At 46.8% G+C, this 263237-nt stretch overlaps 6 protein-coding genes and 1 pseudogene across 11 annotated transcripts; 3 read left to right on the top strand and 4 right to left on the bottom strand.

Annotated features, from left to right (window-relative positions):
- Positions 1–8848: 8848 nt before the first annotated feature.
- Positions 8849–11784, top strand: LOC308349060 (ATP synthase subunit d, mitochondrial-like; annotated as a pseudogene). The gene is made up of 2 exons: positions 8849–8888; positions 11296–11784. The product of its transcript is annotated as an ATP synthase subunit d, mitochondrial-like (transcript).
- A 28243-nt stretch (positions 11785–40027) lies between these two features.
- On the top strand, positions 40028–49850 carry SDCBP2 (syndecan binding protein 2). Its single transcript, XM_080814489.1, has 8 exons — positions 40028–40093; positions 40753–40807; positions 41532–41632; positions 46020–46178; positions 46733–46908; positions 46986–47157; positions 49015–49106; positions 49359–49850. Exons 1-8 carry the CDS (start codon positions 40040–40042, stop codon positions 49411–49413), a joined length of 864 nt encoding a protein of 287 aa, XP_080670615.1. The 5' UTR covers positions 40028–40039; the 3' UTR covers positions 49414–49850.
- A 3702-nt stretch (positions 49851–53552) lies between these two features.
- Positions 53553–62308, bottom strand: SNPH (syntaphilin; the record flags this gene model as incomplete). Of its 2 annotated transcripts, none has more annotated exons than XM_080814218.1 (4): positions 53553–54726; positions 57773–57922; positions 61320–61526; positions 62127–62308. In XM_080814218.1, the coding sequence occupies 4 exons, from the start codon at positions 62306–62308 to the stop codon at positions 53553–53555; spliced, it is 1713 nt and encodes a 570-aa protein (XP_080670344.1). The 2 variants fall into 2 exon arrangements, with proteins under 2 accessions (XP_080670344.1, XP_080670345.1); XM_080814219.1 differs by having other exon boundaries at positions 61320–61427.
- A 33244-nt stretch (positions 62309–95552) lies between these two features.
- On the bottom strand, positions 95553–119413 carry RAD21L1 (RAD21 cohesin complex component like 1; the record flags this gene model as incomplete). 2 transcript variants are annotated; one of them, XM_080813982.1, is made up of 13 exons in its annotated part: positions 95553–95741; positions 100424–100501; positions 103020–103115; positions 105279–105403; positions 106701–106800; positions 107040–107266; positions 108847–108951; positions 109385–109480; positions 110385–110555; positions 114215–114321; positions 116490–116583; positions 118013–118142; positions 119270–119413. In XM_080813982.1, 13 exons carry the CDS (start codon positions 119411–119413, stop codon positions 95553–95555), a joined length of 1662 nt encoding a protein of 553 aa, XP_080670108.1. The 2 variants fall into 2 exon arrangements, with proteins under 2 accessions (XP_080670108.1, XP_080670109.1); XM_080813983.1 differs by having other exon boundaries at positions 103020–103112.
- Positions 119414–135443: 16030 nt separating this feature from the next.
- On the bottom strand, positions 135444–139103 carry LOC308348842 (uncharacterized protein C20orf202; the record flags this gene model as incomplete). Its single annotated transcript, XM_080813238.1, has 2 exons — positions 135444–135677; positions 139041–139103. 2 exons carry the CDS (start codon positions 139101–139103, stop codon positions 135444–135446), a joined length of 297 nt encoding a protein of 98 aa, XP_080669364.1.
- A 12948-nt stretch (positions 139104–152051) lies between these two features.
- Positions 152052–158397, top strand: TMEM74B (transmembrane protein 74B). Of its 2 annotated transcripts, none has more exons than XM_080812767.1 (2): positions 152052–152488; positions 157397–158384. In XM_080812767.1, the coding sequence occupies exons 1-2, from the start codon at positions 152421–152423 to the stop codon at positions 158142–158144; spliced, it is 816 nt and encodes a 271-aa protein (XP_080668893.1). In that variant the 5' UTR covers positions 152052–152420; the 3' UTR covers positions 158145–158384. The 2 variants fall into 2 exon arrangements, with proteins under 2 accessions (XP_080668893.1, XP_080668894.1); XM_080812768.1 differs by lacking the exon at positions 152052–152488 and adding an exon at positions 153441–153505 and having other exon boundaries at positions 157397–158397.
- An 11083-nt stretch (positions 158398–169480) lies between these two features.
- On the bottom strand, positions 169481–214193 carry PSMF1 (proteasome inhibitor subunit 1). Of its 2 annotated transcripts, XM_080813464.1 has the most exons (8): positions 214135–214193; positions 213900–214043; positions 206964–207116; positions 205133–205215; positions 192908–193093; positions 173116–173169; positions 172245–172403; positions 169481–171738 (listed from the first exon to the last, which is right to left on the bottom strand). In XM_080813464.1, the coding sequence occupies exons 2-8, from the start codon at positions 214026–214028 to the stop codon at positions 171687–171689; spliced, it is 816 nt and encodes a 271-aa protein (XP_080669590.1). In that variant the 5' UTR covers positions 214029–214043; positions 214135–214193; the 3' UTR covers positions 169481–171686. The 2 variants fall into 2 exon arrangements, with proteins under 2 accessions (XP_080669590.1, XP_080669591.1); XM_080813465.1 differs by lacking the exon at positions 214135–214193 and having other exon boundaries at positions 206964–207112; positions 213900–214013.
- Between the last annotated feature and the right edge of the window lie 49044 nt (positions 214194–263237).

Raw genomic sequence — 263237 nt, 5'->3', positions numbered from 1 at the left:
GTACTGCCTGTTACTTCTGAATTCGATTTAAAGGAGATCTGTATTAGGAGCTCTTGCATTCAGCACCTAGTGTGATACCTTCACTCAGGAACACAGGGGTGCTGTTAGTTCTCACTAAACTTACTAAAGTTAGGCAGGATTGTGACTAGGTTACAAGGTGAAAGGGACTTTGCAGATATGATTATGTGGTAGACCCTGAAATGGGGAGATGATTTCAGGATTGGATTTCATGGATTGTGTGGGTGGGTCCAGCATAATCACAATACTCCTTAAAAACATCTGAAGATGCCTTGCTTGCTGGCTTTGAGAATGGAAGAAGGGACTAGAAGCCAAGAACTGTGGTGGCCTCTAAAAGCTGTAAAACACAGGGAAACACTTCTCCCACGGGGCCTCTGGAAGAAACCAGCCTGGCTAACACTTTGGTTTTAGCCCAGTGAGACCCATTTTGGACTTCTAGCCTCTAGAACGAAGATGATAAATGTGTGTCATTTTTAAGCCACGAACTTTGTAGCAGTTTGTTACAGCAACAAGAGGAAACTAATGTGGAGCCTTTGTTTCTCTTTAATTTAAATTTTAAAAATTTTATTTATTTTTTTTTTTTTAAGATTTTGAAGGGGTACCTGGGTGGCCCAGTTGGTTAAGCATCTGACGCTTGATTTCAGCTCAGGTCATAATCTCAGGATCCTGGGATTGAGTCCCACATCGGGCTCCGCACTTAGTGTGGAGCCTGCTTAAGATTCTCCCTTTCCCTCTCGTTCATGCTCTCTCTCTCTCTCTGTCACTCAAATAAATAAAGAAAATCTTTTTTTAAAAAAAGATTTTTAGTTAATCTTTATATCCATCATGGGGCTCAAACTCACAACCATGAGATCAAGAGTTGTAGGCTCTACCTACCCAGCCACCAGGTGCCCCTCTCTTAGTTTTAATGTGTAAGTTTTTTGTTTGTTTTTTAAGATTTATTTATTTATTTTAGAGAGCGCAAGCAGGAAGGGCAGAGGGAGAGAGAATCTCTAGCAGACTCCATACTGACACAGAGCCCAACACAGGGCTCAATCCCACAACCCTGGGATCATGACCTGAGCCAAACGAAGAGCCCAACACGTAACCACCTGTGGCACTCAGGCACCCTGCTATATTGTCTTCATAACTGTTTTGAAGAGGGCTGTAGGTAAGATCAAATGAATGTACTAAATTTACTTAACCACCTTGCTGAAGGATAAGTTTTGTTTTTAGAAAGTAAAATTATGACTCAAATACAAAACAAGTATGTTAAAGATATTATTTGTTCATCAATGAGAGAACAAGTTAAGATGTTTTAATTGGTTCAAAGGAGAATCCAGAGAACAAATAAAAATATAATTAGCCCAGTGGGAATGCTGAAAAATTTTGCTTTGGTAGACACATAGCTGGCAGAATTGGCCAGTATCTACTGAATAATAATCAGTTACATTTAGGACTTTACATGGTACAACTTGCATATGTATGGACAGGAATCACCTGCATGATCTGTTTCCCTCGATTTGCATCATGATCAAGTAGCTTAAAAGCACTCCGTTAAGTGCCGGCAGGTTAGGGGGACTTGTTTCAAAGTCTTTCACGCTGTTTCCTGATGCCCTGTTGTTGGATGCTTGGGGTAGTTCCAATTCTTTGGTTTTATTAGAACAAAAAACCAATATGTTTTTGAATGTATTAATTTTTTTCTTTCCTAAATGCTTTGATTCTGTAGGATAACATACTAGAAGGGGGATTGTAGGGTCAAAGAGATTCTGACTTCCAATTAACATTGCCAAGTTGTATGAACCTTTTCTCCCACACACAGAAAACAAACCCCACCCATGTCCCACCGCAGGAAATACCACTTCTGTGGGCCCTTAAGAACCCTCAAACTTTCTTCTCCAGATGCTCCCCTGCCCCCCACCCCCTGCCCACCCACTTTTCCCTTCTGTTCACTGGCGAAAAAGATCCGTGGAGAACTGACTGACTTGGACAGATTGAGGACTCTTTCCAGTTCTGGGGAGAGGCTTAGGCTCCCCTGAAAACCAGAGCCCCTGAACTCCATAACAGACAGGGTCAGGGTTCTGTTACAGAAGCAAGGGTATCCTTGGGCCTGGATAGAACTGGTTTATGTTGCTACTGACTGTATTTTCATTGTTTTCCTTGTTTTATTTTTGAGAAGCATGGTGGTTGTAATCCACAGCCCTAGGATTCAGGAAAACTTCTGATTCTGTTTCTCACCATTGCTAACTAAGGCTTAAACACCAAATTACCCTGTATCTGAGGTTTTCCATTCATTGAGTAGACTTGGGGGGTGGGACCAGGGGTGGTGGGTCAAAGTTCAACTCTAAAATTATAATTATTTTAAATGGAATGATCACATGAGAAACTTTCTGCAGGAAAGCAGCCACCCCACCCCCCCCAATAACCATGATGACAGTTTGACTACAGGCAAGCATCTCGTTGAACCCCACTTGTTCCAGGAAATGGCTGGCCACAGAAAACCCTCCGCCCTTTCCTCTTTTGAAATGTCCCCAAACTGCTCACTTGCCCCCTTGCAGCTAACCAAGGATGGCCAAATGTACTGGAAGACCAGTGAGTCTCCCTCACTCCACTAATCCTACCCTTGCAGAATGCTTTTCAATGGGACAGCATTTCCTTTTAACTCCATGAAATATACTCCCTGACACCTTTGAACACCTGCTGAAACAAGGGTAATGGCAGAAGGGTTCTCTTGCTTGAATAAACAAGCTTTGTTAGTATTGTTTTGGGCCTAGATTTATCTCTGACATGTGGGATGTATGTCTGTAAGCATACCCCCTGTAATGCATGCCTGCTTCCTGGATATATGTGGGTTCACTTTGATTGACAGTGTTGCACTGCAGTGGTCACTTAGATGCCATAGTTGAAGGGTTCTCATTCAACCCTCTAATTAAATTCAGTGAATTAACAAAATGGACACCAAAATGGATCAAAATTAAAATGCTGAGGGTAGCATTTTAATGCTACTGGCTTCTGCCCAGTGTGTCTGATGAGTCCCTTTGAGTTCCCTGAGTTCCGTGCACACACAGGGTGGATTGATGACGGACCTCTCAGAGGCTGGGCTTGCTGTAGCAGCTGACCCACACGGCACACAGAAGGCAGCTGTCAGCTTCATTAGGAAGGTATAAATATTTGCCAGTACTTATATAGAGTGGGTACACTATTGGATCTGTGTGCTAATTGCCACTGTAGTTTGCCTATTTTAAAATTAATTCATACATTTCTTTTTTTTTAAATTTTTTATTTCTTTTCAGCGTAAACGTATTCATTTTTTTTTTTTTAAGATTTTATTTATTCACTTGACAGACAGAGATCACAAGTAGGCAGAGAGGCAGGCAGAGAGAGAGAGAGAGAGGAGGAAGCAGGCTTCCCGCCGAGCAGAGAGCCCGACACGGGGCTCGATCCCAGGACCCCGGGATCATGACCCGAGCCGAAGGCAGAGGCCCCAACCCACTGAGCCACCCAGGCGCCCCCCATATTCATTGTTTTTGCACCACACCCAGTGCTCCATGCAATCCATGCCCTCCCTAATATCCACCACCTGGTTCCCCCAACGTCCCACCCCCCACCCCTTCAAAACCCTCAGGTTGTTTTCTGAAGGCAGTACGTCCCCAAGATTTAGAGAAATCAATTCAGTTAACTACACAGTATGTTTATGGTATGGAAGCCTTGTGATTAATGCTTTTCTAGGTGTGAGGAATAAATACAGGATAGGACCAAGAAAGGCACTGCCAGCAAGGACTTTAAATTCTAGCCGAGACCAAAAACATGAATAAGTTAATAATGTCAGGTATCCCAACTATGAAGTGAAGTAGCCAAGTGAGTCTTGGAGGAAAACTGTTCCAGGCTGATGGAACAGCAAGTACAAAAGTTCAGGGTGGTGAGTTAGGGGTGCTGGGAAGATGGTAAGGACCAAATATGGGGAGAGCAGAGGTATGGATAGGATTGGGCAGGACCCAGGTAAGACAGGGCGTGAAACTTGGCAGGTCTCCTGAGCATGATGTCATTGGTGGGTTTCAGCAGAGGAGTGATGTCTATTTGTTTTTAAACGATGTCTCTGGAGGGGCTCCTGGGTGGCTCAGTCGGTTGGGTTTCTGACTCTTGGTTTTGGCTCAGGTCCTGATCTCACGGGTGATGGGATCAAGGCCTGTGTTGGGCTCCGTGCCCCGAGGGGAGGCTGCTTGAGATTCTGTCTCTCTCTCTGCCCTTCCCCCCAGCCCCTGCCACATGCACATGCACACACTCTCATTCTCCCTCTTTCAAATAAATAGATCTTTAAAAAAAAAAAAAAAAGTCTCTGGAAAGTGGAAAATAGACTAAAGGGGGGATCATGAAAGCTTGTCTCCAAAGATGGCCCCCAGTGATTCCTCCATTCCCCTTGATTCTGGGCTTACTTGTGGCTGCTTTGACCTGTAGAAGACAGTGGAAGGAATATTCTGGGACTTCCAAGCTCAGGCCTTAAGAGAATTCCCTTCCTCTTGGAATGCTAGCTCTTGGGTCCAAGCTGTACAGAGGGGCCACATGGAAGAGAATTGGGACCCACAGCCCAGAGTCCCAGCTGAGGACCCAGCCATCTGTCAGGACCAACTGCCAGAGAAGATGAGTGAGCCACTTGGATATTCTGCCCACAAGTGCCCACAGCCCCAGCAACATGACATGAATAGAGGAACCACCTCTTTCAGCTCAGGAAAACCAAAGAATTATGAGATTTAATAAACTGGTCTTGAAGTAGTTCATTTCCTAGCAATGGATAACTGAAATGGGGGCTAGGGTGGAAGCAGGACACCAGTGAGCCAGTTGTTGGGGTCATTTAGACCAGAGATAATAGAGGCCTTGACCAGACTGGAAGAAGTGAGGATAGTCAATAGTCCAGTTCAGGGCGCACTTTGTCAGTGTAACTTTTAGCCTGGGCTAAGGGAAAAGTCAGTAGAAAAGCAGCAGCTCCTTGACTGGCTCTCCTAACTCCAAACCACTCCTTAGAAACAACTATTTAAAATTCTCAGTTCTCTCTTTGACAGTGACCACCATTTTGCACCAATTGCTTATACTGGTTTGGTGGTGGTGGTGAGGATCAAAAAACAAAGGGACACCTGGGTGGCTCAGTTGATTAACCACCTGAGTCTCAGTTTCAGCTCAGGTCATAGTCTCATGGGTTGTGGGACCAAACCCTGCGTCGGTCTCTGTGCTCAGTGGGGAGTCTGCTCAAAGATTCTCCCTCTGCCCCTGCCCCCACTCTCTCTTAATTTCTGTCTCTCTAAAATAAATAAATCTCTAAAAGAAAAATAAGGAGGCACCTAGGTGGCTTATTCGGTTAAGCAGCAGATTCTTGGTTTCAGCTTAGGTACGATTTTGGGGTCCTGGGATTGAGTCCAGTTTCAGGCTCCGTGCTCAGCTAGAAGTCTGCTTGAGGATTCTCTCCCTCTCTCTGAGCCTGCCCTCACCCTACCCCCATCAAATAAATAAATAAATCTTTTTTTAAAAGCTCAAAGACAGGATTTCTGGGTGGCTCAGTCGGTTAAGCATCTGCCTTTGGCTCCGGTCATGATCCCAGAGTCCTGGGGTCCAGCATTGGGCTCCCCACTCATCGAGGAGCCTGCTTCTCCCTCTCCCTCTGCCTCCTGCTCCCCCTACTTGTGCTCTCTGTCAAATAAATAAGGTTAAAAAAAATCACAAAGACATAAAGACAAAGAAAATGGTTAATAGATGTGACCATAAAAAAAAAACTATATCCTGAAAGACACCATAACCAAAAGATAAGCCATAATGAAGAGAAAATATTTGCAAAATATTAAAATCTCATACATTAAATATATAATAACATATAAACAATTATAATAAAAATATAAAATAAATACATAAAATAAAACAAATAATATGTAAACAATTCTAAAGAAAATGATAGTCTAATAGGAGACACCATTAAGGTGTGCTACGAATTTCACATTAGACTGCTTTGTCTTGATGCCTCACTTTTATTTTATTTATTTTTTTTTAAGATTTTATTTATTTGACAGGTCACAAGTGGGCAGAGAGGCAGGCAGAGACAGAGAGAAGGGGAAGCAGGCTCCCCACTGAGCAGAGAGCCCGATGTGGGGCTCGATCCCAGGACCCTGGGATCATGACCTGAGCTGAAGGCAGAGTCTTTAACCCACTGAGCCACCCAGGTGCCCCGATGCCTCACTTTTAGATATCTTCTCATGTGGCCTCATCCTCAGTAGGTGTGCCCCACCTTCCCAACATGGTGTCAGTTCCACAGTGACCTCTGACCCAGAAGATGAAAGGGGATACGTCAAGTCTCTTTAAAGCCTTGGCTGTGGAACTCACACAGTATCACTTCTGCCATGTTGTGCTGGTTAAAACAAGTCACTCGACCAGACCAGACTCAAGAGGTGAAGAAATAGACTCCTGTCACTGGGAGGAACAGCGAAGTCACATCACAAAGGGGTATGGTAAAAGGGAGTTGTGACTCACTGGGAACCATCACTATCATACTATACCACGTGATATCCAAAAATGTCTCTCTTCTACCCTCACGCTTGAGTGATAGTTTAGTTGAGAATATTATTGTAGGTTGCTTATTATTTTCCCTAAGAATGAAGGCATTTCTGCATTGTCTTCTACTTTCTGGTGGAGTTGGGAAGGGTGATGCCATTTTGATTTGTTTCCTTATATGTGATTGCTTTTATTCCTCTGAAATCCTTCAGGATCTTCTGCTAATCTATGGTATAATGAAATTTCATAATATGGCCATGTGTCGGTCTTCTTTTTTTTCTTTATCTCCTCCTCTTTTGCACTTACTATACTGGGCATTTAGAAAGTCACTTTGGGCACCTGGGTGGCTCAGTTGGTTGAGCGACTGCCTTCAGCTCAGGTCATGATCCCGGACTTCCAGGATCGAGTCCCGCATCAGGCTCCCAGCTCCTTGGGGAGTCTGCTTCTCCCTCTGACCTTCTCCTCTCTCATGCTCTCTCTCACTCATTCTCTCTCAAATAAATAAATAAAATCTTTTTTAAAAAATTTAAAAAAAGAAAGTCACTTTAATCTGGAAATGTAGTTTGAAAGTTTTTCTTGAATTATTTTTCTGACAGCTCAATTTTCAACAAATGTATTTTCTCACAAAACATAGTAAAGAGTGGCATTAGGGCACCTGGGTGGCTCAGTCACTTAAGTGTCCAACTCTTGGTTTCAGCTCAGGTCATGATCTCAGGATTGGGAGACTGAGCCCTGTGTCGGGCTCAATGCTGAGCCTGGAGCCTGCTTAAGATTCTCTCTCTCCCTCTGCACCCCCCACCCATGCTCTTTCTCTCTCCACTCTCTAAAAAAAATAAAAAAGAAAAGAGTGTCATTATTTTACATTTTTTTGCAAATCTCTTTAATGCCTGGCTTAATAGAAGACAGCTGAGTTCTCACATCTACTTCTGCATTCCATCTGTTGCAATATGTTGTTTTGGTTGCAGTATATGAAGAAATTCTGACTAGGCACATTTTAAAAGGAGCTTGTGTCTGAACAGATAATGCAGAAACCAGTGTAACTAGAAACCTGGCAACCATCTATTTACCTTAAGACTTTGCTAAATGGGAAATATTCAGTCATCTTTTTTAAAAGAATATTTCCAAACTTGCACTGGTAGGAAAGAAAACTGGCCTTGTTTTCTTATATAAAAACCACTTAACACTTCATTTGTGAGTCTGAATGCAGAATTTTGAGAAGACAGCCGTCAAAGAAAGCATGTATCCACTTTGTAAATGTAACTAGCCAGGAGAGAATCTACAAGATCAGGTTACAGGTCATCCCTTAGCTACTGTGTCCCTTGCCATCACAAAGTGAATCAGCTGATTGCCTAAAGTACCAAATTTCTATTATGGAATTTGTATGAGTGCATGGGTTGCACAGAAAAACTGAGAACCTGAGCATGTGGATAAGACTGTTTGCTGAGGTACCCAATTCATCATAAGCCACCAGGAATTCAACATGGAGGGATGGCGTTAGTTACGCTATCTGTGATCAGATAGTTATCCTTGCATAAAATGAAAAGCATGTCCATATTCCTATTACTAATTCAGAGGACACAGCAATATAAGACCAAAGTTACAAACCCCTAAAACACCCTGCCAGGACAATGACTGTTTTCATATACTTTGGTCTGAGCATGTGATTAGTAAGTATATGACAGAGCAGATCAATGGAGCTAAATCCAGAAGAAACCATCTTTTCATCCTGAAATAATATTCTACCCACCTCTTAAAGTAAGTACTAAGTGATGCATCAAGCTTTTCCTCTCCTGGATCAAAGAGAAGGAGCTCTGAGAGCAGAAACACAGCAGTGGTTGTGGCAGGGAGGTACCGTGGTCCGTTGTCTCTAGAGCAGAGGAGGGCGACAATCCAAAGAAAAGCATACACAAAAATATCATGGAACCCTACTTAGCAATGAGGAGGAATGAACTGCTGATACACTTGGTGATACACATGAATCTCAAAGAAACACTGACAAAAGACAGCAGACTTTTATCAAAAAAATACATTCTGGGAGCACCTAGGTGGCTCAGTCAGTTAAGCATCTGCCTTCAGCTCAGGCCATGATCCCAGGGTCCTGGGATTGAGCCTGGTTGTCTCCCTCTCCTCCCTGCTTGTGCTCTCTCTGGTATCTCAGTTACTGTCTCTCAAATAAATAAATAAAATCTTTAAAAAAACACATTCTGTGTGATTTTATCTGAAACTCTGAAAAAGACATGTCTAATCCATAGTGACATCGATCAGGCCTGGGATGGGGGGGGATTGCTTGGGAAGGGGCACAAGGGAACCTTTTGGGGAGATGGGGATGGATGTTCTATATTTTGACTGTGGTTACATGGGTATGTACCTTTGTTGAAACTCACGGAAATGTACACTTGAAATGGGTATGTTTTATTGCATGTAAATTATACCTCAAAAAGTTGACTTTAAAAAAGTACACTGGACTTCCATTTCCAGACAAGATGAGTCAGTAGATTCTACCCTATTCCTTCCAGTTACTACAACCAAAAACTTGACAAAATACATAAAGCAACTATCGGACTTCCCTGATGATGGGGAAAAGGTGAACTGTGTAGACAACTTGGGTCTCAAGCGATGACACAGCTGGGAGTCCTCGCGGGCTTTACTACTTAACTAGATCCCAGCCTGGGCACCAGAGAAAGCCAAACCCAAAACCATCCCAAAGCACAAAGTCCCAATGAAAGCCCACTTTCTAGAGGGTCAAAGGGCTGGGAGGGACAGCAGTGAAAGATAGACTTTTTGACAATGCTTGCTTTGCTCTGGGCAAACACCATGAAATAAGCCAAGGCCCATCCTCTCCAGCAGGCTTTGGGGAGACTGTGGTGTGGAGCTTGCCCACCATCCCAGCTGTACCTACCATCTAGGTAGTCCTCGCTCTCCTTTCTAGTGATGACTGTGATGTAGAGCTCCGTCAGTCAGCCCCACTCTGCTCAAGTGTGATCAGCGAGAATTCCCTTCCTCTCCCATCCTCATGGAGTGCTGTGACAGCAGGGTAGGGCCCTGTTGCCATCCTTGCATTGCACTAAGCAAGGGTGACAAAGAGGCAGCACCCACCCTCTCACAGCTGGAATGTGTGGGGAGGATTACAGACAAGAGGGAGCTGCAAAAAGAGATTGCTTCAATTTGTATATAAAGTGTAGGGTACACCCACCCACAAGTGACCTATGTGTGCAACCCACAGAATTAACATCGTGAAAGCTTGAGAATTCAACTATGATGTGGAATACCGTATTGTTTCAGGACGGCCTCTGAGTAGCACACAGCACGGCAGACCAAAATAGTACTGATTTTAAACTAAACTGACATTCCAGTTCACAGACCACAAAAGTGTTCATTCTGAACTTGAACAAGTGAATACATACTAACATAGTTTTAAAAAGGAACCAGTGACTCCTAATATAATACCCAAAAGTCCAGGATAAAATCAAATAGTATGTGTCATACCAAAAGCCAGAAGAAGGCTGAACTGGAATGAAAAAGGGCAATGAAGGGATGGCTAACATCTGGTGCCTGGCTGACTCAGTCAGCCCAGTGAGTGACTCTTGATCTCAGGGCCATGAATTCGAGCCCCACATTGGGCACAGTGCTTCCCTTAATTAAAACAAAAACAAAAACAAAAACAAAAACAAAAAAAAAAAAAACAGAAAAAAAAAACTGATGCTAACATCAAGATGGCACCGATGTTGGGATTATCTGACAAGGATTTTAAAGTAGCTATCCCCAAAAAAGAAGAAAGAAAGGAAGAAAAAGAAAAGCTTCTGTGAGCACCCATGAATAGACCTGAAACAGAAAAAGAAAATTTCAGCAGAGAAAAAGAAGATATAAAGAAAAACCAGGTGGAAATTCTAAACCCGAAAAATGCAGTAACAACAAACTTACTGGGTGGGCACTGTGGCCCACTGGAAATGACAGAGGAAAGCAGTGACCTTGAAGATAGACCACTAAAAATTCTACAACTTGAACAAAGAAATAACAAATGAACCAAATGAACAACTTCAGGGGTCTGTGGGAAAATACCAAAATACGTGCATGTCACGGGAATCCCACAGGAAGAAGAGAAGAAGTACAGTTCAGAAAATATACTGAAACAATGGCTAAAACCTCCCCAAATTTGGCAAAAGACATAAACCTACAGATTAAAGAAGCTGGAAGAACCCCAAGCCAAGAAATCCTAAAAATCCTAAAATAGTATGCACCAAAAGCCAAATTCATAGAGACAGTAGAAGAGTGGTTTCCAAGGGTGAGGGATGAAGGAAACTGGAAGATACTTGGTCAAATGTTACAAACTTTCAGTTAGAAGAGGAACAAGTTTTGGAGATCTAACATATAGCAAGGAGACTATAGTTAACAATACTGTATTACGTACCTGGAAGTTGCTAAGAGAGTAGATCTTAAATGTTCTCACCAGAAAAAAAAAGAAAGAAAGAAAGAAAGAAAGAAAGAAAGAAAGAAAGAAAGAAAGAAAGAAAGAAATAGTAATCATGCAGAATGATGGAGGTGTTAACTAACCCAACCATGGTCATCATTTCACAATATATAAGTATGCCAAATCATCACATTGTACACCCTAAGTTTACACAGTGTTATATGTTATATCTCAATAAAGCTGGAAAAAAAATAAGAAGTGAAAAAATGATGAAAAAACCTAGAACAATACCTAGGAACTGTGGGACATTTACAAAAAGTGTAGCATAGGCAGACTGTGGGCTGCTGGGGTTGGTGAAGGATCTCAAGATGACTGGGCAAAACTTGCTCTAAAAGCCATTGACTGAGTAGCTTTTGGGGAAATCATACCCCAAAACCAGAAGACCATTGCTAACTTTTGAAATTCTGGAATGAGACCTTTACCTCCAGGTGGGCTACTACTCTCCTGAGAAACCACCTGCTGTTGGCTGGGCTTACTACAAGGCCAGTGTGGCAAAGGCTATCTTGGGAGATGACTTTGAGAAGAAGTTTAATGCCCTGAAGTTTCCTGTGCCAGAGGAGAAATATACTGTTCAGGAGGATGCTAAAAAAAAAAAGATGTGAAAAGTTGTGCTGAATTTTTGTCTCTCTCAAAGGCCAGGATTGAGGAATATGAAAAAGAGCTAGAGAAAAATGATCATGATTCCATGTGATCAAATGACCATTGAGGACCTAATTGAAGTCTTCCCGGTAATCAAATTAGACAAAAAGTATCCCTATTGGCTTCACAAGCCAATTGAGTATTTATAAACTTGAGTTGGGGAGAAAGTTCTGGCCCTCATATCATGAACGCTGGACATTAAAAATAATTATATAGAGGTGCCTGGATGGCTCAAGTCAGTTAAGTGACTGCTTGGGTCTTGAGATCAAGCCCCGAGTTGGGCTCCCTGCTCAGTAGGGAGTTAACTTCTCCTTCTCCCTCTGCTGCTCTCCCTGCTTGTGCTCTCTTTCTCTCAAATAAATAAAATCTTTAAAAATAATAATTATATAGTAAAGAAGAAAAATTGTCATGTACACAAAACAGGAAACACTAGAAGGAGAAGAAGGAGAAAGCAGATAGTGGTAATGGCCATTTTCCAAAATTAATGCTAGACACCAGACCACAAATTCAGGTAGCTCAGAAAATACCAAGCAGAGCAAATACCAAAAATCTACACATAAGTGTATCGTATTCAAATTACAGGAAAATAGGGGCTCCTGGCTGGCTCAGGGTCCTGAGTTTAAGGCCCACATTGGGCATGGAGCCTAATTTAAAAAAAAAAATCTTTGCTATTTGTATACCTACCTAATCATATAGATATCTCTTTGTTCAAAGTAATGATAGCAACAACGAACTGGGTGATTATAACATATGGGTAAGTGAAGGGAGTGGCAGCCAATGTTATAAGGGATGAGAGGGAGGAATTTGGGGCTACTCTGTTACAAGACACCTGCACTCCCCAGGAAGTGGTGTGGTGTTATTTGAAGTGTACTTACATGCAGATAATCAAATCATTATGTTACATACCTGAAACTAGTATGTCAATTTTATCTCAGTTTTTAAAAAGTGGACTTGGATTAGTTGTAAACATACATTGCACACTTTAGGGAAACTACTAACAATTTTTTTTAAGAAGTGATTGATACGCCAAAGGAGAGAAAACAGAAACATATAAAGTGAAAACCTGCCAGACGGGGAGTTTTAAGAATCCAAAGAACAAAGAAAAAATGGAATGAATACAAAAGAGTTACAGACATAGAAATTAATCCAACTATATCAATAATTACTTTAAATGTGAATGGTCTAAATACACCAATGAAAAGATCAATTGAAATCCCTTGTCACGGGGCACATGGGTGGCTCAGTGGGTTAAAGCCTCTGCCTTCGGCTCAGGTCATGATCTCAGGGTCCTGAGATCGAGCCCCAAATCGGGCTCTCTGCTCAGCAGGGAGCCTGCTTCCCTTCCTCTCTCTCTGCCTGCCTCTCTGCCTACTTGTGATCTCCGTCTGTCCAATAAATAAAATATTAAAAAAAAAAAGAAATCCCTTGTCACAGTGAATAAAAACAAGATTCAATGACATGTTGTCTACAAGAAGCCCACTTTAACTACAAAGACACAGGTAGATACAAAGTAAAGGGCCGGAGAAGGATATACCATTGCTAATGTTAATGAAAGTAAAGCTGGAATAGCTGTACTGATTTCAGACAAAGAGAACTTCAGAGCAAGGAAAATTATCAGGGATAAAGGGGGGCATTATATAATAATAAAAGATGGAAATGAAAATCCTTAGTTTGCATGCACTTAACAGCAGAGCAACAAAATATGCAAGGCAAAGACTGCTAGAACTGCAAGGAGAAATAGATGAATTCACTATTACAGTTAAAGATATCAACACCTCTCAATCAGTGATTCACAGGTCCAGCAGACAGAAAGTCAGTAAGGATATAGTGGAACTGAATAGCACCAAAGATCAATTAGATCTAATGGACATGTGTGGAATACTGGGCAGCAGCAGAATAGACATTCTTAGAAAGCTCATGTGGAGCATTCATCAAAATAGACCACATTCTGGGCCATAAAACACACCTGACCAAATGTGAAAGAATAGAAATCAAATAAGGTTTGCTCTTAGTGGAAATCAGTAACAGAAAGATAGCTGGAAAATCTCAATGTATTTGGGTAATAATTCATGGATCAAAGAAGAAGTCTCAAGAAATTCACAAATATTTTGAGTTAAAATGAAAATAGAACTTATCAAAATGTATGAAAAGCCATGCCTAGAGGGAAATTTATTGCATTAAATATATATATCAGAAAAGAAAATCTAAAATCAATAAGCTTCCAACATAAGAAACTAGAAGTGTCCATCAACTGATGAATAGCTAAAGAGGATATGGGGTGTATATACATATATATATGTATATATACACATATATGTAAATACACCCCACATCTTCTTTAGCTATTCATCATATATGTGTGTGTATATATATATGTATATATGTACATATATATGTTACTCAGCAATCAAAGAGAATGAAACCTTGCCATTTGCAACAGCATGGATAGAACTCATGGGTATTATGCTAAGCAAAATAAGAATAAGTCAGAGAAAGACATATGATTTGTGAAATATGATTGTGAAATATTTCACTCATATGTGGAGTTTAAGAAACCAGAGTTGAAGAGTTTAAGAACCAGAGTTTAAGAAACCAGATGAACATATGGGAAGGGAAGGAAAAATAGGATACAAACAGAGCGGGAAGCAAACTGTGAGACTTCACTATACGGAACAAACTGATGGTTGCTGGAAGGGAGGTGGGTGGGAGATGGGCATTGAGGAGGGCACCTGTGATGAACACTGGGTATCATATATAATATGGAACCAATACTACACTATATGTTAACTAACTTGAATTTAAATAAAAAATAGAGAAGGAAGAGCAATATAAGCAGAAGAAAAGAAGTAATGAAAATTAAATCAGAAATCAATGAAATTGAAAACAGGAGATCAACAGAGATCAACAAAATGGAAACTGGTTCTTTGGGGGAAAATATCATTAAAATTTATAAGCCTTCCAAGATAACCAAGAAAAAAAAAGAAATTATAAATATTGGACATGAAGGAGGAGTCATTGAAAAGATAATAAAGAAATACTATGAACGGCTTTATGCCCATAAATTTGTTAACGTAGATGAAGTGGGCCAATTCCTTGAAAGACACAAACCACCAAAACTCACAAAAGGAGAATTAGATAATTTGAATAGTTCAATATTTACTAAAGAAATAGAGAAAAACCAAATTAAGATATTTATGAGAAGAATATTACCAATACCTTTCATAAATGTAGATGCAAAAATACTCAAAAAATGTTAGCAAATCAAATCCAACAATGTATAAAAAGACATACACTATGACCAAATGAGACTTATTCTAGGTATGGAAATCTGATTCAACATTCTAAAACCAGTTAATATAATCCATCACATCACTCCACAGGCTAAAGAAGAAAAATCATGATCATATCAGTAGATGCAGAAAAAGCATTTGACAAAATCCAATACCCATTCATAATAAGAACTCTGAACAATTTAGAAATAATAGGGAACATTCTCAAACTTAATGATAAAGGGTGTTTACCATAATCCTATGGTTAACATCATACTTAATGGAGAGACAGTGGACATTTTCCCCCTTAAATTAGGAATATGAAAAGATATCCCCTCTCACCACTCCTATTCAACATTGGACTGGAAGTCCTAGTTAATGCTGTAAGAAAAGGAAAGGTATACATATGGAGAGGGGAGAAGATAAACAAAGCTGTCTTTGTGCATAGAGGACATGGCTGTCTATGTATAAAATTCCATAGACTAGACCAAAAACACTCTTGGAACTAATAGGTGATTATAGGAAGGTCACAGGATATAAAGTTAGCATGTAAAAGTCAGTTGCTTTCCACTGCCAGCAATGAATAGTTGGAAACAATACCATTTACATTAGCAGCAAAAATAATGAAATATGGAGGCATAAGTCCAACAGAATTGGTACAGGCTTTATAAGAAGAAAATTATAAAACTCCAATGAAAGGAACCAAAGAAGATACAAATAAATGGAGAGAGTTCATGTGCGTGGATAGGAAAACTAAATATTTTTAAGATGTCAATTCTCCCTAATTCCGTCTATAAATTCAACATAATCCCAATCAAAACCCAGCAAGTTTTTTTTTAATATTAACAAGCTGACTTTATATATGAAAAGGCAAAAGGCCCAGAATGTCCAACACAATACTGAGGAAGAAGAATGAAGTCAGAGGATTCACACTACCTGACTTTAAGACTAACCATCGATCTACAGTAATCAAGACAGCATGGCATTGGTGAAAAAAATACCCAGGTTGATCAGTGGAACAGAATAAAGAACCCTGCAATAGACCCACACAAATGTAGTCAACAAAGAGTCAACTTTTTTTTGACAAAAAAGCAAAGGCAATTCAGTGGAGAAAAGATATTCTTTTCAACAATGATGCTAGAACAATTGGGCATCCATACACAAAGCAGTGAAGCTAGATTCAGCCCTTACACTTGTTACAAAAGTAAACTCAAAATGGGTCTTAGACTTAAATGTAAAATACAAAACTATAGAACCCATGGAAACTAACATAAGGGCAAATCTAAGTGACTTTGGGTTTGGCAATGAATTTTTTAATTTAACACTAAGAACACAATCCATAGAAGAAAAAAAATGTTTCTGTTGGACTTTATTAAAAGTAAAAACTTCAGCTTTGTAAAAAAAAAGATTGAAAAGATAAGCCACTTCTCGAGACAGAGGCTATTTGCAAAACATATCTGATAAAGGACTGGTACCCCCAAAATACAGAGTATTTAAAAATCAACAATAAGAATTCAAAAGTGGGCAAAAGATCTGAACACACACCTCACCAAAGAATATAGACAGGTTTGACAAATAAGCAAATAAGATGTTCAACATCATATGTCATTAGGGAATGGCAAAATAAAATGAGATATCACTTCATACCTTTTAGAATGGCTAATATCCATAAAACGTTTAATACCAAACAATGGCAAGGATAAAAAGCAATAGAAATTCTCATTCATTGCTAATGGGAATGCAAACTAGTACAGCCATCTTGGAAGACAATTTGGCAGTTCTTAGAAAAGTAAACATTCTTACCATGCAACCCAGCAGCTGTGCCCATACATACCCAATTGCATTGAAAAGTTATGTCTAGGATGCCTAGGGTTAAGTGTCCAACCTTTGATTTGGGCTCAGGTCATGTTCTCAGGGTCGTGAGATCGAGCCCTGTGTCAGGCTCTATGCTCAGTGCAGAGTCTGTTTGGGATTCCCTCTCTCCCTCTTTCTCTGAGCCTCCCTCCACATGAGTGTGCTCACTCTCTCTCTCAAATAATAAATAAAATCTTAGAAAAGTTACATCTACATGCAAAACGTATATGTTTATAGAAGCTTTATTCATAATCGCCAAACCTAGAAACAACCCAGATGTTCTTGCATCCGCGAGTGGGTAACAAACTTCATTATATCCTGACAATGGAGTATTATCCAGCCATGAAACGAAATGAGCTATCAAGCCACAAAAAGACGTGGAGGATCCCTCAATGGCAGGGATCTTGGGGAGACAGTTCTGAAGGTCACCAGAGGGCTGGAAATGCAGACACGGAAACCGGGGAATTCGACCTTGGTCAACATTTCTTTTGAGAACCTGCCTACATTGTTAATGGCTGTTCTCCTGGACGATGATGAAACCTGAGTATAAAAGATTTGGTAGCATAGCAAGACTCAGCCTCTGTCTCTGTTCTGGAAGGAGCTACCTACTCAGAGAAAGAACCAACAGCTGTGAGGTCCCAGAGAAGCCGAAGGACCTGGAGAAGCTGAGCCACCACCTGTCGCATCTGCTCTTTGCCCTGTGGCCACCTTGCTCCCATGAGATGTACCCCTGGCTAAATCGATGTGACATGGGGGAGTATGTTGAAGTGTGTGTCCTCTTCCAGGCAGGCCAGTGTTCCCACAGCCCTGTAGTGGGTCAGGGAGCCGAGCTCCCAGGGAGGGAAGGAGGCTGCTTTCTAACCAAGATCTACTGTAACGCAGCCCACCGGAAAGAAGAAGATGGCTGAGTGACGGGATTGAGAGATGTCGCCTGGGGCCCCAGCCTGGGGCAGTGGGGCCTCTGCAACAGCTGGACACTAGGAAGGCCTTCCTTATAGGCTGGAAACAGGGTGGCAGCAGTGGCCACCACAAGGTAACTCTAGTGACAGAGGTCCCTGGGAGTCAGGGGTGGGCAGAGGACTGGAACTCAGCCCCCTTCACGTGTGGGGCCGCTGTGGAGCAGTCACAGCCTAAGGACAGCCAGGCAGCTGGGGCAGGAAGGGTAGCAGCCGGGGAGGCGGGCCTGACTCCGAAAGAGGGGCCCAGGGTTAGAGCCAGGCATGCATTTGTCATGTGCTTCTGTCCCTGGGCCTGGCATCTCTATTGTCCGGGCTGAGGGAAGCTGGGGAAGGATGCCCCATCCTGTCTGAAGCCCAGAGAGGGTGTGACTTCCCTAAGACACACAGCATGTTATAACTGAGTCAGGCCTAGGACTCAGAAGCCACTGATCCCTGTTCCAGGCTGCCTCCTTCCTTCCCTCCCTCCCTCCCTCCTTCACCCCTTCCTGGGGATGCCCAGTGGTTAAGTAATGTTATGATCATCGAAACAACACTTACCATGAGATGAGCACAGTGGAGGACAGAGGCAAGGAGCAGAGGTCGTTCTGCCTCGTGCAAGCAGTGAGGGGAGCAGCGTCTGCAGAGTTTAAAAGCAATAACGAAACCTCTAAAAGTCGGTCTGCTTTTTATTATCACTCTGCACTGGCCCTTCTCACCAAAGCTGGTGAGGAAATTACTCCTCCCAGCCCAAATATTTCATTAGCCCGTGTTCTAAACAATTGCTGCCGTTCCGTTAGGTTTAATGTGAGATCAGCACATCGAAAGGTGACGTTAACTATGATGAACAGTGGGGTTGAAATGGAAGTTCGTCCAGAAAACCTCATTGTACTCTCCGCTCCCAGCACGCCCAGACTCAACTACTACAAGTTTGGTAACCGTTTGGAATGGTTAAACTCAACTTCGGCCTCTGGTGCTCCGTCCAGTGCTCTGCATAGCCCTGCATTTAATAGCAGGTGAGGGACAAGCAGCACCAGCTGTGTGATGGCGAGACAGCCACGTGACTTCGAGAGGCAGAAGCTGGGTTTCCGGAGCCTCACTCCCGCTCGAACGCATCACATGCTCTGAATCTCCCAGGTCCGCTCTTCTGCAAGTGTTTCTTAATGTGCCCTTTTTCCTTTTGTAATAATAATAATAATAACAACAACAACAACAATGTGACTTAGAAGTATTAATTCATTACTGTTTCCTTCTTCTATTTACAGAAGTATAATTTTGTATTATTTGTTTAGTTTGTTAGTTTTGGCTGCCACAATTATATATGTGTGTGTAGTTCAATAAAAAGCTTTCACTCTCTGCTTTTCTTTTCTGCCCATTGTCCTTATTCATTTTATTTCAGATTATTCATGTAAGTAGTTATGCTGCATAGAGGCAGGGAGGGAGGGGATGGCTGCTGTAACAGGTTGTACTCATCCCTGACCTCCCCTGAAACTTGATGCTGACCCCATGAGATGGGCTTTTGTAAAAAGCCCATTTTCAGGTGAGGACACTAAGGCTCAGCAATGGGGAAAATGAACCCAGGATTATGCAGTTAAAGCAGCAAAGGAGGATTCAAACCCAAGGTCAGCCTGACTCCAAAGAGCATGTTTGAAATGCCAGTGAGTGTGGAGACCCTTCAAGGAACAAGGCACGGGGACATGGGCTGCGGCAGTCTGGGAGTGCTTCTCAGAGGAGGGGGTGCCGGGATAGATGCCTATAGGGGAGGGCAGTGAAGCAGGAGGATCTGAGGAGGCAGGGAATGGGGAGTTCCAGCCTGACCTCTGTCTCTCCCTGTATGGTCTTGGACAATCCCATCTCCCCTGAGGCCTTGGTGTTTTCTCTCTCTGGAGTTTTCAAAGGCCCAGGGTTCCACAAATCAGATGAAGACAGTGGTCTGGACAGTGAGCTTGGCTGGTGAGTGGGTCTGACTTTTCTCTGCTCTGTGTCTAAGAACTGGACCCCAAATTCCACTGGCCCACCCAAGCCTGTGCCCTTGGAAGTCCACGTGGCATTATGGTTAAGAACATCAGCCTGGGTACTGGACAGACCTGGTTTTGAGTCCCAGATCCACCATCTCCCTCCCCAGTGAGTGACCTGGGACATGTCCCTTCTTGTCTCTGATCTCAGGGTCCTAAACCACAAGTAGGACCATCCTGTTGACTTCCAAGGGTAGCTGTGAGAATTCAAACAGCAGTAACTCATATGTACTGGGCGATCCTTATATGCCAATGCTGTTCTATGAGCATTACACTGATTTTTTCATTAAATCTCAACACCGCTGTGAAGCTATTCTCTTCGTTCACAGACGGGGCAACACAGAAACAGAGTGGTCATGTTACTTGCCCAAGGTCCTAACTCTGTTCTGCTTAGCTTGGTGCCTGTCCCACAGGAAGTGGTAGCTGCATCAGAACGAGTTCTGACACACCGGGCCCACACTGGCAGCTTTGCGTTTCTGGAATGAGGATGGACCCCACAGGTGATGTCCTAGAAACATGCCAGTCGGTGGGTGGAAGGTGATTAGGCGTCCTCGCTGTCCGCTACCCAGTGGCTCAGGTGGCCACAGTCGAGTCTGATGGAATTTTACCAGACCGCATCCCTAATTATCACTTAGCAAGGCTTCTAAAATGACACCATATGGAAGCATAAGGCTAAGTGTACAGAAAGCTATCGCCAGCCAGCCAATGCAATTAGAAGTAAAAATTTCCAAATTCATCCAAGGAAAGTTTAGACTCTGAATGTGAAGAACTTTGATCAAAAGGAGACAGTTTTATAAATAAGAATATACTATTGTCAGTCTTTTAAGAGCTCACCGGATACACTCCTCTTTTCATCAAAAAAAAAAAAGCTGCTATTTAAGTGGATATAATATTTGCCTTTAAAAAATTCTTACTATTAAAAAAAAAATTCTTACTATTGATGGTGTTGTAGAATCAAGTCAACTCCAACAAAACACTCACTATTCTTCTGGTTGTAAGCAACAGAATAGCCACTTCAAACTGGCTCTAAGTGACAAAGGCCTGTATTGGCTCCTGGACCTGAAAAGCCCAGGGCGGTGGGACCAGAGGGACTGAATTACATCAGCAGCTGCATCTTTCCGCTCCCAAACTCTGCCTTCTCTGCCGCAGATCCATTCCTGACAGAGGCAGGATGACTGCCAGCAGCTTCAGCCGCCAGCCCTCCCAGGTTTTATGCTTCCAGACTCCTCTGCATTTAGGACAGTTCCTGAACCTGACTGGTGTTGACTGGAATTGACATGACTACCCTGGACAACTCAGGGAATGGAATACAGGCATCTCCCTGTCTGGTCACCTTCCTCCCCAGGGAGTCAGGGATGAAGTCAGTTCCACTGACTGAACCTGGCTGAGGTGGAGGAGGGAGGCTTCCCCCAAGGAAACTAAAGGGAAGTGGATGCTGGGTGGCCCCCCAAGTAGCAGCCATATTGGGAAGACTGTGATTTGCTGGTGATTGGAAGGTTCAGAGAGGTGACTCCTACCGGGTCATCCAATGGACAGCTCAGGGGATCCCAGGAAGAAAAAACACCACCACTGGACCACCTATTAGAGTGAGAAGAGTCCTTGGAGGTCCCTGGTGGTGGTAGGAATGGGAAGCTAGAGGCCCAGAGAGGGGGAATGACTGGTTCGAGGCTATAAACAGCCCACAGGTGGGAATGAAACCAGAATACAAATCTCCCGTATCCTGGTTCTCCATCCGGTGCTCCCAACTGGCCTGTGAGGGTCAAAGTGGGCTCTGGAAGGGGGCCTCCAGCTGGTTCCTTACTCTTGACTGGGAAGCTTCTCCGCTTCTCCTGGGACTTTCTGCCAGCAGCCTTGGTGGAGAGTCTTTGATGTGCTTCCTCGCCCCACTGCAGTGGGGTCTCCCAGTCTGTCTCAGATGGAAGGGAGACAGGTGAGAAGTGCCCTAGATTCCCACAGGCATTCCCAGTCGTCGATGGCACCTATCTAAGGCCTCGATCTTACATAAAAGGGAGTAAGCGCAGCCTCAGGTTGGTCCCTCTATTGGCTCCAGCCTCCCCATCCTTTCTGGAAATTCTGGAGCCACCACCGTCCAGCCAGGCTGGACCCGTCCACGGTTTTCCGTGGTCCTGGGCTCCAAATCTTCACGGGACCCGATTCTAAGAAACGTGCAGTGTCTCCACATCTCGTGTTCAAAGCAGGAAACCTGTAGAGCGTCGACCTACTAGCCCCGCTGTCTCGGAACTTCCCTGTGGGCGGGGCCTGGGTGCCGCAATCTGATTGGATGCAGGAGGGGGCTTGTCGTTAAGCTTCGTTTGCATAAGCACATTTTATCTAAAAGGTGCTATTTGGTTGGGAGAAGGGCCTGTGATGGAGACGAGGAGGGGTTTAAGCACCCATCGGCCCACCCCATTGTCATCCTCAATTTTTATTAGAGGAAGCCCACCTTAACGCAATGACAGGGCCCCTCAGCCTGTGGGGAAGCCGGGGTGGGTCTGGGCGCTGGGACTAGATCTTCTGAGCAGGTCAGGACTAGGATAACCGTGGTAACCGTGGGCTGTACTTATGGCGGAGAAAGCTGTCAATGATATAAGTGAAAAGGAAAAAATATGAGAAAGTATATACAGCACGTGTGTGTGTGTGTGTGTGTGTGTGTGTGTGTGTGTGTGTGTGTAACAGGGGTGGTTAAGAGTTTAGGATCTGGAGCCAGATTGCGTAGGATCAAGTCTCGCTTTCACGTCTCCCTTAACCTTGGGCATTTTACTTAAACTCTATGCCCCCATGGCTTCATCTGTAAAATAGGGCTAAATAATAGGGCGAGGTGAGGATCCCAGGAGATAAGCCATGGAAGGCGGTGAGACAAGTCCCGGCAGACAGTAAGGGCCCGAACGGTGGCAGCGGTTAATCTCGTTGATCCCTCCCACAGGGGCCTCGTTCGCACAGTGCTGGTGGCGGGGCGGGCCGCACCCTGCCTCCGGAACCCGGCTCCCCGCTGCTGCCCGCTGCCCATTGTTGCTCCTTCCTGCTCTGGCCTGCCTGGGAACCTGCGAGAGCAGCTCCGGCCCCAGGCGGGGAGGGCATCCGGGTGGCGCGCGCCCTCCGCCACTGTTCTGGGCGCTCCGCCAGGCCCCTCCCTCCAAGAGCCCCCCACCCCCGCCTCGGGGACGCGAGCACTGGACGGCGAGTCCTGGGACCCCAGTCCTACTCGGCCCAGTGTCCTCTCTGGGAACATGGAACCCTAGGGCCCCGTGCGGGTTAGGTGAGATCACGCGCGCACCAGACGGAGCTCCCCACCTCAAGCACTTATGTCCTCAGTTCCTGTCCTGTTCGTGTGGGCTTTCAAAATGCTGCTTGCCGCCAGGGTCCAAGGGGGACCGCTGCATCCCCTGGTGTCTGAGACTGGGTGGAGGTCTCAGATCATGCCGCCTCTGCTACGTGGCTCAGCCTTTCCCCAGCACAAGGCAAAAAGTGGGTGAAAGGGCTGGGCAGCTTTCCCTGGCTGGCAGCCCCGGGAGCCAGGATCTAGAATCCCTGCATCCCGGTTCTGCTGCCGGATTGCTGTGTGACCTTGACCAAGGCCTTCCTCCTCTGAGCCCCAGCCTCCCTCCTCCAAAGGCAGGGAAGGTAGGTGTGGCCCCTGGTGCTGGCTGCACCACAGGCTGGTTGGGGTACAGTGGAAGTTGTTTGCTCCCCTGGGCTCAGTTTATCTTATCTGCAAAACTGTTATGCCCATGTAGATTCATCAGATAACGTCTTGAAGGCTTCTTGTCTTTCTGCCACCCTCTGCCCCATTTCTCTGCTCCAAGGGGGAAGTATGCCACCGGGGCTGGCTATTTGAGTCTTCCAAGGAAGAAATTCAGCCTCAGCATTGTCCCTCTGAGAGAGGCCTCTGCGGCCGCATGTTGGCTTTGAGTGTCCCTGGTGCAGGAATGAGCCTCTTGTCAACAGAGGGAGTTTACTCAAGATTGAAGAAGTGGAAAGGAATTGGGGCTGACAAAACCTAGCCCTATTCTTAGAGTACCTTCATGCTGCCTTCCCATTCTCAGGGCTTCCTCTGGTGGTCATTCCACCTGTCAGTCTGCCACACTACCTTCCTTCCCCTGCATCCCTTTCTTTTTGTCCCCGGGCTTGTGGACTGCCATAGGAACCCCCCAAATCTTCTCTGTTGCACAGAATAATTGATCTGTTCCCAGTTTTGATGGGAGCGGGGGGACTTGGATACCCCCATAATCTCCAACAACCCCTCAAATCCATCCCAAATAAAGTCACTCCCAAAGAAATCTTAGCAATATATTGTATTTTTGCAAGCACTGCCACCCCCCCCCCACAGCTGCCTCCCCCAAGCTTCTCTCAGGCAGGCTCCTGCACTCAAATTTGCCCGCTCAAATTCACTGAAGGGCTTAGTAGGGCAAGGGGTCTTCCACCAGAAAGTTTTGCCTTCCAGAGAAAGCTGCTGGGAGTATAAAGGCATGTTTCCCCACATAATCTTCATGAAAACTCTGCCAGCTGGGAAATGCTCTCCTGATTTCACAGAAGTGGAATCGGACCCTCCTGGCTGGGGTTGGAAGGTAGGGGTTGTTCTGGCCTCACAGCCCCAGGCTCCGGGATGTCCGTCTTTCCTTCTGTCCAACAGCTCTTGCCCTAGGTAGGTACAGCTGGGCTGAGGGCAGCACCCCAGGTCACCGCTGCTCCCCCTGCCCATGCTCAGGGGATCACAGCTGCCTGGACGCCTCCCCCACCACAGACCCGAGATCCTTGTTCATGTCGGTCTCCATATTCTGTCCCAAGCTCTGCCTTTTAGGCATGTGGCAGGGTGACACTTCTCTGTCCCTTTGAGATTGTGTGGGGTTGTGACCAGCCGTGGCCAAAGAAGTGTTAGAAGTGACATCGTCACCTCAGGCTGGAGCTCTGTTACCAAGTGGAGACCCTCTCCCTCCGCCATGAGAGGGGGGCTGCTCCGTGGCCCTGGGCCCCGGACTGAGAAGCGGTGGAGAGCCCTCCAGCCCTGTACGGCACGCCACGTGCAAGAGAAAGGACTTCATGTCAGGAGCTGCCAGGATTGGGGTCGTTTGTTGTCCCGGTGTGCCCAAGCCTCCCTTGACTAGCACACATGTGCCTCCAGAAAGCAAAACCGGGCTGGAAAGGAGAGATGGCGTGGAGGACATTCTGTCTCTGAAGACCTGTTTCGTGCTCTTTCCTGAGATGCTCAGTCTGGTGTGGCCACACAGGAGCGATGGTTGAAGTCCTCTCCACACCCAGGGTGGGGCTCGAAGTCACCGCTGATGTCAAGATTGCATGGTCTACTGATCGAGCCAGCCAGAAGCCCAGAGGAGAGTTTCTTATACTCAAGGGACCCAGAGACCCTTTCCTCATGGAAAAACACTGGGGTAGTTGGGAGGCAGAAGATGGGGGCAGTGCTTGGGGCATGGCCTTTACTGGGGTTTCCATGGAAAGGCAAGACAGAGCAGGGTGAGTTTAGGACTGGCTAGTTTGAATAATTTCGGCGGGCTCGGGGCTCTACGGGTAGCCTCTAGTTGCCTGATAGCTGGCCCTGGGATGATTAAAGAGAGGAATATTGCTTCCTGGGGCTCACAGGCCTGATAGGGGAGGTCTGGCTCTGGATCTAGAATACCAAATGCCCAAGCCGACTATATGGGATGCCTTGGGACCAGAAGAGTCCCAGGTGATGTTAGGTTTGGCCCTTTGTTGGATCTTAGCCCATTTGACCTGAGCAACTGAGAGTGCTTGTTGCCTGCCCAATATCTACATTCCCCTGGTTCCTTCCTAGCAGAACCCCAATATTACCTGGCAGCATGCCCAGCCAACAGATGACATTTCTCAGATCCCCATGCAGCTCTGTGGCTGTACAACAAAATCCTTGTCACCTAAGTAGGTGGGCTTCCTGTAGGAGGCCGACTCAGCGGGAGATAGGGTTTGTGTTCTGCTCCCTCCTTCCTGCTGCCTGGACGGTAGCCGTCACGTTTGCAGCACCGACAGCCATCTCGGGTGGTGTAGGCAGTGCACAGTGAGTGTGAGAACTGTGAGCAGGGGGAAGATGTCGCATATAATAAATGCCTCTTCCAATAGCCTATAATAAATGGACTCTGCACGAGGACGTGCCATGAGTCTCATGTGCTTTTGTGCCCAGCCAGAGAAGCCCTGCCGTATCAAGTAAGCGGCAGGGTCCCTGAAAGAGGGTGTCTCTGGGTAGGTTGAGGGGACTGAGGACATTTTCTCCAGCCATGAAGGGGAGCAACTAGACAAGTGGGGAAGTGGGGCTCTAAACATACATTCTAGAACTTTCTTCACCTTCATTCTGCCCTAGTCCAACCCGAACCCACGTACCCCCACCCTCCAGCCTTTTCCAGGGCTACCTCTCTGCCAGGCAATTGTAATTAGAGGGAGAGGTTTCCCCCCCCCCCCGGCTTTCCAAGAAGCCTTCGAAAGGGTGGCCAGGATGTGGGGCGGAGAGGGAGAGAAGCCCAGTGGGGAGAGACCCCCCGGCTTTACTGTGAGCCAGACCGGCACCGAGGGAGTATCGTCTGAGCAAGGAGGCCTGCGGAGGCAGGGAACAGGCAAACTTGCAGTCTGACTTTGTGCGCTAGTCTCAGTCACCGGAAGCACAAAGCAATGACATAGGACCTGGCGATTGCGAGCCCTGGTTCACGGGTCTGATGGTCTTGGGTTCCATAGCGCAGCCCCCCACGCACAGGAGCTGAGCTTTCTCATTTGTCAAGTGTAGATAGGGATTGAAGCGGGAGGCTGTGAAGCACTTAATGCTGTGCCCTCAAGAACCTCGGGGGGGCTTCCCCGCCCCTGGTCTGCGTGGACCTCGGCCATTTTCATTGGCTGCCCTGTGTTCAAACCCCTTTCCCATGTCAGGTGAACCCCCTCTCACCTAATGATGTTCCCAATAGAGGAGCCCCAATGTACCAGCATGCTTTGCCGTGAGGCTGTCCCAGGCACACCCCTCTGCACAGACCTTTGAAGGAACCCATGACCCAAGGAGGCGGGGGTGCCCAGACCCATTTGTCGGGAGTCATCAGGGACAGAGGTCTGCAGGGACCGACCAAGTCTGGGTGTCAGCAGACAGGCTGCCATGTCGGGATCCCATGCAGGGCTTGAAGCCAGGAGAACTCCCAGCTGGGTTCTCTGACTCGTAGAGCCCGTTGGCTCCCCTGGGTGTTCAGTGAGTTCCTTTCCTGCTTCCGTAACCCGCAGCCAGTTTCTGTTGACTGCAACCACAAGCCCCAGCTGACTCCCCTCCCCAGCCCCAAATGCTGATCCTCCCTTTCGGGCTGTTCTCTGAACTGCTGACCTTCCCCTACTCCAAGTTGCTTGTGGGTTAATTGCTTTTTCTGTGCCTTTGGCCAAGAAGCCTGGCTGGAGTGATCGACCCGCTTTTGCCAGGAAATTACAGAATGAGACCCAGGCCCAGAAGTAGGGCGGTACATTTACGGTAGGACACATTTGCAAGGGGAAAGGAAGCAGGTTCTGGGTTCAAATCCCTGTCCTAGGACTTACTGCATGACCTCAGGCCCACAAGCATCCCTCTGTGCCTGTTTCCTTTTCTATTACAAACACTCCAGCAGTTGTTTTTTGATATGTTTTGGTGTTTCAAGGCATTGGATTGAGAAGAAACTGGGTCGGGAAGAAGGAACAAAGCAGCCATGCTCTTGCGATTTATGTCAGAATCACCTGAGATGCATGAGAGATGCAGATCCCCGGACGCCACTCCTAAAGTCGGATGTACCAAGGCTGAGGGGCCCTGGGATCTGTATTTTATTTTATTTTATTTATTTATTTTTAAAGATTTTATTTATTTATTTGTCAGAGAGAGTGAGCACAGGCAGAGGCAGAGGGAGAAGCGGGCTCCCCGCTGAGCGAGGAGCCCGATGCGGGACTCAATCCCAGGACGCCGGGATCATGACCTGAGCCGAAGGCAGCCGCCCAACCAACTGAGCCACGCAGGCGTCCCTGGGATCTGTATTTTAAAAATATTCTATTTTTTATTTTTTTAAGATTTTATTTATTTATTTGACACACAGAGAGAGATCACAAGTAGGGAGAGAGGTAGGCAGAGAGAGAGGGGGAAGCAGGCTCCCCGCTGAGCAAAAAGCCCGACACGGGGCTCGATACCAGGACCTTGAGAACATGACCTGAGCCAAAGGCAGAGACCCAACCCACTGAGCCACCCAGGTGCCCCTAATATTTTATTTTTTAAAGTAATCTTTATACCCAGCATGGGACTCTAATGACCCCAAGATTAAGAGTTGTCCCCTACACCGACTGAGCCAGACGGGTTACCCTCTGATCTATATTTTTAACACGCATGCCCACTAGAGGTCTGTGCTGCAGATGGTTGGGTCCACTGCTCTTGGAAAAATATAGGATCCAGTGGGGAGCAGAATGGAGGTGGTGAGGGCCCAGGAGGTTGGGCCAACATAGTGGTGGGATGTGGAGTCCCCGACATTAGATTCACTCTCACTAGAAGCTTCTACAAGAACCATGTCAGGCACAGTCCAATCTGGATTTATGTTCCAGAAAGGGTGCAGCTAATTTCTGAATGTTTGATCTTTGACCTCATTACAACAGTAATGGATACATGTCTTCTCACTTGGATAAGGCAGTAATCCAATAACGTGGATATTCTAAGTCCAAATTTAGTTAGCCCTTCCTGGGAAGCCAGGCTTTATTGCAAGTACTTTTGTCTGTGCTAATACAGGCAAAGCGAAATTATTCTCCCCACCGCTCAGGTGGGAAACTGAGGCCCAGAGAGGGAAAATCACTTGCAGGAGTCCACACGGCCCGGGTAGGGATTTGAGGGCAGGCAGGCAGGGATTCCACAGCCATATGAGAAGCTGTGCCCCTTCAAGTTATCATGGTGTGGTATAGTGAGGGACTTAGAGGATGGGGCCACAGGCTTCTGTGCTTCCAGAAATGGGGCTCAAGTGTTGGGTGGGACTAAGTGGGAAGTGGGAGGGAGTGCGGGGCGTCAGACCCCCAGACCTGTGACTCGCAAGGGCTGGGGCCACCACCTGGAAGGTCTCTGACTCAGCTGCTCAGGGATGGGAATGCCTCTGAGCCCAGGCAGCTTTATTCAGTTCGCGGCCAAGGCCTGGCCTTACCACTCAGACTGTGTGGCCTTGGGCAAGGTGCTTCACTCTCTAAACCTGGGGCCCACTGGGAAGACTATGAGATTGGGTTATGCCCCACGCCCAGCATGCAGAGGGCACTTGAATAGCCTGCCGTCCTCACACAGTGATAGTACCAGTGCAGCCATGGCCCTGGGGTCCACGCTGAGTCTGAGCACACAGCTGGTGCTTCTGCCTGGCAACCGCCCCCCCCCCTTCTTCCAGAAAGAGTGCTTGTGTTTCTACTTGAACCAGATAATTTGTGTTTCTATAACTTGCAGCCAGACTGACTGCACGAGGAAGTCAGAAACTGGCATTTGCTGCGTGTGAGTGGTGTCTTAGGCTCTGCCCATGCTTCATTCCACTCATCCGCAGGACCAGCCTGCAAAGCCGGTACTACGACTCCCATCTGTAGATGTGGAAACGGAAGCTCAGAGAGGTGGACAACGGGTGCTATGTCACAGACCTGGGCCTTGGATCTGAAGCCCCAGAGGGGCCCATCTTTCATTTTTTTTTAAAGATATTATTTACTTAGATAGATAGAGAGCACACAAGCAGGGGAAGTGGGAGAGGGAGAAGCAGGCTCCCCACTGAGCAGGGAGCCCCACACAGGTCTTGAACCCAGGGCCCTGTGATCTGAGCAGAAGGCAGATGCTTAACCATCTGAGCCACCCAGGCGCCCCAAGCAGCCCACCTTTTAAATAAGAGTGAGCCTGTGCGTTTGTAACTGATCAATGTGCCAGGAGGGCATTCGTTCATTCAGCAAACACTTAAGAGAGCCTACTGTGGGCCAGGCATGGTGCTAGGCCCTAGCGACAAGGACCCCACAGCCAAGCCCTTGCCCCCAGGGAATTCCCATTCCAGATGGCAGACGTGTCCCCCCACGGGCCAAATCCAGGTGGCAGTAGATGTTGGTGACATTACTGTGAGAGGACCCGGACCACCTGTGGGCTCAGCAGCAAGGGTGGTAGTGACTGATCACCCAGCACCCCCAGAGCACTCCTAGGGAGTTTCTGTGTGTGCACAGCCTAGTGGACACCTGTGTCTTAGACTTCTGAAGGTTGTTCATACAAATATGGAATGCAGCAGATACATAACCCAGTTGGAGCACAAGTTCCAGTTTTTATTTTGAAAACAGCTGCTGTTGATCTAATAACTAGGCCCTGTCCTCATGGAGCTTCAGGTCTAACTGGCAGCCTGACCCATGCAGGACAGTCCAATCTGGAGGTCAGAGGCTGGGGAGGCCAGATGGATGGGGATGACCAGGGGCCTTCCTGGAAAAGGAGCTCAGGGGACTAGTAGGGGCAAGGGAGGCATTCCAGAAGTAGCAGGCAGGCACGGGGATGGAAAGGTGATGCAGGCGTGAGGTAAGGGTAGAGACTCAGACTGAAAAGGCAGTAATGGGGACAGAGCTTAGTCCTGACCCTTCCATAGGGAGCCACTGAACTTTGAGCAAGGGCATGCCCACAAAGCTCCACCTGGGTGGTTGGGAAGCAGGATAAGAGTGAGAGAGGGGACGCGCTGGAATACCACAGAATGGAAAGAAACTTCTGCATGTGTGTGGGGGTGGTTTGGGGCCCAGTTTGAGCCCCAGCTCTGTGCTGACCTGCCATGTGACCACAGGCAAGTCCCTCACCCTTCTGGGTCCGTTTCCTTCTCCATCTCCTCTCCAAGGCCCTCTCAGACTATGACTGGAGTAAACTGAAGTGTGTGCAATTGTGTATTGGGGGGTGGAGGGACTCATGTGATTCCACTAGTATCACTATTTTCTAGTTTTCTTGGGCCTTGAAGACTTGGCCTAAGATGGGTTCATCACCCATGGCTTACCTCCTATTTTGGGCCCATATGGCTCAGCCCTTGGGTGTATCGATGCCTCAATTTCCAGTGGCATTTGTCTCACTGAGGAGAAAACATGGCCTTGGAGCCACTTTCCAGCTGTGTAACTAGAGCAGTCCTTTGCCTCTCGTGCGTACTTAGCAGGGAGGATATGGGACATTGAGATGAGGGCTTTAAAGCACGATTAGTGGCCTCTGCCTTCCTTGCTGTTGTTCCTGTGAGCTTTCCTGGGTAGGACTCCTGGCTGTAAGCTCCTGGGAGGCTGGTGGTGTCTCCTCTGTGGGGCTGCACACCAGCTGGGTCCCCACTCAGGCTGGGATGCCCTAGGCTGGTGCAACTCTGCCCAGGCTCCCAGGCTCGTCATGGGGACTGTGACGTGGACCTGCCTGGCCGGTGAGCAGTTCCGATACTCACCCCGCCCTAGGTGGGTGTCCTGTGTTGGTGCCCTGTGTCACTCCACAGGGACTGCCCAGCACACAGGTTCCCAGTTCCTCCCCAGGCACCAAGAGGGTCAGGCACCCCTGTCCAACCAAGCCCACCAGGACCTAAACTAAATTCCTCCCCCTTTTTTGTTTACTTTTATTTATTTGGGGAGAGAGGCAATACCTTCAAATTCTTCAAAATTTAAGAGGTATCAAAAAGTGTACTATAACCAAATCCCCTCCCAGCCCAGTACACAGCCCCTTATTCCTCTTCCTGGAGAAAACCAATCTAAACTCCTTTTTGAAACAAGCTTAATTTGCTCCCCCCTTAGAAAAAATTATAAGCACTAAAAGCAAAAACTAACTTCAAACCCAACCCAACCCACCCCCCACTACCTTGGAACACACATCCAGAATTTCAGCATTTTATTTTTTATTTTTTTTGAGGCAGGGCAGGGCAGAGGAGAGGCTCCATGCCCGGCGTGGAAACCAATGCGGGGGCTCGATCTATGACCCTGAGATGACAACCTGGACAGAAACCAAGTCGGACACTTAGCCGACTGAGCCACAAGGTGCCCCCAGACTTCCAGCACTTCAGTATACGTCCTCCCAGACTGGTTGCAACACACATCCACTTTTCAAAAGATGAAAACCGAAGAGCAGAGCAGAATCACAATACTGATTTTTCAGTATCTTGCTCACTGTCTCAGGAACCTTTCCTCGTGGTTTTTCCTTAAATGACACGAATAGCTTTGTGATCTCCTACAAATAAGGATTTGTTTAGCCAGACCCCAGTGACGGGCATTGGGGATTTCTAGATTTCCTTATTATGAGCAACACGGTGATGAGCTCCAGGAAGGACCTCAATGCCTACTTGTTTACTGGAATAAATTACGAGGAGGATGCTGCTGCACAAGGATGACATGCACATTCGTGAGGCGTCCCATATTAAAAAAATAAAAGGGGGGAAATGCTGGGTCACAAGTTATGGCCATTTTTTTAAGGCCCTGGATGCCCCCTCAAACTGTCCTCATGTTCAGCAGGACTGATGACAATTCAAATCTGATTTCCTCAAGGTCGAGAAGCCTTGGTTTCTACCCCTCCTATCAGCGGCTGTGGGCCCCTAACCCCACCTCCACATCTTGACTAAGGCCCGAACCCTCCTCTGGACCCGGTGACTTGCTTTGTTTATACATGCACAGGGCCTTTACCTAGGTCCATCCGGGTGAGTCAGCTGACTGGGGGGCGGGCACCACCCTTCCCAGAGCAGGAACCTGGCTGGGACAAGGGCCACCCGTTCCCAGGGAGGGGAACAGACTCTTGGCAGTGGCTGACAAAGGACACCAGGCAGCACCCAGGTGGCAGGTAAGAGCTGGGGCCCGTACTGACCACGACTGAGGTCAGTGAGGTTTGTTCTTATGCTGATTGGCTGGTCCTGACCCCTCTGGAGGCTCCCAGGCAGTTTTCTTTCAAGGTGCCTCCCTCTGGGGGAACAGTGTGGACAGGGGTCTCCTTCTCTGACGCCTGCCCTGGGTCAGGTTTGAGGGCTGAGTGATCTTTATCCGGATATTATGGGGGCTGCAGGCTCCTTGTGACCTCCTGTGATAGGGCTTGGGACATGCGGCCCACACCCTGCTCGTTGAAGGGGGCCTTTGGAAGGCCAGGCAGAGTGGACTTCCACAGGGAGCAGAGAGTATATGCCTCAGTTTCTGTTACTTATGTCTCCGCCTGCAACGGTTTCTACCCACTACCCCAAGTAGGCGGGAAGAAATCTGCTGGGGAACGGGGCCAGTGGCTTGGCCTCACTCAGAACTGGTTTCCTCGTGTGGACACTGGACACATCCCCACACAGTCGGGGGCACTGCACAAAATAATGGAACTAAGGGGGACAGTCTGTGCCCCGCACAGCACAGGGCCTCAGGAAATGGTGCTTCAAATGAGGCTGCTGTGAGGGGGGAGACGCACTGGGTCGTTGCACAGGGCAGCTGGGACTAACGGAAACAACTGTTTGTGTTTTTAGAGTTTTTCTTTGTTTTACAGTCTTGATTTCCAAACTAGTAACAATTCTCACACCACCATCACTACTCCCTGGGACTCCCTGTGTCCACCCTTGCCCTGCTGGTCTGTTCTCCCAATGTTAGCCAAAGGGGGCCTGTTAAAATGTAAGTTGGATCAGGTCACTCTGTGGCTCAATGTTCTCCAGGGGCTCCCATCTCAGCAGAGTAAATGCCAAATGCTGGCCACGGCCCCCTGGGGACCTGGCCCACTCCCATCCTCTCCTACCTCCTCACCACTGGTCCACCTCTGAACGAGACTCCAGTCTCACCGGCCAGATGGTCTCTGAACAAGAGGCATCCCCACCTCAGGGCCGCCGCAGTGGCCATGCCCTCAGCTTTGATGCTCTGCCCTACCCCTCTAGGCTTTTACACAAGTCCCTTGTTACTCCCGACCCGCAGTGAGGCCCTTGCGGACGTCTGGACACTCTACCCTCCATCTTGCTCCCGACCCGCAGTGAGGCCCTTGCAGACGTCTGGACATTCTACCCTCCATCTTGCTTTATCTTTCTCTCTGTGACTTGTGACAAGTGTGACACTTCTCTGTCCAGCTAGAAAGAAACCCTCAAGGACGGATTTTCCTCTTGTTCACTGCCTCAGTCCCTAGAACAGCACAGGGACTTAGGTGTTCAGTAAATGTCCTGAATAAACAGCTAATGATGACCGCACGCCCTTTATGTGCTTGGTACTGTGCTAAGTGCCTTCCATATTTATTTTCTCTCTTCTTAAGGATCTTTAAATCTTCACGATATCTGTGATACAAGTACTGTTACCCGTATCACAAAGGGAGATATGACACCCAAAAGGGACTTGTCCATGCTTGCTCTCACAAATTAGAGGCAGCAGTCTGAACCCAGTCCTGCCTGCCTCCCAGGTCTTGCTCCTGCTTTGCCTCTTAGGGCCCTGTACTGGGGAGCATCTGCATCCCCCAAAGATGTTCACAGCTTTCCTCCAGCAGGCAGTACAGCCCTGAGGAGGAGGAGGGGGTACATGCTGGTTGCCTAGCAACAGCCTCTTCCTTTCTAACTCACCACATCCCTGGGCTAATCTGGCCTTCCAGGAGCTATTCCTCTGACACTCTAACCCACGCTTCCCTCCCGCACACACTGTCTTCTGAAGGATGGATGAGTTGTCCACAGGAACAAGTAGGAGTCCCATAGTTTCAGCTCTTTGGAACAAGGTGTTCCAAGAGAGTGTTCTCATTCCAAAACCCAAAGGTGGGAGCTGACGACCCCTTTCAGCCCTGCTGATCTCTAAGGACCCGACTGCTGGATGGTGTTGTGGGTGGTATTACTGCTTTTATCAAAAAATACAGAAGTTCAGAGTTGGAAATTCTGTAAAGTGCAGGGAAAGGAAAATTCCTTTGAGAGAGATGGGTTACTTTCCTTTCACAGGAGCCAATTAATTGCAGGAAGCCAGCACTGAGCTGAGGAACTCTTTCATTGTCAGACTGTAGGAAACAGCCTTTTAATCCACCTCATTAGAGCAGTGGGTTTTTTTTTTTTTTTTTTCCTCCCTTTCTAGGCCCAGAGTTTCTCTTCAAAGGACTTTTTTGGGGCTTTCTCTTCCCTGTGTGTCTTGCTTTCCCATTCCTTTAAGAAAGAGTAACCGGATTCCTGCCGTGCACCGGACACTGGGCTCAGTACTGGGGAGGGGAACAGACAAACAAAAACAGCACAGAGGAAATCCAATCCTAGAGAATGTAGAAGACCTTGCTCGCAGAGGTGCTTAGTAAACATTAGCAGAATGAATGATGAATAGGTGAATATGCGGTTCTGGAGGCTAGAGAAGGGAGGTTTGATTAATTCCGTGAGTGGGTGTGGGGATTTGGGGGGAAAGCTTAGAAATGAAGGAAAAGGAGTTCACCAGATGAACAAAAGGGAGGGAGAAGACGTGAATGGCATTCAAGACAGAGGGACAGGCACCTGAAAAGGCAGGGAGGCATGAACTAGGTGAGTTCTAGTGTCAGCAGGCAGTCTGGATGAATGAAATGCAGGATGAAGTGTGGAAAAGTGAGGAGGTGTGATTGCAGATGGTAGCAGGAGTCAGGTCATGGACATCTGAATGCCAAGTTGGAAGTTTAGAGATTTATCCTGAGGGTAAGAGCTCCATAGGGCTTCAAGAGCAGGAGCTGAGGTTAACTCCCAGATTTCTGGCTCAGACCAGGAGGTGGACTTGGTAGGACAGCTGAAGAGGGGCAGCAATTCTAGGAAAAAAGGAGCTCAGTTTGAGTAACCTGGGAGGTAGTAAAGATCTGGAAGGCAGCTGGGCTCTTGGGTCTGGGCCTCCCTATCCCCGTGGTAGCACATTCCACACCCACTCCCTTGAACCCGCCTCCTTCCTTTATACAAAAGCCTTTCCTGGTTGCCTTAGCCTTTTGTTGCCTTTGCTTTAGCCTGCACCCCCTAAGCCTAACTGTCTGAATCCCTTATAAGAGCAGTGGGTCTGATTCTAATGTGGGAAGTGATCTGCCTGGCCAAGCACAAAACCCCTACTCTGGGTGGCAGGGCTCAATCACTCAGCTACTCTGGGTGGGATCCCGGGGTGAACCTGCGTAGAATGGGGGCGGGGCACTTGCAGCTAAGCACCTGGTCAGAAGTCGGGGCCAGGCAAAAATACGTGGTGGGAGGGTCAGTGATGTCACAACGAGCAGGAAATATTCGGAACTGAAAGAGCTTCGGAAGCCTTAGCGGGTGAGGGGGCTTCTATCCCAGCAACAGGTTGCGGGGAGAGCAGGCATGTCTATACTCTCCTTTCCTCCCACAGCTGCCTTAGAAACTGAATCCTATCAGCCATCAGGGAACGGATCACCTGATCCCTCCCTCCTCTAGAAGCCGTAAATGGTCCTCTGGAGTCAGGGACGTGGGGGGACACTCGCCCCTTTAAAGCTCGATTTGCTGCGCGCGGCCTCCAGTCGGGTAAAGAGGGAACAAGGGGCCCGATCGAGCCTTCCCATCCCTTACTCTGCTGCTTTACCTGACTTCTTTTGGTGGGTGCCGCCGCCAGCCACAGGCACCTGGAGAACGCGAGAGGCCGGGGGGATTCTAGCAATCCAGTTACCAACCCAGTCGGCGAGGAAGTCGCCATTTTTTATCCTGCTGCCGAGGGGCAACCTGGGAGCCACCCGTAGCGGCGCGCTGGCCTGGGTGGGTGGGACGCATGCGTTCTAGATGCGGCAGCGCGCCCTAGCGCCCTGGTGGGGACTCTGCGCAGGCGTCGTAGCCCCGAGCAACTGGAAGACGTCGTTTCCGGCGGGGTTAGGAGTTAAGGGTGCGTCAGAGTGGGAAAAGTTTGGAGAGTTTGAGCGGTGCGACGGGTTTGGAAACTGAGGCCGGCGGTGAAGAACAGGCTATAGCGACGCGTGGGGCTTTCCTCAGCTCCTCATGCATGGACTTTGTGCCTGCTTGCGCAAAGCGAGAAGATTGAGGCTGAGGGAGAAAGCGGGTTCGCCCCGAATGGTGGTTCCCAGTGGGTGAACCAGCCTGATGCCGTGTCATTATTATTAACGTGAAACACGAGCAATGAAAATAATTTATAGTAGGAGAATACGCTCTTCACTTTGCAAAAGCCGAAACAGGATTACACCAGATCGTGTTTGTACCTAACTCAAAAATGAGTACGTTTGGATTTAAGAGAAGACAGTATTCAACTGAATTCTGCCACAGATTCTATTTGACGTCTCCAGTCAAAGGCTAAGTGTTCGTGTACAGGTGTGGAATTAGTATGACAGCCAGGCACACGTGGGCGTGTTCTGGTGAGAAGTGTTGACACTGATTTCCCAAAATGGCGAACAAAACAAAGCATAACCTCCCTTGGTTAACCTGGTATTTGCATGTCTGGATAACATACTGCGTATTAAAACAAGGAAGTACTGTAGTTGTATATAAAACAGGGTACAAGCAGGCTTTATGCCCACATAAAGGTTTGGGAGGACAGTTTGTTGCAGTGACTGCTCTGCATGTTCCAGGAAGTCCAGATCTCTGTTTGCTGCTTCCTAAATGTTAGTGATGTCCCCTCAGTCTCGTGACACCCAAAAATGCCCACAGGAATTTCCAGTCTGTTCTTGGAAAACTACTGTTTTACTCAAATAACATTTTTTGCCACCATGCATGTTTGTCATTGTTGTGGGGAGGCGTAGAGTGTGGTGAATGGGACACAGCCCCTGCCTGCCCCTGTGAGGTGAGGGATCCGGTATGACAAAATACCCAGATGTCAATAGTGTGATATGATAAATAGCTAGACAGTAGAGAGCACAAGTCAGGGTTAGGAACACAAGAAGACCCAACCAACTAGCAGGGGGGCGTCCCATAGCCTGAAAAAGGCAACCCAAGAAATAGCATTTGAGCTAAACCTTCAAAGAGTACCCTACAGGGAGGGGTGGTGTGCCAGAAGCAGATGGCCTAGGGTGACTAGTCCTTGGTGCACAGTAGATACTCAAACGACGCGAGTGCACAGACGGATGATTGAACGAGGCACTAAGCATATTTGTTAACTGGGAGCCATTCCCCACTAAATCATAAATGTTAAAAAGGCAGGGGAATGCCTACTTCCTAATGCTGCCCAGAGCCCGAAACTGAGTGGAGACTCACAGAAGGTGAAGGTGGTGAAGCTCCCAGATACAGAGAAAGTGTTGAGTGGTCCTGGCCTGGGAGTGATTTCTAGGAAGTGGATCTCTGGTTTTGCTCTCCCAGAGGGTAGCCACTAAAAATACAACTGCTGTGCTGCTTCAGTGGTAGAAAAAGTGGGGCAGGGCTGACCTCTCATTTTCACATATACTCCTCATGCATCATCCTCGTAACAAGGCTTATTTTTGGCGGGTGGTACCTGCTGAGGACTGTCCCAAGAGAAAAATCTCCCAGAATGTGTGCACAGTGGGGAAAGTCACAGGCAAAGAAAGAGGTCTACTCTCCCTGCTGGTCTAAAGTAAGTCAAAACCAGTCTCCCTCTCCCCCTGGGACAACCTCTGCCCTCTTGAGGTGATCATTTCTGCCGCAAAGACCAGACTAGGGCAAGGATCTGGAGCTGCCTGCTTCTGGGAACCAAGCAGGTGATGTAAATTTCTGGCCAGGTACTTTGGGAACCAGGAAAGCACAGGCAGACCCATCTAAGAGACTGGCTGCAGCTCAGCCTGGACTGGGTGTCGCTGTGCATGATTCCTGCTCTTGCAGTGCCAGATATTTTGACTTTTTTTTTTCAATACAAGTTAGAAGTGGAGAATTTTTTTTTATTCCCAGACTTTAAAATCCTGGTACTAATTCAAATTTGAGAAAACAAAAAACAAGACCGAGAGGTGAATGAAATACATTTGAGAACTCTGTCCTTGTTTCCATCCTGGGAAGGTGGAAGGTGGAAGGAAATACATTTGAGAACTCTGTCCTTGTTTCCATCCTGGGAAGGTGGAAGGTGGAAGGACATCAGAGCAGGTTTACACAATAAAGGGGGTCCCTAGGGTGGTCACAGGGAACTGACCGAACTGCACCAGGGGTGATGGGACTCCAACCCTGTCCCAGTCCAGATCCTCTGGGTATCCCCCACTGAGTGGCCCACAGGGACTAAGGTCATCCTTATCCATCATTGTTCCTTCTCTTTCCTCTGCACCCGCTGCCTTGATACCAACCCCTACCCATGTACACCATTCTTCTACCTTGCTGCCAAATTCCTTCGCACTCACATCCTGCCCCTAGCCCCCATGCTGTGTGCAGACCTCCATAATCTTCCCGCCCCTTCCCAGGCACTACAACATCCTCCAAAGGGTCTTGCCTCCTCTCTTGTTCTCCAGATGGCAGCCAATAAACCCTTTTGCAGGAGCCTGCGATGTCTTACCCATCCTTAGAGCCCCTGGTGGCTCCCCTCTGCTCTCATTGTCTAGCTCACTTTCCCCGAGGCGACCTGCACAGACTTCTGATTCCTCCAGAGATTGGAACTGGTGGCTCACAGGCCAGATGCAGACAGGTTTTATTTGACCTTGCAGAATACTTCATACTTTCAAATTAGTGGCCTACATGCAAAACCTAAGACAAGGAATTCAACAAGATCAGAGCTTTGCAAGAAGAGTGGAAGCCTAGGCTAAGATCAAGGCTGGAAATGGGCGGTATACAGTAGGAGCTCAAATACCCAAAAGTGAACAGGGATGTGGGAGCTGGGGGAGGGGTTCTAAATGTCCAGCTGCCTCTTTGTTGTAATGAAGACCCCACCTACTTAACACTTCTGTGTAGTGGGGAATGATGCTGGACACACCCCTAACAAAGGCTGGGTATGCAGCAGGTGCTCACTATGAACCTGCTGGATTTGGGTCTTGAGTGACCAGAACTTTTAAGCCTGTTTGAACTTTGAAAAAAAATTTTTTTAAGATTTTACTTATTTGAGAGAGAGAGAGAGCACAAGCACGGGGAGCAGCAGGTAGAGGGAGAAGCAGCACCCCTTCCCCCAACCCCTATGGCTGAGCAGGGAGCCTGATGAAGCAATCAGTCCCAGGACCCTGGGATCATGATCTGAGCCAAAGGCAGACACTTAATCAACTGAGCCACCCAGGTATCCCTCCATCTGGCCTTTGAAACATGGCGGGGAAGGACTTGATCCCTAATCCTGCTCTTCCTGGCCAGCATGTCCTGGGTGGTCCCCTGGGTCCGTGATCTAAAGCCCAGAGTCAGCTGAACAGATGGGATGGAATTTTGCAAGGGTGGAGATGATGGGCTTGGGAATAAATCAGACTTGGGTTCAAACTCTACTCCCCCATCTCCAAAATGCGGATGATACCTTCCTGATTTCTTTCTCATCCTGAGAGTCCTGAGTGGCACACATGGGTGGGGGGAGGTAGACTTCCACGCTTCCTCTCACCCCTCACCCCTCCTCACCCTCTGTGCCCTGTAGGTGTTCCAAGGAGGTGCCATGTCCACCCTGTACCCATCTCTGGAGGACCTGAAGATGGACCAAGCTGTTCAGGTAAGCCGCTAGGCATGTGTGAGCCTAGGTCCCCTCATGGGGCCTTTGTGATTGCCCCAGGGTAAGTAAGGGAGGCTTGTCTTGGAAGGTACTGGGTGCTGGGTCCGTGGGCATGCAGGTCACCGCTGCAGGACCTGCTGGTGGACAGACGTCCAGAGGCTAAGGCAGTGAAGTTAGAGCAGGAATGGAGAAGCCCAAAGAGCTGCAGACAGGCCTCTTGTGCATCCTAGCGCTCCTCCTTCCCAGTTCAGGTAGACTCCACTGTAGACAGGCTTCCAGAGTAAGTCCCATGGGCATGACCTTTGGCCTGCTCATCCCCAGAAGCACCTTCTTCCTTCCATCCACCTGTGGTTCCAGTGGGTTTTGAGAATTTAGGACTTTTCGACCGAGAATTACACTGGGAGGTAGGCCTCAGTGTTCTGGCTGCCTCAGTAGTAAGTGGGTCATGACATTTGGTGGGTTGTAGGCCACGGGGAGAACCTTCCCCAGAAACGTGGACATGTACAAAGACCACATTTACACCTCCAAGGTTCATGGATACCCCACCTTAGGCCCGCCAGCATAAATAATGCCCTGACTCCCAGCCTCAGGGAGCTCCAGGCCCCAAGGGTTCTGGGGGTCCTGGCCACAGCTGACCAGCGCTCCCCACTACTCCCCAGGCCCAGGCCAGAGCTGCATCCAGGATGCCTGCCCCGCCAGTCTCCCAGTCTTCAGGTGAGTGAACCGGCGGGGGTGGGGTGCTCCTGACCGACATTGACCTCTAGTGGCCACTTCCAAGCACTGTCTCTTGCCTGCCCCTGTGCTGTGGGCTTCCTGAACATTTTACCCTCAGCAGAACCCTTTGAGAGGCACCCCGAGAAAACTGTGGCTTAGTAAAAGCACTAACTCCCCTGATTTGGAGCTACCTTCTGAGGCCACGTGAGGAAACCAAGATGTTTGTGGTGGTCCCTCGAGTTGCTAGTGGCAGTCTGGGTTCAGGTCCTGTGGCAGCTAACTTGACCTCAGACCCACTCTCTCCCTCCTTGCCATGCAGTTTCCTGGGAGCCGCCCTGGGGTCAGACACCGGCCTCCTACAGCCCCTGCAGCCCCCCAGCCCCTGGATTTCCTAGGAGCGGGGCCTCATGGCCCCAGCACCAGCCCTGGGCCTGGTGTCAGATGTCTGCCTGGTGCCAAATAAATTCTGTGGTGTTGAACACCAAAGTGGCACAGGAGGGATTCTGTGTCCCAGGCTGCTCCTGGGGAGACCCCTGCCCCTCAACCCTTCTGAAGAGAGAACCCCCATCACCAGCGAGGGTTCCATTGCATTCTCAGGAGTAAACAACACCTCCAGGCCTGTTTCCTGATACAAATGAGTGAGCATGTGGGAGCCAGGCAGGTGTGGCCAAGGTCATACCCCTGAATAACACCTTTCCTCTCCCTTCCATTCCCTTCCTGTCAGTTTTGTACCCAAGCCTGGCAGAATTGGAAAATTACATGGGTCTTTCCCTCTCAAGCCAAGAAGTCCAGCAGAACTTGCTTCAGATTCCAGAAGGTGCTACCGTAGGTATTTGTTTCTTGCCTAATGTGGGCATAGAATGTGCCAACTCTCCCTCCCTCTTGGTGTTGCCATATGAACAGACTGGACTCTCCTCTTCCCCAGCATGTCTGGGCTGTTTCTTGATGGCGCTTTTCATTTTGAGCCATCATTAAAAGGGCTGTGGGGTTTCCTGCAGACTTGGGCCACGGAGGACCCCTGCCTGCACTTTGGCCTCTGGCTTCAGGCGGCTGGATGCGAAGGGAGGGCGTTAAACCCGGCCTGAGCCTGGAGGCTTCTAATGAAGGAGCTGCCCATGCCTTGACAACTGTTGCATGGACGGCAGAGCCGAGACAGGGAGCAACTTGTCACCAGCTCTGATCCCTGGGTGAAACGACCGTGCTTGCTTGACTCCTGCTTTCCAGAGTTCAGGGGAGAGAAAGAAATGTTCCTTCCTGAAAAGATGTTCGTTTAGAGCCCCCATCCCCACTCAAACCCTGTGCCTCCAGCATCTCCTTGGGCTGTTGGTCAGTGGGCTGGTTGGCCATCCTGTCCCCACGCGGGTGAACATCGGTGGCAGAGGCCAGCTGCAGGGTGTCATGAAATGAGGCGGGCGAGGATGAGAACTGCCTCAGCCATGGGCCAATGAGGGGCTCACAGGAGAAAGTCAACCAGGATAGGGACGCGTGGGGCCCTGGGGTGCTGCTCCACAGTGACCCCCCCCCCATAGTCATGCTGTGAAATACAGACAAGAAGCCAAGAAAGTCATGTGGTATATACCTCACTCGGAAGCCTTTGACTGAATCCCTCCTTGTTCCAATAAGGAGGACATGAGTGCCTTTCACCTAAATATTGATAAAAACATGACAGACGAATTCATTTTTATAATTAAAAATGTTAGGCTTAACTTTTTATTTTTAAACAATCATAGATTCATGAGAAGTCACAAAGATAGTACAGAGAAGAGTACAGAAGACTGTACCCTCACCCAGCTTTCCCAGTGCTTATGGGGGAAGTGGTGGTGTAACTGTAGGATAAGGAAAGTGGGCATTTTGCGTTGGTCCAGTGAGTGTCTGTAGCTCTGTGTCACTTTGTCACCTGCAAAGATAGACCCACGTAGGTACCAGTGCAACCAAGGCACAGATAATTTTGTCACCACAGAGGTCTCCCTCTGGCTGGCCCCTCGTGATCACGCGCACCCTCTCCCCCTGACCTTCCCTAACCCCCTAGCCACCACTAGCCTGTCTTCTGCCTCCACTGTTGTGTTTCCGAATGTTACCTACACGGGATCATATAGTGTTTTCAGATGGGCTTTCTCTGCTCAGCATAATGCCCTTGAATTTTTTCCAGGTTGTTCACTATATTAGTAGCTCATCCCATTTTCTATATTTATTTGTTATTTGTTTATTTTTGTTTCATTTTATTTTAATTGCAGGATAGTTAACCTACAGCGTTATGTTAGTTCAGTACAATGCAGTGATTCCGTGCTTGCATACATCACCCGGAACTCGTCGCGGCACGTGTGTGCTTAGTCCCCCTCACCTGTTCTCCCCACCTCCCACCCCCTCCCCTAGCTCATCCCGTTGTGTTATTAATATTCCATGGTATGGATGTACGGAGGTCTGTTTAACCCATTGAGGGTCATTTTAGTTGTTTCCAGTTTGGGGCCATTATAAACTAAGTTATTATGGGTATTTGTGTACCGTTTTTTTGTACGGACGTAAGTTTTCATTTCTCCAGGATAAATGTCCAGGAGTGCAGTTGCTAGGTTGTAAGATAAATGCATGTTTTAAATTTTTAAAAGATACTGGCAAACTATTTTAAGAGTGGCTCTACCATGTTATTTTCCTGCGGGCGACACCTGTAGCTCCAGTCCTCCCCATCCTCGCCAGCTTCTCTTTAACATTTGCCGTTGTGATGGGTGCGGAGTGATGTCTTTTCAGGGGCTTAGTTTGCATTTCCCCAGTGGCTGGTGATGCTCAGCGTCTTGGCGTGTGCTGTTTGCCAGCTGTAAATTCTCCTCAGTAAAATGCTCTTCATGCATTTTGTTCATTTTCTCAATGGATAGTTTTTTTAAGTCAAGTTGTTTTTTTTTTAAGATTTTATTTATTTATGACAGAGAGAGGGAACACAAGCAGGGGGAGCTGGAGAAGGAGAAGCAGGCTCCCCGCTGAGCAGGGAGCCCAATGTGTGACTTGATCCCAGGACCCTGGGATCATGACCTGAGCTGAAGGCAGACACTTAATTGACTGAGCCACCCAGAGCCCCTTAAGTCAAGATTTTAGAGTTCTTTATTCTAGAGTCCTTAGGTTGCTTGTAAAAATTTTCTCCCAAGTGTGAGCAAAATTTTTTGTTGTGATAAGGTTCAATTCATGGATCTTTTTCTTCTGTGGATGGGGCTTTGCTGGCCTGTCTAAAGACATTTACACCAAGCCCCAGATCCTGAAGATTTTCTCCCTTATTTTCATCTAAAACCATTATAGTTATATGTTTTACATTTTTTGGATGATTTTATTTATTTTAGAGAGAGAGAGAGAGAGCGCAAGCAGGGGGAGGAAGAGCGGGAGAGGGAGAGAATCTCCAGCCAACCCCGTTGCAGAGCTTGATTCCAGGACCCTGAGATCATGACCTGAGTCAAAACCGGGTCACATGTTTAACTGACTGAGCCATCCAGTCACCCCAGGTTTTACATTTACATTTGTGATGAGGGCGGCCTGGGTGACTCAGTTAAGCATCTGCCTTTGGCTCAGGTCGTGATCCCAGGGTTCTAGGATCGAGTCCCACATTGGGCTCCCTGCTCAGCGGGGAAACTGCTTCTCCTTCTGCCTGCCACTCCCCCTGCTTGTGCTCTCTCTCTCACTCTGTCAAGTAAATAAATAAAATTTGAAAAGGAATAAATTTGTGGTGAAGTTTGAGTTAATTTTTGTATAGGGTGAAACTTAGGTCAAGGTTCATATTTTTATCTGTGGATGTTCAACTGCTCCCATGCCCTTTGTCAAAAAGACCATTTCTTTTCCATCAAACTGCTCTGGCACTTCTGTTAAAAAGCAGTTGGCCCTACTTTTGTGAGGCTACTTTTGGAGTCTTTGTCCTACTCCATTGATCCATGTGTCTGTCTCGCCACTGTTACCAAACTGTAGCTAAATAATAAGTCTTTAAATTTGGTGGAGTGATTCCTCCTGCTTTATTCTTTTTGTCAAAAAATAACTTTAGTTAGTCTAGTTTCTTTGTCTTTTCATATAAAATTTATATTAACCTTGCGTATATCTATAAAACATCTTGTAAAGATTTTGATAGAAATTGCATTTAATCTTTTTTTTATTTGATTTTTTAAAAATATTTTATTTGTTTGTTTGACAGACAGAGATCACAAGTGGCAGAGAGGCAGGCAGAGAGAGAGGGGAAAGCAGGCTCCCCGCTGAGCAGGGAGCCCAACTCAGGGCTTGATCCCAGGACCCTGAGGTCTTGACCTGAGCCAAAGGCAGAGGCTTAACCCACTGAGCCACCCAGGCACCCCTACATTTAATCTTTATATCAGTTTGAGGACAATTGAGGGCTTCACTATGTTTTTCTAATCCGTGAATAGAAAATACCTTTCCTTTATTTAGATCTTCTTTGATATCTTTTATCAGTCATTTTTTGGTTTTTGTTTTCAGTATACAATTCCTACATATGGTTTTTTAGACCTACTCCTATTTTTTTATTTTTGAGTGATTATAGTTGGTAGTGTACTTCTAGTTTCAGTTTCCATGTGCATGCTGTTAGTGTATAAAAAGTACAGTTGGTTTTTGTGTGTTGATCTTGTATCCTGTGACCTTGCTGAACTCGCTTATTAGTTTTAGGAGTTTATAGATTCCTGGGAATTTCCTATTAGATTATCACATCATCTGCAAATATTTCTTTTCCAATCTGTATGCCTTTTATTTCTTTTTCGTGCCATATTGCTCTGGCTAGTTATTCCAGTACCGTATTTAATGGTAGTGGTGAGAGTGACATCCTGACTTGTTCCGGGCTTTGGGCAGGGGGAAAGCATTCATTTTTATACTTTTTGCTAACACTTTTTTTCAAGGCAAAAATTAAGTCCTTTTCCCCCCTGACTGCTCCTTATTTGCTGAAAACATTTGTTGTATTTTTAGTTGGATTTTAAAATGGTCTTCTCCTGATTCCAATGTGCCTTGCAAAATGAGGGTCCCTTTTCCGTATACCCATCCTCTCTCTGTCCTCATGTTCCTGGCCGTTTTTCAGGAGCACAGACTTTGATGCCCCCTAGTGGCTTCACGGAGCCATGTCCCCCAGCAGCCCCTGCAGAGAAGAGTGTAGTTTAGGGATGGGATAGGGCCCAGGGACTACATTCTTCTTTCTCCATCGTGATGAGGCCCCAGAGGCCAGCTGACCCCACCCTGGTGTCTGCAGACATCGGGCTCTGGCCCCTTGCCGGGCCAGCTAGTGGCACCACTGTCTGGGAACAGCCTTGGCACACGGCGTGCGGAGATCAAGCCCGGGGTGCGTGAGATCCACCTGTGCAAGGATGAGGATGGCAAGACGGGGCTGCGGCTGAAGGCCATTGACCAGGTAGGGCTGGGGGCTGGGCAGGAGAGGTGGGGGCATCCGCCACCAGTTTGGGAGGGGGCAGTGTGGGCCTTGTCCACAGTAAGGAAGGTGCAGAGCAGGCAGAGGAGCGGAGGCCTACCAGACCTCAGGCTCAGGCTCCTCCTCTCAACCTCCGTCCCCCAAGGCCTCAGGGCTGGTGCTGGGTTCTAGCAGCAGGGACCCTCCACCAACCCCTCCTGGGCTCCTACTGCTCCTTTCCCCGCTCCCCTCCATCGGAGGGATCTGGGTTCCAGGCAGCTGTCTGTAGACAGGGGAAGCCAGGGGTGCTAATGCCATCGTAAGAAGCTAGGCAGTCCAGGGGCTCTACAGGGGTGTAGCCTCCAGCTAGGGTTGAAAGCCTGACTCAGCTGCTCCCTGGCTATGTGGCCTGGAGCGTTTCCTCCCCAGGCAAATGGACTAACCCCTGTCCTGCCCGCACAGAACTGTAGCTCCTAGACCATCGGGAGAACAGCAGCAGGAGGGACCTGGGCTCAGAGTGGGCTGTGCAGCTGACGGCAAGGTCCTGCCTCCCCCAGGGGCTCTTCGTGCAGCTGGTGAAGGCCCACAGCCCTGCGTCTCTCGTGGGGCTGCGCTTCGGGGATCAGATCCTGCAGGTTGACGGGCGTGACTGTGCCGGGTGGAGCACAGACAGAGCCCACCGGGTGCTGAAGAGGGCGTCGGCCGAGAAGATCATCATGGTCATTCGGGACAGGTGGGTAGCCAGGCCCCCAGCCTCCCTCTCTGCCTCTAGCCACGTCCCTGGCCCAGCTCACTGTCTCTTTCCGCCAGGCCCTTCCAGCGGACCGTCACCATGCACAAGGACAGTGTGGGCCACATTGGCTTTGTCCTCAAGAAGGGAAAAGTGGTCTCTGTGGTCAAAGGGAGTTCTGCGGCCCACAACGGGCTCCTCACCAACCACGCCGTGTGTGAGGTGAACGGGCAGAACGTCGTCGGGCTGAAGGTAGGCCAGGGGGGGCTGCAGGGGCTGAGAGCCGGCTGCACCGAGAGAAGGTTTGTGCCTGCGGGCGGGCTGCTGTCCCTCTCCAAGCCTGAGGTCCCTCCTCCTCCAGTTGCTGTGAGGGTTCTCTAAGATGAAGGAGGTAGAGTTCTGAGCACAGGGCCAAGCCCATGGGAAGTGCTCAGTAAATACAAGCTATTGCTTGGCAGCCAGAGGAGCGGTGGGGTGGGGGTGAGGGCGAGCGCTGCCAGGACAGGGCACCTAGGGAGGGGGCTGCTGGCTGCGCAGACACCTCCCTCCCTCCTTCATCATCCCTCCCCGGTGATACTGGCTCACATTCCCTGTAATAGGAAGATTTTAGAAAATTGCTGCTCAGAAACACACTTCTGGCCTCTGTTCATCTTTGGAGGGTATGTGTGTGGTGAGTTTTATCTTTAAAAAGCAAGAAGGAGCAAGGGGTCCAGGGTCTAGTGGACGCTGACCGAGGGGTGGGCGCCTTTAGGGACTGGGAATGATGAGTCATGTGGCTTTTGGTTCCTGAACAAGTGAAAAGGGCTTGATGCTGACTCGCTGCCACCTGGACCGTGAGTGGTCCTCCGTCGAGGCTGTGACTGAGAGGGAGGATGCTGTCCCCTCCTGCCTTCCGAGCGGCGGGTCTCCCCTGGCTGAAGCGGCCTGGGCAGTGGGCTCCCACTCTGTAGGTGGCATGGATCTAAGCCAGTGCCCCACCCTCTCAAGGGCTGTCACCAAGCCATTCCTGCCCCATCTCTGCTTCCTGTGCTGGACAATCTCCCCACCGTCTTTAGAGGCTTGCTCTGGTGGCTCACGAGCATCGTGATCAGGAAGTTCTTCCTGATGTGGGTCTAAGATCCCTCCACCTCGCGTCTCCCCTCCCTCAGGGCTCAGGCAGGACCATCCAAAGGGAACCCTTTGTCCCTAAAAAGCTGACTCCGCCCATACCAGTTCTGAGTCGAGCTGTCTCTCCAGATACTAGCACATCCGCCCCCTTCAAGGCCTTCCAGTGCTCTGATCTTAACTTCCGGGGAGCAGACGTACTACCATGTGCAGCAGACCCTCCCTTCCTCCCTAGAGGCTCGCGGCTTCGTGAGGAACTTGCCAGTTACCCTGGCAAACTGTGGTGCTCGGAGGCTCTGAAGACTGGCGTTCTCCCTTTCCTGGATGGCCCCACATAGCTGTGCTTTTTGAGATGGTTTTGTCTCCTGAAAGCAGATCCGTTTCCACCCTGTGGCTGTCACTAGTCCCACTAGCACGTCTTCGCCACTCATCCCACAACGGCTAAGCACGTGACCAACTTAAATGTCTGTGATCGGTCGCTCCGTCTCTGAGGAAGGGCCCGAAGCTCTTCTGCGGCCGTGCTTCAGGGTTCGGTCTGCTTGGCCCCCTTTTAGAGCCTTGTCCTTTCTTGTTCTCCCCATGATCTGAATGGTGTCCACAGACCTTCCTTGCGTTACTGGGCAACAAGGTATAAGATGAAGGCCCGTGAAGGGTCTGCTGGGCTGGCCGGCCAACAGGACCCCAGTGGCTGGGTCGTGCACCTGACAGCCCCCACGGCAGGGTAACTTTTCTTGTGCTTTGGGGCCAGAGCCTGCGTGTGACTGACTCCCACACACTGGCCTTTGGGGGTGGGGAGCGCGCTCGTCTTTACTGCAGAGACCTGATCAGGAGCCTTACGTTCTTGCTCAAACAAGGCTTTGCTTGGTGTTTGCCTGGGACCCTCACCTGATGGCAGCAGGGTCCTTTAGCCAAGGCCTTGCTGACCCCCCCACTGCCCCCCCACTGCAGAGGGACCTCAGAGTCACCCCTGGCCGCAGGGTGACTGCTCACTCACCTCCTCTCCAGGACAAAGAGGTCAGAGAGATTCTGGCCATGGCCGGGAATGTTGTCACCTTGACCGTCATCCCCACTGTGATCTACGAGCACATGGTCAAAAAGTAAGGCTGTCCCCCTCCTGCTTTCCCCCTCACACCCCCCCCCCCCCCCCCCCCCCCCCCCCCCCCCCCGCCAAAGCCAGGAGGGCCGAACACTGGGTTCAGTGTCCTCCCTTCCCGGTGGCTGATGGCTCCCAGTGTGAGCCCTGAGAGTCTTAGAAATGGAAATGAAGGCCCTGTGGGGGATGCCCTGGCTGGCTGGGAGGAGGGGCACCTCCTGCCAGTTTTGGCAACTGTCCCTGTTGCTGTATCTAGGTTGTCCCCCACCCTGCTGCACCACACCATGGACCACTCAATTCCAGCCGTCTGAAGCCAGGAGAGAGAAGCTCAGCCGTCCCAGCCTCCCACCCTCCTGCAGGAAAGGGCGAGTCCTAGATGCTGGGGGAGGCCGGCTGCCAGGCCTGAGGGGGCACCTTCCGGGTGGGCAGCCACTGAGGCACAGGCCCCCTCAGGGCCTCCGGCTGGGAGCTGCACAGGGTCCCATAGGCAGTGACTCCCTGTGCCGGTTGAAATGCGGGGCACGTTGGCAGGCTGGCCAAACACTTCTTAAAGTTGCCGCTGGGTCCCTCGTAAGATTTTTGCTGCCTCTACCAGCAAAACAGTTTCACATTTTGAGAGAACACAACTTCACTCTTTGTTAAAATTTTTTTCTTTTCTCTTGGCTTGCTGTGTGTCACAAACTGTACATAGTACCACTGCTTTTGAATAGATGGGATTTTAAATACAAGCCCTCTTCAAAAGTAATTGAAAATTCCAGAATCCTCGGTCCCATGACATGCCAGGCCTGGTTTTCTTCTAAGCAGAGGTGACATGTGCTCTCTGAGAGCAGAGATTTGGCCAGTCCTGAGGCAGCAGTGACTGGAGAGGGGGAGCCGTGTGGGACTCTGGAGGAGGGACGCTGGCCTCAGAGCACCCCTGCTCGGCCTGCTTCCCCATCTGTGGAGCGGATAGGAGGCCCACTTCAGGGGTGCCGGAGGGCCTGCGGTGCACTGGAAGGCCCAGCAGGGCTGACCCTTGGTGGGGGGGCCAGGGGAGGCCCTTCTAGATCCTAGATCCTTTGTGGGACCCAGGACGGGAGTGCCTGTCCCATGCTGTGATAGGCGCACAGTGGTCCTGAGCCAGCACGCGGCTCTCTGGTTCCCTCCACCTCAGAAGGGAGCTCTTTTCCCTCAGCCCTTCCCTGTGTGTCCACTGTGCCTCCCAGCCTGGCAGAGATGGTTTGAGCCCCTTGCATCCCTACTCTGGGGTGCGGGCAGGGAAACACGGTGTAAAGAAAACAGGCCAAGGGGCTTGCTGTGTTTTCATGCTTTAATTCAGAGCTGTCTGCTGCGAGTACAACTCTGTCTGAACAGGACAAAGGAGACAAAATGAAGACCCTCGCCACCTCCCCCTTTCCCATACCCCCTGACTTCTCCGTCGAGGGGATGGCTGAATGGGAGAGTGTGCTGTGACTTGTTGGTACTGTCCCCCTGGGTCAGAGAAGGGGGTCAGGAGTTCCCGGGGCTCAGGCCCTCGGTGGGCCCCAGAACGTCGGCGGGGCTGCCCCTCCCCAGGCTCTGTCAGACGCCCCGCTGCTAACAGTGCCTGGGAAGCCTGGTCAGTGAAAAGCTAAGTTCTCCCCTTGGGAGATGCTCGGAATAAACTCCGCAGGAGGCCAGCTCTGTGCGCAGAGTCCCAGCCCATGCTTTGATTCCTGCCTGAGCCCAGAGCCAGAGGAGCAGCGGGAAGGCCCAGAGCCAGGCCCCACGACTGAGCAGAAGCCACTTCCGGCCTCCGGGCTCCAAGGGACCTGCAGCTCAGCAGGTGCTTCCTGGGGAAATGTCCCGTGGGAGGGAATCAGCTCCAGTCCGAGGCCGGACGGTGGAGGGAGCCCCCCCCCCCCAACATTGTCTGCTCCAGGAGCCAAGGGCAGGAGGGCAAGGCCAGAGCCCAGCAGGAGGAGATATGAAGCAAGAAGGAAAAAGGGGAGCTTTGGAGGAAGAGCACTGGAGGGGGGCAGTCCCCTGGCCTTGGCCTTGCCCTCCTGCCCTGTACTCTGTGCCCCGTGGTGCTGGGGCCGGGAGCCCGAGCCATCAGGCCGCTGTGCTTCCCCGCTCGCTCTGAGCCTCGCGCGCCGCGCTGCCCCCTTTGCATAGATGCGGACACTGAGCACACGCGTGGGCACATGGAAGGCTGGACCAGGGCCGCCAGCCGGCGTGCTCTCGGGGTCCATCCCGGGGCCGGGTGCAGAGCCACCACCTCCACTGACACGAGAAAGAAATGCCCGTTGAAGGCCCCAAGAGAGAAGAGCCTTGACGTTGTGGGCGAGGGCTCCGCAACCCTGAGCAGCGGCCCCACTCATCTCGGGCACGGCCCTTCACCGGGACCTCCGGTGGGACCCAGCGGGCTACGGCCCCTTCCACTGAAACATGAGACACGATAGGAAGGCCACAAAGAGCAAGACACAGACAGGAGCAGAGGGGCTATGTGGCTTGACTGAATTCCAGTGTGAAAAATATATAGATTTCATGTTGTCAAATATAATCAGACATTTATTTTCTCGGCAAAGCTTGGACTATTTCTAAGGAGACGCTACGCAGCTCCGTGAGTGCACAGCATGGGAAGCGGGGTCCACGGCCAGGCCCGGCTTGGCTTTGGATTGGGTGTGTCCATGGCCCCTCCATGGCACAACACCAGCGTCTGTGGGGCAGCCCCAGCCAGGCCCCAGGACTTCAGGTACGCTTCGGCTGGGGTGGTGGTGCTCTGCAAAGGACGGTAGTCTGAGGCCCCAGCCAGGGGAAGGAGGCTTTGGAGGCACAAAGCGTGTGGCAGAGGGGGCTGCCGGCCCCATGGCTGAGCTGGCTGCCCACTCCCAGTGCATGCAGGGCCCCCCCTTTGATTGGAGGGTGCAAAGAAGAAAGGCGGAGCCCCCAACTCAGGGGGCAGCTGTGGGAGCAGCGGGGGCGGGTGAACAACCTTGGCAGAGAACCAGAGTGGCCCCAGGGCCAGAGGAATGAGTAAGATACAGGGTCCCGCCAGCGCCACCCGCCCCCCACGTGGGGCTTAATCTCTGAAGAGTGGGAGGGGCCACCAGATGGGTATGAGCCCCACAGGGGAGAAGGAGCAGGTTTACTTTGTCAAATAATAGTGGTGATAAAAGGTCAGCAGCTTTGCTGGGGGACCCAATGTGGGGTCCCAGGGAAGGAGGGGGGACAGTGAAGCTTCCCAGGCCAAGTGGCCTCAGGCTGTGAGCAGGGGGGCCGCAGGGCTCCGGCCTGCCCTGCCCCATCCTTGCCTGGGAGACGACCCGGGTGCCCTGCTTTGGCCTGGACAAACATCATGGCTTCCATATCCCATCTTGCCGTCCATCGTGCTGGCTTTCCTCCAGAGGCAGCTAGGTCTAAGTTTAGGAGCCCTCACTAGAATGCAAGCAGCCCCTCAGTGGAGATGCTGGGGAGCATAAGAGCCAAGCCCTAAACTGAACATAGTGCAAAGTGGAAGCTGGGCCCAAGGCCCCCAGAGAAACTCGGGCTGAGCTTCAGGGGCCGTCATGGCCTCTGGCTTCTCAAACCAGCGGAGGATTGCCGCGTCCAGCCCGCCTGTCAGACTGCAGGACCTTGTCTCAGAAGGCTGGAGGAGCGCCCCTGACCTGCCAGCCCCTGCCTCCTCCTCCTCGGGCCGGCAGAGGCTCCAGCCCCAGCACTAGCCTGTCTGGCTCAGCTCTCACAGGAAGAACAATCTGACACAGCCAGAAGCGTGGAGAGGGTAACGGAGCCTGGGGAAGGTCTCAGACAGACAGACACAGAAGCCACACTGCGCTCTGCCGCCTCTTGCCCATCACCGTCTTTCCACCAGCCCATGCCTGTGGCCCGACTACACTTCCGAATTCCAAAGCGGGGAGCCGCTGGAAGATGCTAGAACTGCAGCTGGGGCCCAGGGGTTGCAGACCCTGCTGAGAGTCCTGGGCCGGTAGCATGTACTCTGGGCGGCAGCTGCCTCCACGCAAGGAGGTAATACTGGCCCAGAAGGCTGGACTGAGGGCAGGGGGTGGCTGGGGGGAGGCTTGGATGGGCAACAACGGGATGGGACCCGGGGTGGGGATGGGAAGGCTCCCCTGGGCACCTCAGGCCAGGCCTCCCCACAGCGACACCCCGGAGACTTCTGGGCAGGGGTGGGCGGCCCTGTGTGAAGGTCCAGGTGGACAGGGCTGGGTTGGGGGACCTCCCCACCTCCTCTCTCTGCAATGTGTCCCGTCCGTGTGCCTCTCTGCCTTTGGTCTTTCTTCCCTTGTCTCCTATCACAGTTTGGGGTGCCTTCCCCCAACCCCGACTCCCAGCCCCGACACTGTTCACATCCCCTACCCAAAACTAAATCAAGCAGCTGAGGCCCCTGGGGCGTGAGCGGGAGGAGAGCGGCACCCCTACGATCATTGGTCAGGCCGTCAGAGCCGCTGGCCGGGGCCGCACACGCTCACAGCTGGGAGCTGCCGGCCGCCTGGCTTGGACCCTGCTGGCCCAGCGAGCGGCAGCTGATCCTGCGGATGGAGTGCAAGGCCACAGTGCAGCAGCCCCGCAGCAGGGAGCTGATGTTGTAAATGGGCTGGCCCTGGCGCCGCTGGGAGCGGCACAGCCAGGCCACCGTGGGCACGGCCGGTACCACCACGGCCAGCAGATCCACGATGTAGTGGCGGCTCCAGTAGCTCTTGGGTTCCTTCTCAGTGGCCGCCTCCTCCTCCTCTTCCACGGGGCACGCCACACTCACCGATGAGCCTGGGCTGGGGTTGGCACCAGGCCGGTGTGGGCTCGGCCCCCGGGTGATGGGCTCAGGGACCTCTAGCTCGTCCCCCACCGTCACCACCACGGCAGAGTTGCGGTCTTTGGGCCCTGGGGGGTGGGGCTCCGGCTCTGGGCCCCTGTCCCCTGATTCAGGGACTGCTCCGCAGACCTGGGCCTGGGTCACTTTCTCCAGGATGGCGTCCAGGTCCGGCTGGTACTGCACGAAGTCCGTCTGGATGGCGCGCTCCTGCATGCAGCTGGCCTGCACGCCGGCCTCCAGGCCACACAGAAGCTTCTCATAGGTGTTGCTGGCGGGGAAGCGGGGGCCCAGGCCGAAGCTGCTGTGCAACGAGCCCTCCTCGGGGCCGCAGTCCACCCCTGATGACAGCAGGCTGCTGGCCTCCAGTGCGTCCGTCCGGCTCAGTGTGTCCTCCGTCCCCGCGAAGCCGCTGTCAGCCCCGTCCTCTGCAGAGGCCCCGGGGTGGTCGCCGGGGGGTCGGTCGCCGCAGACAGCAGGGTCGCTCAGCTTGGTGTAGGTGGAGCTGCGGGTGAGGGAGCGGGCGGGGGACCCGCCGGCCGACTCCCCAGCGCCGTCGTCCTTGGCCGTGCCGTTCTGGGCCACTTCCATGCTGTGCAGCAGTGTCTCCAGCTTCTTGTTCTGAATGTTGATGTCCACGAAGTACTTCTGCAGCCCCTTGTCCTTGTCGATCAGGTTGTTCTTGACGGTGTCGATGACCTGCTTGAGCTGCTTGATCTCCTTGCGAGCCTCCTTCAGGGCCAGCTGCGCCTCCACACGGTGGCACTCCTCCTCGATCCAGTCCTCCTGCATGCGCGACAGCTGCGTCTTCAGGTCATCGATCTCAGTGTCCCTGGGAGCAGAGGAGACACACATGCTCACTGCCCGGCCTGTCACCGCCACCAAGGACAAGCAGGGAAGGGCTGTCACCAAGGACAGAGGGCCTGTGCCTCCCGTCCCAGAGTTAGACACAAAAGGCCTGACTCGGTGCTCCCGTCTCACTCCAGAGGGGTGGGGGGTGGCCAAGGGACCTCCTCCCTCTACTCCCCAGGGTCTGGGTGGGGAGGAAGGAACATCCAGGCCCCTCTGCATCCCCAGCCCTGGAGGCCAAAATGCTGACAACTGTCCCCACTTAAATCCATTACCTACAGGAGAGATTAGACAACAAAGATGCCCAGCATATAAACAGATGCCTACTGCTACAGAAACCAAACACACCCATTTTAAAATCTTAACATAAGACAGTAAGAACTAAACATAGAATTTCTCCTCCATGGGAAGGGACATGGCCTCCTACGAAAGCCAGTAGTGAAGATTATCCACGGGGGTCCTGGCCAGAGTCACCGACCCCTCCCGCCCCCTGGGGGAGATGCATTGGGCTGCCCTGCTTTACTGATGGAACTTACTGCCACTGTGTGTGGGGGGGGGGGGGCTGCCGGCCTCACACCTCCCCTCAGTTGCGGGGATGAAACGTGATGGGTTCGACAGAGGAAAACGGTGACCACAGGTGGCTTTTATCCACACTGGTCATCTCTGCTTTGTATCTACTGTGAGGGGGATGGGCCAGAAAGATGGACAAGAAGGCACAGGCCACTCCTGAGAGAAGAGGCCAGCAGCTGGCAAACCAGACAAGGCACCCCAACTCACAGCTGAATGTGGGGTGCAGGGGAGGGAGGCGAGTTAGAAACCCATCCTGTTCAAGTCTGGTGGAAAAGGCAGCACGAGACAGGGCAGGATACAGTGAAGGCCATGAGGGTGGAGGAAAGCCACTCCCGAGCTGGCAGATCCTGCCCGGTTGGGGGGCGGGGGACACATCCACCCCTGCACCAATGTGGACCACGTGCCCCACGTTCACGGGAACGCAACCTACACAGGGTGTGACCATCACTCTGAGGGTGATGAGCCCAGCAGAGGGACCACCCCCGATCAAGCACCATGCGCTGAGCAGAGTCGGATAGGAGAGTCAGTTCAGGAAACGAGGGCAGGAAGCGTGTGCTGCGCTATGTCAAGGGGTCTGGGCTGAGGCGCTGCGGTGGCAGGCAAGGTCAGCAATGGAATTATCTGGAAAGAGGCGGACTGGAGAGCCCAGCAGGACACAGACCTGTGATGGCAGCCGGTGAGCCGGAGCTGCTCAGAGTGGCAATGGCAGATGGACCACCAGACATGGGGAGTCCTTATTGGGGTTCATTCTAGGGAAACCCACTACACTAACGCTGAGCGCCAGGAGGGAGAGCGAGCTTGGGGGAAGGGATGGGGCATGCTCAGTGGGGCGGGGCCCTGCCCCTCTATCCTTGGAGCTGGTGGGACCCCAGCCAGGGAGCTCTGCCTTCTCCACCCTGTCTAGGATGTTGCATTTGAACTAAGTCTTGAAGGATGAGTTTGCCAAGGAAGCAAGATGGGGGCAAGGCCATCTCAGGAAGTGGGGACACAGCCAACAAAAGCACAGGGTGTAGACGCTTCTTTACAGAGAAGGCAGGGTTACTACAGGGACGGGTATCAAAGTGAACATGGGGAGCATGTGCGGCAAAGGGCTGCCACAGGTCCCCGCAGGACTAACAGGCAGAGAGTGGCCAGGGATTTGAGGTGGAGGCATGTCCACGCCAGGGCGTCGTGCCCAAACCACACAGGGCAGATGGGCGGCCCGAGCCGCTGGGCCAGCCCTAGAAAGGAAGCCAGGAGACGGGTTGTCTGCTTCCTGAGCACGGGAGTGCAAGCGGCCAGGCAGACCCAGGCCACCACCGAGAAGATGATGGGAAATAAAAATAGAAATCCCAGCTCAACAGAGAAGGAGGCCACAGAAGGCCACCTGTAACTTCCCATAATTCAAAACCACAGCAGATCCAAACCGCATCAGCTCTCAGGCAGAGCTCTGGTCATGGAAGACACGCTCACGCATATGAAATGCTTCTGTTTATATGCGATGTCCAGAACAGATGAATCCATAAAGACAGAGGGACGAGAGGCTACCAGCGGCCTGGGCCATGACTGCTAACCAGGAACGGCGTGGGGTGATGAGAATGTTCTGGGACTGGGTCCCGGTGAGGGTTGCATGATTCTGTGCCCACACTAAACATCGCTGAATGGTACATCTGAGAGAGGGGGCCTGTACAGGACATAAATGACATGTCCCTAACGCTGCAGTTTTACAAAAAGAGAAAAGAGGGAAGAAGCCATGGTTATGGCGGCCTGCTCTGCCCCCAGGGTCCGGGGCGGCCCAGAGTCGTCTGCGTGTTCGAACGGACACCGTCCAGAGGGGATGACGAAGATGACAGAGAGTCAGAGGGCCACGCTGAAGCTGCGATGGTAAAGGTGAAGCCGGTGGCCCAGGACGGTAGCAGCCTCTGGTCTGGAGATTGAGCTCAGAGGGCACCACAGGGGCTCCTGGGGACCCCTGGGCTGAGTAGGAGCACGAGAAAGGTTTCTCATGATCTCCTATCCTCTGTAAGTAGATGAGCCAGAAAGGCCTCCAGGGCCTGAACGGGTGGGCCCAGAGCCCCCTGGTGGCTCCCTGAGCAGAAGCCAAGGGGGGCCGAGGGGTTGTTTCTCCGTGGCAGAGAAGGTAAGCCAGGAATATGCCCTGCGCTCCCCGCTCCCCAGGTGGAAAGGAGCCAGGGGCTAAGAAGTGGCCCAAAGGGGTTGCCAGGCTCAGACTGGGAGAGCACCGCCATGGGTATGGAGAGGACCAGGAGGCCAGCTGGGAGAGCAGCCGAGGGGAGGAAGGGGATGGCTGGGGGCTCCAGAAAGGGGCTCCTACAGGGCTTCGCTGGAAGGGAAAGGGCAGGCTGGGTGCTGGAAAGCCCTCAGCTGCTCCTTCCTCCCAGAAGTGCCCCGGAGCACTGCGGCCTCTCCATGTGGTGAGGGCAGCGCGTCTCCAGGGCTGCCCCTGGCCAACGGCTCACCGGTCCTGCAGCCGGTCCTGGGTGTCCTTCAGCCGCGCCTTCAGGTGCCGGATGCACACCTCCTTCTGCTGCAGGGGCGTCAGGTACTGCTCCGGGGTGGGTGGCTTGACACCATGGTTGTCACTGCACAGCGTGTACTTCATGGAGCGCCTGCAAGGGGACACGTGTCAGCGGAGATGGGGGAAGACGCCCTCACTGTCCTGGTCCCATGGCCACCGGATGGCTCCGGGCTAGGTCTCTCCCGGCGGCCCGTGTGGGCCTGAGAACGTGCAGGTCTTCTGGAAGGTAGGATTTCTTAAAGCTCTTCTGAATGAAGACCCCAACAGGGAGCCCGGGGCTCTCCTAGTCAAGGGTGAGGACACAGGACGGAGCAGGTGCACGGCCTGGCACCATGTGGGGTGCTCTGATGGTGCCATCTCAGTTCTAAGGGGAAGTCCTAGAACTCCAGTGTGCGGTCTCCAAACCCAAAGAACGAGGTGGGGGCCAGAGGCTGGCAGGGGGTGCAGCCCCCCTGCATAATTCTCCCAGGGCCTGTGGGGGTGGGGTAAGGACTCAGCCCGGGGTAGGAGGATGCACCTCCAGAGCTAAGAGCCTTCACTGTCGGGCCTGCAGGACCGCGAGGGGGGACAGGGAGCAGGCACAACCATCTCCAAACCCACGCCCTGGTGCCCTCCTTGCCGTCCTCATGCACACACAGGCTTGCACGACTATGCACATGCATGTACTCGGCGTGCACAGCTGAGTACGATGACCCCGGTCCATGTATGCCTGCACGCCCACCTCCGTGCTTGCACACCTGTGCCTCCCACCGCCCTGTGGCCACCCTCAGGGACACTCACAGGGACTAGCTCAGCAGCCACACACGGGGTCACACAAATACAGACGCTTCCCCCCCCCGCCCCCGCACACGTGTGAACACCCACATTCTGGGCAGCCACTTGCTCACAGCTGAGCCCTGAGGTGGTAGCAAGCCAGGGGCACAGGCCACCCAGCCTGGGGTGGCACAGACGTGTGTGTGTGTGTGTGTGTGTGTGTGTGTGTGTGTGTGTGTGTTCAGCACTCCCTGGTCTCAGCACTGCAAAGTGGAGGAATTCCCACCCAGTGGAGGAGGAGGGAAGGCCAGACCTTGTGCCCATGAAGGACAGCACAGTCCCAACATCCTGTGGCCCAGCTGCCTCCACCCACAGCCTCTGGCCTGCTGCTTGCTCTGGGAAACCTCCTCGGATCATGGCCTAACAGCCCGGGGCAGGTTGTCAGGCAGCCTGGCAGAGTCCCGTGGCCATCCCACGCTGCTCCTTCAGGGGACGGGGACACCAGGTTTAGAGAGGGGCAATGACATCCACAGATCTGAAGAAGACAGGCCCAGGTTTGCTGAAGTGGCCACACCGGAGGCAGTTTGGAAGGTTCCGGGGGAGCCATCTAATGTTTACTGAGGAAAAAGTAGCTCAGACTGTCCGCTGCTAGCGAGAACACGTGGCTAGTGGTGCAGAGAAACGGGCATGATTCTCTCCTGCTGACTCACCTTGTCGTCCCTGGGTGTGACCCAAGTCCTATCACACGCCGGCCTGTTTTCGGCATGACAAGGGGCACGTGTCATGGGTTGGAGCTGGGGACGTCCCCTCTGTGGGCCACCCACCGTGCCAGGACTTGGGCTAGAGGGGCGCAGAGCGGCGGTGAGTGGGAAGAGGCTCCTGCCCGGACCCCTGGCACACGAGTTAAACCAGGACAGTTGAGAATTGGAGAAGAAGCTGTTTTCACTCCTCCCATTTGCTTTCACAAGTGGTTTTTTTCTATTATAGTATTTCACACTCATACATTTTTAATCATTAGCTCTATCTTTGCAGAAAATATATGTAAATAACTGAGAAGGGGGCGCCTGAGTGGCTCAGTGGGTTAAAGCCTCTGCCTTCGGCTTAGGTCATGATCTCAGGGTCCTGGGATTGAGCCCCCCATCAGGCTCTCTGCTCGGCAGGGAACCTCCTTCCCCCCCTCTCTCTGCCTGCCTCTCTGCCTACTTGTGATCTCTGTCTAATAAATAAATAAAATCTTTAAAAAAATAATATTGGAAAGAGAAATTGAACTTAAATAAATAAATAACTGAGAAGAAGAGAATACTGTAACCCGTGGGTGTCCGCTGTTCCCACCTCACGGTGCCTGTGTGCACTGAGGCCACAGACAAGGCCCCCCTGCTCGCCCATAGCCGCCACTGTTGATGTGGGCAAGAAGACCCTCCCACGGGGGCGGTGCTCAGCCTCAGGGCTGGGATCATCCCATGCACTGCAGTTAAGATGTGCACTGCAAAAATCTGCTGCTAATGAGAAAGTGTTCAAGTTGCCAACTGGATACTGTCCAAAATGTGAGTGCATCATCACGTTCATGCCCCCTGCACTGGGGTGGCGTCCTGGCCAGGAGGCTGGGGCATGGGTCCTGCACGCGTGCATCACCCACTACATGCGTCGAGGTGGAAAACTCTGAGAATGGCTGCCTCAGCGTGATCTGAGTATCACTTCCCGCCAATGACATCCTCTCTGCTGGAAGAGCAAGACCAGCCTTCCCACGTGGCCGAGGGAGCCACAGGCCAGCCTTGGTGGCTCAAGACGCTCATGTGGGACCCAAGTCCTCATGATGGCAGCTCCCCTTTATGAGCCACCTGCAGACATAGACTCAACGAAGCCTGCGGGATGTTAGCTCCACTTGACAGATAAGGGAATGCAGGCTCAGGGACAGGAAGTGTGAACGCCCAGTCCGCGCTCCCCAAGCTCCAGGCTCCGCTGGGGGATCAGGATGGAACGCTTAGCATGACTTCACCTGCCTCCCAAGCCTGCTTTTCTGGTTCCATTCTGCCATTCCTGTGCACACAACATAGCCTATGCCACATCCTACTGCACTCGGCCTCCCAAACCAGCTGCACCCCTGCTGCCACGCAGGTGGCCCCCGCCCGAGTGGCCTGCCCCTCTCCATTCTTGCCTTTCCCCCAGGAGAAGCCCAATTCTGTGCACAGAGATGAGTTACCAGGGACAAAGCTGGTGGCCCCTATGCCACCTGGCCGGCAGCCACAGCCAGTGCCATCCCCCAGTGCCAGCCGGCAAGGTGTGGACGGAATCCCTGGGGTAGATGTCCCTTTTCAGAAAACATGAGCTTCTTGTCGTGGGGGTGGCCTTTCTACCTTCTTCCTTCCCGGCCCCAATGCTGACCTGATGCCGAGGGGTCTAGGAGCGTCTGGTCAGGGTGAGGACAAAAGCTGTACCCCAAGGATGGTGAAGCAGGAAGACGGGATGGGACTCCCAACACTTCAGGGAGCTGCCTGCTGCTGGGCCCCAGTTCTGGGAGCATCAGCCCTGGCTCGTGTAAACCCCGGTCTTGGGGACAGGGAGTCCCAAAGCATCCAGACGGGAGTTCCCCTTCCCTCTCTAAGGCAGGAACTGAGCCTCTGGGGAAACGAGCTGCTGGAGGCCAGTGAACGCCGGAGTCAGCCAGTGCCTGCCCAGCCACACGGGGCACAGGTGCAGGGGCACAGCTGGCCAGGCACGGGGGTAGTGGGGCTTACCTGGGCGTGGGGCTGCTATCGCTGCCCTTGCAGGAGCCTGAGTTGCTGCTGCTGCTGAGAGAGGAGGTGCCATAGGCGTCCCGCATGCTCACGGGGGGAGAGGTGCGCCTGGAGGCAGGAAGAAGAGGCAGGTGCTCGTTCTGGCTGGCGGGCAGCTGCGGGCACTGGGCAAACACCGCCAGGCCGCTGCGGCCCAAAGGGCCCCCGCTGCGGGGTCACGGGCCGGGGAGGGAGAGAAGCAGAGGAGAGAGGGGGACGCACAGACAGGGGTGACAGAACAGACAGCGCAAATCAAGATGGAAAACCAGGTGGAGGCTGCTCCTCCTGGCTCCCCAGGACAGGAATGGAGGCTGGGCAGGGCCAAAGGTGGGGTCCCATTTGCTCTCGATAGGGGTCCTCAACTTCCAGGGTCCCCTGAGCCCCAGGGAGAGCCCTGCAGGGGCTGACACGGGTGGGGCAGAGGGGGCATGCAGGGGTAGGGACCAGACGAGGGGCACACACAGGCCAAAGGGAGGCCAAGTGAGCCAGGGTGGAGGACAGCAGGAGGCCCCTCTGGTCACTGGGAAGCTTGACAGCAATACTGAGGTGGAGGGACCCAGGGGTTTCACACGTCAGAGAACTTTATACCCACTGTGTCACTTGAGCCCTTCAACAGCTCCTGGGGGAGGTGAGTGTTAGCAAGCCTGCTCTAAGGCTGGGAAAACTGGGGAGATGACTTGTTCAGGGACACACTGTAAGTTGGTGGCAGTGGGGGGGGGGGCAGAGACCCTCCCTCCTCCCACCCTCCAAAGCCAAGGGGACACTCACCTGCGGGATCCAGCAGAGGCCCGTCTACTGCCTGGCAGGGACATGGCCATGAGGCTGCGGGTCCGGGTGAGGGGCGGGAGAGGCGGTGTCCCCGGGGCTGAGGAGAGAGGGCGCGTTGGGGGTGCCGCGGGGAGGGCCGGACCAGGCCACGTCATCCTCTCGCTGGGGCCGCTGCCTGGCATGGCTCCTCCTCTTACCCTTCAGCAGGACACCCCAGGACCGAGTGAGGGCCTGGTGGGCCAGGCACTAGCCACGGCGGCCCTCACCAGCGATGTTACCACACTCCTGTGCCCTGACTGAAAGTCTCGGTTGTCAGGGCCTCGGGAGCAGCCAGAAATCATAGATCCAACCCCGAGTTCTCCAGATGATTGAGTGTGGACCGCGATCTTGGAGGCCTTGCCCAAGGTCACACGGGCATCGGGGCAGGGCCACCTGACCACCAGCGCAGCACTGCGTCCTCAACGCTACAAGCCAGGCCCCCTGATCCCTGACTCGGACCCCACCCCGCGCTGGACAATCCTCCCTCCTCGGCGGGGGCTGCAGGCCGGAGCACTCCTGGAGCAGGACCAGGAACCCCAAGTTAGGCTGGGCTAGTCTCGACGTCACCTTCCCAGAGTGCCCGCTGGCGTGTGGCTTAGGGCTTCCTGTCTATAGGGGAGACAAGACAGACCAACAGACCGGCACACGTGTAGAAAGACATATGGACACACACGAATGTGAAAAGGTACCACATCCCTGCCATTCCGAGACAGGCTGCACCCATCTCCGGGAGCATGCTCGGGGCCTGCCCATGCAGTGGGACGTGCAGCCGCCCCCACCCCCACATGCGTGGGGCACATGGGCATGCTGTACCCCTCCATGCAAACATGCGTGCTGACTGGCATGCGTCAGGTCAGAGCACAAGCTCGAAGCAGATGAGGAAGGGGGCAAAAGGTTACAGAAGCCCTGCTGGGGGCGGGGGGGTTGGTTCTTGGTGGGCAGAAACAAGTAGGAAGCAACCAGGCCTGCAGAGACCCATCCTTGGCACTCTTGACAAGTGGGTAGAGGCTTAGGCCCCAAGGGCAGCCCTACAGGGGTTTAAGGAAGCGGGAAGCCCCCTGTTGGGCTGGGCGTTGGCTGTTGTAGGAAGGAGTCCTGCACTGGGCGTCATCGCAGAGCTCCGGGAGCCCGAGACGGAGGGACCTGGACTCTGGGCTGCCCCGAGTCCTGTGCCGGCTCCAAACAGCCCTGTTCCCTCCTTCCATGCTCAGAGCAGGGACTAAGGACAGGAGCCTGGGTTACTGGAGACGTGGCCAAGGACACCGTGCCCCGACCTTCCCCCATGCTGGAGAGAAGCGTTCACCGAGCCCCACTGCGCGCAGACCCCGGGCCAAGCTCATTACGTACAGTGCACCATGGGCTCCTCCCAAAAACCCTATGAGGAAGCGCTGTGATTAGTCCCCGTACAGATGAGGAAGCTGAGCCCCCAAGAGGGAGGGACGCACCTCACTCACCCCCCCAGCGTGGGGCAGGGCCAACAGGGGGCAGGCCGGCACCAGCTGCCGAGGCTCAAACTGAGCCCGGGTCAGACTCCGGAGTCCCCTGGCCGGGCATCACCCCTTCCCACGTCAGGGCCTCTGGGGAGCCTGCTCGGCCTGCCCCGTGGTGGGGCTGCCTCCTAAGGGGACAAAGGCACCGCTCAGGTGGCCTGTTTCCTGGCTGTGACACAGAACGGAGCCTGTTCCCCTGGAGGGCCCAGACACAGGCGGCATTGTCTACCCGGAGGTGTTGGGTGCCCGGCGCAGGCCTGTGACCTGAGCTGCTCATCCCAGCTCGGGGAGGTGTCCCACCCATCATGCCCCGGTCACGTGGACAAGGCCTCCTGGCACCGTCGGGCCAGCCCCTGGAGGAGGAACCATGGGACCTTAGTGCTCCCCGCACTTGTCAGGAAGACCACCAAGGCATGGCCTACGGGGCCAGAGGGGTGATTTGTTATCAGATTTGGGCCCGACATGGCCCAGCTGCATGGCCAGACAGACCCTGGCTTCTAGTCCCGGGCAGCCTGGCTTCCCTGGAGCCTCACCCCTTCCCTTCTTGCTTTTGGGATGATGCACTGAGGGGGCAGTGCCTTCAGGAGGACTTCCTGGCAAAGGCAAGACTCGGGTTGGAGGACAGGCCTCACTCTTCCACGCCAGCTTGGGCCAGGGTTGCTATGGAGCTCAGAAACTCCAGGTGGAGGCCCAGGCTTCTGTCCGGGGAGGCAGGCCACATGCCTGCTTTGCCTTGGAGCTGAGTTGGCCTCAGTACAATGAGGGCTTTGTCTTCGCTGTCCCTGCTCCTACCTCACCTCCCTCCTCTTGCACTCCCTCTTCTTTCCTCCCTGGCCAGGGGTGCTGGGAAGGGAACAGCGTTTGTACCTGGATGGACCCAGTGGTCTCTGGGGAGCCCAGAGCCGGCCATTCCTCTGGGACAGAGGCGGAAGTGGCATTTCCCCTGCTGGGACGGGACCTTATAGGCGGGCTCCCTCGTGGGAGGGCAGAAGCCACCCAGGCCCAAAGGGAGCCACCTCTCCAGGATCCTACTCAGAAGTTGGTGTGCTCTCTCCAGTCCTCCCTTCCCTTCCCGGCCCCAGAGAGGAGGCAAGTTGCCATGGTGCGTGTGTTGCCTGTGTCACCTGCCTGCTCCCAGAGTCCCCCAGCCCTGTGCCCAGGCAGCCAGAGCCAGCTGCTCGGAAGGGAAGGCGCGAGGGAAGGCGCGAGGGAACCCCTCACTGCGGGGGCTGGGCTGAGAGTCTCTTTTATCATCTCAACACCAAGAGTAAAGGCAGGCCTTCCCTCCAACCTCCTCCACTTCCCCATCCTGCCTGCACCATGACAACACCCACCCAGCAGGTCCCCGAAGGCCTATAGTGGGGGTCCAAGGGATACAGTGGGATCCAGGGAACAGGAAACGAAAGGATGCAGAAAGAGAGCCAAACAGATCTGGGCTCAAATCCCAGCTCCGTCCTCTAGGTGCCTGCTTGGGCAAGTCATACCCCTTCTCTGCATCTCAGCTTCCTCATCTGTGACAGAAGGCACCTCGTGGCCGACTGTAGCTGGGGCTTGGCCCAGCACTGTACACACTCAAAAGTGGGATTCGCCAGTATCTTGGAAGTTGATCGTTGCAACACAATGTCAGCTTCAAAACAGAAACACAGTCAAGGCATTACATGGCCTCTCGAGGGTCAGAGAAAGCGTCTCCAAAAAGAAATTTACACTGGGTCTTGAGGGATGAATATGAGTTCGTCAGTCAGAGAAAGCAAGTGGGAAGGAAGGAGAAGGCTGGGCAGAGGCAGTGAGTCGTTCAACAGCATGGCAGCCGAGGAAACCAGGGCGCCTGGTGAGGTCAGAGGCACAGTGGGGGTGGGGCTGCAGGACGAGGCAGTGCCAGGCCACACACAGCCACCTAAGCCAGGATCGTGGGCAACAGGAAGTCAAGGAAGGGCCTTGGAAGGGGGAGGGACGTGATCGGACTTGCAGTTTAGAAAGCCCTGAGGTGGGGGCCTTTGTGGAATGTGGCTGGCAGAACATAGGCGGGGAGACCAGGTGGGTTATCGAGCCCTCCCAGGTGAGACATGAGAAGAGCCATGGTCAGGGTGGCAGCAGAAGCAACAGAGGCGAGGCCATGGAAACTTGAGGTGCATCAGGGGCCCCGATTATGTAAAAATTGGGCACTACTCTTGATGCTGGCATTCAAGGCCCGCTTCTCTAAACCCCTGCCCCGTGTTCTCAGTGGCCCTCTGGGAAGTCCCCGTCAGTCACTCCTGCAGCTCTGCCCGGGCTGTCGGTCCAGCCTGCAGCCTGCTCCCTGCCCTGTCCTCATGCACACATCACGCTCCTCCTGCAAGGCTGTGCCCGCTGTCCTCTCCCCTGGACTTCTCCCCTCACTCACGGTCACGACCACTCAGCATGCATGCCCTGGGGGGAATCTCAGGGAGCAGCACCCTCTGGGGAGTTCATAAAAACAAACACAATCAACACACAACTCTTAGTAACACAGTGGTTTAAGCAGGCACATCTGGGAGGCCAAGAGTTGGATTAGATGGTCTCTAGGACACTTCTGGGTCCAACCTTCTCTGAGTCTGGGCTGTTAAGGAAATGATGGACTTTCAATGAATGCTTTCTTCTCGTTCCATTACTAGGGCTCCTGGGTTTCAGCGTCCACCCCTGCAACCTGAGAAAGCTGCACTCTTTGAAGAGACATTGGCCTTTTACTCAATGTCATGGGCAAGAAACCAGGCATTTGCATTAATCTCATATTCTAGCTAATTGAAAGTCCCCATACGTACTAGAAATGATTTTTTTTTTTTTTTTTTTTTTTTTTTTTTTTTTGCAAAGACTCGGCCATCAATAGAAGAAGAAAGCTATCCTGAAATCCAAGGGAACAGAACAGCCTGTGTCTCATGACTCAAGCCTCTGACAGCTGTGGAAAGCAGAGCCTTGCGATCAACAGAACAGAACTTGGGAGGGGTCCTCTCTGCCAAGACAACACGAGAAGGCAGAACATTCCTCCCGTCAAACAGCAGAGCGCCTGGTGCTCCTCGAATGCCAAAGCCAGGAGAAGCAGGAGGTGGAAGGCTGGCCCGGTTCTGTGCCAGCAGCCATTGCTCTGCGTCTCGGAGGATTAGTGCACCAGGGCTCTCCACAGCCCAGGAGCTCAGTAAGCCTTCCAGTGGCTTCGTGACCTCAACAGCCCCTGCGGTTGTCCACACCTTCAGAGAAACTGAGGACCTTTCTCCCTGAACTTGGGAAGCGGGCAGCGGTGGCATTTCCCCAGCTCGCTGCATGTGCTCTGCACCAGCTGCTCTTGGCGCTGGACCTGGAGATGGGACCCTCTGGGCTCCTTCTCACTGTGGCCACCCCAGCGTGGCAGCTGGACAGATAGACCCACGACCTGGTCACTGCCCGAGGCCAGAGGGACAGCACTGAGGGCTGCGACGGCCACTCCATAGCGGCCTTCAGGGATTAGACTTGGATTCCAGACCTTGGGGAGCATCAAGCCCCATGGTTTGCAAACCATCGGGAGAATTTGCCTCTGGGGTATGTGGGGTGGGGTGAGGCCTCCTTCCCCGTTTCACCTGCAGGGCCCTGTGTATTTTCCACAGGGAGCCAGTTCACGTCTAGAGGGATGGATGCTATCACCAAAAAGAAGGACTATAACCAGCGTGGGGGCAGGAGGGGAGAAGCTGGAGCTCTCGTGCCCTGCTGGTGGGAATGCAGGGTGGCCGTGGGAAAATGGGGGGGGGCATTTCCCCAAAACATTAACTGTAGAGTTACCACAGAAACTAACAGTTTCCCTGGTAGGTAGATGCCCCGAAGAACAGAAAACAGGAACTCACACACCAACTGGTTTAGGAATAGCAGCACTATTCACAGTGACTGAAAGGAGGAAACCAACCCAGGAGTCTGCCAGTGTCCAGTGACTGGATGAACTGAACGTGGTACATACGGCGAATGGCAGGAAGGACACCTGCCAAAACATGGTGAGCTGTGAAATACGCCAAATGAAACAAGCCAGACACAACAGGCCACACGTTGTCTGAAACCATGGATATGAAATGTCCCTAGCAGGCAAATCTGAGGAGACCTGAAGCGGATCAGTGGTTGCCAAGGGCTGGGAGAAGGAGGAAGAGGGCCTGACGGCTAGCGGGAGGCTCTTTTGGGGAAGATGAAAATGTTCTGGAACTAGATGGTAGTGATGGATCACAACTCTGTGAATATATTAAACCCCCCTGAATTGTACATTTTTTGGAGGTGTTTCTCTTCAAATTAATTTATATTCAATTAATTAACATCTAGTGTATTAGTTTCAGAGACAGAATCTAGTGATTCATCAGTTTCTTATAATACCTCGTGCTCATTATGTCACCTGCCCACCTTAATGCCCGCCACCCAGTTACCCCATCCCCCTACCGACCTCCCCTCCAGCAATCCTCAGTTTGCTCCCTAGAGTTAAGAGTCTCTTATGTTTTGTCTCCCTCTCTGCTATCGTGTTATTTTGCTTTTCCCTCCCTTCCCCTATAATCCTGTTTCGTTTCTTCAATTCCACATATGAGTGAGATCATACGATCATCGTCTTTCTCTGATGACTTATTTCACTTTGCATAATATCCTCTAGTTCCATCCACGTCGTTGCAAATGGCAAGATTTCTCCTTTTTGATGGCTGAGTAATATTTCATTGTCTGAACTGTACATTTTAAAAGGGTGGATTTTAAAAGGGTGGATTTTTTGGTGTATGAATTTTTATCACAATAAAAAAACACATTTTTTTAAACCTACATTATATATGTATATATATTAAATGAACAGACAGGCCTGGTCCAAAAAAGGGGAACTCATGTAGGGTGGCTCAGCCAGGTGCCATGGGGTGAGAACTAGAAGCAGCCCATGGCCCTCTGCCTGACATCAGTCGGCTGGCCCCAGGCCCTTTCCTGGAGCTCCAGACTCTGGGTCAGCCCGGAGGAGACAGGAGACAGGGTCTGCCCCTTTTGTGCCGCCACCAGCCCATCTGATTCTTGCTTGTCCCCCGTGCAGGGAGGCCGGGTGGACACCGGTCTGTCTGACGTGTGGGAAACCTGAAGCCGCAAAGGTGGCAAGACTGCCCAAGGTGACACCTTGGATTTACAGGCCGTCGGCGCCTGCATTTCTACCGCATCAGAAGGTCTCATAATACAATGCAACCGGGACACATATCGTTACGCTGCACAAGAGAGGAGAAATCTGCTTTCCCAGAAGACTCAGACCATGTGGAGGAGAGGGGGTGCGAGGTGCTTCTGCAAGCTTGGACACCACCAGAACAGGAGGTAAGCAGAGGAAGGAACAGCATTAAAAAAGAAATTTCTCACGTGCCTCTCCCCCCAACCAGTATCTCTCCCCGTACCCCCAGAACCCAGACTGTGAGTAAAGGAGAAGCCCTCATGTGAAGACCACCATTCTCCCCTCCCAGCAGCCCTGAAGTCCTGCCCCTTTGCCGGGCTGCTGAGTGAGCCCTCCTCCACTGAGGGGCCCTCAGCTCCTTCCGGCCACCTTGTCGGGTCCCTCTTGGTGACCTTGAGTCTCAGCCATGGTGCATTTGGTGGGAGTTATCCTTCTGACCCCACCCTTCTGTCTAGGACCCAGCCCAGGGAGTGGATGGACAGACAGATGGAGGGCTGGGGACGTCCTGGGCCATGGGAGGATGGAGGATTTCCGGCTTTTCCTACCACAGCCTCCCAAAGAGAGATCTCTCTTTTCCCTTCTTCAGACAGTCTTTGTTCTACCACCAACTTGGGAGCGGCTCTGGAATCCTGGCGCCCTCTCCCAGGCCAGCCACCCTGGGGTGGGCTCCTACGTGGGCAGGGGGCAGCAGGGGCACATCAGTTTCTGTCCCTGCCCCCCAGCTGCTCAAGGGCTGCCTGTCTGCAGACATGCACGGGGAGGTAGAGGAGCCGAGGGGCTCTGGTGCTGGCCTAGCTCGGTGGCCACCTGGCAAGTGACTCTGGCAGATGGAGGCCCTCAGCGACCTTGGCTGTAGCATATGCTCTCCTGGGCTTCCTGGCTGATAGAGCTGTCAAGCCTGAGCCTGGCTCCTCTCCCCACCTCCTCCTCCCAAACTTCCAGCTCTAAAGTGCCAGAGAAAGGGGGAGAGGGCGGGGCCTCCATGTCTAGGGACTGTCCTGCTGGCCCAGGTCTTCTCCTGGCCCCCTCCCCACTCCCACATTTACCCCCAAATACCAACAGGGCAAGCACGCTCTCAGAAGAATGGAAGGGATCCTGGGCAGACTTTGTCACGACCTATCATTGTGCAGCGAGAGAACCCCCAGCCCTTGCCCTCATTTGAATCCAGGCAGAAGCTCTAGAAAATAAGAACAGAGTAGCTTTCTGGGTAAAGAAGTCATGGAAGGGAGGCCTAGAGGTAAGACCGCATACATCCCACCCAGTTCAGGGCAGCTCACAATGGCACGTGGTAAAACATACACCAAAACCGGGGAGGACAGAAGGGAGTGCCACAGCCTAATGACAACGCACTGTGGATGAGGTTCAGAAGCATCTCTGAGCTTCCTGGCCACCAGTGCAAAACAAGAAATTATGCCCAGTCTTCCCGTTCTCGCGGTTACAGGAGAGCAAGAAGCAGACCAGTTCTTTAGGAGACATAAAGATCTTGAAATGAATACTATAAGAGACACTTCTGCATGGGATTTGCAGTGGGGAAGGACTGCCCATTGGGAAACCTGCAAGTTCAAGGAGGGACAAGCCCTCAGAGCCTACCTGGGGCACCCTGTGTGTGCCAGTGCTCCGCTGATGGGAGGCTGCAGGACACATAAACACAAGGACCGAAGGGATGTGGGCCTGTCATCCCCTCTGCTTCGGATCACAGCCCCTTTCCATGGAGAGCCCCTTCCGATCTGAGATCAGACGGCATCCATCTTCCTGGGAACATCACCCCCAGCTGTCTCTGGCTCTCCCTCCCTCCCTCTCTCACTCTCCCCAGCATTGCTTCACAATCTAGTCCAACTGCCACTCTTTCCTAAGCAGAAAACCACAGATTTGTCAAAGGCCACAGTGTGACCTGTGGGAGCGGGGGACATGAGACCAAGGTGGGCCAGCTGATTCCCATCCCACCAGCCATTCTAGGCATGCCGCTCCTGCTGGGAGCCAAGTCTCATCCATCTCCTTGAAGCTCCTGGGGGCTGTGCAGGGGGACACTAGTCCTATTGGCCCAAGAAGGGGGACACTAGTCTAGCCCAACCGGTCCTGTTTGAGCCCAGGAGCCACATCCCACCATGTTAGCACGCTTCATCTCTCCTCCCAGGTCCCCTTTCCTTCCCAGCGGCTGGCTTCCCTGCCATCCTCAGCAGATGATCCCTGTCTGGCTGATTTCCAGCAGGCATTGCTCATGTCAGGCCCAATTCTTTCACTGTCGCTAAGGTCGGGGGCCTTTTGGCGGGGCCTGGTATGGCTCACACTTGCTAAAGGAGGGTGGGTAATTATAAACATTTCTCTCAACGAGTCTTTCCTCCCTGGAGGAGCTGCCCCACCCCTTCATTTACTGAAAACGAGCAGTTAAAAATGCCTTAAAAGGGGGGGCACCTGGGTGGCTCAGTGGGTAAAGCCTCTGCCTTTGGCTCAGGTCATGATCCCAGGGTCCTTGGTTCAAGGCCTGCATCGGGCTCCCTGCTCAGCGGGGAGCCTGCTTCTCCTTCTCCCACTTCCCCTGCTTGTGTTCCCTCTCTTGCTGTGCTTCTCTCTGTCAAAGAAATAAAATCTTTAAAAAAAAATGCCTTAAAAGGGAGATTCTGTGACCATCTGTTCGACTTTGAAAGTCCTTCGAATGGTTAAGGTTAGGAGGCTTAGTCTAAAAGGCAGGAACCATGGCTTTGGCCTCCAATATAGGTGGATTTGAATTCCAAAGTCCATCACCATCTCTGGGACAGTAGGACTTGACTTCTCTGAGCCTCAGTCTCTTTAGTAAAATGGGGCTAGTTCCAGTTGTTGCGCATGGTCAGCGAGAGGGCCGCGACATGCCTAGCAGGAGCCCAGCGTGCACAGCATTCCACATTATTTACCAGCCTGAATCTAGTCTTAATTCTGGTGTTATTCATACACATTACATCTTCACCCCAGTCCAGAATCTAATCTGAAATATAATAGCTAGTATCTCAGGGGTCCCTGACTACAGAATCATTTGTAGACACTTAGTCCAGTGCATAAAGAAAAAAAAAAGTCACAAACCAATCCTTGTTTACCAAATGGCGGAATTTCAGGACATCGTCACTTTGATCTAATGGACGGTCTTAATAATGAACATGTCCAAAATACGAACTCCTGCTCTGGATGTGAGGCCTCCCTGCTCCCTCTCTGGCCCAAGCCAGCAGCTCCCTCCAGGGGATGCACCCATCAGTACCAGAGGGCCTTTTGTAGTATGACTCTGGTCCTGCTGCTCCCCTGCCCAAAACCTTTCCCAGTGGCCCATGTTGGAATGGAAGCCAAAGTCCTCACTCTGGCTGATGCTGAGCCCTGCAGCCTTCCTCCTCCTCCCTCTGACCTTCACCTCCTGCTCCCCTCACGCACACTGCCCCGGCCATACTCCTTCTCAGTGTTCTCTCTGCCCGGAATGTTCTCCCCGATCTCTGCCCATGTATTCTCTCTCCCCCTGCGGGTCTTTACTCCAAGGCCACCTTCTCAGTGAACCTGCCTCGACCACTTTGTTCAAATAAAATACAATCCTTCCTCCCCAGCACTCCTTCTTTCTGCTCATGCATTTTCTCCATAGTTCTTAGCGACAGATAGTTCTATGTTACTTTATTTCCAGAATATAAGCTCCAGGAAGGTAAGGAAGTCTATGCATTTTGTTCTTTATATAATTCTCAGCACCAAGATCAGCGCCTGGCACATCAGAGGCCCTCAATAAATATTTGCTTATTGGGTTGATGTCATCACCCAAGTACGTGCAGGCTTCTTAGCAAATCAAAATGCGGGAGGGACGCTCCATGGCCCCGGGTTTAATATTATTTTATTATATTATATTTATTATATTATATTATTATAGTCCTTTGTACACGTGCTGTACAAAGGGGGCTTGTCTTTCCTGCTCGACCATGAGCCGAAAGTTACCTGAATCATCAGGATGTAGCAGGGACTGGAGGGCAAAACCCTTAATAACCACACCTGAAGGGAAAGGATGAAAGCCATCACTTAGCACCCAGCCAGGCCCTCCGGGGAGTCCTGGGGGCTCTACATTTATGCTCGCAATTCACACTTACATCCCCCCACAGCTTAGGGAGTGTCCTCTCCATTTTACCACCAAGGAAGCTCAGACTCGGGGGACCCACTGACAGGTATGAGGTGGCAGTGCTGGGAGGGGGGCACCCAGGACCAGTGCAGCTCCCCCTCCAAATGACATCTCCGCACCGGAAAGCCCAATTAGTTGTGCCAACAACTCCTAATCCTGGTAGCAGCCCCCAGAGAAGGATGAAGGATACACGATTCTAGGGGAGCCTCATTATCTGCGGATTCTGTATTTGCGAATTCACCTACTCGATAAAAATTATCTGTATCCCCCAGACCAATACCTGCCGTTCTGGGGGATGCACACATCAGGTGAAGAATGTGAGCTCCTGATGTGCACGTTCCCAGATGGGGTGGAAGTGACCTTGCTTCACTTCTTATACTGCAAACAGGTCCTTTCTGCAGCCTTAGTTGGTGCCACTTTTTTTTTTCTTTTACATTTTTGTGCTTTTTTGTTGGTGATTTTGCTGCATAAAATGACCTGCAGTGTAGCTCGGGGGCTAGCGTTTCCACGTACGAGAAGCTGTGATGTGCCCTCTGGCGAAAATCCATGTGTCAGGTGATATCGTTCAGTAGGAATTACCGAGCTGTCTGTATGAGTTCCACGCAGATGACATCAACAGTTTATATTAAAGAGTTGTCTTTAGACAGAAACACCCTATAACAAGGCAACGTATCGATCCGTCGGCGGAAACGGTGTGAGCCGAGGCTCGCCGGAACCCAGCCCTGTGTTCTTCCTCCGCAGCGGCGGTTCTGTGGTCACTAACTCCAGGTCTGCAGCGGCTTCGCAGAACATACCAGGGCAAAGAACAAGTATGGACTACACTAAGCCCAGCTCTCCAGGACACAGGTCGGCACACCCGGGCCCAGCTGTGTGTACGCACAGTGTGCACACGTACTCCCACTCCACGTGTGCTCGGCTCCAGGTACCCAACATTCCCATTAGCCCCGGCACCTGCCAGATCCCCTCCAAGGGCATGATGGTCACACACAGGGCCAACTTCCTTGTGGGCGTGTGAGGTTCATCATGGTCATAATGATGAAGCCAGGCTGTGCAGGACAACTGCCAAGTGCTGTACCCAGCCCAGGAGCCACAGCTGGGGCAGTTTCTGGCAGGCAGCAGGGCAGAGCCTTTTAAAGCCCATGCATCAGCCTAGAGCCCAGGAGAGCCCCTTAGGTCCACCTCTTCCTAGTAGACTGGCCTTCCTCCTCTGACAGGGGTGGGCCTCCTTCTGCCTAGCCCCTCTCCGTTGGTAGTCTAGGAGTCCAGGAACCAGACAGCCAAAGCCAGAAGGTGCCGGAGACGGGTGACTCCAGAGGTCCCAGATGGGCAGCCCACAGGCCATATCATCATGCCTGTAGACCGCTTTCCCTCGGCCTGCATATGTATGTATTTTCATCTGAGTTGACATTAATAAATTGAGACATTTTGTATTTTGAAAAAATCCAGATTTCTGGCTTGTCTCTCTGTGTCTGCATTCCTGCATGGCTCTGACCCACTGAGGCTGGGAGGCGGTTCCCTTTTGCTAGTGTTCTTATTGGTGCTCTTGCTCTCACACCTGGGCTGTTTTGCTTGTTAGCTGCCTGGCATTCGACTTTGTAACCTCTGGTCTAGTCCAATCTCTCTTTACAGATAAGTGGGGGGTGGGTGGTTTGCCCGAGGCCCCAGGACAATCAGTGGTGGAGCCAAGACTTGAACCCTAGACCTGAAGCTTTGCCTCCCGGGCACTGAGAGGCACAAGGAGGCTGGGAACCCGCAGAATGGGGACGTGGACTGAGGGGGAGATTTTGTTCAGCTATAGACTGCTGGGGCCAGAGAGTTAAAGCAGAGAACACCTGCTCTGCCTGCTATCAGGAGAAGGCGCTTCTCCCCACTTGCTGGCGAGGTGACCTTTCCCACCCTGTAAGATAAACTCCTGCATAGGTTTTGTTGACACAGTGCTCTCAGGTGTCCCTCTCACCTGTCCTGTCCCATCCCCACCTCCTCCGCCCCCACCGCGAAGGCAAAGATCTTCAGAATCATAAGGGTAGGGGGTGCTGGCATGCCCAGCCGGGGCTTAGTCCTGGGACAAAACCTAGTTCTTAGCAGAGAATCCACTGTGAGCTTTACCTTCCTCATCTGCAAAATGGGATATCCGTTGGCAAAATTTAATTAGGTAACAGCCCAGTGAACACTAGTTTCTTTCCCTTATTTTATAAACCAAGGGCCTGGAGACAAGTGAATGATTCATTCCAAGAAGTTCATGGAATTGAAAGGGACTCCCTTAGCTCCCACTGGATAATTTTAAAAGGTTAAATATAGTTATATTTGTGAAGGTATTTATTATAGTTACAAAAGTAGCACAATTAAAAAAAAAAACCTTCCAGTTTTGCTACTCAAAGGTAAACTACTGTTTAATTTCATTGCCGTTTCCTCCAGTTTTTTTCTAAGCACGGAAAAACATGGTTTTGAGGGGAGGTGGGGAATTATTTTTACGTCGTTATAAGCATGGTATATATGCACCTTTATAGCTTTTAAAAATTTAACGTGGTTTAAGAATTGCCTATGTCATGGCATGTTCTTTATAAAAAATATTTTTCCTAAAGATTTTTTTTAAAGTAACCTCCATACCCAACGTGGGGCTCGAACTTACAACCCTGAGATCAAGAGCCAAACGTTCCACCAACTGAGCCAGTCAGGTGCCCCTATAAAAGGTATTTTATGGGCTGCACAGTTTTCCATTTCATGGGCCCATCATGGCTAAGTTAACGTCCTCCCTTGCTGACTGTTTAGACTTTGTCACTAGCAAAAAAACCCCAATGCTACCATACAGACCTTTGTGCATAATTGTTTTCCTGTATGCAGACCTACTTCCTCAGGATAGATCCCCGGGGGTGGGTTTACAGCCTCACCAAGTATGCTGCCAAACTGCTTTCCGAAAGGCCTGAGTTAGCAGGTGATTCTCCCACCCCCCGTCGCACATGCACATCAGCTGTGTTTCCTACTTGACGAAACCACTGGCGCTCAGCTCTGCCTCTTAAAAGGCAAGAAGTTCGGGGCACCTGGGTGGCTCAGTGGGTTAAGCCTCTGCCTTCAGCTCAGGTCATGGTCCCAGGGTCCTGGGATCGAGCCCCGCATCGGGCTCTCTGCTCATCAGGGAACCTGCTTCCCCCCACCCCCACCCCCTCTCTGCCTGTCTCTCTGCCTGTCTCTCTGCCTGTCTCTCTGCCTGTCTCTCTGCCTACTTGCGATCTCTGTCTGTCAAATAAATAAATAAAATCTTAAAAAAAAAAAAAAGGCAAGAAGTTCAAGCTCAAACAGGTATTATCTGGGATGATCTTTCGGTGTTTCTTCAGCTTTGGGCCAAGTATCTTCACCCACATGGGGCAGGGGGGAAACTGCCAGAGGCACAGAGCTCAGGAGCGGCCTGGCTCCAAGCAGTACTGAAAGCCAGTCCCCCGGAGCCTCTCCTCTCTGCTGACAACAGCGCTTCTTCCCCGTGTGGCAGCTGTGGCGGGTGGCTTCAGTCCACATTCACCCGGCCTCTGCTGTGTGCTGAGTGCTCCCTAATGGCCCAGGACTCCCAGTTCACAGTTCCTGCCAGTGAGGGGCTGTGAAAGGAGGGAGGGGGCGAGTCCCTCTGCAGAACTCGGGAGAGAGACCCGTGAGCAGTGAGCGGGGCAGAGCTGCATTCCAGATGCCGGTGAGGGGGGCCAGCAGGAGACAGAGGAGGAGGACAGCTCAGGGGCAGCAGCACAAGGGAGTGGACGGGGAGGCTGGGCACAGGCGGAGGGCCTTTGGAGCCTATGAGTTCTGAGCAGAGGAATGACAAGGTTGAGTTCATTCTATAGAAGCTGATGCTGTCCCAGCTGTGCTGGGGACAGGCTGGAGAGGGATGGGGAGGGGCACCAGGAGACGCTAAAGGGGAGCAGAGGAGAGGGAGTGAGAGCAGCAAAGATGACTTCCAGAGAAACTGAGGATGGAGGCTCCTGAGGGCCCAGAAGAGAGGGACAGTGGGGAATGAGGGCACGGGGAAAAACGTGGTGGAGCCCAGGTGTCTGGGTAGGTTTGGGGGGGAGGCGGGCAGACACCACTCACCACCTGCCCAGTGTTCACTCTCCCACTTGGTCACAGGACCCTAGTGTGAGTCAGGGGTGGTGACTGCACACCCGACCCACACAAGCCCGCAGAGCAGCCTCGGCAGTACCAGCCTCGCATCGCAAGCCGCAGCACCCAGCCTGGGCTCGCGAACGTGACCACAGGTCTCTTAGCCCACAAAGGCCCAAAGAGGAGTGGGCCTCATACTTCCAGTGGCTCGGATCTCCCTAGGAACCGGGGACACAGTGGATTCCGATTCAAGGCCTAGCAGACACCTGCTGACAGAAGTCAGGCAGCCTAACAGAATGATCCGGGAGTCCTGAGAACCCCACAAGCTCACCGTCTACTGGGAAAGCAGCCCAGAGAGGGGCCACATCTCCTGGGACACGGCCTGACACAGTGTCAGCAGCGGGGACCCTCAGCTCTGCCAATGACTGACTCATGAGCCTCAGGGCACAGCTCCCTTGACCTCTTGTTACCTCAGTCTCCCCATCTGTAAAATAGAGAAAACACTTTCTACCCGATGGAGTGGCTGTGCTAAGTTGGCAACTGCCTTCCTCGCCAGCCTGCTTCTCATCACATCTGAGCCCACCCTGTGAACTCATGCTTTTGCCAATGCAGTGCCCTCTGCCCAGAAAGCCCTTCCAAACTCTCCTCATCCTCCTCATCTTCCAAGCTCATCTCGAGCAGGGATGCCTGCGTGTAGCTTCATAGAAGCTGGAGATCCCCCTTGCTCTTGGGGAGCCCCTTGGTCACGCTCCCTTCAGAGCGCTTCTTACACCACAGGAGGTAGGCTGTTTGCACACAGGCTCGCCTGTGGACCACAGTCTTCCACCTTCTGAGGGTTTCTAAGCCTGTGCACGAGCACACACACACACATGCACACACACAGGCATCTGGCGTAAGCAGCAGGCGTGCTGATGGCTAGTGGTGGGAGGCCCTGGCAGAAGAGGTGATGGGGCCCTCAAGCAGACACTGCCCAGCCCAGAGCAAAGCAGGAAAGGCCGCCCAGTGCTGCTCCAGCCAACACAGCCCCAGACTCGGCCCAGGGCGGAGCCAGCAGACCTTCCTTAGTGGATACACAGCTCTTCCTCCTCTGCCTCCCAAAGGCCTCTTGGTGGCCATAGATCACGCCCACACATATTCCATGTCCTAGATAGAGAGCTCCAGGCCTCTCACTCACGAGCTGTGCCCACCTTACAGACCAGGGGAGGGTGGCTCAGGAAGGTTCCCTGACTGGACTAGGGCCAAGGAACAAAAGGCACAATGTACCCCTTCCTCTCGAGATCAGAGGTCTGTGTGGACTCTGACGCCCCACCCCATGGGATCTCAGGGACCCAGAAGCTGTTGTGATGTGTGACCTTTAAGAACTCTAGGAGCTGTCCTTCTGTATTCTGCATGAGGCAGAGAAGACATGAATCCAGAAGCAGGAGTCCCTCAGGAAGCCAGGCTCCCTCAGAACCTTTCTCTCTGTCTCTGTCTCTTTCTCACCCACATGTGCACATTGAATCTGTAACTCCCACCGGGCCCGCTAGGGCAACAGACATATATTTGACAAAGAACTTGCATCCAGAATGTATAAAGAAGTCTCATGGCTCAGTAAGAAGAAGACCAACAACCAAATGATTAAATATTAAAAGTGGGCAAAATGTTAGAACTGAAACTTCAAAGAAGCTATATGGATGGCAAATAAGCACACGAAGATGTTCAACAGCATGTGTCATTAGGAAAATGCCAATTAAAGCCATAAAGAGAGCCCACTGCACACCTATTGGAACGGTTATCAGGGAGAAGACGGACCACACTGAGGGCTGGCGGGGCAGCGGGTCTGAAGATGGGATTGTAGAATGGTACGGCCACTCTGGAGACCCTTGGGAGGTTTTGCCCAAGAGGACGGGAAAGTATTATCTACACAAAGACATACACACACGCTCTCAGCAGCTGCATTTGTGAAAGAAAAAACTGGGAAGAAACCCAACTGTCCATCAGCAACGGAAGGGATAAACTGTGTTTTTTCTTCATCCACACAATGGAATACTACTCAGCAATAAAAAGGAATATATTGAAAACCACATGAAACCCAAAATAATTATGCTGAGTGAAAGAAGCCAGACCCTCCAAAAAACAACCAAAAAAGCACACACTGTAGGATTCCATTTTTTTTTTGTAGGATTCCATTTTATATAAAATTCTAGAAAATGCAGAGTCATGGACAGCAATAGAGAGCACATCAGTGGCTGTCTGGGGATGCGGGAGGTGCGAGAGGGAGGACTTACACAAAGGGGCAAGAGGAAACTTTCGGAGATGATGGATTTATTCGTTATCTTAACTGTGGTGACGATCCACACCGTGTCAAAACTTACCAAACCGTACACTTTAAATATGGGCAGCTTGTGACCTATTGACTACATTTCCATAAAACTGGGAGAATGAGAAAGAGGGGAAGGGGTGGGGGAAAGAGAAGGAGAAGCAACCCCAGCAAGGAGTAGTGTTTCTCAGGAAGCCAGGCGTACATGCACGCGCACACACACACTCACACATACAGACACTGAGTACAAAACTGCCATTTGGCCTCTAAGGGTCTCTCAACCCAGGATTCCGGCTACAAGGGACATCAAGTTACTTATCATTTGCTCATGACTCTTCCAGGACTCCCGCCCACCCCATGTATGTGTGGCTCGAGCTGGGCCCTGGGGCTTTGGAGATGAAGTTCCTTCTGCCAGCCATGGTGCGGCTGCCCCAGAATTTGGCCTTGACCCTGAGCCGCATGCTTCAGACCCACTAGCCAGGTTCCCTTCCACCCCATCTGAGGTCCTTCTCTGCTCTAGGCTTTGCCCCCCAGCTAAGGCCAGCTTTCCCTCTGTGCCGGCCATGCGGCTGGGCTGTACATGCAGAGGGCACTCGTGGGCTGGCCCTCAGCACGATCCAAGCAGACAGCAGCAGACCTCAGCAGCAGGGCCAGCGTGGCTTCCAAAGAACGGGACCTGCCCCCCATCTCCCGCACCAAGCTCCTCACACCTGTCTCTCAAGGGTGGCTTCTGTGCCAGGCCTCACAGGCCGCCAGCCAAACCCCCTCTTTGGAAGATGCCGACCCAGCTTCCAGAGTCCCTGTGGCAGGGAGGCCTGGCCAGCACCAGCTTCAAGAGGGGCAATGAGGTGTCTGGAGGCCTCAGTCCTGGGAGACACGATCCCGACAGTGCTGCTGGAAAGGGCACAGGGAGAGCCTTGGAAGCCGTGGGCCCAGAAGAAGGAGATCTCACAAAGTACCAGAGTCATCTGGCCTTGTGGACACCAGGCACCCTGGCCCAGGTCTGCAGTTCCAACCTCATCGCCTTTCCCTGCCCTCACTCTTGCTCGGCAACTATGGAGCCCTAGGGGCTTGTATCTAGAACTTCACACAGGAGGATGCCCATGGAGGGCCAGCCGCAGACACATTTTAATAGACAAATGTTGCCTGGTTGGCCACATTTTAGAAACAAAAGATGTCACAAACATCCCTGTTCTTGTAAGTCAGAGGATCCTCAAAACATGGGACCGGTACACTGGCATGGCGAGAGAGGTGGGAGCAGGCCAGCTCTTGTCAGCAAGTGCTCGGGAGGAGGCTACAGTCCCCGGCCAGCCTGGAGCCCCATTCTCCCTCTGTCAAGACAACGGAACTTGAGGTCCCTTGCTCTCCATGTTTTATTCTGGCATCTAGACCTCCTGATGACCTTAGGAGGTAGATAGCCTCATGTCCCCATTTCACAGAATAGGAAAGAGAGCAGCGTGACTCCAGAGCCAAACACAAGAACACGTCTGTGATGCACAGAGCAAACCGTGGACAGCAGAGTTTTTAATGAAGCAAAATGCATTTAATTTGGAGTACTTTTTTTTTTTTTCTAACTGATATTATATAGTCTTCTTGCTTTGGGGGTAGAGGTGTTAAAATGCTCTTTCTCTCACTGTACGGCAGTGGTAGTAAACAGAAATCTGCTTAAGTGTCATTTGAATGTCCATCTGGCAAAATGCAAAGTTGGCAAAGCTAGGCCAGATTCCCAAATGTACTGATCTTTGAGATCTAAGTCTGAGAAGCACTGCTCTGCTGTATAGCCTTCCAGTCCCAGAATGACAGCATGCTTTTCCTCTTTCTCCTGGTTCAAAAAAAAAAAAAAAAAAAAACCAACAAAAAAACCCCCAACAACCCACCAATCCTAAACCATCTCTATCTGCACCTCATCCTGCCTTTGAAGAGGTGGCCTTTGAAGCGAGCCTTCCCCAAGCCCCCTCCTCCAGCAAACCCACAGAGCCTTTGCTCGTGCCTCTTGTTATATTTCTCTCATTCCTCCTCAAGTTACAGTTACCTGTATCCGACCCACACTTGCTCCCCTGAAAAGCTTATAGAACAGAAGAAAGAGCTGGCCAGTCAGCACTTGAAGGACCCTCAGACACCTCCGCCTCTGCCTGTCGGTTTGTGGGTGTGGAAAAGCCAAGGCCAGGTCATCCAGGGAGTTGAGAGCAGAGCAGAGCGGAGACGAGGACCTGTGGCTCCTGATGCCTGGGTGCTGGCTCTTTCCACTTCCCCAGGCCGCTTCCCAGACACTCCCTTCTGGTTGGCTCAGCACCTCGGTTCAGAGGACACTGCTGAGCATGAAACAAATCCTGCATGAGTATGTGTCCATTTGGATGGGCAGAGCAGCCTGAGGGACACGGGCCTCCTCTTCTCTGCAGGCCCTCTGCTCCAGCTCCGTATCACTGGCATCAAGCCTTCCCTCAGCATGAGCTGTCCATCCAGTGAAGAAATGGCCCTCCAGCCCCTGGTGACCTGGATGCAGAAAGACCCCATATGGCTCAGGAATACAATCCCAATTAGGCCAGAGTTAAGATCCCAGCCTTGCTGTGTAATTTTGGGTAAATGCCTTCACCTCTCCAGGTGTCAGGTGCTCCAGACAGGTGGCACGCTGAGAAGAGAGATAAAGAAGTCCCCAAGCCCACTGGCTTAGTAATCTAGCACTAGACAGGCTTGCCAAGAGGAATTTCAGAGAGCCTTGCCTCTAGAAGCCTCTAAAGACAGGAAAGGTTCTCAGACTCCTGGGACAAATGGATTATTCCACTAGAGCTGTGCCAGGGTGAGCCTGAATGTTCCCTCAGACTCCATGGCCACTTTTTGTGTTGCTGGGGTCAAAAGCTAGCAAATCTTTAGAACAGTCTGGAAATGTCCTAAGCTGGGTGGATGACGAGGATGACGATGATTCATAAACTCAACTCCGAAAACAAGGACATGACAATGGCACCATGTCTCTCGAGCCTTCCTGGCCCTCGGAGTAAGAAAGATCTTCTCCCCTCTCTGACCTGCCATTACACACCTTTATCAGCATGCATCACGGCTCCTAGACGGTTTATCAGACCTGCATGTTTAGATGTTTGTCTCCTGCTCAGGTATCAGTTTCTTGAAGCAAGGGGTCACCTCTTTTTTTTTTTTAAGATTTTATTTTTATTTTTTGATAGAGATCACAAGTAGACAGAGAGGCAGGCAGAGAGAGAGGGGGAAGCAGGCTCCCTGCCGAGCAGAGAGCCCGATGTGGGGCTCAATCCCAGAACTCTAGGATCATGACCTGAGCCGAAGGCAGAGGCTTTAACCCACTGAGCCACCCAGGTGCCCCTCGAGGGGTCACCTCTTACTCTTTCCTACATCTTAAGCTCTTAGCCCGGGGTCTGGCTAAGAAATAATAAGCAAATGCTGACCAGCGTTTAACTAGACAAGGAACAGCCCCACCCCCACCCCCACCCACTTTTCTGGGACAAGGTGGCAGTTAGGTCTCTGTCCATCTGCAGGATGGAAATGCCAGCTTTCAGAGGGAGACCAGCTTACCCAAAGTTACTCAGTTAACACGAGGGACCAGACTAGAGACCACCCCGCTGACTCCCAGTATGGTGTGCCCCCAGCTCATCAGCTGTGTGACTCTGGGCGGGGCTCTTTCTCTCTCCACCCTGGCTTTGTCTCTGGTGAAATGGGTCAAAGTCATACCAGGATTGTCTCAGGAATAAATGAAACAGAGCACAACCCATTGGGAGCACTTACATTGTGCGTCTCTCGTGACTATTGTTCAGGCCCAGCAGTGAAAGGGCAACCACCACCCACCAGCAAAGCAGGGCTCATGGTGAAAGGAAGGCTTCCCACCCTGACGGACACGCTCTTCAACCCAGCAAGTTCCCTGAAGTCATCACCTTGGGGAAGCACCTGGTCTCTGGTCACGATCCCTTCACTGCTTTCCCTTCTCCAAACCCCGAGGCACGTGCACAAGAGCACACACAATTCACAGTGATTACAACAAAGTCTGCATGGGGTTGGGGAGCGAAACCTTTGGAAGAGCACACGCTTCCGGGTCAGACAGACTGGTGTCAGGTAACATGCTGTCCTTTCTATCTGTACCACCGCAGCCAAGTCAGTCTCTCTCAGCCTCAGGATCCCCAACTTCCAAACAGGTATAATGTGTGACGAGGACCACCCGAGGTAGGTACTGGCCTGGTAGTCCACAGATGACACTAAGAGTAATAATACTTGTCCCATTTTCATTTAACAAAATGCACATGACAAAATGTCAGACCAGAAGGGGCTTTAAGGACCAAGTCGCCAGCCCTGTCATCTCGACTTGTCATCAGGACCCAGAGGTCCTGATTGGCCCAAGGTCACACACTGAGGTAGGGGTGAATTGAGACCTGAGGCCGGGGTCTCCAGATTTTCTACTGCGTGTGCACTTTGGCCCACTTGATTCTCCTCATCTGCCCCCCTCCCAATACCCACAAGCACAGCAATGGGCTGGAATCACGTTCTTCCCAACCCTCTTCCCTTCACACTCCTCTTAAACCACCAGGCACCATCTGTTTGCCAACGTCACCCCTCTCCCAGCCTCACCGAGCCCCTTCCAGCCGGCCTTGAGGAGAAGATGAACCAACTGCTGGCTACTGGCATTAGCACTAATGACACTATTAGTACTAGTGATTAATGGCCACCAGCAACCTGCACAGTGCCCTGGGCTTAAGAGTGCTTTTCCTACAACCGTCAATGTATTCCTGCAGTTTCTCCCTAACCTAGTGGGCTTAGGGACATAACTTCCTCAAACTCATTCAACATTTACTGAGCACCTACTTTGTGCCTAGCCAGGGGCTAGAGGTTGGAGACATAGATAGGAAAAAGACAGGGCCTCCATCAGGAGGCACTCACAATCTAATGGGGATTTAGGGCAGGTGGGGACATAATTTCATTTGGCCCAAATGATGCAGCAGCAAAAAGCCCTGTCCCAGCCTATGGGGAGGCTTCTTTATCATGCTGTCAAGAGGCAGAGTGTATCTCTGGAATACATTGGAGCAAGAAAGGGTGAGTGCTGGGCTGGAAGGACAGCAGGAGGGAAGATACAGAATAGGAAATATAGACACCAAATACTCAACTGCCAGTCTCAGGGAGATTCTAGTGAGAGACTCCAGGGAGGGCAAGGGAGCAGCAGCGGGCTCCCTATGGGATCAGGAGGCCCCAGCCCCTGACCCCTGCCAGCACACAAGATTCTGATGCTTCTCTTCCCTTAGGGACTTTGCCCTTGGATGCCAAGATTTTCCAAACCCAGTGCTGGGCTGTATATGCCTCCTTGGGACCATCATTTGCTAGAATGATGTCACGGCCCTGGCAGTGGAAATGTTTGTACCTCCTGGATGCTTCCTAGGCCCTCAGCCCAACATACTCCAGCATTCATTATCCCCTGGCAGGGATGCCATCCGCAAGGATGTGGAAGAGATCTGTGGGGTGGGGGGCAGGGAGAAGAGGCTAAAAGCAGCCACCCCTCTTCTCTTCCCTGAGTCTGTCTCTCAAGTCCTGCGACCCGTGAACACCTACTATGTGCCAGGCGCAAGCACTGTTTTAGGTGCTACCTGACATTTCTCATTTAATCATCACTCAACCCTCTGAGGCATGCGTGCCTCTTCCCAGATTTACAGATGAGGAAATTGAAGCTTGGGGATGGAAAGCAACCCCACGAAGGTCACCCCAGCGATGGAGTAAGGATGCCACTCTAGGACTGCCTGGTGTCTCCTGTTTCACGAGGCTCACAAGGTCATGTTTCATTAGAGAAGTCCAGAGTTGAAAAAGGCCAACTGAGGAAACCCCAATTCTTTCATAAGCTCAGACTTAAATTCTGGGTTGCTTTCGAGGGGTCCCCCTGACATGTAAGAGTTACTTGAGTGACATGTCATAACTATACAGACCATTGAATCCAACTCCTGCATTTAACAGATGAACAGACAGACACCCACGCCTAAAGGATTTTAAGATGGCTACTGGGGGCCTACTAGCAGCCTAAGGGACTCAAACCCCACTCTCTGGCACTTCCCTTACACCACGGGTGCCCGCAGAGACCACCTTTTCCTGAGAAGTTCCTCCAGCCCATCCCACACCTCCAGATGGGCAGAGAGGGCACAGGAAACAGGCAGCCTTGTGACCAGGCCTCTCTCAGTCTGCAGGGTTGAGGAAGGGAATATGGGGATTCCCAGGCTAGTAGGTGTTCTGCTGAGGAGCAGAGGGAGAAAGCATCCTATCCCGAGGGAGCTCCTGGAGACTGGGGCTCAGACCTCCTACTGTAGGGATCATGGGTATGTTTTCCAGATCTACTGCAGAGCCCTGCCCCTTCGCAGGGGGGAATGTGGTAAAGAAGCTGTCACTGGCACTTGACCTTGGGTTGGGAGGGGGGGTTCCACCCTTCTTCCATCCTTCTTCCACCCCTAGGTACCCTTGCTCTACCTCAAAAAGGGAAAGAGGCTTAAATATTTGCTAAATGCCGGAAGAGGAAGACATTTAGGAACAGGATGGTCCCCAAACCTCTCCTAATCGCCCACCTTGGGCATCTTCCCCGCAGCAATCAGCATCCCGTAATTAGTGATTTTCACGGTTTGGGGGTGGGGGGGGGAATGAAGGGAGGGTAGGAATGAGTCACAGTTAACCCCTCCTCGGCCGGTGCCCTCTGAGGGATTCTACCGCAGCGGGCGGTCCCCAGCGGCCCCCGCCCGCCCGCCGGGTGCAGCGCAGAGCCCCCTCTCGGCGCGGCCGCGGCCTCCTCACCTGAGTCCGCTGGCGTTCAGCAGCCCGCCGGCTCGCACCGCTCCGGCCCCGCTTGGCGCAGCGCCTCTGCAGTCGCGGCTGCGGCTGTCTGGCCCTGCTCAGCAACCTGCGGCGGCGGGAGAAAACACACAGACAGGGGCGGGTGAACGCGGGTGGGGACACCGGGCGGCCGAGCCCCCCGCAGCTGCCAGATGGGCCGCAGCAGCCAGGAAGCCTGGGGGGCAGGTTGCTTGCCTGCCGGGCGCTTGGTCCCGTCTGCTTCCCGGCGCGGCCCGCGGCTCCCCTCCCCCCACCCGCACTCGGCACTCGCCGCTGCAGTGGGCGCAGCTGGGCGGTGGGCCCGGAGGTCCCCGGGGTCCCTGTCATCACCTGCGGAGGCTTCCATGGCTTCGGCTGCCCTGCCCAGGCCGCCGACCTGCTCTCCGGAGCCCCTGCAGGAGGCGGCTCGCCAGGGCTGGGGCTGCCGGGAGGGAGGGAAAGGGAGGGTGAGGTGGATGGAAGGGACCAGCCAGTGGGCGGCTCGCTGGCAGCTGCGTAAGCGGCCCGTCTTCACTTTCCTTCTTAAAGAGATAGTTGGCATCTTGCTCCAGAGGGCGTGGGAGCCGGGGCTCGAGCACGCATGGGGTGGGGTCCTCTCGCACCTACAAGCCACCTTGTGCTCAGAGCTGGGCAGTGGGACACTGAGGAAAGCGCATTGTCCATGGACAGGCGGTGGGATCCTGGGCAAGTCCCTTCACCTCCCTGGGCCTCAGCTTTCTCATCTGAAACATGGGTTGATGATACCAATCTCACTCCCTGGCACACTGACGTTTTATGTTAAATAGTAATGTCATCTGAATTCCGTGAGGAACACTTTTCCCTTCTGAGTACCGGGGTTACTTATTTAATGTGAACAGCATTTGGACTACGAAGGAAAATGAAGGCAAGAATCTTAAATATCTGAAAATGAAAATGTTTGTCTTTGAAGTATTAAGATGGTTAATCTTTGAAAACACAGAGAGATAATCACAACCTGAATTAAATGTTCATTATACAACTTTTCCCTCTGTCTTCCATCTGCTAATGCAAGGGAGATAAGGGGACCAAAGAGCCCAGAAAAGTGGCTTCTCTCCCTAGCCTTTCCACTTCTAGCCATGCAGCCTTAGATAAGTTAACTAGTTCTCTGGACTTGTTTCTTATCTGTTCCATGTGTAAGAAGTAGGGAGCAGCAGAAAGGGGCTCTTCTGAAGCACCTTTCTGGTTAGTCATTCCTTGCCGCAAAACCATCCCTCACTTTTCCAGATCTTGGCTCAAATGTCACTGTCTCAGGGAGGCCTTCCCTGACCACCCTACATAACATAGTAATTCCTCCTCCCCTACTCCTTTTGCCCTAGTTTTGTTGTATTTCCAGCTGACATGTTGTATACATACTATTTGTCTGTCATTGTCACTCTTACTAGAATGTACGCTCTATGAGGGAAGGAACTTTGTACTTTCCCTTGCTATCGTCGCAGTGCCTAGAGTAGTACTTGACACTTACCAGGTGCTCAGTAAATACTGACTAAATGAATGAGAGAGCAAGCACACCTTGTGCCAGGCCCAGTCTTCCATACAGACTAGGCCAGATGCCATCCTTGTCTCCTAAGACTCTTAGGTCAAGTCTGTCTACTCTTGGCAGGGATGAACTTGGTACCCTCTGCCCTCCACCTAAGCTGAGGGAGAATTTGTAAAGTGATTTTGCCCACTTTGTATCATGATTCTGCAGTACTGGCCTGGCGAGAACAGTATTTGTCATGTAACAGGGGGAAAAAAATTACTTTAAATTTACTGTTACTTTTCAAAGTTAAATCTTCTTCTGTGTCTGGAATTTGTGATAATCCACCACTCTGTAACACTGCCTATAATTCTGAAACTTATGTCTATAATTTTTTTTGGTGTTGATTATATTCTTCCTTCTATTCTATTAAGTTGAATGTTGCTTTCGATGGCCATCATTACATTATGCCTTGTGGAATAACATGGCAGGGCAATTGTAGAAGGAATAGGAAATAGTAGCTGAAAAACCCATGTGAAATAAGGTCTGCTGTCAAAAAACAAAAACAAAAACAACCTAATGCTGTATTAGCAAGTTAATCAATAATATGTTCTATCTGCCATAAGGCCCACTTAAATTGTGTGACTTCTTTGCACTTGAAGCAAAACCAAAGGAAACCATACAATTTGTTTTCTTAGCAGGAGATAATTTCTAAGATCCTCACTAAAATAAATTTTGTCTGTCCCCATGAGTTTTTGGGTTTGGTTTAATTTATTTATTTATTTATTTATTTGGCTTGGTATTTAGAAGACTACATTTCCCAGAAATCTCCACAAGCAACTTCCCCCAATCAAGACAGCACTTGCACCCATATTACTTCCATCTGGGATGGTGTTAGCTAGTATAAGAATTCTCTCCTCAGCATTATAAGGCATGTGATGAAGAGAACCAGTATTTAATTAAAATGTAAATTACAACAAAGTGGATTTTAAGCGTAAATCAAATTATTCTAAAGAAGTTAGTAATTTGGGGGTACCTGGGTGGCTCAGTTGTTTAAGTGGCTGCCTTTGGCTTAGTTCATGATCTCAGGCTTCTGGGATGGGCTGCCCTCCCCCCTGAGGATAGTCTGCTTCTCCCTCTGTCCCTCCCCGCCACTCATGAGTGCACACTCAAGCTCTCGCTCTGAAATAAATAAATAAAATCTTAAAAAAAAATTAGTAGTTTTGTTTTATACTAATTACGAGATACTCAAATTTGCTTTATTTCAAAAGCAATTTTGGTTCTTATTCTGGATAAACAGAATAAACTGAATGCAGCAATAAAACCTGAACAAGTAGCAGCTACGTGAGAAGTCTGAAGAGAAAATACTAGCAGGCAAATTGGGGAAGAAGGCCAGAATTTTCTGGCTTAGTGACTAGCAAACTTACCATTTTTGTTTCCTCTGGAATCTCCCGGCCTAGTCTCAAGGCAGCCCAAATCTGGACTTGGAGAATCAACACAGAGAAAGCTCCCAAAGTAGCTCTCTAGTTCTGACCTGAGGTTCAGGAAAAGGAGACCCTCTTCTGTTCAGTGTGAGTGGGAGAAAATAATTTTCCTTCTTTAATCTTTTCTCCATTGTCTCATGACCCAGCCCCCAGGTGATCCTGAAGTGGTGGCTAGGACAACAGGGACCCACATGTCTCAAACTCTGAGAGAAGGAGAGACTTCTCCAATCAGAGTAACTGTGGTCCTGAGACACAGTGAGCCTCTGATTTTTTGTCTCCTTATGTCTTCCCATCATTTGGCTCCAGATGCAGGTGCAAGTGTGGGAAGAAGCCAACAAAAGAGAAGAATAAATAAATATCCACACTCCAGCTTTCTGATGAACCCCAAAGAGAGAAACCGAATAATAATAATTTAAAAATGATAATAATTTTCAGTTACTAGTGAAAACCTAGGGAAAAAATCTTGAAAGCAATCAGAGAAAAATTATGTATTAATTAAACAGGAAGAGTGATTTGAATAACTGTGGATTTCTCAACCAAAACCATAGATGGCAAGAAAAAATGGAACAAAATTTTTAAATCACTGAAAGAAAAGATCAGACAACCAGGATTCCATATGCAGCAAAATTATCCTTCAGGAATAAAGGTATATAAAGACGTTCTCAGATAAAGAAAAACTAAAAGAATTCATTGTCAGCAGACCTGCTGTAAAGGAACTGCTGAAGAAAATTCTTCAGACAGAAGGGAGATGATATAAGGAAACATGAAATAAAAGGAAGGAAAGATCAATAAAAATGGTAAATATCTGGGTAAATTTAAGAAACTATTTTTCTCTTCTTGAATTCTTTGAAGTAAGTTTGACAGTTGAAAGCAGAAATCATAACACACTCTGATGGGGTTTCAATATATATAGATAAGACAATTACAATATAAAGGAGGAAGTGTAAAGGAAACCTCTATGACGTAAGGTTTCTACACTCCACTTAAAGTGGTAAAATACTGATTCTAAGTAGGGTGTGAAAAGTTAAGTGTATATATTGTAATTCTTAGGGATCCTTAAAAATATCTATAACAAAAGATAAAGTTAAAAAAAACAGGTAAATTAAATGGAATTCATAAAAATATGTTCAAATATTCTAAAATAAGGCAAGAAAGGGGGAACAGAGAAACAAAAAATGGGGGGAACAAATAGTAAACACATATTAAATGGCAGATCGATGTCCAAACATACCAATATTTATATTAAAAATAAATGGTTTATTTTTTAAAAAAGATTTTATTTATTTGACAGAGAGAGACATAGCAAGAGAGGGAACACAAGCAGGGGGAGTGGGAGAGGGAGAAGCAGGCTTTCTGCTGAGCAGGGAGCCCAAGGCGGGGCTCGATTCCAGGACCCTGCGATCATGACTTGAGCCAAAGCAGAAACTTAATGACTGAGCCACCCAGGCGCCCTCAAACTAAATGGTTTAGATACATCAATTAAAAAGAGATAATCAGAATGGATAAAAAATGACTTAAATAGATGATGTCTATAAAAACTCACTTTAAATATAATGATATAGGTAGTTTAAAAGTAAGACATAGAAAAACACATACCAGGCAATCATGAAAGCTGGAGTGGTTTAAGATGAGAAAAAGTAGACTTCAGAGCAAAGAAAATTACCATGGTTAAAGAGAATCATTATACAAAAATAAAAGGGTCACTTACCAGGAAGACATAATTGTAAATGTGTATGCACCTAATAAAAGAGCTTCGAAATACATGAGGCAAAAGCCATCAGAACTAAAAGGAGAAATATACAGATTCACAATTACAGCTTTAGAGATGAATTCTCTTTTCTCAGTAATCAGTAGAATGAGTAGACAGGAAACAAGCAAGGATAAGGAGAAATGAAGAACACTGTCAATCAACTAGGTCCAATCGACACTGACAGAACACTTCACCTAACAACTGCAGAATATATGCTTTTCAAGTGCCATGGAACATCTGCCAATACTGGGTCATAAAACAAACCTTAACAAATTTAAAAGAATCAAACTCATTTAAAGTATGTTCTTTGACCATGATTTAAACTAGAAATGAATTACAGAAAAATAACAGGAAAATCTCCCTTGAAAATTAAATAATATCCTTCTAAATAATCTACAGGTCAAAAAGGAAGTCTCAAAAGAAATCAGAAGATAGGCATGCCTGAGCAGCTAGGTTGGTTAAGTACCTGCCTTTGGCTCAGGTTGTGATTCTGGGGTTCCTGGGATCAAGCCCTGCATCAGGCTCCCTGCTCAGTGGGGAGTCTGCTTCTCCCTCTCTCTCTGCCTCTCATGTTCTTTTTGTCTCTCTCTAATAAATAAGTAAAATCTTAAAAAAAAGAAATCAGAAAATATTTTGAACTGAACAAAAATGAAAATACAACATATCAACATATGGGCAATGCAGCTGAAGCAGTACTTGAAGGGAAATACATAACATTAAGAGTTTGAATTAGAAAAGAAGAAAGGTCTCAAATCAAGTAAGCTTCCATGTTAGCAAAATAAACTCAAAACAGGCCAAAGGAAAGAAATATTAAATATCAGAGCAAAAATTAATGAAACTGAAAAAAGAAAAACAAGTGAGAAAATCAATGAAACCAAAAGCTGGTTCTTTGAAAAGACCAATAAATTTAATAAGTCTCTAGTATGACAGAAAAGAAAAAGACACAGATTAACAGTATCTGGAATGAAAGAGGGGTTATTACCATCGACCTTGCAGACATTAAAAGGATAAAAATAAGGGAATACTCCAAACAACTCTACACACATAATCACCAATTTAGATGAAATGGAACAATTCCTCGAAAACTACCAAAAGTCACTCAAAATGAAAAAGATAACTGGATAGGCCTACAACTATTTTTAAAAATGGAATTCATAGTTTAAGACCTTCCCAAATATAAATCCTCAGATCCAGATTGTTTCATGTGTAAATTCTACCAAACATTTAAATAAGAAATAACACAAATTCTACGTAGTCTCTTCCAGAAAAATAAGAGGAGGAAACCCTTCCCAAGTTATTTTATGAATCCAGTATTATCCTGACACCAAAACCAGAAGAAAATAAATAAGAAAAGACAAATACCCTTATGAACTAATATCCCTCATGAATACATAGGCAAAAATCCTAAACAAAAACAAAACACCAAATCCATATGAAAACATGTTCAACATCTTTAGTTATTGGGAAAATGCAAATCAAAACTATGAGATATTTCACATTCACTAAGATAGCTATAATTTTTAAAAGGAACAATAATAAGCACTGACAAATTGGAACTCTGATACATTGCTGATAGAAAGGTAAAATGGTGCAGCTACTTTGAAAGACAGCTTGACAGTTCCTCAAAAAGTTAAACATGGAGTTATCATATGACCCCACAATTCCAATCCTAGGTATAAATCCAAGCAAGATGAAAACATGAATATACAAAAACTTAAATACTCATGTTCAGCCACATTGTTCATAACAGTCAAAAAGTGGGAACAACCACATGTCTACCAACTGGTGAATGGATAAACAAAATGTATATCCATATAATGGAGTATTAATTTAGCCACTAAACAGAATGAAGTAGATACATTCTACAACGTGGATAAACCTTGAAAATGTTATGCTAAGCGAAAAAAGTCAGACACAAGACATATACTGAATCAGAGTCAAAAGGTGCATTAGTAGTTGCCTGGAGCTGTGGGGAAAGAGGGAGTGAGGAGTGATTGTACTAAGTAGGGGTTTCTTTTTCAGCGATGAAAACAGTCTAAAATTAGATAATGGGAATAGTTGCATAACAATGTGAATATACTAAAAACATGAAGTGATCACTTTAAAAGGGGTGAATTTTATGGTATGTAAATTATGTCTCAATAAAGCTGTTAAAATAAATTAGCAAACTGAATCTGGAGATCAAGTAGAGTTTATCCTGGAAATGCATCATAGCCAAGTAGAGTTTATCCTGGATATGCTAACCTGATTAAAAAATTCAAAAATCAATTGGTGAAATCCACCATATTCAGTGTAAAGAAAAAACTCATGAAACAATCAATTCAGAAAGTGTTTGGCAAAATTAACATCCATTCTCACACACACACACACACCCCCCCAACTCTCAGAATAATAAGGATAAAAGAATAAGAATAAAAGGAATATCCTCAACCTGAAAAAAATTATCCCTCCCCCCAAACCATTATAGCTAATATCATACAGAATGATGAAGGTGAATGCTTTCCTTCTCACACTGGGAACAGACTGACAAGGAAGAAATAAAACTGTCCTTCTTTGTAGACAACATGATTGTCTATGTAGAAAATCCCAAGGAATCTACCAAAAACAAACAAACAAAAAAAAAACACAGAAACCAAAAAACCCTCCTGGAACTAATTTTTAAGTTTAGCAATGTCACAGAATACAAAATTAATCTACAAAAGTCAATTGCATGAATGACAAAATTGTAGAGATGGAGAACAGATTAGTGGTTGTCAGGAACTAGGGAGAAGGGTACAGAGGGAAGCAGTTCTGGCTTCAAAAAGGTATGACAAAGGATCCTCATGATGGAGCTCTTCTGTTTCTTGACTGTGGTGGTGGTCACATGAAGCTACATATGTAGTAAAATTGCATAGAACTAAACACACACAAATGAGTGCATATAAAACTGGTGAAATATGAATAAGGTGAATAGACTGTATCAATGTCAATTTCCCGTGATATTGTACTATAATTATGCAAAATGTTACCATTGGGGGAACTGGGTGAAGGGTATACAGAATCTTTCTGTGTTATTTTTTACAATGTCATGGAGTCCTACAATTATCTCAAAATAAAAAGTAACAAAAAGTCAGTTGTAAATCTCATACTGCTAATGTGAGTGCAAAAAGGTACATCTACTCTGGAAAATGATCTGATAATTTCTTATAGAGTTAAACATGCACTTACCATTTGAGCCAGTAATCCCACTCCTAAATATTTGCCCTAGAGAAACTGTATGCAAGTGTATTTAGCAGCTCCATTTATAACTGTCTAAAACTGGATACACCTTCAGTGTCCTCCAGGGGGTAAATGAATAAATAAACTGTGGTATATCCAGACAACAGAATACTATTCAGCAATTAATAGTATCAAACCACTGGTAAGTGCAGCCGCTTGGACAAATCTCAAAGGCATACTGAGTGAAAGAAGCCAGTCTCAAAAAGGTTACATATTATTTGATTCCACATACATGACATTCTTAAAAAGACAATACTTATAGTCATGTAGAAGAGTAGTTGCCAGAACTTAGGATGGGGAAGGGAATGATTACGAAGTGATAACACAAGGGAGTTTTTGGGGTCATATTACTGTTGGTGTCCCAAATGTAGTGGTGGTCACAGGAATCTAGACATGTGTTAAAATTCACAGAACTGTGTGCCAAAATGAAAAAGTCAGTTTTCCTGTATATTAATTTAAAAAATAAAAGACTTTTTTGGGGCGACTCTAAATCATGTATCTTTCAAAAAATAAAAGACATTTTTAAAAAGACAATTTTGACATTTCAATCTTATATAATTAATATGTTCAAAGAGGCCATTTAGAATTCCATTTGCAGCATAATTCCAGATTTACAAGGGGACTGAAGAGAGTACTATAGGTTTCACTTTGTAGTATACTATGGGGTTCACAGAGCATTATATGGAAAATTTCCTAACTAAAACTTCAACTAAGAAAAAAGAAAAACAATGGTTTTAAAGTAAAAAATGCTCAGTAAACACCAAGTAAAAGAACATTTATTTTAATGACCTTTACTTGAATTGTAGTTTTAGACAACATGCTGAAAAAGTGTACGCTAATTTTTTTAACATAAGAAGAAGACTTAGTTTTGTTGATACATGAATGGTAGTTATAATAATCATTAAATAATAAATAAAAATGTTAAATAACCTATAAATAGGCTAAAATCCATTCAGATAATTTAAAACAAAGATGAATTTTAGAACCTTTAAATTAAGACATTAGATTAAAAACCACAGTGTTAGGTCAAATCAAGGATGGTCTGCATTAGAATCAAATAAATTATTGTCTGCAGGGAAGTAAGGGAGTATTAATTATTAATTACTCCTATACAATTTATGTAAATGATCCAATGTAAAATGGCTTTTAAAAAGTATCCTTAAACTTTTCTTGAAGGCACATAGTATTTTAAAAATGTATTCTAAATGCAACATTCAAGTCAGGGAAATGGTAAATACTATACATTCAAGTTAGCTAAGTTAAAAATATTACTCAGCTACAATTAAGTATTTCTGTAAGCACAGAGGTTTCCAATTCTGGCTATGATTATTCTGAATTTACAAAGGGGAAATAGGAGTCAGCCTATATATGAAATGGATCAGACTTTTAGCTACTTCCAGACAGCTTCTGCATTAAACTGAATGGTCTACACAGAAATTCCAATGATTACATAAATCTGCATGTTCTGGATTTCCTTCACATTTTATGGAACATTGGTCCCACTGTAGCTATAATATCTGCATAGGGAGTACTCTGGCTCAGCTCAATAGCCTGCTGTTTTTTTAGGACAAGAAAGCTATAAAATTTGGCAGCAGCTTGTTTTCGGTCACTATTTCTGCAGAGTTTCATCAGACTAAAGCACTGCATTCCCATCTTGTTGGATTCCTGGGAAAATAATTAGAAAAGAAGAAAGGAAAGAGAAGCAACATCATTAAAAGTACAGCAGGCTGTGGATGCATAATGAATAAAATATTAATATTTTTGATAAGTAAGTGTGAAGTCCTAAAATGGAGAAATGCAAAAGACTCAAAAAGTAAACTTAAAAAACATTATTGGTCATTGAGTATAAGCTTGGTTCATTGAGAAAATGCATGCAAAAGAACTCTTAAGGTGTTATGCAAATTTCTGATGTGTTATACAAATGTTAGGTCTTTTAAAAATTTGATGTTAACATAAGTGGCTTTGTGGAAAGTGAAGTTAGTTTAGACTTGCAGGCAGAAAACAAACCACAGGACTTTGGGAGGCTTCAAATACAATGAAAATTATCAGCCCTATCAGGGTTCTTCTCTTTAAAGATACTGGGAGGTGGGGGTGACTATAAACAACTATGGTGATAAATGTAAAATTATATTTATATCTTAGTGGCAGAGGAATATGACTATATAAATATCTCCCAGTTTCCTGGCACAGATTAAAAAGATGTTGGATTCACCATAGGGCACCTATGAATCTACTAGAAAAAACTGAGATACAGTAAAGTAAAGTATGGATAAAGATAACTCCTTTTATGGAGAATAGTACCTGGAATCAGAGTTCTAGAATGGAACAGTATAGTACAGTATAGTACAGGACTGTCTATAGTACAGTATAGTTTTTTTGGTTAGAAATACTGTGATGAATACTAGCCAGTATGGCTTGAGCTTTGTATTCCTTTGATAGCTGTGAAGTATTTTTAGAAATACAATATACAGGTTTTTTTGCTAGTCCGTAATATTTAGCAAACTAATAAATTAAATACTTTATCTAAACAAAAGGGCAAGAAAAGGACAGTATCAGCAGCCTTTCAGAGGTGGCATATGCCAAACCTTCGCTTATTCCCTCTTGAGGAGATAAAATGTGGATTGACTGGCTTTTTCCCCTGGAAGAGAAGAGGGACACCCTTTTCAATTTCAAGAATCTTTTTGAAAAACACCCCAATATGCAAGACTGAACACTCGTGCTTATTTTTCTGTTCCCTCCAGAAAGCCCTCTAAAATGAAGGTTAAAGAATACAAGGTGACAAAGGAAGGGGATAAAAGACAAAGTGAAAGACTGACTGACTTAGCAGAGTAGAGAGAGTTAAAATCTAAGTACCAGCAGGAAGGAAAACAAGCAGAAAACAAGTTAGTGTGAGCTACAGGAATTGCAGGCAACAGTATGTTGGAAGACAGAGATAAGAATTCCTCAGAAGTCTACTTGGGAGCAGTTAGACCCTCAGGTCCACTCTACCAGTTCACTGAACCAGGAGATACAACTCCAATACCCTGCCAGGAGGCAGGAAGTTGCCTTTCCAGAGATTTTAACGACTGAAGCTCTAGAGTTGGGACACCAAGCACTGTGGATGGTGGAGAAGTGTCATACCACAAGCTGGGGGTTAAGTGAAATTCTACAAGCTAAGCAATGAGACAGTCAAGGTTTCCCCTTCCCCCCTTGGGTCCTGAATCACTGGCATCATGCTTTTTATCTCCTAGGCAGGAGATTTGAAGATTTGCTGGGAAAACTGACCATGGGTCCCAGGGGATTAGGGGAACGACAGATAATGGCACCTATGGATTAGGGGAACGACAGATAATGGCACCTATGTGTATGCCAGTGTGTGTGTGGCGGGGAAAGGCACAGCCCAATTATCTCACTGTTAAGACCATAAGTCTACAAGCCCCACCCTTGCTTATATAACTTCCAATCTGATTTTTGCTGTCCACTTTTTTTTTTTTTTTAAGATTTCTTTATTTATTTTAGAGAGAGCACGAGCAGGGAGGGAGAGATAATCTCAAGCAAACTTCTCGCTGAGCACAAAGCAGAGGTGGGGATTGATCTCACAACACTGAGGTCATGACCTGAGCCAAAACTGAAAGTTGGGTGCTCAACCAACTTTGCCACCTAGGCACCACTTTGCTGTCTCACTTTTAAATAACAACAGATAACCAAAGATCTACCAGACATTTGAGTTTAATTTCTAACATTCAAGAGCATTACTAACATTTAAGAGAATCACAAAGTAAACAGAGACAATGTAGGGACCAGAAGAAAACTATAACCTATGAAAGAGAAGACTCTGTATCCATAAAACATGATGAGGAGTGGGGAGGGGGACCAGTGGAAGAGATGGGACAAAGGATTATCAAGAGGCACAAGGAAATTTTGGGGGTTGTGGATACATATGTTCGCTCTTTTGATTGTGGTGATGGTTTCACAGGTATATACATGATGTCAAAACTTATCTACTGTATAATTTAAATAGGTGTGGTTTATTGTATGTTAAGAATACCTCAATAAAGCTATTAAAAATTAAATAAATGAGAAGATTAGGATGCTAAAAACTAAAAGAATAATTAATAACTAAGAAAAAAACTTTGGAAAACAAAAGAGGTGAAAGTAGAAATACAATTCAATAAAAACTGGAAGATAAAGTTGAAGACATTTTCTAGAGAGTAGAAAAAAAAAAGACAAAGGGAATTAATATAAGGAACAAAAGATATTTTTTTAAATTAAGGGGGAATTCAGGGGATCCAACATCTGACCTGAAGGCAATCCAGAAAGGCAGAATAGATTAACAGCAAGGAGGAAATCTAAGAAATACTATAAAATTTCCTAAAATTCAAGGACATGAGCTTCCAGAATAAAGAACCCATTACCTGCTCAGCACAATAAATGAAAAAAGACCCATATCAAAACACATCATCATGAAATTTCAGACCAGTAGGAGCAAAGAAAAGACTTAGAAGTTTCCAGACAGAAAATAAAGGTCACCTACAAAGGATTCCCAACCAAGCAGCATCTAACTTTTCAGGAACAACACAAGAAACCTAGATATGTTACAAAGCCTTCAACATCTGAAAGATACTATTTTCAAACTATGTTCAGAGACACCCAATCAAGTTAAAGGTAAAATAAATAAATTTTCAGACTTGTACATAAGGTGTCTACTCCTATGCACTCTTTATCTCAGAAAATTATGAAAGGATGTTAACGACCAAAAAATTCAGTAAAGGAAGATCAAAGCATTGAGAAATAGAGAAACTAATATGGGAAAAAGACAAAGGAATTCCCATGTTATGATAAAGGGATGTCCCAAGACAAAAACAACGGAAAAGACCTAGAGAGCAGCTAGTCCAATGAGAACAAGAAGATGATGAGTTCTGGAAGGAATATCTTCAAGAAAACATACTGGAACTGATCAATCAATTGACGTATTTGAGCATACTAAAAGAGGTTTCATTATATTGTCAGAAAGTTTGGGAAAAGAATTAAGAATGAGTATATAGACACTAAGCAAATGGGGAAAACGAGACAATGATTAACTCCAAAAAAAACCCACTATGAAGTTCACAAGAAAAGAAATGTAATTACACTAATTTTTACACAGTCTTTGTAGCAGTGACTACTGATTGTCCCTTAATATTCATTCTTGTCTTTCATAGCAATAGAATAATTAGCTGGGCCAGATAAGGTTGCCAGATAAGGACTACATTTCCCAGCTAGATGTGGCAAGGTGACTAAGTTCTGGGCAATGAAATGTGAAAAGTGATACACACAATTTTTGGTTATAGCCTTAAAGGAAATTTTGCTGCTGAACAGAATGCAGATGTGGTGGGTACTCAGCCATTTTTTATTCTGAGAATAAAGGAAATGAGATAAAGGTAACCTGGGTCTCTGACAACTTTGCGAGAGTAGGGACTATACCAGATTATACTTTACCTTTTGAAACCATTGATACTTTGGCTCTTTGTCAAAGTCAAACCTACATCATAACTATTATAATTGCAACAGTGTAAACACTGAATACTGTGCTAAAAACAGACTGTGGTGAGAAAGCTATAACTAAACTAAATTTTCATTCTACATTGAAAGAAATCAACAGATAAAATAGTAAGAACATGAAATTAGAAGTATAGATATAAATACTAAAAGAAACATCTTAATATAGTTGCCTTTGGTGAGCAGGACTTAGGAATAAGGAAGATAAGACAAAAAATTCCTGTGTTTCCTTCTTAGCCTTATAGCATAGAACTACTGAACTTCAAAAATTATATACATGTATTATATTGATAAAAATATATAAATTTTTTTTGAGAGCAAGAGTGAGAGCAGGGAAGGAGGTGGGAGGGGCAGAGAGAAAATTTCAAGCAGGCTCCATGCCCAGCACAGAACCTGACTCAGGGCTCCATCTCATGCCCCTAAGATCATGACCTGAGCCAAAATCAAGTCAGATCCTTAACTGACTGAGCCACCCAGGTGCCCCAAAATATAAGTTAAATTTCAAAGTAATCTGTTTTACTCTTAAACTGTTATAAACTTAGTTCCATATAGAGAATTAGTTGATAGCCTGCTAAACACAAGAATGGGACATACACTGGATTTCTAGGAGCATGAGTATAGGTAAGAAGTTGATTAGAATATGCAGGCACCAAATGCAAACTCCCACAGTGAGCCCTGGGTATACTGCTCAAACTAATTTCATTCTAGTGGAATTTGGTCTCAACAAAAAAATAATGAAGACTATTTCATTTTTATTAACATCTAGAAAATTGATGTCAGCATTTTATTTTTAAAAACAAAAGTAGGATTGACAAACCCTACCATCTTACCCTCAAACTATTTAAGATCTGAAGAATTCTTCGATTCCATCTCTCTGTCTCAGTATTATGTTCATTCTCCGATGACTCCTGTTTGAATGATTGATAAAATATTTCATTTAAACAAATCAAATGCTTACTATTTGCCAAGCATAGTGTTAGCTGCTACAAGAAACTCAACTATAACACTGGGTCCTGCTAAAAAAAGAACTTATAGTCTGATAATAGAGAGACTAGGAAACATAAAAATATAAAAATATATATTGATCCTTTGCAGGATTGTATCAATGTTACCTAGGCAATGAGGGTCTCCAAAAGAGGAGATTCTGCAGTCTTTATTAGTAATGCCTCCAAAAGCATTATGTCTTTACTCTCAAAAGTAAAATAAGCAGTGACTTTTGGTTAGGATTATCCCAGCTCTAGTCAATTTGAACTGAGTTGACAGGAGTAAACATAAATCTATAGAAAAACTGCCTTGTAAAGGCCTTTATCTGAACTTAGCTGGTGATACAGAAGCTCTAATTAATACATGATATTTAACCATCTGTGTACAATTGGATTAGAACCTTTTTGATTTCAAGGGTAACTTGTCCGAAAAAGATCAACCCACTTCCTGTCATATTCTCTGAATAGATTCATTCTTTTCAGTCTTTAAAATTTAGCCATCTTCAGAGACACCTCAATATTTAAAAATCATCAAGTTGAAATCCCTTCACAGGAACTCATTCTAAGTTCTTATCAACTAACACTTTATGAGCTAAGAACAGAACTGGGCATAGGAAAGGTGCTGATGAATCTGACAAAAGAGCAAGTCTACAAAGTGCAGGGGGTGGGAGATTGTGGGGGGGAGGAAGGTGGCACAGAACTGACCTACTTTATAATTTTTCCTAGGCTAGCTCTGACCATGCCATCATCCTTACCACAGGTACACTGTCAAGTGTCACTTCACGTGTACCTTTGGAGCCCAGACACTTTCTGTCTGTTTTCAATTTCACAGATTCCAAAATGATTTCAGAAAGTTCCAGCATATTCTGGATGATGTTCTGAATCACTTGAAGCTAACGGGACTGACTGCGGAGGGCTCATTCCTACCAGTTATACTGGCTTCCTGGTCCTGCCTGTATAGCATTCTTTCTTACATTCCAAAGGGAATGACCCGAAAATATGGTCACTTTATTCTGAAGAGTTTTCCAAATCCCCTCAGCTACAGTTTACTCTTATTTCTTTCTGGTCTGCCCTGGGATAAATGAGTTCACCCAATTACTGGTATTTATTATATTGTTAAGTACACAAATGCTGTTTTTCAAATATAAAAAAGCAATGGCCCAAGTCTTTGTTAAAGATCCATGAGACCACAGCTTCACCTATAACTGCACAACTAAACTAACCAGGAAAATGCTCAGAAAAAATAGTCTATGCGCTTTGTTGAAGCCTGTCTACTTGATCTATCCGGACACCCTACTGCTGAATCCATTGTGTGGAAAGCCCAGTGGATTATTAAAACAGCTGAACTTGTGCTGTGTTGTGGTTTGCTTGACCATGTAGGAAAATAACCTGTGTCTACTGGAGCAAAGAGAAAGGCGAAAATGAATCCCCCCACTTCTGGCTGTAAGGTGTTCAGGTATCTGTCCTGTCCTAGATTATCTAGAGAATCCGGTCTATTTTTCACATTTGAAAAAGCAATCTAGTAGTCTTGGAACTCAGTATAAAGATTATTTATTTAAGAACAAACTACCATCTGGCATTAATAGCTATTTTGATATTATTTGGTAAGAAACTTTAGCTAAAATTCATTACAATCTTAAAAATGATTTCAGCACTGTGGTACAAAGAGTGGAGAAATAAGAACATGATATGTATGGGGGCAGGTGAGTCAGATATTACTTCTGGCTTTGCTATTGAATTGTGGCCCTTCAGCAGGACCACTTTCTTTTTAATGGTCTGATATAGGCCTTGAGCCACATAATGTTTTGGGTGGAAAATGCCATGTTTTGGTTTTGTTTCTTGTTTTTTTAAAATTTATAAATAAAGAAAAATTTCAAACACCCTAGGATGTACCTCTATTATAGCTCTGCTTCTTTAAAGATGTTATACGTTAAAACAGTGATTCGCAATATTTTTAACCTCTGACTACCTTTGCTAACATAAAAATTTCACAATTTTCTTTAAAATCATTTGAAGTTTCAAAATAAGTTAAAGAAAGAAAAAGGGTCAAAGCAATTCTGAGTATGTCTTATCAAACTACTTACATACCTCTTTGTTGAGATCACTAATTTAATAATTCTAAAAGGTAACGTGGCAGCTCTACCAATTTTTAGGTAAATAAAGTGGTAACTATTTAGGACCAAAGTTTTTTGTTTTTGTTTTTTAAGATTTTATTTATTCATTAGACACAGAGAGAGAGAGCACGTGCACAAGCAAGGGGAGCAGCAGGCAGAAGGAGAGGGAGAAGCAGGTTCCCTGCTAAGCAGGGAGCCCGCTGCAGAGCTCCATCCAGGACCCTGGGATCATGACCTTAGCCGAAAGCAGACACTTAACTGACTGAGCCACCCAAGCACCCCAGGAACAAAGGTTGTAAGAACATTCTCAAGAATATGCATATATTTACCAACTCCACTGTACAAGTCTCATTTTCTTGTGCTAAGATGGCATTCATTAAAGAGGATTCCTCAGCAGCTAAAGATACCATTTCAACAATATCCTGCTAAAGCAAATTAGGGGAAAATAGGTAAGTCATCACAGTAGTAGAATCACAGGAACAATTTTATTTTGTTAAATGCTTTAATCACATGAAGGCTCATTTCTAAAACTGATTTAAAATACTACCTGCACTCACAAAATATTATTTCTGAAATATCCCAGATAGGCTGCCCTGTTTTCCATATGCCTCCACAAATGAAGAACTGGCACATCCCTGCCCTCTTTGCTCCCCATCCTTTCCACTCCTACTTCCTTCACCTCTGCCGACCTCATATCAAACACCTTCATATCTGTGTGGCTGAGACCACTTTCTTTGAAGCATTTTGTCTAGCCCCAACCCCTACCTCTATCCTCATGCCAGTACCAGGTGGTGGAGGAAGAACTATAACAGAGGGCTGAAAATGGGGGAAGGGATATTAATATCCCTACCTAGGGCCATGGCAAGATTCTTGCCACCACGGCTAGAGCTGTCACTGGCAAAAGGGAAGAAAAACTGTGTCTTCTGGAAGGGGAGCAAAGGCATAAAGGAAGAAGGAAAAAAAGAAAGCCAGAAATTCTCCATTCCTTATCATCTTCTTTTTTCATTGTTATAGAAGTCATGGGCCCCTTTTTCATCTTTAACAGTCTTCAAGTTAGGAGCCTTCTACAACAAAGAGTATTTGATTTTTCACTTTATCTTTTAAAATTTTTAGTGAATGTAAGGAGTTGCATTTTATTCTTTAATCTACATGTTTGTGGAGACTTATTTTTTCTCTTTTAATTTCTATGAATATTCTATATTTTAGGTACTCTCCATTTTGCAGTTACTTTACATAAAAAATGGTTTAGGAAGAATTGAAAGCGATGAATCAGAATCAATATTTTTCTGTCTTGTCAATATTTCCCATTCCTGATTATATTTCACATCTGTTCACCATTTTTGGAAGCACCATAAGAATGGAATTGAAAATTAAAGCATAAGTATAGAGTACAGGAGTTAAGAGGGTCAAGAGAACTCATATATCAATCTCTTTACTTCAAGTACTTGGGAAAATCTATTTTGTTAATGTATTAAAAAATTGTGAACTAAACAAGCTTGCCTGATCATAAGTTTCAGTAGGTGCACTCGAAGAAATGCTTGAGCCCAAAATAAGGAAGACAGTAGTACTGGCAACCTAGTATCTCAATATCTAGTATACTATCAAATATTCAGTAAAATACATTGTTTTAATGCATTACGAGACTGTTTTTCCTTCCAAGGGCATTCAGTTCCAATGGGGATTGACTTTGAATTCCCTGAGTGGCTATCAAAATACAGTGATGAAGGAACAAACCAGAAAAGCACTAGTTTATTTTTATCTGGTTTGGTTATAATATTTACATTTGTACAACCACTAAAGTGACAATGGGGAATATATTTTAAAGCACACTGTTTCCAATGCTGCTTTTATTTATTTATTTTTAAGGATTGATTTATTTATTTATTTGACAGACAGAGATCACAAGTAGGCAGAGAGGCAGGCAGAGAGAGAGAGGGGGAAGCAGGCTCCCTCCTGAGCAGAGAGCCCGATGCAGGGCTCGATCCCAGGACCTCGGGATCATGACCTGAGCCAAAGGCAGAGTCTTTAACCCACTGAGCCACCCAGGCGCCCCATCCAATGATGCTTTTAAAAAACTATGTTTTTTGAATAAAAATTACTTCTTCAAATAAAATTTTTTAAAAAATTTTGTTTGGTCATGGATTTTAGAGAGTCTTTTGGATTCAAGACTAAGATAATTATAGGTCTAAGACATAGTCTTAGACATGAGAAGAGTGAATTTATGATCAGGAAAAAAACCCAGGTGTACTTTCCAGAGTCCTAAAAAAGTCCATGATATATTGAATGTGGGGCCCAGTAGGATTCTTGGGATATAACTGGATTCAAGTACACTCATTTATTTGATGTATCATGCAAAATGTTTCAGTATGAAATTACTTATCTTGTGATTTACTATCCAAAACTTCTAGAAAATACTGTTCTGTAGATGAAAATCATGCTTTACATAGTACTGCCACTTACTAAACAAATTACAGAATAAGATAAGACGGAATATAAACTATAATGTAAGAAGACTTATCAGAGTTTCAAGGTTCCTTCACTCTGTGTCAGAAAAATAATATTTTTATGATTTTCTTTGATTAACTTACCTCGGAACTAGTATTTTTATTGATATCCTCATGAAAGCTACAGTTAGATCCATCAATCACATCCTTCCACATTTTGGATTGATTTAAGTCTCCCTGGGAATTTAGTTCTTCCATCACAGAGGTCTCTGAATTATTAAGGAAGTAAAGAAGATTTCACCAAAATATCTTTCAAACTTAAATTGGAATATGGTTGTTACAAAAGAAATCTTCTGACAGAAAACTTGGAATCTGAGAATTTAAGCAAAGGATGTACAAACTTTCTTATAGTTTCCCAAGTCTCACGTATTTATCTTCTCTTCCCCCTTGTCTGGTTCTCATCACCTCCACTCCCCATCCTCCACCAACTGTCTCCTCCACACTCACTCCAACACATGCATTCACAAGACAACATGGAGAGTTCAAGTCCATCTTGGTGTATGGTTCAGTAGATTTTTTTAAAAAGATTTTATGTATTTATTTGACAGACAGAGATCACAAATAGGCAGAGAGGCAGGCAGAGAGAGAGGGTGACAGGCTCCCTGCTGAGCAGAGAGCCTGATGCGGGGCTCGATCCCTGGACCCTGAGATCATGACCTGAGCTGAAGGCAGAGGCTTAACCCACTGAGCCACCCAGGTGCCTGGTTCAGTAGATTTTAATGTCTTCAGGACAAGTGATCAGGAAGCTGAGATTCGCTCACTACCAAAGCTGGTTTTATTATTCCTTTACAATTGTCACAATAACAATCAGTAATTTTTAAAACTCCATGTATCCTCTAAGTGGATGGAAGTGTCTATGTCTCAGTTTAATTGTATTCTTTAAATGCTATTCTTTTTTTTTTTTTTAAGATTTTATTTATTTATTTGACAGAGATCACAAGCAGGCAGAGAGGCAGGCAGAGAGAGAGGAGGAAGCAGGCTCCCCGATGGGCAGAAAGCCTGATGCGGGGCTCGATCCCAGTACCCTGAGATCATGACCTGAGCCGAAGGCAGAGGCTTTAACCCACTGAGCCACCCAGGTGCCCCTAAATGCTATTCTTATCACTAAGTGACTTATCATGTTCCTTGTCTTAAAGTGAAACATTATCCTCCTAGATAAAATAGTTTTATCTGTTGAAGGTTTAGGAGTAGGGATGGGGGAGATAGGGAGGAGTGAGATTAGGGATAGGGAGATAGGGAGGAGTGATTTTAAGGAGGTAGGGAGGAGGAGAAAGATTACAAAGAATCCGCATAATATATATACCTTATCTTTTTGATGTGGTTTGTTGGATGAAAATTAACCTGTAGGCAATGCTGATATAACAATTTCTTTAAGTTGAAATACTCTTCTAGTGACAGCATTTATACTTGGGAATATGAAACTGGACCCCATTTTCACTTGAAATGTAAAATGACATTTTTGTTTCAACAACATTCTCCTCAACACGAACAGTTAGGATGTCTCACCTATTATGTTTTTGCTTTCCACTTCTTCCCTTACTGATTCCTTCTGTATCAATTTTCTTCCAAGTTTAAAGCCAGAGGACAGAAAGCATTTTGTAAACAACTGTAAAAATATACATTTTTATTTCTTGTTTTTTTTTTACAAGTAAAACGATACAATAAAATATAAGCACATGTGCCAAAAAGTGAAAACTATAATTCATGCACACACACATCAAGCAAATTAACTCAAAAGGAGGCATTTTTCATAAGTTTATATTCTATTGTATACATGAATGTAAATACGGATTTACTTATTTATAACCAAACACTGTACCTACATAAAAAGATGCAAACTGTTACCATTTTCAGTTCAGCATGAGTCAAATCCTGGGCAGCAGTTGACAGAAGTGTGTCCACTCCTCCCTTCTTCTTCCACATCATCAACCTTTGGGTAGGAGGTGCAAGTTCCAAAACCATGAGTGTGTCCGTAAAGGAAGTAAGCTGTTTATGCATAATTTTGCTACTGATCTCCTTGATTGGATCTATGAGCAATTTCCTCTTTTTGCCTTTTCTCTTCTCAGCAATGTCTAAATATAAGAAAAAGGCACAAATGTGATTGGTTGTACAGCTTTATAAAGTGATATTCTAGGCGCTGCATATCTAAGAAACGTCTACCACAATGGAACCTACAGAGTTGCCATGGGAAGAAAATCCCTTTCTCTCTTCTAATAAATTATGCTTCACAAGGTTTTTGCACAGCTAGAGTATCTGAGCAGCCAACAGTGGATGCATTTTGTAAAGTGTTCGTTCAAAGTGCTTAGGAGGGACTCTGTTGACCTAGCAGGCAGACAACTGAGGAAATGCAGAGCAGAGGATATAATCAATCTTGAAGTTCCCTAAAATATCTATATAAGAGGATATTTTGAAACATTAATTTTTATCTGTCCAGTATATTTTTCCCTCCTCCATTGAAATTCATACATAAATTCCAAGTAAGTAGCTAGGTCCATGGGATTTCACTCCTTTTAGATAATTTTACCAGGTAGAAAGCAGAAGTCAAGCTTTTCCTTAGTAAAGATGCAAAAAGGGAAGATGAGATTTCCCAGAATGGGTGAAGATCTGAGATCAGATGGAGTCAAATGGAACAGTAACCTGCCTGCTAATGTGCCTTAGTAAAATCCTGGGAATGTGGCGAAATCCCAGAAGGGCTGCTGTGTGATGACCCCAGAGGCTACATAGGCTGGGACAGTGGGTACCAGAAACTATTTTGACTGATGACCAAAGTTTCCTTTCTCCTCTCACACTCCTCCCCCAAATTTTGATACTACATAGCTTAGGCCACATAGGGGAAATGTACAGATTGAAATTTTTGCCAACCCAGTGAGATAAAAACTCAGAGTTGCATAAAGTAGAGAAAAAAGCTTGAATGCTTTATCCCTTGCATGCTTTATCCCTTGCATGCTTTATCCCTTGCATGCTGAAATTCATATCAATTATACTACTAAAAACTATGATGTCCTTACAAGGTCAAGATATATTCAATTCATATTTATCTTTTATTCCTAAAAATATGCATGAGGTAAAATTTTAGAGGTCATAGGCTTCTCTTTTGATCCTTTTATTTTGTCTTATTTTACATTCATTTGCATGTTTATCTATCTTCCCAATCAGATTGTAAGCCTCTTAAAAGCGGTACTATGTCTTCTTCATTTCTGTGCCAACAGAGAGTAATGGTTCAGTAACTACTGGCATTAACTCAGTTTTAGATTTTCCTGTTTCCCACACTGGTTATATGGCTTGACCACAATTGACTATAATGAAAGGATCACCTCAAATTTCCTCCACACCCTTTCCCTATCATATTGCAAATGTTATTACTGGGTTCACTCCCTCCAATAATATTTCACAGATTAAAAATAAAAATATCAAAAATAAAAACTAAGCCTGGGTGGCTTAGTCGGTTAAACAGCCAACTCTCTCGATTTTTGCTCAGGTCATGATCTCAGGGTCATGAAATCGAGCCCTGTGTTGGGTTCCACACTCAGTGGGGAGTCTACTTGTGGATTTTCTCTCTCCCTCTCCCTCTGCCCCTACCCCTCAAATAAATAAATCTTTAAAAAGTTTTTAAAAACAAAAAATAAAAAACAAAAACACGATTGAGTCTGACCTGAAGCATCAATTGGGTCAAGGGTAAATCCTTGTTCTTCATTTGATAATGTGTCATCCATTCCATTTTCAGGTAGACATATATACTCTGGATTATCTGGTTCCACTAATAATACCACCATAAAAGGAATTATTAAAAAATAATGGTTATGTTATAACTTAGATGCTTATATGAGAATAAAAGCAAAAGATAATGATAATTGAATACTTATATTGTTAACTGGAACCAAATCTGATTTTTAGAATCATGTACTTAATGGAGTTGAAGAGTCACAGAGATTACGTGGTCTGAGGCAGAGTGTTTAAATGTGCTCTCATACCAAATAAACCCAATTCTGGCTAAATACTTTCATTGTAACTTTCTCGGAACCTAGTTTCCTGTTTCATATTGTCCAGGGTCAGACTCAGGAGAGTTTGAGGGACAACATTCTTTACTATGTTTCAGTATACTATATTGCTACTTAAATTGTGCAGTTATAAGGCTTAATCTGAATATTAGTATCTGTTCATTTTCTACAGAAAGGGTAATTTCATCATACCCACTATAGTATCAGGAGGCTCAGGAGGCAGAGAAATTTCTCTGCTCAAATGCATGTCTTCTAACAGGATATTCTGATCATCTTGCAGTAGATTGTCTTGAAAAACAATAAATACTTTTGTCATACAGAGTTGAATCTGTCATTTGTTCACTAAACATTTATTGACACTATTGCATACAAGGATGATAAGGCACAACTCTACTTAAGTAGATTTGATTGGTTACACAGACTCTTGTATTTCAAACAGAATAATGTAAAATTATATATTTATCATTTCCTTTCCTTTATTAAATAGATGTTTAATTTCAGCTGATACTTACTAAACTAATACCAAGATAGTAACCTTTTTATATAACCATGTTTAGATTTCAAATCAAGAAGTAAAAGCTTTCAAAATTCTTTAGTAGAGATTTAAGGTAGAACCATGTTTTTTCATAATTTTGAAATTTCAGAGAGTTTGCTATAACCAGTCTTTTAAAGCAAACTAGAGAATTTAAAAAAGATTTGTTACTTAACCATCAATATCTTTAGAACATGTATATTTAGATTTCCCAGTTCTTGTCTACCCTATTTCTATGATTATTTTATAAAAACATCATGATATAAATATAAAATTATAATATAAAATGTCAGACAGATCCTTTAGCTGTTTCACAATTTCTGCTAAGGAAAACAATGTTTTCTATTATATGATCTAATATATTTTGTGAGGACTATATTAACTTCACTCCTTCCCCTTTAAAAATTAGGAATTTGTAAAAATAAAAACAAGTAGTATTTTATAACCTAAATGAAAAATGTGTTTAAATAGATGGCTATTCACTTAGACCTAGCCTAAATGTTTAAATACACCATAGATTTTGAAAAACTTGTGTAAAAAATACATTGATTTATATGACACAGGGGCATACCTGAAATTTTAGTTTGATTAATAAACCTGTTAATACATTCTAGTATGATTGAAATAAATATCTGATTTCTATATAACCAGACAGCATACCAATCATCTCTCCTGCAGCTCCTTCATCTCCAAATCCATCTCCACTGTCATAGAACAGAGACTTTTCTCCAGCAAGGCTTCCAGAACTATGTTCAACTAGAGGACCACTGGAATTCAGCAATATGTTGTCATCAAAGAAGCTATGTCTTCTGAGAATTTCAGATTCTTCCCCTAAGTGAATATATATCATTAATACTGAGTTAGCCACAGAAACATAAAGTTTTAGGGTTAGATGGAAATTCAAGTATCTCCCTCCCATTTTACAGAGAAGAACAATAAGAGCTTAAAAACTTATTTGAATTGTTCAACTAATGTCACTCAGTTAATCAGTGGAGACTGGATTTTTAGTCTAACTTTTTTTCCAAAGCAATAGGAAAAAACATTAGGATAGAGTTTTTAGTTGTAGTTCAATTTAAAATTTCCCAGAGGGTTATTATTGGCAGTGGAATGATTTCTTCTGCATTAGAAAGGTCATGTCTGCTTGATAAAGCATTATATCATATTATTTCAGTTTCTTGTGTTGTTTATCCATAATGGAAGTCTGGAAAATAAGAGGCATGTCTGTCTTCTCAGGAATGGAAAAGTAGGTAAAATATTAAAGAATGGGCTTATAACATTCATTCAGTAAATACCTACTGAATGACTGGGTATTAAGCAATCTGCTCGGTGTTGGAGATACAGCACTTAAAAAGAAAAACACGGTCAGCTAACATTAATTGAGTGCTTATTATGTGCATTATATTATGTAACAGAAAATACTATTATAATCCTTATTGTACAGACAAGGAAACACGTCCACAGAAAGGTTTTATAATTTACACACAGTCATACACTAATAAATGACAAAGCCAGGATCTGAACTTGCAGAGACAGTGACAGTATCAGTGTTAGAATTTCACTGGTAGAATATATTGCAAAATGGTATCTTATGAGAGCAACTCCTAAGACACTGACAGAAGCAGATAAAGCGAATTCCCTGCTTCAAACTGACTTGCTTCCAGATTGGCTGTCAGCACATGTATATTCTTTCCCTTTCTTGGGTTTGAATCTCTTGGTCCAGGAGTCTGAAACCAGTGGTCAGACAGAGTTGGTCTTCTCTTCCCTCTCTCTAACAACCATGTTAGTTAGTATTAGTAAAGAAAATAATGAAGAATCATTTATATTAAGATTTCTCTATAGGCCCACATCTCCTGGAAAGGAAAACTTGAAAAAGGGAGCCTTCATTGCACTGGATTAAAGATTTGTTCAATAGAAGACTGACTTAAAAAAAAAAACAACCCTCCCCCACCCAAAAAACCTAAAAATATGTTCACATCTTCTAGAAGCAGCTTGAAAGTTCCCAAAAGAAAAGCCGGCTTTGATCAATAAGATAATAAAATTTATCAACAGACATTATATTCTGAGCATTGAGCATCATGATACTAAGATTACTCAAAAAATTTTTTTAAATAATCATTGCTTTCAATCTTATATTGTAGTTCAGAATAGTATGGATTACTATTAAACATTTCTCAGAAAACATTAGGTTTGAGCTAGTTTTTGGAAGAGAGAAAAATCATTTATTGGTGAAAAGAACTGAAGGAGAGAATAAGGGAAGTAACTCTCTGATGTTGCTAGTAGCATTTCAGTTTACAAAAAGGGTAGTCAGGCTCAAAGAAGCTAGATGATTTGCCTAATATCACACAGTAGGGCAAGAGAGAAAGCTGATTCAAACTTAGATCTATTGGTATACTAAGAACATGTTCTTCCCCTTTTTTGAATTGTGGGAGACACAAACTGAGAACAGTTAAATTGTATTTGTTGGCTGGTAAGACATTTAGAGCAAAAACTCTGTAGTGAGAGTAAAACAAAGTTGATAAAACAAAGAAGGTGATATACTTGTGGAGGGCCTTGAGGATAGGCAGGGGTGTCTAAAGTAAGTCATAGGAATCCAAGATACTTAAGTAGAGGAATGTGATATCAAATAAAATGAATTTAAGGACAATTGTTCTTGCCAAGATATATAAAATGTGGGAAGAGACTGGGAGATATGTAGGAGGGTATTATAGTACTCCAGGCCTTTAGTACTTATGAAATACACACACACACACACACACACACACACACACACACATTTTTTTTTAAAGTAGACTCCACACCTAGCATGGAACCCAATGTGGGACTTGAACTCACAACCTGAGATCAACCTGAGCTGAGATCAAGAGTCGGATACTTCATCAACTGAGCCATGCAGGTACCCCACTACTGGTAAACTAGGGTGACTAGGGAAATAGAAAGAAGACCTAAGAGGCATTTCCAATTTTTTATTGTTGTAAATCAACACTGGTATGAAGCTTACAGAAAGTGTAGTTAAAAGTGATCCTAGGGGGGCATCTGGGTGGCTCCTTCAGTTAAACATCTGACTCTTGGTTTTGGTCATAATCTCAGGGTTGTGGGATCAAACCCTACATGTTTGTCTGACATTCTTCTCAGACATGTCTGTCTGAGATTCTTTCCTCCTCCCTCTCCCTCCCACTCTGCTCCTCACCCCCCCGCCCCAGCTCTCTCTCTCTCTCTCAAATAAATAAAATCTTAAAGAAAAAGGTGATCCTAAAGTTTCAGTCCTAGAGAAGAGTAGTAGCATTTACAGGGAAATGTGTAAAGAGTGTCTTGGGCAGTAGGAAATATGATTAACTTTTCGCCAATGTATTACATTCTAAGTCTTGGGGTTACAGACAGTAAAAGATCCACACACCTCAAATTATGGTCTGTGGGTTGGTCCTTGTCCATGACAGAGTAAATACACAAATTAGAAGTAAAGTTTAGAACGTCTTAGAGCAATTTTACAGAGTAGTTTTATATATGTTGAATTTAATAACAAAAATTGAAGCATATATTTTTATTTTTAAACTTTTAATTTTTCTAGTAATCAATTTTTTAATATTTTATAAAAATATCATTCCATGACAGACCAAAAATTAACAAAAATTATAAAACTTGTCTTGCACCAAATCATTTAAGAACACAGCTATGATCGCAAGAGTTATGGAGGGAGAGTTAGGATAAGAAGCGGAGGTTAGAGATGTAGCTCAAGCATTACTGCCTTGACCACCCATCCCCACCAAACACAGATTTAGGCTATCTATCTATGCTCACAGCTTCAGGTACTATAAGCGAGTCAAAGATGAATATGACACAGATCTTATCATCTTGGGGTTTTCAGATTAACACAGGATATACATAATATCATGGTATAAGACAGAGGTAAATGCCATAAAAAGAACAAATACTATATGGCCTCAATTCTAGAATACACTCAACATTTTCTGTTTCACAATCATGAGTATGTATTTGGCATCTGGTATTTCCTCCTTAGTCCCAAGCCATGTTAAAATCTGTTTTTTTTTTTAACAATTGATATCATCATATACTGGAGGAATTATATTTTGAAGTCATGCTATATGCAGCACACATGTAAAACCTTATATATATGTTACCACAGCAAATGTTTATTTGCATGTCTCTCTCCCACCCGGGAGCTCCTTCAGGAAATGCCTCTGTAAACTTTGCAGTGCCTGTGCCTATGATAGCACCTACATATATTAAGTATTCAAAAATGATTGTACACTAAGAAGGGAAGTTTACAGCCTAAGACTGAGTCTTGGCATTGACACCTCTTTAGAAAAAGGTAAAGGCAAACTTACTGAGAGTTGCATTTATGCAACAAGAGATTCATTCTAAAGATATTTCTAATGGTGTAAGGATAGCTATTTCTATTGACATTGTTTCAGTACAAAAATGCAAGTACAATTGATTAAAGCTTATAATTTTAATTTCTCAAATATTCTCACCAAAGCTTCCAGCTTGGAAAAGTAGGTCATTACCATAATCTTCTCTAAGTGTGATTTCCTCTGGTCTGCTTTGGTTCTGAGCAAAGTGTTCTGAAACATCAATAGCACTATGGAGAAACAGAAGATTGACAAAAACATGGGAATAGAACCCAAGGATTTTGCAGTATCCTGAAAAAACCCCAAACCCCTAAAACAAAAAACAGGTTTTATCATAAAATCACTTCTATTTTCTCAATAGTATTATGTACAAACACTAGTTTATTATAAAGGCATATATACAAATGATCTCCAGGTTGCCAAATCCAGGGGTCGAGTCTCAGTCCTTATCTTACTTACCCTAACCAACCACATTTGAAACAGATGTTCACTCCCTCATGGAACAGTCTTCTCTTGATCTACTTACTTCTGATTTTTTCCCTACCTCACTGACTGCTCTTTTTCCATCTCCTTTAATAGTTCTTCCTCATCAGACTATTAGCTACTAGGACTGACGCAACGCTCTGTTCTCAGATCTCTCTCTTTTTAAAAAATTACACACATCCCCTGTGGGTCTCTTATGACTCATGGGTGAAGTTCCAACAATATGTTCACAATTTTCAAATTTATATATCCCAATCCAGACCTCTTTCCTGAATTTCAGACCCAGATATTTAACTACCTGCCTACTGCCCTTGGATGTGTAACAATTATCTCAAAATTTATGTCTAAAGCCTAATTTAGCCTTTACCCTGCCCCTCTTAAACCTGCCATTCCCTAGTTATCCTCATTTCATTAGGTGGTTAACTCCATTCTCATGCCCAAATCATTTGATCCCTCTTTCCCTTAAAGCCATATCCAATTTTTCAGGAAATCCTGTTGGCTCTGTCTTCAAAATATATTCATAATTTGACTGTCACCACCTTGATAACATGAAGACTGAGAGTGAAGTGATCACAGACACTGTCATTTCTCCCTTGGACTTTTTTTTTTGGCTGGGGTAGTACCATTTATTAAGGAAGAACAAGACAAAGGCCACAGGAAGTTTTCTTCAAGGACACAGAGGCCAGGCATCCTGACCCCACATCTGTGGGCTGCTGGTGGGGAGGACACATGCCCCCAATTAGGCCCTCAGGCTCCCACAAACAGGGCAGGGCTGTCATGTCCCCTTCCTGTCCATCCCAGTCATGAGTCCTGGGATCCCCCACCCAAGGCACTAACTCTTTTCAACCACCAATGCCCTCCTTCCCCCCTGTCCTCTGGGCCTTCACTTTCAGATCAGTGGAGGGTGGGGATATGGTCTGGTGTGGGCGGGGAGACCCTCTCAGTTCTGGGCTCTCCCCCAGCAGTTCCTAGTAAGAGCTGGGGTGGAGTTCCCCTTGAAGCCCTGAGGGGAGGGGACCCAGGCTAGGTGTCGGGTTGGAGGGGTCATCTGGACTTTTTACTGAAATAATCTTCTCATAGGCTCTCTGCTTCCTCCCTTTCCCCCTTACAGTAAGTAGCCTGAGGAAGCATGTTGAAATCAAGTCAGATCCAGTCACTCTCCTATTCAAAACCCTCCTATGCTTCCTATCAGAGTAAAATAAAAGTCTTTAATGTGGCTTACAACACCCTACATCATTTGCACCCTCTGCTACCTCTCTGACCTCATCTCCTACCACTCAGATGCTCATTTATAGCACTCCGGTCTCACTTGTTTCCGTGCTGTTCCCTGAAAATGTCCAATGTGTTCTGCCTTAGGGCCTTCCCACTTGCTCACCTGGAACCTTCTTCCCCAAGTTACTGAATGATTTTTCTTACACCTCCTTCAGGTTTCAGTTCTAACCCTTAAAAAAAAAAAAAAAAAAAAAGAAAAGAAAAGAAAAAAAAAGCCTTTCCTGACCATCCTCATTTATTTACTTTATTTTCTATTTCTTCTCATATTGCTGATCATTTCCTGGCATATTGTGTACTTATTTGTTTATTGTTTGTCTAAAATGTAAGATTCTTTTTAGACAGGAACTATTGTTTACTGCTATCTCCTTTGTGCTTAGAGCAGTGCCTGGCATATGGAAGGCACCCAATAAATATTTACTGAATGAGTGGATGAACATACTGTCAATAGTGCAAACTACATTCAGCAAATATAATGATATATTTTTGGCATTGTATTTCAAAATTTCACACTGAATTTAAGTTTTGTCAACTGCATGTGTTTAAGTTGTTACCTAGATTTCACTTGTGTTCATGAAATATGAAGGTGAAAACAACAACATATCAAGAAAATCAAATTGAAGGAAAATAAATTTAAAAAATTTACTTCACATTCTGGGTGTCAAAATCATGAAATTCTTCTGGCAGTGTAATAGCATTGTAAGCAGCTTCAAAATTCTCTTTTGGAAGGTCAACCAGTCCTGAAAAGAACCAAAAACCACATTCAATGAGCAATAATGTTATATAAGTAGAAAATCCCAACTCCTGACCTTCTTTAGTCCATTCTCTACAAACAGCCAGAGTGATATTAAAAATATTTAAAAAGCAATCAGATCAGCTCACTCTTGTGCTTAAAATGATTTAGTGACTTCCCCAGTGCATTTAAATAAAATCCAAATTTCTAATCCGGGCCTCTGGAGCCCTACACATCTATCAGCATCATCTTTTCCTCATTCACTGGACTCCAACCACACTGGCCTTTTTGTTCCTCCAGACCTTTGCTCTCACAGTTCCCTCTGCCCAGAATGCTATTCCCTCAGGGACTTTTTACATGGCTGGGTACTTCTCATTCTTGAAGTTTGACCTTAAATTCAATCTCTGAAAGGCTTTCCCCAATCAGCCTAACTCAAGTAAAGTTTTCTGTTATTTTTTTGTTGTAATACTCTGCTTACATTCCTGCATAGCGCAACCGCAATCTATAATTATTGTAATAATTAAAAAAAACTTTTTCATTATTTGATTTCCTCACCACACTGAAAGGGACTTTATTTGCCTTGTTTGCCCTTGCATCCCAGAGCCTAAAATAGTGTTTGGCATAAAATATGGGATCAATAAATACCTGTGGATTATATAAATGAAATAATAAATAAATGAACCATATTTGATTGAGTATAAACTTATGTAGAGATTCTACAAATATTTTAAATAAAGAAAAAAAAACCCTGTCAGCCCCAATTTAACAAATATTAATTGAGGGAACAGTACATTCAAGGCACTGAAACAAGTACTATAAGAGATTCAGAAAATAAACATGACAGAGATGTTGCCTTCAAGGAGCTTGCAAACTAGTGTAAGAGGCAAGGCCTGTACCTAAATAACCATAATACGAGATAGAAATAATGAATGTCTCTAAGTTTAAAGGCATTATATTTATGATGCATGTAAACCTCTACACTTTTGAATGTCTAGAGATTTTCTATAATATTTCATAATAGCATGCTGCTTAGAGTCCTAAGAATTCTGAAAATAATGACAATTATAATATCTGGCTTTTGTCAACTACACTTCATCTCACAGAGGCAGAAACAGATACAGCAAACTAAGCGACCCGTTAAAACTGATCTCAGAATTTCTTACATAATTGTAGTAACTTTACATATATTTTTTATGTAAATATGCAGGAAAATTACAAGTTTTTGAAAGTATAACCTTTACCTGAAAATACAGGAAAAGAGCAAGGGAAAGAATGTAATTTGTCCTTAACCATGGAAACTTAGAATCAGTGAAAAGCAAGTTTATATTCATTATATACCCTGGAATTATAGAGCACCACCAATTAAAATAACCCACCCCAAATAAAAATGCCAAAGGGAACCAAGAAAGTGAGACAAATCAACATTGCAAGTATACCTGGGCGAAATGTCATCTTCATTTTAAGCAATGCTTCACTGCAATCTGCCAAAAGATATTTTGCCTTCCTATTATAGATTCGTACAACTCCCAAAAGAAGGTGTCCTGAAGTTCGAAGTGCAATTTTCACCTTTCAATAATTTTTAAAGTATTAGAATGTTAAGAACTAGACCCATAAACCCTATTTGAAAATTACAAAATCATACAATTTCTTCTCTTTAAAAAGCAGACATTTTGCTTATTCTTATTTAAAGTGAATTACTTTTACTTCATCTTGTAAAATGATGAACTTTTGTTCTTACTCAATGAAGATAATCTCATGTACCACTTAAGTGAAATGCGTTATTATTGGTTTCATGGGAATAATATAAACTCTGCAGTCAGGCAGACTCGGGTTCAAGTCTTGGCTCAGTTACTGAGGTTGTCATTCAACCTTCTTGAACTTCAGTTTATTAATAATGGCTACAACTTATTATACATTTATTTTGTGCCGGCATTTTCTTAAGAGCTCTTCATATATTATTCAATTTTAACAACAACCTCTTTTTACCAAAGAAAAAAAACAGACTCGGAAATGTTAAGTAGCATGTCCAAAGTAACACAACTACTAATGGAGTAGGAATTAAACTTAAATTTGACTAACTCAAAAGTTCATCCCCTTAACTACCACACTTCACTGAGGCTAAACGAAGCCCGTTTCATAGAGTTATTGTGAAGATTAAATAATCTAATGAACATAAAGACTAGCCCAGTGCCTGATACATGGAAGGTTTTCAATTATCATTCATCCATCTTTCAAGCAGAAAAACTTAACCTAAAAACATACAAAAACAATACTTTAATGCAAATTGTAATATCTTATTATAGTGTCTTAATAATGAAGTATTTTCATATATATTTTGAGTTATATTCAATTTTTTTTTCTATTCTGCATATTCATCTGTTCACTATTTTTCTAAGTAGTACTTATTTGGTTCCTATGACTTACATGGTATTTTGTTAAGGAAATAAGAAAGGATTATAAAACATGTATAAAACATGACCTCTCTCCTTCAGGGTCCAATCTGTTCGTGATAAAGATATGAAATAGTATTCACCAACAGAAACTGACATATGTTTAAGCTCAGGTAATAAATGTTATAGGAATTACAAGAAAGAAGACCATTTCAGAAGTAAAGTTTCTTGGAAGTTTTATAATTTAATTTATAAATAAATTTTGTTTATAATTTTAATCTATAATTTTAATCAATAACATACCTTAGGTGAAAGAATTTTTTCAATGGTTATCTCTAGATTACATTCAAATACATGAGCCTTTGTGAGTTTCTTCTCCCAGTGAGCAGCAAGCCAGATTTTGGCCAATGGCCCTCGCTTACTCATAAGCACATGTGTATAGAACATGTTGCCTCTATTCCTTAGCTGTATTTAACAAACTAGAAGGAACATTAAAAGATATTTAAATGTTGATTACAAAAACATTTCAGCGCTATTTTATAGCAAAAACACTTACTAATTCTATAAAATAACAGATTATCTTGCAATTCAAGGCATAATTCAAATTCATATTTTTTTTAAAGAAGAAACTGTTATTTAAGATGTGAAATTAGAAACTAACAAGAGCTCTGTTGGATTGTGAACCACACCCGGTTTAAATGTATTCTGATCTTTTATAGCTTCTTACATCCTACTTTGTTTTTTACATCCTGCTGTGATTTATCCTGCAAAGGATTTGAGTTTTCTTATTAATACAGTCAAATAAAAAGAGGAGAAAGCTTGGGAAAAATCAATGGAAATAGGGAAAAAAGCAACAGGAAAAGGTGGACAAAACTAAGAACAGTGAACACATATCACCTCTTTTCTAAAACTTAGGAATTTGAGAAATGTTGGATCCTTGCCTTGTAACCAGGTTTGAATTTCTTTGTTTTCTGCAAGATGCTCTGGTTTATTCAACAATGTATTAACCTTTGAAGTTAAAATAATGGAACTCTAGAGGATTATAAACTGGAAAAATGAAGAAAACAAGAAACTACAGGAAGAGAATCACAAAGCAAGAAAGGAAACAAGAATCAAATTTAAATGTTTCCAAACAAGAATGGTGAAAAAAAAAAAAAAACCATTAAGTCAGAACAAAAACAATTTATGCGCATTTCTACCCATTGTACTATCCTCAAGTATATCATAAGGCTCCACTTTATGCAAAGGGATATTATAATGCTTTGACTTCTAGAGAAGAATCAGGTTATTGCTCACAGATAAGTAATTTTAAGCTGCCACTATAAAAGCTTTTTTGCTTCTTTTCTACTTAAAGTTCTGATCAAAAGAGAAAAGCCAAATGAACACAAAAACAAAATCAGTCAGAGAATTCAAAATTCAGGTGAACTTAGATCAATACCCATTTCCACCTCAAAAATCAAATCACTGCGCCTGAAATTAAAACTTGGGCAATCTACCAAACCACATTCCCCAGTGAGAGAGCAGGCGATTTTAATGATTGTGGCCTGCGCCTGCCCTGGTTCCACTTTCTTCTTTTCCGTTCTGTGTTTGGTATCTTAGAATAAATTCCAATTTATCTCACAAAATTACTCCCAGGTATACGGTTACTGATGTATTTTAAGGAAAAACAACACTGTGATTTAAATTTCCGGAGACACAGAATGTCCCGAGCACATATTCCACCCTCCCCGGCCCCCCCAACACCCGCCGCCCCGCACAGCCCTCGGGGTGTTTCTAGATTGGACTGGCTTCGCGCAAAGCGGAGCTGACGAGAATCGGGAACCGGGAGCCAAGGAGGGGCCGCTGCTGGGAGAGGGTCCCGGGCAAGGAGGGGGTTTGGGGGAGGGAGGAGGAGGAGGAGGAGGAGGGAGGCTGCCGGCGAGGGGGAGCGAGGGGCGCACAGCCGAGCGGGCGGGCCGCTCTGGGGCAGGGGCGTGGGGAGAGCCGGAGGGCTCCTTCAGGGGGTTCAAACCGGGTGAGGGGCGACGAAGAGGCAGGCGCAGGAGGGGGGGTGGGGGGGGGTCCGCGGCTGTGAAGGAAAGACGGCGAGCGCCAAGGGCGAGCGCCAAGGGCAAGGACGCCAGGGACTTCCTCCACAAACGACTCCTCAGACTTCAAGGCCGCCTGTTCAGAGAGGGAAACTGAGGCTAGAGAGGTGCCCATAGGCGCCCGTTCCTTCCTGCAAAGGCAAGGAGCGCCGGGTCGCGCCTCCAGCCTGAGAGGCTGAGCCCTGAGTCTCCAGCTGAGGGCGGCTGCGTTCCTCCCTCAGGCGCGGTCCACAGGTCTCGCGCCTCTGAAGAGCTGGCGGGGCGCGTGTGGGGATGTGGGTGGCCGCCGCCCCCATCACTTAGCTCGCCTCCACCCCCGGCTCCCGCCCAGTCCCTCAGGCTGCGCCCTACTTTCCGCGCCGGGTGTGAGGAGAGTCGTGCCAGAGCAGGGGCTGGAGGATGAGTCGCCCGGGTCCGAACGTCGAGTCAGAAGCGCCTCGCTCCCAGTGCTGCCAGGCGTCAGGGCTGCGCGGCTGAGCGATAGGCGGGGCTGCAAGGGACGGGGCGGGGCAATTGCCCAGGGATGGGGGGCGGGGGGCGGCAGATATAGGGCGGAGAGAGGGGCGGGGCAGTAGGACGGGGGCGGGGCGCTCCAGTCCCGGCTGGGAGCCTCCTTCGTGGTGTAGGAGCTGTCAGAGCTCTAACCTGGGATCCCCTTAAGCAGGGCGGCGGTGGCGGGGCGGGGCGCTAAAGAAGGGATGACGCGAGCTCGAGGGGGTGGTGGCGGGCCCTACAGAACAATTGTGAAAGGTGGTGTGACCACGCCTGGGATCTGGATTCCTAGGATGGGCTCTCCTCTCTTCCACTAACTACCTGAGAGGTCCCTGGAGAAATTATTTAATCACTTAAACCTCAGGTTTTCTCATCTGTGAAGTTGAAGTGATGCTAATAAAAGGACCTGTGCCGTAGGTGTTGTCAGAGATAAATGAGACGAAGCATGTAAAGAACCTGGCAATAATAAATGCTCAAGAAACATCAGCTATTATTACCGTCATTATTAAAAAGATCAATCACATTGACCCACCCTTTAGGGACAACAGTTATTTTCCTGCCTGGGAACATCACAGCTTTCAATAGCCAAAGACAATTGCTAGAACCTAATAAAAATCATTCCACACAATAAGGATCCCAGGCTGGTTTCCTCCCTTGAGATTCATTGTAAATACTAATAAACCCTGGAAGAACAAGGGCATCCAATATATAGGTTATTGATAACATCCCAGGCTCCTCCTGATAGATTGTCTCATTTACTCATGTTAAATAACACCTATGCAACCAGGTACATTTAAAAAATGTAATTGGCTTTATTAAACGATTTGTGAATCAGGCAGCACCCCATCTAGGAAGTAGGAAAAGTACAAAGTAGGTTTTTATGGAAGAGCGGTGTGGCATGAGAGTCAGTAAAAGACAAGGTTTGTTTCAGGCAAGCTTGCTTTCACTTAGGAGCAAGGGCAAGGGATCTTACTGTGCAGATTAACTCAACTTTTGGTGGGGGATGGAGACGGTTCCTGTGGCAGCCGCAAGGGTACCCATCAGAAAATTCCTGACTGACCAATTAAGACTACATTTCTGGGGGAGGTTGAAACTGCACTTAGCTCATTAAGTCCCGATTTAGGGACTCAGCCTAAGTGATATAATTTTGGGCCTGGATTTTTCTTTTTCTTTTATTTTTAAAAAGATTTTATTTACTCGTTTGAGAGAGAGACAGAGCGAGTACAAGCAGAAAGAAAGGCAGAGGGAGACAAGGAAGCAGGCTCCCTACTGAGCAGGGAGCCCGATGCAGGGATTGATCCCAGGACCTGAAGATCATAACCTGAGCCACCCATGTGCGCCTATTTTTTTTTTAAATTCGATTTATTTATTTAACAGAGAGAAAGAGAGAGCACAAACAGGGGGAGTGGCAGAGGGAGAAGCAGACTCCCCATTAAGAGCAGAAAGCCTGTTGCAGGGCTCGATCCCAGGGTCCTGGGATCATGACCTGAGCCGAAGGCAGACACCCAACCAACTGAGCCACCCAGGCACCCCTGTGGTTTTCAATACTCTTCAACCTCACAAGGTAGCTGTTAGTTTTCCCCATTTTGCAATAAGGAGATGACCCAAAGAGAAGACATGACCTGTCCTGGATCACGGAGCTGGGAATGGTAGAGACAGGATTCAAACTCAAGTCTAGCTCCCATTCTCCTACCTCAGTGCGGTGTCACAGCAACCATTCAAGAGAGTATCTGGGAGACAACCTTGATGCCCACCTCACCTCTACTTAATGTCAGTCCATCAGCAAGCCCACTCCTCACCTTCACACTACCACTTCTCACCACCTCTACCCAGCCCACCCTCATCTAAGCCACCTCTCTCCTGGAGAAGTTCCCCAGCCTCCTCGGCAGTGCCCCTCATGTTACTTGCCTCCCTTAAGTCCACTGTCCACACTGAAGCCAGAGCAGGCTTTGAAAAATATAAATCAAATCACGTTAATCAAATCAAATCAAATCAAATCAAATCACCCTGTCATCCTCCCTTAAAGCCCTCTATGTTTTCCTGTTGCTCTTAGAATAAAATCCAAACTCCCTCCTAAAAACTGCAGGGTCCTGCATAGTCTCCCCCTTATTATTCTCGCTCCATTTCATGCAGGTGGTTTTATCTTGACAATAGTCAATTTTCAGGTTCAGGGCCCTTGTGCTTGCATGGGTCCCTCCAGGGCCCTGGATAAAACATAGCAATGTGTTCTTCTGGGTGTATGTTTTTGTAAACATTGCAGAAGTAAGATATTTAATTGCAATCCTTTTAAGGCTGATGTCTCCTTCCACCCCCAGCTCTCCACCCATCCCAGCACCTTGGTGGCAGTGGGGTACCTGAAGGATGTAGCTGTTAACCTTAAAAATATAAACGGCCAGTTATTTTACCCACCAAAGAATGAATAAGTAGTGGAAGAACTGTAGGCATGTCCTGGGAACAGGTGAGGGGCATGCTTTTTTAAGGAGAAAGGGGGTAAGTTGGAAAGGCTGTTATGACCTAAACTGGGAGTTTGAAATATGGTGGCTTTTTATTGGCTGAGCTGTTGCCGGAGGGATAAGGAAAATGTCTCTTCCTCCACCTGGAACAGTAGAGTAGTATACATGTCCAAAGTCAAGTCTGGCTCTTCCTGCTGGGACTGTAACTGACTTGAGTAGTAGGGTGTGAGAGCTCCCCCTGCCAAAACCTCCCCACTCATTTTAGTGAGGTTCCCTGTTATTAATTTTCACACAGCGAAGGCAGAGTTGAGTTAAGCGTACATTTAATTTTGGCTCAGAGATGTTTTGGACTGAATGGTTGCGTCCCCCCAAAATTCATATGTTGAATTCCTAACCCCCGATGTGATGATATTAGGTAGTGGGAATCTGGGAGGTGATGAGGCCATGAGGGTGGAGTCCTCATGAATGAGATTAGTGTCCTTATAAAAGAGACCCTGCCAAGGTCTCTCACCCCTTCCACTAAGTGGGGACACAACGAGAAGAGGTGTCTGTGAATCAGGAAGCAGGGCTCACCAGACGTAGAATGTGTTAGCACCTGAATCTTGGACTTCCCAGCCTCTAGAAGTGTCAGTGGTAGTCTTACAGCAGCAGCCCAAAAAGACTAAGACAAGAGGGATCCATTTATACGGTTCACAGTTGTTTTCCTCTATAGTAAGTTCACTGCCATCCATCTCAGTGTGGGAATTCTTTCAGGAGTACTCCTACTGGCCACTGTTGACTCAACCCGTACTGTGACACGAAGGTGCAAGCCATACGTCATATTTGGGACCCAGCATCAAGAGTAAGTACATCGTGGGTGGAAAATAAGATTTGAAACATACAGAGCCAGAAGCTAGTCTATGAATAATGCTCACAGTCATCAGACATATTAAACTGTAAGCAGAGGATTTGGTTCTCAGCAAAGCCTAGTTAAAGCAGACGTCCTTGCTCGTCAGAAATATACTGGGCAGGCAGTATAGGCAATTAAAAATGCACTACATGTTTTTTCCTCCTTTCTAATAGGAATTGCACAAACTAGAAACATCAGACTCCTGGGTTTATAGGCCATGTGGCAAACTCGTGGCAGGATTGCGAACAGCTAGTACATCCGTGCAGAAAATCGGGTGTTACGTGACCTCGTCGCACTGTGTCATGTCTTTCTTAGTGCTTCTGCCCTAGCAATGTCTGGTGCTTACTGATAAAATGGCCTGCAGATCATAACAAAAGTAGTGATTCATTAAGAGGAATGGGTACATTTCAAATCAAGGTAAAACATAAACCGGAATTATTTAATAGTCTAGTTAATTTAAAGGAGTGAATTAGAAAATTCACTGGGAAAAGATTAAAATTTCTCCCTCGTGGGGCACCTGGGTGGCTCAGTGGGTTAAGCCTCTGCCTTTGGCTTAGGTCATGATCTCAGGGTCCTGAGATCGAGTCCCGCATCGGGCTCTTTGCTCTGCGGGGAGACTGCTTCCCCCCTTTCTCTCTGCCTGCTGCTCTGCCTACTTGTGATTTCTCTCTCTGTGAAATAAATAAATAAAATCTTAAAAAAATAAAATAAAATTTCTCCCTTATTTGACATGAAATACTGACAGGATAAAGAGTTCATCTTTGGGGGGTTGATTCTGACCAACTGGTCAAGGTGGTGTCAACTCAAGAGTACTTACCATTGGTCCCTACTGTGCATAAGACTCACAGCTCAGACATAAAAGAAATTTAGAAGTTTCCCAAATTTGACAATATTCTGAAAATTTTACATGGCATTAAGCTTTACAACTTAAAGAAAATTATTTGAACTAGCCACAAAAAAGTTAATCTTGAAAAGGCTGAATTATCTTCCTTTTCTAGAAAGACAACAAAATCATTGTTCTATGACTGGATGATCAAAGAATACACAGCAAAAAATGCAGAGAAAAATTATTATAGAACTATATGATGGAGCTGATTATTAAAAATAATATTTGATGTCTCTAGAATGTATGATGTTTGTGATAGTGGTCAGTTTTATAAGCTGTAATTTGTTATTTCTTCTTTAAAAAATTCCCTTTCTACGGGGCGCCTGGGTGGCTCAGTGGGTTAGAGCCTCTGCCTTCAGCTCAGGTCATGATCTCAGAGTCCTGGGATCGAGCCCCACATCAGACTCTCTGCTCCGTGGGGAGCCTGCTTCCTCCTCTCTCTCTCTGCCTGACTCTCTGCCTACTTGTGATCTCTCTCTGTCAAATAAATAAATAAAAATCTTTTTTAAAAAATTCCCTTTCTAGCCTAGTTCTGTATTTAGGACTTGTATTCTGTTTCTTTAAGAAAAGAATATCCTAGATTTTAAAAGCTTCAGGCCTCCACAAAACCTGGTCCTGTCCCTGTTCAACCCGCTTCCCCTTGCTTCCTGTCCTTAGCCATATTGGATTCCCTCTACGCCCACTGCTTAGAGAAGTGCCTGACACATAGTAATATCAGAAAAATATCTGTAGATGAATGAATGACTCAGAAACTGGAATGCTAGAATGTTAAGTACGTGAAAACGTACATTTTGTCTGTTTGATTCATTACTACATTCCGACATCCAGAATATTGCCTGGCTTACAGCAAGTGCACAACTCAAATTTTTAAAACTGAATCCAGTCTTATTCAACTTCAGATAATGCTTATTTCCATTGCCTCCAATTATTCCCAGTTTACAAAGCACTTTCTCAAGATCCTCTCCACAGCTTGGAGAGGTGTCATTTTCATTTTAGAGTTAAGGTTAAATGGGGGATCAGAGGAGAAACGACTTATCCTAGGTCACTCAGTCAGTGGCAGAGCTGAAATTCAAATCCAGAGCTCGAGGACAAGAAAACCTCATCCTCCGTGGTGCTACCAGTAAGACGTCCCACACCAGGAAAGCAAGTGGTGAAGAAACCAGTCCTACACCCCAGAACAGGCAGGTTCTGGAGGAAGTACTCTGTGTGGACACCAGGTGGCGCCCATGCACAGAGTAGTTACCCCAGTCTGCCAGCCTGGGAAGGAATGCAAAAACGTGTCAAAAATCAAACTTTGAGCCGCTGGTTTAATTTGCTCTCGACTGTCCTGCATTTGCTTCCTTGGCTATTGCTCTTTGGTCCTTGATAGAAAAACCTGATCTTTTCCTCCTGAGTGGGGAAAACCTCAGTTCTCCACACCTCCTGTGTGTTTCTCCTTTATTTATACATAGAACACTTCTGGCACTTATGATCACGAAAGCTGTGGTTCTCCGCCCGTCCCTCTCCCCCCCACTCCCAGCGATTCTCTATGATACCAGCTGGATGCCCTAGAATTTAACTCAGTTTTGACACTATCTACCTGGAGATCCCACAGGTGAAGGGCTCAGACCCACAGACTTCTCCTCCCCATTTCAGATGTCCTTAGAACTTCTGTCTGGTTTGGCTACAGATTGGAGAATCTCATGACCCTCTCCCTGGTTCAGTTAATTTCGCAGAATGGCTCACAGAAGTCAGGAAATGCTTACTTACCTTTACTAGCTAATTAAAGGACGCAGATGACAAGCCAGAGGAAGAGAAAAATAGGATGAGGTCTGGGAGGGTCCCCAGCACAGAAGCTTCTGTTCCTGTGGCACTGGAGTATGTCACCCTCTGGTGCATGGCTGTGTTCACCAATCTCGAAGTTCCCTCAGCTCCCTAATATTGGGATTTCATGGAGGCTTCCTCACGTAGGCACTATCAATTATGAGCTCCATTTCCAGCCCCCGTCCCCTCTGGAGGATGGAAGTGGGGCACTGAAAATTCCAAGCTTTGTATTCATGGCTTTGTCTTTTTGGTGACCAGCCCCCATCCAGGAGCCAGCCACCCAGGAGCTGACCAGAGTCGCCTCATTAGAGCAAAAGATGCCTCTAGTGCTCTTATCACGTTGGAATTTACAAGGGATTTTAGATGCTCTGTGTCAGGGATGGGGTCAAAGACAAATATTGAAACAAAAGATGCTCCAAGAGCTCTTATCACATAAGAGATTACAAGGGACTGAGAAGCTCTCTACCAGGAACCAGGGGCACAGATCAATACATATTTTCCATTATCTCACAGAGCCTCCGTTTTCTCCTCTGTCAAATGGGAATATTAATATGCGGTCCCTAGCCAGGTGATATCTTTTGGTGTCTGTGTATAGCAGATAGTAAGCATGTGTCCTCCTTCTGACAGGGCCCAAGGCACTCCCCAGCCATACAGAGTTCTTCTTAGCCCTACATATTGGCCAGAACATGATTTCCAGAAGGGATGGGAGGGAAATTCCCTTTCGTTGATCACCTACAGTAGTAGCTGAAAAGTGACCCTCACACCTTCATCCCTGGCATTTGTGAATGTTACTTTATATGGATAAAAGAAGGGGGGGCATGTCTTCAGAGATGTGATAGAGTTAAGGATCTTGAGATAAGATTATCCTGGATTATTCTGGTGGGCTCTAGAGGCACTCATATATCCTCCTGTCAGAGGAAGGCAGAGGGAGAGTTCTCACACGGAGGAGAGGACCACAGGAAGACAGAGCAGAGATGGGAGTGATGTGGCCTCAAGCAGGTCATCAGGAGGGCTGGTAGCCACCAGAAGCTAGGAGAGGCCAGGAGCACACTCTCTTCTAGGGTGTCCAGAGGGAATAGAGGTCTGGTCGACACCTTGATTCTGGCCCACTGACACTGATGGGTTCAGTGACACAGGAGCAGCGGGTCTGAGGCAGGACAGGCAGGGGAAGGGCAGGACTCCACCTAAGAGCTGGGGCTCAAGAGACGCTGGGGACACAGAACAGGTACCTGACTGAGGACACCAGATTCTGGGTCAGCTTCCTAACCATGGTGATTCCACAGGGGTTGTCCTAGGATGTGTCTGACTTCCCCTCCCACACACAGTCCCTCTTGTCCAAGGGCAGGAAGACGGAACCCTAGGTTCAGGCAGGAACCTGAACCCAACGTTTCTGCCTCCTCTCTCCTAGGGCAGCCCTCCTGCAACTGTTGATCAGAAGAGCCCATCACCCCATGCATAAGAGCTCTACTCGGGCAAGAGATACGTCCGCCTAGACATTGAATGCCACTGCTGACCTTGACTCATTGTGTTGTTCTGGTCAACTTAGCTCCACTAAACCTCAGTTCCTTCATCCATAAAATGGAGATGTAATATCACTCTTGCAGAGCCATCGAGTGGGTTGAGTGCAATAAGATCTTTACATTATTTCATATGGTGCTGGTAGTTAGGGTGAGTGATTACCAATGAAAACGAGTAGCTTACGTGGCATGTACACAGTCCTTATCAGATGGCAAGCACTATGGTAAAAGTTTGACTTTATCAACTCATTTGTTCCTCACCACAACCTCAGGAAGTAGGAAATACTATAATTCCCATTCTACAGATGGCAAAACTGAGGCACAGAGAGTCTAACAACTTGCCCAAGGGCACATAATTAGTGATTGGGATTTGAACAGAAGCAGTGAGGCTCCAGGCTCCAGACTCATTTAAAAATGGTAGCTGTTATTTTTTTAAGGTTTATTTAATTATGAAAGAGAGAGTGTGTGTACATGGAGCAGGGAGAGGGGCCTAGGGAGAGAGAGAGAATCTCAAGCAGGCTTCATGCCCAGCACAGAGCTCAAGGTGGGGCTTAATCTCACGACCCAGAGATCATGACCTGAGCTGAAATGAAGAGTTGGATACTTAACTGACGGAGCCACCCGGTTGCTCCAAATGGTAGCTGTTATTAATTATAATAGCTGAAATTTATGTGCCAAGGTCATGTTAACACATTTCTTTTTCTCAGTAGCCCACCAGGTAACTTCTGTTATTATCCCCACTTGATCAAGGAGTAAACTGAGGCAAGAAAAGTGATTTGCCTAAAGTCACAGATCTAGTAAGTAGCAGACCTGGGATTCAAAGCCAGGCAGCTTGGTGTCAAAGCCCTCACTCTTAATCCCTACATTATATCACTGTGTACAGATGATGAAGGAGAAAGGCGGGGAGGAAGAGTCGGAGGGGTAGGGAAGAATAAACCTGCCCTACACTAACAACCTACAATGTGTCCAGGTGTCAAAATTTGAGCAGCTCGATCAGATTCCCTCTGTAAGGACTTTGATGTAAAGATGTAGCAGGAGGGCAAATCTTTTGCCATCACAGTGGAGACTGAAAAGATGCAGAGGGAAGACCAGAAAGTAAATCCCAGGAGGCATAGTCACGGGAAGTGGAAGGCATGGGGTAGAACCAGGATATAGCCCTGGTTCTCAGACTTGTGCTGGGTGGTGGAGCAGCAGGTAGGGGTATGCAGACTCCGTCCCCAGGCCCCCACCCAGCAGCTCAGACTCAGCAGGCCAGGATGGCATCCAGGTGTCAGCATCTCGAACCCGTGCCCAAGGAGCTTCTGATGAGAGACCGATGAGGACCAGCTCTGACAGACTGGACAGCTGATCTGTGGAGAGAGAATGGACGTGCGTCTGGGGTGGAGGGGCGAGGGGGCACTCCCCATCCACTCCCTACCAGTCCCAGCCTTTTGCTGGGACAGACCACATGACCAAGTCTAGCCAATGAGCTATGGGCAGAAGGGACATCTATCCCTTCTTGGCTGATGCATCAAAGAGCCAGTGACTGACTCTCCAGATGTATCTCACCTGCTGTGACATCCCGTGACATCCTGGATGGTGGCTGGGTCCCTGAGCGGGAGCACATTCCCCAACCCACCTGCACACGTGGTGTGAGCAAGAAATGGACACTGAGATGCCAGGGTCTGTCATAGCAGCAGAGCTGAGCCCACCTGTCAGTACCACGTTGTGGCACTGGAAAGCTGGGGACAACAGAGTGAACTCTTGTAGACCCAGGCATATCCTCCACCGCCAAGAGTTTCTGCTCCTGGATGGTGAGGAAGTTCTCCCTCTCCTATCATGCTGCCTGTCTTTACCGCAAGCCCCACCTGAGTTAGTGCCTGGTCCTTGCAGTCCGTGCAGCACCCCCAGAAAAATCTCTGGCCCTTCTGGTGTGCTGGTTTTAAATCATGCCTGCCAACTCTTTACGCCCTCCACTCAAGAGGCGGAGTCGAATTCTCTTCCTCTTGAATATGAGCTGGTCTTAGTGTCTGACTTCTGCACAGAATGCAGGGTGGTGACACAGTGTGACTTCTGAAGCTACGTCATAAAGGCCATAGAGCTACCTCCTGACTGCTTGGATGCTTGTTCCTGGCACCAGCCACCACTCTGTGAGGCCACATGGAGGCAGCCCATGTAGATGTTCCAGCTGACAGCTGCATGTGAGGTCCCCAGGAACAGCCAGTAGCCGCTGCCAGGCACACGAATAAGCCCAGCCACCATCTGAATGTACCCACCTGAGGGACCTGCGGCAAGGGCCACCAGCTGAGCCCCGCCAATCCCCAGAAATATGGGCAATATGACCTGCTATAATAAGGATGGGTTGTTGCAATAGTAAAATGATTGTCCTTGTTTTAAGCTTGGGGACAGTCTGTGACCCATGAGAACACAGGGCCCTGCACAATGTCATACCAAGCCCAGGACTGGAAGCTGGCACAACACAAAAGTGAGCCTCTGATCATTTCTCATCAGTCACAGTGTAAGTCCTGAGCCGCCTGTCCTAACCCTCCCTGGCTATCACATCCTGAATGGCTCTTCTTCTTGCTCCTCATTTTTCAGCTTCCAACCTCGTCTTTTTTTTTCACATCTCTGTCCCATCCTCTCCTCACTCTTGGATGCGAGGCTTGGGTGTATAGTCTTGTTCTGCTGCTTTAACAGAGAAAACACTAGATTTCCCTTTCTGAAACCATGACCCCATGCTCCCTCTGGTGCTTACCGTCTGTTCTGAACATACGTGATTTCCCGCCTAGCCCTCTAGGAGCCCATGCTGAAGGTGCCACTTCCACTCCAAGCCTCCATGCCCCACTAACCTTGGGCTGAGTTTGCTCTGACCGGGCATCAGGAACTGAACCTTGGTTCCAGATGTGGGTTCTTGGAGAACAACAAATACCCTAGCAGAGGAAACAGGCTCAGGTGTTCCAGGTCTATCTTCCTAGATTGGTAGAGGGACACTTGGCAGGGGTTTTTGGTCTGGGGGGCCCAGCTGTGGGAAGCTGGGAGGGGTGCTGTGTGCTGGTAGTTGACATTGGGCTTGGGCATGGCAGACCAGTGTCCTTCACTTTACATGGCCGGGCAGATATCTCGCTCCACATGGTTGCTAACAAGCTTGTCTATCTGTAATAGTCACAGTTTCACAAATCAGTACATAATCACACGACAGTAATGACAAGTTGCCATTTATTAGCCTTTCCAATGCCAAGTGCTGGGTCAAGTGACTTCTATGCATTTTTTTCATTTAATTTGTACAATCATCCCAGGAGGCAGATATTAACTTTTTTTTTTTTTTTCCAAATGAGATAACTGAGGCTCAGAGAGGTTGAGGGACTAACTGAAAAAAATAAGTCGGGATGCCTTGGTGGCTCAATCACTGAAGTGTCTGCCTTTTGCTCAGGTCATGATCTTGGGGTTCTGGGATCTAGTCCTTAACGGGACTCCTTGCTCAATGGGGAGCCTCTTCCTCTGCCTGCCACTCCCCCTGCTTGTGCTCACTCTCTGTTGCTCTTTTTCAAAAATAAATCAATAAAATCTTTTAAAAAAATAAGGTAAGTAAATGGTGGAGCTGGAATGAGAATTCAGGTTAACAACCACGTTTATAATCAGAAGCATGCATGTTAAGATCACACTGTGATACCATTTTACACCCACTCTCTTGGCAAAAATGAAGACTGATAACACCAAGTGTTGATGAGAATGTGGAGCAACAGGGACTGTGAAACACTGCTTTTGAGAGTGGGAGTGTCCCACTCTGGACAACAGGTTTCTTGTAAACTTAGCAATTCACCTACCTCCAGTTCAACCCTCCGTTACACGCCCTAGAGAAACTCGTGTTCCCGCGCACCAAGGGGCATAGACATCAGTGATCCCAGCAGCACTGGTAGGACTAGCCAGAGCTGTGTCAGTCAGAAACAGGCAGGAGACAGAAGCCACCTCCATTAGTTAAGGGAGAAAATTTAACATAAAGAATTGTTGGGGCACCTGGGTGGCTCAGTTGGTTAAGCGTCCAACTCTTGGTTTTGGCTCAGGTTACAATCTCAGGGTGATGAGACTGAGCCCTGTGTCGGGCTCCACACTCAAAGGGGTCTGCCTGAGATTGTCTGCATTCCCCCCACCCCGGCACACACAGCTCTGCTCTTGCTCATATGTGCGCTTGCTCTCTATAAAATAAAATAAAATAAAATAAAATAAAATAAAATATTTTTAAAATTGCTAACTAGGTATAAAGTTGTTAACTAGGTGACTGAAGGGTTATAAAAAGAAATCGAAGATAGAATGAAGGTAGTGCCAGTGCTGAGGGTAAAAAGAAAAGCGACTGAAATTGTTAACATTTAGAAACAGTGGAGGAGCCCTGGGGAGTAAACTTCAGATATTTGAGAAGGGCACTCTGCTCAGCTGGGCCTCACGTCTCGCCCACCCGAGAAGGTCCAGATGTGGCAGGAACCAAGCTTTAAGGATGGAGGCTTAGGCCATCTGGAGCTGGTGTCTCTGGCTTTGGGAGAAGGGCCTTTCGGGGCTGGGACCTAGAACCTTGAGAAGGGAAGAGCTGCTGTGAGAAGAAGCCCTCAGGACCTGGGGCCCACGGCAGCTGCCAAGAACCGAGATGAAGAAGCAAGTTCTTTCTCTCTGCTCTAGCCCTGCGGTGTTCCTCCAGCCTCACCCTGCTTGTTGGCAGAGACTCACAAAGTCTAACCCGGAGCAGCTGGTTAACACAAAAATGTGGTTTTCGGGGTCCCAGTCCCAGCATCACAGAACAGGTTTTTTTTTTTAAGTATTTATTTTTAGCTGTGACAAAACGTAGCATAAGGTCAATGTTACCTTTAGACACTAACTCCCCATTGTCCCCTCCCTGAGCTCCTGGCCATCACCCTTCTACTCTCTGTTTCTATGGATTTGACTACTCCAGGTGCCTCATATAAATGGAATCATACAATGTCCTTCTGTGACTGGCTCCTGTCACTTAGCATCATGTCTTCAAGGGTCACCCATGTTGTAGCACATGCCAGAATTTCCTTCCTTTTCAAGGACCGACATTCCATTTCATGTATATACCACATTCTGTCTATGCACTCAGCTATTGATGGACAAATATTTTTTATATTATCAAATATTGTATTAAAATCCCAGGTTAATCTGACTATAAACATTGTACATATAACACTCCTCCCCCCTCTTTGCCTCTGTATACAATGGGTTTACTTTGTCAAAGCCATAAAAACGATATTCTAACAACATGCAAGTGGGTTTTCCAAAAACAAAAGTCCTACCAATAACTGGACCATCTTAACATGAGGCTTTTTAAATTTTCGGCTGTCTTACTTACAGTCTCTCTTAGGCAGATAGAGTCTGTCAAAGTGATGAGGCCAGCACCCCACACAACTGAGAACAGACTGGGTCTGCGGTCGCAGAGCTGTTGCTGTCAACCCTGAGTGAGCAAAATGCCCTTTTCTTCAGCATTTCTCTTTGCATCTTTGAACATCGGGATTGTGTTCCTCCCGATCCTTTCGGTTGCACAGGAGGGAAACCCTCAAGTCGGCTTAAGTAAAACCTAATGTGTGTGTGGCGGAGGACGGCGGTCGTGGGACTTACTGGTTTTTGTCACTGGAAAGAATGCAGAAGTAACTCACAGAACTAGGGCCTGAAACCAGCACCTTCCTCTCTGCCCAGCTCTCCATGGCCCTCCCTCCACCTCTCTTTCCTTGCTACTGCGTTCAGGTCTTCTTCACCCGGCAGCTGCATGTGGCCCTTGCAACTCCAGTGGCAAGACCATCCAGAGAGGGATCCCAGAGAAGGGCTGTGATTGGCTCTGTTGAGTCACACGGTCCCCGGTTGGGCCAATCATGTTGTTAGGGTGATCACGAGTTATTATTGGCCAGGCCTGGTCACATGCCCATCGGTAGGGCCAGATTGGTAATGGGCTCTGTGGCTTTCAGACAGAGGAAAGGGGAGGCCTCCTGGAAAGACAGAAAACAATTGCAGAGTCACTATGATGGGGCGGGGGTCTGTTTTTCACCATAGTAACAGGAAACATCCTGGGCACACACTGAGTTCTTTCTTTGTTCTAATGATCACCTTGAGGGGATCATTGTTCTGGTGCTAGCCAGAGGCCAGTGTTTGAGAAGCAAGTCACCATCTGATACCTTATTTGTGCCTCACCAAAAACCCGGAGGAGCAATAGAAGAGTTGAGTGACAGTTTTAGGGATACACCACGGATGACGGCAGAGAAGAACCCAGAGCCCTGGCTCCCTGACTCCCACTGCAGTGCTCTCCCCCAGCAACATCACAAAGTTTGGACAAGTGGTGGGAGGGTTCAAGCCAAGGGGTCAGGCCCAGCCAGTTAAGGGAGGGAGCTTCGTCTGTTGTCCGCCCCTTGGAGGAGCTGGGCGAGCCTCTTGGTGGAGATGGGAGGATGGCCCCTGGTTTCAGAGCCTGCTCGAGCTCTGACGGGGGACGTCCCTCCACTGGACCTGGAGTCCTCCCAGTGGGCACTCTCAGTGCGCAGCTCCTCCAGGACACTGTGAAGATGCCTCAGTGTGAGCAGGAGTCTCTGGTCTTGAACTTGCATCTCTGCCTAGGAGAGAGAATCAGCGTGAGGGGGCTGGGCGTTTCCCAGAAAGCTTATTCCCATCACTGTCTCATTGGAGACAGACCCACAGCCTCACAGAAGGCGTGTCCACCCAAGCCTCAGTTTCTTTATCTGCAAAGTGGAAAGCAAACTACTTACTTTTCAAGGCTCTTAGGAGGACTGAATGAGCCAGTCTATGTTTTAAAATATGAGATGCTCCAGGCGCCTGGGTGGCTCAGTAGGTTGGACCTCGGACTCTTGATTTGGGCTCAGGTCATGATCTCAGGGTCATGGATTGAGCCCTGTATCCTGCTCCGTGCTCAGCACGCAGTCTGCTTGAGATTCTCTCTCTCCCTCCCTCTCCCTCTGCCCCCCTACTCACACACTCTCTCTCAAATAAATAAATCTTTAAAATATGAAATGCTCAACTACCAAGCCCTGTGATCATTTTCATCATCATCATCATCAAATGTTATTCTTATTTACACCCTCACTGTATGCTTTAATTCTCACTGTAACAAACAAATCGCTTTATAGGAATAAGGTGAAAGTGACTCCATATTAAAATAAAGTGGAGTGCACCCTACCGGCAGGCAGGAGCCCTTTGCAACAGTGATCCTCAACATAGGGCCCAGGGAATCCTTGGATCCCAGAAACATTCAGGGGTTCAGGGAGGTCAAAACGACTTTCATTACAATACTAAGATATTGTCTGCCCTTTTATCTTTTTACGAGCCTACAGTGGAATTGTCCAGAAGCTACATGATGTGTAATATGGTATCTGATGGCATGCAGAAGCAAGATAGGAGAATCCAGCAGTTTTCTATCATAAAGAGTTTACCATTGTTCTCTTTAAGTGCATTAAGTAAACACTAAAAATGTGTCCTTCTGTCCACACTGGTCGATATAACACATAATATGACGTTAAAACTTTCCTTTTCCAACTAGGTAATTCTCACACATGATCCAAAATTGAGAAGCTACAAAAGGGCGTGTGGGGACGTTTCCCCCACCTCATCCCACCCCCTCCAGCAACTCAGTCTGCTTCCCAGGGGTGCCTCTGGGAACAGTGTCCCTTCTGTCTGTCTGTCTTTCGAGAGGTAATTATTAACATTATTTCTCCACTAGAATAGGCTTTTGTTTTCATGACAAACTAATTACTTCACAGGTGTGAAGATAAAGGCCATTTCCTACATGCCTGCAGAAGCCGGCCGTCCAACAGAGTAGATGTAAGGAGGGAGAACCACCTCCCGAGAATGCTGGGGGCTCCCCAGGCTTCAATGAGCGTGGTAGCAGGGCCACCCCTCCCCAAATTCTTGGGAAAACATTAAGTCTGTGTTTTCTCACTTTTAGGGTTTTCCTCCCACACATTTTTGTCTTTCAATCTTTAGTACCAGCTCTGGGCCCAGACTCGTGAGAATGCACCCAGCGGGGAAGCAGTGGTATGGGAGGTGGGAGACTCCACGCCCTTGGAGTTGAGGGCCTTGAACCCTGAGCAAACTGGCTTCCCCAGGAGGGCGGTGTCCCATCTCACGGGGCGAGAGAGCTCTGGGCTCAGTTTGCTCAAGTTCTGTACTGAAAGTTCTTTCCTGCCTCCAAATGAGTGCCACTGAGTCATCAGACTGGTTTGTCTTGTCACAAGATGGTGGCAGTTCTCTCCCCTCTTTTAGATCCCACCAGGTCTGGGGCTTCCATGATCCCCATCTTATAAGGGAGGGGAGAGCATCGGACTTTGGTCCATGGTAGTTCAGTGTTACCGATTTGTCCCTTCTCCTGCATGAAGTCACTGCCCAATATTGATCCTTCCCTGTCAGTCAAATGGAGCCTCTTGGCTGGGCTTAGGTGCCCTTGTGGAGTCAAGTAAATCCCATGTGATCGAGGACAAAACAGGCTCACCTGGTTAGTGTACAAGCTGGCACCCATAAGTGGAAACTCAAGACTCCCATCTCTTGGCATCATGTGGAGGGAGGTGCTTGGGCCTGGGACTCTACGCCCTATGTGGGCTTCCCCCAGCCCGGCCTTGCTTTCCCTCTTCACGTGGTGAGACAGAGAGAGACCTTATCAGGTGGATATTGGCCCTTTCGGTTCAGGCACCAAGCAGACTCAGCGTGGGAGCCCATTGTTTAGGGGAGCATGAGGGAGACCACTGTCCAGTCTCTGGATCCCTGTGGACTGTGAGAAGCTGTCCCTCCTGCTGCGGGAGTCCCCTGGTCCCATGAGAAACCCTACTGGGTCAGCCCTACCCACTAGGGTGAGGATAGGACTGGGTCCCAGCTGGGTCGCCTGGCAACCGAGAAAGGTTGTCTTTGGATAATCCCATGGGTCTCTCCCCTGACTGAGAGGCTGGCCTATTGGGATCCAAACCCTGGGTGTTTTTTGAGGTTCCCTGAACCACTTCTTTCTCTCTTTTGGCTGCTGTCCCCATGCACTTTAAGGGACATCCCTCTATTTTTGGACTTGGAGAAAATGGCACAAAGAGGGGCATAAGGCTGGGCTTCTTGAGCAGTCCCCAAGGGACCAAGTAACATAACCCAGAAATTCAGGAAAGTTAAGGCCTATGGGGTGGGTCTCTACCACAGGGAACAGGAGACAGGAGTGATCTGGGCAGGCAGAGTTCCTCTTATTCCCTCTCCCCAGGGTGCAGCTCCCCTTCCATCCCTGCAGAGAAGCCTGTGGCCAGGAAAACCAGCTGCTGAAAGAGCGCCGGGCCTCTGGAGACCCCTTGCAAAGTGGTGGCCTGCTTAGTGGCACAGTACGTGGCCTCACATGGCACCACCCTTTGCTGTCATTCCCTGTTTCCTCCCCTCTCACCGTCTGGGCTGCCCCTCCAAATAAATCATTAGTACCCCAATCCTTGTGTGGGCTTCTGCTTTCTAGAGGGTCTGGGCTAGGACAGTGGGTGTGCTCCATGTCCTCCTGGGCAATGGTGGTGATAGCCAAGCTGACACGTAGTGAATTACGCCTGCCTCCTTCCTATACTAGTAAAATAATGCCTGCAGTGTTGGTCCTGTTGTCATCCCCATTGTATGGTAAGGAAACTGAGGCTCACAGAGGTGAGGCCACTGGCAGAGGCCACACAGCAGCAGAGCTGGGCACACTCCCAGGACGTGGTGTGATTCCAAGGCCAGTCTGGCCGCCACTGCACCCAGAGCCGTCTCCTATGTAGGCCACGACCTACTTATCCCAGCCCCCGAGACGGCCATTGTGTGCCTTACAGCTGGTATCCCCGGGGTGGTAGGGTGGGGGCCGCAGGACCTACACCCTCGCTGCAGCCTCTGTCCCAGCCAGGGGGTCCGAAAAGGGAGGGTCCCAAGGAACCTGGGAAGATATGGGATGGAGTGATCAGGTAAAAAGAAATGCAAAGCCTTACCAGCTCCTTTCTCAGCCACTCCAGGGTCTGCCCAAGACTTGCAGTTGGCTCTTCTGTTTTCATCTCAGTGTCCTTGGAGGAACTGTTGGCGTTGACCTGCTGATGGGCCCGAGGGACCTTTGATTTATGCTGTCTCCTACCTGCTTCCGGGAGGGAGTGGGGTCTGGCTAAGTCACTGAGGATGGAGTTAATGAGAGCAGGATGTGGCTTACGGTGGAAAAATGTGTTTTTTTTGTTTTTTTTTTTTAATTTAAAGGGCTTCAGTGCTTTGAACAGAATAAGGAGGGAGGGAGGGAGACCATTGGGGTATGGGCACCTCAGTGCCCAGTGGTTCCAGAGTCCAAAGTCTGATGCCAACAGGATCATAGTGATTGTAAAGCTTTCAGTGATAATATTAATAATAAAGTTAGTATATTAATAATAAAATTAATATAATAATATAAATATTAATTGTGAATTAACAATTATAAGAATAGGTGTCCCTTTCTGAAGGCTTAGTTTTCTCCCAGTGCTTTACATATACAGGATCCCATTTGGGGCAGATACTGCATCTGTGTCCCTAATCCCCTCCCTCCTTCCTCACCTCGCCATAGAGTCACTTTCCAGGTCCCCTAGTTTCTGGGGTGTCCTTGCAACCCATTTCTAGACAAGGAGATCCAAGCAGAAATTTGCTGTTAGACTTCTAGGGAAACTCACCTTCCTGAGAAAAGGAAAAATGTCAATGGAGCTCTTCCTAAACTCTAACTTCCTTCTCCTTCCCTCAGCCTGGAATGTGGACATGATGCCTGGAACTACAGTAATCATCTTGCAACCCTAAGACAAAAGCCAAAAAAACCTGCAGAGACATTAGAACAACTGAGTCACAGAATCAAGAGCATCTGCCTGTTTTGTGAGACAATAAAGCCTCATTTTTAATTGGGCAAACACAGGCCGACGGACACACCATTTATTCTTCACAAGATACTATGAAGTGGTTATTTTTTTAGTTGTCTCTTTCAATAAACCCTTATAGAGTATCTATTATGTGCCAAGTTCTGTTCCAGGCACAGATATGGCCCTAAATCAGAGAGACACAGGTCCCACTTTCCTGGAGGACATTGGAGTGGATGGAAACAAACAATAATCAAATTAATATTATGATGGAAATAAATCGGATCTATTCCCACATAGGGTTTAAAATAATTTATTCTATCCACATGAGCTAGGAACCCCAAACTAAGAATTAACATGGTAATCCCAGACAGCTGAGGGGACCAGCAAAACCAACTCAACGCATTTTGGAGGGCCCTGCCCTCAACCTAGGCTGCACAAGTGGTCCAGAGACAAAGCTCTTCTACAGATGCATTCAGAATTCAGAATTACAAGGGAATCATGTACCATAAGTGAGAGTCAGCAGACACCATCAACAGCAGGGTTAGGCCCCTCTTTTCCCAACAACTTCAGATGAAGATAACAACAAAGTGTTTGGGAAAGAATTCACTTCATAAAAGAAGGAATTAAAAAACAGAAGAGAAAAGACTACTAAAAAAGGCAGATTCAAAAAAGAACTAAACAGAATTCACAGAAGTAAAAATGAAAGCAAATGTTTATAAATAGAAGGAAAAAAGAGCATACCTTTAGAGTTGTCCCAGAGCTAGGGCGGTGGGTACAGGACCTAGGGAGGCAGACTGGTACTCAGTGGGAAGAAAGTGCTGTACAGAATTCTCCCCAGCAAGCACTCAGTGGAGTAAGGAGGCACAGCCACCAGCTTGGAGGCAGGAGCTGGGGTTCTTGGCAAGCCTATGATCTACCAGGAAGGAAAAGGGGTCTCTACAGGAAGCCAGGACACCTGGGATCTAACCCCAGCTCTACCAATGTTTCTATATGTACTTGGGCCTCATCCTTTCCGTCTTAGGTAGGATGAGACTCAAAATAGTTACCAAACTGAGTTGTAAGAAATGTCACATTTCTTGGGCCCCTGGGCGTTTACAGCCTGAGACGGATTCTGCCACATGCAGAGAAAATTTTGTGTGCAATTTCTCCTGGTTCCGAGGTCACTCTTTAGAACCAGAGAGGGTCCGAGAAACTCTCATCTGCCACCTTCATACGCCTCCTAGCCAGAGAGGCCAGAAACCATTTCTTGCAGTCAAGTCGCCAGGCTGTGTGTCACATGACCCTGTAATTATAGGACAATTGTCTTAGTCAGAGGTGGGTGTCCCAGCCCGAGGCAACCATCTGACAGGACAGTTTGTGGGTATGAAACAGTGTGAAAGGACCTGTGTCCTGGGTGGTGACCAAATGACTCAATCAGATCTCCTCTCAGAGAAGGGGAATTTGCCAACAGATGGGGAGGTCAGATTGTCACAGAACACTGTGTGACAAAGCTCTCCAAAACTCCATACCTTCAAACAGCAATTATTTCTTTTCGCTCTTGACTGAGATGGTCTGCAGATCAGCAGCTCTGAGCCTGCCCCGCGGGCCTCTGCTCCCCCTGGAATCACTGAGCATGTTTTTCTCTTGGCAGTGACAAAGGATAAGAGAGCAGGTGAGATCATGCAACACTTAAGGCCTAGACTCAAGATGCCACACTGTCGCTTTGGTGTGTACCACCGGACAAAGAGAATCACGTGGCGCAGCCCAAAGTGAAGGGGCGGGGACCCACACTCCACCTGCAAAGAGATCCTGCCAAGTGTGTGGAGTCAGGGAGGAGTGGAGAAGTGGGAGCCCCAATTCTAGACCAGGAAGGAAGTAGGTGAGGAGGGGCCCTGGGCATGGAGGGGCCCAGGGGGAAGGTGGCAAGCAGAAATGAGGAAATGGCAGGATCCCGAGGCAGAAAAAAATTGCTACAGCATTGCTGGGAGACAGAGAAAGAACAAGAGAGAGAGTCATTTCAGAATGACAGTTGAAGGATGATTTAGGATCACCAGCATTTTTTTATCTACTCTAGACCAGGCATCAGGCTAAGCCCCTGACATGCATAACTCTGTTTCGTCCTCAAAACCGTATGGCTGCAGTTCCCAAACCATGTGCCCCAGCACCCTGAGACACTGTAGAAAACTCACAGAGACACCACAAAATATTTTACAGTTCTGAGGGAGATACAATGACATCTGCCAGTTACTGGCCGAACTACTATTAATTAAGTTGTTTGAACCTAGCTGCTTAATAAATAAGCCTCTGGTATTTCTTTGAGCTTGGCACGCTGTGAAAAAATTATGGAGATGCTAAGGGTGCTGTGAGCTTCTGCCCATGAGGTAGGTACCCTTGTTTTCCATGCTTGATAGTTGATAATAGGTAGATCCTACTATTAACTTCTTTAACAAATGAGGAGACTGAGGCTCAAGACGTCATGGATTTTCCTAGGATCCACCCAGCAGATGAGCAACGGGACTGGAACTCGAACCTGTTCTCCCTGACCTGTCCCTGACCTATCCCTGACCGGGACGCTCTTGCTCCACGTCTCCCAGGAGTGGAGGGTCATGGAAGGGCTCTAGCCGGGCCCAGTGGGTTCTCTGCCCGACACAGTAGTGGTGTTGATAGGACCACTTGGCCGTTAGAGTCCGACGCTCCGTCCTTGGCCTCTGGCGCTGATGCCCAATTACCCTGGAAAGCCATTTCTTGTGGTTAACTTGTTTTGATGCACTTTCATTTATTTTTAATCCCACTCTCAAGATCCTGGCGCACAGCACAGTTTACTTCACGGGCTCAGCAAGGGTTGGCACACAGGGACAAGGGGTGCTGGATCCAGGACGCCTGTAAAAGGAAAAACTTAAACCCTTGAGTGAGGAAAAATGTCCTCACCGAATACAGAAGCCAGAAGAGCCACCCATTCATCATCCGTGGGCTGCTAATAATATGGCTTCTGCATCCCAGACTCTGCCCTGGATGCTGCAGGTACCTAGTGGTGAGCAAGACAGACCTCACACCAGACCTTTGGGGCCAATGGTCCAGCTAGTGAGAGGATCCATTAGCAATCAAGTGGCTCAAAAATCATTCTTCACACTACAAGCATGGCACATATATGCAATATAATATATAATTGATATATATTATGTAATTGATTATATATGATTATATATTATTATATAATATATAATTGATATTTGATATATAATACACATTATATATAATATACATTATAGATCATATTATATAATATATATGCCAAAATATATTATATGACACATATAGTGTAATACACAATACAATAGTATATTGTATTATATTATGAATGAATTTGCAAACAAGGAAACTATGGCTCCCCTGGACATATAAATTGCCCCCACAAGTCAGCAACTATGGTGAAAATTGCAGGCGTCCCTCAATATCCCTTCTCCCTTTCACACATGGCAAAAGACTACATTTGCAGGCTCCCTCGCAAGTAGGTGTGGCCATGTGATTAAATCCTGGCCAATGGGATATGAATGGAAGTGAGGTGTGCAATTTCTGGGTTGTGCCTTTAAAAGGAAGGAGGAGGGTTCCTGCCCCCTCCCCTTGTCCTCCTTCTGTTGATTGGAACATAGACTGAAGGGCTGGAGGTGGGGCAGCCATCTTGGACCACAAGGGGTAAGAAGGCAGAGCAACAAGATAGAAGGAACCTGGGTCTCCTGAGATTGGTGAAGCCACACGCCAAGTATACATTAACGTGAAGGAGAAATAAGTTCTGTTTTATTGAAAACACTATTGTTTTGGGTCTTTACTACAGGGTTGCAGCTCCTAAAGAAAATAGCAGCAGAGCCAGCAGCAGAAGCCGGGCTCCTTGATTTCCCCCATTCAGGCCCTTTCCATTATCCACCCCCTCCCCCATATATTTTATTTTCTTTCATATGTTTTCTTGTTCATAACCTGATCTGTTCCTCACAGCAGTTCTGTAAAGTCCATAGCAGAGACAGGATGTCTGTGATGCTCACCCAAGAGGCAAGAATGGTAGGTGACCTGCCCTAAGGCACATGGATGGGACAAGTGGGGTCAGAGATGTTATCTCATTCTGCCTCTATGTCTGACTCCTAGTCTAGGGTCCTACTCAGCCTTTGGTGCTATCCCTCCTTGTACCCTGGGCACCTTTTGCCCTCACCCCCACTTCTCAAAATATGAGCAAGACGGAAGGTTAGCAGAGAGATGTCTCTGCGTTCTGAGAACCTTGAGCCCTTCCAGTCTCCTGTCCCATCATGAAAGCACATGCTAACACACCAACGGGGGCGGGGGTTGGGGGCTGAGGATGGAGTCCAGCCAGCGTGGGGGGCCCAATACCATCTCTCCTTCTGTGGCTGCTTATCCCCTTCCAGCAGCCCCCACTTCAGCCCAGACCTACAAGGACAGTAATCCAATCACTTGTCTGCTCCCCTGCCCTGTATCCCTATGCTCTGTACCTGTAGGTCCTGAGCCAATGTCCCTCCCCCATCCTTAGCCCCTCAACACCCACCTTCTCAATATACATCCAGGCCTCCTCCTGCAAAGCACATCTGACTCTCTACTTAAGAAACATGCTCAACCCATGCAGAGGACAGGCTGGGGCACAGGAGCAGCCCTCACCAATGACAAACAGGGGTCAGTGGGTGAATAACTCCCTTCCCTCGGCTCTCAGGAATCTTTCAGGATGGGGCCCGGGTGCCCATAGCAGTCACATGCCCATTGATGCACCAGCAGTGCATGGGAGGCTTTCCCTTCTCAGTCTCATTTTTCCACTTCTCTACTGTGCTTTCCGGGTCCACCTTCCAGAAAAGCCACTTGCCCTCACATTCTTGTCTCATGTCTACTTCTGGCAGGGAACCGAACCTACAACACGTCCTCTCCTCATGTGCCCCATACACAGGAGTCCCAGGCACCTCTTTCTGAGCCCACCTGTGCTGTATGTGAGTGCCCTTTACACGGTGCACTAGCCCCATGGTACGCAAGTGTCCTATGTACACCTGTCCCACAGCCAGTATCCAGTACACGGTCCTACATCCATATACTGGATGTAGGACCGTGTACTGAAGATGTTATCTCATTCTGCCTCCATGTAGAAGGAGGCAGAATGAGATAACATTCACTGCCCCCAGTGAGGCGGTAGAGACTCTAGTGAAGCAGAAAGGGCAGTGGGAAGAATATCCTGGACCCAGCTGACCTTGGGTGTGACTCTGAGGTGAGGTGCCTGCCTGATCCGAGCTCCTGTTTCCTCCCCTGGTGGATGAGCCCCAAGTGACAAAGATGTCATGGATGCAGGGGAGACAAGCCCTGTGAAGTACAACACAGGGACAGGGGGCACACAGGAGATGCTCCAGCAAACCTCCTCCTTTCTTCCTGCACCCACCATCTCCCAGGGGGTGCTTTAAATCCAGGGAACGCCATGCCTCCAGAGCACTGACCCTGGGCTGGCCTGGGAAGAAGGCATGGGGATAAGAGGAGACAAGGGCCCTGTCCTCATGGAGCTGCCAGGGAGAGGTGCTTGCTTTTGCAAAGCCTGGGGACATAAGTCTTGATTCCCCTTCTTTCTCTCTCTCAGATTAGGGAGAAATCACAGCATCCAGGTTTTTCATTCTCCAAAGCTGGGAGCTTCTGACAGACTGCGTGGAGAGGAAGGAAATGGAGGCTGAGCTGGCTGAAGATGTGTGTGCATGGGGGTGGGGGTGTGGACACTCCCTCCAGGTCTGAAGAATGCATGGCCACCAATTCATTTTCTCTAATCCCCGAACCATGCCCCGTTATTTGGGATATCAGAGGCACTCCATTAGACCATCAGAGCGCCAGGAAAACCAGATGTGCTGGGCAGGTTGGGACCCTATATATATATATTGGTAGATATAAAAGAAGTGAACAAACCCAAACACCCGCACTCAGCAGGATGCCCAGAGACAGATGAAAGTGAATGGGGTAGGGGACAATAGGCATGTGGCCAATCAGCGCTGGAACTTAAGGTCTGTCTGACGTCCCCGAATCAACCTGGAAGTCAGAGGCCCTTGGTTCTGCTTGCACTTCTACTAACCCTCAGTGTGGCCAGAGATCAATCTCTTTTCTCTTTGGCACTTAAATTTTCCAAATGCAAAAAATGGGAATTAATGTCAACAACTCGGAAGTTTTCTTTTGTTTTGTTTTGTTTTTAAATTTATTTGATAGAGAGAGAGAGCGCGCGCACAAGAGCGAGCGAGAGCTTGAAAGGGAGAAGCAGACTCCCCATGGAGCCGGGAGCCCGATGCAGGACTCGATCCCTGGACGCTGGGATCATGACCTGAGCCAAAGGCAGTCGCTCAACCAACTGAGCCACCCAGGTGCCCCAACAACTCTGAAGTTTTACATGTGCTTTGAAAATTATGATGGCACCCAGCATAGTGGTTATGAGCACCGAGTTGAGGTTTGGATTTTTTTTAAAGAATGAATGAATGAATGAATGAATGAGTTTATGTATGTATGTATGTATGTATGTATGTATGAGAGAGGAGAGTGCATGCTCGTTCCAGAGTGGGAGTGGAGGGGCAAGAGGGGCAGACAGGGAGAGAGAAGAGAATCTCAAGCAGATTCTGTGCTGAGCCTTGAGCCTGACACAGAACTTAATCTCAAGACCATAAGATCATGACCCTGTGATCATGACCTGAGCCAAAACCAAGAGTTGGACACTTAACCAACTGAGCCACCCAGGCGCTCCTGAGGTTTGGATTTGAGTCTGAGGTCTGTGGTATATTGACTGTGAGCAAGTAATTAACTTCTCTGTGCCCAGTTGCCTCAGCTTAAAATGAGGAGAATAGCACCTGTATGATAAGGTGGTTAAGGTGATTAAGTGGGCTAATATTTGTAAAGCACTTAGGATAGTGTCTGGTGGGATGCCTGGGTGGTTTAGTTGGTTGAGCATCTTCCTTCGACTCAGGTTATGATCCCAGGGTCCTGGGATCGGGTCCTGCATTGGGCTCCTTGCTTGGCGGGGAGCCTGCTTCTCCCTCTGCCTGCTGTTCCCCCTGCATGCGCACTCACTTGCCCTTGCTCTCTCATAAATAAATAAATAAATAAATAAATAAATAAATAAACAAACAAACATAAATAAAATCTTAAAAAAAAAGAATAGTGTCTGGCATATGGGGAGGTTTATATAAGTGTTTGTCAGATAAACACACAAGTAATTTGCTACTATCACTTCATCTCTGTTTAAGTGTTATCACCTCTCCCAGGAACACTCTTCCTTTCTTCCTTCTCCTTCATGCAGCAAGACCTCAATCTTCCCTGGGTTATCCTTTCATATCACCTTCCTGGACACACTGTTTCCAGAGTTTTCTCACTTGGAACACAGCGGGGCTGACTGGATCTGTATTTTTCAAACTTCAGCCACTCTCGTATCACTTTCTCAGTTTTTGCCTACCCACCTCTACTTAGATTTACTTATATTTGTCTTTAAACTAGCCATATTAGATAGGAATAGTTCCTCTGAGTGACAGAAAATCCCAAGTAATGGTAGTTTATAGAATATAGGAGTTTATTTCTCTCACAAATAAAAGTATGGGAAACTATCCCAAGCTGGTCGTTCCACGGTCATCTGGGATCCAGATTCCTTCAATTTTGTTGCTCTTCCATCCTTACATGCTTCCACCTCATGGGCCAAGATGGCTACACAAGTTCCAGCCATCAGATCTGCATCCTGGCAGCTGGAAAAACAAAAGAAGAAGGAAATCATGTCCCCTTCCTTTAAGAATGCTCAATACATTTTGCCCACACACCACCTCCTCTGACAGTCTAATGGCTTACTGTTACACTCGGCCACACCTAACTGCAAGGGAGGCTGGGAAATGGAATCCTTATTAAAGGGCACTTTGCCAGGTACTGATCAAGGGTTCCATCCCAGTGGGAGAATGGGAGAGTAAATATTAGAGGAAACAAGCAGATTATGTTGCCCCAATTTTATAGAGACTCGTATTTTTTTCTCTCTCACTCTTAGCAATAGTACCCACAATATCTCTGGTTTCACGGGTTAGTTATATATTTTTCTAAAACACATTAAAATACATACCTAGCCATTAAAATGAATACATATATACATATAGGGTACGTGTATAGGTACAGATATAGACATACTCTAGAGGGTGGGAGACTGTTACCATCCCCAGTGACCCAGGCCTCTTGGTATTCACACCCTTCTGTAAACCCCCTCCTTGAATCAGGACTGAACTGTGACTTGCAGCAAAGCAACAGAACGCAGCAGAAGTGACACTATGCCTGTTTCAACCCCCCGCCTTTTTTGTTTGTTTGTTTTAAGATTTTATTTATTTATTTTAGAGAGAGAGAAAAAGAATGAGCAGGGAGAGGGCAAGAGGAAGTGGGAGAGGGAGAGAAAAAAATCCCCAAGCAGACCCTGTGATGAGGGCTCCGTCTCACAACCCTGAGATCATGACCTGAGCCGAAATCAAGAGTCAGACACTTAACCAAAAGAACCCCCCAGGCACCTCTCAAGCCCCAGCTTTAAGAAGCTCCCACAGCTCCTTCTTTTGTACCCTGCAGAAAGCCGAGTGCTATATAAAAACTCTGACCACCTCGAGATCATCATTGTGTGAGGAAGCCCAAGCTTATGACCTAGAGACCACGTGGTAGAAACAGAAAAACCCACCTGGCAATAGACAGTGAGAACCAGCTCCCAAAGACATGGACATTTCCCGCCAACTCCCAGTGCTATAGACCCCTCCAGCAGATGCCATGCAGAGCAGAATTGAGCTGTCCCCGCCGAGCCCAGCCCCAACTGCAAACTGAGCAGATAAATGGTGATTTTCTTTTAGGCTGTTAAGTTTCGGGGTGTGGTGTTACGCAGCAATATATAACCAAAGCACATTTATCTATGTAACACCTAAAATCACGTTATGCATCATTACGCTTTGAAAAATTCTAGATTAAGTGATGCTCTAATATTCTAGAAGAGTGCGCTTGCTCTCTCTCTCTCTCTCTCACACACACAGACTCAGACATCACCAGATAGATACACAAGCAGGAAACTGATTGAAGACTTGTGGCACGCCAACATAACCACAATAACCTCCCCAATGGTCTCTGTCTTCGCTCTTTTCCCCTTTGCACTGGGAGCAGCCAAAGACAAAATGTTTGCAAAATGGAACTCTGATCACATCATTCCCCTGCTTATCACCTACGGCAGTGTGCATGAGGGGGTCTCCTCGGGTTCAACCGTATACACTCAACAGATGACCATAAGCCACACTTGGCGTTGACCTACTCCGAAGGCTATAGGACAGGAACCTTAGCTTGCTAGCAGAGTACTCAATGAATGCTAGCAACAGGAACTTCTCACATTGGGGGTCCTTCCTGCCGGCCAGCAGAGTAAAGCACGGGTACAAGGAAATGAGATCCCATCAGTAGGTGCAGGAGCCACCCCAGCTTAAAAGCTTCATGTCCCATGAGAGCCCACATCTTTGGACCTGCCTGGTTACATGAGTCACCATGTTCAGGAAGCCCAAAGTAGGACTTTCCACCAGGTATTTACTGTTCCTTCCAGTCCAGATGTAGTTACCAATCTCTTGATCCTTGTTTTTAAAAAAATTATATAGAACAATTTTAGATTTATAGAAAAAATTGGGAAGGTAGTACAGGGTTCCCCTAGACCCAGTTTCCCCTATTATTAACATCTTAGGTTGGTACAGGACATTTGTTACAATTAATGAACCAAAACGGATACATTATTATTAGCTAAAGTCCACACTTACTCAGAGTTCCTTAGTATTTACCTAATGTCCTTTTTCTGTCCAGGATCCCACTGGGGATACCACGCTACATTTAGTTGTCACGTCCCTTTAGGATCCTCTTGGCTGTGACAGTTTTTCAGACTTGCCCTGTTTTTGATGACCTTGGCCATCCTGAGGAGAACTGGTCAGGCATTTTGCGTAATGTCCCTCAATTGGGATTTGTCTGATGTTTATCTCATAATTAGGCTGGGGGTTGCGTGTTTTGGGAGGAAGACCTCAGAGGTAAAGTGCCATTCTCAGGATAGCATATCAAGGGTACATGCTATCAACATAAACTGACTGTTGATGTTGACCTTGATCACGTGGCTGAGGTAGGCAGGTTTGTCACGTATCTCTCCTATAAAGTTACCCCCTCCTCAGAGTGTACTCCCTGAAGGGCACTATGCTCTGCCCACCCTTAAGAACTGGGGAGTTGTGTTCCCCCTCCTTGGGAATGGACTATCTACATATTTGGAATTCTGCGTGGAAGATTTATCTTTTCTCCGCCTTCTTTTTCATTTGTCATACTTCAGGCTACATTCCAGTATTATTTTATTTGATCAAAATTGTCCAGCTTTGGAATGCTCCCAATGCCCCCCGAAACACCCCCATCATTGGGTGTGTATGTGTGTGTGTTGTGTGTGCACTGAAGGACCGCCTCACTTCCCGCACTCTAACGTGCTCCACGCTCATCTCCTATATGTCCTGCTCCAGTCCCACAATCAGCCCGTTTCTCCCTGGTTCCTTGTGTTGGTGGATGGTATTAGAAACCAAGTTTGGGCACCATGTGTGCTCGCTGCGATGCAGTATCATTGTCTAGGCTCTCTGAGCTGACAGAGGAAGGAATTATACATGTGTATACTAACTAACCTGTGTGCACACACATAAGCCATGAATATTTCTGTATGTAATCTTCTGCAACTAAATTAAGCTAAAGATGAGTTCATACTGATAGCTCCAGTTGTTGTTGTTGTTGTTGTTGTTTTTGAAGATTTCATTTATTTATTTTTGAGAGAGAGAGAGAGCGCGCGGGCAAGCAGGGGGAGGAGCAGAAGGGGAGGGAGAGGGACAAGCAGATTCCTTGCTGAGCAGGGAGCCCAGTGGAGGGCTAGATCCCTGAACCCTGAAATCTAGACCTGAGCTGAAGTCAGACACTTACCCACTTAACCATGTGAGCCACCCAAGCGCCCCTGACGTCTCCAGTTCGAATCAATTACCACATGGCTCATTCCAGCCTCTTCCTCAGGGGTCATTTTTATCATAGCAATGTTGCCTAGTAACATAGTGGACATATGTTTATCTGTTTCCAAGGAAACAGAGCTAGATAGTTAACCAAAGGTCAAATTCTCCTGCAAAAGCAGAAGAGGTTTTGTTAACCCTTTACTCACCGGCATCAGTGGTTCCCACTGCTCTGCGGGTAAGAACAAAGTCCGTGGCCTAGGAGCTCTGCAACTACCTGGCTTGCCAACGACAGTCCAGCCTCATCTCCTTCCATGTTCCTCCTCGGCAACCACCTCTGCCAAGCCTCACACCATCCTACTTCTCTCCCAGGGCCTTTGCGCATGCCAGTCCCTCTGCTAGGCAGTCCTCTTTTCCCTGCCCTCTTTATCTGGCTGCCCCTCTTCAGCCATTGGACCTCACCCCAACCCTTGCTTCGGCGGGGCCCCATCTCCGGGACTAGGTCGGCACCCTGCCCCAGGCTCGGCACAGCACTGCCTGCTTTTGCTCTATGGCATTTACGACGGAAGCGGTGTTACATTTTCTCGCCCTTTCCTCCCAGTAGAATACGAGCTTCTTGAGGGTAGGGCTGAAGTTTCCCTAGTTAAGCAGTATATAACAGGTGCTCTAAGTAAATATGGGCTCACTTGCTTCATTCCTCATTTAATAAGTATTTATCAGGGGCCTTCTATGGGTTGGCCCCTTTTCGATCTCCGGGATACAGGAGAGAGGGAAACAGGGAAAGCTTCTGCCTCCTGATACTTACTTTTTAGTGGGGGCGACAAAAAACAAATAAGCTCTTGGCAGGCGTTGATCAATGCTACGGAGAAAAATTCAGACTTAAGGAGTAAGGGGTGCTGGGGCAGTGCTGATTTTAAAAGGCTGGTCTGAGAGGGTGTCTCTGAAACGGGGGCATCTGAGCAAGGACTTGAAGGGAGTGGGGGAGCGAGCTCTGGGGCTATCGGGCAATACAATGTTCCAGGAAGAGGCAACAGCAAAGTCAAAGGCTCTAAGCAGGACTGCGCATGATTGTGGGAGGGGCCTGGGAGTGCTTTACGCTGAGGTCTCAACCAATCACCAGATTGGTTACTTACTTACTTACTTACTTACTTACTTACTTACCTGTCCATTTCACAGATGAGACCACCGGGGGTTGTGGCAGTGCTGGGAAGCACACGGGAGTCTGGTCCCATACTTAAGCTTCCCCGCGGAGTCCGGAACAGGAGGCCAGGCCTCCGAAGGCAGGGAGAGACTGAAACCTCCCCATTCCCGAGGTCCCTCCCAGGTCTCCACCACTCCGGCCTCAAAGGCACAGGCCCCCAGTCTCCAGGGAGGCCTCTGGCATCCTGCTTGGCAGGGACCTCACAGGCCTTCAGAGCAGGACGTGTCAGGCTCTCCCGTGAGGTGGCTAAGGAGTCAGGACAGGACATCCTCTTCTGCCATTCCTTCCAGGTGGCCGAACCCGGCTGATCTGAAAGCCCCCAGAGCCCGCATTTTCATGATCCCACTGACAGAGGTGAGCGCTGAGGCTCACAGAGGTGAGATGACCTCGCTGAGGACATGTAGGTGAGCTGGCCTCCAAGTCTTCGTGGAAACTCCATGATCTCCAGACCGAACTTCCCTCGGGGCTTGTCCTGGGCCTTCAGAGGCAGAGTGTCACCTTCACTTTCAAGCTCGGGCCGCTCTCTTGATGCCACCTTAATCTAGGCCCTGTAGAGGAAAGAAACAGCTAGCGCCTATCCACTTTTCATCCACGCATACGGGTTCTAGGGGATCAGACAGGGGCCCAGGAATGGCCAGTCCGATGAGGGCTGCTGACCCGCAGAGAAAATAACTTTCAGAGATCAGAGCGATAGTGCAGGCAAAGGACCCGCGCAGCGGAAGGGGCCTGAAGTCGGCTTCCCAGGGGAGGAGGCACTGCAGCTAGGCCTTGGAAGGGCGACGGTGTGTGTAGCCATGGGCAGTTCCCCAAGAGAACGCCCACCTTGGACTGTGCACCTCACTGTCCCACAAAGAAGAGCAAGGAAAGGGAGGGGGATTCGTCAGAAGCTTCCTTTCAGCCTTCAGGTGGCGCCGTTGAGCCACGGAGCCGCACGCGCCTGGGAAGACTGTCCCGACCTCAGGACCTGGGAGAGGACCCAGGTCTCACCTGGGGGCTGTGCGCGTGGGAGCGGGTCGGGGCGGAGGGAGCGACGCGACTTTGCACCGCAGGGGCGGCTTAGCTGGGGGTTGCGGGGGTTAGGCAAGCGGCGGGGGAGGGGTCTCCCTCAGCACCCACCCCCGCGCCCCGCCCCTGCACCCGGCCCCGCGGGCTCAGAGCTTCAATTCCCCGATCCCGGGTGCCCGCGAAACAGATAAGCCCTCGGGGGACAGGGAGGGGCTGGAGCCCGATCCCCCGCGGGCCCGACACCCAGCCTGCTACCCGCCTCCCGGTCCCTCCCCGCGCTAACTCTCCCGGCGCCCTCGCCGGCCGCGGGCGGAGCTCAATAGGCGGCGCTCGGAGCTCCCGGGCCCCCGCCCCTGCCCCTCCTTCCCCGGAGCCCCCAGGGGCCGCCGCCGTAGAGCCCCGCGCGGCGCGAGCAGGTACGTGCGCCTTGGTGGCGGCTCCTGGCTGGGTCGGGCCGGGCCGGGGAGGGGGCGGGAGCCGGGGAGGGTGAGGCAGTGGCGGCCGGGCCCGCGCGCGCCCGGGTTGCGACGCAGCGGAGACACCGGCGGACGGGCGCCGGTGCGGGGAGGCGGGCGGGCGCCCGGGGAGGACTCGCCCCTGCCCCAGCCCGCGGGCAGCCGGTGCCCGCGTCTCCCGCGCGCGGAGACGGGGAGGGAGGCCCGGCGCAGGTACGCACGCGGACCGGGAACGGCGGGGGCCGGCAGGAGGCCGAGGGCCCCAGGCGTGGAGGGCCGGCAGGGGAGAGCTAGCCTGACCTCGCGGCCCGGCCGAAGGACACGCGGCGAGGGGACCCGGGCGCACGCCGGTCCCCGAGGAGCCGGGCCTCCCCGGGCCGCCTGGCGGCTCTGCTACTGGGGCCGCCCGGCCCGGCCCGGTCCGGCCTGGCCCAGCCCCGCCGCGTTTGTGGTCAAGGGCAGGAGCAGGGGGTGTGAGCTGCGGGCAGGCGGGCGCGCGGTGCGGCTGGCAGCCGGGGTGCGGGGGTTTTCAGCGTGGAACTTTGGGTATAACAGCGTGGACCTGCGTGTGCGTATGTGCGCGCCCCGAGGCTTTGTGTACAACTCGTGCGTGTGTGTATGATTGGGTTTTGTGAAGCTTCACCCACGGCCGCTGTGCGTCTGTCTCCCCGCGTGTTAGTGCGTGTGCGGGGAGGGGGTGGGGTGCTGGGCTCCCGGAGGGGCTCCGTGGGTGCCGTCTGGGGGGTGGGTAGTTAACTGTGTGTGCGTAACAAGATCTACCCCTTCCCCGGGTGTGAGTCCCAGTGTGGTCTGCGGATCTCTGGGTCGCACTGCGTGGCTTCCCATGTCTCTGGGTGCTGCCTGTAGAAAAGGTCCTTGGGGGTGTGAATGTGGATCCGGGGTGTGTGTCTTTCGGTTCTGTTGGGCTGCAGATGAAATTGAAGTGATTGGAGAGTTACTGGTACCGTTGGCGGGAGGAGGGGTGTGCGGTGAGCAGTGGACACCAGCATCTTTGTCAGTTTCTGCTTGTGTGTGTGTGGGGGGGGGGTGGTAATTGACTGGGCATTCCCATGTATGACTGGTGGGGACTGGTGGGGATCTCTGAATCTGTGTGGGAGACTCACAACTCCGGGTGACAGGGAGTCTCTTTTTTTCTCTGCCCTTTTCCTAATTCTGGCATCCTGAGAAAAAGTTTCGGGTTCCTGCTAGCTGAAAGCCCTGCTCCCAGAATGTGGGTGCCCTTGGTTTCCTTGGGATACAGAGGTATCAGCATAGGTGCTGAAGATCTGGGTGGAGGGGGGCATATCTGGACACCTAGTGGACAGGAATGGTCACCGCCCTTCCCTGTTTGTGGTGGTACTCAGGAAAATGATTTTGGTGCTAAGACTAAAAAAAAAAAAAAAAAAGGCAAAAAAGCCAGCCAGCACACCACACCACACCACACCTCTCCTTTCCGTTTACTGGAAAGTGGGGACAGCCTGGGCAGAGCCTGGCTCTGAGTAGGTACCCTGCTTCCCCTGGGCGGGGGAGGGATTGTCTTCCCTGGAGCCAGTTGCCAAGCCATTCCTGAGGGCTGGCTGTGTTCCAAGCCAGGGGGCTGGGACCTGGACAGGATTCGGACACATCCCTGCCGTCAAGCTGCTCACTGTGGCCTTAAAACGGGTGGGTGGGGGGGATGAAGTAGAGTCTACAGGTGGGGGCTGGAAGAGCCAGTGAGGGAGGGTAGAATGATGCCACGGGTGCAGAGAATGCAGGTCTGCAGGTTTGTAAGACGTAACAGTTCTTAGGGAAACCATGTTCAACTTCTGGCCCCCAGATGCATGCCAGGGGAGCTTGCCCCGGTTTGTAAAGTGGAGGTGGTAATTCCTGCTCGTGGGGCTGGTAAAGGTTACAGGAGAGACTCCTGAGCTGAAGTGCCTACTGTCAGGCGGGCGCTCAGTAAACGTTTATTAAATTGGAACTCAGGCAAGAGGGCCGTGGTGCTAGGAATGGGTTGTAAGTGGAAACAGGCTTTGTACTCACATGAAAGGCCCGGTGTGTGCTAAGAGGAGGTGTCTGCTGCAAAGTCCACGTTGGAAGCAAGATCAGAAGGATTGAAAAACGTGCCTTCTTGCACTGAGGTTCCATGAGTTTCATTCATTCATTCGTTCCATTCATTTGCACTTCATTTGCTCATGTTCTCTCTCTCACTCACACACACACACACACACACACGCATGCACGCACGCATGCATGCACACAAACAGAACCACAGGGCACAGGAGAGTACAGTCAGGTTTGGGAATGCAGAGAAACGTCTTGACTTGTGGGTATGTGTGTGTAGACATACCACGGCCTGTGAGCCGCTCTGTACCTGGGGGTCTCTGTATATAGGGCACCGGGACTTGGGTCTGTGTGCCTGGGGCCCTGGGCATGTATGCCCCCAGGATGTCGGTGTGTGCAGGGAAGGCTAAGGTGGGGAAGGGGCCTGAGGTGGGAGCTGGGAACGGGGGCAGTGGAGGGTGGCCGTGAGGGAATGAGAGCCTACGTGGGCCAGAGTCTTCCATTTTACGAGAGAAGCCAGGAATCCAAAGTTTAAAATGTAAAATCTTTTGCTTTTTATATATTGGCAACTACTTCAAAAACAAGTGAACAGACCAGAAACAACAAAAAAGCAAAACTTCTGCCAGCCAAATATGGTCCGTTGGCTGAAGCTGGCATTCTCTGACAGAAATGGACATGTGCTGTCTGTGTGTGTGGGTGTGTGTTCGGATCCTTGGGTGGGGTGTCTCCTCTTTGAGCGGACACTGCCCCCTCCTCCCCTCCCCCTCAGCTCCCTTCCGTGATCCCCATCCAGGCCCCCGCCATCTTCTATATCTATAAAGGCATTGGGCTTTGACCTCAGTCACAGCTCTCAAATGGGCTCCTTCCTCTTCACCCTCTCAGCCACCATCCCTGCCACCCCCAACCACAGCAAATTCCTTCCAGGACCCCTGATCTCCGCCCTTCTCCATCCTGTCCTGTCTTCCACATAGGAAGGAGCCCGAGAGAGCTTCCTGAAACCTAAGCAGATGTCAGCAGTCTGTGCCCACACCTCAGCTCCCTGGCTCCTTGGTCTGACCTCCAGAGTCTTTTGAGAGCTGGTGCCAGCTGCCCTCTGAGGCTCCCCTCTTTAGAATGCCTTCACCACCCCCCCCCCCAAGCTGGGGGATTTCCACTCATCCTCTGAGGTCCAGTTCAAATGCCATCAACTTCTAGAAACTTCCCTGACTTTCTCCTCTTTGTCCCCACACCATCGTCCTCATCTCTGCCCCTCTCCTCACCCGTAGTCACACTTGTTTCATTAATTGAACTGGCTGGGGCCTTACATTATTTTATGAACTCCCCACATCAACCCTAGGAAGGAGGCATTTCACTTATTCCCATTTAACAGATGAGAACGTTGAGTCTGGAGGGGTCACATCACTTGTCCAAGTTGGAGTGGTAAAGCTGGGATTTGATCCTGAGACTCACTGTGTGAATGGTAGCTTACTGAGCACCTACTGTTCTGAGTCCTTTGAATGGATGATGTCAGTTACCATTAAGTAGGAAGGAGTAGTGTTACTATCACTTAATAGTCCGGGAAACTGAGGCCAGAGAGGGTAAGTAGATTGTCCAAAGCCATGTGCCAGCCGGTGATGAAGCAGGGTCCTGGCCTGGCTTGGATGACTCTGTCATTGTCTGAGTCCCCATCTCCACGTCTGTCTGGCAGGCTCCCGCAGGTGGGAACTGTGCCCGGCCATCCTCACATCGCTTCCAGCCGAGCCTGAGGCCCGGCGCCAGCAGGCTCCTGGTAGAGGTTTGTTAAATTTGCCTTTCTCTCTTCTCTTCTAGCTGCCAAGGGCCAAGGGATGAGTGGGGGCCCACCTTCCCAATGGCATCTCCCCCCGGTCTGGAACTGAAGACACTGCGCAATGGCCCCCAGATCCCAAGGAGACCAGCTCCTCTGGGCCCGGCGGCTGCGCCCAGGGAGGGTGTGGAGAACGTCTGCTTTTCCTCAGAGGAGCATGAGACCCATTTCCAGAACCCGGGGGACACCAGACTGGGTAGATCCCCCAGTCCCCCCGCGGGGGGCCCCTCACAGCCCCGATCCCAGCGATCCCAGCGGGACGATCTATCCCTGCGTTCTGAAGAGGGGCCGGGCCTGGAGCCCGTGAGCCGCCCAGTGGATTACGGCTTTGTTTCTGCTCTGGTTTTTCTGGTGAGTGGGATCCTCCTGGTGGTGACAGCGTACGCCATCCCCCGTGAGGCCCGCGTCAACCCTGACACAGTGACGGCGCGGGAGATGGAACGACTAGAGATGTACTATGCCCGCTTGGGCTCCCACCTAGACAAGTGCATCATCGCGGGCCTGGGGCTGCTCACTGTGGGCGGCATGCTTTTGTCAGTGCTGCTGATGGTCTCCCTGTGCAAGGGGGAGCTGTACCGCCGGCCCACCTTCGTTCCTGGCAGGGGCTCCCGGAAGACCTATGGCTCCATTAACCTGCGCATGAGACAGCTCAATGGGGAAGGGGGCCAGGCGCTGGTGGAGAACGAGGTTGTCCAGGTCTCAGAGACCAGCCACACACTCCAGGGCTCTTAAGTAAGAGCCCACCCTATCTGGCCGCTTCAGCTTCAGGGCTGCAAGGCCCCCTGAGAGCCTGGGGTTGCAGACTGAGCTCTACAGAGGGCCCTGCAGGAGGGGCCTTGGGTGCTGGAGGGGGAGTCCTGGGGCCAGACCCAGGTGGCAGGTGGGAGAGTCCCCCCCCCCATCTGTTGGCAGCTTGAGGTTTTGCATTATTTGGAGGATGGCTTCTGCTGCTAAAAATACAAAAGTTTGGAAACCACTGCCCATGGAGGATGAGGTTTCTTGGCGTTTCCAAGGATTGAGAGCCATCTGAAAGGCTGCCCCTCCTGTTCCCCATGCCTTGGGGAATTTCGGGATCTCTGTGGTCCTCATCAGCCAAGTGTGGGTGTTGGGCGACCTTGGAGGGACCCCCTTTTAGCCCTGACCGTCTCTTGGGAGGTGGCTTACCGACGAGAGGAGAAATCAGTACTGAGGTGACCGTCCTCTCTCCAGGTCTCAGTCCCCCACCTGTGAAGTGAGAGGGTTGGGCTTGATGATCCCTAGGGCCCCTCCAGTTCTGCCCAAGGAATAGGAGCCCAGTAGATCTCTGCCTCTGGCCACCTCTACAGGAAATGAGGGTGTTCGGCAGCCGCTCACCATTCTCTGTGCCATTTTCTGGTCTGGCTCCAGTGGCCACCACTGTCACACATGCAGCAGCTCACATGATCCTGCCGGGGAGCCTCTTAAGTCCCCTGGTTAGGCAGGGTTCAAGTCCAAAGTTGGCTACAGCCTGATTTGGATCTTGGGATTGAGTTACCTACAGTGACCAGATCTTAGCCCACGTCTAGCAAGGTCAAGTGCATAGTTTTCACCAACCCCCCTGATAGGAGGGCTTTATTGTATTTCCGTGGACATGATGTGGGCTTCTAGTACCTCCCCCTTCTCAATATTATATCTCCATGCCTCACCTTCTCAATATTATGTCTCCATGCCTCACCTTATTCTGGTAGCAGAAAAAAAAATTTTTTTTTAATGCCAAATTTGTAACCTCCCTACTCCCCTTTAGCAGTAAAGTGAGCCCCAGTGTATGTAGGAGAAATCAGGTATGTTCTGGTGGCTTAGAAGCTCCCAATGACCACTGTGTGTCCCGTTTTTCCTGTGGCATGTTTGCAGGCTCTGTCCAGACTCTTTAAACTACTGACCAGGAAAGAAGTGGGCCATGGGGGGGCAGGGAGCTCCAGGTGCTTGAGGACTGGGGGAGGCATCGCCCAGTATGAACAACCCTAGGGGGCTTTGAGAGTACGTGCTTTCTAGGCCCCCCTGGTGTGAAGACTCTAAAAGGATCATTTCTGTGAGTCCCCTGACCCCACACAGGTCCTACTCCATCTCCATTGGCCGTGTGGGTCCTGGATCCTAACTGTCTACTGTCTCTTGGGAGTGAGAGGGTGGGGTGGGAATGGGGTCTGTGGGCTAGAGCAGCCCCAATTAGCTGTAACGTGAGCCTTTCACTGGCGAGCTGAACATCTGGGCAATGTAACATCACAGCTTCTAGGACAGATCAGATATCTGCTCCCGCTGGCGGGTTTTGCCAGGAGCAGAGGGTCGGGGGAGGACTGGAGGGGACAAGCGCTCTTCAATGTGGCCTGCCGAGTTCCCTTTCTGGAGCTGAAGGGGTGTGGTTTGAAAAGAACAAAGCCTCAAGTGGGTAGAAGATGCCCAAGTCAGGGCTTCCCTGATGTGTCGCTTCCCCCACCCACACTACAGGGGAGGAGTGCAAGCACAAAGCGGCGGGAGCCGTTCTAGGTAAACTACAGTTTGAGCTGAACATTCCAAATGATGGGCTGAGACCTTTCCAGTCCCTACAGTGATGATAATACAAATACTGGTCCAAGCCATGTGGATTACCATGGCGGCAGCAGGGGGTGCGGGGGGAGGGCTTGTTTCACTCAAACCTGTTGAGTGGATGCATCTGGGACCATTAGTGCCTATCAGTTTAAAGGCGGTGAATTGTATTTAGGGGCTAAGTGTGTTGGAAGATGGAATCCCGGGAATCTCAGGTTCTCTCCAAGCCAGAGAAGCCTGCTTTGCATCCTAATGCAGAAACTCCTTTAGAAAATGTGTATAATGGATCGAGGCAGTCATTACCTTGTCAGTAAATTAAGAAAACTTGAGAGATGCCAAAAACATTTCCCTAAGACTGCAGCTGAGCTCTCCCAGTCAGTGGGGCAGAAATAGGTTTAGGATAGAATCAGGGAGGAGCGCAGCACAGGGTGCCGAGAACTTTCTTTATAGGTTTTCTGGGGGGTAGGTGTGACATCTCAGGGGACCCTGTGGTCACTGGAACGTGCTTTGTGTGCAGGAACTGCCTCTCCTCCCTGACATGCTACTGGGGTCCCCCCCCAAACTTGCTTCCCTAATGTGTTAGATATCTGCTTGAGCTGGTAAACCTGGCTTTAATCCAGGCTCTGCCATTTCCTGGCTGTGTGACCTTGGGCAAGCTACTCCACCTCTCTGAGTATTGTGTTCTTTATCCCACTTTATGAAGTGGGAGAGTTATGAGGTCCAGTCACTAAGGTCACTCCTTTCCCTCTTCAGTTTGGGATAACTGTATTAGGCCTAAAATCTGCCTTCTCTCCCACATCTCCATCCTACCCATGAGCATATCTGGTTGGTTCTGCGTTAGGAATCTGCCCCCTGACCACCCATCAGCCACAATTACCAGCTCCACACTGCACATCACTATTCTAATTTTGCTCCTGTCCACGCTCTGGGCCCAGTTCATCTTCGCTCTGCAGCCAGACAGATTTAATTGGGTCAGGTCCCTCCTCTGCTCAAAACCCTCCTATAGCTCCCTCTCATTCTGGGCAAAGGCCAAAATTCTCCCTCTGACCAGAGGTGGATGTACTGTCCAGGCCCCTCACTTGCCTCAGGCACCCCGAGTCCAAGTTTTATTTGTAATTTTGATTTTTTAAAAGGTTGGTCCCTTAAATTGCATACATTCAGGTCCCCCTAGACGTGGGTCCATCCCCCACGGCAGCCCATGAAACCCTACAAGATCCGGTCCCTGTGGCTCTCTGACCTTATTTCTCACCCCTTGCCTTCTTGCTCACTCCAGCCACACTTGTTTCCTTGCTATTCCTCAGCCCTGCCAGGCACACTCCCACCTCAGGGCCTTTCCACATGCTACCAGGGAGATATTTCCCCTTGATAGGTGCAAGGTCCACTTTCTCACCTCCTTAGGAGCTTTATTCAAATATTACCTTTTTCAATGAGTCCTCTTCTGACTGCCTAATTAGAATAGCACCCTTCCCCCAAACTCAACCTCATTCTCTTTTCCTTCCGTGCTTTATTTTTCTCCAGAGCACTAATCGCCACTCAGCCAGCTGTGTTTTATGCTTCTTGTCTCTCTAACCCACCACCTCCCCCACTGGATTGCAAGCAGCATGAGGGCCCAGGGCTAGAACAGTGCCTGACACCTGGTGGATGCTCAGTGTTGAATGAATGAATGAATGAATGAATGAATATAACCCATGTTTCCTCCACCTGCTGTGTGGCAGCCAGGCCCTGGGCGGGGTCCCAGAGACCCACAGCCCCTACCTCACTCCCTGGAACTCCCTTTAGGGCAGAAGATCCTGTGGCTGGAAGGAAGGACACTTTGTCCCTGGAACCTGAAGTTGGAGCTTTGGAACCCATTTGCCTTCCTCTCTCAGGCCCTTGGTACTGCTTTATGTGGGAGAGGTAGAGGCTTTCTCCTCTGATGAAGGAAGACTGTTCTTCCCCAGCCTTATTGGAGATGGGTTCCAGCTAGTCTTGGGGGACATTTACTGGCTACCAAGGAGCCTGTGAGATACACCAGGCTAATTATCTCTTACTCAAGAAACTTGAATGCCCAGGCCTGGGCCTTTGAAACAGTCATCTGTCCTCACCTCTGCTCACTGACACCAGGCATCCTGAGTCTTCAGGCTGAAAACACGGGCTGTCTGAGATCCCGCCGTTACTGCTCCCTTCCTTGAGAATAAGCATTACCTTCTCTGGGATGCTCTTCAAAATAACCCCCTTTGTACATGCACACATCCACACATGTGCAGGACACATACTTGTGCACGCACCTGTGTGTGCACGCACACATACCCCTGACTTTCTCTTGTTTCACCTAGCTCAGAAGCCAGGACACATACCCTTCTGAAGCAGCTCCAAGCCAAAGCAACCTCTGGATTACTGAGAACGTATTCTCTTTCTCCAGAAGCCACAGGCCTTATGGTTCCCAGGCTGCTAACCTCATAGCAACAGTCAAGTTTCCCCTGTCTGGGTAATGCTGGTATCTCTATCCTTCCTGCTTCCCTGTGGGGCGCAGGGGAAGAGATGTCCACAGAATGTTTCCACCAGGCATTTGGGGAGGGGACTGTGTGGTCCTGGCTGGGAACCAGAGGAGCCGGGTCCTGCAAGTCACCCCTTCCCTGGGGATCTATGGGCCAATCACCTCCTCTTTGGTCCTCCAGAATGAAATTGGAAACCTTTCCACTCTGCCTTGTCTGGGGACTGAGATCGGGAAACACAAGCAGAAGGCATTGCAAAGTTAAGAGCATGTGACCCCATGTCTGGAGAGCTCTGTGGGGGCAGGAGGAGGGAGGGGGAAGGGAGGCATTAAGAAGCCACAGGAGCTGGAGCTCTGTCTGTGAGGGAAGTAGGGTGTTGGTGGCACTGACGAAGTCAGGCCTGTTGGTTTCTCTGGGAGAGAGTAGACTCCCCTTGATGTCCCCAAGGAGGTAGATTTTGGCTAAGGGAGGGAGAAGCTTGCTGAGACCTTGCCCTGGTTGGAGTGGCCGGGAGCTCCTTGTTAGTGCAGTTATGTTAGATTACTGGTCAGGTGTTAGTATCTTTAGGGATGGAACATAGTAGAGTTGGAGAGGATTTAATCAAGAGGCTCCCCCAGCTTCCAACCCCTATTCTTTAAGAAGAGCCAATGTCCCAAGGGCCCTCTGTATCTTCTCTTTGGCCCGAATACCCTCTTCCCCACATCATTCCTCTTCCTGGGTTAGGTCATCCAGGAGCCAATGAGAAGTAGGCCTAGGATATCTGAATTGTGCTGCAGGTGGCGGGATTATTGCCGTCTTTCTCCCAGGAGGCCTTGCACTTCTGAGCTTTGTCCCTACTCAAATTTCAGAGGTTTGGGGGCACGGCCCCTCATGGAGCAGGTCCACTGAGATGGCCCAACTGGTAAGAGGATATGGGAACTGGCTCTGGAGTCTGATCACCTGGATGCTTGGTGGATGTCTAATGTCCCCAAGCCTTTGTTTTCTCATCCCTATAATGGACTACTAATAACAGCACCTTTCCTAGAAGGCATGGGGAGCAATAAATGAGTAAAGTCTATACAATTAGCTATTCACATTCATTCATTCGCATCTAATCAGCATTCTTCCCTGGGCAAGGCACTGTGGGGACACACTGCCTCTGCCCCTAAGTTAATCACAGACTGCCTGGGGAAAAGGACAGTGCACACCAGGCTGTGTGTGTGCACGCGTGCACACCCAGAGGAAGTATCTGATTAAGTTGGGGTCAGAAAAGGTTTTCCTGGAAGGGATAATGAATAATAGGAATCTTAAATAGGGAGGCAGTGTCTGATATGAAGAGAGTGTCTGGTGTGGGTAACAGGAAGGGTGTACTGGGCAGGGAAACAGCATGAGCAGAGGCTCGGTGGCACACAAAGCCTGGGGTTTACCGGGGAGGGAGGTCTGTAGGTTCTGTGCTGGAATGCAGTGAGGCATGCTGAAGGGCAGGCATGTCATCATGGGGTGACCAGAGCCCTCGGCTCACAGAGCTGTTATGAGGACTGCGTTTGCACTGGTGTAGGGCAGGGCATGGGGCCTGGTGCATGGTGAGAGCTCATTGCGGACCATCATGACTGCCTGCAGATGTGTGTGGCAGGAAGACACTTCTGATGGCAGATGTACTGTGGGGTGACACTGGCACTGGGGAGGCCAGTCCATGGGACTGTGGTCTCCAGCTGCAGCCAGAGGACATGACCTCAACCTCCAGGCTCCGTCTCGGGAACCCATTCCTTCTGTGTCTTCAGGCTGCCCAGGTTGAGGTGCTGGCTCACCTGGGCCTAGGGGGAGGTTAGTGAGTGGAAGGATCTTCTGGCAGGGAAGCTGGCCCCAGGGGAGTAGGGAGGGCAGGGGAAGAAGGTGCTGCCAGCAGACCTCTTCCCAGGGGGTGGGGCATCTGGGCCAATACTGACTTAGCATCAAGGGCATTCAGCAAAGGCCATGTCCCTCCCTCTCCCAACTCTACTTTTCCAGTCTCCCTAACCTCCTCCTCTTTGGCTCCTTTGTGTCCACATCTTTCACTGAAGCCTTTGCTGGGGGCCAGGGGTCATAGGTGAGTTGTCACTATCTGCTGACTCCCTTTTAGCCCCCTGACTCCCCTCCTGAGAGTCTCCACCCTCTCCCATCACAGAGGAAAGCAGAGCCCACATGCCCATGCCTGCAGGGCTCAGCAGGTGACATTCACGAATGTTGCAGGTGGCTGTGGACAGTGAGGGCAGGATTAAAGGGGTTCTCCCTTCAATTCTGGCTGGCTGGTGCCCTGTGGTGGATGGGCTTGGGCTTCCCAGAGCTCTGGATCAGTCAAGAGCAACTTGGGCATCTGGACATTGTGGGTAAAAGGAAGCTCATAGGGATTATCCCATGGCCTGAGAATTGTAAGGCAAAACTGAGGACACAGGAGTGTCTGATGACACCCCCTGCCTCCCCGTCCAGGGTTTACTAAGTCACTCTGAGAGATAGGTACACCCTCATCAAGTGGACTGACCTCTGTCTCTTGTCTGGAGGCTGGAAGTGCAAGGCCTGCAGACCACCCGAGTGCTGGCCATCCGAGTATCCTTCTTTGTTCATTCTTTTAACAAAGATTTGAGCATCAATTCTTTGCTAGGTTTGGAGATAAAGTACTGAACAGATGAAAAACGTAGAGTACTCTGGAGAGGCCTGGAGATATATCTTCTAGAACTCAGGAGGTGTTCATGAACGAGGAGATGAGGTCTGTCTCTGCCCTGGAGAACTTCGGACATGGGAGTCCATGGAAATGGCCGGTGCTGGCTTTAAGGGACAGTGGTGTTGGGGAGGAAGGGCAGGCCTACCTTCCCTCCTGGTGTTCTGAGGTCCAGAAAGGTAGGCACATGGAGGACCCTGTGACTGGAAGGGCCCCAAGTGTTGGTGCAAGGAGGGGAGGCGAGGCTGGAGCTGTGGGGGGCATGGTGCCTGGGCAGCTGGCACATGAATTCAAGAAGCAGATGGGCTGTGAGCCTCTGGTGGACTGGACAGAAGCCCCCATCCTCTCTGAGGGTCCAGGACAAAGCTCTCATCACCCCCCCTCGAAATTATGCCTGCTGTTTACTAGGGACCCAGCATCAAAAAACCCACCCAAATCACCCTGTATGAACTAGAGCAAGAGCATCTCCCCCACCCCATCCACATCATGCCAGGGAAGAGATACTTTGCTTTTGTTTTCCTTCTCCTCTCCCTACCACAGAGGAAAAGCTAAGGTCTAAAAGGTCAGGGGAGACCTCTTGCAACTCCAGTTTTAACAGGAATAGACTGAGTCTGTGAGTCAAAGAGATCAGTTCGTTATTGCTTGGGCTGTAGACATGCAGATGAGAAAGGGGGCATTGACAGAGGTCAGCTGGATGAAAGAAAACTTTCTGTTTGCACATATCATTGAACTGGTTATGCATTACACAACATCAGTCATCCCATTCTTAAGTGAAATACCATGTTCTCTCTCTGCCAGGCCCTCTTCTAAGCATTTGCCTCTAGCAGCTCATTTAAACCTCACAACCACCTTGCAGAGTAGGTGCTGTCATTCCTTCCATTGTGCAGATGAAGAAGCTGAGGTTAAGTGACTTGCCCAGGGTCGCACAGGGTGGTACCTGCAGTCAAGACTCAAATTTAATAGTATGCCATCATGCCTCTTAACTACATTTAATAACATGCAGGCAAGAGCATGTTGGTAGGTGGATCTGGGCTGTGGGCTGCCACCTTGAGGCCTGTAATTTCAATGTGTTGGGAGCTCTGTGGGGGAGAGGATGAGGGAATACTGGAGTACAGGAGTGCAGGGGAGTACTGAATTGGGCCAGGCCCATGGCCCATTTGGAATCACAGATTCTCACAGACGGGCAGGATCTTAGAGACAGTCAGGTTGACCTTTAATTCCATTTTACCTATGGGGAAAGACAGAGAGGGGCAGAACTTGCCCAGGATCACCATGGCTCAGGCCCTGTACCTGTCCCTCTCTTCTTCATAGGCTTCTTACTTGAATTTATGTCCTGGGAACCAAGAAGGCTACAGGATGAAACTGTGATCCCATGATTCTAGTCTAAAGGAGGGGAGGGCAGGACTGTCTAGAAGGGAGAACACCTAGCTCCAGGTCCCTTTCTCCTAGGGATGCCTCCCTGCCTGCCCCAGGAGTCTGCTATCCCAGATTGGACCTGGCCCAAAGGCAGCTGTGCAGGATGGTGCTGACCAGGGTGCTGAACCTGGATGGGCCCCTTCCTCAAACACTCAGTCTAGCTGAGGGGAGAGGGAGGTTGAAGGTAAGGAGACTTATTTTTTTTTTCCCTCAAGGATAAAAATTACTGTTTTGGGTAGTTTAGTGGGGCTACAATTTCCGTAGGTCTGAGGCTGTGGGAAGGGCACTCAACTGCTCTGGACATGCTTTTTCATCCGTTCAATGGGGAGAGCAGCTCCTATCCTACTAAACTTAGAAGGCAGAGGTGATCATCTCTTGGGGACAGGTGACAGAGCCCTGCACAAACCCCAAGCCTATCTCTGGGGCCTGGTGACGGCTCTCAGGAGCTCACCTTCACAGAGGGGCTTCACAGGCCGGTTTCTTCCTCTGAAATGGGGGTTGTGCTGGGTAACTTCAGATGCTCCCAATCTGGGGCTCTGGGTGAAATGGTCAGGAGCGTGAGATACACATCACAGACCTGGGAGTCTTAGCCCATCTCGGGGCTTATGCTGCATTGTTCCCTTTTCACACAAGTCCTGACTTGATTTTCCAGCTTTAGGAGTGAGTTTTGCACAGGGATCCATGCTCCTCCCCTGGAGAGGGTGGGGGGCTCTGAGTATAGCAGTTCTTCAAAAAGAGCACTGGCTTTAGAACCAGGCTGACCCAGGTTCCCATCATGGTTCCGCCATCCCTAGAGGGGAAGCCTAGCACATCAGCCACTGCTGTTAACAGTTTTCACCCTGCAGGGCTAGAGTACTACATGAGGCTAGGAAAAACCAAGTACCCCGTGGGCACCAGATAAATGCTTGTTTCTTGCATTGGAGGGCAGCCTTATCCTAAGCCCTCAGCCTGATCCATCCATATGGCCTCAGTAATAACAACTGGCCCCCACTGAGCTCCAGGTATCTGTTTATAAGACACAAAGTTTGGTAGGACCCTGCAACAATCCTGAAGAAAGAAGTACGGCTGACTTTGCAGATAAAGCCACGTACCAGCGAAGGGAAGTCTGTGAGTCATACCCATGCTTGTCTGATTTCTCAGACTCCTGCTTGGCTTTGAGCATGGTGGCTTACTGGACCTTTTCAAACCCTCTTTTTCTCGTCGAGAGAGTGAAGACACTACCTCATTATGGTTGTTATGATCTGAAAATATAGCGTATGCTATTTTAAAAGGGTACATGCATATTTAGATGCATACATGAAACACATGTGAGTGACCCATGGAGGCAAGGGAATGGAGTGGGTACAGGGAGCAAAACTTGAAAAACAAAATGAGGGAGTTCTTGCGTGCATGAGTCATAGTGTGTCATGAACCAAGAAGACTGGCTAAATTCTTTGCACCTGACAGCCAGGTGAAAGGAAGCAATGCAGGTATTACACCAGTGCGTCTCAAACTTTGCATGTGCATGTGAATCACCTGGTGAACTTGATTCTCATTTACTATATCTGGGGTGGACCCTGGGATTCTGCATTTCTACCAAGTTCCCAGGTGAAGCTGCTGGGTGCAGCCAGTTTGAGCAGCAAGGATATAGACGGTCTTCCCTTTCCTTCTTGGGAATTCTCAAACTTGTCTGATCATATGCATCTGAGGAACTCATTAAAAAAAAAAACACAGATTTAAAAGCCTGACCGAAGAGATCTGGATCCATGTGTTGGCTGGGGCCAGGATGTACTGTATACTTGGAGCAAGCACCACAGGAGACTGTTAAGCTCCTGTTCAGCCATGGTACTCCTCTCTACCCTGGCCCCTGGTGCAGCTGGACCCAGGACACAAGAGTAGACCGAAGCAAAGAGAAACATGTCCAGCTCTAGAAGTGGGAAGGAAACAAGGCAAAGGAACAGAAGATGGGGATGTGGGGGCTGCCAGAGGTAGGACAAGTGATCTATGGCATGTCACCGTTAACATAAAGATCTGGAATCAAATATTTCTTTTCCTTGTAAGCCACTGGGTAAACACAGAAAGTTCAAACCATGCAAAAGTAGTGCCGTGAACTACACTAGACCTGGAAAGGTCATGAGAATTTCCCTATAGCTCATCTTGACCAGAACCTTCCCAAATCAAACCTAACCCCTCTGTGGCATTCCAGCCACAGTACCCCAAGGTGGCTACTACCAAAGCCATGCCCTGCTCCTTAGGGGTGACTGGTTCTGGTCCCCATCTTGCTCAGCCTAGGTCAAATTCTTTTTTTAGGAAACAGAAGACGAAACCACAATGAGATACCACTTCGCACCTACTAGGATAGTTCTATGCAAGAACAAGTACTGGAGAGGATGTTAAAAAACTAGAACCTTCCTACCCTGATGGTGGGCATGTAAAATGGTGCAGCCAGTCTGGAAAAGTCTAATAGTTTTTCAAAAAGTTAAGCTGAATTGCCACACAATAGAGCAATTCCACTCCTAGGTACCCAAGAGAAATGAAAGCGTAGGTCTACACAAAGATCTGTACACAAATGTCCACAGCAGCATTGTTCACAAAGATGAAAAGTGGAAACAACCCAACAATTGTCCCTTAACTGCTAAGTGGCTAAAGAAAATGTGGTATATATTCACACAATGGAATATTCTTTAGCCATCAAAAGGAATGCAGTACGGACAACCTGCTACAGCATGGGTATGAATCTTGAAAATGCGAAGTGGAAAAAGCCAGACACAAAACGCCACACATTGTGTGATTCTACTGAGAACTGTCCAGAACAGGCAAATCCTTAGAGAGAAAACAGACTATTGGCTGCCTGGGGCTGGAAAGGGGAGCCGTGGGGATGACCTTTAATAGGTATCAGGGGTTTCTTTTTGAGGTGGTGAAATGTTCGGGAATTGATGTGGTGATGAACGCACAACATTGTGAATACACGAAAAACCACTGAATCGCACACTTTAAAAAGGTAAACTTTATGGGTATGTGAAGTGTATCTCAATAAAGCTGTTATATATAAAAAAAGGAACAGGTTATTAAGTGCTGATTTTATTGTTAAGGCTCCCACCTTTCAAATTCCACAAGACATACCCGCAACCATTCCCGTTGGCTGCCTGGCGATTGCTGGCGGCTGGGAGGAGTGAAGTGGCCCAGACCACGAGCACAGACAGCATGACCTGAAAGTTCCTGAAGGCCCTGTTCACTACCCTCGACACAACTAAGACATTGTCTGTGTTCCTCAGTGTCCTTGATACAAGGAGATCCATGCAAAAAATGGCTGATTCTGCAGATGACAGTCACTGAAGTTTCTGTTTTCAGAAAAGAGAATTACGTATAAGACCATCCTCTCGACCTTTGCTACTAGAAAACCTAAGTGGCAAATTCATTGTTCAATCCTCTTTTCCTCGAATCATGGTTCTAAAAGTGATCTACTTTCTCTGCTTGTCTCTGCTTGGTTTCTAGTGTGATGTTTCTTTAGATGCTTCCTTTCATGATAAAGGATGCCTGTGTGACCAAAGTGCCCCACGTCCTTTCCACAGCAGGAAAAATCCAGTTCCAAAACAAAAACTTTCCACCCATGTGCAGGCCCGAGGAAGACTATGACTGATGGCTGCATTTGTAGCTCTGCCAAATCTCTGCATCTCTCTCCAGAGCAGAAACGTTCTAAAGGTGCCGAGGTGGTCTTTTAATAACTCGATGCTTGAGATGGGGTCTGCTAGAAATGTCCGGGTAGCCTTCTCACGCTAGCCTCCCTACAGGCCCCAGTTCAGTTTATCCCTAACCCACACTCGGACAGGCATTCCCAGGCTACAGCATATTAGCAGACACCTCAGGAAGTCTCTGGTAGCCTACCCTCTGCCCATAGATAAACAGTATGCCCTAATATCAGGGAAAGAACCCAAGGAGCTGAGAAGTAAAAGGACCCACCCATGGGTGAAATGCTAGTTGTGGAGGGAAAGCGCCTAATGCCTTGATCTCTTGCCTATGAGCCTGGTGCTCCATGGTGTTCTTTCCACTCCAGCACAGGGGTTCATCACTGACCACATTTGTCAGGTCTTGGGCTGAAAAGGATCCGGAGAACACCAGAGGTCAGGCAGGCCTGGACAAAGGACACCGGCTTCCAGAGGCTGGGCTCCCTGCTCTTGCCAAAATTCAATACCATACTCAGACAGAGCCCATGCTCCTTGGCTCTTCTTGGCCAGGCCCCGAGGGGCACAGAATTACTCTGTAGGTAAGTACCACACAGAGCCTCGAAAATTCATTCCTTCCTTTGCCCCCGTTCCTAGAGGTGGCCACACACAGAAGCAGACACCAGAATGTTTTAGAGTACGAAGGGCCCCTCACATTTCATAGGCAACAAGAAGGCCCTGCAAGGGGAAAGCCCTTAGGGTCAACTCAGTAAGTTAGTGGCAGAAATGAGATCAGCCTTCAGGTCTGTTTATTCTGCTTCAAGGCTGCCACTGTCCAGGTACAGATGGACTGAGGACGCACACAGGCGGAACTAGGTCCCTTCTCGGAATGACGCAGGCTTTTTGCAATATGCCTGCCCTTGTGAAAGTCATCCTTGTGGCCCTATGGGGTTTCCAATCCCTCATTTTCGGCCTTGCAGCCACACTGGGACCCACCTGAGTGATGTCAGGAACCAGAAAGCAATTTATGAAGGGAAGGGGCCTAAGAAGCAAGAACAGGCCCTGGGTAGGAGAAGAGTCATTTAGCCTCACAAAGATTTAAACTCTAAAATCTCAGAAATGGAAAGAGCTGGGCAGTAAAGAACAGTGGGAGACTGGCAACATGATTTTTGTATTGACATTTGGTTCTTATAATAACATCCAAAATGTGTTCTGTTCTTATAGCGTTGCAGCTGGGACTGCATCGGGCTGAGGGCAGATGTTGCCGGAGTCTCTCTTGAGAAGTGTGGGGGAGCTGGTGGGGAGAGAGACACACACATTGGTTTCTCTTTGGGACCTATATGCAGCTTGGTGGAGAGCTGCAGCAGGTGCCTTGGTTCTGACAGGGGGTGGGGAGGCAATCCCAGCCGGCCTGCAAACACATGGGCAGAGTCCCTCGCCCCCAGCCCTAAAGAACACAATTGCTGATGGGGCGGCGGTGGCAGCTCCAGGACAGTGGAGGGAAGGCTGGGATGTTACATTCTTGAGGCCTTCACAGGTACATGTCATCGAAGCCCGGCGGGGGGAGATGGTCTGGGTTGGGTCTGGAATGGAAAGAGGGGCTGGTGAGTTGGGAGTGATGGAGGGGCTGGGGCACATGGGCAGATGGGCCCGGAGAGCAGAGGGAGCCTGTCCTCCAGAACGAAGTACTCTGTGGGCTGGAAGAGCATATGCTCTACAGTCATGGCTTGAATCCTGACTCTCCCACCTGGGAGAAGTTAATTCATTTTTCAGGGCCTTGATTTCTACAGGATGTGAATGGAGTGTTGCTATCAGGATCCAGCAAGTTCCCGACACAGACTAAACTTCAGGAAGCGTGAGGAGCTCTTCCTCCTGAGTGCTCCCTGAAGGGGGCTGGAGGCAGGGAGGCACTGAGGGATGGGGAGCTCCAGGTAGGCATCAGGCAGGGGCCTGGAGGAGGCCCCACTCCCTTGGATGGAAGGGGGATGGAGCCAGGGGCACCTCTGCACCTGCAGTCAGACCCCTCGTTCCTGCAAAGCTGAGCGGAGCTGCCATCAGGCCCTGCTTCTCAGCAGGCCTAAGTACCTACCCAGATGGGCTGGTCCCAATGGGTCCAAAGGGGTCAAAGCGTGCTCCTGGGGGCACAGCGCCTGGAGGAAGACGGTTTGGGAGGCCCGAGGATGGGTCAATGAGTGCTCTTGGGAAGCCAGATCTCAGGGGATCCACAATCATGCCACCTCTCCGACACCTGAGGCAAGAAGAAAAGACAGGTGAGCAGGTGTGGCAAGAAGCTGCTGGAGAAGAGGCGAAGGAGGTGAGAGTGGATGAAGAATGCCCCGATAGCTCCTCTGGACAGCTCAAGCAGACAGAGGTGGCTGGTTACCTGAGTGCCAGCAGAAGCGGGCAAGAACAAGAACAAACCAAGAGCACACTTTTCCTGGAGCATGTGGCCTGTCCTTTGAGCTCTCCAGGCTCCCTGAACCCACAAAACAGAGATTGCTGCCACATCCTACATCTAAGGGGGACAATTTGAACAAGAACAGGTGCCAGAACTTGCCAAGGTCAATGCAGAACCATCGCGAGGCTCTGCAGGGCACTACTTTAGGTCTACAGACTAGTAGTAGCAGTGAGACGATTCATGACGCTGGCTTTCCTGTGGTTTCCTTAGAGGGCCTCGGGGTGATCTATGATTCCACCACCAGGGCCACTGGGGCCAGTGGGTGACAGAGGAGCCTGCCTGCCTGGCTTGCTCAGCCCTCCCCAGCAGCAGAGCTCTCCACAAAGCTCCAGGCATGGCAGAGCCGAAGCACGAGCAGGGACTTCGCAGCTGCTCAGCCACAGTGGCCTCCTTCACCCCAAAGGAAGACTGACACAAAGCTCTAAGATTAGAAGATGAGCCGGGGCTGAAAAGTCACAACAAGAGTAGGTTGTGTTGCTGCCCCCTCCCCAGCAGCACTCACCCGAAGGGGTCCAGGTCCTCTCCCCCGACAGCAAATGGGCCCAGGGGATCACACCTGAAACAAACAAGGGGCAATTACCACAAGTCCCAGAGCAGTCAGGCGCCTGGGTTCCCAGGGGCTTAAAGCCGACGACTGTGGGGTCACAATGACACTCCCAGGTATGGGGACAGGGGACACCCCTACCTGAGATCATTAAACAAGGGACACTTCAAAGTGGTCTTCCGCACAGACTAACGCTGATAATGAACACAAAGCGAGGAGGATCCCAATACTGTCATAAGTGAAAATACTAACCGTGGTATCCTCCAGATAAATTTTATTTACACTTTTCTCAAGTTCCTAAACTTTATGTAAAGAACCAAGAACTTTTAGCTCAGAAAATATCCGAACACTAAAACCAGAGCTCCGAGACTAAGATTTGAGAGCTTTCAGGATGGAGTGAGATGGGTGCCCACACAGCCAAAACAGGGCTCCGCAGCCTTTTTCCATGATGGCCTCTGTGTGACACTTCAATCCCACAGACCCCGTGTGTCTGCTTATGCACTGCAGTCCACTGGAGGGCCAAAAACCACTGTCCCCCTGAAGAGTTTTTCACCCGCACACCAAAAGCCCATTTTTGCTCTCACTGGGAATGCGCAGGCTAGGATAATTAAGCGAGGGCGTGCTTTCTGGAGGCAATTCTATATTGGCTAACATATAGATCATAATATGCATCTTTCAAAAGTCTTAGGTATCTTCCTACCTTTTTGACTCAACAGTTTCATATCGAAGTCTCCATCTCAAAGAACACATCATTCAAATTAAAGTATCACCACAGATTTTTTTTTTAAGATTTTCTTTATTTACTTGATAGACAGAGATCACAAGTAGGCAGAGAGGCAGGCAGAGAGAAAGGGGGGTAAGTAGGCTCCCCGCTGAGCAGAGAGCCCGACTCGGGGCTCGATCCCAGAACCCTGGGATCATGACCTGAGCCGAAGGCAGAGGCTTAACCCACTGAGCCACCCAGGCGCCCCTCACCAGACTTTAATCAAGGGAACTGGAATTGGCCTAAATAGGGACCGGTTAGGCACGTTATAGTGTATCGCTGAATGCAATTATGGAGACAATGTTCTTAGTTTTAAACTGATATGAAAAAATATTTATGCTCTAGTGTTAACTGCTGGGGGAAAAGGACAGTCTAGGAGTAGCCTAGGAAATCAACCATGAGAAATGTGTGTGTGGGTGTGTATGTATAAATAAAACTAGAAAGCAGCACACAGAAAATATAAACAGTGACACTTACTCCTGGAATGATTTTCTTTACTCTTTCCTGTTTTTTTTCTATAAAGGATATAGATATAATAAAACAAAAAAGATTTAGAATTTGCGGAATTGTGCTTTGGAGTCTGATGGAGTCCTAGAGAGTGATACGAGCCTGGCAGTTCTGAGGTTGGTGGGGGATAGGGGTGTTTCTGCCAGACCTTTGGAGCTAAACAGCAGCTCATATGTGCTTACAGGTAAGGGGCCATTAATTAAAGAACTGGGGGAAAAAAATCCAAAAAGAGGTGTTTCTTTAGTCGGTTTTGCCTAATACACTGGAAAGGATACTGTGATTTAGGTAGACATGGCTAGGTTTCCAAGGGAAGGAATTCTTCCTGACCTAGATGACTGTTCCCAAGTCATGGTTCATGGAGCTGATGGTGGAAGTTTCTGGTGACCTCTGTTACCTGCCACCATGGATACACCAGGTGTGCTGGAGAGCTGCGAGCATCTTACCTACTATTCCCATGCCCTGCCCTGCTACAGAACAGCAAACAGAAGGAGCCTCTAATGACTACAAAAATGCCTGGGAGAACACAGCCATATTCTTCTCATACTTCAGCCTTCTCTTTCTGTCTCCTGGGCCACAGAGTGTGGGGCAGGAAGAACAATGGAGGCTGGAAAGGCAGCTGCTGGCCCCAACCCGACCACTGGGTACTCGAAATTGCCACAGCGTATCCTTTGACTCGACACTTAACACACCCTCACTGTAACACAGGCATACTTGTGTGAACTTGAACTTGTTAATAAGTGCATGCTCAGAACCCACATTAAAATAGTCTCAGTCCACAGTGTGTCAAATGAGGCAGGCTATGGGGATTAAAAGAAAAGTAATTTTTGTATACGGTCTCTGAAATCAAGCCCCTGCTACTACATCTGGTATTCCACTGAAGGAGAGTGTTACACACTAACGCTGTAGGCAAGAGTGCCTGGCTGGGCCCACAGGACTATATGTCTCAGCTCCAATAGCGACCCCTCTAGGGAATTTGAGGGTGATCCTTTTTTTTTTGGAGGATGACCCTGACCACACACGATTTCCTCTTTCTGTGCTCCCCTCTCCTTTTAGATAAAAACAACACTCACGCCTCACTTCAGGTCAGGTTTTGCTAAGGAACAAGGTTTGGCACCAGTCTCATGGGAAAACAAAACAAAACTTTGGTTTTCAGAGCTCTTTTGATATCAGAATTGCACATAAAAGATTGTGGGCCCACAGAAGTAAAAATTCTCCTTCTCTTCCCTGTTCCCCAGGCTCCTAGGTCTTCTACAGATGACTAAGGTATCAGTTTCTTGCATGTTCTTCCAAAGACACTCTGCATACAGAGTGAGCAAATATGTATCTCTCCTACTTTTTTAACAAATGGATGTGCTGAGCTCCTTACATACATTATCTTATTTCGTCTTTGCATCAGGCCTCTGAGCACACATATTTTTATTCTTATTTTACAGATGAGGAAACTGAGGTTCAGAGAAGCAAGTCTTCTTATACAAGGCCACAAAGGTAGTAAGTGGCCAACATGATATTCATCCCAGGTCTGCCTTACTTCAAAACCCATGCTTTTTAAACTAATGTGTTGAGACCATTTACATTTAGTGTGATTTTATGTGAGATGTTTAGATTTATATCTACCATTTACTGTTATCCAATCTTCTGTTTTCCTCTCTCTCTTTATTCAATTTCAGTGTTTCTGACTAGATCTCTTTGTAGATTTTTTTCCCAAATAGTTGCTCCAAGGATTGAATACACATACTTAACTTCTTCAGTCTACTTAGAAATAGTAGAAGGCTGAGACCATACCAGCATATACAGGTCCATTTATCCTCCTCCCTTTATGCTACAGTTGATCCGTATTACACCAACATACACCGAGATGCCACGATTTTTGCTTTCAAGTTTAACACATTTTGGAGAATTCAAGAGGAGAGCAGTCAATTACATTTACCCAGACATTTACCATTTTTGGTAAATTGCTTTTCCTTCATTCCTGATGTTCCAAGTCTCCATCTGGTATCATTTCCCTTCTGTCTGAAGAACTTCCTTTGGCAATTCCTTTTGCGAAGAGTTGTTGACTATGAATCCTCTTAGTTTCCTTTCACTAAGAATATTTTAAAGATTTTTTTAAAAATTTATTTATTTATTTGAGAGAGAGGCAGTGAGAGAGAGCGTGAGAGAGGAGAAGGTCAGAGGGAGAAGCAGACTCCCCATGGAGCTGGGAGCCCAATGCGGGACTCGATCCAGGGACTCCGGGATCATGACCTGAGCCAAAGGCAGTAGTCCAACCAACTGAGCCACCCAGGCGTCCCCACTAAGAATATTTTAATATCCTTCAGAAATAAAGCAAAATATTTGCTGGATACAGAATTCTGGGTTAACAATTCTTTTTTCTCCACACTTTAAGAACATTGGATCTACTTCTTCCTGGTGTCCATGATTTCTGAAGAGAAATCGATATTCAAGTTCTTGTTCTTCTATAAGCAAGTCATTGTTTTTCCTTAGACACTTTCATTTTTTCTTGATTTTTAGTTTTCAGGAGTTTGATTACATGTCCATGCATGGACTTCCTTGGGTTTATCCTATTTAGGGTTTGCTGAGTTTTTTGAATTTGTGGGTTTATGTCTTTTGCCAAATCTGGGAAGTTTTCAGGCATCATTTTCTTCAAGTAATTTTTCTGTACTGTACTCTTTCTTTTTCTTAGACTCAAATCACCCCAATGTTAGACCTTTCATAATTCACTCACAAATCTCTGAAACCTCATTTTTAAATCTTTTTTTTCCCCCTCTGTGTTCAGATGGGATAATTTCTAGTGCTCTATCTTCAAGTTCACTCTTTCTTCTATTATTTAACCATTCATCCAGTGAGGTTATTTTGATTATTTTATTTTTCATTTCTAAAATTTCCATTTGGTTCTTCATCATATCTTATTTCTTTGCTGAGACCAATTATGCCACTTATTTCAATACTGTTTGCCCTCACTTGGAACATTTTTATAATAGCTGCTTTGTATCTTTGCCAAATAATCCCAACATCTGTGTCATCTCAGAGCTGGCATCTGTTGTCTTTTTGTGAGTTGAAGTTTTCTTGGTTCTCTGTATGCCCAATAATTCAGGATTGTATCCTGCAAAGTCTGAACATTTGTTATGAGGCTCTGGAGGCATCCTGCTATTTTTATTTTAGCAGGCAATCAACATAGCTGGGTTCAGGATCCAATGTCAGTTGTTTTCAGAGCCTTTTGCTGTGCCCTTTAGTTCTCTATCACGTATGTGCTGCACTGTCTGAACCATCTTGGCAGTTCTACTCAAACTTTAATGTGCAGATGAATCAGTGTGGGATCTTGCTAAAGTGCAGGTTTTAATGCAGAAGACCAAGAATGGGACTTGAGATTCTGCATTTTTCACAAGTTCTCAAGTGACCCGATTTTGCTACTCTGGGGAATACAAATGGCTAGGCCCGTCGGGGTAGAAGTTCAGCTGGGAAATTTTGGTGTGTTACACGTATTCTGTTCTGCTAAGTGTGGAAACCTAGGACTGGGGACATGGGGATGCTGAGAAGTGTAGACAAAAGTGCGTATACATGCTCATGTGGAGCACAGTTACAGCACTCTGAGCAAAAGGGACACTAACCCTTTCCTTTTCCCCACCCTGAGGATATCCTGTGAGTTTAAGGGTGAACTGGGAACTGATACTGCATTTAGGCTAGGTGAACAAAGATTTGGAAAAAAAAAAAAAAAAAAAAAGATATGCACAAATTACACTAACAAACTGCTAGAAAAAAATATTACCATAATCTAACTCAATGATTCTTTTTGCTGTTTTTCTAGTCTTCTTCCATAAACATGCTTTTATGAAATTATAATAATTTTAGACCCCACTGTTTTCCTCCACTTATGTCCTGTATTTCCCAAGTTGTCTGTCTTTGCTATTGACATTTTTAATGACCAAGTAATAATCATTCAAGTGAAGCAATTTTTTAAAAATTTATGCTTCTACTGTAGGTACTGGTATTTCTTCTGGTCTGTGTCACTATAAATAATGGTGTGATTAATAATTTTTCTGTACATGTTTTTTTCCTGTCAGAAATCAGCAACTGTTATCCTCTGCCTGTCCCACCACTGTGTGATGGGGGCAAATCTGTTTCTCTGCTCAAAAGATAAAGGAGTTGTGTTTAGGAGCCCCAGCTGCATCTGACTTAGACAATTTAGAAGGTGAGATTTGGGTCCTGCAAGCTGAGGAGATTCAAGTAAGATCTGACATTGAGCTGATGCAGGAATGGGTACCTCTTAAGAATCCTAGGGAAGGGAAGATATATACTGCATTTGGGAGGCCAGAAGGTAGGCTGTGGTAGGTAACATTTCTAGAAATGGCCCCTTTCGGTATTCCACAACGCCTAATCCCCAGAACCCGTGTTATGAGATGAGAAATCAATCTTGTGATTGTTTTATGTAATATGGCACAGCTGACTTCAAAATAGGGATGATCTGAATGGGCTAATGTACTCATACGAACCCTTAAAAAGTAGAAAACTTTCTCTAGCTGGCAGCAAAGAGAAGTTGGAGGGGGAGAGTCACAGCATGAGAAGGGCTTGACAAACTATTGCTGGCTTTGAAGATGGAGGAGGCCATGTGAGAAGAGATGTCGGAAGTCTTCAGGAGCAGAGAGAGAGGCTCTCAGCCAACAGCCAATGAGGAATGGGGACCTCAAGTCATACAAAAACAAGGAACTGAATTTGAGTTCAGTCAGCTTACAAATGTTATCGGGATCATGCATTTCTAAATAATTTGAGAGAAAATGGAGACTAATTCCAGCAATATGGCAAGGATAGGGAAACATCAAAATATAGTGGAAATGCCAAGTAGTTACAACTGTTTAGGAGGGCAAATGGGCAACATCAAAATCTTGAAAAACAGGCTTAGTCCTTAATGGAGTAATTCTACTTTCAGCAATGTATGCTACAGAAATAATTCAGAGATGTGCTCCAAGTCTGGAATTATGTTCACTGAGGTGTTAGCTGTGGTAATCCCAAAACAGAAATGACTTTGGCAAAAATACCCCAGATGCATCATCCTTGATTTGTCTCTCCTTTGTTAAGCCAACCCATCAGCAAATCCTGTCAGGTATAGCTCCAAATATACCCAAGATCATCTGCCTTGTCTGCCATTTACTACCTACCACCACAGTTTCTTGCCTGAGTGCCCGTATCAGCTCCTGACCTGGTCTTCCTGTTTCTACTCTTGTCCCTTTGTGATCCATTCTCTACAAAGGAGCCAGAGAGATTCAAAAATAAAATGTAAACAGTATGAAGCCCCTCCATTGTTAAACACACCCAGGGGTTCCTATTGCTTCTGATCTTGCCCCCAAGGCTCTGCATGCCCTGGTCAGTGCTTACCCCTACAGGGTCATCACCTATCTCTCTACCCCACCAATTTACTGAGCTCCAACCACACTACTTTCTCTTTGTTCTCGGAACAGTCTAAGACAAGATTGTTTCTTTTGAAATGACTGCTGACATGCATGTTGCAAGGAGGAAACAGTAAGGGCTGAATCCTGCTCCAATGTCTGGGCTGTGTTGGTTTGGGTAAGTTAATTAACCTCTCTGTGCCTCAGTTTTCTTCTCTGTAAAATGGAGGAATTTCATTATGAGGAATTATGAGTTTCATTATGAAGAATAAGACAGATTACAAATTAAACTTAATCTAACTACCTGGCACATAGTAAGGGCTTACTAAATATTAATAGTTGTCAGAACCTAACTGGGATTCCTCAAAAGAAAAGTCAGTGGTTCAAGGGGTCCCAATCAGATTGCTTTTCACCCCAAATGTTCTGATGGTTCCCATTACCCAGGATCAAATCTAGCTCCTTAGTCCACAGAGGCCCTTGTAATGTGTTCCTTACATTCCCCTATTCCTTCCACATGCCAGTATAGGTGAAATATAATGGCCCTATTCCCTCCCTTGCTGCCCCTCCAACACACACACACACACACACACACACACACACACACACACATACACACACACACACGAGATGATTTCATAGCCTCATTTATACCCACTGTCCCCACAACAATGCATGCCAATTACTCCCAATACCACAAAATTTGTATTAGTCCTTAAAATTTAACCCATCAACCCATCTCTGTGAAACCTTTCCTTCTATCTTGTACCATTCAGTCCTTCAGAATAATCACCTTTCTCTGTGCTTTAGCACACCTCAGAAATATGTCATTTTTTTAAAAGACTTATGATCTGGAATGAACAGGACCATCAACCTGGATTGACTGTGAACTCCTTGAAGGCTGGGTCCATACCTCATCATGTAATCCCAGTGCCCGGTACAGTGCTTGACACACGAGCAACATTTAAACAGACCTACTCAGAAATGAGAAACTGTGAGAAGGTCAAAAGCAAAGGTTTTAGAGTTAGACCCAAGTTCAAATTCTGGCTTCACCACCTAAGAGCTGTGTGATTTAGAGCAGGAAATAAAATTTCTAAGCCCTAGTTTCCTCTCCTGCGAAATTTGACAACACTATCTATTTCTCAAGGTTGTTTTAAGTATCAAATGAGAATGTTTACAAAAGTGTACCACCTGGTACATAACGAAGAGTTCAATTAAGTGGTATCCAATATTCTACTATTATATCACAACTTCTGCTTTATGCTGGTTATGATCAAGTTACTTATTATACATGAACATCAGTTTCCTTACTTGTAAAACAGGGATAGCCCTTATCAATCTCTCAGGGTTAAGAGGACTAAATAAGAGCATATGGATGTTTCATATGGATGAAGGCCCAGCTTGTTGCTTGCAATAGCTGACACTCAACAAGCAGAGGCTGTATAATTATTATTGAGCTAATTTGACCATCCATGGGAAAAACTGAAGAGATCAAGTTTATTTGGCTCTAAGAGGAAAAGCAACGAAGGCAAATTTTAAGAACAAGAAATAATAGCTTCATGAGTAGTGAAAAATGAATATTTAATTATTAAGGTGGCATAGGTAGATGATAATTCTTTTCAAAATATGGTGCTGGATCAACTGGATAGCAATATAGTAAAATATCAACCTATCTTGTTCCACACATAAAAATTAATTTCAAATGGATTATAAATCTAAATACAAAAGGTAAAACAACAAAGCGTCTAGAAAATATATGAGAAATACTTCATGACCTTAGGGTAGGGCAAAGATTTCTCAACAGATAAAAAAAAAAATACCACCAAACATTAAAGGAAAGCATTGATAAGCTAGATTACATAGAAATTAAGAACATTTTAATTTAAAAACCCACTGACAGAGTGAAAAGGCAAACTACAGAGGGAGGATATTTGTAATACATTTATCTGACAAAGGATGTAAATCCAGAATATATAACCAATGCCTACAAATCATAAAAAGACCAGATAACAAAAGAGAAAAATGAGCAAGAGATGTGAAAGACTCCTCAGCAAAAGGGGATATCTAAAAGGGCTTGTAAACATTTTTTAAAAAGAAAAAGAAAGGATGCAAAATGTCCTCCATAGAATCCTGGGGGAGTGGTCCCTGAAACTCACTTCAGGGGGGGTCCATGAGATCAAAGCTACTTCATCTTAGAAGCTATGTGCTTTTTTCCACTGTGTTGAATCTGCACTGATGGTACAAAAGCGGTGGTGAGCAAAACCACTGAGGCCTTAGCATGAATCCCAGCAGTGGCCCCGAACTAGCTGTCAGCGTGCCCTCCCTGGTCAGCCATCAGCCACACACTATGCGCATGTAGTGTCACTTTAGAATGTTCTCAAAGAGGTAGTAAAAAATTACCAAGTGTTCTAAAACTGCCATCTTTGAACACACCTCTTTTTCCTATTCTATGTGATGAAATAGGAAACAGGCATAAAGCATGTCTGTGGCATATAGAAGTACAATGGTACTTATCAATACTTTTGCACTTAGGCTGCCAGCTGAACTGGCCATTTTTTCACGGAAAACCACTCTTACTTGAAAGAATGACAGAAAAACCATGGCTATTCAGACCTTTTTTGTTGTTTTTTAATTTAAGACATTTCTCAAAACAATGTGAGCCTGTTACCGCAAGGAAAGCAACTGACATTATTGCTAATGATAAAACGAAGCTTTCAAGTGAAAACCAGCAATTTGGAAGTTTGTATTCAAATCTGATGGCCTCTCAGTACTGATGGTGATGAGACAGGTAATATTAATAAATGTGATTTGATATTGGATAATGAGTCAGCCTTTAGCAGATCTACATAGCTCAGTGAACCAATATTTCCCAAATGATCAATATACCATCTTCCAATATCATACCTGGGTAAAAGATCCACTCAAAAGACATGACAGACCAGTGGATTTAATTTTTTATTTTTTAAGATTTCATTTATTTATTTACTTACAGTGTGAGCGAGCAGGGGGAGGGGCAGAGGGAGAAAGAGAGAGAGAATCTCAAGCAGTCTCTGCACTGAGCACAAAGCCTGACATGGGGCTCGATTCCATGACCCTGAGATCATAACCTGAGCCAAAATCCAGAGTCGGATGCCCAAATGACTGAGCCACCCAGGCACCCCTGAAAACATTATTAAACCACTCTTTTATCTAATAACTATCTTGATAAGGCTTCAACAAAAACGTCACTGCCTGCAGACTAAATGCAGAAGCAGAAATGAGAATCTAGTTGTCTTCCATGCCTGATGATAAATAGGTCTGCAACAACGTGAAACAAGGCATTCTCGCCAAATTTTTATGTTTGAGGAAAAAAATAGGTATTTTTGTAAAAAATTCTTAGTTGTGTTAACATGTAATGGGTTATGTTTATAGCAGCAATGGCCACGGTCGCCAAACTGTGGAAAGAACCAAGATGCCCTTCAACGGATGAATGGATAAGGAAGATGTGGTCCATATACACTATGGAGTATTATGCCTCCATCAGAAAGGACGAATACCCAACTTTTGTAGCAACATGGACAGGACTGGAAGAGATTATGCTGAGTGAAATAAGTCAAACAGAGAAAGTCAAGTATCATATGGTTTCACTTATTGGTGGAGCATAACAAATAATATAGAGGACAAGGGTAGATGGAGAGGAGAAGGGAGTTGAGGGAAATTGGAAGGGGAGGTGAACCATGAGAGACTATGGACTCTGAAAAACAACCTGAGGGTTTTGAAGGGGCGGGGTGGGAGAGTGGGGGAACCAGGTGGTGGGTATTAGGGAGGGCACAGATTGCATGGAGCACTGGGTGTGGTGAAAAAACAATGAATACTGTTACGCTGAAAATAAATAAAAAATTAAAAAAAAAAAAACAAAAAAACAAAAACAAAACAAAAAAAAAACATGTAATGGGTTTATTGTTGTTACTTTTAAGTGAATGAATAAATGTGTATTTTTAAAATTTTAGCTATAATATCGAATATGGTAAAATGTTGACTGATAGAACCCAAACAAGAACTCTTTTTTTAAAGATTTTATTTATTTGAAAGACAGCAAGAGAGAGAGAGAGAGAAAGAGATCGCGCGCGCATGTGCGCGCGCATGAATGGGGGGAGGGGTAGAGGGAGAAGGAGAAGCAGACTCCCCACTGAGCAGGGAGCCCGATGTAAGACTTGATCCCAGGACCCCAGGATCATGACCTGAGCCGAAGGCAGAAGATGCTAAACCAACTGAGCCACTCGGGCGCCCCAAGAACTCTTTAATAATTCAAAATTCAATAATTCTTCCTCAATAATTCAGAGTTCAAGAGGGTTTTCTGAGACCCAAAATGTTGAGATCTGCCACCATGGAAAATAAAACTCAACGAAACAAAAGAAAAAAACTATATACAGATGTACATAGCTTTACTATTTAAAATGAAAAATTAAACATGCTTAAAATACCCCCAGAAGTTAGGCAAATTATAGTGTATCAGCAAAATAAAATATCAGATACTAAAAAAGATAGATTTAGCACTTTAGTAAACAGGTTATGAAATTTTAAAAAGAAAATGCAGAACACAAAATATTGGAAACATTAAAATATGTAAAGACAGACTGACTGGGACTGAAAATGAATCTTGAATGACAAGAGCTCTATATCTAAAGATTTATTTTTAGCGAAGCCTGTTAAGCGTAGGAAAAGCTGGTTTTTCAAAAGACCGAATAGGATTTGGGGCATACGGTCTGCCTGTGGACAGATGGAGCAAAGGGAAATGGGTTAGAATTGTAAGACAACAACAACAAAAGTTAGGCTTAGATTAAAAAAAAAAACCTTCCCTTACAGATGGGCTGTTTTCAGTAATTCTTCCCCCTAGAGATCTCAGGAGTAGGACAGTCCTACTTTTCACTATCAATTCTCCACCACAATGGAATGTCCTCTCCACCTGTACTGCTGGCTGAGAAGCAGCCTGCGTCATACCCAGTATCCTCTGACAAACTCCAGGTACACATCTCCACACACTTAGGGAAGCAGATCTCTTTCTGTCCCAAGACGGACACCCTATGTTTGCTTTTGGAGTTTTCCAGGGGTGGGCTACACAAGATGGGGTGTGGAAAGAGAGCAGGGAGACACGGAACCGTGTCCTCTGTGAAGGAGGCAGAGGCTGACTATTTCCCACTCCGAGTACAAGCCTCGGCTGTTCCCGTGATGGGCTAATTAACACCCTGCAGCAGCCAGATGGGCCGGCTCCTGTGCCGCTCTTTCCCTCCTTCCTGCCCTACAGCCCCACCCCCCAAATCCTGCATTTGAGGAAAAAACAAAAAGGTGAAAGTGTGAGTGCTGGTTGCCCAGCAACCTGGTGGTGGGGGGGCTCTAATAAAGGAATCCGTGTCATCACAGACATCTGTGCCGACAGAGGAGGAAGGGGGCTGGAGAGGAGTGCGGGTGGAGGGGGGTGAACGGCTGACAAAAAGCCTCCTAAACATTCCGCCTCTTCTCTGACCATCTCTCATGTAGTGCAGTGTCCTAGTCCTGGGAGACAGACTGGTTTGAGAAAGACCTAACTGAGGGACAGCAAGGGGATGGATTTTTCTCCACACTGTGTGCACTCACTATATTGGATTTGTACACCAACTGATTATCGCATGAACTAAAACTGAAGGGTACAGTGGGGAAGGCATGGGCAGAGTTAGACCCACAGAAGGGCAGACTGGGCCCAGCCTTCCCCCTTTCGGTTAGGTAAGGCTGGGAAGCCACGCTACTTCCTTATCCACCGGCCCCTCCTGTGTAGAGCAGGGATGCTATGGACCTTCTCACAGGCCTGTCTGGAAGATGAGCCACCATAAATGAAAGCACCTGGTTCGACGGTCAACACAGCCGACAGCCAAGAAGTGGCAGTTACTCCTCTCCTTGATAAATGCAGCCAATGCTGATGATAAAGAGACCATGTCTGTAAGGGGCTGGGCCTAATGCAGTGACCCCACACACCCCCAGGTCCATACTCTCACACCTTAAGAGGCTCCACGGCATCAAATCCTTTTGTGGGGGGAAGACACTAGGTATTTAAGAACATAAAACAAGGTTCTGTCTTTGGGAGGACCGTCCACTCATTACACCTGCAATCTGGTTTTGATCTCCACTTGCTATCTGAATGGGGTCCACTGAGTATTTAGCTAACCTTTACTATATTCTGAGCAATGAACTCAACACATGACATCCATTACATATCAATCCTAAGAGACCTTGCAGACCGGCATAACAATTCTCAAGGTGCAGATGAGGAGACCAAGGTGCTCCCAGAGGCCACATGTGCTCACCGAGGGACAGGTCAAGCTACAAGGTCAGGGTCTGAATCTAGCCGACCAACCTCCAAAGCCTGTGCTCCAGACTGCCATATAATATTCTCTCATTGATATGGGGGAGGTGGGTGGGGTGGCGGAAAAAAAGGGACCAAGTCCCACGTGCTAAGAGTGGCATGTGGAAACAATAAGTCTCAGCTTTCTGTCTTACTGCTGCCCCCCTCCTCGCCCCCACCATTCCACTTGGCTCTACCTACTTCTTATCTTTCCAGGGCTCTGCACAGGCCAGGCCTTCATGCTGGAACACCCTCCCTATCCCACTCTGCACTGGCTAACGCATCCTCCTCATTCTTTAGGAGCCTGCCGAGAGGTCAGCCCCTCCTTGGGGAAGCCAAGTGTGGTTCAGGCTCCTCTTCTACGTGCTCCCTAGTACGCTGCCCCTCCCTGATGAGAGGACAGCAGGAGCAGATGGCATCACTGGTCTTCACGAAGCACCCGTGGCTGGATCTAGTGTCGCACACCTAGTGAGCTCAGGAAATACTTTGGACTTAAGAACCTAAGTGGTTCCTTAGTATCTACATTTTCAAATACCTTTCATTTTAAAATAATTAGAGTCATGAGAAGTTGGAAAAAGAGTGCAGAGAAATCCTGTGCACCTTCACCCAGTTTTCTCCAAGTTGATACCACCGCAAAGCTCCCTCATGCTACCTCGCCCACCTTCACTGTTGCACCTACAGCCTGCCCCCATCCCTAGCCTCCGGCAAACACTGATCTGTTTAGCACGTCTACTAATACTGTCATTCTGAAAGTTTTGTGTAGGTGGAATCATAGTTTGTAACCTTTTGGAATTGGCTTTTTCTTACTCCTTTACCTTGCTGAGTATTCCTCGGGCAGCACCACAGCGTGCGTAACCTCTCACCAACTCAGGGACATCTGAATTGCTTCCAGTTTTTGACTATTACAAATAAAGCTGCTATGAACATCTATCTATAGGCTTCTGCGTGGGCATAATTTTTGTTTCTTGACGATAAACACCTAGGAGTGCAATTCCTAGACCTTAATAGGAAGTGTTTGCTTAAGAAACGGCCAATGTTCTTGAGTGGCCGTACCATTTTACATTCCCACCAGCAACAGGTAAGAACTGAGATTCTCTGCACCCTCTCCAGCATTTGGTATCATTTTTATTTTTAATTTTAGCCAGTCTAGTAGGTGTGAAGGATTTCACTGCTTAATTTCCATTTCCCTAATGGCTAATGGTGCTGAATACCTTTTCATGTGCTATGTGCCATCTGTGTATCCTTTCAGTGTGCTATCTCTTCACATCCTTGTCCTATTTTCTAACTGGATTTTTTTTTTTAAACTCGTAGAGTTTTGAATGTTCTGTATCTTCCTAGACACAACTGCTCTGTCAGATGTGTGGTTTGTAAACATTTCTCCCAGCCTGTAGTTTATGTTCTCAGTCTCCTAACAGGGTCTTTCTTAGAGCAAAAACATTTTTAATTTTGATGAAGTACAATTTAACCATGTCTACTACAGATTGTGCTTTTAGTGTCTTACAAATGCTTCAGCAAGCCCTAGATCCAGAAGATTTTCTCCTGTGAGTTCTAAAGTGTTGTAGCATGAAGTTTCACATTTAGATCTGTGATCCCATTTGAGTTACCGGCTCACATTCATTCTGAGCCCTGGGCTGGTAACCCTTGCTGAACTCATGATTATTACTGTTGTTACTGCCATTATTTGGTAGATTCCCTGAGATTTTCTATGTAGACCACGGTCATCTGCAAACACGAACCGTTTTATTTCTTCCTCTCTTACCTGTATCCTTTTATTTAATTTTATTTCTCATCTTAATGTGGTAGCAAAACTTTCAGTACTATGGTGAGTAAGACTGGTAAGAGTGGATACCTATGGCTTATTTCTAAGGGGGGAAGCATTCAGCAGTTTATTTTAAATAAATCACTTCTGCTAGTATGATGATGAACCCATAAAATACCACTTAGGTACTAACAAACTACTCTCTAGTTGAAGGTAAGACACAAAAGTCTCAATCATGAGCAATTATCAATTTTCTTATAGTCTGAACCCAGAGACCTCATTTCTGTTGTTATATGTTCACATTTCCAATAAAGCCAAGGCAAGGCTAGGACTTTTTTTTTTTTTTAACAGTTTACTGAGATAGTATTTCACATATCACAAAATTCACCCAGTTATACTATACAGGGAAGTGGTCTTTAGACGTTCACAGAGTGTGCAAATATTCTTATTAGGATATTTTCTGCAGCTGGGTGCCTGGGTGACTCAGTTGCTTAAGCGACTGCCTTCAGCTCAGGTCACGATCCTGGAATCCCGAGATCGAGTCCCACATTGGGCTCCCTCCTTGGCAGGGAGTCTGCTTCTCCCTATGACCTCTGCCCTCTCATGCTCTCTCAAATAAATAAATATAATCTTTAAAAAAAAAAAAAAGAATATTTTCTGCACCCAAAAGGAAACTCTGTACCAATTAGCAGTCATTCCCTATTCATGCTCCACCTCGGTTCCTGGCAATGACTAATCTTCTTTCTGTGTGTATGGATTTGCCTATTCTGGACAATTCACATAAAATCATACAATATGTAGATCCTCTCACTCAGCAAAATGTTTTCAAGGCTCGCACTGGTTGTGACATCCATAAGTAGCTCATCCTTTTTTTACTGGTGAATAACTTTCACTGTACACACTTGTCACTTTGTAGATCTGATCATCAGCTGATGGGTATTTAGGCTGTTTCCACTTTTTGGCCAGTATGAATCATACTATGGACATTCACATACAGAAGTCGTATGTGCTATTTCACTGTGGTGTGGAGTTCCGTTTCCCTGATGATTAATGATTTTGAGCATCTTTCACATGCTCATGGGTTACTTTAACTATTCTGAACCATTTTTAAACTGGGCTTTTTTATTACTGAGTTGTAAGGGTTATGTATTCTCGATACAAGCCTACAGTCAACTATGATTCGTAAATGCTACCTCCCATTCTGTGGGTTATCTGTTCACTTTCTTGACTGTTCTCTGATGCACAAAAGGTTTTAATTTTGACAAAGTCCAATTTGTGCTTTTGGTATTGTATCTAAGAAACTACTGTCAAGGTCATAAAGATTTATTCCTGCTTTCTTCTAGGAGTATTATAGTTCTCTTATGCCTAGGTCTATGATCCATTTTAAGTCAATTTCTGGGTGAGGAAGGGGTCCAACTGCATTCTTTTGCCTGTGGACACAGAGTTGTTTCAGCACCATTTGAAAAGACTATTATTCCCCCACTGAACTGTTCAGCACACTTACTGAAATCAATTGCCCATGGATGTATGGGTTTATCTCTATTTTTTTAAAAATTTTTTAAGATTTTATTTATTTATTTGACAGAGAGAGAGATCATAAGTAGGCAGAGAGGCAGGCGGTGGGGGTGAGGGGGAAGCAGGCTCCCTGCTGAGCAGGGAGCCCCATGCAGGCCTCGATCCAAGGACCCTGAGATCATGACCTGAGCCAAAGGCAGAGGCTCAACCCACTGAGCCACCTAGGGGCCCCTGGGTTTATTTCTAGATCTCAATTCTATTCCCTTGGCTTTACATGTCTATCCTTATTTCAGTACCACACTGTCTTGACTACTGCAGCTTTATAATAGGAAAGTGTGAGTCTTTTTTCTTTTTCAAAATTGCTTTGGTTATTCTGGTTCTCTTGGATTTTCCATATGAATTTTAGGATCAACTTGACAATTTCTGAAAACAAAAACAAAAACCCCAGAAAACAAAAAACCTACAAACAAGAAACTCTGGGATTGGGATTGCACTAAATACGTATATCAATTTGGAGAATATTGCCTATATTAATTCTTCTTATCTATGAGCACAGATGTGTTTCCATTATTTAATCTTAATTTCTTTCAAAAATGTTTTGTAATTCTCAATGTATAAGTTAATTTTTGTTTAAGTTGTTAAGTATTTTTTCTTTTGGGGGTTATTATAAATGGGATCATTTCCTTAATATTCAGATTATTCCTTACTCATGTACAGAAATACAACTGATTTTTGTTTTTTGATCATGTATCCTGTCACACTGCTAAACTTGTTTATTTTAAAAGTTTTTTAAGAAGATTCCTTTGGATGTCCTATATATGAGATTTTATGTAAAAGAGTTTGTTTACATCTTCCTTTTTAATCTAGATACTTCTCCTTTTTCTTGAGTGATTGTCTTGACTAGAATCTCAAGTATGATGTTGCATAAAAGTAACAAGAGCAGACATTCTTGTCTTACTCCTGATCTTAGGGGAAAAGCATTTGGTCTTTCTTCCTTAACTAGGATATTAGCTGTGGGTTTTCGGCAGATGCTATTTATTGAGTAAGAAACTCCTTCTATTGCTAAATGCTTTTATTCTGAAAGGGTGTTGGATTTTGTCAAACACTCTTTCTCTACTGAAATGAACATGTGGTTTTGTCCTTTGTTCTATTAATGTGGTATGTTACACTAATTTATTTTCAGATGTTAAACCAACCATTTCTGGGATAAATTTCTTTTGGTCATGGTATATAATCCTTTTTCTACGTTGCTGGATTTATTTTGCCAGTATTTTGTTGAGGATTTTAAAATCTATATTCAAAAGTCTGGTTTGTAGCTTTCTTCTGAGGTCTCTGGTTTTGGTATCAGGGCCCCACAGATCCAGACAAGGTCCAACACTGTATTTAGTTGATATAACTCTTTTAATAACAGCCCCACTCTCCCTTTTTTCCTCACGCCATTCATTTGACAATGAAAACAAGGTTAATTTATCATGTAAAAAACGTTCAGTTTTTTAAAATGTTCCAGTTTTGGCTGCAACACATGTATCCTCATGTGTCTATTTAACTCATTCTTCTATCCCTCATGCTTCTTTTCATCTGGGAGTTACATTTAAACCCAGGCTGCTGTGTACTTACTGCTGCATCATATCAGAAAAAACTTAATGTCTGGCTACACCATTTTTAGTGTTAAGATTGATCTATGGGCTCAGGGACTATCAGCCTGGATCTATTCTTTATAAAGTTCTCCATCAGCCTGCTACCTAAGGGTTTCAGCAACACTGATGATTTGTGCCTAGGTACGTTCTTTCAGGAGATGTTGCAACATGGTTATTTTTGATTCTTTCAATTCTTCCAAGGCTAGGAAGTTTTATCTTCACAATTAAAAACTCCAGGTCTGATTCCTAGTTAGGGTGGCAGAGCCTACTGTGGAAGCCCTGGGGGGATTCTTGCTTGCCTCTGTGGTTGGAGGATCCTCACAGCACTTGAGGCGGACGCCAGAGACAAGGCACATTCTACATAATGAGTTCTACATTAGAAAAATGACCTGCATCCCACACAACTTTCCAAAGTCTTGTTAGGTGTTCAGGGAGGTGTAAAGCCTTCATAAATGATCCAAGTCTAATGAGACACTCTCCATCTAATATTTTGTTTGCCATTCTCCTAAGAACTGTTCATCATTTCAGAAGAGTCATGTTAGTAACAGCAATGCAGTTTATAGTATTTGAATTTGGCTTGAATACACGTGTATATGTTAGCTTTTGTTGCTGTCAAATTCTACATAATTCCATATACAAGTGCAAATGTCTGACTGTATTTTCCAGTGTAACTCTGCTTAAGCATCTACACGATCAAACAGACATTATCTTTTTAATTACTCTCTATTTCTCATTTATATTATAGTTAGGACTTTATACTGATTCCTTTTGAAGTGTGCATTCAGTTAGATTATCTACGAATATCATTTCAAGAAAAGTAAAGGAGATTTCACAAAGTATTTGTTTTGACATGGGCAGTGAGTCTGAGAGAGCTGAGAATTACTATCTACTTAAGGTGTAAAAATCTACCCCAACCCTATTGATTGCCATCCAGGGCTTGTTCTTAAATCTTGCCACCATATTTGGCCACATCATAGCCACAGCACTACACTGGGATTTGACGACTGAACTGCAGCCCTGGCCCTGTCTCTTTATTAGTGGCTGGTGACCTCAGGCAGGTCATCTTACCTGTGGTCCTGTCTATAAAATAAGGAGGTTAGATTAGACAAGCTCTTCCCAACCCTTCGCTACTTTTTAGTATTCGCCCTCCCCACAGGATTTCTAAAGAGTGCCAAAGAGACTTACCGATTATTATTCATTATAATAAATTAATTTCCCATTTTTTAACTAAACAAAGATACATTAATTGCAAAACAGGATAAAATAACAATGGCAGTGAACACTTACTGAGTGCTTACTATGGCCCCACGGTGATGCCCCAGGCCCCCATTACTGCTACACTGGGGACTCCAAATTGGGAAAAGCGCTATCTCAGCCAGAGACTAAGGTCTCCCACTGGTTCTCATCTCCTTCCTCAGAGCACGAGTCTCCTGTCATAGATGCTGCCACCCTAACCTGGTAAGATCTTGGATGAGACATGCTCATACCTTATGTTGCTTTGGAAAAGTTCTGAAGCTGTCAAAGAGGTTAGGTGGCTACCATGAATGAAATGGAACGGGAAAGACAGTTGGCCTCCGTCCCCTCTGGGAAGGTACTTCTGCATCTCCGCATTTCCCTAAAATGCCCAGCTCCGGTCCCTGCAACCTAATGAAGCTGGATAGTAAGGGTGACTAGGAGTCGTATCAGAACTCAATGCTCCACTTCTGTCTCCAACCACCAAGACTCAGACAATCTGCTGCAGACACACGGAGGCCAGAGAGGGGGCCACGTGGCAGAATGGTTATGGCTAGAACTCTGCAGAAGCACGGGATGGCTGCCTGCTGGGGGCTCTGTACTCACCAGGGAGGCTGCCGGCTCGTATGTGGGTGCTGTGGGTGAATCCGGAGCGGGTCCACCTCTCTGGCAGTGGCAGGTGGAAACTCCCGGTGGGGACTGCTGACACTAGCCTTGTCCCAGTGCTCATGGATAGGTGTGATGATTCCAGACACAATGCGAGACCGAAGTTCCTCACTGTTCTTGTAGGTCCTGTAGGAAGGAGACGAGGTGTCAACTGCTTGCACCTGGCTGGCAACCCCGTATACACTATTCTGGCGGCGGCGGCGGCGGCGGCAGCAGTGGCGGCCCTGATAGCTCTTCGCTTTGCGCTTGGACTGTTTGCAAGGGTGGGGACAGGCCGCCCGGCGGACCTGTGTGAGGGGGGCAACAGCCCGGTGTCGTCTCCGAGATTTGGGCCTAAGCTTCTTAGGCATCTGAGTTGCCCCTCCTCGCTTACCACCCCATTAGAAAGAGGTGACAGTGCAGGGGCACAGGGCCTGGACTGGCTACTCCTCTGTACCTGCCCAACCCTCTCCTCAGCCTCATTGTGTGTTCATCAAGGGTCATGGGAACGGTCATGGACGGCCAAGGCTCTTGGAGAGGATGAACCAGGTTCCTGGTCCAGGTAGGCGGGGCTCTGGGGCCTCAAGGTCCAGTTTTGTCACCAACTCAGAGCCCTTGGAAGGCTGCGCTGGGCCTCTTTTCTCTGCCTGTGACAGCCAAGCACGGTGGGCTGTAGCTGAGCGTTGAGGCAGGCTGAGGTAGCAATGAGTGGGTAGTGCTCCAGAATTCCTAAAAATCTGAAATTTAAAATGAGCCATATCCTGGGCCAAAAAGCAAATCTTACAAATTTTAAAAAACTGAAACTATATAGAGTATGTTCTCTGACCATATGGAATGATACCAAACATCAAAATAGAAGGAAGTCTCTAAATAATGGAAATTAACCCAATTCTAGAAAACCCTCAGGTCACAGAGGAAGACATGAAAAAAAATACAAAGCACTGAATAAAAATAAATATATAACATATTATGTGGGGTAGGTGTGCCTGCTGTATCAGTCAGTTGAGTGGCTGACTTGATTTTGGCTCAGGTCACAATCAGGGTTGAGAGATCGAGTCCTGTGATGGGGCTCCCCGCTCAGCAGGGCATCTGCTTGGGATTCTCACCCTCCCCCAACTTGCATACTCTCTCTTAAAATAAATTTTAAAATCTTAGAAAAAAATAGGCAGGGATATGGCTAAAACAGTGTTGAGAAGAAACTTCATTGCACTAAATGCTCACATTGGAAGGAGGAGGAAATCGATAATCAAAATTCTGACCTCAAGAACCTAGAAAAAGAGCAAATAAAACCCTAAACAAGGGGGTACCTGGGTGGTTCAGTGGATTAAAGCCTCTGCCTTCAGCTCAGTTTGTGATCTTGGGGTCCTGGGATTGAGCCCCACATCGGGTTCTCTGCTCGGCAGGAAGCCTGCTTCCCCCCACCCTCTGCCTGCCTCTCTGCCTACTTGTGATCTCTGTCTGTCAAATAAATAAATAATTTTTTTTAAAAAAAGCCCTAAGCAAGACTGAAGTAAGGAAATAATAAAGAATAAAAATCAATAAAAGAGAAAATAGGAAAATGAGAGAGAAAATTAATTTTAAAAAAAGGTTCTTCCAAAAAATGAATAAAATCGACAAACTTTTAGCAAGATTGGCAAACACAAAAAGAGAGAAGACACAAGAAGACACAAATCACCAATAGTAAGAATGACATGGGATATTACAACACATGTATTGTCACTGGAAGGATAATAAGAGAATACTAACAACTTCAACTACTTAGAACACACCAATTCTTCAAAAACCACAAACTAACAACTCAGCCAAAATAAAATAATTTGAAGAGTTCTATTAAAGTAAAAAAATCCATACTTAAGCACCCAAAACAAGAAATCTCTAGAGCCAGATGATTTCAGTGGAGAATGCTACCAAACACTTAAAGAAGAATTAAGACTAATTTACAGCTATTTCCAGATAATAGGAGAGTTAGAAACATTTCCCAACTCATTTTATGAGGCCAGGATTGCCTCACATCAAAGCCAGACAAAAGAGCACAAAAACCAAAAACTACAGACCTTCATTTCCCTTGAACTTGGATGCACAAATGCTCAACAAAGTACTAACAAGTAGAATTTAAAAATATATTAAAAGAATCATACACCCCCAGGATTCACTGTTGGCATGCAAGGCTGGTTCAGTATTCACAAATCCCTACCGTATCAATAAGCAAAGAAAAGATATATGATCCTATCAATTGATGCAGAAAATGCATTTGACCAAATCCAACATGGAAATCCATTCATTATAAAAACTCAACAAACCAGGAACCTCTTGAGCTTCATAAAGAACACCAACAAAAATCCACAGTTAACAAAATACTTAATAGGGGCTCCTGGGTGGCTCGGTAGGTTAAGTGTCTGCCTTTGGCTCAGGTCATGATCTTCAGTTCCTGGGATCAAGCCTTTCATCGGCCTCTCTGCACAGTAGGGAGCCTGTTTTTCCCTCTCCCTCTCCCTGCTGCTCTCCCTGCTTGTGCTCTCTCTATCAGATAAATAAATAAAATCCTTAAAAAAAAAAAACAACCCACAATAACAATTATTTTAATAATGAAAGCCCTGAGCTGACTGCAGGATATTTCTGAAGCTAAGTGGGAGGGAAAGACTGGGGAGTAGGGAAGGAGGAAACAAAAGCTGAGCTATGACTTTTTCCCCCCCTTTAAGATTTACTAGAATGGAAAGAGAGGTAGAAGTCTTAGAAATTAAGTTTATTTCCCTTTAACTGGGAAGCTATTGAACAGGTCAAAGTGGCAAATATGGATTGTATTCCCATATGATTTAGGTAGTATGTTCTTGGGACCTTAAATACTGAGTTTTGGAAAAAGGCTGCTCATACACATGGAGCAATAACGATACAACAACTAATATTTACTGAGCGCTTACTATGTGACAGGCACTGTTCTAAGTCCTTTACATACATTACCTAAGTAAGTTAAAAGAACAACTATTAGTTACAAATCCAGTAAATAAAGTCAGAATTTGAATGAAAATTATAATAATGAAAGATTCAATACTTTGCCTCAGACTGGGAATATGGCAAGGATGTTCTCTTTTACCACTCTTAAATAACATAACACTGAAGTTCTAGCCATTGCAATAAAGCAATAAATAAGTAAGAAAAAAGAAAATATATAGATTAGAAGGGGGAATAAAACTTCCTTTTTTTGCAGATGACATGACGGTCACCCTTGAAATTCCCAAGAAATCTACCAAAAAAACCTCCAAGAACAATGAGCTCAGCAAGGTGATTGCACAGAAGATCAACACGCATTTCTATATACTAACAGTGAATACCTGCAAATCAAAATTAAGATCAGAATACAATTTATAATCACCCCCCCTCCTCCAGAAAAGAAAGAGCAAAAACATGTTCAGGAGCTACTTGCTGAAAATTACAAAATGATGAAATAATTCAAATAAGAGTTAATAAATGGAGATATACCATGTTCATAGTAAAAATGTCAATTTTCCCCATTATAGGTTTAATGATCTATAGGCTTAGTGCAACTCCCAGCAAGGATTTTATTGACACAGACAAGCTTATTCTAAAGTTAGTATGGAAAGGCAAGGACCCTGGAATAGCTTGGACTCTTCTGACAAGATAAGTGGGAAGAATCATTCTACTCAATTTTAAGGTCTACTATGCAGCTACATTAATCAAAACTGTGTGATACTGGCAGAGGGACACGCAGAAAGATCAATGAGAAAAAACAGAAAACCTAAAAACAGGCGCACATTAAGTACAGACAACTGCTTTTTGAAAAAGCTGCAAAAGCAGTTGAAAGAAGGAAGAACAAAAGAAAATGGTTTGGAGCAATTGGACATCCACAGGCAAGAAAATGAACCCCTATCTAAGCCTCACATTTTACATAAAAATAAACTTAAAATAGACCACAGACTTAAATGTAAAATGCAAAACTATAAAAAGCTTAGGACAAAACATAAGAGAAAACCTTGGGGCTCTAAAGCTAGGCAAAGCACTCTTGACAGCAAAAGCATGATCCGTAAAGTTGTTAAAATAAATATTATCAAAATTAAAAACTTTGTGAAAGACCCTGTTGAGAGAATTAAAAAACAAACTATAGGCTGGGAGAAAACATCTATAAGCCACCATCTAAGAAAAGACTTGCATCTAAAGTATATAAAGAACTCTCATACATACAATCAATCCAATTAGAAAATGGGCAAAAGACAAGAACAGACACTTTGACAAAAAAGATACACAGATGGCAAATACACACATGGAAAGATGCTCAACATCATTAGCCATTAGGGAAATATAAATTAAAACCACAATGAGATAATACTACATACCTATCAGAATAACTAAAATGAAAAAGAATAACACCACTAAATGCTGGTGAAGATACAGAGAAATGGTATCATTCATTCACTGGTGGTGGGCATGTAACACAGCACAGATACTCTAGAAAATCATTTGGCAGTTTCTTAAAAAACTGAACATGCAATTGTCATTGTGCTCTTGGGCATTTATCACAGAGAAAGAGAATTATGTCCACACTAAAGCCTGTACCTGAATGTCCACAGCATTCAGGTATGCATATGTCCATAACATTTACAGTGCATATGGCATTAGGCAGAGTGAGAAAAGCCAATCCCATAAAACTAAGCTTACATACTGCATGATTCCATTTACTTAATTTTTTTTTTTTTAAGGCAGAGGTATTTTTTAGAAGATTTTATTTAGGGGTGTCTGGGTGGCTCAGAGGGTTAAGCTCAGGTCATGGTCTCAGGGTTCTGGGATCGAGCCCCACATCAGGCTCTCTGTTCAGCAGGGAGCCTGCTTCCCCCTCTCTCTGCCTGCCTCTCTGCCTACTTGTGATCTCTCTTTCTGTCTCAAATAAGTAAATAAAATCTTAAAAAAAAAAAAAGATTTTATTTATTTGTCAGCGAGAGCGAGAGAATGCACAAACAGGGGGTGTGGCAGGCAGAGGGAGTAGCAGGATCCCCACAGAGCAAGGAGCCCGATGCAGGACTCAATCCTAGGGCCCTGGGATCATGACCTGAGCTGAAGGCAGACCCTTAACCAAATGAGCCACCTAGGTAGGTGTTCCTTAACATTTTTGAAATAAAATTTCAGAGATGGAGAATAAGCGGTTGCTGGGGGTTAGGGATGGGGAGGGACAGTGGGTGTGGCTATAAAAGGGCAACAGGAAGGATCCTTATGAGGGCAGCTGGGAGTCTCAGGTTAAGCATCTGACTCTAGATTTTGGCTCAGGTCATGATCATATGGTTGAGATGGAGCCTCCTGTCAGTCTCCATGCTGGAGCCTGCTTGAGATTCTCTCTCTCCTCTCTCTCCCTTTGTCACACTCACCCCTCTCAAAAAAAGAAAAAAAAAAAAAAGAAGAAGAGGGATCCTTACAGTGTTAAAAAGGCTTATATCAATGTCAATATCCCAGCTGTACAGTTTTGTACAATGTGATCACTAAGGTAAAATGTATAAAGAAAGGATACAAAGAATCTCTGTATTATTTCTTACAACTGCATTTAAGACTACAATTATCACAGAATAAAATTTTTTGATTTTTTAAATTTTTAAGCAAGCTCCATGCTCAGCATAGAGCACAACACGGGGCTTGAACTCATGACCCTGAGATCAAGATCTGAACTGAGCTCAAGAGTTGGGCCCTTAACCAACTGAGCCACCCAGGTGCCCCTCAAAATAAAACGTTTAATTAAAAAATACATTTTTATTATATAACCATAAGATGACTGAGAAATTTTGAGTAGATCAGTGATTTCAAATTTTCTCTCTCACAGAAGGGGGCCCAAGGAGGATAAAAGAGAAAGCCCAGGGACCTCCATTTCCTGCCCCTACCCTTTCCACCAGAACATTTTACTTTTACCACTTTAATGTGTCAATCCTAAAGAACACTGTGAAGAAAGAGTTGGTGGTTCAAAAGTGTAACACGTGAAATGGCTTGGAAGATCTAAGGGCCTGTGGTCTCTACATCCCTACAACAATCAGGTTCTTGCTCAGAACACAGAACCTTGGGGACCTTGCTGCTTCCCTGACCAAGCTGGGTGGAAGGGGAAAATCTAAATCCTCTTTCCTTCCAATCAGATAAGCTGTGTGTGATACAGCTGGAAGGCCTCTGATCCCCCTATGTAGGATGTGTGTTGTTGTTTTTTTTTAAAGATTTTATTTATTTATTTGACAGACAGAGATCACAGTAGGTGGAGAGATAGGAGGAAGCAGGCTCCCCGCCGAGCAGAGAACCCGACGCGGGGCTCAATCCCAGGACTCTGGGATCATGACCTGGGCCGAAGGCAGAGGCTTTAACCCACTGAGCCACCCAGGCGCCCCAGGATGTGTGTTTACCTGCAGAATTCCAGTCTGAAATTCTTGCACAATTTCTAAGCCTTTGTAGCACTGTCATTTTGGTAGCAGCAAAAGACAGCCTATAGGCTTATCATCCTGCAAGGGCAGAAATAGAAGGGGCACGGCAGAAAGGAACTGGTTTCCTACTCCTTAGGAAATCAGGGTTTGCTCGGCAAGGGGCACAAACTCCCCCATAGTGTGGACAAGACAAGCCATGAGCACCTACCAAGGAGGGCTGGATGGGGGAAGGTGACTAGAGATAGGCAGTTCAGTGTCGCTGACAATAGGACAGAGCAGGGAGGATGGGCCTAACAATCAGGAGGCAGATCCATACCCCAGCTCTCAGAGTCTCAGTTTCCATGGAGATGATTCCTGGTGATGAGATATTTTTCTCTTTGTATGTTTACTATGAGCTGCTACACCCAGCCCTGAGCACTCTGTGCTGACATCTCGTTTTGTTCTCACAACACTCCGAGGTAGTATTGCTGGTTCCGCATTTCACAGTCATCGAAAACCAAAACAAAACACTCCCCCAGCACATAACCCCAACAAATGTATTAAAATAAATAAATAAATAAATAAATAAATAAATAAATAAATGGAGTCACTGTCATCATTTCTCGCAGTGCTGCTAAGGGGACTAAATGCTGGAATAGGCATGTAGAGCCTAGCACGGGACCTGGGTTCCTGCACAGATTTCTTCACCTTCACCTGCAATACAATTCCAGAATGAAGAAGTCAAGAGAAAGGCTCCACGTCCTTTCCTTACCCACGTTAGGGGTGTGGGGCTCACACAATGTGCAGCGCCCACTCTGGCTGCTGCTCTGGGCTGGCCTCACTTTACTCATTCCACTGGCCACTATATGCAGAACAGACCCAGGCCCTGCCCTCAAGGAGATCACAGGCCAGGGTGAGGGTGACCAACTCTAACCATAAAATAGCCATGTATTAAATGCTTAAAAGGGTGTTACGAAACCTCAGACGTGGTGGGCGGGCAGGAGAAGCTTCTCTGAGGAACTGAAGTTTCAATGGGAACTGAAGGAAGACTGGGAGCTGGCTGTGTGAGGAGGTTGGGGCCAGTGCTCTAGGCACAGGGGAGAGCCCAGAAGCAGGGCGGCGGTGCGTGTGACACAGTGGCCGAGGCACAGCCACCGGCGGGGGGGGGAGGGGGGGGGGGACATGGTACAGAAGGTTGCTGGGGTTAGGCTTGAGGCCTCATCAAGGATTTTGTTCTTTATCCTAAGAGCAAACAACATTCATTGGAGGGTTCTGAGTATTTTTCAGAGTAAAAAAAAATTTTTTTAATTGTGGGAAAATACATATAAAATTTACCAGCGTAGTCATCTGTAAGCATAGAGCTCAGCAGTGTGAGGGTGCAGATTACCGTCACCACCATTAGCCATCTTCTGACCTACCCATCTCGCAAAACTGAAACTCTGTACCTAGGAAATAGTAACTACTCCCTATTCTACCATTTTCCCAGCCCCAGCATCCACTATTTTACTTTCTATCTCTATGAATCTGACTACTATAGGTATCTCATCTAAGCAGAATCATAACATCTTTGCTTGTGAGTGGTTTATTTTGCTTAGCATAATGTCCTCAAGGTTATTCCATGTGGAAGCCTATGTCCAGCTCTTCCTCCCTTCTTAAAGCTGAGTAACTATAGGTACAGACCACACTGTATGTATGCCACTGTGCGTCTATACTACGTTCTGTTTATGCATTCATCTGTTCTAGGTATTCATGGATACCTACGTGGCTTCCACCTTCTGGCTACTGTGAATAATGCTTCTATAAACGTGAGTATACAAGTATGTATTCTGGACCCTTTCAGTGCTACTGGGTATATGCCCAGCAGCAGAATTCTTGGATTCTATGGTAATGTAATTTTGTGAGGAACCACAACACTGTTTTCCACAGTGGCTGCACCATTTTAAATTTCCACCAACCATGCACAAGGATTCCAATCTGTCCACATCCTAGACAATACTTGTTATTTTGTTTTGTTTTGTGATAGTAGCCATCCTAATGTATGGGAGGTTGTATCACTGAAGGATTTCAAGCCAGGGTTTTAACCATGACCATGTTTTAAAAAGGCTGGTCTGACTTCTGTGTGGAGAGTCAACTGAAGGGTGGTGAGCCGAGCAGAAGTCGGGAGCTCCTCACACAAAGGCTGCTTGGAAGAGGGGCAGAGATGAAGGGGTGGCCTCAATCATGGAGGCAGATGGTCTGCAAGTTTGAGGAGTAGGGTGGGTTCAAAACGGTTATTCCTGATTAGATATAATAAAATGCAACAGGGTTTCTAGGCTGTTCTGATGACTGTGAATTTATACTCATGCCAGGCTTCCTCTAAAATCAAGAAGGTCAAGGAGGATGGCAAAAAAGTCCCTACGATGCAAGAAAGTGGAAATAACTAGGCCTAACCATGTAACAATTTCATTACACTTACGGAAAAGGAGTAAGTACCCCTGAACATAATACTCTATGTACACCCTCAGTGGGACACAGCTGAATAAAAAGAACTGGAAAGAAACTGTACTTGAAACTTTATTTGGTTGATTTGTTCTTCATTGATACTGATGTAGCAGGTCAGAGACCGTGTATTTTAGGATCAAACAAATGAGTACATATGTTGATGCTGTTGGAAACTGGAGTTCTCACCACAGAAGAGAGCTAAAGTACAGAATATAAGAGTAAGAATCCCATGGTGTTAGATTAAAAATGAGGGCTTCACTTTAAAATTTAAGAAAAGACTTTAAGGAAAAAGATTCTAAGCTCTATTCACTCACTGAAAGGCCTGGAAGCAATGGCATCCTTAGTATTAATGAGCATATTCAGGGCTCAGATTCTGGTTTTTAAATATGATTCCCCACTAACAGAAATCACGGCTCCTTAGAAAATCAACTGATTTCAAGGCAGGGGCAAGAAAATTACAGGGTGAGGCTGGGACATCTTACTATATCAGAAAGTACGAAACACTCTATGAATGATGGGTACATGTCAAAAGGACAAAGAAGGCAGCCTAAAAGGGTTCCCACTGGGCATCCAAAGAATGACAGAAATGGACCATAACTTAGAATAAAAAAGAAACTTTAAGTCTACACGGGTATTTAAAAAAAATAAAAATAAAGGAGACAGGAAAAAACTTTTTTTTAAAATGATGATAAATGTAAAAAGAATGATTAAGACAGAAAATTACTGTCTTACATTTATCTCTGTAATAACGGACTCAGGCGAGATCATGGATAGATGCCAAGACTGCTAGATGGAAGACTGCTAGGAAGCAGAGTACTCACGGTCTGCTGGTATAATCCTGCAGATGACTTATTAAACATAAAGGAAAACAGACGCCCTTACCAGGGAGAAAGCTGGCAGACACCAAGTGATCGCCAAGTGATCAAACTGAACAGTCAACTAGACAGACGTCTGCACCTGAAGTGAGACACTGAAGAGAACACAGTGTCATCTATGCAATGCTCTTGTCAAAAATGATCAGTCTGAATCAAATGATGAGCAAATAACCTAATAAATCTGATCGCTAGGAAACAATCTGAACATTCTACATGATAACGGATCTGGAGTCTTCGAAAATACCAAGGCCATGGAAAACAAACATCTAGGAAACTGTTCTGGATTCAAGGGAATTAAAGGGCCATGAAGATAAATGCAATATGGGATCTTTGGTTGGGTAAGAAAGAACCCTCAAAGCCAAAAAACCCAAAGACTAGCTAAAAAGGACACTCCAGGATGACAGCAGAAATGTCAGCATGGACTGCATATTCAGTGATACTCCTGCGTCTGCGCTACGCTTCCCACGCGTGACCACTGTGCTAATGTCATACAGGAGGACACCCTCATCCGAACAAGGAGATAAAGATGCTGCTGGAGTATTTAGGGGTGAAGGTTCACAAAGTCTGGAGATAATTCTCAGCTGGTTCAAGAACAGAAGAGCACACAGAAAAATTAAGCAAATGTGGTAAAACATTAAACACTGGTAAATCTACGTGACAGGCATATGGGCGTTCACCATATTTCTGCAAACCATCTTTTCTGTGGGGTAGCAAATTTCAAAATAAAGTCAAGAGAAGGAGAAAATAAGCCAGACAGGGAAAAAAATCTTTGCAAAACATATATGATAAAATATCATTACCCAAAATACACAAAGAACTCTTAAAACTTAACAGCAAGAGAATAAACAACCCAATTAAAAAATGGGCCAGAGGGGCACCTGGGTGGCTCAGTGGGTTAAAGCCTCTGCTTTCAGCTCAGGTCATGATCTCAGGGTCCTGGGATCGAGCCCCGCATCGGGCTCTCTGCTCAGCGGGGAGCCTGCTTCCCCCTCTCTCTGCCTGCCTCTTTGCCTACTTGTGATCTCTGTCAAATAAATAAATAAATCTTAAAAAAAAAAAAAAAAGAAAGAAATGGGCCAGAGATCTAGACAAACACCTCACCAAAGAAGATATGCAGATGGAAAATAAGCATATGAAAAGACGCTCCAAGTCGTGTGTCATCTGGGAACTGTAAATTAAAACAAGATACTACTACACGCTTATTAGAATGGCCAAATCTGAAAAACTAACACCACCAAATGCTGACAAGGATGTGGAGCAACAGGAACGCTCAGACTTTGTTGGTGGGAATGTGAAATGGTACTGCCACCATGGAAAACAGCAGGGCAGATTCTTACAAACAGAAACATGTTCGGGGCTCCTGGGTGGCTCAGTTGGTTATGTGTCTGCCTTCAGCTCAGGTCATGATCCCAGGGTCCTAGGATTAAGCCCCACATCATCTTGGGCTTCCTGCTCAATGGGGAGCCTGTTTCTTCCTCTCCCTCTGCCCCGCCTTCTCGTTCACTTGCTCTATCTCAAATAAATAAATAAAATCTTAAAAAAGAAAAAAAAAAAAGTAAACACTCCCACACACACTGCCAACAATGAACCTGAATGTAAACCATGGAATGCGGGTGAGAATGTGTACTGATGCAGGTACTCCCATTATAACAAATGTACAGAATGCTGATAGTGGAGGTGGGAGTGGAGGGGGAGGTGTTCATGGGAACTCTGCACTAGCTGTTCGATTTTGCTGTTAACCTAAAGCTGCTCTATAAAATAAAGCTCATTTAAAAGAAAAAGTTGGAGGTGGAGGTAGGCACACCTTTTCTCCAGGAGCTCACTGTAACTGACCCCACTGGCCTGACTCCACTTCTCCCCTGGAGCCACTCCAGCACTTGTGGACCCTCGCTTCTATCATTGTACTTCACGTAGCATTTCCCATGTGAATCTTCTCTTAAATTAAAAATAGAAAAGAGAGGGGCGCCTGGGTGGCTCAGTGGGTTAAAGCCTCTGCCTTCGGCTTAGGTCGTGATCCCAGGGTCCTGGGATCGAGCCCCGCATCGGGCTCTCTGCTCCGTGGATAGCCTGCTTTCTCCTCTCTCTCTGCCTGCCTCTCTGCCTACTTGTGATCTCTGTCTGTCAAATAAATAAATAAAATCTTTAAAAAAAAAATAGAAAAGAGAATTTAGACCTTGCAGATAATCTAATCCCATTTCCTCATTTCACAGATGAGGACACAGAGGTCAAGAGAAATAAAATGTCCAAGTTAGAGGTCTGAGACCTAGTCTCCAGACACCTGCTCTACTGCTTCCTGCCTTGTAGCTGACTGCCTTCATGACCTAGTACTGGAAGTGACTGTGCCCAGAAGACAAAGATCATTTTATTAACCTCTCTTGACTCTCTGGACTTCTCCACCCCATTCCATTGTTCTCTCTTCTTTTTCCCAAGGAAAAGCCATCACTTAGAAGTACCTGTGGAAGTCAGCCAGGTGTTCTGAATCGATATAATCATCCAAATTCAGGGTCAAATCTGATACCTGCTGTGACCCACTTTCCTAGAAAAATGAAAACAGAAAACGAGAGACTGGGGATATTTCTGGGCTAATGGGAGAATAGTTAAAGATTCAGGTTAAAGAAATATACATACACAAAGAAACATACCAGGAATGTCTGTAATATGTGGAATACCCTTCCGGTGCTTGGGGTCTGCTCTGATTTAGAAAGATTGCCTTTCTGAGGCTGAGCCCAGTAAACCTACTTGCCAGGCTCTTTTGCGGCTTGGGCACAGGCATGTCACTGACGTGTCAAATGGATGCACACCTTTGACTTGGATGGGCAACATGGAAAAGCAGGCCCAACAAAGGGTAGATGTCTTGCTCACAAGGGCAGCAGCAGAGGCATCAGCATCTCATGAGAAGGGGCTCCAGGGCCCACAGCCCAAGCCAGCACCTCATGCCTGGGGCGGTGGCAGCAGCAGTGGTTTTCATGGTGTGCTTCTGAGCACTGTCTTGAACGCCCAGCCTTGAACCTGTTTCTCCAGCCCTCCCAACAATTCAATGGCTATCCCAGTTCTTTTAATAAACCAAATCTGATTGAGTAACTTGAGGGAATTTTGTTATTTATAACTAAGAACTCTGTCTGATACACGATCTAAGTCTTTGTCAAAACAGAAAAGGTAAGATGAACATAGGGGAAGGGAAGGAAAAATAAGATAAAAACAGAGAGAGAGGCAAACCATAAGAACTCTTAACTCCAGGGAACAAACTGAGGGTTGCTGGAGGGGAGGTCAGTGGGGGGATGGGGTAACTGGGAGACAGATATTAAGGAGGGCATGTGATGTAATGAGCACTGGGTGTTATACACAACTGGTAAATCACTGAATTCTACCCCTGAAATAATAATACAGCGTATGTTAATATTATAGCATATGTTAACTAAACTGAATTTAAATAAGGGGAAAAAAACCAGAAAGGGATAAATTATGGTACTATAAAATACTACATACTAGTTAAAATGAATAAGGTGTATCTACATGCATTCCCATGTAAAGACCCCCAAAATATATTGAGTGAAAAAGCCAGGTACAGTGCAATACAGACTGCATGCTACTTTCATATGAGCACACAGAGACAATGAGGACTAACTTAACAGGAGAGTCACTGCCCTTGGTGGGCTTAGAGTCCAGCGGCAGAAGATAAACATCAAATCAAAGGACAACTAAGTACATAATTACAAACTGTGGTCAGGACCAGCAAGGAAATAAAATGATGAAGTAGAGAGGCATAATTTAGATTTTTCTGGCAGGTGAAGAGTAGGTAGGCAGAACTACACTTTTTGAGGAAGTGAAAAATGAGAAGGGATCCGCAGGAGCTGAAGGGAGGAGGGTGTGTGTGAGGCAGCCCACGGTGGTGGGGAGAGTTTTCCATCCCTGGAAATAAGACATGTAAGGGCACTAGGATAGCAGAGGGCTAGGTTTATCTAAAGAACTAAAAGTAGCCCTCGCTCGGGCCTACAGTAAGCTTTTTTCCTTCCCTGTTGTCATCGAAAGGATGATTTGCATAATCATTTACATAATCATTCCCCTGTGTTGAAGTACCCCCGTTGGTAATACCAGAAGGTGAACATCTTTGAGCACAAAGCTTTTCTATATGGAGGATTCCTGTCTTAGTTCCAGAAGTAGGGTCACTGGGTAAAGTCCTCACAAACATTTAAGGCTCTTGATCTGTACTGTTAAATGGGCTGCACAAAGGTGACCCCAACATCCGCTCCCACCAGCAGGTGCCAACATGTCCCTGAGACTCACCAGCACATTGATAATCATGCTGTTCTCCACGGTGACAGCCTTCACAAGGAGCTGTCTGGACCCATCCTTAGACTCATACCGGAGGACATACAGGTCTTTACTGCTATTCCATTCGGCTGGCAGCAGTTCTGACTTCTTATCATTGGGACCTGGCTGAGAAGACACCAAGATTGAGAGGAAGATCACAACCTCAGAACACAGAGGTATGAAGGACCTTGAAGATAACCTAATCCCATTTACTCATTTCACAGATGAGGACACGGAGGTCAAGAGAAATAAAATGTCCAAGTTAGAGGTCTGGGACTCCTGCTCCAGTGCTCCCTCCATTGTAGCTGACTGCCTTCATGACCCAGTGCTGGAACCTGTCCAGAATCTGCAGCCTTGGTTTGGTAAGAATCTCCTCTCCACCCCCCTGCCAAGAATAAAGCCAATCACCTGAAGGGATGCTGTGAAATTCCAAGACTGTTTTTCTAAGTTCAGGACCATTGGCAAGAGAAGCACCGAAGCATTGACAAAAAATAAAAGATCCTAGTGGGCTCCCCTCCAGACTACTGCAGTGGGTTCCCACAAATGACTGACAGTTTTCACACACACACACAAAACGGAGCACATGTACAAGAGAAAACATCAGTGCACACCTCTGTGCCTCCTGCTTCAGAAACAGACCACCACCACTGCCAACGCCTTAAGTAGGGTACTCCTAAAGAATCTCTTACTCCTCTCACAGATAATCGCCACTCTGTTATTTTTTAAAATGTCTTTACTTTTCCTTATAGCTGTATTACTACGTACACAACCCTAAAAGATGTATTGCTTCAGGTCTGTTTGAATTTATAGAAACAGCATCACCTTTATAGCTTCCTTTTTCGTTTGAGATTGTGAGCTTTCGCTGTGTTGACACATTTAACCACACACGGTCCACTACCTAGCGCTCCATGGCAGCACAGCTCACAGCTACGTGGTGTGGTGCTGTACAAGCTGCCAGGTACACACTCACTTGTTGACGCCTATGTGAACGGTATAGAGGTTCACTGTTACAAATGCTGCTGCTAGGAACACTTGTGTACACACCTGCTGGTACACAGGTGCATAAACTTCTGCAGAGTATGTGTGGGGAAAGAACTTTCAATCTGTAGGATAAAGTCAAACCGTCTTCCGAAGAGCTACCGATTTACACTTCCACCAATGCGGTGGGGGTCTCCTCACAGTTCCGTGTGGTCAGCAACATTGTCACTGCCCAACTTTAAAATTTGTGCCCACCTGGTGGGTGTAAAAATGCATCCCTGTGAGTTGTGAGGTCTTCTTTTTCCTTTTAAACCATCCTAGAACTTCCCTTTTACACACTATAAAGTTTGCAAAATCATCTTTAAATTACTTCTATAGGAAAAGGTTAACAGAGTAATTTCCAGGTAGGGAAAGATCTCTTAAGATCCATGACGGAAAAATAATACTGTCTTTGATACTGTTCCCCAAAATGAAAGCTTCTGTTCAACAACAGACACTGCAACGTTAACATGCAGCTGCAGGCCAGGACGAGATGTCTGCCATGGCCACAGATAAAAAAGAATGGATAACTAGCACATTAAGGGAATGCCTGGAAAATGAACAATAAAAATTGGGAACCCATTTGAAAAACTGGCAAAAGATATGAACGAGCAAAAGAGCGAGCAGATAACGGTATACAGAGGGCTATTCAACTTCACCAGCACTCAGACAAGCACAAGCTGAAACCACGAGGTTCCATGTCACACCCGTCTCACTGGTATCACCCATTTCTCTATTCCTCATTCATGTGGGTATGGGGACAATGGAGACGCTCAGACACTGCAGGTGGCCACTTACACTGCTGCAAACCCTCTGGAAAGGAGTCTGGCAGCATGTGGTACACTCAGGTAAGCAGACACCCAGGGACCCCAAACCTCCATTCCTGGAGGAGACCCTGTGCACAAAGACACAGGAGACATCACAACCTTGCCATGAATACCAAAGTGGAGGTGAAATGAAAAAATATGCTCATGCTGGAATACTATATAGAAGTGAGAAGGAACAAATTTGATCAAAGTGTAGCATCACAGATAGGGTAAAAAATTTAACTTAAAATGCAACTTAAAAACTGTAACTTAAGGGGCACCTGGATGGCATGGTCTATTGGGAGCCTGACTCCTGATTTTGGCTCAGGTCTTGATCTCTTGATCTCAGGGTCATGAGTACAACCCTCGCACTGGGATCCAAACTGGGCTAGGAGCCTACTTAAAAAAAAAAAAATGTGTGTGTATGTGTTTATGTGTATATATATTTGTATTTATGTGTATATATATATACACATATACATACATACACACACACACACATATATGTATAGAACTTAAATTTTTCTTAGAAGTTAAGAAAAAATGTAATTTACAGCCTGGTACCATTTATGTAAAAAATTTTTAAAACACATGAAAATAATCCGTATATTTTTTTCATGGATACCTACTTATATGGATGAACATGAAGCAAAGTGGATTGGGAAGCTTTGTACTCAGGAGAATATGCTGGGAGGAACTGGACTAAAGATGAAGAACCAGGACGCCCAGGTGGCTCAGTCAGTTAAGCCGCCGCCTTCGGCTCAGGTCATGATCCCAAGGTCCCGGGATCGAGTCTCGCATGGGGCTCCTTGCTCAGTGGAGAGCCTGCTTCTCTCTCTGCCTCTGCCTGACACTCTGCCTGATTGTGCGGGCTCTTGCTCACACGCTCTCTCTCTCTCTCTGACAAATAAATAAATAAATATCTTTAAAATAAAAAGATGAAGAACAGCAGCAAAAGACAAAGGTCCAGCACCACAGCCCTTACACACAATAAGGACAATGGGAGGCCAAGAGTGGAGAATGAGGGGCCTCTCCTCTTTGGTCACCCTTGGTGCTCAGGAATCCAATGCGGGAAGTGGTCCCAAATACAATTCAAGATGTTGCAACTGGCATGGTTTAAAAGCTGGCAGGATGACAGGGAAATTCACAAGCCTGAAGCAAAGAAATGAGAGTGAGGAAAAACAAAAGTGAAAGGACTCAAGCCAGTCTGCCAAGAGAAACAATCCCTCACCTCCAACTTCGTACATTTCCTGTAACAGGTTTAGTAGATTCAAGGTCTCCTTTGGAAGTTTAGATTTTGATAATGTGCCTTGTCTTTGTTCTGTCCGAGGCCTTTGAATTTCTATGTATATCCTCTGCATATAGCATTTGACCCACCAGAATTTTCCTTGGAATACAGTTAATTTGGTCTGCTCACTCTTTCACAGACTCTGGCCTCTAGGGCAAGAGAGCACTCTGGGGTCAGGTGAAGCTGATACCTCTTGCTACAGGGGAACTGATGGTCCCAGCCCAAGGGCTGCCCTGATATGGGGAAAACCGGTGGGACTAAGAGGGACTGGCCCTGGTGATATCAGGCCAAATTTGGCATTTCAACTGTGTTCTGGGCCCTGACATCAAATATCAGGCCCCCCAGAAAGCTGCAACTGGAAAGTAGCCAAAGCATATGGTTGTGTGGTTTAATACCCTCAGATGAAAAATTTAAGGGCTCAGAGGAGCTGAGAACTGCCTAAGGTCACAGTAAGTCAGATGCAGAGCTGGGTTTGGCATTCAGAGCTCCTGGTTGCTTGGTATATGGCTGGAGATTTTTCCCAGCCAGATCCACTAGACTGGCCCCAAAAGAGTAAAGATAGTTGTTCCTTAGTCCACCCCAGTCCTGGGGCTGGAAGCATTCTTCAGTGGCCATGAGTTCATCCCTGGGTCTCTGGGCTAAAACGCACTCAAAGAAACACAAACAGATCATTTTGGGCATTCCCTCTCTTTTGTCATAACCTTTAGATTCCTACAACAGAAAACAAAATTCTCAACCTTACATCTATAGCCATCTATAACCTCTTGTCACCTAACCCCTTGTCACCTCTGTAAAGCTCTTAGGAGGAGTGGTACTGACTCCAAAAAGGTAATCCAAATTCAAATACTGGATTTTTACTGAAGCCAGTGGCCTCACTGCTCTTCTAACCAAGTTTTACATACACAACTGCTCCGTGTGCACAGGACAACATAATATCAAATAGAAAAACAGCCAATTCAGCTTTCTATTTACCAGTCAACATACTATATGATGAAGCACATATTTCTGGGACCTTCCTCTCTCCTTATCACCCCTACAAGGATGGGGTGCAGGAGGAGGATGGAGAGGCAACATAAATATTCTCTGAGCATGGTAAATACTCTTGGTCTCAGCAGTCTGCTGGTCCCAGGCCAGAAAATTAAACCCTCTCTTAAATAAACTAATAGATGCCCCTCTAAAGGGCTTCTACTCCCACAGAAGCTGACTCAGCAGAAGTCAGAGGAGGACAAGTGCAACCCGAGCCTGAGCAGCTCTTCAGGGAAAGGGCACAGAAGCAAAAAGACACACCAAGGAGCAATACGAACACCCACCCCCGGAAGGCGTGCATGATTTAGCGCTGGGATGGACACACGGACAGTGGACAGTGCCTTTCAAAACCCTCCTCCCCACCCTCTCTGGCCTCCTGCCAGACATCTGGGGTCTGCATCTTTTTCTGGCCGGCATGAACTCAATAAGTGGCACCATGAACAGAGTGGAATTAAATGGACCTTTAGGAATCAGTCAAGGATCTTTCATGTCTTTTTAATCAGTATTAAAATGAGATTGTATTCTTTTTGCACATTTCACCTGAAAAATTGGGACCCAGGGTATCTGGCAAGGGGATGATACCAAAGGAGGAAATGACCTATATGAACTGATGTCCCTAAGCTGTCAGAACAACTCAGAGCTTCAGACAGGTGTGTGAAGGGATGGGTGGTGGGAGCAGATCTGCAGTGTTGGTATGTCCCTGTGAAATGGGGAGAAGAGAAGGAGTCACAGCGGCCCTCGGTAACAAGTTCCTGTTTGAGGGGAGAGATTCCAACTATATCAGAGCAGTAGCTAGCTGGGAGTAAACAAGGTGAGGTCCATGAGAGGCAGAGAGCAGGGCAGACCTGTTAGATCTGAAGGACGGGGTAAGGGGTGGGGGGAACTGAGGGCCCATGGATGAGCCCCAAGGGCAAGACCAAGTAAGTCTTCCTCCCCTCTCCAATCCCACTGCACTCCATGCCATTCTATACGTCTGCTTCCTGGACTTCCTGTGCAAAGGTGAAATGAAATGACTGGGGCAAGTGAGAGAGTCATTCAGGATTGGAAAGGTGAAATGAGGCAAGTGAGGAAACAAAGTTTCTGTTGGGGACACTATACACTGAGCAGGAGCACAACACTCATGAGTGGAGACCCCATCTCTACCGGGTCCCAAGGCCTGAGATGTTGAAAGGCAGGGTAAGTGGAATGCAGGGCAGGATGGGCAGAAAGGCCAAGAACAGAGTTATCTGGAAGGAAAATGCAGTTCCAGGTGTGTGTGTGAGGCCCCTTCTTTTCCAGCCTTATATCCAGTCCTAGATTCTACAAGAGGGAACAAGGATGTGTGAGCCTGGAGAGGGGTGGGGATGGGGGATGCTAAGTGTGTATCTGGGGTTCCCGTGAGATAGTTGAGGTCTGGGATGGGGGGGGTGCGGGTGGGGAAGGGAAGCCAAATATCCATGACAGTTCTTATCCTTCTCATGTGACTCCTGTTGGTGGGCGTTAAGTATGAGAGGGGGTGGTTGTTTTGCTCACTGCTCTGAAGGACAGAGGAATGGGGCCACAGGGAGTGGAAGGGAAGTGCCTGGCTCTCAGGGCTCAGGATGTGTAAACTGTTTGAGGAGGGTTCCTTAAAGCTCCGTGTCAGGGGAGGAAAACTTAAGACACTGGGTGTACATCTGAGAAACTAAGAAAGGATTAGGGAGTTTGAGAACTGAAGCAGTGAGAAATGAGAGTAAGGTTAAAATCTCACCATAAGAGATGCAAGGGGTGAGATGAGATGCCCTACTCCCCAGAGCTGATACTGGTTTTGAAGGTGAGAAGAACGTGACAGTGAGGGGCAGGCTAGGAATCCCATGTGTATGTGGGATGTGTGGCTGGGAGGATATTTTCCCTGACGAAGTAGAAGAGAACTGAAGTGGCAGAAAGAGGGCCAGGCCCAGTTCTCACAGGAAGCTAATGTGCAGGATGCTGTGGAGGGTCAAAGTCATGGGCAAGGGAAAGGGAAGATGGACAAAGTTTCCCCCCAAAGAATTACACAGTAGGCAGGGCCCAGCAGTCCTGGGGGATCTGTGGGTGTGACAAGCCCCCCAGCTCCGAGGGGCAGAGCCTGAGGATGGGAGAGTGGGAGAGGGGCTGACCCTGTAGGGTCAGCTGTTGGGGAGGAAACCTTACCTGGTTCTCACATCCAGGGTGCGAGGGTGTACCTGTGGGGCGGTGCGGGAGGGTGGTGGTTTCCCAGAACCTGAGCTGGGGATGGCAGCAGTTGAGTGGGCTGCACTGGGCCCTTCAGTAAAAAGTGAAAGGTGGGTGTGCTCTCTGGGCCCGTGCTGAGGAGTGAAAAAGGGGTCCCTGAGTGGGGCGGAGCAGACCGAAGCTTGCGGGTATAAGCGCGCTTGGATTCAGATGATCCGGTGGAAGCCCAAGTGAGTATCACCCGCCCCCCCCGCCCCCCCCCCCGCCCCCGCCGCTGTGTGGGAAGGAGCTTGACGGAGTTCAGGCAGGTGAGGGGCGCTCAGGGGAGCTAAGCCCCGTCTCAGTGTCGGTCCACAGTGCCGAAGCGAGCTTCTCTGAGTTTCCAAATCAAGTTGCCCCAACTGTGTTGTGAGGGGTGCTGGGCGGGGCCAGCAGAGCAGCTCCCCGACCCGCACACCAAGTCGAAGGTGCCAGGAGCCCCAGGGCCGGGACTCGGGCGGGGGAGCATCAGGAGCTCTGGCTCAGAGCTCCGGCCCTTGGATCCGGGCAGAAGGCACCTCACCCCCACCACCCTGGCCCCGGGCCCGCTCTTTGGAGTACCTGGTCGCCGACACCCAAGGCGTAGTAGCCGTGCGTCACCACCTCCCAGTGCAGAAAGCAGATGAGCGCGTCCTGCGCGCAGGAGATGGCCGGCGCCGCCGACGCGTACAGTACCTCCAAGCCCGCCATGGGCACCCCAGGCTCCTGCGGGCGGAGGAAGGAAGGGACACAGTGCGGTGAGCCTACTCGGCCCTGCGGCTGCTGAAGACTCCCTCCACTACTCGGACAGGCCCACCTGCGGCCAAAATGGAGACGCCCGGGGGCGGAGCGCGGCTGCCGGAAGTAGCTCCAATTCGGCTCAGTAGCACGAATGCGCCGGCTGGAAACTAGAGCGGGGCACTTAAGGGTTCCGCCAGGCAACCTGCGGGCGGGGCGGGGCGGGGCGGGGGCGGGGCGCGGCTCTTTCAAGCGGGAATCCCGCTCTTCCAGGTAGCTGGAGGGACTGCCACAGGCGGGATGTTAAATAAGGTCACTAGGAGAGGGCACCTTGCTCTGAGCCACAGACTTCCCATCCGCAGAACGGGGTGGGCATATGTTGTGGCGAGAGAGTTTATGAGATACGGCTAAAATATATTCATAATAGTTGGCACTATGCAGTTGGCACGTAATTCTAAATGCGTTACTTGAACTCATTAATTTAATCCTCACGACCCGACCCTATAAAGTTGGTATTAATGATAGCCCCATTTTCTAGAGGGGTGAATTTGACCGCCGTGACACAGCCAGCCAGTGCGTGGCCGAGATGGTGCCCGAACCTAGCAGTTTGGCTCCCAGGACAACGTTTGTGTGCTAGATCCCGTGCCCAAACCTTTACACCACCCTTTCCACAGCTCCGTGAAGTATGTTCCATTATCATCCCCATTTTGCAGATGACAAAACCAGCTCAGAGAACTGAAGTCGCTTCCTCCAAGAAGACAAAGCTGCTGCTGGCAGAGCTGGAGCTCCTAATCCACTACCAAATTTCAATCATTTATTTGCCTGTCTCTGTGATTTTTACTATTATTCCTTCCACACATTTCTCAAATCCACTTTTTGTTTTTGCTCAAATTAATTTAGTTTTCCCATCCCAGTCAGCACCCTGTGGCAAGCCATCATCATCTCTCAATTGGATGACTGCATCAGCTTCTGAACTACCCTAGTTCATCTCTGTCTCCCAAAAGTCTGTTCTGCACTCTGCATCTAGAGATTTTTAGGACACAAGCCAAATGACACCCCTCCTCTGCTTAAAATCCTCCCGGGGCTCCCGTCAGGAAAATTAAAGTCTTCCCCATGGTCTGCAGAAACCTGCATATGGTCTGTGCCCTCTCCCCACTCACCTCTCTGACATCATCTCCTCTAACTTTTCCCTCATCCCCTGCACTCTTGGCTGCAATAACCTGGACCTCCATCCTCTCGTGCCCACATTGGAAACCCCAAGCAAACCCAGTCAACTTTATCCTCAAAATGTATTCTGAATCTGACCACTTCCTACCGCCTTCACTGCCTCCACCCTGGTCTGAGCCTCTGGCGTCTCATACTTGGACTAATGCAGTAGCTTCCTAACCAGGTTTCCTCTTCCACATGTTTGGTTCTCCAGGTCTCTGAATGTACTGCTGTCTCTGCCTGGAATGCTCTTTCCCCAAACACCCGCATGGTTTGCTCCTTCAATTTTAAGTGACTCCTTCTCTCACCTCCTCCTGGCCTCAGCAGACACCTTCCCTGACCCCCAGCCAAAATAACCTCATCTACCCTTTAATCCCTCCCTCACCCTGCTTTCTTTCCTGCAAAGCATTAATCATAACCTGACCTTCTAGCAGGTATCTCTTTGCCTGTTTATTTAACGACTGTCTTCTCACTAGACTGTGAGAAAGGAGCAGAGGCCACATCTGTCTTGTGCACAGGTATACACCTGAGGGCCTTTCTGGCTCAGGGTATACTTGTTGAATGCTGAGTGAATGAATTTTTGGTGTCGGCTCAACTTCATGGGGCCAGTCTCATCCCTTTTGCAGTTCACCACTCACTTTGTTAGTTGGCCTTGTATCACTCCACATTTTGTATTCCTGGGACTTTTCTAGGACACCCAGATTCCTGAATCCCATCTGCAGAAGTTGTAGCTGAGTGCCTGAGTAGAGTGCAGGCATGCTGACCATACTCTGGGTTGTGTTAATGCTGGTGGACTCCTAAGACACTTTAAATGTCCTTCCCCAGTTATTGAAAATTTGACCGATCGTTCCCTCATTCCTTCACTTATTCATCAGCTAAACCTCCCTAGGCTGTGTTGCCAGGGATGGCCATGCCGGCTGCACAGGGGCGGTCCTGTTCCTAAGTACCTACTGTGAGCCAGGCCCAGGCGAACAAGCTGTAGTTCCTTCCACTCTGGAGCCCACTGTCTAGAAATAAAAGAATTACAGACAAAGGTAACCCAGTGTGAAGACCATCATGACATAGGGGTACCTGGAGGTCCATGCAAGCCCAGAAGAGGCATCTAATTCAGGCTGGAGGCTTCTTGGAGGAGGAGATGCCCAACCTGAAAGCCTTTCATACCCAACATGAAAAGCCCTCAGGTAGGGAATTGCGCAGTTTAGAGGAAGTGGCCCTTGGTGCTTAGAGGTGACTGCTAAGGAGTGAACTGGACACCATGGCATCTGTTATTCCCCAGCCATGCCCCCCCCACCCCTTTCCCAAGGGTGAGCCATGCCTTCACCAGTCTGTGGCCCAGCAGGCAGCACGGAGTAGTTACTAGCATCTGTGTGCCACGGGAATGAGGTAAGCTTTGTCTCTTGCACTGGGCTGTGTGTCCTTTGGGCCAGTACTGTGTTCCATCCACCCCTGAACCTCAGGGTCCTCCATGGATGACAGCCCATGAGAGGATCCTCTGGGACAAGAGGTTTGTGTATATCCTGCCCCTGGGCCATCCAGCACTTTCTGGGGACTTACCACCATTGACAAGGGTCTCAGTTGTCCCGGTGAGGCCTGTGATTGGCTGAGAAGGGAAGCAGGTGGAAGGTGCCTCCCCAGCTGGGCCCTCGCTACCTGGGCAGGGCAGAGCCCATGCCAGAGATGAGGGCGAGGGCCCAAGATGATGAAAGGAACATGGGCAATAGCTGCAGCCACCAGTTCCTGGTTGCCAAGTGACAGCAATGTGAGGATTCTAAGCTCCCTGGAAACTGTATCCCTGGAAACCGTGAAGAGGTGAGCTGAGGGGCAGGGCCCAAATGGGCACTGAGATGGAATTATTCCACACTGGAAGCCTTCTGCTTTTTTGGCTTAGCATCTAACAACCTCACCTCCTCCAGGAAGCCCTCCAGGATTAATAGCGTTCAGTACAGGAACCCACTGGATGAGTTGGAATGTAGAGATGGGGAAACCTGCCTCTAGCTTTCAGGGAGTCTGAAAGTTGTAGGGAACTTTCAGGGGGTCTGAAAGTTGTAGGAAAGCACCAGCAATGATCACAGCTGCCTCTTGTCCTAAGGCAGCATTCACGGGGAAGATCTGCAGAGGCGGCTGCAAACCTGAATGGAAACTCTGGACCCACTGCTATTGGAGAGCAATAAGGTGCTTCTGCTGCCCCCCATTGCCTGGATCTAACCCGGAGTCCCACCAACAAGTCCTTTTGGAAGAGGGCGGGCTGGATGGGGATGGTATTGAGGCTCTCACAGACAAATTGGCCAATATTCTCTTACTTAGTTCCCGTAACTCTTTAAGGTAGAAACTAATATGACCTTCATTTTTAAAGTGAAAAGAGTAAGGCACGGGAAGGTTGTACCATGGCTCCTCAGTGACACAGTCAGGATTTGAACCAGATGGTATGTCTATACATCACCACGTGACTGTGCCCCATGACAGCATCCAAGGGGCTTGCAAGCCTGCAAGCTCTGTCCGAGGTCTGCACAAGAGATGGTGACAGAGCTGTGACCGAGATTTTCAGACTTTGGCTAGTGGCTGGTAAGGCTGGGAACAGGGAAAACGGTATAGGCTGGGGACTGAGAAATGGTCCCCAGAAATGGTCTAACCATGGGGAGTCTCTCCAACCACAGCGACCGAGGAGGGTCCATGCAGAGACAAGAGAAGCCACAAGAGGGCGCCCGGCCCCACCCAAATGCCCACCCAGGGCAGCCACGCGCTGTGAGGTGCCTATCTCCTTTCCCTTCTCTTTCTAAGGGGAGGTTCAGGGGAGCCCTAGACTAGGGATGGCAGTGCGGTCAGAATTTTCACAAATGGAAATGCCTACTTGTAGCTCTGCGCACTGTTGACCCCAAGGGAAAACCGTTCTCAGGGGACCCCAGTCCCAGCAGTCAAAGGGTCTGCTCTCCTCCTTTTTTTATTTTATTTTATTTTATTTTATTTTATTTTATTTTATTTATTTATTTGACAGAGAGAGAGCACAAGCAGGGGGAATGGCAGAGGCAGAAGGAGAAGCAGGCTCCCCGCTAAGAAAGGAGCTGGATGTGGGGCTCCACCCCAGGATCCTAGGATCATGACCTGAGCTGAAGGCAGACAACCAACTGAGCCAACCAGGCGTCCCTAGCTCTGCTCCTTTCAGAGGCCATTCTTCTTCTCAAATACCCCACTTCCTTCAATAGACATCTTTGTATCCATCCTTTCACAGACTTGGCCCTGATCCTCTCCCCTCCCCCCAACCTCAGCCCCCTCCAGCTCCAGCCCCGAAGTCCCATCAGGCCCTTGCCCCACCCAGTGTGGCAGCTGGCATGGGTGATCAGCCTCATTGAGAGGCCAGTTGCTCCCCTAACTAGAGCATCAGCTTCATGAGTGCAGGAATGGCATCTGTTTGGTTCACTGCCCTCCCTCCAGCTCCTAGAACAGTGCCTGGCATACATAGTGGGTCCCAATAAATATTTGTTGAATTAACAAATAAAAGAACAAATGCATAGATTGGAAAAAGTGTCTAGATCTTGGAGTCAGGCAGCCTGGGTTTGCATCTCAGTCTCACAGCTTACTCTCTGTGCAACTTGGGGGAGATGATTTATCAGATTATCAAATAGGGATTATAATTGTGTCTCCAGTGGGGTTGTCAGAGAGGATTCCTGGAGATGATGTCACTAAAGTGCCTCCCATGGTGCCTGGCCCATGGCAGGGGCTCCTAAGCGGTGCCTCATTATTTGAGCTAATGAGCCCTTGGAAAGCAGCTGCTATTTATTGAGAATTTACCATGTGTCTGGCACTCTTCTCACGTTCTCCAATTCCATTTTCGTAACTACTTGGTGAGAGGTTGAGGAACTCAGAGGGGTTCAATAATGTGCCCAAGGTCACACAGCTGAGAAGAACAAACTTGGGTTTCTCTCCGGAAGTTGAAGACTGTAGCGTGCAAGGTCAGACTTCTTGGGTTCAAGTCCTGGCTCTATCACTTTCAAGTGGTTTGACTTTGGGCACGTTTCTTAGTAGGGAGATGTCAGAAGGGGCAGTAGGGGGATGCTGCATAGGCCTGGGTCCTTCTTTCAGATTTGGAGGAGTCAAAGACACCACCAACTGTCACACTGCAGCTTTGTTCCCTTGGGATTAAGGCACCTGCCAAAGCCTCTGGAGGCCTTTTTAGCTCCAGCCCCACCTGGACCCCCGTCATATACCGGGTCATTTCTTTGGACTCCACCTTGAGCTGGAGTCACCACGTAGTCAAGTAGGCAGGACATACACACACGTAGCTTCAGAGGAAGAACGTCTTGGCTTTAGCTGTGTAACCTGGGCTCCACTGCTCTGCCTCTCTGAGCCCTAATTTCCTCATTACTTCACTGTAAAATGAAGGGTAAAGGGTAGTGTCATATAGGAGCATCACCTAGAAAATACCCGAGACAGGGCTGAATCCTGAGCACTGGAGGGAAGCAAGGAGCCATAGGAAGGTTGATCTATAGGACTATTGCCGGAAGGATCTGGCACTGATTTCTACAGCTCTGTTAGAGGTTATTTTCAGAAAAAGGTAAAATCCTGATTTTTGTACATATCTGGAAGGGAGCACATGTTAAAGACTTAATTTTACTTGTTAAACAGTGAGGGAATCAGACAGATGTTAGAACCGGTTCAAAGAAAAAATAAAAAATGCATGAGTTCGTATGGACAAAAAGAACTGAACAAGAAATGGAAGCAAAGCTAGTTTCCCCACAAAAGGGAGGGAAGTGAATTCTACCAGACAAGACAGAGTTTGCATGCTAATGAGTTAGTCACCGAAGAGGAGCAAAATAGCTCAAAGACAGTGAACAGGGCGAGAATCAGACCACGGGAAGGGGTTCTACCCTTTTCTCTGCTGCCCATTTTGGCCCAGAAATTCCAGGGCCAGAGTCTCATGCTGGCAAGCGCAGGGCTTCTCAGCCCTTCTGGGATCAGTGTCCTTATCTGTGAAATGGGGTCACTAACCATCTGGCCTCCCGAGGTTGTCGTGTAGGTGACACAAGCTGGTGGAGTTGAGTGTCTAGATGGGACCTCGAACATGAGGTGGATTGCGCCCTCGGTTCATCCCCCTCACAGCTCGATCCAGGACAGACCGCTATAGCCTCTGACGAGGGGACCAAGGCTCACAAAAGGTGGTCGTGCTTGCCCCGTGAATGGAAACTGGCCTCACAACCCTGGGATGCTGTTGAACACCAGTGTGATCTGAGGCAGGTCACTGCCCCTCTCGGGCCTGTCTGCACATCTCCCCAGGAGGGTTTGAGCCACTGAATTCTGAATGCCACCTCCCAGTCCCTGCGCTCCGTGGGAGTGGTCCAGGACTGCCAAGCTGACCAGGCCAGAGCAACTGTGGGAACGGCCTGGTGAGCAGGTGGTGTGAATAGGGCAGTCAGGGACACTGATGGCCAGGGACATGGTGGGGATGAAGTCCAGCCTCTGGCATGCAAACCTCAGACAGGCCAGAACCACCATAGTTTCCACCTTGCTCACAAGCCTGGTAGAAAGGGCCGGCCCTGGCTGGACTCTAATAAGGAAAAAAAAAAAAAGATGTTTCCCAATTGCTGCGTCAAACTCCAGGTTGGCGAGAATGAGAAGGATGAGGCCCAGGCCAGCTCATCAGAATCAATGTTTTCCCTCTGCCTACCCATGGCCTAGCTGTCATCCCACACACAGCTGTCCTCTGGGAGCATCTCTGTGGCAGCTGCAAGGCAGGCTGTCCTCCTTTGGGTCAGGGCCTCCCATACACCCAGCTCTCTGCCAAGTCCTTTGGTGGAGTTAAGGGAGGGGCCTCTGTCTTCGGAGGGTTTCATTGTCAAGTTCTCCATCAGGGATGCGGTGCTTAGGATGCTTCGTGTGCAAAGGGAGGAAAATACAGTGCAAACAGGTTTGGGCAAAAAACCCTCCAATTTATTGGCTTATGTAACAAAATTGTCTGTCTTAAGGAAACAGTGAAATGAGGAGAAAGGGGGTAGGAGTGAGGCAGGCATATTTTGCCTTGGGAGGACACAGAAGATCTCCCGGACAAGAGACATTTAAGCAAAGACCTGGAAGAGGTGAGGAAGTGAGCCAGGTGGAAGTCCGGGACAGCCAAATGGCAAGTGCAAAGGCCCTGAGGTGCAAGTGTACCCAGCATGTATGTCCAGAGTCTAGGAGGGGGGGGGGGGAGTTGAGGTCTAAAGGGTCACCTAAAACCAAATATTGGGAAAAGACTTAACAAACAAACAAAAATGTTTTTAAAGAAGGCTCTTTATCCCGTGGCCTGAAACTCAGAGTCTGGTTCCTGCAGACTTTGGTGGGGATGAGGGTTGAGGTGGGGGAATCAGGTGGAATAGGAGGATGAGGCAAGGACCACCCCTTCCAAGCTCAGCCCTCTTTGACCTTGGGAGACTCAGACTAGGAGCTAGAAGGAGAATTCATGGCTTAGCTCCACAGCACAGCTAATTAACAGGTCCTATCATTAGTGAAAACCTCAGCAGACAAAGCCTACTCTGGAGTTGCCTAAAGCCACCCCCCCAACCCTGCAACTAGGCTGGGCCACAGCTGTGTGTGATAGGGGCTGGCCCACCACAGACAGGCTCTGGTGCACAGAGCACTCTCTGTAGTGGAAGTGTCCAGACCTGGCCCCCATCCAGGGGTCATAACTTCATGGGGGAGTAACTGGTGGGCATTCCAGGCTCTGAAGACACTCAAAATCTTGGGAGAGAACAGGAGATAATCAGCCAACGGCTTCATTTTACGTATGGGGAAACTGAGGCAGGGGGCAAGGAACTGGTGCACCCAGGGTCAAACAAGGGGATAACCACAAAGTTAGGACTTGAATTCAGACTTCCTGATTCCAGTGCTGCTTTTTTCAAACAGGAGAGACTAAAGAGCTTAGAGGGCATGCCAGCCCCACAGTTAACCACTGCATGGCTTTACCAGTTGTTGGCTGCGTGCCCTTGAGCCTGTCACTTCACCTCTCTGTGCCTCAGATGCCTCATCTGTAAAATAAAAGTGATGCTAATAACAATACTTAACCTCATAGTTGTGGCCTAAAGGAAATTAGGTACTATCTGAAAAAGGGTTAGAAAAGTAAAAATGGTAGTGTTGGGCTTCTGAAAATTCTCTCTTCTATAAAAGCACTGAAAACATGGGCAAAAAATGGTCAGAATCAACATTTTCAGAATTATTGAATTAATCAAAGTCACAGCAATCAAGGAAACAGTTATTCAAGGCAAATGGTTAAATCTTATTAAGACATGACCCTTCTGCAGCCCGCCCCCTCCGCCATGGTAGACCTAGAATCCAGCAGCCTGGTGGCCACCAGACATGACAAAATTCAGTTACATCTCCTTCAAAGCCTTGTTCCCAGAGTATTGTCATTATTTGGCCTGTCTGATGGTTCCCTTGAAGACCCCACTTGCAAGGTGGACTTTATTTGACCTGACCAGGAGCTTGCCCTGAAAAAGCAAAAAGCTCCCCCCAACCCCGGGGGCATTTTATAAAAACCATTTAGAGGCAATTGTTTAACTTTGGGGCAGCCTGAGGCGGTGGCTAATGTTTGGCAGAAAACAACAGGCTTACCTGAGCTAACCAAAAGGCTTAAAAGGAAAAGCTGAAAAATGGTGTGTCCACAGGAGGCTGTGAAAATCTCTGACATATTCCTGGGAATCTGAAAGGCCGTGTCCGTGTATGTGGAGGGCTCCGTGCACCCAGGGCTGTGCAGATGTATAGGAAAGATCTGAGAAGGTTCTAAGCTCTCCCCTCTGTCTATGCTTAGGGCCATGCTCATGCTGGAAGAGAAGGCAGAGGCAGAGTTATCCAGCCCTTGGCCTGAGTCCTGGGAGCATGCCCAGACATGCACAGATGGGCCCTCAGCAAGGACTGGGAGACTCACCCATTCCCAGTGCTTAAGAACATCTCTGCTCAACCACTGGCTGACCACCAAGGTAACTAACAGAGAGATTTCAGTCCCGCATGAGAAAGAATACAGACTTTAGAGAATTCATTCAGAAGTCACTAGAACAAACAACAGCAACAAAAACCTGTGGGGATGGAGAGAATCTGGCTTCCAGAGTCACCACGTTATAGTACGTAAAATGTCCCACTTTTCACCAAAAAAAATATGAGGCCTGAAAAGAAATAAGAAGCCATGACCCCTACCCAGGAGGAAAACAATCAATGGAAACTGTCCCCAACGAAGCCCAGGCATCAGGCTTGAAGCCCAGACAAAGACTTTGAATACTCTATTTTAAATACATTCGAAGAGTCAAAGGAAACCATGTGGAAAGAAGTAAAGAAAAGTAAGAATGATGTATCGCCAAATAGAGAATTCTCAGAGAGATAGAAATTATATAAATACAGCCAAATGGAAAGTTTGGCATCGAAAAGCACAATAATGGAAATGAAAAATTCACAAGAGGGGCTCAGCAAATGACTGCTGGTAGGAAAGGATCACTGAACTTGGAGTTAGGTCAACTGATGATCCAGCCTGAAGAATGGAGAAAAAGGAAGAGAGCTGCAGAGATTTATGGCATAACATCAAGCATAACATTGTATGCATGACAAGCATCCAAGAAGGAAAGGAGAGAGAGAGTCAGAATATTTGAAGAGATAATTTTATGAAAAACATGAATCTATACATCCAAGGGGCTTGACAAATTCCAAGTAGGATGAACTCAGAGATCCATGCCTAGACACATCATAATCAAACCAGTGTACATCAGAGACAGAGCAAGAATCTTGAAAACAGCTAGAGAGAAGTAACTCATGAGCTGGAAAGATCCTCAACAAGTTCACTGATTTCTCCTTAGAAACCACTAAGCTCAGAAGGCAGTGAGATGAGATAAGCACTGAAAAAAAAAAAAAAAAAAAGGACTGTCAATCAAGCATTCTACATCCAGCAAAACTATCTGTTAAAAAAATGAAAGAGGGGGTACCTGGGTGACTCAGCCGGTTGAGCATCCAACTCTTGATTTTGGCTCAGGTCATGATCTCAGGTTCTCTGCTTCTGGTTCCATAATCAACACGGAGTCTGCTTGAGATTCTCTCTCTCGCCCTCCCTCTGCCCCTCCCCACTCTCACTTTCTCTCTCTCTCTCTCAAATAAATAAAATCTTTTTTAAAAAATGAAAGAGAAATTAAGTCATTCCCAGATAAACAAAACCTGAAGGAATTTGTTGTTAGCAAACTCGCCCTTTGAGAAATACTTGTAGGGTGAAAATGAGAAGGTGTCTTTGAAAGAAATTAAAGATCAAAATAAATGAAAGACATCATGTGTTCATATATTAGAAGATATAATATTGGCAATACTCTCCCAATTGAGCTACGGATTGATTGCAATCCCTATCAAAATCCCAGCTGATGATTGTGAAGATATTGGCAAGGTGATTCCAAAATTATATGGAAATGCAAGGGACCCAGAATAGTGAAAATAATCTCGAAAATAAGGACAATATTAGAAGGTCCACACTTCCCTATTTCAAAATCTACTACAATGTTATAAAAACTGTGTGGTACTGGTATGAGGACAGGCATATGGATCACTGGAATAAAACTGAGAGCCCAGAAATAAAGCCATATATTTATGGGAACTGACTTTTGACAAAGTTGCCAAGATAATTCAATTGGGAGAAAGAATAGTTTTTTCAACAAATGGTACCAGGACAACAGAATATCCAGGTAGAATGGAGGTGGATCTCTATCTTGATTCGTATATATAAATGAACTGAAAACAGATCAAAGGCTTAAATTTAAGAACTTGCACTAGAAAAGTCTTAGAAAAAAATTCAGGAGTCAGTTGATTTCTTAGATGTGACATCTAAAGTATAAGAAATGGAAGCAAAAATTTAAAACTTTTGTAATTCAAAGAACACGACCAAGAAAGTGAAAAGACCACTCACGAAATGGGAGAAAATATTTTCAAATCATTTATCTGGTATGGTTATAGTATCCAGAACATACACAGGACTTTTATAACTGAATTTAAAAATCCCCCAATAACTCGATTTAAAAATGGGCAAAGAGGGGCACCTGGGTGACTCAATCAGTTAAGCATCTGCCTTTGGCTCAGGTCATGATCCAGGGTCCTAGGATCGAGCCCCACATTGTGTTCCTTGCTCAGCAGGGAGTTTGCTTCTCCCTCTCCCACTTCCCCCTGTTTGTGTTCCCTCTCTCACTGTGTCTTTTTCTGTCAAAAAAATAAATAAAATCTTTTAAAAATTTTTAAAAATGGGTGAAGGACTTGCATAGACATTTTCCCAAAGAACATATACAAATAAGCACATGAAAAGATGCTCAACATCCATTAGTCATTAGGGCAATGCAAATCAAAACCACAATGAGATAGCCCTTCACACCCACTAGGATGAGTCAAATAAAAAAGGGGACAGTAACAACTGATGGCAAAAAACATAAAGAAATTGAAACTCTCATACATTGCTAGTGGGAATGTAAAATGATGTCACCCCTTTACAAAATCATTTGGCAGTTCTTCAAAAAGTTAAATGCAGAGTTACCAATATAATCCATGAATTCCAGTCCTAGGTATATATTCAAAGGAACCGAAAACCTATTCACACTCAAACTTGGACATGAATGTCTACAGTGGTAGTATTCATAATAGCCCCAAAGTGGAAAAAAATCCAAATGTCTATCAGCTGATAAATGGAAAAACAAAATGTGTTCTATCAATCCAATAGAATGTTATTCAGCCACCAAAAAAGAATGAAGTACTAATCCATTAGATCACACAGATGAACCTTGAAAATGTTAAGTGAAAAAAGCCAGACTGAAAAGGCACATATTGTATTCTGTTTCTAGGAATTGTCCAGAATAGTCAGAAACAGAATAGTCCTCAGAAACAGAGAGCAGAGGAGTAGTTGCCAGAGACTGGGAACAGGGGCAACAGGGAGTGAGGGAGTGATGCTAATGGGGATGGGGTTTCTTTTTTCCGCTTTTAAAAAACAGACTTCATTTTTTAGAGCGGTTTTAGGCTCACAGTAAAACTGTGCAGAAGGAACAGAGATTTCCCATATACCCCACACTCCCACATCAACACAGCCTCCTCCTCTTTCAAAACCCCACACCAGAGTAGTACATTTGCTACAATCAGTGAACCTACATTGATCCAACGTTATCACACAAAGACCGGAGCTCACATGAGGGTTCACTCACAGTGATGGGTTTTTTTAGAGTGATCAATATGTCCTGGAATCAGATTGTGGCAATGGTTGCGTAAACCACTGAATTGTACACTTTTCAAAAAGGTGAATTTTATGTGATTATGTGAGTATCTTTTAATGTTCATCCTCTCTTTAAAAAAGAATGGTGCCAGACACAGGATAAGCTCATTAAACATTAGCAGTTTTCATCTTAATTTTTTTTTTTTACTAATTGGTGGGTTGGGAGAAATAAATTAACTATAATTTGTCTTATTTTGACCTCTACTTATTAGAGAAGAAAAAATGGGGGGGGGCACAATAAGAATGATTCTCAAGTGTGTGCCCGCCCACATATAGAGCATTCTCAAATCTTTTTCTAAAGCTGTTGCCCCACCCACCACAAGACAAGTATAAACCTTGATCATTACTATGATTATTTTTTTAATCACCTCATTGTCTCTTTCCCCCTCTAGGCGAGCAATTTGTCTAATTCCTTTGGCACTTCTAATGTACAGTTGGAATACAATATACCCACTTGTTGTGTGAGTGGACAAATGAATGAATGAACACCCCCACGATGTCGCTTGAACTGCAAACCAACCCTGTAAGGTTAGACAAGTTTCATTATCTCCGCAAAGTTAGGACTGAGCCTTACCGAGGGCAGGTGGTGAGCCTAAGGAGCTCCTTTCTGCTCTTTGGAGGCATTGGGACCTGGTAAGTTCATCTTCCTCTGCCCTTCCTCTGTTCCTTCCTCTGGCCAGTGGTGTTTTTCTCCCCAAACTGACTGAGCGTAGGACTACTCTGGCCAAGTTTCCAGCCCTCCCAGTGACCCCCAAGGAGTTATGCCTGACAGTATGTCCCCTTGGGTGCTTGTGATCACCCCTATTTCAGAAATGCCTGGGTCACAATTCTCCATGACTAAACTGAAATTCAATTTTCTCACTCCTAAAATGGGTAGAATCTATGTTCATGTGTGTTCAGCATGATCTACAAATTCAATGCAATCTCAATCAAAATTCCAAGAAATCATTTTCTTTCTTTCTTTCCTTTATTACTATGATTTTTTTTTTTTTTTTGGTGAAAAATATCAAGCTCAGGGGCACCTGTGTGGCTCAGTGGGTTAAAGCCTCTGCCTTCAGCTCAGGTTATGATCCCAGGGTCCTGGGATGGAGCCCCACATCAAGCTCTCTGCTCAGCATGGAGCCTGCTTCCTCCCCTCTCTCTCTCTCTGCCTGCCTCTCTGCCTACTTGTGATCTCTATCTGTCAAATAAATAAATAAAATCTTAAAAAAAAATCAAGCTCATACTGAAATTTACATGAAAATCCAAACAGCCGAGAGTAACCAATAAAGTCTTGAAGAAGAAAGGAAAAATTACTCTAGCAGGTATCAGGATGTATTATGTTAATATATTAGGAAACAATTAATTAGAACAATATAGTTTTTGTAGAAAGAAACCAATGGAATGAGTAGAGGCTGGAAACAGATCCCTATGTATGTGATACTTGATTCGGGACAAAAGTGACAGTGGAATACAGGGTATACTGGAAATACATGTACTTTTCAATAAATGGTGGTAGGTCAACTGAATATCGAGCTGGGGGAAAAATGAAATATTGATTCTTAATATCATACAAAGAAATTCCAAGTGGTTTGTGAAATTAAATCTGAAAAATAAAATGATACGTAAAACAAATAATCTTAGGTTAGGCTAGGTTTCCTCAAACACTTCAGAAAAATACTAACCATAAAGAAATAGTGATAAATTGGACCTTATAAAATTATGAATGTCTTTCATCCAAAGATACTTCTAAGAAAGTGAAAAGGTAAGCCACAGAGCAAAAGAAGCTATATTTGCTTTATGAACAACCAACAAAAGACTTGTTCACCAGAACATATAAGTGCTTTCATTCGTGAAGAAAAAGATGAACCAATTTCAAAAAGGACAACACACACAGACAAGCAGTTCATGGAATAGGGGAGCAGGAAGAGCCTAGTGACCATCTCAAGGCTATTACCACTCTCCCTGCAAGCCTTCTAGTTAATGGTTGGCAGAAGTAGCTCTTCTTAGAAATTGCTTCCTCTGATTTCTAACTGTAGCAACACCTACAATTTATTTGGGAGGCAGGACCAGAAAGACAGTAACAATAGTATCTTTTAATATGGCAGGGGCTCCCTGCCATATTAGAAGGTGGTGGGGGAAGGTCGGGGTGGTGGGGGGCATGGGTGTCAGCACCATCCTGCTTTGCTGATAAGGAAACTGGGGAACTCCAACCACTTGCCAGATCAGTAAGAAGGTTTGTGATAGAGTCCCTGCTCCAACCTGGGCCTCAGTGTCCTCATCTGTAAAATGGGTTGGGCAGTTTCTAAACTCACAGGCCTGGTTTGAAGCTCTGGCATGGGAGAGAAAAAGAGCAAGAGAGGAGGATGAAGAAGGGGAGAGGATGAAAGGAAGATGAGATACAGAGCGTCAAAGTGGTGGCTTAGATTTCAGCTTTTTTTTTTTTTTTTTTTTTTTTTTTTAGGTTGTAATGAGAAGAGATTCAAACCAGATGTGGTCCTGGTGGCTTGCAGTAGCTGAGGGTGGAACCGTGTTGTGATAATGCCGTATTAGCTGAAAGCAGTATATCTTTCAACAGCCTCAGCCAGCACGAAGCAGTTGGCATTTGCAGGAACTGTGTCCCCACGCTGGAGTTCAGCGTTTCAAAGGACCTCAGAACCCGACTGACCTTCTAAGCTCTTCCGGGAAGGGCTCGTTCTTCGGAGGTCGTCCAGCCCCCCGACTCCCACTCACACCCCTGGGGAGAACCTCACTCACAGAGTGAGGCTGGCACCCCAGTCTTGGCGACACCGTCGAGGCCAAATGGGAGGCGGGTGCAGCCCAGAAGAGCCAGGCTCAGTGGGGGCCGATGGAGCATGGCCCAAACAGCCCACGGGATCACAGGCCACATTGTTATTACTTTTTAATTAAAATGGCGTCTTTTCCCCTTATTACAAAAGCTATGTCTGTTTATTTTAGCAAAATTAGGCAGGCCAGACCAGGAAAAAGGAAAAATTAAAAATGACCCACGACCCAGAAAGAGCCATTGTTACTTAGCGCCCTGGTGTGTTGGGGGCGGGGGCCAGGGGGTGGGGGGGTGAGGGGGGGGTTACAGACCAAATGCACAGGGCCCCAGACGGTCAATATAGATGTGAATTGGATGGCATTAAAATTAATAAAAATGTGTGACTCGAGTGACATTAAAATTAATGTGTGAGGAGGGTGAATTAATTTATATGAAAATTAATATAAATATGGGAATTGCGATATTAAAAAAATGTCAGGAAATGTTTGAATCTGTAGGGTAATGCAGAGTATGCAGCCAGGGTAAAGACATTCAAAAGTCAAAGAGATTTTAAACACTGACTTGGGCCCCAGTGGTCACCAGTCTGCCACCTCTGGCCCACTTAAGATCATACACTTGCTATGTATCTTTCTAGATCTATCAATTAATCAACCGATCAATCAACCTATCCATCCATCTAAATACTTAAAAATGTATATATAAAAATTAACACACATTTTACATACACACGCATGTATACAGATAAACACATGTAGACATGTGTACATCAAGTGGAAATTTAAGTGGATGCTCAGTATAATACTCAGATAAAAATGGAAGCTCTTGGGTTGAAGGAAGATTGGGAGCCACTTTGACCCCTTCTTGCCATGTTCTCGCCCTAACAGCAGCCCCTAAGGAACTCAGGGCCACAGAGGATCTGGTTTGAAAACCAGTCTTTTGTTCCAGGGATTTCCCCGTGTTTAGCACTTGAAGCACCAGTAATTTCCGCTTTCCAAAAACGAGAGGGCACTGATCTAAGGCTGCCATCTCTCTTCCCATCAAATGTGGCAGGCATGGGTCGCTGCCCTCCTATTATTTCTAACCTATCCCTCTACTCCCTTCTTTCTTGGTTTTGTTTGAGGGTTTTGTATATTCTGTTCCAGGCAATTCATCATCATCAATAAACTCAACATGGTAACCCCATTTCCTTTCGACAGATTTCATATTTCCTGGACTCCCTTACAGCTAAGAGTGGTCCCATGACCTAGTTTAGCCAATAAGACAGAAGAGGTCCTCAGGAGACTTTTAGGTTTTTGCTTTTGCTTTCCTGTAAAAGGGAAAAGGTCATTGGCGATATCTGATCCCCACTCTTCCTACCAAGACCAGGGGCAGCTCTCTTGGGACCATGAAGCAAAGGGCGAGAGAATCACAGAGACTCCTCCCTGCTCCGTGTTGTGAGAAATGACACTTCCCCCGTGGCCTCTACCTCCAGACTTCTTTCAGTGTGAAAAAATAAGCCCTCTTTTGTTTATACCACTGTTAGACTTTCTATGAAGTTTAGAAAAAAGAAAAAGTGAACATTCATTACATTCATCAAGCCAAAGAGGTAGAGAGGAGACAACGTTACAGGAAAAAAAAGTTACATGGACATCTTGCTGTTGTCTCCGTGTTTCTGATTTTGCCATCTGCCAGCAGCCACTTCTCACAGAGCCGCTTTGGCCCAGAGACAGGCGTCTGGAAGTTGTCGATTCTGACCACAGCAGCAGAGCGAGTGACTAACGAACAGCCCATCATCAGACTTCCAGTCATTCGATAGGGCATCTCTTGGTGTTGGACATTCGGATCATTTCCAGTTACTTCCTCATAAACAGTGTTGCAATGAACATCCTTGAAGCTAAGTCTTTACCCTCATCTTTACTGATTTTCTTAGGGAAAATTCCCAGAAGTGGAATTTCTAGGTTTTAGGCTTTAGTTCATATTGCCCAACTGTCTTCCAGAAAGAAAAAGCCAAGTTACAACGGTCCCCTCCCCACAGATGTTTCATACAATTTGGATTGATAGCGTGAGTTGCTCCAAGATTCCTTCCAAACAGCACTTTGGACCAAGATGTTTTGAGTCAAGTGGCTTCTGCCCCCTCTCACCACAAGCCTTCATTTATACACCTGTGCCACCCTTCCAAGATCAAGGCCACATGCGTGTTTACAAATGGTCACTGCCCATCTTACAATCCTCCCCTACCCTCCTCTGTCCCCCCTACCCTCAAGTAAAGGAATAATGCTGGGGCTCTGGTCAACGTCTGAGCCTGCTGGTGTCCCAGCCTCCACACCTACCTCTCTCTGGCACATCTAGCTATTTCTGTTCTATGACCATATCACAAGCGATTGTACTTCTGTGTTTTTGCACATGATGATTTCATGACCACAAAGGCCTTTTCTCTCTTCCTAGCTCAACTTTCAAAATTCATCTTCAACAGCACTGCCACCAGGAAGCCTCCTCCACCTCCCCACACTGGGCAGGAGGTGTGTTGGGACCCCCACCCTCCCCTACAGTGTTTTCTCCTATGACGTCTTGATCACACTCCGTGGCAACTGCCATCCACCTGTCTTATTCCCCAACCCTACTTTAGTCCTCAAAGGGAAAGAGAACTGTTCCCTGTTCTCCTCCCTTCTCTTCCATGAAACTCTGCCCATGCTTCGAGCCCTTGCTCAAAGACCTCCACAGTCCTGCCACCCGCCCTGGAAATCTTCCCTGGTGGCCTCAGAATCTCATCAATTCCCTTGGGGCCTGGCTTCTCTGGCGTTGCCCCTCAGGAGGCAGTGGCCAGTGGGTAAGTCCTAGAACAATGTGTGGACTTTGTCTCAGTCTGCTTGGGCTGCTGTCACAAAACAAATACCCTAGACCAGGGGGCTGTAATAACAAAGACTTCTTTCTCACAGTTCTGGATGCTGAAAATCCAAGGTCAAGGTGCTAGCAGAGTCAGTGTCTGGGAAGGACTTGCTTCTGTGTCCTCCCATGGCAGAGACAGGACTCCGTGCTCCTCTTCTTGCCAGAACACTGGACCCATCACTGCGGCTTCCTCTTTATGACTTCATCTGAACCTAATTACCGCCCACAAAGCCCCATTCCTAATACCATCACTTTAGGGGGTAGGGCTTCACATATGGATTGGGGGGGGACACATTCAGTCCACAGCACCCCTGACAAACTGTACAATACAGGCACATTGTTCCCCTCTCAGGCTGAGCTTCCCTTTTGCACAAGGAACGGATCAGAAAGTTTCAACCAGTCAGCAAACTAAGGGAGCATTTATCTTCCCAGCCATCCCCCTTTCTTCTGGCAAACGCCCTGATTTTCTTCACTCCAGGAGGGTGGGGTATGGGGCTCTGGACCTACTTAGGCAGGCCAACCTGACTTAGGGCCCCAGTGGCTGGTTGGGGCATGTGGGCATGTGACCTGAGAGCCAATCCGAGTGAGTTTGCTGGCAACTGCAGGGGAGGCTGCTGGAGACTGTCCCTGTTTTGTGTGGCTCTGGAACCCAAAAGCTACCTGGGTGTCTAGAGAGGGGGATCCACACTAATGGGTCAAGAGAGACCAGATTCTGATGCCATTGTTTGACCTCTGTATCTAGCCTTTCCTAGATTTGATTCTTTTTTTTTTTAATTTTTTTTTATTTATTTGACAGAGAGAGACATCACAAGTAGGCAGAGAGGCAGGCAGAGAGAGGAGGAAGCAGGCTCCCTGCTGAGCAGAGAGTCCGATGCGGGGCTCGATCCCAGGACCCTGAGATCATGACCTGAGCCGAAGGCAGAGGCTTTAACCCACTGAGCCACCCAGGCGCCCCTCCTAGATTTGATTCTTTCTTCCTTCCCCTTGCCTTCTTTTTCTCCTCTCTTTTTTATTTCTCTGGCCCTGATTCCCCCTACCCCAACCCCCAACCTGCACCACGTCTTGAGCATCTAACCCCCTGTTGCCCTATCCCACTCAGGTCAGGTCTCTCTCTGGTGGCACCTGGCCCAGCTGCAACCATATAGCCCAGCAGGGCAGGAATTGGGTCTTCAGGGGGCTGTGAGGAGCAGTGTGCAGAGGGCACATGGAAGGGATAGAAAGACTGGGTAATACATAGCGTTCCTTGTCTTCCAGAGAGAGCTTCTTTCTTCGGGGCACCCTTGGCATTGGCAGCCTTGCTACCAGCTTAGGAGCTTGCCCCGGGGCTGGCTCTGAATGTTCTGCATAGCACTGAGCAGGGGGAAGTCTTCCCTCTTATCTGACCCATTTGCTCATTACCGAGATAGTTCAAGGTCAGCCCTAAACAGTGCAGGAAGAATGAAAGGGAATGGTCTGCATTATGGCTTTAACATCTTGCAATACTAATTGGCAGGAAGAACAAAAGACATCTTCGTGATCACCTGGGTGCATACGTCTTCTCACCCAAGCCTGAAATCATTATCTCTTCCTGGGACCATTTCTCCCCTGCCAGGAGCTTCCAATCCGGCCTCCAAATCACCAACAGTGTGCTTTGTCTAAAATGTGAGGTATTCAGGTAATTCACAAATTCAGGGAATGGGTTAATTACACATCGTGGCACAACAAATCACAAAACAAAGTGGCTTAAGGCAGAGGTGTGCAAACGAGAGTCCTCAGGTCAAATCTGGCCCATTGCTTGTTTTGGTAAATAAAGTTTTATCAGAACACAGCCACACTCATTCATTCACATATGCTCTATGGCTGCTTTTGCAGAGTTGAATAGTTTACATAGAGACCATATGGACCACACAGACTAAAATACTTACTATCTGGCTTTTTACAGAAAAAGCTTATCAACCCCTGGATTAACACTACAGTAATCTTTTATTATCTCTTGTGGTTTCTCTGGATCAGGAATCTGGGAGCAGCTTGGCCACGTGGTTCTGGCTCAGGGTCTTTCTGGAGGTTTCAGTTAAGTATCAGATAGGGCTGCACTCATCCGAAGGCTTGACTGGAAGAATTCTCATCCAAGAAGTTTCACTTGTGTGGCTGGCCAGTTGGTGCTGGTTATACGCTGGAAGACTCAGTTCTGCTTTATGTGGGCAACCCAGGATAGCTGAGTGTTCTTGTGCATGGTGGCTGCTGTCCCCAAAGGGGAGAACAAGATCGAAAGAACAAGGTAGAATCTCAATGCCTTTAGGGGCTAGATTCAGAAGCCATACACTCTGACCTCTGCCATATTCTACTGATCACACAGACCAGCCCTGATTCAGTGTAGGAAAAGAAGACAAAGAGAATACACACCAGGAAGTGGGATCCCTAGGGCCATCTTGGAGGCTGGCTACCATATGGAAGATGCAAACTCGTGCTCTCATGAGCACACTGATCTATACATGTATTTTCTTAGGCTTGCACGGTGCTTTATGTCAATATTTTTAAATTTGGAGATTTCACAAAATATCTAAAATATCTAAATTGTCCCCCACACGTGTAACAACAGATGGTGGTGAGTAACGGTTACCTTCTTTGCATGGGGCATGATTCTTTCTACTTTACCACATTTCTCACCATTCTTTATTGATCCCTGACAGAGAAACTGGATTTTGGTGATCATTAATAACAATCCTTGACCCAGGATGGCTGGGTGGCTCAGTCGGTTAAGTATCTGGCTCTTGATTTTGGCTCAGGTCATGATCTCAGAGTTGTAAGATCAAGCCCCACATCAGCTCTGCACTCAGCAGGGAGTCTGCTTGAGATTCTTTCTCCCCTCCTGATCACACTCTCTTTTACTCTTTCTCTCAAAAATAAATAAATAGGGGCACCTGGGTGGCTCAGTCATTAAGCATCTGCCTTCAGCTCAGGTTGTGATCTCAGGGTCCTGGGATAGAGCTCCAGATTGGGCTCCCTGCTTGGTGGGAAGCCTGCTTCTCCCTCTCCCGCTCTCCCTGCTTGTGTTCCCTCTCTCACTATCTCTCTCTCTCTCTCTCTCTGTCAAATAAATAAATAAAAATCTTTATTAAAAAATTAAATACATACATATATAAGTCTTTAAAAAATAATACTCTTTGGCCTGTTTTCTTACTGTAGAGAAATACTTCACTGCAACCTCATCTACGTTAAAAGAGGGCAAAGAACAGATATTTTATGAGAGTCTCTCATTTTAAGAAGAATCAAGAGGACCATATTTCTTATTAGGAGAGAAGACTATTTCTGTGTATTTAATATGAATGTAACATATATGTACTTTATTTTATTGTATTGTATTTTGGGGGGGGAGAGAGAGAGTGTGTGCACATGAGTGGGAGGGGGCAAAGAGAGAGGAAGAGAATCTTAAGTGGCCTCCATGCCCAGCATGGACCCCTAAAGGGGGCTCGATCTTACAACCCTGAGGTCCTGACCTGAGCTGAAATCAAGAATCAGACACTCAACTGACTGAGCCACCCAGGCCCCCCACATATGTGTGTTTGAAACAACTACATAATCACCACGACATGTAAATGTTACTGCCTTGCCTGTGGAGACAAATTTCCTTAGTTTGAGATTGAAAATCTTTTGTAATCTGGCATTGCCTACCTTAAAGACAAGATGGTGTAGAGATCCCAGGGTCTGGGATCAGGCCAGATGGTTTAATTTTTTTAAAGATTTTTAAAAATTTTATCTGAGAGAGAGCACGAGACAGAGAGAGAGACAGAGAGAGAGCAGGGGGAGAAGCAGAGGGAGAGGGATAAGCAGACTCTGAGCTGAGCACAGAGCCCAATGTTGGGCTTAGTCCCAGAATTCTGAGATCATGACCTGAGCCCTAACCGAGAGTCAGACGCTTAACTCACTGAGCCACCCATGTGCCCCTGGACCAGCAGCTGGTTTTACCTACTAGCCCCACCATTCACCTGCTGTGTCCTTAATTCTCTCATCTCAAAACTGGAGACAATAAAAATATTCATCACATAGGGTTTTGTGACCACCCTCCCTGCTCTGTCTCCAGGCCTGCCAGAGCCCCAGCTACCTGAACACTCCAGACTATTTTAGGCCCCTGTGCCTTTCCACTCTCTGTTCCCTCTGTCTGCAGTTCACACATCCTGTTTCTCCGTCACAAGACTCAGTCCACAGCTACCCACTGAGGTTGTCCCTAACACTACTCACCAGATCTGTCTGGTTGTCCTGGACACGATGTGGGATGGTACTTCTTAGCCACCTTGAGATTGGGTTGGAGTCACGCGACAAGATCTGGTCAGTGAATTGTGGGTACAAATAACACATGTCTTTTCCAGGCTGGAGCATTTAACAGCAGGTTCAAGACTTTCCAGAGCTGTCTTCCCTCTGCCACAGCTGCTAGACCCTGGAGTGAGGACAGCGGTGTGAGCAGAGGGGCCCCAGGCACACCGTTGTTAGATGTGCTGAGCAAAAAAAAAAACCCGTCTTGGGGTTTAAGACTCCAGAGTTGAGATAACAGCACTACCTAGCCTGTATTGACTTCTTTCGTTAAGTAAGCTTCCTTAAACTTTCCTCAAACAGAACTGATCACAGCCCATGGGTTGCCATGGCAACCAGCACACACCTCTATCAATACATTATACCCTACGGTCCCATATTACAACTGGCTCACAGGGGTCATGGTGCCCACTGGTCCTGTTTTCTCCCCAGCGTGGCCTGCCCTAACTACCCATCCTTAAGGTCCTCCCTCCGCTCCTCTCTCAGTGAACACCCAGCTTATTTAGTTCTTGGTACTTTATTCTCAAAGGCAATTACATTTTTTTACTGACTTGTTTATTGTCTGCTTCTCCCATTGGACAATAAGCATATAGCCCCGGGCCAGAGCTCAGAGTCCGCCCCGGAGATGTTTGTAAATGAACGAAGGAAGGGAAACTGTACATCCCATGTTTGGCATGATGCCTGGCACAGCGTGTGAGCCCGAATGAATGAATGAATGAATGAGTGAATGGCCCTTGGTACAACTCAAGAGCTCTGCCACCCTTGACCACGTCCTTAGGCGTCCTCTTTCAGGCCGCTGGCGGGATGGGGACTCCAGAGTGAGCAGAAGGCCGGGCATCAAGGGTCTCTTGCTGCTGCCTTTTTGTGCACCCCCCCCCCCCCACTGCAAAATCTCCTGTGACCGTTTAAAGCCAGGAAGCAAAATCAAAGGGCCCTGGATTCAAAGGACACTAATTACCTTTCAAAGAGTTCCCCTTGGCTTCAGCCACACGATTCCCGTCAGAGGCTGTGGGAGTTTGTGGTTCCTGTGCCGGGCTTTGAAACTGGGAGGGATTAACGGGGCTTGATTAAACCACAAATGTCAGGAAGTGCGGAGGGCAGCTCGGAATGCTGGCCACCTCCGTCCTGAGAGGGAGGACAGCCATTGACCTCCCCTCCCCCACTATGCTTGAGCTTCTGATAAAGGTGGGGGAGGCACTTCTCCGCCACCCCCCAAGGGTATCACTTCCAGGCTTCTAGGACACTCCCTGACGTGCAAATGACTGACATGCTAATGAGAATTTAGTTTGGCATTTTGTCTACAGAGGAGTAATAAGAAAACTGTCCACTAATTTTCCATGCTGATGTCTCAACAGCAACCTCCTCTACTCCACAACAGGCATGTGCTAGAATAATGACTATAATAGGTCATTATTGGTAGTCATTGATAGTCACTGATAATGACCATAACAGGTACCAGTTCACCAAGCATCTACCTTAGGACTAGGCACTGCGCTTATTGCTTTATGTAGTTGATCTCATTTCATCTCATAACCTCCATAGGGGGAGGTAAGGGCTCTCACTAGCTCCATTTCACAGATATGGAAACTGAGGCTCAGAGAGGTGGAACGATGTGTCCAAGGTCCCACAGCATGGAAATGGCAGCATGGAAGTGACAGACCAGTCTCCCTCTCTGAACCTAAAAGCCTCTCCCTCTGATATTCCAGTAGGAATGATTCTATAAAAATGATTCTATAAAAAGCTAGAAGACAGGAAAGTTAAGAGAAGGGGAAAGACATGTTGGAGAAACCCATACCAACTGTGGGGGAGCCTCACTTCGTTTGTGAGCTGACCCTGAACCATTTTATTCATCCCCCAACTACTGAGAAAGAAGCTGGTAACGCTTCCTATCAGGAAGCTAGAACTCCTGAGAACTCAGCGAGAAGACAATGTGGATTTGCTCATCCCCAACAAGCCTTCATTATAGAGCTTGGAAATACCAAACACCTACTTTCCCAGGCTCCCTTGTTGCCAGAGGGATCCATGTGGCCAGTTCTAGCCAATGAGACAAACATGGAAGCCTCCACTTTCCTGATAAGAGGGACATCTATTGCTTCAACGGCCTTCCCCACTTCTTCCTTCTGCATGAATGCGATGTGACACTTGCTCTGTGGCAGCCATTCTGTGTTCAGAGGGAAAGGCCAAGAGAATAACACACATTGCTGAGCCATCAAACCAAGGTGGGCTAGCCTCCACCTACTTCTAGAACTTTTGAAAGTGGGAAGAATAAAACTTTCATTTAAGCCCCTTTAGCTGAATTTTCTTTTTTTTTTTAAAGATTTTTAAATTTATTTGACAGACAGAGATCACAAGTAAGCAGAGCAGCAGGCAGAGAGAGAGAGGGGGAAGCAGGCTCCCCAGTGAGCAGAGAGCCCGATGTGGGGCTCGATCCCAGGACCCTGGGATCATGACCTGAGCTGAAGGCAGAGGCTTTAACCCACTGAGCCACCCAGGTGCCCCTTAGCTGAATTTTCTATTGCTTGAAATAGAAAGCATGTTAATGGGTACAATCTTTCATCCTATGTTTCTTATTAAGAATGAGGGTAGTTCCTAGAAAACCTATCCCTATAGAACCCCTCACATCTCTGTCCAGAATTTTGTCTAGTGTCTTTTCCTAAGCTAATTGTCTGTCAGAAAGGAAAAAAACCAATATGGTCAGCTTAGACGAGTGGTTCTCAAACTTTGAAGTGAATCAGCAATCTTACTGGGATGGCTTGTTAAAACCCAGATAGCTGGGTCTTATCCCCAAAGTTTTTGATTCAGTAGGTCTGAGGGGGTGGCTGAGAATTTCCATCCCAAGGAAATGTTCTGCTTCATCACCTATTCGTATAAAGTCAGAGAGAATTCATTGTGGAGAGAAATAGTCAAGGAAGGCTTCTTGGAGGAGGGGTCATGAGCTAAACCTTAAAGAAAGCTTAAGAATGGAGAAGACATGTAAGGATGGCAGCAGGAAGGAAGACCCTGAATGAGAAAGGAATAGTCAGGAAGGAGTTGCATAGAGCAAGAGGAGGTGTGGTCAGGAGTAAAATGAAGAATTGAATTGTATTGGGTAGGTATCAAAGCTGATTATGGCCCTTCAGCTTTAGCTTCAGAAGCTAGGAGGTGATTTTGGAGGCAAGAGAAAATCAGGTGGGTTGAGAGCTCAGTCTTGTTGCCAGACTTGAACTCAAGCCTTGGCTTCCCTATTATTTTTACTGTGTTTTCTCTGCACAAGTCAGTTTATCTCTTCAAACCTTTGTCAGCCATAAAATGGGAATAATGGTACCTCTCTCACAGAGGTTAAGAGATGTACATGATATAATGCATACAGAGCACCTCGTGTTAAATACATAACAGCAAAGAGAGAAAATTGTTTTAAGAAAAACCTTATCCCAAACTCTCATGATATGTTAATAGTCAGACTAAGAGTTCTATCACCAAAGGATTTGGGGAAACACTGGGTTAGGAGAATTTTCTTTCCTGTGGGATTTTCCAGTCTTTCATAGGCTAATGTGAAGGATGGATCTCTTCTGGGAAGACAGTGGCCTGCAGCATTTCCCCAAACTTGTTTTTAAAAATGCTTTTCAATATATACCTCTTTGTGAATAATTTGAGGAATGCTCCTGTTTAGCAGAACAGTGAGAAACCAATGTAAAGCATCAGTGTCCTAATTACAAAAATTGACCATTTATACTCTGACAAAGGATAAAAATTGCAGTGTTTTATCAACCCACTAGGTTATATTCCTGTATTAGTCAACATCTCTAAATTATGCTGAGATAAAAACCAACCACAGATCTCTCTGACTTACAACAACAAAAGTCTCTTTCTCCCCTACCCTACATCCAAGATTGGCTGCAGCTCTGGCCACATGTCTTCCTTCTGGGACCCAGTGACCCTATTTGGGTTAAGTCACTTTGGTGGAAGGGGGAAATACCCACATTGGAAATATGAGATGGCTTTCAAAGCTTCCACTCAGAAGTGGCATGACAGCATTCAAGATCACATCGTATTGGCCAAGGGAAGCCATGTGGCCAGGCCTGATGCCAATGGCACAGGAAGTATAACCATCTTGCAGGAAGAGAGAGCTTTGGGAACAACAACAAAAGAAACACTGTTCACTCTGTCATTTTGGAAGTAGCCTCCGTATCTTAAAACACTGCCTGATTTGGATTGTTTGCTAATTCAGAAAGACATTCAACGAATCTGTATTTTATGGTTTCATTACTACAACCTTGGAGTGAGTGGGTCCTGATGTCTTATAGGACAAGTTCTTTTTTAGGCTTAGTATTTCTGGTCTTTTATTCCCCAACATGGATTTTGCCATCAAATTGTCAAGTTTAGTGAAAAACCCTGTTGGGATTTTAACTGAAATTGCATTACATTTATTAATTAAATTGGGGAAAGAATTGCCATATTCATCCCACTGAGCCTTCCCATCTGTGAATCTGGTACGTTTCAGCATGTATATAGGCCATCATGTATGTCCTTAACTACAGATTTTTAAGTTTCTCCATAGAGTTTTTGTACATCTCCTGTTAGATTTATTCCTGACAATCTTAGAGTTTTGTGGCTAGAGTGAATGAGGTCTTTTAAAAAATACATATTTTAAAATTTGTCATTGGGACACCTGGGTGGCTCAGTTAGTTAAGCATCTGCCTTCAGCTCAGGTCATGATTCCAGGGTCCTGGAATCGAGCCCTGCATTGTGGCGGGGGGTGGGGGTGGGGGGTTCCTGCTCAGCAGGGAACCTGCTTCTCCCTCTGTCTGCCACTTCCTTTCTTGTGTGCTCTCTCTCTGACAAATAAATAAATAAAATCTTTTAAAAAATAAAAAAATTAAGTAAAATTTGTCACTGATGGTATATTGAGACACTATGGATTTGTGAATCTTGATCCAGCAACTTCACTGAACTGTCTTAGGATTCTCTTATGTCCAGAGTTTGAAATTTCTATGAGGAGAATTACATCATTTGCAGATGGCAGGAATTCGTATTCCTTTTCTTCATAACTTTCCCTTGTCCCCTTGTCTCTTTTTTCTTTTCTTTTTTTGTTTTTTTGTTCTCTCGCAGTTTATGAAGTATATTTAACTCTCCAGAAACTGTAAATTTGGTATTTTGATTATTCCCATTTTACAGGTGACGAAACAGGGAAAGAGAACCCAAGTCTGTCTTACTCCTGAATTTGTGTGTCAGGGCCGCTTCGGGTGCAAGTGACAGAAGAAAAAATCAGAGTGGTTCTCACAATTGGGAGTCGAGGCATCACTGGGTCTGGGGGCTCTCACTGGTGCCCCAGGAGCAGTCTCTCTCCTTCTGCCTCTCAGCCCAGCTGTCCTCTGTGCTGGCGTCATTCTCCCATTCTCAAGTGGGAATTCCCCATGTGCCAATAAAGCCGGTTGCCAGAGGCTCCGGGCTTACATGAGCCCCACCACTGGCAACCTTCAAGAAAACACTGAGACTGTCTTTCCATGTTAATCCCTGAGAAGTATTCTGGCCAGCCTGGCCTTGTTCTCACCCCCTAGAGGACCGTGTAACTGACAGCCCACTAGAATCTCTTGGAATCAGAGGCAAGAGGGAGAGAACCCACAGGGAAAAGATGGGATAAGGTGGAGTGAGGCTAGGGGGTCAGAATGGCAACTGCCCGCTGTATCAGGCAGTCCCTCACTTCCATACTGACTGGGGTGGCCTGCATTCCAGTTTGGCTTTGCTGCTGGTACTTTTGACATATTGTAATTTCAGAGATTCTTACTTTGCTTATTTGGCAAAAAGAGAGACTAACCACGTGGGTGGGAATCAAATGAGGAAATTCATGGAAAAGAAGATCTGCAAAATAAAACACTCTGTAAGGAATTACAGACAGGACAGTGCGTCATCACTGGCCTTAATTAGTATAGTCACCCCTCAGCTCAAGAACCTTGAATGGCTCCCTACTGCCCAACTCATCAAGTTGAGGTTTCTTGGTGGGGCTCCCAAAGCTCTCCAAAGTCTGGTCCTACCCGGCCCACCCCTTTTGTCTCTAACCCACCTCCTCCACTCTAAGCAGGCTGGTCTTCTCTTGCCCCACACTCCTTTGCTTCCAAGTCAACCCCATGGCTCCACCTCGTGTGAACCCACCAACTTGCAAGAGTGACCTGGGCAAGTTGTGTAGTCTCTGTGAAACTCAGTTTGCTCATCTCTTAAATGGAAGCAGTGGCTTTGCAAGGTCATTGTGAGTATTACATGAAAGAATGGATGTAAAGAAGGGGTGCCTGGGTGGCTCAGTTGGTTAAGCACCCAACTCTTGATTTCATCTCAGGTCATCAGGGTTGTGAAACAGAGCCCAGCATCAGGCTCCGTGCTCAGCAGGAAATCTGAGATTTCCTCTCTCTCTGTTCCACTTCTCTAAAATTAATAAATAAATAAATAAAATTAAAACAACAACAACAACAACAATGGCTCTGAAGAGGCCAAGTGTATGGTGCTTGGCAACAAGTCCATGTTTGCTTCTCCACTGCACACCCATTTCTGTGTGGTTCCCCAGGAATGACTTTTCAGAGGGTGACCAGAAAGGAAGATATTTCCCCCTTGGAGCATTTCGGCCCACCAGAGGCCCTTATGTCATATTGCCTAGAAAAAGAGTAGGATCAGCCTTCTAGGTCCAAGGACTAAAAGAACAACCTTCTAGAAAGGAAGAGGAAGGGCAAATGGTTGAGGTCTGGGGTCAGTGAGGAAGCAGATGCCTCAACCATGCTAAGGATGTGTTCTGGGTCAGCCTGTGGCTTGGGATGGGCCTGAGCCTGTAGACAAGGGAGAGGATGGCCATGAGCAGGCTCTGTGATGGTGCATGAATTGGGACCTGGACCAGTGGTCCCACAAGACTGTGTGCTCCAGGGAAAGCCCACCCAGGCAAATGACCCTCTGCTCTTGGCTCTACAGTGGCATCTGTGCCCTGAACACATCACTTCTAGTCTTTACCTTACTATGTGAGCTGGATCTTCATCTGTGTCTTCCTTTGAAAATGCTGCTAGCAATGTGCTGGTCAAATCTAGCCTGCAGACCCATCTGGCATGGCCACACAGTGCGTGGTGCTTTTACAAATGGCTGAAAACTCTTTGACTCTCCTCCCACCTAAAGGTGGGGGCTGTGTATCCTGCTCCTTGAATCTGGGTAGGTCTGTGGCTGCTTTGCCCTATAGAGTATGGTAGAAGTGACATTATGGGACTAGAGGCTGGATTCCTTCTGCCTGGTTCTGCAGTAGTGCTCCCTATCTGGATTTGCAGTGCTCCCTCTCTGGATACCCAGAACGAGCCACTCAATGGGAGAAGCCCAGGCCACATGGAGAAGCCATGTGTAGGTGCTCCAGTGGACAATCCCAGCTGAGCCCAGCCTCTGAATCATCCCAGCCCAAGCACCAGATATGTGAGTGGAGAAGCCTCCAGATGAGTCTAGCCCCAGCCATGTGAGTCTTCCCAGCTGAAGCCCTGGACACCGTGGAACAGAGCAAGTTATCCCCACTGTGCCCTGTCCAGACGTCTGACACAGAGAATCTACAGACATAATAAAATGGTTGCTTTACGTCATGAAATTTGGAGTGGCTTGTTACGTGGAAATATTAATCAGAAAATAGAGCTTTAAAATTTTTTGATTCTGTTGCTAACATTTAAAATTAGGAGATTTCCAATACAAGTTTGGATTTCTGGCTTTTAATGAGAAATCAGAAAATCTGGCTACACTAGCATGCCTGTTGGGCAAATATTGGTCAGAGTTGCCCTTTTGAGAAGGGATATGGATGTCCTGTCTGTCCAGGCTCCCATCTGGCTGTCTTTGCTTATTTAGGTTACCTGTCTGATCCCTGTGAGCATATGGGTGTGTTAATCCTGCACCAGAACCATCCAACTGCTTTGTAGGCCACCCAATGTCTCAGCCCCTTTTCCCCTCTCATGATGGCCTGGTTATCCTTGACCTCTGTGGGTGCCCCCTTTTTGTCCCTGGAGCTACATAAACCCACCAAACTAGGCAGGGTTCTACCCTTTTCTCTGCTCAGAAAACCACTTATGTGAAATAAAAACCAGCAGGAGCTGGGGGTGGTGATGGCTGTGTCTGGAGCTTGCTTGTCCTGTAAACAATTTCCTGGTGATAATCTATCCAATTATCCCTCCAAGCTGGAGCTGCTGTGTGAAATCAGGCTGCGTGCCCTCAGCTTATCCTGTGCATCTTGCAGTCATTAAGATCTGGCTTTATATTTCAGGGTGAGCTGTCTAGAGCCACCAAGGCCAGGATTTCCAGGATCCTTGATGTAGACACAGAGAATCAGAGTATTATAGAAATTTATAAACAAATACATGGCAGATTATAGAATCTTACACACAGCAAAACTCTTAAAAAGCCAGACTATCTTAGCACTAAACATAGATGAGCCAGGTACAAATTCCAGTAAATATAACTTTAGTTTTCCTCACACAAACTTTAATTTATCAGCTTCCATTCCTACAACTAGCAGACACTTAATTGATTAGTTAATTCATTCAATAAATGTCTATCAAGAACCTCTATGTACCAAGTATTTTCTCTTCTTTCTTTTTTTTTTAGGTGGTAGGAATATAACCATGACATGTCATATAAAAGTCTTTGCTACTATGGAGGTTAATTTGTATTCTAATGGAAGACACAGATGAAAAACAAATTAACAAATAAATATATGATAGAATGTCCAAAGTGGTGGTAATTGCTCTGAAGAAAAATCAAGCAAGGGTAAGGGATAGGTAATAATGGAGAAGGAGTGTTATTTTATACCAGTTGGTCAGAGAACATGTTCTGACAAGGCAGACTTCATGCAGAGACCTGAAAGACATGAGGAAGTGAGGGAAGAAGGGTCCTTCTGGGTGAGGGAATGGGAAGTGCAAAGGCCCTGGGCCAGGCTGGAGTGTGCTTGGCCTGTCATGGGACAAATAGCAGGAAGACTTAGATGGCTGGGCAAACGTGAGAGAGGAGGAAGAGGAAGAGACTGAGGTTGAAATCTCAGTCAGTTTAATGTTCTTCCCTGTTGGGTTTGTCTAAATCCTGGAGGGGCTTCTGTAATCCCAGCATGGGAGGGAGCATCTAGGACTATAGCCATGCTCTCTGCCCCTGCTATGCCCTCTTTATTCTCATTTTTAGCCAGGACTGTTGGCTTTTGATGCTTCACTTGTTCCACCTTCAGGTATCTGATTCAGCTCGATTCTCTGACCTGTGGGAATCGATGAGAGGTAACCCATCTCTCTAAGCACCTGCTGAAGAATTTTCCTGTACTGTGATAAGAAGGAGAGATCTGGCCAAGACTCAGCCAACTCCTGCCTTTTTTTGACCCTGACACGTCCTTGAAGGGATGAAGGGTGCAGGAGGAGAATGGAAGCAGGGTTCATCCAATTTAGGTGAGGTCTAAAACTTATACCATTTTGAGTGACCCTTCTTAAGAAAAAGAAGGGAAGGGGTGCCTGGGTGGCTCAGTGGGTTAAAGCCTCTGCCTTTGGCTCAGGTCATGGTCCCAGGGTCCTGGGATTGAGCCCCACATCGGGCTATCTGCTCAGCAGGAAGCCTGCTTCCCTTCCTTTCTCTCTGCCTGCCTCTCTGCCTACTTGTGATCTCTGTCTGTCAAATAAATAAATAAAATCTTAAAAAAAAAGAAAAAGAAGAGAAAATTATGAATATACATTTAGGTAGGATTCTATATATTTCTTTAGAATGAGAGAAAAAAATGAAAATAAGTCACAAATTTTAAAAGCTGATAAATGCCACAAGCAATACAAAATCCAGAAAAATAATGCACTATTTTTCTTAACTGATACCCCTTATAATACTTCTTCCCCACAGTCTGGCTACAGATTTTACAACAGAAGCCATGGAAGTGAGAAGGAAATGGAACAATATAGTTAAGGTGTTGAAAGAAAAGAACTGTCAATGCAGATTTCTATACCCAGTGAAAATATCCTTCAGGAATGGAAGTGAAATAAAGACATTCTTAGGTGAAAACAACAACAACAACAGAGAATTCATAGCCATAAAACTGCTCTAAGAGAATTGCTAAAGGAAGTTCTTCATACAGAAGGCAATTTAAAAAATCAGGAACAAAGAGCAACATAAATGGTAATAATGGGTCATAAATGGTAAATATCTGGGTAAAAATAATGAACTATTTCTTTTTCTCTTAAGTTCTTTAAAATATACAGACATGTAACAGTGAAAATTTGCCAATCATTGTCTGTTAGAAATTTCAGTGTATGTAGATGAGATCTACAACACAACTGTAACATAAAGGAAGGAGGGTAAACAGACATAAAAATGGAAAACTGTCTATATTCCACTTGAAGTGATAAAATATTGACTCTAAATAGTTGGTGACAAGTCAAGTAGGTATGTTGCAGTCAATAGAAGAACCACTAAAAATCACCAAAGAGACATAATAGAAACATAATAGATAAGTTAAAATGGCATACTGAAAACATTCAAATAACCCAAAAAAATAGAAAAGGAAGAAATGGAATGAAAAATAGAGGAAAAAAATAGAAAACAAACAATAAAGTAGTAGATGTGAGTCCAAACTTATCAATTAGTACACTAAATGTAAATGGCCTAAACATACCAATCAAAAATCAGAGATGGCCAGAATAGATAAAAACCCAAACATGACCCAACTATATGACGTCTATAAGTAACTCACTTTATTTATTTTTTTTCAAAGATCTCATTTATTTATTTGACAGAGAGAGATCACAAGTAGGCAGAGCAGAAGGCAGGCAGAGAGAGGGGGAAGCAGGCTCCCTGCTGAGCAGAGAGCCTGATGCGGGGCTCGATCCCAGGACCCTGGGATTATGACCTGAGCTGAAGGCAGAGGCTTAACCCACTGAGCCACCCAGGAGCCCCAGTAACTCACTTTAAATATGGTGAGAGGGTCCGGTTAAATTTGAAAGGATGAAAAATGATATACCATGCCAACAATAATCACAAGAAAACTGGAGTGACTATATTATATTAAGGTGAACTTCAGAATAAAGCAAATCACTAGGGAGAAAGAGAAACATTAAATAATAATAAATGGGCCTATTCACTAAGAAGACAAAACAATCCTAAAGTGTGTATGCACTGAGAAGAAAGAACTTTATAATACAGGAAGTGAGGGGCACCCAGGTGGTGCGGTCTGTTAAGCGTCCAACTCATGGTTTTGGTTCAGGTTGTGATCTCAGGGTCGTGAGATCTGGAGTCTGGAACCTGATGTCTGGCTTCATGCTCAGCACACTCTGCTTGAGATTCTCTCTCCCTTTCTCTGCCCCTTCCACTTGTGCTCTCTCAAATAAATAAATAAATCTCTAAAATATATACATACATATATATATATATATATATATGAAGTGAAAATTGACAGAACTGAAAGGTGAAATAGAGAAATTCACAATTATTGTTGAATACTCCTCTTTCATGAATCAATAGAATTAGCAGACAAAGTTAACAAGAAGACAGAACTAAACAGCACCATCAAACAACTGCATCTAATTGACATTTACATAATACTCTATGCAACAACAGCATAATACACATTCTTTTTAAGTGCACCAGAACATTCACTAAAACACTATCCTATATGAGGAAATAGGACAAAGAGTATGATAATGCAGGGGAAAATCCTTCAGTTACTATCCCAAGATGTATTAGCATACATAGTCTTTGGATCCTGGAAGCAAATCCAGAGAATAATAACAGAAGAATAGAAGAATAAACACAGATTCTTTAAAAATGTAGTTTCTTTGGCTAGTTGCCAAATCATAGAAGTATACAACAAAAAATACTAACATCTTGACTATTTTAAAAGCATAGACTCTTAGAATAACTGTTTAATAAATTTATAGACTCTTGAATATGTGGAATGTTAGATATTTAAAGGGTATTTACCCCAGTGTTTTCAAAATTGATGTCCCAGAAGACAGTACTATTTCAAAAAGCTTAAAAGAAATTATACCTTAATAAATGCAGTTTACTACAGACATAAAAATCTTTCACAATTTAGACCTTGTAGAAGAAAAATAAAGAGGGGTGAAAGAGCTGAAAAGCTAATATAGTCCAATGTCACTGTCTTTCAAATGGAGGAATTTGTAAAATAATGCAAGCAATTGCTTTACTGTGGGAGAGCGCATTACTCGTCCCAGTTCTTTACCTCTCTCTGTATCTGTGTCCTTTGCAGTTCCTTCCACAAAAGAGGTAATGCTGCACTCAGCCAGGTGACTTGTTTTGGTTAATAAAGTGAGGCAGAAATGACAGTATACCTAGGCTTTATGAAACCTCTCATGCTTCCATCTTGCCTTGAGCAAAGTCCCAACCAGCCCACAGCCACATGGTCAAGCCCAGCCAAAATGAGCAGAGTCCCAGCTAACCCACAGACACATAAGCTACAATAATAAATGTTTCAAGCCACTGAGCTTCGGGATGGCTGTTATGCACCAACTGCTGACCAGTACAGGGAAGAGACTTAATGGCAACCAAGAATTCTTCTTTCAGATCTTTCCCCATGGTGTCAGTGCTTCCTCACGTGTGGATGGAGCACCATGGGTGGACCCAAGGTGCTCTAGGCAGGACTCAGACAGGACTCTGAAAAGCACTGAATCACACAGGAAGAGTGTTATTCCCCTTCTAATTCTTCATCAATCCCAATAACTTTGAGGAGAAATTCTCAGTTAGGTACCAATACTCTTCAACACCTCTCCAACACTTGCTAATCTTCTTTTAACAAAGAACGAATGAACTTGGGTCTGAGTTTTTCAGGTAGGCAAGAGTTTAATAATGTTATTTAGTTTTTAGAGCATTTATTCTTACAGGTCTCTGTTAGTCATAGCAAGAGATATATACTGTCTTTCTGACTTAGAGTTATGATCTGATTTTTTATTATTTTATGTTTTATTTTTAATTCTATTTCCTTAAGCAAATACATTTTAAGATACTTATTTGTGTAAAGAAAAAAAAAAGAAATCTAAAGAAAAATATGGACTCAATAAAAGTGCAGATGTTGGTGGATCTGGCCCAAACCATACCATGGTGATACAGTACCTTGGCATTGGATCCCACTGCAGTCAAGGGCATATCTAGGCAGTTCAGCTGGGCACTCAACTTGGGAGAGAGGGAATTGTTTGAAACAAACCTCACCAAGGTCATGGGTCTGTCTAGGAATGTGCCTGCCACAGCTCCCTTCTAGAATTCATACTTTGAAGCTGATTCATATTATGTGATGTCTGTGGACTGTGAATTGATTCCAGGAGGGTCCAGCTTTCCCCATCTCTCTGTGGGACCTTGATTGGATCCCGTGCCTTTCTGGGTTTGACTCAAGGGGCCAGTGTCTGTATGTAAGGAAAGTAAGTAAAGTGAGATTAATTTGCTTTGTGGGCTGGTGTGGGCTCAGACTTCTTTGGGAAAGGGGGCTGCTCATGTCTGCCTGCTCTTCCTCCCTTACCAGTCTCATTTGGAGATTTCTCTCCATGTGGTTTAGCAACAGGCTGATGAGGGACCCTAAAACTGCCTTGAAGAAATTCAGTGTTACCCCATGGGAATGTGTTTCTCCTGCAGATACTTGGAGAGGTATGGGCTTGGGTTTGAGTTTTTTCCTGGGGCCTCAAAGGATGGATTCTCTCCAAACAAAAAACTGGAGAAACCCAGTGTTGTGGCTTGAATTGTATCTCCACCTCCATCCACTACTATCTCCCACACACCCTGCGAAATCCTATGTTGAAGTACTAACCCTAAGTATTTCAGAAGGTGATCTTATCTGCAAATAGGATTGTTGTGGGTATAGTCAGGTTAGGATGAGTTAGTACTGGAGAAGGGTGGGCCCTGATGCAATGTGACCATGTCCTTATAAAAGGGGACAATTTGGACCTGGACATGCACATGGGCAGAATACTGTGTGAAGACTGGAATTTGCTACTACAAGCCAGGTAACTACCATAATCCAAAAGAGAAGATGAGAACAGATCTTTCCCTGACAACTTCAGAGGGAGCATGACCCTCCTGATGCCTTGCTTTTCAGAACTTTGAGGCCACAAATATCTATTGTTCTAAGCTGGCCACCCAGTTTGTGGTACTTTGTTGTTAAGGAGTTGATATACCCAGAGTCCTCATAGTTCAGGGATTGCAAACTCAAAAGCTTATAGGGCAAAGCAGATAATGAAAAGCAAAGCTGACTGGAATGGGTCTGTGGCCCACTGGAGACCATATACACCCTCTGAATGGGGTCCCCACTCTGTGGTCCAGCCCTGCATCACCATGTTGAATTGTAGGCTCAGTGTATCCAGAACTTCCAGGGTTGTTTTTTTTTTTTTAATTTTTATTTATTTTTATTTTATTTTATTTTATTTTAGAGAAAGAGTGAGAGAAAGAGAGCACAAGCAGGCAGAGGAAGAGGAAGAAGCAGGCTCCCCACTGAACAGGGAGCCTGATGTGGGGCTCAATCCCAGGACCCTGGGATCATGACCTGAGCAGAAGACAAGTGTTTAACCGAATGAGCCACCCAGGTGCTCCTCAAACTTCCAGGTTTTCCAGAGAAGCCAGAAATCTGGTTTGGTATTTAAAATCTTAACAATTGTTAAATGTTGACAGCTACCTGAAAATATTTAAAATTCTGTGTTCAAAAACATTAACCCCACCACAAAGAGTAGCAATCTACTAGTACTGACCTCTGTTTCTGATGTCTACCTTATAGCTTCACATTAAAAACTCAGGTTGAATTTGATCTAAATTAAAAATTAAATTAAAAATGTCCCAGAAAATTCTGGAAAGATGGAAACAATGATAGATGCCTAGTGTTTGGATCTTCCTAGCCAAAAACAGAACAGATAGGTGGATAGCAAATCAAAATCCATAGATAACATTTGTAACAAAATTAAGTAACAAAGTTCCCTTCAACTTCAAGTATAAGCATACTGTGAGGAAACCATCAACAGCCACAAAACCTGTGGACTATCAAGCCTGTGCTGGAGTAAGCTGAGGAAAGCAACCTGTGTCTGGCAGACTTGAAAGTAGGAGAAACCCCAAAGCAAACAGGTATTGAAAACTGAGCAGGATTGAGTGATACAGATGAAGGAGAATGACCTTGACTCGAGTGGGGGAGGGGATGAAAACTTGAGTATGTCAGAAAGCAAACTCTGTATTTTGGGACATTGCATAAAAATAGCAAAAGAGGAAGCTCTAAGAACTTAGAAAAGCTCCCCCAAACAGTGTGTGCATTCTAAATGCCCCCCTTTAAACTAATTTAACATAAAATTGAGCCTCAGAGAAGTATTAAAGTCAAATACCATACTAAGTTATTGGAAAAACGAAAGAATATGGACAATAATATCCCTACAGATACTGAAAGCCTTCATAAAGTAGACTAGAACTGCAATGTACTCTTTGTAATTGAGCTAAAAGACTTGAAGAAAAACTGGGAAATTATATTTAGAAATAAAAAGAACACCATTAAAATAAACTAGGGCAGAGTGAATCAACACAATAAATAATACTTTAAGAGAAAGGGAAAGTGTAAATGGAGAAAGTTCTTAAACAATCAAATAGAATTGAAGACAAACATTAAAAAAAAAAAAGTGGGGGGCGCCTGGGTGGCTCAGTGGGTTAAGCCTCTGCCTTCAGCTCAGGTCATGATCTCAGTGTCCTGGGATTGAGCCCCACATCGGGCTCTCTGCTCGCCAGGGAGCCTGCTTCCCCCCTTTCTCTCTGCCTGCCTCTCTGCCTGCTTGTGATCTCTGTCCCTCTGTCAAATAAACGAATAAAATCTTTTTTAAAAAATAAATAAAATTTAAAAATAAAATGAATAAATAAATAAAAACCACCTCAAAAGAAAGTGACAGATATTGGTTGGTAGGCCAAGAAGATACATGCCATGGATAACAGGAATACCTAAAAGAGAAAAATGAAAGGAAAAAAAACAAACAGAATAAACACTAAAAACCACAACTCAAGCAATCCTTCTTGAAGCAAAAAACAAATTTGAAATTATGTATTGAAAGCAAACACCACATGCCTGACAATATTGACCTTGACCAACCAAGACAAATCCTAGTAAAATTACTTTAAATAAAAGGTATCTAGGCAAAAAGAACCTTACATAAAGAAAGAACATTGGATTGTCATCAGATTTTTTTTTTGAAAGCACTACTTTACAGTAGAAGAAAACAATACAATGAATTTAGGGTACTGGAGGCAAGAAAATGACCAAAGTTTTTGTATCTATCAAAACCAACTTTCAGACACAAACATGCAAGAACTCTAACAACATTGTTTCCATGAGTCTTTCCTGAAGAATCTATTAGAAAATGAGCTTGGGACAACAAAAATGAATAGAGAGATGTTTAAAAAAAAAAAAAAAGACTAGTGGTGAGCATTAATGATATTTGCAGAAATAAATCTGGATGTTTCTTGAAAGAAAGGAATATAGTATTGGCTTTAGTATCTGGCTTTTGTATCTGATAATGTCAACTTCAAAATGGGAAGGGAATGTGAGTGCTTATGCAAAAAATTGTAAATCTACTCTTAGTGATTCTAGTTAATGATGACAGTGTTAGCATTATTTATCTAGGACTGCTGTGTGTATAGCATGGGATCAAGCAAATGACTAATTGTGGGCTGCTATTATTCCCCTAGGCACTGAGAACTAGAATTTTGTGGGTGAGAGCAAAGATACACATATGTTGGAAAGAAGTTAACCTCAGTTCCGAGTTCAAATCAAAAGTACTCATGTGTTATTTTGCATACTATGTTCTAGCTCTGTCCACTAACAAGGCCTAGAAATAAAGACCAGCCCACTAACAATGAGCATCCTTAGCATCCAGATCATGGTCTTGAAATACCGTTTCTTATTAAAAGAATCCAGGACTCTTTGGAGAAAGAGTTTGGGATCTAGGGTAAGAAAAGCCTGGAATATTTTGTCATACTACATAAAAATGTTACTAGATATAAAGACTAGTGCAGAGATGTCCAAAGGACTCCAGAGCCAACTTAAAGTGTTTCTTAGTGGCCAAAGATGAGACAATTCAAGTGTCAGGATAAAAATGCAATGGATTAAAGGCCATAATCTTTAAGTATACATCATAAGTGCAAGGGCCCTGTGGCAGGAACATTATTTAGTGTGTTTCAAATAATCCTCATAAATTTCTTAGAACTACCCAGCAGCCCTCCTTGAATGTTGTATCTTGAGCCCCAGTGACTCATTTGGTTCCAATTTTGATGATTTGTAGCACCTGATGTTAGAGCAGGGCTGTCTCTGGAATTGTTAACACCTTGTAAATCTGTCCCTTTTAAGTGGCACCATGTGCATACGCATTGGCACAGTTAGAATTTCAGTTTTGGTTTTAATTAGAGGAAGCCCCCTGGGGGATTAGCTACGTGCTAGCAAAGGCAGTTCGTTAGACATCCTCCTGCAGAGTGCTCATAACTGAGCATATGCTCCGGTTGCTGGGACAGGCTGGTCCACTGGGATCGCCTGGGAAACTGAGGGATGTGGATGCAGCAAGGGCAGCTGGTGACCCCCATCAAGCTGAGATGACTGCCAGCCTTCTCTTCTAGGAAGGAGTCCGTAGGTTGGCAGCAGCTCCACGGAAGGAGGCATTGGAAATGCTTGCCCCCTTTAATGGGGAAACTGAGACAAGACTATCTTAGAATTCCTTTGGGTAAATACCATTCAAATCATTCGTGAAACATTTACTGAACATCCACTCGGGATCTGGGTCTGTGTGCTCACCAGTGCTAAAGGAGTAACCAAACCATGATTGCCAAGGAACTTACAGACATTTTTGCATTTTGCTTCCGCTGCTTGGATACCCTGTCTCTCTCACAGACGCAGTTCTGAGCTTCCATGCTGGAGACTTGAGATGTAATCTGTGAGCAGAACCATCTCTTTGGGCAGAAGCAAGACAAGTGTGGTGGGTAGTTCATGGGCTCTGAGTATCCCCAGACCTCCTTCTTCCTTCTCCCATTTCTCTCTCTCCTCCCTCCTCAAATATGTCTTGGACACCCACCATGTCTCACTCCCTCTTCTGGACACTGAGGTCCCAGCTGTGAACAAGACAGACACAATTCCGGCCCTCAAAAAGCTCACAGTCTAGGGGCGCCTGGGTGGCTCAGTGGATTAAAGCCTCTGCCTTCGGCTCAGGTCATGATCCCAGGGTCCTGGGATCGACCCCACATCGGGCTCTCTGCTCAGCAGGGAGCCTGATTCCCTTCCTCTCTCTCTGCCTTCCTCTCTGCCTGCTTGTGATCTCTGTCAAATAAATAAATAAAATCTTAAAAAAAAAAAAAAAGCTCACAGTCTAGTGGGAAATTCACTGAACCAGTAAATACACAAATCTAATAATCACAGACTCACAAGTGCTGAGAAGGGTATGGAGTATTATAAAGAATAACGGGGGGCAGGGTTATTGTTTGGGGGGAGGTGACACTTAGGAAGGTGAGAATCGCTGGCCACACCGAGACCCAGGGACACAGATGTCCACGTGAGTAGAAGAGCAAATGCAAGCAAGAACTGGGTGTGTTTTAGGGAGAGAAGGCAGCCCGGTATGGTTGGAGCCCCTAAGCCAGGGAGACAGTGGAATAGATCAGGTTGAGAAGGAAACAGGAGTTGAGATTTCATGCCAGGGTGAGGAGACGTTTTGCTGGACCTTAAACAGAGGTGTACTATGGTCTGGTTTATGATTTGCCAAGATAATTCTGGCCAGTCTGTGAAGAGTGTATTGGCAGGGGAGCTCGGAGTGGAAGCAGAGGGAAGGTCAGGATGCGACGGGGGCCACCCAGGGAGGATGGAGTCCTGGACCAGGTATGAGCAGTGCAGGTGGAGAGGAGAATTGGGGGCTGTGTTGTGGAAGTGACCCCAGCAGGATATGGGAGCAGACAGGGAGAGAGAAATCAAGGAAAACTCTGTAGCCTGAGCAACTAGAGAGGTGTAGTTGTTGTCTGTTGAGAGGGGGCAAGATAAGAGAAGAAGCATGTTTGGAAGCAAAGATCCAGACTTCCAACTTTGGATGTGTTGAGGCTGAGATGCTGTGTGTCAGCCAGGTGGAGATTCTGAGTGACTAATTGGGCAGGAACTCGAGGACAAGTCTAGGAAAGGGAGAAGGATTTAGGAGTGGTCAGTATGCCGGGAGTAACCAAATCAGTAGATCACAACTTCGGGTGCACACCGGCAGCACCTGTGAAAGTTTATAAACTGCCCAGGATGTAATGCAGACTGTTCAGTTCAGTCTCTGGGGGATGTGATCCAGGCGTCAACATTTTCAGGCTTCCTTGGTGATTCCAACATGCTGCAAACACTGACAGCCAGGACCCTGAACGCTGGTGAATGGTTCTCCAGGTGCAGTCCCAGGACCAGCAGCATCACATCACCTGAAACTTGTTAGAAATACATATATTTGGCACTGGGTGTTCTACACAACTAATGAATCGTTGGACACTATATCAAAAGCTAATGATGTATTATATGTTGGCTAATTGAACATAATAATAATAAAAAAGAAATAACAGATATTCCGTTTTCATCTCAAACTGCTGCATCACAGACCATGGGGGTAAGACCCGGCCATCTGGGCATCAACAAGTGCTTCCAGGGATGCCGATGTACCCAATGATTTGAGAACCCTGGGGATCAGAGAGCAGGAGAGAAAGAGAAGAGCACAGGTGTGAGAGCTGAGTCAGTCCGCCAAGTGGAAGAGCAGCCAGGATCCTCTGGAGGAGAGAGTGGACAACTAGTCAACTTAAATATCACGGATGCTGCAGGGGATTCAAATAAATATAAGGCCAGGATAAGGAGCCGAAGGTCTGGCTGCAGAGATCCTGGGCGGTTTGGCGAGGCTGTTTCAGCTGGATTGAAGAGGTCCGGGGGAGGAGATGGGCTTGCAGGTGAGGCATCGCCATGGTCCTAGGACCTGAGCGATGCTTAGTATTTGCTTTTCTCTCCCCCTTCGAAAAATCTGTGGTTAAACAAATGCAAAGTATTATTGATCTCTCCCAATATCAATTTCTCTTAACAGGTCGTGAATAATAAAGATAGATTGTTGTCTGACATGCCGTGGCCTTCAGAGCGCTCCCAGCAAAGTCAAGTTTTCACAAACACTCTGTGAGGTAGAAAGGGAGACACTGCGGGCTGATTATCCAGGAGCCCATTATTTTATTTTATTTTAAAAATTTTTATTTATTTGACAGACAGAGATCACAAGTAGGCAGAAAGGGGGCGGGGGCGGGGGGGGGAGTGGGAAGCAGGTTCCCCGCTTAGCAGAAAGACAGATGCCATGCAGGGCTCGATTCCAGGACCCTGGGATCATGACCTGAGCCAAAGGCAGAGGCTTTAACCCACTGAGCCACCCAGGCACCCCCAAGACTCATTCTTATTCCTTCTCCTTGGCTTCCTCCCATTAGGGAGGTTGAAGATAGATGCCTCCTACAGGCATTCCCACTTTTCTTGCTGGCTGGGGTGGCAAGATAGCCCTTGACTGCCCAGTGGGATGTAAGGGGAAGCTGATGGGAGGGTTCTCATGAAGACATTGTTTCCAGATAAAAGAGATAGGCACGTGAGCAGGGTCCATCCAGGGCATCTCGCCTTTCAAAGCTTTCTTTTAGCTTTGAACATGAATGTGATGCTCCGAGCTCCACAGTCACCTTTAGAACACAAGGCAACAGGTTTTTGGACAAAAGGCAAATGGTTAATTAATGGCACAGTGGATATATCGGGAAGAGGGAGGTGGGGAGGGAGAAGGAAAGGAGGGGAGAAAGAGAGAACATGGGAAGCAATTAGGTCCTTTGTCACATGACTGTGCCAAGAAGCCTATCCTGGTGCTTCTTGCTTTCAGGCTTTTTGTTTGTGAGATATTGTCTAAGCAACTGTTGGTTGGGGCTTCTGCTATTTGCGGCTGGGAGCATTCCTAACTGATCCAGGAGGAAGTTCGTATTGACTTTTGGCAGAGGGGAAAAAGGAGGAATGAGGAGACCAGACATTCCTAGGGTCTCACAACAGTGAAAGGCAGGGCTGGGATTAGATTGGGTTCACGGGCTCACCCATCCATGCTTGTTTCTGGAATCACTACCTCTTGGAGGCAGAGCCCATGTCCATGCAAATGTGTTTGCAGAGACCCAGGGCTCTTTGAGGAAGTGACATGTCAGCTAAGATTGAAGTCGGGGTGGGGAAGGAGTATTTCAGGCAAGAGGGTCCGTGTGTTCAAACGACTGAAAGGCCACAAAGGACGGAAGGTTGGAGGATGGGTCTTGAGTATGGTGGGCCAGCGAGGAAGGGTCATGGCTGAAGTTGGAGGGGTCGGCATGTACCAGAAAGCATTTCTGTGTCATGGCAATTACAGTGTTGTCCCTAATTTCTCAGCTTTTCCGGGATCCATGCCCTTTGCCATGAGACAAAAAATGGTGGAGTCTTCCACGTGAACACGTGAAGTTCTGCCCATTCTTTGTGACCTTGGCAGGGGATGAGCAAGAATTCCATGCACCCCGTTTCCTTGTTCATTGCCGTTTTCTATCAGAGGTTTCTCAGGCCATCTCATACTTAAAGATTTAGCTTCACATTAAATAAAAAAATGAAATATGCAAAACCACTTGCCTACTCTGGGGGTTTCTCTAGACCTTAGCTTGGGCCACACTGAGCCCCCAGGACAGGTCTCCCTAACTGTACTGGTTAGTGTGATGTGCCCCCAGAACTCCTCTCACAGAAGGGGCCCCAAGAACGGTGGCTCTCAGAACCGAGGCTCAGCCTGAGGCACAAGGAGACTTCAGAGTCAGCCCCTTTAAAGTCGGAGGTTTTGACGGAGGTCATGCCTCCCTGGGGCAGCCTGCACCTGCTGGATGAGCAGCGTAGGATTAAAGATCTAGACACTTAGTCCCCTTTTGGGGCACACTGAAGGGGAATTCTTGCTCCCGACTTCCTCGACGGATTGGCTAAGGCTGCATTGGGCCTGCTGCTTGGTCCTTCTCCTCCCTTTCTTCCACAGATGTTGGTTCCTAATAAACTCCTTCGCCCTAACCTCCTAGCATTTGCCTGCACAGATTCCCGCCAGGTCAGGTGTTGGCTCCTCCCACTCTCCTTCCCAGAAGATCCAGGTTTGCTTATTTAAGCAGGACCCCAGGCAGGAGCTCTGCAAACCTAGAGTGAGGTGAGGGGGGCCTCAATCAGGCCACAAAGGCATCCACTGCACCTGCCCTGCCCCCCACCCCAGAAATGGTGTCATGTTTCCTTGCATCTACACAGCCAGTGCACCCCTTGGGGCCAAGACTGTCTAAGGCATCTTGTCATTTCTCCCTAATCAAGCAATCAGTGGGGATGGCTTCTGCACCTCATTACACATTTTCCTTATTTGCTCTTTCTTTCTCTGTACCCCCAGCAGGGGAACTCCCTCTTTCTTTGAGAAGGAATATCTTACTCATCCCTGTACATTGAAAACTGGCATGAAGAAGGTCCTAATAAATGTGTATTGAATGAATGCCTGTGAGTCTTGCTTCCTCTCCTGGACTGCGACATCCTTGAGGATGGGAATCTTGTCTTCTTCTTCCTTTGTATCCCAAGGCCTGTGGATGGCCATAGAAAGTGCTAGTTAATGATGGCTAGGTGGTTAGGCAGATGGATGATTGCATGCCGTGAAGACCGGGTGAGACTCAGGGCAGAGGTAGACTACAAATGCCCCATGAGGCACCACTAGAGGAGAAGGGATAACTGCAGCTGGGCCTTGGGGAGATCTTCCAGTGGAAACAGCTGTGAGCTACATTAAGATGAATATGGCATCTGGGGGATGGGAGCGTGGCGGGGGGCAACAGGAGGGACTTTATGAAGAAGGGGCAGTGTGGGTGTAGAACCTTCTCAGCATTCATGGGCCCTTTGGGAAACACCTTCCTGGAAGGTGTTCCTGATCTCTGTCTGAGGAACATTCCCCACTCTAGGTCCAGGTGCGGTTAACCCCTTCCTACCCCTAAGGCCCAAGGGTGTATAGGCAAGGGATTCAAGCCTGCTCCATGGGGTAGCAGGCGTGATTTGGGGATGGATTTTGAGTTTGGGGATGGATTCTTGGCCCATCAATGTCAGTGAGCTTCTGCCTCAGAACAGTCATTAGAATTTATGGGAAAGAGAACAGAATCTGTTAGGATGCCTTCAGCTGCAATTACAAAACAAAGAAAACCAATAACAAAACCAACAACAAAACAGCTGGGCAAGCTTGAACAACAAGAGAAAATATATTACTTCACATAAAAGAGAGTTCATGGATAGGGCACCTTCAGGGATGGTTCCTTTGTTCAACGATATGATTGATGGAATAGGTTCTGGTGTCTTGTTTGGCCACCTGAAGCACATCAACCTTGTCCTCACAGTCCCAAGATAGCTGCTGCAGATCCAGGCATCACACCCAGCCATGATAAGACTAAAGGTGGAAAAGGAACTGTTTCCTCCATTGTGGATCTCACAACTATTGTCTACATTGACCTCACCTGCCCATGTTCTAGCCAGTCACTGGCCAGGAAAATTGCCCTAGCTGATGCATTCCCCATCAGGGCAATATATCCCCCAAGGGGGTAAAAATTTGGTTGGTGGAGGTGATTGAAAAAAATCATAGACGCTACAGGGGTTTGCAGTCCTCTAAAGGGCACAAACATATACATGGTATATTTTTCGTATTAAAACATCGTGGAGTGCAATTAGGAAGAAAAATGTCTAAAAAGCCTCCCGAGGAGGACAATAATAAAAAAGAAAAAAGATTGAGAAACACTGCCTTAGACCAATGTCCACTTTCTGAGCCTGGAGCCCACATTTTCTGAAACAGGTGGGGAGGGAGCTGAAGACAGGACCAAACCAGCAACCCCCGACTCCATCAAGGAAGTGGGTAAAGACTGTGCTGGCAGCCAGCCCTGAATGCTGTAGGCATTCTTTCCCTGGAGCTACTACAGGTGGGAGGCTGGGCCGTGGAGTTGTTAAGATGGACAGAGAGTTGCATTTAATTAACAACAGCTGCTAACGAACATCTACATGTATGCTCTTGTCCTTAGTGTTTAAACAGCTTGAGTTAGGCACCTGTCTCTTGTCACTAAACAATGACTGGCTTACGTGTCCAGCAGAAGCTGTTAAATTCTCTGGCACAACAAGTGCTCCAGAGGTTTATTTCCTGGGGTTAGAGTTAAGGAGTTAGAGGTAACGCACGCCTCCAACCCCAGGCAGGTCTAGCTTGGAGGATGCTCGCTGTGGCAAACTACTCACGAGTTAGAAGCACCATACATGGAGGCTAGATCTTAAAACAGATGGAGTGAAAAAGAAGAAACAATGATATTAATAGCATCTATGTAAATGAGAAACATACACACAGAATGGGACATCGCATCTTCTCCAAGGACACGTGCATATTTACAGACATTCATCACGTGTGTTAGAGGGGGTGCCTAGGTGCGGGAAGATGACAGCAGGAATGGGGCATGAAAGGGACAAATAATAAAACAAAGGAGGATCTCACTCTGACCAGTCACAAAAGTGCACCTGAAGCTAAGGCCTACGATTACCCCCAACTCCGCGCCTGATTCCTACCCGGGGGAAGAAAGGATGTGGGGCTCTGTCCGGGGCTAAAGGGCAGCTCTGTGTGGCGGGAGAGCAGAGGATGGGAGGAAGGTAAAGGAAGGTAAAACCTGACATTTGAAACCCTTCATGGGGGGGGGGGGCGGTGCTCTCTAAGGCTCTGCGGCTGAGGGTCTTAGTTATGTTTTGTAGACAATGAGGAGTACTGGAAAGTTCTGGAGCTGGAGGAACATAGGGTCTGTGTCAGGCTTTTGGAAGGTCACTCAGATGTGAACGGTTGACATCTTGATAGCATGTTTTAAACCGGCTCTTGATTGGGAAACATCCATTTAAATAGATGTAAGTGTAAGCCACTCTAGACTGAAGGATACAATCACGTAGACATCAGCAGGCAAGGTCCTTCTCTGAATACATTCAGACCTTAATTGTGTATGTAAATTTGGGGTTCTGACACCAATATCACATTTTCTAAGCTCTTTCTCACCAAAATGAAAATCAAGAGGACTCTATATAATGATGGGCAAATGTCAAGTGGAGGATTTTGGGTCCCTTGATGTTTTCTTCACATGATTATCTCAAAGTCCAAAAAGCAGCAACTGGTAAACCTGGTGAGTAGCTACAGACGAGGATGAGCACAGATGCTCTGGGCAGAGTGTGTTGCGTGCATTTCTCATCCGGTCCGCCCTGCATCCGGGAGGTGGATGCTGTGATCCCATTTCAGAGATGTGGGAAAGAAGGCTCGGGGCCCACCCTCTTCATCAAGAGAGCAGGCAGACGCTCAACTCACTCCTTTCCTATTTATTTTCTGTTTTCCAGTTTAATTTTGGGCATGTTTTTTCTATTTAAAGTTATTTGCTGGCAATAGAATACTGTACTCAAAGAGACAAAAATACCCAGAGTCTCCTAATGAAGAACAGGGGACACTCCCTTAGGGAGAAAGGGAAGAAACAGCTCAAGGCAGACAGAGCAATGGTGGTGGGTGGGGGAGAGGAAGGACTGGGGCTGGGGGTGAGAAAGACCCATTGGGGTGAGGGGTCATTGGTTGCTTATACTATTCACAAAAGAGGGTTCTAATGACACCTATCAGGGACCTCAGATTTCCCATTTAAAAGATGGAGACAGAAAGTGGAGGAGGGGAAGATTTGTTTCCAACATGGTTCGCATAGATCTGCCCTGGTAGCACAAAACACAGACCCCCAGGTCCCAGCCCAGAGATGCCGGGTTAGTAGGACTGGGATGGGGCTCAGGTAAGTCAGGTGTATGCTGGAAGGATTAAGCTGATGTTCCAGGGTTCTGGAAAGAGATGTATTCTCTTCCTTTAAAAATAAATTTTGTCCTCCCCCACAGACCACCCCCATTTTGATTACTTGGTTACTCATGAATTTCCTTGATTCTAGGACACCTTCCTCCACAGACTTGAACTTTTCTAAAATTGGAAGAAGTCTTACAATTCCATATGGTCACATTTCCTTCTTTCCTCTGAAAAAATGCTGTTCGGTTGACCGTGCATCTCATGGCTCATGACGTCACGGTGTAAGGGAAACCATATAATATTCTTGCAGTCTGAGAGCCTGGGGCAGGGGGGAAATCACTAAGAAGACATAAAAAATCACCCATTACTACATCCCCAGAGGGATCTTTTGCCCACGTTTTGTCATATTTCTTTCCAGTCTCTTTGTTGTTCCAAGTCTCCTTTTTACCATTAATGAGTAATTTTTGAGTACCTACTCTATGCTCCCCAGGCAGGGACTTAGAAGTAAAACAGTTCTAGCCACTCTGTGCTCACACTCTAGGTGCAGGATGGGTTCATTCCATAGAACAGGCCTAAAAGGTGGGAGACGGTATTTTTACTGAATGAATGGGGAAGCAGAAGCTGAGAAGGTGCACCACTTGTCCGAGTTGTCATGGTGAGTGAATGGCTGGGCTCAGATCTGAACCCAGGCAGCTGGGTGTGATGCTGCCTCTCCAGGTGGAGGCTAGCCTGGCTCAAGGAGGGAGAGTTCACACAATAAGGGTTAAGACCTTGGGACGAGGTTGTTTCTTGGTGGGACCAGGGGCCTCCTGGAGAACCATGCAGAGGCTGTGTTAGCAAAAATGTGGCTCTGCAGGTCTGCGATTTGGGTTCAAATCCAGATATGACTCTTAGAGATCATTTCTTTAACCACCTCGAATCTTGATTTCCTCATCTGAAAGATCGCAATAAATGATACCTCCCTCACAGCCCTGTAGAAAGGATGAGGAATTGTATATGCAGAGTACCTGGCTCAGAAAGAATTCTTCACA

The sequence above is a fragment of the Martes martes genome, assembly GCF_963455335.1.
Source record: "Martes martes genome assembly, chromosome: 9".
In the NCBI taxonomy this organism is placed as follows: domain Eukaryota; kingdom Metazoa; phylum Chordata; class Mammalia; order Carnivora; family Mustelidae; genus Martes; species Martes martes.
Note: the sequence above shows the minus strand (reverse complement) of the source record. Positions and strands in the feature narration are given on the sequence as shown.

Bases quoted from the DNA above. Each gene is read 5' to 3' on its own strand.
- PSMF1 (XM_080813464.1), bottom strand. From the start codon at position 214,028: ATGGCGGGCTTGGAGGTACTGTACGCGTCGGCGGCGCCGGCCATCTCC. The intron at 207,117-213,899 runs GTACTCCAAAGA...GTGTCTTCTCAG, and splicing joins CCTTGGGTGTCGGCGACCAG to CCAGGTCCCAATGATAAGAA. The intron at 171,739-172,244 runs GTAGGTACTTAG...TTTCCATTCCAG, and splicing joins ATTGGGACCAGCCCATCTGG to ACCCAACCCAGACCATCTCC.
- SDCBP2 (XM_080814489.1), top strand. From the start codon at position 40,040: ATGTCCACCCTGTACCCATCTCTGGAGGACCTGAAGATGGACCAAGCT. The intron at 40,094-40,752 runs GTAAGCCGCTAG...ACTACTCCCCAG, and splicing joins AGATGGACCAAGCTGTTCAG to GCCCAGGCCAGAGCTGCATC. The intron at 41,633-46,019 runs GTAGGTATTTGT...TGGTGTCTGCAG, and splicing joins AGATTCCAGAAGGTGCTACC to ACATCGGGCTCTGGCCCCTT.
- TMEM74B (XM_080812767.1), top strand. From the start codon at position 152,421: ATGATCCCACTGACAGAGGTGAGCGCTGAGGCTCACAGAGGTGAGATG. The intron at 152,489-157,396 runs GTGAGCTGGCCT...CTTCTCTTCTAG, and splicing joins ACCTCGCTGAGGACATGTAG to CTGCCAAGGGCCAAGGGATG.